This window comes from Melozone crissalis, unplaced genomic scaffold (assembly GCF_028551555.1).
Source record: "Melozone crissalis strain CALT ecotype California unplaced genomic scaffold, PUWL_Pcris_2 ptg000007l_1, whole genome shotgun sequence".
NCBI classification, from domain to species: Eukaryota; Metazoa; Chordata; class Aves; order Passeriformes; family Passerellidae; genus Melozone; species Melozone crissalis.
This window is the reverse complement of record NW_026535785.1, coordinates 16,149,537-16,437,894: the sequence shown is the minus strand read 5'-3', so window position 1 is coordinate 16,437,894 and position 288,358 is coordinate 16,149,537. Positions and strand designations below refer to the sequence as shown.

At 44.0% G+C, this 288,358-nt stretch overlaps 3 protein-coding genes and 1 pseudogene across 3 annotated transcripts; all 4 read left to right on the top strand.

Moving 5' to 3' along the window:
- Positions 1-48,166: 48,166 nt before the first annotated feature.
- ADAMTS18 (ADAM metallopeptidase with thrombospondin type 1 motif 18) lies at positions 48,167-125,934 on the top strand. The gene is made up of 25 exons (XM_054296408.1): positions 48,167-48,268; positions 48,426-48,504; positions 50,387-50,703; positions 76,360-76,633; positions 80,307-80,506; positions 81,237-81,320; positions 82,184-82,343; positions 83,087-83,192; positions 86,244-86,381; positions 87,807-87,960; positions 88,988-89,083; positions 90,089-90,237; positions 95,645-95,817; positions 98,486-98,616; positions 98,757-98,880; positions 99,986-100,230; positions 101,049-101,050; positions 102,921-103,016; positions 111,125-111,273; positions 112,471-112,597; positions 117,098-117,302; positions 119,799-119,990; positions 120,338-120,550; positions 121,535-121,682; positions 125,281-125,934. Exons 1-25 carry the CDS (start codon positions 48,167-48,169, stop codon positions 125,394-125,396), a joined length of 3,780 nt encoding a protein of 1,259 aa, XP_054152383.1. The 3' UTR covers positions 125,397-125,934.
- A 27,866-nt stretch (positions 125,935-153,800) lies between these two features.
- LOC128932879 (hydrocephalus-inducing protein homolog) lies at positions 153,801-207,773 on the top strand (annotated as a pseudogene).
- Positions 207,774-213,392: 5,619 nt separating this feature from the next.
- On the top strand, positions 213,393-216,234 carry LOC128932878 (uncharacterized). The gene is made up of 4 exons (XM_054269621.1): positions 213,393-213,396; positions 213,934-214,175; positions 214,758-215,161; positions 215,953-216,234. Exons 1-4 carry the CDS (start codon positions 213,393-213,395, stop codon positions 216,119-216,121), a joined length of 819 nt encoding a protein of 272 aa, XP_054125596.1. The 3' UTR covers positions 216,122-216,234.
- A 14,643-nt stretch (positions 216,235-230,877) lies between these two features.
- On the top strand, positions 230,878-286,950 carry VAT1L (vesicle amine transport 1 like). The gene is made up of 9 exons (XM_054269478.1): positions 230,878-231,178; positions 237,283-237,412; positions 241,180-241,395; positions 251,680-251,822; positions 253,890-253,993; positions 254,740-254,795; positions 256,453-256,647; positions 282,043-282,126; positions 284,090-286,950. The coding sequence occupies exons 1-9, from the start codon at positions 230,949-230,951 to the stop codon at positions 284,186-284,188; spliced, it is 1,257 nt and encodes a 418-aa protein (XP_054125453.1). The 5' UTR covers positions 230,878-230,948; the 3' UTR covers positions 284,189-286,950.
- Positions 286,951-288,358: the final 1,408 nt, after the last annotated feature.

The window sequence follows — 288,358 nt, the reverse complement described above, 5'->3', positions numbered from 1 at the left end:
GATGAGAAAAGCTGTGTGGGAAAACATTGCACGGTGTTTGTTAAAGAGGAAGATTTCCCTCTGTGTCAGCAGCAAGGCTCCCCAGCAGCAGCAGCTCCTTCCAGCCTGCCCTTGCCAGGTGTGCTGGACAGGCTGGTGGCCAAGGGCTGGCTGCTCTCCAGGATGCTCCAGCAGCTTCCTTGCCAACACATTCCTGCTGCCATTCCGTGGGGAAGGAAGGAGGGAAGGCAGGAGGGAAGGCAGGAGGGAAGGAAGGAGGGAAGGAAGGGCTGTGCTGCGCCGTTCACAGCCCCGGGCTCCAACAGCCACAGTTCAGAGCCTCCCACAGCCCCATGACAATCCTGGGAACCCTGCGGGGTCCCACCTGTTCCAAGGGGAACAATGGTGCCTTACAGGATTTTTGGCCCTTTCCATCCTGCTGGAGGGTGCCAAAGGGAGTGTGGGCATATCTGGGTGGCTGGCTCTGTCTGTAGGTGGTTACGGGCAATGCATATTTTGGACACATCCAACTCAACCGTTTGTCTCCCTGAGGAATTTTTAAAAAACAGCGGGAAAACAGGTAGAGAATTTGTTGGTCTAATTTGCTCCTTGATGAAACTAGGAGGAAAAAAATTGATGAAGTGAGATAATTTGAAAATCAGGTCCCTTTATGATTCAATAATCCTTCAGAGTTATCGTATTTATAAAATCACACACAGAGAAAATGGCCAGAAGAAAGCATCACAAGAAGTTATAGTTTTTCAAAATTTTTGTCAATGTGTACATATTCTGTTCAGTTTACTTTAGAAGTTTATGAACGCCAGATTTTTGTTTCCCTTCTTAGCATGAACCAGTCAGCTGTAGTAAACGGCAATCTGGAGAGACATAGATTTGAAATTTAAAGAACAGAACTTCAATATCTGTGGGTTGGTGAGACATGAAATATAATCCAAATCCTTTTATCCCATTTACCTGACTTACTTTAAAACAATGGTATCTTTTTTTGTCTTCAGTCTGTTTTTCTGTGGAAAAAATATTAACTTGACATAAGGTTGGTATTCATCTGAAAGCTGTTGTGTGATAATCCTTGCATTCAGGGCAGTAAACTGTAAATGAAGGCTTCAGCTGAGCAGTCCACTGCAGTTTATATCTCATGGATGATGCTTTCATAATGCTCCTGAAGGACTAGGAAATGCAGCTCCTCCAGATTTCTTGTGATGGCTTGCAATGCATTAGGGAACACACATCTAAACCCTCCCAGGCTCCTTGCCACCATATCAATAAATAATTATCTAAGCAGAATTCACTTTATATTTCCTTTGCTTGTTACAGTTTTGTACTTACATTCTATCTGAGACATAGCTCAACACCTTTTCTGAGTCCTCTCAGCTCTTTAAATTCAAGTATTTTGGGCCTCACTTTTCTTGATCTGCTCTCAGATAATGAGTATTCTGATGTTAGAACTAGCTGCTCATACCTTTCTGCAGCTGTATTGAAATCTCTCTCCTTGCTGTTAATTGTGAGACACTGTGTGCACATTGTGTTGTCTCTGCCTTCTCATATCTCTGTTTGGATTGGACTCTGTCTTTATTTCACCAATTATCATTTTCAGATTCCATCCAAGTGCTTCCAACACAGGAGGCAGCTACTGCAGCTGCTAAATGCCAACAATCCCTTGCATCTCAGTTTCCAGACACTGTCATTCCACAGGCACATCTCCCTTTCTGGGAGAGGCCTGAGAAGTTACCTCAATTCTGCTCAGAGCAAGATTGGTTTGTGTGGAGAGTGGCAAAGGCATCCAAGGGAATCATAATGGCAGCTTGTGGCAGAAGTGGCTCCAGCAGTGGCAGGAGAGTGATGGGATCAATTCTGCCTGGCAGAGCGTGGGGAGCAGAAGGGATGTGTGCAAGTGGCCTGGGGCAGTGTCAGAAAACAAGCTTATTTTAAAAGGTCAAATATATATGGCATTTATATGGGAAGTCTTTTCCCTCCAAATGAACATTTTATTAAAAAGAAAAAGACATTCTCAGAATTCAGGTATTTTATGGAAGCAGGAAAATGGCGTGATGATGGTCTGAGGGATGCTGAGAACTACAGAAAGTAGTTTTTATTTAAGAGCAAGCCTTTATTTATCTGAAGTGCTTTGTTTCAAGTTTTTCCTGTAGCCCTCAGCAGCTGAGCATGTCACCCCCAGGAGTGACACATCCCCTGGGAGGCTGGACTGCATCGTACAAACCAAACCCCCCTACAGCATTAGCTGCACTAATTTTGCAAGGCATTTCTTTCTAGGCTATGCTTTGCTGTCCCATTGGAAAATAGCTATTAAACATTGGCTATAAGACCTTTAAGCTGCCAGGAAATCAGTTCTTACACATGGTGTTCCCATGTAGCTTGCAGCAGGTCCAAAAAAGGGCCAAATCCCTGTGCTGCTCTGCCACCACAATTATCTGTTGTGGATCCCCAAATCTTGTAGTTAAGAAACTTGTGCCTTCAGTAAAAGTAGTTCAGTGCTCATTCAGCTGACTCAGACTCATGGAACTAACACTAAATGAAACCCTAAGTTTGGAGGTAAAGCAATTATTGAGGTACCACCCCTGGGACTCAGCAGCTTCTGGATAATTTCAAGACGTAGGGTAGAAGGAGGCAAATGCAATTCACCACTGACAGTGTAAGATGTCTCTTGGGAACATGCACTAAATGGGAACAGATCCAGATGTTGGGCTCCCAGATGTGTGAGCCATTGTGGAGCAATCATGCAATCCATCAGTTTGTGTAACAGCGGGAACAAAAAGGCAAAGCATATACAAATGTGAGCTGGAAATTGAGATTCAGTGTGCTGTAAGGCACAGAGAGGGTCCTGTCCTGCAGGGGACACTGGCTGTGCCATGGCTGAGAAGCCCTGGCTAAGGAAGGCAGTCCTGCCAGGCAGGGAAGGGAAGGCAAAATTCAGCTGCTCACTTGTGTGTTGATGTGTAGCAACAGTAAACAGAAATGAGCTGTGCGCCACATGAATAGCCAACTTGCTGAAAATCAGATCCTTTCATTGTTTACAAACTGTGGCAGAATCACCATAGATTAATGACATTTAGAAATCACCACTTCCACTCCGTATTTTTATAATTGCCTTTTTTTTTTCTAATTTGTGTTTTCTTAACCCATTACAGTCAATTCAGTATGATACAAATACAAATACTTGTAGTTTAAAGGATTTATAAACAAAAATGAATGAGGGGAAAAACACTATGGTACTTTCTTTGACCCAACATTTACACAGAAAGTTTTTTTTTATTTTGACATGACTAGACAGATACCAAATGCCAAATGGTTTTAACTAACATCAATACACAATTAGCGGTCTTTGTAATTAATCAGGGCAGAAAATTGGAGACAAGGGACCAACACAGGCTTCTCTCAGCCTTCATGTCCACTCTGCAAAAGTACAAACCTTTTCCCTGCTCTTTGGACAATGTTCAAAATGGCTCCTGCACAATCCCCAGATGACAATGACCATTGTTGCCATTCATTCAGAGATCTGTCACTCTCTGAAACCCTGTCATTAGTTATGTTCAAAGGCAGGAAATACTAATGAGGTTTGATTTCACCAGCCTCCGTGAGGCTCCTTGCATATAATTCCCCTCACAATATAAACTCACATTTTGTGTTTATTTTGTGAAATACAAATTTAGATGCAAAACATGAGAAAACAGTAGCTGAGAGATGTTAAACAGTCCTAAAACTGTGGTAAAGGTACTCCAATAAAATCTTCAGCCCAGCCATATCACTGCAGCCTGTTTCTGTATTTATGTGATTTTAAGTCTTCAATGTGCCTGTTAAAAACACATTCTGTTTAAGAAACACTTTGTAGTCCTGGTATGATTGCACTTCAGTTTAAGTATTTTATATTTCTTCTAGTCCAAAGTATAAAATAAAAGCTATATTTTAATTTTCTTGCCACTCGTGGAATTAATTAAAAGGCATCACAATTCGGATCCTAAGATATTTGCTTAATTGAAATGTTACAAAAGATCTTTGCAGCAAATTACTATATTCACAGCTGATCTATTTTGCTGTGCAGTTTTTTATGTGAATCAGAAGGTTTTCAGAGTTCAGGTTTTTCACTGTTTTTCCAGTGATATTTCTAATGATCTTTCAGAATGACTCACTTATCACTCACCAGTGTGATTAAGCATTTAGCATTCTGACTGCTAATGTTTCCTAGTCCAATCAAAAAGGTCATGGAACAATACATTACTAAAAAGCACAGTGTAATTAGGTTACTTGCCATGTAAATTATAGCTGCTAGAGTTGAAATGAACTTCTGTACTTAGACTGTTGTTCATGCAGTAGTCATTACACGTTTCTGAATTTCATCTTTTAAAATGTGGCTTTAGTATGTTTTTAGTTGAATAGCTGAGGGATTTTTCATGTGGCTGGTCCTATTGCACAGATTTGGCTTTAAGCTGGGATCAGAAGAAAAAACATAATCATGTATAAGAATTAATTACAGCTTTAGTGGATAAGCTAACTTTAAAAGATACAGGCAAATCTGTACTCATCAAATAGTGACTTTTTTCCCAGCTTCTTTGTTGATTGTCTTTGTTGTGGGAAAGTATGAGAGATATTTCAGGAATGACAACCTGATTGCAAAGATAAGTACCAGAAAAGATTTGATCATGTCACTGATATCGATGGGAAAATATAACTTGGGTTTTCATGGGGATTGACTTGATGGGCAAGCTAAAGTGCATGTGTAAGGATTAGGCTTGTCAGTGGGAAACACTAAGTCTGGTCATTACAGTTAGCTCATTTATGGTACAAAGAGGCAAGGGAACATTTGTATGTCTTTGGTCCTTGCTGAATAAAACTGAATTATTTCAGTCAAGCTGCCACCTCAGCTGTAAAATATCAGAGCTATCAGAGGGGAGCAGTGATTAGAGACTGCAGAATGACACAAATCCATCTGTGCCTTGGGTGCCAAGGAGCCATTGGGATACTCTGTCCCCAGTCATGAGACTACCATAGAAATTATAATAATGAATGATATGGTTCCTTTTTTCAAAGTTATTGAGGAAGTCAATGGCTGGTTTTTAGCACTACACAGAAATAAAAATAACTCATTGGGGAAATTCATGTGTAAAGTGTTTTTCTTCTTTACTCAAAGAACTGAAGAAAATTATTCTAACTGACCACTGGTCTGAGGGGTGAAGCAGAGGCTGCACAGTCCTTGGTGAAAGGTTTCAGTGCTTTTAAACCACCACTGAGATCTCCCCTCCATGGTCACTCCCAAAGAGTCAGCCTGGAGAAATCTTCTCCAGTGTACCCCAACTCCCCTTTCCTAGGAGCTCCTTCTGCCTCTCCAGCCACTGCTTCCAGCTGATGCCAGGTTCTGAAATCATCACTCCTAACTGTTTTCCCTCTGGAAAGATGACTTCTGATAATCCTGTTCTGAGTTGTCATAAGGTCTGCATTAAGGCAGTCTTCAACTTTCAGCTCTCAGGCCCTCAAAGATCTCTTTATGCCCTTAGGCAGCTCAAAAGGGGGAAAATTAGGTAAGGAATCTGAGTCTTCATCCATCTCTTAACACTCAGATTTAGAGTTGTGTCAGACCAAGGTGCAGCCCCATTTTGTTTACACAATACTTTCAATGCAATTCTCTCTGCTTCATCAATGGCAGTCATATTTCTGTGTTTCACATGGTGTATTATTACTGATTTTATTATAGCTGAGAAACCTGTAATTATTCATGCTATCCATATGGCTCTGATGGGACAAGTACTCTGTACTGTTTGGTGTAAAATCTGTAATGCCCACTGAATGCTCCTTTGTTATAAGCAATTATTCAGTAATGACAGGACAATAGCAGTGTCTTGATGTTCAAAACACAAAAGTATTTTAAATATTTTCCAATGTAATAAAAATCCATGATATAAACAGAGTTACTCAGTTCCATGCAAAGTTAGGTCTTCAGGACTGTCAGGAACTTCCAGAGCCTGTGAGTACAGACAGGATTTGAAAACAAAGTTTCAGAATAGGAGCCTCAGTTTTCTGCTTGCGCCTGTAGTTTCTTCTTCAGCCACAAGTATAATTCAAATCTAATTTGTGAAATATATATTTGAATTATTTCCCTACTAGGGACAAGGAAGTCACCACAGTACTAGTGAATTCTCTTGCACTAACAGCTCATCTCTAAACCATGCATAAAACCCAGTCTTGGCTAAGCAGGCTGTTCATAATAACCTGCATGGGTCACAGGGTGTTCCAGAGGATCTTACTAGCTCTGTACTCTTGAAAGTGCATTTTTACTCCTGATTACAAAGAATAATGTCTAAAGATCAAAGTAAAAGGGTAATTTTTAACCCTGTGGTAGCCTACAGTGGAGTTAATTACATGAATAATTCAATATATCACAAGCCTGCATTGTAAAACCCAGGCAGAGGAAGTGCCTGTATCTCTTTGCCCAAGGTGCACCGAGACTGAGAGCTTTAGCTTTGGGTTTTGGTTTTTTTTTTAATCAGTGTTCTTTTTGAAGTTTTCAAACAGTTTTATCCCACAGATAAGAGGAACAATGGTACCTGTGTTGCACTGCATTACAGCAGCATTTTGAAGGGGAAAGCAAACAGCTGAGGAGGGGCGTTCTAAGGAGCAATCAAAACCAGACTGAATTTGGCAGTCAAATGCCACCCCATCTTCTCCAAGGCTTCCTTGTGCTCATTAACCCTCCTTGAAAACCAGGCAAAATGTAAATCATGAAGTTGTTCCTTTCTTTTCCTTATCCTGACTTTTGAGATCTTGGCATGGTATTGCCAGGCAGGAAGAATCTGTAGTTGGTTGTACCTTCTATTCAAGAGCAGGACAATGAGCTTTTACTTCACTTAAATAAAAGGCTGGGCCAGGAAACTTCTTAATAATAATAAAAATTTTTTTTTTAAAAACCCTCACAAGCAAGGAAACAATTTTTTCTCCATAAGGATAAATTAATTTAAAACATGTTATAGGGTGTGTCTCACATGCTTTGATGGGTATGTCAGACACATGACATTATTTAGCATTACACAGCACAAAGCATCATCTTTAAATCAAAGTGTTGGCCCATATTTTCCCTTGACATGTAGCAGATGCCATTTGCTTACATAAATCTTCAGATGAGCTTGTTAAGTTACAAGAATAGGCACAGTACTGAACACAGAGCATTAGAGTTCTCTGCAAGAAAAACTGTTCACTCCCCGGAGGAAAAAGAGCCTGAACTGTACCAATGCTAGTGCCAGCTGTAGGCAACACCACCAAGCAGTGCTCTCAAAGTATCACCCTGGTCTTTAAAGGAAACTCAGGCAGGTGAGGACATTTCCTTAGGTGCTAGTTCACCTCCCAGGTCAAAATAAAAATGCAGATGTAAAAGCTTTTCTCTCCATCCTCACAACCAGCTGGGTCTTTAGAAAGGTCCCCGCAGCCTTTGAATATAACTTTCTTCCTTGTTTCTCTGGTACATTCAAGGAAACTCCAGTTGCTCATATTCAGGATCCAAATCTTCAGATTAAGTGCAGGAGCAATTCAGAGGATGAACCCTTCCTACCAGAGCCAGATGACATGGAAGGAGCAGAGCCTCAAGGTGTGAGATCTGCTGCACTGGGCTGCAGGGAAGGCTGGAGCTCTGGGCAGGAGCTGCTGCTGAGGAAGCCAAGGAGACAGCAGTGTCCTAGCAGAGGAATTCCTGTTTCTCTTGGAAAAGTGACTGGTTGGTGATTTGAACATTATCAACACAATGCTAGATGAGAGGAGTGGTGAAGCAAAGCTGTGGCTAAAGGAGATGAGTGCTGGTGTTCGTGGGGCTGAAGAGATTGGTCAAAAGTCTGTTAAGCCTCACTTTTGTGAGGCCACTCTGTTGGCTGCAGCTGTAGTAGCAGTGATACTGGAACAAAAATTCATTGCTGCTTCTCCTTGGAATTGTTTCTCTGAGAATCATCCCTGAAACTAAAAAGGTCAATTCATTAATCAACTTTCATTAATAAGACTTAATTCTTCCCCTTTCTGTCCCCTCTTTTTTCTCCTTTCTTCCTCGGCCTCTTGTCATCTGTACACACATTGCTTCAAGCATTTGCACATTCACTAATCTTTTCAATAAAGCAAAAGTAACATGTAACCTGTGGGGAGATCTATTAATATATTTTTTCAAGGTGAAGTACAGACCTTTTCTGAAGTGATAAGGAAGATTTTTCCTGGCCTAGTGGCTGTCACACATGGCCTGGACTTGCAGGTGTACTCAGGGTTAGAGTGTCCTCCCCGTCACTTTGCCAGGTTGATCCTCTGAATTTCTCCTGCACTTAAAATGAAGATTTGGATCCTGAATATGAGCAACTGGAGTTTTCTTGAATGTGCCAGAGAAACAAGGAAGAAAGTTATATTCAAAGGCTGTGGGGAGCTTTATAAAGATCCAGCTGGTTGTGAGAATGGAGAGAAAAGCCTTTACCTCTACATTTTTATTTTGACCTGGGAGGTAAACCAGCATTTCCAGGAAATGTCATCATCTGCCTGAGTTTCCTTTAAAGACCAGGGTGATACTTTGAGAGCACTGCTTGGTGGCATTGCCTACAACTGGCACTAGAACTGGGACAGTTCAGGCTCTTTTCCTCCAGGCAGTGAACAGCCTGATACTAAAGAGAGAATGAGCACACAAAGTGTCTAGGATGTTCTTTAAGATGGAAAAGAAAGATGGAAAGAAAAAGCAAAGATAATGTAGCAAAAAATTAAGAAAGAATAAAGAGAAGAAAATGTTAACAGAAAAAGCAAAAAGGGAGTGAGCTGCCATGTAGAATTTGTTGGTACACATCCTTTTGAAGGAAACTGCTCTGTATTCCTCACAAAGAGTAGGGACACAGCCCCATGCACTGCACACGTCATACAGGGAGCCTTTAGAAGTCCATTTCAAGTCCTTGCTAAAACAAGTTTAGCAGTCTACAAACAAGAATGCTTTTAACGTTGCAGCACCCACAGCCATTTTATAGGTCTTGTGGCTTGGATCTCATTCTTGGTGGGGGTTGCTCTTTATTTCTTATCCAGAGTGTTTACATCTTTGTGGTGTCAGCAATACAGACCCATCTTTATAAGAGCAGCAAGGAAAAAAACAGCAATAAATCTCTGCAATGTGTTTTCAGTATGTCTATAAATCTGAAATATTTAAATGTAAAACATTCCCTTTCTTTGAAAACTGTGGATTGAAACTCAGAAAAGGATTGATTACAATATTTTTATTCAAGATGATGTGAACAAAGATGAGGCTAATGTCTTTCCTTGAACGTACTCTTTAAATTAAGAAGCACTGAGAAAAAAAACCCCACAGTATTTTATTAAAGGTATTGTTGGTGGTTTGTCACAATGGGAGTGAAGCCAAAACTGTTCTTACAGAAAGAAATACAGTTCACTGACAAAATTATATAACCTGTGTGTTAAAAAGAGACGGTATAAAGTTCAGCTGTTTAGGTGAAAAAGCAAAACAGGCACTGATAGATTTCTCTTATCTGTCTATATTAATCATCTTAAATGTAGTGTTATTCAGACAGGTGAATACAGATTCCCATAAGTAATCTCTGAGTAGCTGGGGAGATTTTGTATACCCAGACATCTGTACTGGTTTTTTTTGATGAAATAGAAGTTTCAATCTCCTCTTTTGACAAATGATAATATTTTTATAACAATGTGATCCCCAAAGGATCAAAGATTCACTTTGTTAAGTGCCTTTAGAGTATTCAGCACTTTCTAGAGTCAAAAATAGTTTCTCCCCAACAGAGACTGGATGCCTGGGACCTGAGACAGAGTGATAAATAGATAACTGAGGTTTGAAAGGCAGGAGAGAGACAGACCCAGACAAAGAAAACTACACAGCGAGGTATATTTGAATAAATCAACAGGTTCTGCCTTCAACAATGTCCAGTGACCAGAGAAGAGGTAGGATTACATGGCTTGTCATTCTCTTATCAACAAAGTGCTGAACCTAACAAAGCTGAAAGAGACTTAATAAGGAGATTGGAGGAAATAAAAGAGATTTTGATAAAAACAGAGTCCTTCAAAAGACTCAAGGTCAAAATGTGTGTTTGGGGAGACTCACCCCACAGTAAAGCCATTCTAACACAGCTCTGCTTCATATCATCCTTTCAGGAATGAGAAATACATTACCTCAGCCCTTCCCCAAGGCATATAGCTTAGTGTGTGTACCCACCTTCCAAGGGATAGTTATATGCCAAGATTTTAGTAAAAAACCACTCTGTATTCAGCTATCTCCTCTGAACACCAGCATTTTTTACCTCAGCTAATTTACACACTTCCTGTTCTGCCAACACACAGTCCTCGGCCCTGGTCCTGAGAGCACCTGGTGGGGTTTTGGCAAGAAAAGAGGGCACAGAGCACTGAACCTGGAGCAGGCACATCACAGGCAGGAGCTGGGGCTGCAGCATGTCCATGGGCTGCCCACAGGGATAATGCACAGGCATTTCAGAGGTGAAGTCAGCCCACTGAAGCTCTGGATTACGGCCATCTTTGGTGTTCCAGTTTTCAAGAATTTTTACAGCAACAGCTTCAAAATATCAGCCCAGAATTTATAAGCTGCACATAGACAGATTCCACAAATAGTCACACAAGGCCAACCCACACACCCAAATGGATATTTCCCAGCTGCTGGAGCCAGTGGGGTTCCCTGCTGCGATCTCTGTCCATCTTAGCAGCTGGGAAGGAGCTTCCTGCTGCTGCAGGGGCACGTGGTCCTTTTTTCCACTTCTAGAATGGAAAGAATGGAGAAGTCCTAGAGCATTCCCTGTATCTGGGAAGAATCCTTCACCCCCAAAACTGCAAGAAGGGAGTGGGTCTTGCTTATGGGTGAAAAACCATCAATGACTTTGTGTTACATTGCGCTGCTTTAATTTGATTTAATGGGGATGAGAAAAGAAAGACAGAAGGGAAAAAGAGTTCATATTAAGCATAAGCACTGATGGTACAGAAGAGGAGCTAGCACTGAAATTCAAGCATCCTAATAAATGGAGTGAGTTGAATAAACAATTTTAGCGACTATCATGGGTCAAATCCTGGAAAAACATTAGCCGATATGTTTATGCCAGCATAAACATTTAAGTAAATCACTGTGTGTTATTACAATAACATTGTATTTGAACTGAAGTTGTTAGAAATCCCCTTTCAGAAATTAACCCAGTTGTTCTTAATAGCAATTATGGCTTTTTACAGCCACATTTGCATTCATCATCAGAAGAAACTGAAATATGTCTAATTAGCAAAATGGCAATAAAATGAAAAGAGTTTGTGTATTAGGTTAGTGGCTGAAAGAGTGTTTTTCTCTCAGCTCTGAGCTGTGTTGCTCCATTAGCTTTCAGAATGATTGCACATAGAAGTTTGCCAGGAGATTTGCTCTATGTAAAGTTGTACAAGTGCTTCTGTACTCTAGAAAACAAGAAATGACAGGAATATGTTGTAAAAATGTATCCTCTCTGTTGAGAGGTTTTTTATTACACATGCATTTAGTCCAAATAATTTTAAACTTACATTTCCACCAAGGCTCATCTTTGCTTTAACAAGTGTTTTTTATTAACTGGAATGATGGGTTTTTCATTTGAACCGAAATCTCCTTTTTGTGTTTTCAGAAGGGCATATATCTGAAGGCTTATTTTTAAAGCTGAAATGCAATATGTTGAAAAAGCATTTGTGAACTCTTTTTCTGTAATTGAAAAAAGACATGAGTTAGACTTTAAAGTGTGAAGAATGATACAGCTACTATCTGTGCTGACTCAGGCCAACTTGCTTCCATGCTGGTATGACCTTCAAAAGGAGAAGAGAATTTATGTCTAAAAATGTGAATCAAAACTTTTCATCGCTGCATGCAAAATATCAAGTGTAATACATGTTATAATTTTGATCCTAACATAGCTTTTCTCATTATATTGGCAATATGGTCTGGCTAGATTGAGATCCTAAAAGAACACTGCTATTTTATAGTTGGAAATGTTGCAGTAATAAATTTTGTTTCTCAAAAATGTAATGAGAAGCAAGTGTCATCACAGCCATGTTTCTGTAATACTGCATTTTTTATTGTATCTGGCTTTATGTCATTAATACCCAGATCCAAATGTTTTAGTTTGATTTGGTTTTTTTTCCCCCATAGATTCTCTAAATAGTACTTGGAGATCAGAAAGGCCATAATAATCTGAATGATCATAAGAATAAGTAAAACATTTTTCTTGGTCAGGTAAGAACTTTGTTCCATTTTTAAAGGTTCATAATCCACACTGATTATGTTCAAAGAATTAATATGGCTTTATATTCCAGAACTGTCCCTGCAGGTCCCCATATCAGCCAAGAATAATATCTAGACAGATTTACCAGCCTGAAAAGTTTTTAAGTGAACTTCATACCCATGCTCAATGTAGCTTGATTTAACTTGGTCAAAGTCAACCCTTTCACTAATGTGCAGTTTGCAGAAGGAATGTGAACCACAGCATGGAAGGATTTTCTGCTCCCCATCCACCTCCCCCATGAGGAGGCTGGGGATGCATTAGAAGTTGGAAGGAGACAGAACCAGGCCAGGTGACCTTTACTGACCAAATGTTATATGTGGTTTCACATTTCACCTAAGGTTTAAAGGGATTATTATTTTTCACTGAGCACTCTTCATGTATTTCCTTGCACCACTGGCCTCAAGTGCTACCACCTGATTAATACAATTCACCTCTGCCATGCCTGTGTGTACCTGTTGTTTCTTTAGGGAGTCAAGAAAGCCCCAGAAGGTCTGGAACGAGGACTGTAATTATCCCACTTGCTGTTTGCACTCTCCTAGGTTTTCATTATTATTATTTTACACAGATGTCTTATATTTATGTGCTGGGAAAAGGAGTTATGGAAATTCCTTCCTGGGCACTTCACTACCAGTGTCCATTGTTGAACCTTACCACTTCCAAAGAAGGAAAACCAAAAAGGGTCACATTGCATGTGTAGCCCAGAAACCACAGCAACTTAGACATTTCTGTGACCAACACCCCAGCCTGTTCCTCAAGTAAGAATTATATCAATGCCATCATCATCATCATCACCATCATCACCATCATCATGCTGTAGCCAAGTCCACTCAGTTGTTTCCTCAGATTCACACACCATAATCTAATGCTCAAAATCAATGTACATTAGGATTTTGCTGTAGTGGCAGCACACCTGAAGGGGTGGCAGAATGCATCCCTACCAAACTCCTTTCCTGAAGTCAGACATTTTTGTTTTGTAGCACTTTTTATTATTTTGACTGCTGTTTTCTGATCATAATAGAGAATTGACAAAGTGGTGCTGTTGTGTTTTATACCTGGAGTTCTGCAAACAGTATAAACTTAATTTTGTGAAAAGGAGCTAAAATCTTTTTTTTTTTTTCCACAGTCCATTCCTATTGAAATGTTCCTGCAACTGTCTTATATCTACCCAATTGTTTCAGCCTGGTCCCTCTCATCTCTCATACTGGGCAACTTCTTCCCTTGGGCTTCTTCTTCCCCATGGGAGGAGCATTACCAAAACTGCCAAGGGCAAGTTAGGAGCAGAGTCCTTCATAACCTGATAATGTGGGATCTCCATGATTACCTGGTGCTGCTGCTCAGTGACCAGAGCAGCCCTCTGCAGGAGGTGGGGATGTAGCTCTCACACTGAAGGACTCTATTGTTCCATTGCTGTTGCTCCATGGGGGTCAGAGGCTCAGAGGATGTTGAGACCTGCCATGGTTGTGCCTTGCAACCTCCCAGAAAACCCTGGGATTTAAGCCAGTGAGGAGCTCAGAACACTCGATCAAAAGGAAAAGCAACTCTTGAACATTCTTTTTTTGACCATCCTTATCCATAATTTGGGCTGGGAGCACTGGTTGGCAGCAATCTGTGCAGAGCACACAGGTGTGTTTTCTTTCCTCAGCTCAGATGAACAATCTGAAACTGCCTGAGGTTGGTAGCACAGAAGCCACAGTGCAAACTTTGGGGTTGCACACAACTCTGATGGCTGCTTACATAAACAGAGAGTGTCTCCAGGATCTGTGTAGTTTCAGATCAGAACTGGTTTTATTAGTAAGTGCTGGCTTGCCAGACAAGAAGAGGTGATTCACTTGGATGGGGGGAGAACTGCAGTTCTTCTGTAATGAATTCATTATTAACACAGTGAGAGACAGAACCAGGCAGTTTCAAATTCACAAATCATCTGTCTTTTTACTAATATCTGTGTTTTTTGGCACCCCAAGAGCAGTCTCCGTTCCCCTGGAGAGACTCTTTCATAATGCTCAACAATGTTTCTGTTATTATGAGAAGGATGTTGAGAGTTTAGAACACAGCAGCTCAGCTGAAGCAGCTGTTGCTTCAGAGACAGCAAAAGCAGAAAAAAAGACATTTAAAATTTTTAAATGTATGCTCCCATGTGATCTATTTCTCAGCCCAAAAAAAGGCCTTTGCATTGCAGCTGCCACCTGTCTGCAAAGGGGGAAGCTTTAGAAAGGATTTTCCTGGAGCTGCTCTTGGCGGCCCATTCCAGGCCCCAGCCAAAGCCAACTTTTAAGAACCATTGTAAAGAGTGAATTCAGCTATTCCTCTCTGCTTAGATTTCTCATGACCCTGATCTTCCACAGGGGCCTGCAGTTGTGGAGAGTGACATGGTAATTCTTGGCCAATGAGCAGCCAGCAATCTCCAGAAATGAATATCATTACCTGGCTGGTTTGGATCCTGTAGTCTTGTAGGTGATCCAAAGTGCCACAGGAAGCAGCAATTACAACTTCCCAGGAAAATGGAGTGTTGGTAGGCACAGCAGAGGCCTGTGCATCAGCCAGGCCAAGACCCTTGGAGCAGAGAGCTGCTGTGGGCATCCCTCAGGGCTCTGACCAGCCCAGCCTAGGGAACAACTTCCTTGAGAGGATGCCAGGAGCAAATCCCATGGATAAGCTGTGCATGCCTTCCAAAGGCTGTACCTTATTGTGTACAAGCAAGCTGCCCCACTGTGTGCCTTCCACAGCTTTTCTTTCCTGAATGGCAGAGATTTGCTGCGGTTGAGATTCTGCCTCGCCCTTGGAGCCACTTTCTCCTGTGGAGTAACCCCACACTCCTTGGTGAATACAGCTTGCTCAGCTGTGACTGCTAAAGAGCAGGGAAAATCAGCCCTGTAGCAAGCTTTGTTTTTAAAGCTGTTTCATATAAGATTTTATATCTACCTTCTTTAAGTGTGGAGTGGAAAAACTGAACTGTAATTCATGCAGTAGTTCCCTTTCTCTGTGTTTTGAAAGTGTTAAATCAAAAGTAAGATTTATACAAATAAAAACCAGCAAGTGCCCGTTAACGCGCAGAGTGTTGGAATTCTGGATTTGCCACACTGATGTGTAGAGACCAATGGGAGTCATATATATTTTAATGCATTTCTAGTCATTTCTAAAATTCAAGAAGTATCCTGTCCCTATTGCATATTATTTTGTTTATCTTCCTTGACTTTGCCAATTAACACGCATGGCCATGCTTGAAGTTATGGGTTTTACAGACCCTTGTGGCTTTATGCTGACACAAATTGCTGCTCAAAACAAAAGTAAGGCAAAGGAAAATTTATAGTTCAGCCCAACACTGTATGCCAAAATCTAAAAATGGTTTAAGACAGCTTCTTAAATAATCACACTTCAAACAGCATGCTCAAGCTCTTAGGCCAGAAATATCAGGCATTTTTGTACTTCCCCAAACTCTGTGGAAATAAATTTGTTGGGTTTTTTTTTTTTTAATTATACAATTATTGAAGGAAGTGCTGGACAATTTTCATCCAGACTCAGAGCTGCCAGTTCTCACAAAATTGGGATTTTAAAAAATAATTCCAGTTCCTATACCATGAATTACAATAGTTTCCTAGTTCTTGTTTTATTTTTTAAAGGTACCTTCCTTGCTCTTCTAACCCTGGAAAGAAAAACATAACTGTCAACCCTTAAGGCTAAAGCAAATTTCATAGTGCTTTCCTAAAATTATGATGGCCAATGTTCATTTTGGAGACCTAACTGATGATATTACAGCTGTGCCAATACTTCTAATTTAAGATAATAGGTACTCTTCTGCCATCAACACAGCTAAACTGAATACTGTAAGGTTCATGTTTTATATAAAAATAATGCCCAAACTTAAGTGTTTTTACTGCAGATTCTAATGGCATGTATGAGCAGAAAACTGCACATGTATAATTCTTTATGGCCTACATAAAATATCCTGTGTTTGCCTCAAAATACTATTTTAAAAAATCCTCTAAACAGCTCAGATAATTATTGTTCCAGAATCCAGATATTGGGGGGGAGGAAAGAAAATCTATCATGGTTTGAGCCCTTGTGCCCACTGAAAGGGCTGGAATTGGATTTCTGACCCAACCTGCTGTGCAGTACAGACAAACAGCACAGTGTTAAAGGACGTGGTCAGTCTGTGGCTCAGGTGAGCTGTGAACTACAGTTATAGTAGCAGGAGGAATCTCATCTAAGGACCTGCTGTAGATTATTTCACTGCCATTACTAGTTTAGATTAGCTAAGCAAATTTTCAGCATTATTAACTATGGAAGAAATGTATTAGCTGTGAAGGAGATGTATATTCGGAATTTCTCTGGAGTCAGCAGAGTTGCCCGGGCTGTGTTCCAGGCACATTGGTAGCTTCCAGAGCAAAAGTGATGTCTGAAAGGTCACCTAGACACCAAGGACATAATTTGGTCACACCTATGCTTAGGTATGACACAACCAGAGTGACATGGACAGAGTTTATTTTAATAGTACAAACCAGCAATGAAGCATATGGAACAATTAGATTATCCTACAAAAATGAAATACTGACTGATGGTGACTGATGGCGATATTTGGACATTAATTTCTTCATAAATTATTATATTACATTACATTACATTAATAATAATCTAGCTAGTATGTAAATGATTATAAAGAATTATAAATTATATTAACTATCATATTTATTATACATTATAAACATATTAAATTATAACATAATATATTATATATTTACATCATTGACACAGAGAAGAGAGTGGGGCTGAGTAATATCCCATAATTGCTGGGGAAGTATTCAAATTTTTGGCTCTTTATTCATCATTGCTAATCTCAAATCTTTCATGATAATGAACTGTTTATTTTTCTTCCTAATCCCTTCCAAAATTAATCTACGTTAATACCCTGCATTTATGTATTTGAAGCATGGATTCCAGGGTGTTGCACAGCTCTGGCTCTCCACTTACTCTGCTTCTTATTACATTTATTTTTATATATGTGTATGTATACCTGTATATACACACAGACATACATCTAAATATTTATGATGCATAAATATGTAAAATTCCCTATATGTATAAATAGATGTGTATTGGGCATTTAATTTCTGTGTGGCTAAGTCAGAAGCATTTGGATACATACCTATATAGTTTTTGCCTTTTGCATACACATTTTTCCTTAAAAAGGTATTATGTTATGACAGATGTTGCTGCATGCAGAAACACCAAGAATTGCACAAAATCAAGCAGCATCAGTTTAAAAATAAAATGTAGACACGTCAGTGCTGTCCTAAATATTTTTGTGTAATGTATAAGTACATTTGTGCAAAAAACTATTGTTCCATTGCTGTAGAGATTTATGCAGGGGCTTAAGTCAATAAACTGTGGATAATCTCATTATGATCAGTGGATTGCTACCACGGTTTAGTTAAATATGAACATAAGTCTTTCTAGAATTATGAATATATAAATTAAATTGTAAAGGGCAGACATTTATATGGATGGTTGCACGTCATGCTGAGAACATTTGATCACACTGTAGCAAATGTTGATCCTTTTTCTTGGTGGCATTTAAATTCATTGGAAAACTGCCTTATAGTTGAAACCCTGATGTAACTCTGATGTGTTGTTAAAACTGAGAGTTGGGAGGGTTGTTTTGTTTTGCTTTTTGCCCTAAGGATTGTCAGGGCCTTAATCAGACTTGCTGGTTTATTTCCATATCAAAGTTAAGTAGGAAATATTTTATTAACAGATGTCTACATCAAAACCTTCCATTTGGATATGAGCCCTCAGTAGCAGGACTGACTGCAGGATCAAACAGTTCCTGCTCTGCAATTAGAGTTGTCATTGTTCTCAGACAGGAACACACCAGTGCCCCACTAATGAATGTCCTTACATATTTCCTGTAAGGAATAATTGCAAAAAAAAACCAGAGCACATCTAGATGGGTCTAAAAGCTGAAAACTTAAAAATAACTTTAATGAACATTTTCCACCAGTGTAATAATTTCACAGGGATCCTAAGTTGTAATCATCCCTAAGCAGAACTGATACTCAAAATTATGGAAAAGAAACAAGCACTTTCAGATGAGTTGATTAAATGTGCTGAAGGAGAATATACCAAAGATAATCCCTCAGATATTGCAGAATAGGATTTTACAAACCCACATGTGGAAGAGCTGTTTATGTTTCAGAGAAATCTGAAACTGAGGTAGAAATTCAGTTGCATGTTATTAATAAACTTGGTTTTGTAGTGGTCATTTTGGTAGGGAGTACAGGATCCAGCAGACCGGTGACACTCTGGGATAGTTTATTTTACTGATTTTTCAGCCTTACTGCACCACAGCATGCACGTACACTGGAGTACAACAGTGATTTGGGGACTGTCTAAATTGAGATTGCAGATTCATTCCTTTTTGAAAGTGTTTTTTCTCTCTCAAAACAAATGTACAGAGTGAAGCAGCATCCCCATAAGAGAAGAAAACCCATGGAGTCACCTCAGTTAGAGACCACAATGGCCAGTTAAGTAATTTATTGCATGCTCCTGAATAGAAGCTGATTCCATTCTCTGTGAATGGAGATTGACTCAATATAATTATCCTCTCTAGAGCTTTAAACACACCAGCTTTAAATATTTGAAGTGATGTGGCTTTTATCACTTCTTTTGGACAATATTTTCATTGTCTAATAGATCTCGCTTTGAATTTTCTTCTGATATCCTGCCTAAATAGCTTAACCACAAGTCATTATCTCTTATTCTACTTAGCTAAAATTCCTTACAACAAGCCCTGTCAATTACTGTTCCCAGGAGCTGCTGCTTCAAATGCTTTAGTAGTGATCATATAGCTAAAATCCTTCATCAAAGAAGGCATTCTCGTTGGCATTAAAACATTTGGCATTAAAAACTATGTATATTACCTAGATCACTTCAGTTTCAAAGCCTATAAAATAATCTTTAATTCAGTTATGGGAACCCTACCCTTTACAATTCATGCAGAGTTGAAGATTGATCAAATGCTAAGGAAGATATTCCCCTCTGGGAGCCCTGTGGATTGGGATGGGCAGTGGGAAATCCTGCTGCCGGTATTGAAGCATTTGGCACCAGGTGCCCTGGTTTGTGTACAAACACTGTCCACCTCCTGCAGCTGTGGGCAGCAGCAGGCTCCCTCTGCTCTGGAGGGCACCAAGGGTCAGGGCTGCTCTGTCTGAAGGCTGTGGGATATTGGAAAAGCAATCCTGCTGCCCTGGTGGCCAGGCAGCCTGGCTGTGGGGAAGGGAGGGAGCTGGCAAAGGGCAAGGCTGGGCTCAGGCAGGAGGGGCTGAGTCCTGTCTGTATTGGCCAATTTAGATGCAGAGGGGATGCTGATGTGAGCTCAGTGGCAGTGGCTGCAGAGCTTTTCCAGTGCAGTTCTGATATCCAGGGCTGCTGATTAACTCAGGGCAGCCTGGCCAAAGCCATGGCTGAGATGGGCACATCGCCCCTGACAGCCTCTGGTTACAGGGGCTCTCCTGAGACACACCACAGCCTGAGTCCCCTGAACCTCAGCAACCACAGAATTTGCATTTTTGTCAAGTACGATTGACAGTAAGTGTTGGCATCAGCTCATTGTCTCCAGTCTTCATCCAGTGGGTCCCACCATGTGTAAGGCATCAGCCCAGTGCTTGGTTTCTGCTCTCAGCAGAAGATGCTGTGCAGACCCAAGCTGGTGCCTGGCACAAAGCTGCTTCACACCCAGTAACCAGGTGTTGGGCACTTGCATTAGACCTTCAAATTTAACTCCCTGCAAATTTTGGCTGCCCCTTGGCTTACAGGACATGCTCTGGGAAATGCTGCAGTGCAAAGCAATCTGCTGCCAGGTACAGATGCAGTGGTTGCAGTAAATGCTGGGCGATGTGCCAGGAGCTTTTTGGTGCTGCATGTTTGGCACAGCTAATGGCTGCAGTGTACCCTCAAGCTATTGGTGAGACATGCATTTAGAAGTTTGTCCCATAATCATATGAGATGGGAAAAGAATTCCTGACATATTTTCCTTCTCATGGGATGACAACATCTGCAATAGAAGAAGTTTCCAAGTGGGCTTCACTCATGATTTATACAAACTCTTCCTTTATGGAAAAAAAAATTGTCCAAAATGTAAGATGATTTTTATTTATTTCTGTCCTCTCTCAAGCTAGTAGGATATTTGTAAAGAAGAAATGAAAATTACCTGAGATAAAGACCAGTTTGAAGACAAAGTCTTATCAGATCTGTCCTGCCATGTGCTGAAGTGATGAAAAGTGGAGATAGCAGAACCATGAGTGTGGTCTGGGAAAAGGATCTAATTTGAGACATTTTCTATACATACAGAATAAGCTGAACTAAATCACTCAGCCACACATATATGAGCAAACTTGCATTTCTTCCTTTTATTCAGCTCTGACAACTCCTGCAATGCCTTGTTTCTGAATACTTCCTTGTGAATACTTTACTGTTAAACTAAATCAGTTGCCTGTTAAAGATGTTGTCTTGAGGATATGTGACTAAAATGGTTAAATTGGTTACTGTAAGAAATGATGGATTTTCCAAGGACTGAACAGTCCATAGAGTTGGAGGGCAGGAGCCATATGGCTGAGGAGATCTGTGTGAGAAAATACACCTCTAGGACAGGATTTAAGGGGCCAAGACAGAGAAGCAGCCCCTTCATTTCTGGGCAGTTTCACCAATTCACTTAGTGGGAATGAGTTAAGGTCAATCCTTTTCTAATGTATTAAGCACAATATATATTAGAATGTAAATATCCTCAGTTAACAGGCAATAAAAAAGTAATATTTTGAAGATATTTGTTAGCTGCTGAGAAAATAAGAGACCACACTAATAGTTTAAGGCTTAGTTTCCTAATTTGATAAAACAATCTCCCTCTATCTGTAATATGTACCACTGCTGCAATTCATATGATTGGTCACATGTTCCTTGAAACTCAAGGTCCTTCAGCTTTAAAGCCTCACATCTATTTCTAGGTCTTACTGTATTTTAACTAAACCTCAGAATCTGTGTTTGCCTTGGGAAAAGCTTTTCTGATAATGTGACTGAAGAATCTCCAATATGCCTGAAAAGAATAGCAGAGTGTAAGTGATTTGTATTTCTACCTTCCATAGCTGGAGACCTGAAGTCAGAGGACAGACAGAGCTCCATGTATCATCTCTAAAAGCCCAGTCTGATGGTCCTGGGCTTGGCTCAGGCTGGCTTTGGCAGCTGAGGTTGGCAGAGACATCAGCATGGGCACTGTGCCCTCCAGTGCCAGCTCCTCTTGACATCTCCTGGCTGGGCAGCTGCTCCTGTGACTGCTTCAACCACTGCAGGCACACGAGAAAGGGTCACTGCAGGACACTGTGAGGTGTTAAACCAGGTCCAGATACTCCCATTCTATATATTGCCAGGGGAGAGCATAAACAAATGAACATTTTGTGTTCTAGAGCAGCCAAGGAGAGGAGTGGGGCAGCCTGAGCTCATGCTGTGCTGCTGTCCCAACCAACAGGCGAGTCAGCTGGGGAAGGGCACACACAAAGCCTCTTTCTTCAGTTGTTTGGGGGCTTTATCATTGTAATACACCCCACAAGCTGTCCTAGACCTTGTGCTCCTGTCCAATGACTAGACTAACTCTATATTAGCAATTTAAACCAGATAGGCACAGCAAGCAGTTTAGAATAGATAAACGACTGCTGAAAGAAATGTCAAAATGATACAGTCCTCATGCAAAAACCACCGACTTTGTGGGCCAGGTCTAAGATCCTTTAACAATAAATAGAATAAACAACAGAATTGTAAATAACTGCCTGAAAGGACAAAGCTGACTGCACATAAAGTTACAGGAATAAAAGGGAGACTACAATAATTCTTCCTCCTGACTCTTTTTCAACCTACTGTGCCTCATGGAAGGGGAATTAATGTATACTCAGCCTCCACATTGCTCCAGCACTGCACTTCCATACACAAAGCAGCTGAAAAGCAGGTTGTATATATTTTGTTTCTGCTGGCAGCTCCTCCCATCCCCTCAAAAGCTAATAAGGCATTTTGGATGCTTCATCTCATTTGTTATCTTCCTGATGGCATTATCATTCCAGTCAGAAGGGCACTGAGATTTCCATCCCTTATGGCCATGCCAGCAAGGAAAGCACATCCAGAATTATGGTCCCCTGCAAGTTCTTCCTCCGGTTACTGTCACCACAGACATGTACACTCTCAGAGACTGTGTCCCTCATGTTTTTAATGAAAAAGCTCTTTTCCCTGCCTAGCCCTTGCTGTGAGGGTGGCCTTAGGACACTGCAGAGCACTCACTGGGTTATTTACATGCTGCACACACAGCCCTTTAGGCTGGCTTCAGCTGGCAGCATGAAAACACTTGGATTTGCACATTGCTAATGCTCCACTACAGTACATGAGCCTCCTGCTCTGGTAACTTCTGCACCGAGTGCCCTGGAAGGGAAGAGCACAATGTGACCACTCACAGCTGAAGCTGCCCACTGGGGATTGGCCATGCCAAGATTCAGGCTGTTCTTTGGTAGCACTGGCATCCAGCCTAACTGCACAGCTGGCTTCAAATTGGTGTAGAAATCAGTACCAGTCTTCCTAAGATGTCATACCCCTAAGATTATTTATTGAAAGATTTATATCTTGTTAATAATGATCTCAGAACCACCCACGGGTGTTTTGCTTTAAAATCTGTTTTTGTAAATTGATGGTTAAGAAGTAACACCCAAGGGATTTGTTCCAGTGGAGTAGTATTTTCTCCTTAATTAATACAGGTATTTCAGGGGAAGACATTCTTATCTCTGTCTCCTTAAAGGGAGAGGGAAACTTCATCCCAACATCAGTAAAACCTAAAACACAAGCACTGCTTGATTTGTATGCAGGTGGGTAGTCCCAAGTAGTTGGTCACTGGGATATTTGCTCCTTGTCCTCAAAGGGGGCAGTGAGCTTCACAGATTTGGATGAAATAGAGCTCAAGGGCCAAAAAAAAGAGGTCTGAGCAAAGGAAAAAAAAAGTTTGAGAGACTGAGACTCTCTGGTGGACCAGCTCAGTGTTATGCTGCTTTTATGGGAATGCTCCTTGTTGGACAGGGAACTGACAATTATGTCTCAAGGCTGATTAGGGAACAACAGGAGGAGATCATTGCTCTGTGGATCTTTCTGTAAGATAAGGACGTGGTCATTAAGCACTATTCACAGCCTGAAACAAGGGTATGGCAGGGAGGCAAATGCAGGTCACAGAAGTCCACTATACAAGAAAAGTCCTAGATCAATGGTCATTTAGGAAAGGTCAGCCTCTGGTGAGCAAAGAGAACTAACTATGCATTTTTTCTCGTAGATATTTATGAGAAATTAATTTAATTGGGTGCTGCAGTGAATTTTATTTCTGAGGCTGTACATAGACCCTGCCACAGGTATGGGACATAACATGCCCTGGTCATGATTTTCCAAACTATTTGGATGAGGAGCCTGGCAGGATCACACAGGGACTCCTTTTAAAGGCCTTGAGCAAGACAGAAATATGTGCCAAATTCTCCTCCCACATAGAAATCTATTGAAAAATCTATTGGGAACAATTATCTCCAGGTGCTTCGTTTACATGGGCTAAAATAAGCTTTAGTCTTGAGGAGAAGTTGCTAAATAAGTGCCAGATCAAAGTGATCTCTGAGGAGATGTGCTATGGCTGCAGTAAAGGGACAGAGGATTCAAGTATTGAGACAAATCAGGGTTTGTGCAGTGAAATCCATGTCTGAATGATGCCTTTGGCAACACTCCTCTGCAGCCAGTAAAGGAAGAGATTGAAATCAAGGGTTTGGAGGTGGTAATGCTGTGTTCCTCATTTTCTGGGGATCCAACTTGAGACATCTAAGCTGATGTTTCTGGTTAGCAGATGTGGCAGGACCTCTGTGGCACTGACATCTGTTCTGAGTGGAAATGTGCTCTACATTGGAATTGCTTCACAAAGTCAAGCCCTTGCTTCTCAAGGCAGTGAGCGAAATACAATGGCACATTTGGCAATGGTGGGAGCCTCACCAGCCTGAGGAGGTGCAGCAGGGAATGCAGGGAACAAAATAAGTTCCTCCCTGGTGGCAGTGAGCACTGCCTGTTTCTGTGCAGAGAATTTGGCTGTGTAATGAGAGCCTATAGGCAGGCATATCACCCCTGTAGCAATTGAGGATGAAACCTTTCTTCAGGTACCTGCTGGTACCTTACTTCATAAACCTTTACTTCACAAACCTTTACTTCACAAGCTTAATGCCCTTTTGTAAATAGGGTTTGGGAGACTTGATGTCATTAATTTGCACTGCAGAACTCCCCAAAGATAGGAGTTGTTGCATTAGGCACTGTTCAAACCTATAAAAAGAGTTTGGTCCTAAACCAAAGGGCTTCTAATTTACATTTAACAAACTACTTGATGGGTGGGTATAAAAGCATGTAAGAGGTACTGAAAGAAAAGTGTGTCTCTGAGATATATTTCAGTGATCTCTCCAGTCCCAGATCAAACTTTAAGAGCAGCAGTTAATTCATAGTGGTAGCAGATGTTCATATATTGCTGAGCCCAGTTTTGTACTGACACTGAACAAGTTAAAGACCCTTTAATCATCACAAGACATCATCCTTTTTGACAGTCCTATTTTCTTTAATAAAAAACTATTTGTATCACATTAAAGAACCAAATCACCTCCTACTAGTTCACTGGAAACAGGCAATAATGTGCCATAGGGTGCCTACTACAGGAGGGCTCTGAGCCTGGAGCCACCCAAAAATTCAATAGAACTGTCCCAGTAATAGCTTTGAAACCAAAGATTCTTGAGACCTTCTTAAGTTTCCTTATGAAATCCTGTCGTGCTTTTCCTGACCAACCAAAACAACAAAGTACAAGTCCACACAAGTCAAAGAGCTGCAGGAAAACCTGGTGCAAGCTGAAAAACAGAAATTCCAATGTTGGTGGGCTTCAGGGCTGGAGGATTGTGAACTCTGTGAAAATCTAACAAAGCAACCCCCTAATGTTCACATAGAGATGTAAACAGAGAGCCACGTCTGCAGCATTTGGACTGGGTTTTTTCTCTGCGGTTGTTACTGCTTTAACCAGACCACATGCACAACAAAATAAAATATATCTTTGTCTTTCCTTGGCCTTACTTCTTTCAGAATTAAGTGTACCATGAGCAGCTTTGGGGAGGTGATGGGCAGAAATACACTCAGGCTCCTTTTTTCTGTGTACTCACCTTTGTTAGCAACAGAAGAAATAAAAATTAATAGTGCTATTACTCCTTTCCCCTAATCCTTCTCACCCCAGCTTTATGTCTCTTCAGCAAAAGGTCAGTCTTTTCAAGCATGATTTAAAATGTGCACTCATGAAAAGAAAAGAGCCAAACCACACAAATCCTGGATGTTAAAAATATACTCCTCTGTAAAGTGTGCATTCCTCTTGTGTCAAATACACACTCCCTTCTGAGGTCTGGCTGTTTTGTGGTGCTGTGAGATATGTTTGCATGGAAAGAGCTGATACAAGTGATATCAGAGGAGCCAATGAAGGAACTGAGATCCTGGTCTTGCTCTTCTCTGAGAAAACTCAGTAAAATGGAGCCTCATTAAAGGTCCTTAGAAGAAGAGCCACACTCAAAGAGCATGACTTGCAGGGGACAGGTTGAATATCTGCAGATTCACATGGATTTTCTAGGAAAGATCCACAGGCTTTGCTACTGCTTCCCTGATAGCACAGAGTAATTGAGACCTCATGCAATGTTCTCCTGCTGCTCTCCAAAGCCCACCTTTAGGCATTGCACAGCCTGGTGCCATTTCAATAATCCTGGTGTGTCACAGCAGCATCTCCCAGTGACCCATGGGGGCTCAGAGCTGCCAGGAAGCACAGGACAGACACTGGGTTACCCTGCAGGAGGAAACAGCTGGCAAAGGTGGGGGTGTCCTGGTTTAGGGCAAATTTGGGACAAAACCTCCAAAAGGAGTCCCCTCCAGAAAGCAAACCCACACAGCCCGTCCCCTCAGCCAGGTCGGGAAGGATTCCTTGGAGAGAAGTGGAAAGAACCTGTTTATTTAACAGGCAAAGAACCCCCAGCACACAAAATGAACAATACCAGGTAACACCACTCTTTCACTGCTCTGAAAAAGATGACAAATTCAGAAAGTCTCTCTTGGGGGTGGTCACTCTGTTATCAGTCCCTCCTGTGCTGGGGTAGCTGCTGCCCAGAGTAGGCCCCGCTAGGCCACAGGGTGCAAACTCTCGGTGTTCCCAGGCCCCAGTCTGGAGCAGGTTCGAGTGGCTCCAAAAAAAGGGAAAGGAAAAACAGTCCAGGAAAAATTTGGACTGCTTAGCTAAACTAACTAATGAGCAGAAGCAAAAAAGCAAGAGCAAAGCAGGAGCAAAGCAGGATCAAGAGCAAAGCAAAAAGAAAAAGCAGTGCTATGTACTGCCCCATCTCTGTGTACCACCAATTGTGGGGGAGCAGCTGATAACAAAACCAAACCAAAACAAAACATTTGCTCTTCAGAGCCAGTCTTGAATGCACAGAACATAATATCCAGCATAAACAGAACATGTGAGTGGGGATACAAGCATCATGGTGTCACCCTAGGAGAGGGGGAAAGCACCACACTGCTGCCAAAGGTTCTGCAGGCTCTAGAGATGGATGTGGGGTGTGGGGATGTGGGGATATGGGGATGTGGGGGTGTGGGGGTGTGGAGATAGGGGGATATGGGGATGTTGGGATGTGGGAATGTGGGGATATGGGGGTGTGGGGGTGTGGGGATGGGGGGTGCGGGGATGCGGGGATGTGGGGATGTGGGGTTATGGGAATATGGGGATGTGGGGATATGGGGATGTGGGGATGTGGGAAGCAAACCTGCCCTGCAGCTCTGGCTGGCAGGCAAGGATCTGAGCCCTGTCATTGGGCTGGAGTTCAGGTTTACTGGCAGTGTGTAATCTACTTAGTGTGGCAGTAAAACACTCTGGTTTTCCAACTTTGCATCCACCGAGGCTTTTAAAAATCCTTTAAATTTATCTCTAGTCATTTGCAGAGACATTTTAATGGAGAAAGAGACATCATTATAGATTTCTTTACCTCAAACAACAGGGAAGCAGGGTACCCACTGGCAAAAACCTGAGCCAGAAACAAGGAAATAAATCTCTAGGGGACCAGGAAAATACAGTTCTGCCTAGAGATAGCATTTTTTATTTAAAGCTTTTATTGTCTAGATTTTCCAACTGTGGCTTCTGCTGTGTGAGAATGGGCTGTGCATTGTGTGTGTTTGGGCTTTTGCTGTTGTTTTCCCAGGGATGTTTGGTGTCCTGAAGGAATCTGTGAACTACAGATGGTGCCCAAAGCAAGGAAATGTGGAATGTGGAGTGGAACACAAATGGAGCATCTGAAAGGCTCCTTGTCTGCTCCTGCAGACCAGGGGAGCAATGCAGACGAGACTCTTTGCTCCTTTTCTGTTATATCAAAGTGATGACTGCAGGACTGTTCATTTTCCTTTTCTTTCTCTCCATCATCTGCCCCCAAAACCTAAACACTTAAAAGCCCAGTTTGAGCAGTGGAATGTGTGGTACATTCTTGCTCTGTCTGATGGGACAATGTCTGTGCCATGGGGGGTTGCTGAGGTAATTCTTTATTGAGCATTAGTAATTCTGGGAGTGCATTGTATGAAATTCCAGTGAACTGTATTGTGTCAAAACCATGCTTAATGTAATATCTAATTTAATTAACTTTTGTATTCCCTGTGCTGAAGAATGCTGATATGGAAAGATATCTCCCAGGTATTGCCTGGGCATTTCATGGGTTACATGAGCTGTTCTCCAATGATTATTTTGGGTTTGGATTTAAGAGTTTTTACATACAAATAAAGGTCACTTTTAAGCAGCAAAAGCAAATTTAAAACCCCAGTGGTTTCTTATATTTCTAAAGAAAATTAAGAGTTACTGTATCATCTTTGGGATTTATTTATCTTTTACTTTTGCATTAAGTTGTCAAAAAAATTGTTTTGTCTAAGTGAAGACATAATTATAGTAAATAAAGGGGCTGGCTCCTCTGTCTGCAATCCCAGAGTGAGGCGTCTGCTCTCTCTTCTGGGCTAAGTTCAGTCACACCATGGCTTTGCCAAGCCAACCAAACACTGCTGATTGGAACAGAAATGCCTCATCTTCTAAAAAATATCGAGATTGCTTTGGAAAGAAACATTGTGCCTCAAGATATAATCACCGGCTGTTAATTATTTTGAAGGCTCTAAATTCTGAAAAAGTTGTTCCAACATTTGAAATAAAAACAGATCTTTCTCAGGTGAGGCATACCTAGATGGAACATTCAGCCACTTTCAATGGTATCTATTTCATTAAAGAGTTTGTTGGAATGGACAAAATAATCACCTGGGTATCATCAGAACCCCCTTCAGAACCATTCTCCCCAATACTCTTCAGCCTGGACAGCATCATGCAAGATGACAGATTATTTTTCCTTCATCAGCTGCAGGGGCAGCAGTTGTGGCTAGTAAAAGGTCAAACAAGTCACGTGGTGTGATCCAAGCAGAAATATTTTTTTCAAATTTGTGTATTCACCTTCAGAGAAAGTTGAGGCTGTATAAAGTTGCTTGTAGCTGATTTAACCCCTCTGTGGTAGCAATGCACTGGAAGAGGAATGGAGTGATTTAAGTGCAGGCAGAACATGAGGTTGCTGATGTAGCAATGGCATTCACATATCTTGAAGATGTACAACTTCTGGAATACAAGTAATCAAATTTACTAGATAATTTAATTCAGATGTTTTGTGGTTACTGGAAAACAAAGACCACAAACTGAGAAAGAGGCCTAAATATCCACTAATGATTTATTAGGAAGAATTTCAGCCTGCATAAGTGTTCCTATAAAATTGACTTAATAACCGAGATACAGAGCACAGTAAGACCAGACATTTTTGTCTTACAATTCAGTGCAACCATATCCTACAGCAACATTCTGAAAACTCAAGCAGATGTTGTTTAAATAAATTGTTTCATGAAAAGTGCTGCTCTTTTCTTATGAACAAATGTCCTTTTGGCCGGGCTTTAATGGAGATATTTTACTGATACTTTACTGACTTCAGAGAACAGCAGAGAGAAAACTATAACCATATTGATTAAAGCAGACATTTTTGTTCAAATAATAATAAAAGAATTGAAGACCTTAGTGAGAGGAAAATTCACTCCTTGGTAAATCTCCATAGCTCTGACTGCAGGCATGGTAAAATGTTTGGTATTTTTGGGGCAATGCAGTGCCCTCATCCCAAACCCCAGTCAGTAGGGATGGCCCCACTGAGTGTATGTGTTCCCAGTGCTCATCCTGCTGCTCTCACAGAGGGGATTTGCTGGCAGAGAGCTCAGGAGAATTCTCTTGGTAGCCCACAGGCAAAGAGATGCTCTAGGGAATACCAGCACACCCTGTTCCAGCACAGGAATACAGAAAATCCTCTCCTAACAAGAGTGAGAGGGAGTGGAAAAGACCCCTCTGCTCAGTTTCTAAAACATCAATGACCTTTAAACCTACAGGAGACTGTAGCTAGGGTGAAGGGAATAATGCAGGGAGCCTTTTTATCCACATCCATTAAGGACACCTCAATTTACAGTGAGGACTTTAAGAACAGCCTGTTGAAATACTTTATATGCTTGTAGGTTGCAGCAATAGATCCACTCAACAGCATCTCTTGCTTCCAGTGTGTTTTGAAAATCTTTTGTGGGTAGATGTATTTCAGGCTGTGTCAGTCAACTGGGTAGGAAGTCAATTTTCAAAAGCCTTTTCTATTTATTTACTCCAAAATGAAATTGTCAAAGGCTTTATGCAAAACTCAAGGCTGCAAAGTAACCTGGGCAAAGCTTGTGGATTTTTTTTTAAGAATCAGCTCTTCAGATCCTGAAAGATTTTACCATGTTGACATGAACAGCTATTTTTAGGCAATCCACCTTCTCTCAATTGATTTGTTTGCTACTGTCATCTTCAGCTCTTGAGAATGAATTTTCTGTGACAAGTCCTTTGGGAATGGACTGTCCCTGGATCCTTCAGAGCATGTGCAGTATTGTGATCAGAAAATGCAATAGATGGCAATATTAATATCAGTAAAGGATCTTCTGCTAGGCAGGAAATAGGAGGAATACTCAACTTACAAGATGACATTTGTGATTATTATCAAGCAGACCATAAATATGAATTATTCAGTGTCATGTTCTCTGTAAAACACAGGTGATATTTATCACTAAGAAAACTCACTGTGTTGATGCATATCTGGAAGTGACAGATAAGAGCTATGGTATCAGAAACAGGCTTTCCCTGCAGAGAAACAATAACTTAATCAGTGTTTCAAACATTCAGGACATCTCTCATCTCCCAGTATGTGCTGCTGTTTATTATGGCTAAGTGCACATGCCCTCAGATAAACTTCTATATCCTCCTCATGTCTGAGTCCTCTCAGCTAACAGTTCCTGCTGAAAACCTCCTTTGACCTTTGGACTGGTTTTTGTCTCTAAGTGTCCAGATTTCCATTTTCCAGAAAACCAAGCACCTGCATCTGTGCTCAGTTTTTTATTCATAGATTACTGGAGCTATTCATAAATGGGGCCTTTTTTAGAACATAAAAATTCCACAGAGGCCTTTTTTTTTTTTAAGTAAATGCAGAAATTCAAGTGAAGAGAATTTCAAAGACACATGCAATTCTCATACATACTATGATTGATAAATGGTAAATTTGTATTTGATTTTTTCAAAAAATCTTACAAGAAAGAGTTCAGAAAGCTCAAAAGCCCCTAAAATTCTTTCCTCTAGAAAAAAAAATCAGACTGTTTGGAGGAATTGTTTTTTTAGTCATCAGCATTAGACATCTCTTTTATGTGTTTGGCAAATTGTTACTTTTTTTTTTTCTTTCATTTTGATTTGATTAATTAGATCACATTGAAGACATTGGAATAAAATGGACTGGTTACTTCTTTCTTTGTTTGAAAAATAAACATTGGGTTTGAGATCACATTTTTCCACTCTAGTGCATGAGAATATTCTTTCAGGGGGCTTGATTTTTGAAGATATATTTGAAAAATATCAAATGTTTCTGTTTAGCTTGCTTTAATTGCAGTTGCAATTTTTTTTATTCATTAATATTATTTGAACCATATTCATGTTCTTTGGAAAACACAGAGCAACTTTCAGCTACTGGAATGCTCTGGTAAAAAGATGATGAGAAAATTTTCAAACTCATGAGGAAAAAAGAAAGAAAAAGCTTACCATTTTTCCCCCAGCAGTTTTAAATCTTTCCACCTCATGAGACACAACTTTTACAATCATTAAAGAGTTCTGTGACATAACCACATGAAATTATGAAAATATATGGGGTGAGAGTATTACAAAGTGACGACAGCTGAATCCTAATTTCGTCATCCATTATAATTCTTGTCTTTCTGAGCAGCTTGAGATAAGATGATTTTTGTGGTTGGTGTATTCATATGTTGCTATGTTTCTTGAGACATGTGTACTCTGCAAAATATGTTAACCAGTGAAAGAGCCTGTCTGAACTAAGTAAAATAAGGATAATTTAGGACATGCTGAACCCATGTAGAATTCTTCCTGCATAAGAAATGAGCCATGAGTCAGACCAGGAAAACAAGTTTGACAGTGCTTCATTTGCAGGCCCATGGAATAACATGGAGAAAGATGGAGTGAAATAAGGAAAAAATCCAGCTGCAGACAAAAGTGTAGATTGTTTACCTATTTGTCTGTGAGTCAGGCTAATTTAACATTATCAATTAAAGAGTCAGAGAGGAAGAAAAGGAAAAGCCTCATCAGTGTCCCCTAACATGGTATTTTCAGTACTCATTTCAGTAGCTTCTATATTTGCTGGGAGTCAAAGTAAGGTGGCTCTCCAAAGCCTCATTTCAAAGTGCTATCTGCTTGCTACATTACAGTTATCATTCAATCATTACAAATTATTGAATGATAACCCAAATACTGAAATAACAGGTGAGAGTGGGCCTGAAGTAATTTCTCCACTGGTAGCACATTCTTCTATTTCAAGATCTTTTATGCATTTTATGGTATGCAGCAAGTCCTGCCACATTAACATTTAAATACTTAACTTTCTATCTCTGTACTTTAATCTTATTCTTACATCCTTCAGCCTTTCATTACATTACCATTATCTGATAAATGCACAGTTCTCTGTGTCCTTTGAAGCAGTGAATTATTACACAGTATGGACTAGATTATCCATAGATTATTTTCCATGCAGCACAGTCAAGAGATTCTCAGGAGCTGGAGCAAACACTCTGCATCAAGCTGCAAAGTCTGGCTTTGTACTTGCTCCAGGATTAGGGAACTGAATTTTCCTTGTCTGGCTTTGAGAAGCAACTGTAGCCACAAGCACCTGAAGACAGTGTGTCAGCTAAAATCTTCACAACAAGCAGCACTTAATTTATTTTCTCTGAAGTGTGATTTCCTAATCTAAAAGCAAAAATTGTCCCTGCTCTAAGCATAGCCAGTTAGTACTAGAAGGAAGTTTCAAATTCCAAAATTCTGATTTTTCAGTCCATTGTTTGATGCTTATTTTCAATTTTAGTGATGGTATTAAGGAAGAAGTGAATGTCCCAACATCCTTGAAATCATGAGGTCATTTAAGGACCTTTAACCTTTAATCTAAGAAAGGAAGTTTCCATTTTGTAATTGTATAAAAAGAGTAAAGTCTACAGAAAACTAAAGCAAGTAACCAGAGGAGTATTGATTTCTGCTGCATAAAGCTTCCTGCAAACAGCACTAACTGATAATTTAATGGCTTGTACATTCCCCACATGATACTTAAGACAGCTCTGATGCATCTGGTTTGACATGAAAAGCCAGAGTTGGGACTGGAATGGTGCCTTGGTCTCTGCACTCTGGTGACATGGACGTCTGGACAGCAAGATGTGCTCTAAATCTATGCCTGAGTAGCCCCAGGATCACACACAAGTGAAATTTCCTTGCTTTTATGCTCAAGACTACAAAATCCAAACAGCATGAAAATTGTTGCCTATAACATCTCAGACCCAAATATTCCAAAATAAAGGAACAAGAAGAGGGGAGATATTTTGTCAGCCAGAGGTCTAAATGAAGACAGGTGTCTGAAGCTTCATGAGCTCTGTAGTTCTGTGTGTGGCTCCCATTACACTTTCCTCACAGGGCATCATCAAACTCTGTGCTATTCACAGGAGTTGCAGTGAAAGTAGTTCAGAATCAAATGGCAATACCTGCACTGCACTCCTCAGTTTCTCTTTGGAGAAAATATTCATCTGCACATAATTGTTTAGTAGAAGTGGATAACTCCAGAGACTGACTGAGCCATTCTTTGTGCTGGACAATTGTTTAGAAGCTTATGGTCCATGCCCAGTTCCTAATAACTTTTTCCACTCCACAGAAAGTCAAGTGGTGCCCTTGGGAAATGTGTGATTCAGTATTCCAATTCTCTTTTAATTATTAATTTCTAGTCTTCATTAATATTTCATTGTACTGCAGAAAATCTCCACTCACCACAGTGCCACTTGCATCTCTTAACAGCCTGAAGTATTTATTAAACTCATTAAGCTCTAGTCTCGGTAGCTAATTACAACAAACTTATGTTTGTGGAAGGAAATCTAGCTGTGAAGATTAAATTTAAATGAGTGCCAAAAGCTCCTTGCCTTTGGAGATTTTTGTTTTTCCTCTTTTTAATTTGTCATGCTGATTTGTAAAGCTTCCTAGTTATTCTGGTAACACTAGCACTGCTGATAACAACAGACACTGTTTGTCTTGGAGAAGTGCCAGTATTCTAAGTACATGTGTAATTTGTCCAGACAGTTTTAAAGTCTCTTGAATTAAAATTATAAGTTTATTCTGAAGAATTACAACAGACAATTACAGATGGAAATCTGAAATGAGAAATTTTAAAATAAAATGAACTACCAGAATTCTTTGAGGTTAAAGGCGCTGAAAAAGTTCAACCCCTTTAGTACAGTGAATGTCACCGACCCATGTATTTGAGCAGGGCTCTCAGAGGGTTCAGCATGTGGACTTGATGCTATTTAAAGGTTTCAACAGACCTTGTCTAGCTGATTTTGAGGTCACGGCTGGATTTAAACCTCTGTGTGTTCATTTACTGGGACAGACAAAGACAGTTTTTGGCTTCTTCTGAAATGTTGCTCAAGTTAAAGCTCCTTTGAAGCGCCCCTGGAGGACCATCTTCCTCTCCAGAATTGTGGATGGCTACTGGAATGAGAACTTCAGGCTTGGATAGGAGGCATTCCAGAGTAGTCCTCCATCTAGAAGTCTTCCACAACAAAATCATGGAACGCTAAGGGTTGGAGGGGGCATTAAAGACCATCTAGTCCCAATGAACCCCATTATTTTTTCAGCAGTGTCTTCCCATGAAGTTAGAAAAGTGAGTTTAGGCAGCTGCAGCAGATGTTGTAGGTACTTGGATATGAACTCTGACTGGCTAAGAGTAATTGCCTTCACTTCTATTTGTGAGCCTTTCTGGAAGCTTTCCCCAAATGCATCACTGCACTTTTGTACCACAGTGACTCCCCAGGAACCACTGGAATCATCCTGTGAGCATCAGGTGTCCAAAGCTTTCTGTGAGAGCACTCTCCTCTCTCCAACAGAAGGGGAGCAAGCTGAAATTGTAATTTTTAAATAGCATCTTTCAATTTGAGAGGAGCAAGCTGAAATGGTAGTTTTTAAATAGTGTCTTTCAGTTTGAGAGTCAACAGGTGAAAGATGGAGATTTTTAAAAAGGCAAAAGGCCTCTCACACAATGACTTCTGCAAAGGAACTATTCACTCATCTTTTTAATACACAAATGTATTTCCTTCTTGATTCATATGTCAATGACTTTGTCTTCACTTTTTTTTGTATAAATTGAATTCAGTAAATGCCCTGGAAGGAACAACAGCAAAGTGTGTAACCTGAGGATAGGTGTGCGACTCTTGCTGCTGACATCTGCTGAGGGGAATTTCAGGTTTACTGGCAAAGGTAATTTTGTCTTGACTTGCTCCTTGGCTGCAGTGGAGTCAGGATGTAAAATGTGATGGTGGTGCAGAACAGAGACATTCCTTAATGCACACAGTAGGTGTAGCATAACCTTGGGATGCGCTGGGTCCCACCATTCCCACACCGACTGCTGTTCAGGCTGGAGCACGCACAGGGACTGCATGGAAAAGTGCTCCTGGCTTTGTCATTGCCTGCTTCTTACCCTATGGATTTGGAAAAAAATGCTTAGCACTATTTTCACACTGTTTAAAGGAATACTTGTGGGTATTCTTTCAGTTAGGTTATTTAGATAGGCTTCAAGTTGAACAGGATGTGTTCCTCTGACAATGTATGCTGTAACGAGGCAGACTTTTAGATAAAGTTGCCCTTTTTTTAATCCAAAGAAATAGGAGTCAGATAAGATACTGTAACTTCGTGGCCATCAGTGCACATTGGAAATTGAAATCAGATTATGTCTTAGAGTGCTTCTGTAGCTGCCAGTCACTCAATACGTGCAGAACTTGGGTCCTGGCCCAAGAAAGAGGTGACAGAATGTGTCTGCTTGGGTTGTGCTCAGCCACCCTGGAGCTTGCTGCACAGCTGCTCCTCATCCTCTTCTTGCCTTTCCTCTACTGAAATACTAATGATACATTGCTGAGGATATAATTACTTCTTCATTCAATTTCCCAGTTTTGTGGTCCAAGACAGGGAATGTGGGGATATGCAGCAAGTGCACATTGTGGAGCTCCAAAAACTTCTGAATATGAAGGACTGTCTCTACATGAGGACTGCAGAGCCTCTTCAAAATACAAATACTTCAAAGTGCATTTCCAAAAAGCACTGAAAGTCCTTAAAATCTACAATGAAGATCAGGATTTTTAGTGTATATTAACAATACATGCATATTAGGCTGGAAGGAAAATGGCTTATTAGACTTTTAATGTTTCAAGGAGGATCCCTCTGTCTTGAACAGCAGCACTTATTTCTGTCCCATTGTAAACAAGAGTTGACAATGACATATTTTTCTCATCTCACTCTGTGGACACTCAGAACAATAAAATTTCCAGTATCTGTGAATACCATTCTTTTTACAAAAATTCTGATACTAATGATATCTTCAAATGTTTCTCTAAAGATACCATTAAGCACATTAAATCAAACTTCTACCTATGCAGTTTAGCTAGGACTGCATCTGACTTTTTCCAGGAACGTTGTCCTTTTCTGCCTAGATATTTTGTCTAGAAAAAGCCAATGTTTAGTCACCTGATGAGGAGATCAAGGCCATTTGCAGACACATCCATTGCACAGGGTCAGATCTGTCCTGTGGCATGTGGACAATGGATCTCCTACATTTGGGATGCAATGGGATCTAACGTGTGTGCACTGAGTAGGTGATCTGTGTGAGCACAGTAAATCCAATTCACCCTGAGCTTACTGTATGGGTATAAATCAAGGATGCATCCCAGACACATTAGTCTCACTGCATTTCATTTTGTCTGGGAAAACCTGGACAGAAATATGGTAGCCCTAAGCTTCCCGCATTCCACACTCCACACACACACATAATAGGTTCATGTCTTGAACCCTTGGTCTCTCTCGGGCTTTCCATTATTGTTGATACAACACATAAATCTCAGGTTAAGTGTTCTCCTGACTTTGCAGTTATTTTCCTTTTTCCTATAGGCCCAACAGTCTTTAAATCCTTCTGAGTTGCTTATTAGAGTTTTAGTTGGGACATAACAGACGACCCTTGGTTCAGCTCTCAGGCTGATTCAGGAGAAATCTCTTCTCTGTGTAATGCCCTGGTCTCTAACAAACCACTCCCAGTGATTTTTGCAGACGTGGGCATTGTTCTCTTTGTTTAATGTTCTCTGTTGTTTTCTTAGCCAAGTTGCTTTGGTATTTATTAATTGAGAGTTGTAAGTAATTCACTTAATCTAGCACTTGATCAGCAATTTCAAATCAACATTTGAGAGAGAACATACCCTCAGGCAGTTGTTATTTATTCTGGTCAGGTAATTCCTTTCTGGGCTGTTTAAACAGCAACATGTTTTTTGTTACAGGGAAACTGCCTAACTTAGGAAAAGAGCTTGCAAAAGTCTGCTTTTCTGTTTCTTTCAAAGTTTAACTAAGTAGACTGCTCAGTGTGATAATGATAACCAAGTACTGAGGTGGGCAGATAGTAGCATAATTAAGAATATGCAACACTGCAGTATAAAGTCCAGGCATCTGGTAAGGATTAGATTTGCTGGTTATACAAAATCATGAAGACACAAACCATTCTGACAGATCTGATAGAAAGAAGAAAGATGAACACATTACCATCTAAGCTGCCCTTGTAGCACTGAGAAATCCTGTAGTGCTGTCCACTTAAAATATTTCAACATCAAAAGCTAAACATTTGACTCTCAGGGAGAAGTTGTATCACCCATTGCTAAATTTTCCCTTAAGTATTTTAAGCATTTTATTCCTCTGTGGAGGAAATATTGACTATACAACTCACATTTGGGTTTTAGGAGATTTTTCTTCTCCTTTTGGAGTTTTGGAGTATGAGTAAGCCTGACTTAGTATTCCAGAGAAGTCCAATAGTTATGACGCTCCACAGCAGAGTTCCTTCAGGCAGCCCATGAGGAAGAAGTCAGGAGAATCTCACTGAAATGTGGAAGACTGATCTTTAATAAGAGCAATGTGATGATTCAGGGGTTAGCATCTACAAACCATATTAGTAGTTACAAGTCATCAAGCTTTAATCATTGCAAGGAGATGGATCCCTTTAAATCTATTTAAAAATGCTTTAAAAGTTGCACTGGCAGTCAGTGACAACTTTGGCCTTACAAAAGCTATCCCTCGTCATAGTTATCAACAAGGTAAAGGCATAACACAAGCATCCATTCCCCCTTTTCTTCCTCCTCCCAAAAAACAACAACCAGCAGCTACTAAAGCATTAAGTTCTATTTAGGGAATCCTTAGAGCCCGTTTGTCCTGGACCCAATAAGGCAAGTGTCTGCAGCTCCAGAATAAAGTGGGAAACTGAAGAAAGCTTTGAATTTCAAACATCTTTCAGTGAGGAATTAGTTTTAAAAGACATACAACAATAAGCCATGAAATAAGTCCAGACACCATAATTCAGGGATAGAATATGCTATGAAACTGGCAGGCATCCAGGCCAGAGCCAGGTGCCTGTTTTGGATTAGATTCAAGTGGCCTTAGGCCACCTACACAGCTTTCAGGTAGAATCTGGAATCCGCTCACCTCAATGTGCCCTACCTTGCTTCTATTTCAGGTACTTGTGAAGGATTCCCAGATGGCTGGCACTCATCCAGACCCATCTGCTTTCACCTCTCCTTGTCTCCATACTGTCATGAGACAGGCTGGAGAAAAAAATGTATCTGGAAAACAGAGACTTAATAATTAACTGCCCATTTTCCTCAGTTTGCAGTGAGAAAATTCGACTCATGAGAGCTGCATTTATGTCTTGACACCCTGAGTGTGGGATTACAGATGAACAAGGCACAAGTGTGTATATATATAATCAAGGAGAAACAAAAGATAGATACTGAAAAAAAAATAAATCTTGAACCTTAGACTCTTATAGGCCATAAAAAATAAAATTGCTTTGTCAGTCTAACGAATATTTTACCTGTCACATTCTTCTGTTTACTTTTAATTCTATTTTATACTGGGCTATGAAAATAGACCAAGATAACTCAAGTCCTGAACGTCAGTAGAATTCTGACTGTAAATGGTTTTTGCCTTATGTGCTGCCTTCCATGTTTCTCTGGAAGATCCTGTGCATGTCCTGCCATGGGACTCCAGTTTCATTCCATGAGGGTGGCTGGCTGGAAGGGCAGAGCTGGAGCCAGCAAGGTTCTTTCTCTAGATTCAGCACAATTATCCTGGAAGCATGGGGGAAAACTGATCAAGCTACCCTCAAACAGACTAATCAGTCTGAGTTTCTGTTATGAAGCTCTAGCACAATGTTGCTGTGTCTGCCCTGCCAAGGAGGTTTAAATCTCATTTAAATGCAAGCTAAAATACTCCTGCTCTCATTAAAAGTAAAATGATTGAAATGGCTACGAAATCACTTCTATTAATGTTGCAGTCTTAAAGAGTTCATCCATGGAGCAAAACAACAGCACTGTCACAGTATCTGCTATTCCTTAAAGGCGAGGGGAGGAAGGGAAGGATTTTGGTTATGAGGCACCTCCCAGCAAACATAAACATACCTGGAATTAGACTTGTACATAAGGGTTTGCCAAGGAGAGCCTCAACCTTCAGGACTCCAATTTTCATGAATATTCTATTCCATATTTCTCTTAAGAGGACTAGAAATCACCCTCACAGCTACCTTTCATCCATGCTCCACTGCAGCACTTTTCCTAAAATGCTACTATAAAGTTCCAAATCTTGCCTTACTAAATTCAGTTTAATAAGAGCTGCTGGTTTCAGTGTTACAGGCATACAACATAAAATGATCTAATTCTTTTTTTTCCCAACATCCTGCTCTATTGAAAGCAGACAAAAATCAAACACTTTCCACTCAGTACACACACACAGAGTAAGATATTATTAAATGTTGTCACAGCAACTGGTGCAACACTGAGTTTGTAAAACAGCTGTTTGATTCCTCAGCATGCTGAAATCACTTTGGAAATCAACACCACAGTCAGGGAATAGTTTTGTTTGCAAATTAGGAATGCAAAGAAGGCTGTGGTAAATTAAAAACAGTAAGCTGAGCTCTTGGGATAGGGACCAGTTTTCTGTTCTGCATGTGTTCGGCACCTAGCTCAAGGAATCCTCTACAGCTACTGCTACCATATTCTTAATCTGTTCTCATCATCCTTTGGCATAAAAATCAGTGGTAAAAAATAAATCTCTTTGCAGAAGAATAAAAGGTAGATCACAAAGGCCTTGTTTTCCTGATGAAAGAGTATAAAGCAATTGGAAGGGAATTAATGTCCTTATCCAAAGCTGTGATTGCTCACTGCCATTGTGGTGCAGTGCAGTCCTCAAGTAATGAGCTCTGGTCCTCAAAAGACACCACGTTCCAGTGTCTGACACAAATCCCACCCTTGTTATGGAACAAGAGTTTAGAGTCTTTCAGTGCACAGCAAACAGAGTATCTGTGCAGATCTTTTAGACAACACCTTCTTTGTACAGTATTGCATGGTGCTGCAAGCCCTTTCTTATAGAAGCAAATATGGAACAGCTCCATAATTCTGTGGGAGACCTTTTCCTGTTTGTTTGCCAAGCCGTAGTTAAAATACTCCCAGGGAAGTCCGGTTCGGGTAAGAAGGACATGAAGGTGGTGGGTCTGGGCAGACACCTACCAAGGGAAGATGAACACACACTGTACCAGAAGTAAAACCACCTAATTTTCATAGGAAATGGGCTGATACTTAATTGAGAATGGTAAAACAAAGGATTTGTGAGTACGCCCCAACTGTTCCACAGAAGGGACTGAAAAGGCTCCTGAGCTCCTTTGCAATCTGTGTTCCCAGCAAGAAGGCTGGAGAAACAAAGGCTCATTGATGTGAGAAGGGAGGGAAGTTTTTAATAGAGGAATCCCAGGAGCCAGCCAAAGAAGCATTATCTTGTATTAAAAAAATCTGCAAATAATGAAATTCAGAGAAAAGAGAAGCCAATTTTCTTTGCCTGGCCCATGAAATGAGCAGCAAATAAAAGAAGAAACACATTTACAAAGGACTGGAGACTAAATCTTCCCAGCAACATTCTTTTTGGGGTATGTTGCTCAAAAGCATAGAGGGATCCATGTTCAGAAAAGCTCAGGAGGTTCAGTTCCTCTTGAGGCCAACTGGAGCTGTGAATTCTTGTTACTGTGGAAAATTAAGTCCCAAAATTTTCATCCCAGAACCCAGACTCCCAACCTGAAACTAACTGGGTACAAGCAGGAGAATTGTAATCAGAGATCTTATCTTCAAACTGATGCCAGGACTTGTGGGAACTAGTCACATCAGCAGAAGTTACCTTTCCAGTCCAGTAATAAAATGAAAAAGCAAGATAATATTTCAGGCTTGGGTGTGATGAAGCAACACTACCAGGAATGGGGGAGAAAAGCACAACTTTTAGTTGGATGAAACAAATATATGTTGTTTACAGACATGAAAAGAAGAACCAATAAGAAATGAATGAGGAACCATTTCATCCCAATACCATTTGTTTTGGGGGTAGAATAATCTCATACATTCCGAACATGGAAGACAGAGGTGGAAACTTCCATATGGATTTTGTTTCTTGGCCTGGTTTATCCTTTTCTGGGGTGCAGATGCTGGCTGACTGTAACAGGGACTGAGCTTTCCTTCCTGCACGTGATGCCAGAGTACGTCTGAAACCAATCCTAGTGTCTTAGAAGTAATTTGCAGGGGTTTTAACTGTGTCTTTGTGACTCTGAAGGCTGCCCAGCCTTCCGGGTAGAGTGCAAATCACTATTTATAAAAAGCATTTTCAAAGTGGATCTTTGAACCTGCTGGACTGCGCAGTTTCTCCCGTGCCATTTTTGATCTATTGTATAAATACAAATTTTGGCACGTGCACAGCATTATAAACTGCATAATTGTTTTTATTAGAGTTCTGTGAGTTTGGAGGTACCTGTGCTTTAATTACCTTTGGCATGCTTCCAGGAAAACTTTTCTAAAATGTAGTGCTTGCAAAGCCTTCGTCGGGCCACCCACAATGACAGCTTTTATTTTTCCTCTATTAGTGATGGACATTTTCATTTAATTTCGGTCTGGGTGTGTGACAGAGCCCCTGTGCACTGAGCTGCAGCTCCCCCCTTTTCACTTTCCTCCACAGAGTGGTCGGGACACCGTGGCAGCCACTTGTGACGTCTGGACCCGAGCCAAGCGAATGCTGTTTGCAAAGTTTTTTAGGTTGTCTGTCTTGCTTCCTTGGTCTCCCCTCCCCCTTCCAAAAATTGCTGGTGACACTAGAAATGCAAGTCAGTTAATCTGTTCTAAAATCTAAGCAGCAGCCTACAGCAGAGACGGCTGGAGAAATGCAGAACATTGCTTGGAAGGTGGGTTTAGTTCCGCTCCTGAGCCCAAATCTCCTGTGTCGCAGGACAGAGCAAGGACAATGGCAACAAGTCAGCAGGATAGCTGGAACTTCATACTCCATGCCAGAAAATGGGATGTCCAGCTAGCACAAATAAATGTGTAGAACTAATCAAATTAGGATGGACATGCTGTGCAATACAGAGAAATGCATGTAAGCAGAAAATTGTGTTTAATATTTGTAATCAAAAGCATTTATTTGGGACTATAACAGCCCAGTGCTACGTGCAAATTGGGTGAGGAAAAAATGTAAACATTGTTTTTTTGATTTCACGGAGTTAGGGTGCAACAGGAATGCTGGATGGAGCTCCTTTTCCAGGGGCTGTGATTAAAAAGCTATAGGAGCTTATTGACAGAAAATATTACTGTAAATGGAGGTGGAAACCTATTCCACAATGATTACTCTTTACTGCAAGGCATTTGCAGACTTTATAGGATGCAAACTGAAAACTGTGGGTTTAGGGACAAGCTGAGGTTATGACTTCCATCCTAACACCATGTTTTAAGGCAGCTGCAGAGAGCAGAATTTAATAGAGAAACTGGTGAGACAGTGGAATTTTATTCTGTGAACTTTCAGGTCCTTAAGGATCAGGAATTAATGGAGGAACTACACTAAGTTAACCAGTATGTGTTTTTGTTACTTATGAGTTTTCATGTCAGCTGAAATATAGTTACCCATAAACAGAATAACCAGCGGCATGGTATAGCCTGTGCCATGTGTTACTGAAAAATGCAATTAACCATCAGGCAAAAGCAACTGTATTCCAGTACCTCAGATGGTAAACTGAATACTGGTTAGAAATGCAGAAACATGCTTTTGGGAACATGCTAAACTAGCATTTTCCATTCCTCAGAACACTGTAGTCAGCTTTAGATTTTGTGGAAGTAGACAAAGGAGTCCTTGGAGTTTCTATTTATGAGAGTAGCCTTTTAAAATTTGGGGTGGGGGGGGGAAGAGGATGGTGCAGGAGTGGATCTGCTGTCAGCTGCCATTCCAGTGCTCTCTGGTGCTTTATGACCCTTCTCTGGGGAAGTCAGAGCAGTGCAGGAGGTGCTGCAGCTGTGGGGAAGCTGAGCTGTGTCCTCAGACCATCAGTGCATCAGGACGTGCCCTGACCCCAAACCTGAGGGGCACCAACTCTCTCTGTTCACAGCCTCCTCTCTGCACAAAGGACCTTTCTGGCAGGGAGGACACAAAGATTATCTTCTCAGGTTCTCTAACCCACCCAGAGAAAGGAGCTGTGGTCAGTCATGCCAGCTGATTTGGCCTCAAATTGTACAGTATTGCATGGGTTTAGATAATGTACACATAGACCAATGGGATTTTATACCAGCTGAGCACATCCCTGCAACTCCATTGAATCTAAAAAGATCTTCCCCAAGGTCTTTTTTAAGTTGTTCATATTTTGCTCAACCAGCCATCTCATCCTGCTACAACTGAGTAACAGCTGCTGAACTCTTTAGACAAATTATATAAATTCACAAAATGCCTTGAGGTTATTGAATGAAAAATGTAATGAGAAAGAAAAGCCTCCTTAGCTCTTGTGTTGAGTGTGGAACACAACCAACTTTGGAGCATAATTTCACCACGGGGCCTCTTCAACTTGTGACAAAGATGAAACTGATGGGTTTTAAACACTACCAGCTCATTCTAAAGAAGGTCATTTGTAAGGGGGATTCTAAGAAGACTTCTATGCAAAGAGTTTCACCCAGCATGTGGTTAATCATCCCTCACTAGAATTGAAGGCAAAAGGCTTCTGTGCCTCACAAGAGGGAAACTTCATCGTGAGGATAAAAATAGAGAGGGTAAAGATGGAGCTGGAAGAATCCTATGGAGTGCTTATATGTATCCTAAGTAACCCAACAAGTATGTAATTTGGCAAGAAATGGTCCCAGAAATGGTCAAGCAGGAATGGACAGTTGCAGAAACTGAATGCTGAGTCAGCAAAAGAAAATTCTGCTCTGATTCTACTATGCATATTCACTGAATATCCATTAAAATGAGCCCTCTCTGCACCATTTCCCATCAGAAGTACTCTGCCTCCAGTCATCCAGCCATATGTGGTATAAATTATACAAATTAATTTTAAACACAAATAAATCTGGAAGATAATCTAGATTGACAGCTCTCTGTCTTCTGTGAATTGTTCACTCAGGTCAGTGGTCACAAACGTCCCACATGATGAAGAGCTGCTCTAACAAAGATGGCAAAACAAACATGGTGGTGTTCTAGCGCAGGGCTTGTTTCTCCTGCATGCCTGTCAGTCATGTTAGCAGTAAGCACAGATCATAGAACCATGGAATGGTTTGGATGGGAAGGGATCTCTCCTTCCAACACCCCTGCCACGGGCAGGGACACCTTCCTTCAGACAGGGTTGATTCAAACCCCATCCAACCTGGCCTTGAGTAATTCCAGAGATGGGGCAGCCACAGCTGTGTGAGATCTGTGTGCAGTTTGACTCTATCATGACAGTATCATTCTTGGGGAAAAAATCTAGGAAAGTTTATTGGAAAAGAAGGATTTAGAATTAGAAAGAATAGACTCCTGAAAAATAGTAATCTGTTTTCTATGATTTGCTCACAGGTCGAAACAAGAACATCTAACATCATCTAACATCTTTGCATGCAGACATCAGGACAGTGGACAGACACTTTGCTTGCTGGTGTGGTCTGTCTGGAGAGGGGGTGAGACATCCTGGTGAACCTTGGGCTCTGCTCTTAGGCCTCAATGTGGGGAAAGTGAAGCAGTAACTCACTGCTGCTGTGGAGCAGCAACCTCCTCCTCTGCCTTGCAGCTCTGGGAGAAATCCTGACCTCCCCACTGGGGGTTTGTAGCTGATCTCTTCAGGCTGGAGATCCCTCCCCAAGAAGGTTATTGCTACCTCCAGGGCAATGCTGCTCCAGAGTGACAACCTTTGCTGGCTCTGCACAGTTCCTTGTATTCCTAGGCAATAAAGGAGTTTCTCACACGGGCAGAAAACAATCAGAACAGGTGGATACAAACTATTCAGGTAAAATAATGAACTTTTAAGAACCTGATAAAACTGATCAGCATAAAAAATTGGTGGGAGCATCCATCCTGGGAGCTTAGGCAGGATAGAGCCCAATGAGACTGCAGTGTGGTAATGGCTGTCTCTGAGGAAATCTGTGCTTGTGGTCATCTGAGGTGGGGCTTGCTAGGGAGAGGGGGGAGGAAAACCCCCCTCTGAGTGCATTGTTTACTCCACTGCTGGCTGAGCAGCTTTAGCTTTCTCTGATGTTTTGCATGGTGTGTTTGCACATGGAACGAGCTGCTGTGCAGGATTCTCTGATGTTTATGACCATCACGGCTGGGATCTTGATTGACTTGGGGAGCAAAGGATGATGTTGTCTGAGCATGTTAACTGATCAATGTTGCTGCCTACAGGCCAGGAAAGGTTGGGGTCCCCTGCCTAATGCCAACTCAAATTTAGATGCATGTCATTTATAGTCATGCAAAGCAGTGTCACATTTTTTTCTTCTTCTTTGATCGTACCCAGAAATTATAAATCCCCAGGGTGAAATCTTAGCTCTACAGAAACCCAGAGCAAACCTCCTTTCAGTGATGCACAGTTCATGGTGGAAGTTGTTTTTATTTCTTAAATGATTCTTGTAATTGCTGGAGAATTGTATTTATTTCTCTCCCCTCACAGCAAATGAAATGTCAAATTTCATTGTCAAGTAGCCTACTGGAAACAGTCAGGTCTGTCTGTTCAGAGTGCCAAGGGCTGGTAATAAAATTACAGCCCAGTAATGTTATATTTTTCTCCTATTATCTGCCATGCACAGTATTTTTTATGTGTTCTACTCCACTGGGACCATTGTAAACCTGTGGCTAGCTCTTTCATTTTAATATACTCAGCGGGAGGTGGCAGGTGCACTGTTACAAAAAGATTTTAAACTTTATCATAATATATTCAGAAGCAGATAATGAAAAAGCTGCTGGAAAATGGAGAGAATTGAAGGAAAAATTCCACTCCTGGGAACTTATTTAATTTTTAAAGATAGGAAATGCTTTAAAAGCAAAAATATCTCAGATCTGTCTAATCCACTGCCCCAGACTAGTCACCACGATACCCCTGGTGAAGGGGGCAGGCAGAGTAGATGACCTCTGTCTCACCTCAGCTTCCATAGGTGCTCTCCAGCTTCTGTGCCAGCTGGGGCAAAGAGGCACCTTAAGCTGACACAGTTACTGTTTATTTTCACACTGTGACTGTGGGACAAGGGAGATTTTGGGTGAGATTAGACTGAGACACATACTGGAAAACTCTCTGTCACAAAGGAGAGATCATGAGGTGAGGGACACTTCTCCCAAGTGCCAAAATAATCAGAAACAAGTTCCGTGTTGATTTCCAGCCTGGACCAGTCCCATCCACTTCAATACTTGTTTGCTATTAGATTATTTGGATTTTTGATCCCTTCCTGAAGTTTTCTGCAGAAAGGAGTGCGCAATAGCACAACTACATGGGTTTTGACCAGAATCTGGTGCTGTGTTTGGCTCAGTTTGTGTGAACCACTGAGTGAAAATCAGCTCCTAGATGGACATCAGTGTCCAATACCTGTCACAGCTGTGTTCACTTCCCAGGCACCTTCATCTTCATGTGATTTGTTTCTTTGTTTTCAAATGATGCAGCTTTTAAAAATAATAGAAAATAACAGCACATTTGTCTCCAAGTGAGTATTGGAAGCTGCACAGCTTGTCCTGGACTGTGCTCCCCCCAGCATTCTCACAGAACTCTCTTTGTAAGGAGAGGAAATCTTTGTGAGAGAGGGGATTTCATCAATGTATGAAGACATAGTGCCAAGCACCTGAAGTGTCTGAAGGAGGAGTGACAAAGGGAAGGAGGCAGGTGCCAACTGGAGGTGCCCAGCAATGGGACAAGAGGCCCTGAGCAGAAACTGATGCCTAGGATGTCCCACCTGGACATGAAGAAGGACTTCTTCCCTGCACAGCGACTGAACGCTGGAAGAGATTGTCCAGAGAGGATGTGGCATCTCCATCACTGGGGACATTCCAAAACTGCCTGGAGACAACCCTGTGCCTAGCGCTTGGGATGACCGTGGCTGGATCCACTACTGGATCCCATCCAGCCTGACCATCAGGCTGGATCCCTTCCAGCCTGACCATCCTGCGCCCGGTGCTTGGGTTGACTGTGGTTGGACCAGCTGATCCACCGTGATCCCTTCCAGCCTGACCATCCTGTGCCTGGTGCTTGGGATGACCGTGGTTGGATCCACCACGATCCCTTCCAGCCTGACCATCCTGTACCTGGTGCTTGGGATGACCGTGGCTGGATCCATCTGATCCCTTCCAGCCCGACCATCCTGCGCCCACCCCCAGCGGTCCGGCCCCCCACTGTGCCCCGCTCCGCGGGTCCCCCGCTGTCTGCACATCCCCTCAGGTGCGCCCTGCCGTGCCGTGCCGTGCCGTGCCGTGCGCGGCTCCCTCCGCCCGCCGCTCCGCTCCGCTCCGCTCGGCCGTGCCCGGCCCCAGGTGCCTCCCGCCCGCTGTCCCGCCCGGCCCGGCCCCGCTCCGCCCCGCGGGTCCCGCCCGCCCCTCTCGCCCCCCGGGTGCGGCCGCTCCAGACGCGGCGCCGGAGGCAGCGCTGCCCCGCGGCGGCGGCGGCGGCGGCGGGGCTTAAAGCGCTCGGGCGGCCGGGGCCGCGCTCACCTGGGCGCCGCTCCCCGCGCTCCGCCGGCCGCCGCAGCGGCTGCGGGGCAGCGCCCAGGTGACCATGCGGGGCAGGCGGCCGCACGGCCCGGGCAGCAGGTAGCGCTCGCCAGGTGCGCGGCGGAACATGGACTGTCTCCTGCTGGCCGTCTGGACTTTACCTGCTGCGATCCTCGGCGGCAACTCCATGCAATTCCAGACTCTCCCGTGGCTCGGAAGCGCTGTAAAGGCAGGTCGAGAGCGCTTTCTTTTGCAGTCGCCTAGTGTACTTTCATACCAGGTTACTGCGGTTTCTGGTGCCTTGTCTTTCTGCCTTGCCTTGTCAAGGAAACTTCACCCAATGCTCCTTTTCTCTCTCTCTCTTTTATTTTTTCTTTCTCTTGCAGACTCTTCAGCTGTGTTGCCTCTGTTGCATGTCTCACGCGGCAGCTTTAACCAGTGACAGCATCAGTGAATTGACTCATGGTTTGTATACCTCTTTCTGTGTCTGTATGTGAACATTTGCATGGATTTGTTTTTTCTTTTTTATCGTGGAGTGAATATATAGAGGGGAGAAGTCACAGTGTTTAGGGAGCATAAAGTGCAAGCAGGCAGGCTACTGCGGGATGGTGAACCATGGGCAGGGATTAACTTGTTAAGCCCTGTGTGCTAAAGCTGAAAGGAACAATATGTAGCAGCAAAGCAAATGAATGAGATGGTAAATACATCCACGTTTCCATGTGCGATTAGAAAGATGAATGTGTGTGTGTGTGTAGCCACAACAGCAAAACCTCATGTGTCTGTTGTGGAAGCAGTGAGACAAAAGTAATGAAAAGATTTGTGGGGGGGAGCGGGAGGAACTGTGCAATGCAGGCTAAAGGGGGAAAAAGCCTGGAGAGAAAGGGCTTGTGTGAGTGGGAGCTCAGGAGCCGTTTGTTCCCAGACTGGAGTCACTGGCACGTAGATGCTGATGGCTTTGGGACTTTTGAAGTGCAGTATATGCTTTGTGTTGTGTGTGAGCAGAAACAAAGTGCGACAGAGAACCACACCAAGGTCCAGAAAGGAAACCCCTCCTGCACCCTGTGCTCTGCTCGCTGGCTCGCTGGGGGATTCCCTCTCTCCAGCAGCTGCTTGCATTTTTTGGCCACCAGCCTGCTTAGCGCCCTCAGCTTCTGCCGTTGATTAACACCACTCGAGGAAAGTGAAAGCTCTTGATGTATTGTTTCCACTGTCTAAGGAAAGGCAACCTGTCAGTGGTTACGTTTTCAGCCTAATGTGTGTCCAATAAGTCTATTCAGGCAAAGAGATTGATTGAGAGATTTTGCAACATCTGTTACAACACAAAAAGGAGGGGGTTTTCTTCTTTTTTGATGGTGTTGTTTCAATTTAGGAAGAGAAATTAATTGCTTGTCAAGTGCATGGACAACTCTAAGCATCCACAGAGAAACACAGCTCACAAATTAAATGCGGTTGGGAAGCAGTTTTTCCAGCATAATTTCTTAGGCTACCAGGAATGGGTGCAAAGATCCTAGTTCAGGAAACAGCTGAAACTCAGACCCTGGTTCCAGGACACAGGTAATCCCTGCATGGCTAGGTCAACACCAATGGTAATGTACTGCAAGTGAGGCACCTGCTTGTACAGCCAGCTGAATTATGGCCTCTTTCACCCTCCTTTTTTTGGGTGGCTCTGATTTGAGTAGATCAGAGTGTTCTCCTCAAAAACAGTTTTGTAATTTTTTGCATATTTTGTCCAAAACAATAAACTTCTTTGACATGCAATTAGCAATGGCTGACGAAAGGTTATTAGGTAGGATGTAATCTCTTTCTGCTGGAGGTCAGTTACAATTTGAAACCCAGTCTAATCAAGTCACTACAAAGAGATGAGGCCTCACTCAGTTAAGGCATTAATAAATTAATCCTTTAATCCATTTGAACAAGTGGTACAGTTCTGCAAGGTCTCAGTCATGGGTACCCCTACAGTGATACAACATTTGCTGCATTCTTAGGGAAGGGAAAAGCCTCTCAAACCAGAGTGGCCTTCACATTTGACAACAATTAATACAGGGGGAGGGGAAAGCCTACAGATCTGCTGGTGATGACAAACGTCTTCAGAGGAGCAGTTGTGGGAATGTTCACAGCTATGCTAGTTAGTCTGTGCCTCTCAGTGGGGCACAAAGGAAACAAACACAGGCTGAGAGCCTTTGTGACTTACGGGGGTGAATTTATGCAGGCAAGACAGCACACACAGAGCCTGCAGGCCAGCCCCAAAGTGAGGGAATGCTCTATGCCATAGGAAATGCCTGATACTGTGTCAGAGTGCCTTGTTTGTGGGATGCCAGAGCTGATGGCCAACTCTTTATCGTTACAGATTATGTGTTTGTGACACCTGTCAGAGTGGATGCCAGCGGATCGTACATTTCACATGATGTTTTGCACAGTACTAGGAGAAAAAGATCAACTCAGAGTTCAAAGAGTTCCTTGCACTACAAATTTTCAGCATTTGGACAGGAACTTCACTTAGAGCTTAAACCTTCGACCATTTTAAGCAACAGTTTTATTGTCCAGGTACTCGGGAAAGATGGAGTGTCAAATTCTCAGGACCATGAAATTGAGCAGTGTTTCTACCAGGGATTTATAAGGAATGATAGCACCTCTTCAGTAGCAATATCTACGTGTGTAGGCTTGGTAAGTGTCTATTTAAAACAAATCAGCATTAAAAGTATTTTGGTATGTGCAATAGTAGCTGAAGGTGTGTAGTTCATATAATAGTCAAGACACCATAAACCCTTTTATGATTTTTCTAGTTTACTAGTTGCTATTGTATTTAACAGAAGAGACTTCATTATAGCCAATGAACAGCATCAAACCTTTGCAATTTTTGATGACAGTCTTTCAGGAAAAAAAAAAAAAAAAGACTATCTGGTAGTCCTAGTAATTATCCCATAGCAATTTGTTACAGTTTGTGGTAGTTTATACATTTCTGCTCACTCTTAAGTAAAAGTTCTTCCTGCCTTTGTGAACTGTGGTGAATAAAGGAAAAAGCCAGTCCAGAAGCTTGTGAAAAAACAATGTTATATCTAGGTTTGTCAACTAATTTAAGGAAGGGTGAGTTTCCGAGCTTGGCAGGACTTATGAACAAATTTCCCTTTGTTTCCTTTGATAATTCAAGCATTATTTGGGTTTACAGGTCTTCATGAGTTGATCTCTTATGAATGTGTTAAATATTATCATTGTGTATTTTCCATTTATGGCTCTCAGCCAAGTTAATGAAAAATCATTATTCACAGGTGATTTTTTTAAAGTACATTTGACAGTGCTCATTGCCTGAGCAACAGAGAAGGCTTTACTGATGTAATTTAGGAGAATTGTCTACAGAATTAATAGCTAAGGATGTTTTTTAAGGCTTAATCGCTGGCACTTGCAAAGTAGTCTGCTGTGGCTGCAGAGGAAGGCAGTGACATTGAGTGGGAAGTCTATGAAGTCATCTGTGTGCTTTCTGGTTGACTAGAGGTCCAGAGGATATGTTGGGTCACCCTCTAGAAATCTGTTTTGCAAAGGTACTTGTCTCTGAGGGCTATTAAACTGTGTGACGGAACCAAAGAAGGAGCACTTGAGACAGCCAGCGTTTCCTTTGAAACTGGAATCAGTGACTTGAGAAGTCTGTTCATTAGGAAAGGATGTTGATAACTAGTTGAAGTGGTCTGGGTTATATTTTGAATGCTGTGCTCTTTTTTTTTTTTTTTTGCTCCCATCAAGTTAGAGGAATCTTAACAGTTCATTTGAACAGTCGCAAATGTGAGTTTGGAGCAGGTGCCAGGAACTGGGCTGAAGCTTTCTTTTGCTCTTAAAGCTGTGTTTGTGATGCTGAACTGTTAATACCAAATGTGTTCAGTTGTTTTAATGGAAGCTTCATGTTCACAACTGCCACCTTTTATCAGATTTACTCAGAAAAATACCTTGTTTTCACTCATTGCAGTATTTTGTCTTTTTGCTACGGGAACTGCTCTACCTACACACAGCAGGTACAGTTTGGGAGATCTCCCCTGTTTGCCCACGTTTTGATTTTTAACATGCTTTCTGAGCTAAGTGAAGTTGGGCTTGTCAAGTCTTGTCTGGAGAAGGAAGGTTCAAGCCTGCCTCAGGTCACAGAGGAACAGAATGTGGTGATCTTAACTGAGAATGAAATGGATCTTTTACCACTGTCTCGACACAGAGGTTGTTATGACTGGTAAGCTTCACTTAAAAAAGATCCAGAAACTGATCAAAAGAGAATAAATATTGTGGTATGAACAAACTTATTATGGAAGAACCTAAATTATCAACAAATAGAATCTCTGTTTAAAATTAATTTCAAGGTTCAATAGATTTTGCCTTCAATTGTTGTTTTAAACTGGCAAATGAAGTAAACCTTTACTTACAATAATCTCCTGTAAGGTAGGTATCCCAAAGTATAATTGTTCCTTTCTCTCCCTATCCATCTATTAATTTCAGTGCACCTAATGAATCCCAGGCAAATTACCAACAGGATTCTGAGTCTGTCAGTTTACAAGGCTGTCCTCCTAAAGATGTCATCAGCTGTCTGTAATGACACCCACGTCACTTTTCCCTGGGATCCCAATTCAGTAATCATATGTTAAGTCTGGACGCTGTGCTCTGATCAAGAGAACCTTGTGAATAGCTTCTATATCCTTTTGCCCCAACTACTTTTGTCACTTGGTTGCCCTTCTTTCCTATTTGCTTTGTTCACTGCAATTAAACCGAAAGTGGTGTTTCTTCTACATGGTTGGTAGCACTAATCTTTCCATTGTTCCTTTCATTAGCAATAGCTTCTCTACAATAAAGCTGCAGTGACCCATTCTTTCAAGCCTGGAACACCACAATGTGATTTGGAAGCAATTGCATTTCAATAGACTACGGGGACTCTTTGATCTAATTTTTTGGATGACCTAGAGTATTCAGTCATTCAGCTGTCTGTTATCTGCCAGTGCCTGCAGAGGAGACTTTGGGGAGAGGCTGTATGAAATGGCTTGTTAGGCAGGATGACCTTAACTTAACACTGGAAAGGAGCAAGAATTTGTTGCTTTGGTCTAGATCTGTTAAGAGATGTGTGTATATTACATTTTAATGGCTTAGTTGACAGGAAGGCCCCACGTTTTTATGCTGATTTGTTGATTTGAGACCAAATATTTCCATCAGTCAACACAATTTTCTTGGTGTGTCAGAAGGCAGAACTGGATCTTTATCTGAACAAGTCTCTACTATTAGAGACTATTAGTAAGTGAGCATTTCAGGAGAATGTGCACAAGTTTACTGTGAATACTGCCTCTTTTCATCATCAAAGTGCTTCAGCTTTCAAATAGAAGCTTGCTTTTTTCTGTCTTCTGCCCTTTTTCTGCTTCAGTCAGCATCCTTTGCTTGCTGAAGCATTGTTATACAGCAAAAACCCAGTGATTTTCCTTGCTTTGTAAATGAAAACTCTGTTCTGAACCTTCTTTGGAGAACATGACATATTCCTTCCACAGAAGTTATAATTTTTTTTCACATATTTTTTAATGCATTCTCACTCCCTGGGATAATTTTATCATTCTTGCAACTTTGGGACAATGAGTTTGTTTACGTTAGTAAATGCAAAGCTAGTTTCTCTCTTTAGCATCACCTTAATGTGTCCCAAATAAAAAGTAATTCAAATTTTTTACTTTTCTTCACTGATTTTTCATGATTCATTTAATAAACCTCTTGTTTTATTCCTGCATGAGTTTTTGGAGTTTCCTTCAGTGCCTTGTGCTCTCCCAGTTGGTATATCCAGGCTACTGTTTTGTCTTGCTGTTTCATCCCCTGTTTGCGTTCTCCAATTCAAACTGTTTGTTCTTTCCACATTCAACCTTTTTTCCCAAAATCCTGATTTGAGCTAATTCCTACTTACTGTAATTGTATTTTTATTACTATTGTTATTTAGCAATTTATTATTACTTATAATTGCCTGTAGGTGGCTCATTGAGAGGCAGACTATACCAAATCCACAGACTACTGTGTTTTTTCAGGTTTTTCTGAAAGAGATTATGCTGGCCACTCTTTGAATAACAAATTGGTTTTTTAGGACCTACTCAGTATGGTTATGTATATTCCAACCTCTTTCCCCTTTTCCCATTCTCATTCACTTTGTGCTATTTAATCTGCATTAAAAAGGAGATCTGTTGTATGTTCACCATCTTTAACTCCACTTCCATGATGGCATCTAAAAGATTTACTGCTGCCTTCCTAGCCTGTATACCAATGTGTTGTTTGCCTCTCTTTATAGGCCAGTTTTTGTCTCCTTACCTTAGGTTTATGTGGACAGAATATCCTGTATAAAGTGAGTTGTTTGCAGTCACACAATAAATCAGGGCAGAACACAAGAGAACCTCAGAGGTCTCCAGTTGTATTGTGGAGACATTCTCAAAAGTAATTTATAAGTCTGCTTTTGGGAGCAGAAGTCGCGTTCCCCTTGTGAGCATGAACTCTGGCAAGGTCAAACAAGTTAATAATCCAATGCACAACCCAGGAATTGGTGGCCCTAATGAATGAGGGGTTTGTTATGCAGCATTTGTGGGCTACAGGACACAGGGGAAGGGGGGAAGGATCTAGAGCAAGTACAAAATGCGTGCCCAAAGGAAAGACCTGTTTATCCAACATAAGGAACTCTCCTGCCATTCCATCACAGGGAAGATGTGTGTGAATTTTGGGTCAGAAAAAGGAAGTACAGTTCCTTTAAAACTGTATGACACAGTGTTATCTTCCAGGACAAATTTATCAGTGGCATGGAAGCCTGAGAGGCTGCACCTGCTCACACCAGAGGTGGGTTTGGGCTGTTCTCTCCCTTTGGTTTGTGTACCTCAGCCAGAAGTAGTTGGTGCCCTCCTCTGGTTTTGGCAAGATGTGTTGGAATCTGTCATTATAAAGAGCCTCTTATCTCAAGCTGTGTTATGTTTATTAGTGTCTAGTCAAAGGAGGAGAATGAGTGCAACATGATTCATCCCTCCCTCCTCTTTGAGCTGTCAAAGGATTCTAGACACAGGTTATAGACTGAGAGATAAACAGGAGATATATTAATTCAATGGAGGGAGGTGTGTGTGTGTCTGAGGGCAGGGCTTTGCTCAAAGTATCAAAGAAGCCACAAAAATAAAGCTTCTTGATGCAGTCTGACCACCTAAGAGGCAAGCAGGCCAGGCAGCTCATGTACCCACTCTTTGAAGTCATATAATTGCACCTGGTATTAGCATTATTTAAGTTGATGCTAACAGCAGTCTCCTATTCCTAGAGCTCACACTTTAAGTCCAATTAAATATGTTGAGACAAATCCCAAGGTTCTTATGCAGACAAGCTGCCATTAAACTTGTTGAGCCAGACTGCTGGTGAAAGTACAGAATAATTGCTGTTTGCAATGAGGGTCCTTTAGAAATTGACAGCTATAAAAATACAACAAAATTTGGCCCAGTGGGACCTTGAGGAGAAGATAAGTACGGAGCTGCTGGTTTTTCTCATTCTTAAAGGTGTTTTTAGTCCACCCAGGAGCCAATAAACAAATCCTATATTTTCTACCATTGTACCAGCGCAAGAATAGCTTCTTTTATGGGAGGTCTATGATTTTATTTGTATTCACACACTTTTGCATCTCTGTCCTTTATAAAACACAAACCATGTTTTACAGGATCATACTTTTGTCCACTATTTTGGTGAAGGTTTTTCCACTATTGTTTCATTACTCCATATTATGGTAAATATGAAAATAAGAAAAATCTCTACAGGAAAATGAGATGACAATGGGAAAAAGTCATATTCTTGAGGATATTTTAGGTTATGCTAGAAAAATAGAAGGCAGTGCTTCTGGTCTCAGCATTGACCTGACTAGTGATGAATTGTGTGATTAGGTTATTGATCAACCTTCTCCATATCTGTCTGATAAGCTTTCTGTTTAACCCTGCCTTTAGCTCTGCAAGACAAAGGCTGTGTTATCCCAGGTGCTTTGGCACTACTGATTCCTGATAGGTAAGAAGTGGAATTAAACAGGATTAATGATGAGAAAGAATCTGCTTCTGCTTGGCAGAAAAAGCAATAGAAGTTGTATTTCTTCCTGTTTTATGTTAAAAAACCTGGAATGTACATAGAGGAAACTGAGCACAGTAGGCTGTGGTTGCCCAGCTGCTCCAGTGTCCACAGGAGCTGGTCCTCTCTCACTTGTGCCTGCTCTGTCATTGCTCAGCTGGCAACAGAGTGTGAAAATAAATGGTTCATTGGTGTATTTCCAACCAAACTTCAGGTTTCTGTGGGCACCATTGCTTGAACTCTTTGAGTGGTTTTCCAGAAACAGAGAGCATCCATTTGTGCAGAGATAGGGCCAGGATGAACTTCTTGTTAAGCAGCAGTCTTATCATCACTTCCACAGGAATCAGTGGTTGCTATCTATGCTTAAAACATCAGTGTTTTTCTTGCTGTAGCAAAGCCTTCCCACTAAATCCAGTTCCCACACTTTGCCTAGCCCATTACAGACAAATGTCCTTGTGAAGGTCAGGAGTGGATGACCTGCCTGCACAGATGTGACCCCTTCATAACAGGATGTCTTTGATGTCGTGAGGATTTTTATTTTCAGCGCCACTATTTTCATGTGGGCCAAACCATCTCTGCTGCTGAGGGGCAGTGTATTCTCTTCTGCACAGCTGGGAACTGCTGGAAATCACAAATAGTTCTCTTTTTGGAGGCAGATTTTAATAACTAATAGAAGCTTCTAGTCACTAATTAACCTAAACTGGGGTTTATTTCTGTCTTTCCCCTTTTCTTCCTCTGCTTTAGAAATGTATCAGGAGGATACCAGGTTGGCAGATGGGGTGTGTAAAGGCTTTGGTTTACCCAAAACACAAAGACAGTCTGTGAAACTGCGGCTCAAGTCCAGCTCAAGCAGCTCACTCCTGGAGATCTGTACCTGACACAAGGCACAGGAGTGGGAAACACAGAGGTATCTTGGTTGTGCCCTGACCTGACACAATTCACTTAATTTGAGCAAATGCTGCCATCAAAACTCTTCTTAAAAGAGTGCTGTTTTCCCAGGCTTATTCTCTGCTCACCCTGTGCAGAAGCATGGCCCTGATCATGATGACAGCTCTGTGACACACTTGCACTCCCTTGGGAGTTGCTTCAAGTCACTGCAGGCTGCTCAGCTGAAACTGCTCTGGATGCTCACTGGGAGTTCTGTCAGCAGCTCCAGAAGCCCCTCCTGTGTTTTGGCTCCTCAGATTTTTGTTTGTCACAGTGTTGTGCTTAAGTCCACAAGACATTTGTGATAATCTTTTCTAATTTTCAGCTTCTTAGGGAGGGGTTTGTCTTCCTGATGTTCAGCAGGTTCTTTGCTCTTTGAAAGAGAGGATCACTGGGACTGCTGTCCAGTACTGCAACAGGAGGGAAGATTGGAGGTCTAAGACCTGTGCTTTGGAAATGTGCAGCACATGGGTCAAAATAAAAGCTGGAACTATGCTAAATAAAGGCATCCACTGTGGTGATGCCCATGATGTATCAGTCAGTTCCTCAAGGTCATTTTAAAGCTCTTTGCATCTGATTTGATTCTCTCCTGAGCATTAGCACTATTGTTGACTTACAGAGATAGAGCCTGCTAGGGAATTTTTAGAAAATATCTGCTTTCCAGGATCTCTGTGTGCCTCAATTTGTCCTGATCTCCCAGTGAGCTGGCAGGGGAGGGGTTAAAATTAATTATCTCTGCAATGAGAGCTGGCAGTGGACCTACAGTGAGTTTTAGCAGCTGAAACCCTGACTTGAAATTTTTTTTCCCCAAAAAACACTTATTTTGTCTTCGAAAGGCTCTGACTAGCCCTTAAGTGGTATCTGAATTGAATTTTAACAGATAATTCCATTGCAAACAAGTTTTTCTTCTGTCTTTTTGATCATGTCACTAGGAGCAGAAATGTTGGTTCTTTCTTGCCTTTTCTTATCCATTTTAATCCCAATTCTGTTGCTGCAGGTCTACCATAAATTACTGTATGCTAAAGGAATTTCCTATTGATTTGCTCTGACAGTGATTTGACCAGCTATGTGAATAGCTGATGGAAGCAGAACTTATCTTGGGTTCAGACAGTGGAGCACTGACTAAAGCTCTGAGGTAAACATTTGCAGAAGAAACCTGAAATTATAAAGCCTTGCAGCTCAGCACAATTTACAAACATGTATTAATTAAGCTTCAGTGCTGGCTCTGCTCTGTGTTTGATGAGAACAACATCCTGGCACACAATGGGTTGACATCAGTAACCTTTTATTGTTTATCGTGCTCGGAAGTCACCAAGAATGAGGGTGAAGAAATGTCAAATAATCAGGGCAGATGGGAGGGAATGAGTCTTGATGGTTGAAGCTTGGTACCGTGGGAACCATTATTGTCCAGAGTGATTTCTGGAACATGCAAGTTAATTTCTTTTTTTACAATGTTAGTTCATAAGCTGGGGAAATCTGCAAACAACTTCTACAGCCAGATGAAAACCCTTTTCCTGAATCTCATATGTGGCTGCCCAGCTAGTGACTGCCAAAAAATGGTAAAAGACCAAAGTTGGATGACAAAGATAATAGGTCCTGAAGTTATTCCTACTGCAAATAACAAGGCCCAGAACAAACCTGCTTAAGAGAAGAGGAAGCTGAGGCAATAAAGTGATATTTGCTTGCAGAGACAATGGGGTGTTGCCTTTTCACTCCCCTGGGCATTTGCATTTCAGGCTGCCCCACTCTGTACACAGCACACTTGGGGCTTTATTCTTTGAGGGCTGGATTCTGGCTGTTCACAGTGGGATCACTTGAATGCTTGTGCCTGCCTGCCTAATGTATGTTAATTGAAGGACTTTTGTGTCTCAACATCTTTACTAATATTAATGGAATGAGATTTTTAATGGACTTATACAAAATATGCTTGACCTAGCTTGAGCCCTCACTTTTGTTTTTATACTCTGCAGCACAGTGTGGCTTCTGACTAATTTCAGAACGTAATATTATATTCTGTGGCAGAGTACACAAACTAATGAAACATGGAGTACTCTTCAGACCTACATTTTCTTTGCCATGAGATATAGAATTTATATAACCCCAGATTGTAATCAGTTCTAAGTCATCAATTTAAAAAGAGGCTTTCTTTTTCTTTGTATGATTTTAAAAAGAGTTTTAAAATAATTCTTTCTTGACCACACCTGTCTTATCCTATGCACTCTTCTTTTTTTTTTTTAGGAAGAAGTTATCAAACTAGTAGGCCTTAAAATTAGGCTAGACTAAACCTCAAGAAATAGTTCAAATTAATATTGCTGTTAAAGTACAAGCTGGTCATGGTGAGGGCTACCTATAAATGCTGTAATGCAGCATCAGACAGGAAAGTTTGAACTTCTCTAATAAAGTAGCTACCCAGTGCCATTTCTTGTTAGCCCTTGACAGAAACCTATGTTACTTGTTTTGTTAGATGCAAATATAAATTAAATGTTAAAATAACAGTCTTGGACAGACACAGGACAGTCTAGGACAGAGATTATTTTTGTTTTGCAGCCTGCTGTGGATGATTATGGCATATACAAGAAAAATCCTTCTGTCACATTTTCACTTTTTTGTTACATTTTCTGATAAAGAATAATTCCTTTTAGGCTGCTCTACATTTCATTGTTTGCAATAAACATCTCTGCAAGCTCTGTGGAGACCAGTCTGCCACAACAGGAGCTCTGGGCTTGCTCTGTCAGCTGGTTCTCTCCATGCTGGAGGCCATATGGATATTTTTTCACACGACATCACATATTGGTGGTTGGATTGTTATCCTACCCCAAGCGGCAAAAGCTTGAGCAAAGGGGCAGGAAAAAAGAGTTTCCAAGCTGAGATAGCAGCGAGCTGCTGATGTCTGCTGATTCCTGCAGCCCTGTCCCTCTCATTGACAGGTGCTTGCTGGTTGATGGGCTTCATCTAAAGCTTCTTGTGGTAAGCAAAAAGTTTTCTGCTGACTGCTTTGGATCTGAACCTGGCCTTGGGAAGTGCCTTTTATTCCTTCCTACATCATCTTGGCCCTTGAGTCAGTAGGCACATCAGTTTTTTGGGATGCACTGCTGCATTTGCTGTTTGGTTTAGCAAGATATTTTGAAAAGGGGAGGCACCACTGGCTCATCAGGAAAGTGAAACGTGTCTGTTGTTCCTGGCAGACCCCGAAATGCTGGTTGGACTTGCTCCAGGGTGGTGCTGTGTAATCAGATTTCACTGAATCAGAAGTTAGATGGAGGCAAACAGCGTGCTGGAGGGCAAACCCCATCTGCAGGCTGAGCCTTGCTGCTCTCATGGGCTGCTCACACCAGAGCAGCCAGCAGTGAGACATGGCAGGAGCTCAGGCACTTTCCAGAGGGTCAGCTGCTGCTACTGCTGCTAGAAAGTGCACCCAGGTGCTGGGCATGCAGCTGCCAGATAGGTTTCAGTGCCCTGGTGCCAAGTGCTGTCATTCCACTCTGCTGCCAGAGCATCCCCACCATGAGGAGCAAAGGAAATGCAATGGGCACCAGAAAATGCAAAGCCACAAGGAAATGTAAAGAGGTTGTTTGGCCTAACCCAAATCCCATCCTGATCAAGTCAAGTCTGGTGATGGGAATAAAAGAGAATGGTGCCTTTTGAGGCCTGTTGTCCTTGTTAGACAGGAGATGGACTTGGCAGGTTTTGAGCTGTGAAATTGTGAGGGAGTATTATCAGATGTCATCACAGAACACCTGTAGGAGACAAGACCTCATTCATTTCCTGCTCATGGTAAGAAAGCTGAGTAATTGCAGAGAGGGAAGCATGTTACAGAAATGGTTAATTGATTCCTGTGTTTACCAGAGAGGGCTGAGTGGTCATTTGAGCTGCCTGAGGCACAGAGCCCTGCAGGTCTGGGTAATGGAGACCATGCCTAATGCCAGGGACAGAGCAGGGTGCAGGTGGTGCCATGGCTGTGAGCATCAGGAAAATGCTGTGGTGACAAAGGTTTGTGTTTTCCATCAGTGGGATAGATGAAATCCCAAGGAAAGGACAATTTGGGCCAGCAGCTGAATCAGAGAGGGCTGATATATCACCATATATTACCAGTTAAAGCTATGAAAAAAAATGTGCCAGACTGTGTTCTTGGCCTCTGAGTACTGCACTGATTCTGTTTACAGGTTCCCAGCTTTTGGATTATAGTGCTATCAGAAGTTTATTTTTGTTTTAATTTTCCAAGCATTTCTTGAAAATTAGCTTTCTGGTGCTCAGAACAGCACCACAACACTAAATTAGTTGCAAATAGCTCGAGGGCTGAGGGAATGGTATATTTTTTTGTTGTGGCTGTTCACATGATTTATTTAGTCATTTGAAAGACTACAGTTTGGGAAAGTCAGGAACCCACTCTAATGTGAGAAACAAAACAGAAGGAAATGTTATTCATACAGAATGAAGGTCTGTCTTCTGCAAGCTAGCATCTGTGCAAAGCCAAGGTCCTTCTGCCTCCACAGCCCTACTCCTGTGTTAGGATTAGCAGAAGATGGGGAGGATTTCCCATTGGCAATGTTCCCTGCCCACCATCAGCCTGCTCAGAATGGTGCCCATATGTTCCTAAATATCTCCATGGATATTCCACATCCTTTAATGACAGCTTAGCCTTTGGACCTAAACGACAATAAAGAGGAAGAAGAATTTATACTGATTCATTCTTTTCCATACCAATGCCCTGAACTGGTGCCTATTCTTTATTAAATCTTTATCTTGTAACAGTCAGTGCAATTCAGTGTCCACTGCATCTGAACCATGAATATATTTGTTTTTCTATAAAGGTGCACATGATAATGCTGTTTATGGCTGTAGTATTTTCTGCTGTTCAATAACTTGTTCAGTCATTATTATTATTATGATTTAAAGCAACACTGTTGTGCTTCTTGCAGGAAAGGAATTGCATTTTAAAGGGAAGGTTGTTGTAGTTTGCCTTTAATTTTTGTAGTAAATGGAGGGTATAGGTTTATTGCAAAAGTTTATAATGTGGAGGATGCATGTGAATGAGTTTCACTGATGACTTCCTTTATTATTTGTTAAAATATGTTAAGGAGTAAGTCACTGGAAATCTGTAAAATATTTTATAAAATTAATTTGCTCTTGAAAACAAAACCAATTTTATTTCAGATTGGTGAATCTTGTAAGAATTAGGATAAATAATCTGAAAAATTATGATCAGTGTCCTATTTTAGTCCTTTTGAGGGGCTCAGTGGAGGTGCATAAAGAGAAGCCCTGGAGAGGGGTGATCAAATGTGAAATCTTGGGCTGAAACTATTCTGACAGGATGGGGAGTGTGGCTCAAACCCTCTCTTACCTTGCCAGTGCTCTTGTGTGTGCTCCCTCTCCCCAGCAAGATGCCTGACTGATTCACAGCAACTGATGGGCAGTTTAAAATTACAAAGCTTTCGGTTTCCTTGTTCCTGACAGATAAAGAGGGTGGGCATTTCCTGATTGTATGGTATACACTCAAAATATTTAAGTTCCCCATGGTGCTATTTGTGCCTAATTTACTTCTCTAGCACATTAACACTGCTGGTTTTCTGCAGGGGGAGGAGTGTGTGGTGTAACATGCTGTGAAGAGAGGAAATGTTTCACAAGAGCTCCTTCTGGCTTTTCCTCTGTTTGCCTTACCACCTGGAAAGAAGAAAAGGTGGAGGGGCTGACTGATGATCCAGATGGATTGCAGGAGCAGTCAGGTCTGTGGTCAGATGTGTTAAGCCGGGCAAATCCTCACTGGGAAGTGGCAGGATTGCACTTCAGTTCCTAAAGCATAGGGAACTTCCAGCAGGGAAGTGTGCAGGCATGAGGAGGGCTGAGCTGCCATCAGCCGGTAACCCTGGGGCAGGTGTGCCCCTTCTGAGGCCACTGAGCAGCCAGATTGTTTTGGGGAGAAGTTGGGGATACACCACTGTGAGGGGTGGTGCTGCAGCAGAGCAGACTCCATCTGAGTGTAATAAATCAGGGGCTGTGCAGGTCACACGGAGCTTGAGAGAGACTTGGAGTGGGAGGACCACATTCATCACTCTTCATGTTCACTTTTCTAGTTCTTGCCTATGAAAATTATCTCCTGTTTATGGGAGTTGGGTGCTTTGATGTACTAATTATTCCACTCATGTGGTACCTCTCAGCAGAGCAAGCTCTCCTGATTCCTGTTAAGGGCTCGGATGCAGGAGCAGCTGGGCTGTGCAGCACCTCTGTCACTGCAGGCTGGGCTGTGCAGCACCTCTGTCACTGCTGTGCAGCACCTCTGTCACTGCAGGCTGGGCTGTGCAGCACCTCTGTCACTGCTGTGCTGCCAGGATGGAGCAGGGAGCCCTGCCAGGCCCTGGGAGCAGGAGCTGCATGCAGACTGGAGTGTCTGTGGCTCTCACACACTCCCTGATGTCCCAGAGCCTCTGTGACCCCAGCAGCACATTCCTCTTCTCGGAGCTTTTTTCTTAACCTGTGCTTAACCTGACCTTTGCTTAACCTGCTGTTCAGTAGATTCATTGCAGAAACAAGGTCAGGCTGCTTAGGAAATTTTGCCTCCTAAATCTTCTGCTGATATAATTTTTTCAACCATCCCTTTGTAACTCTGCAGCATTCTGAGCTGTCAACAAATATCTCCCTTGTCTTCACTGTATCTTTATTTCAGTCAGAAGGCCTGTGGTGTTTAACATAGTGGCAACATCTGTTCAATAGATATTTTGTTATCTTGGACCAATTTCATACAAAGACTATCACATAGAATACAAAGTTGCCTTCAGGCACTACCTTCCCTCTTGCCACTTGCATTTTCCCCTTTCCTGAGATCTCAGAGAATATCACAGGGCTACCTTGAGCTTTGATCCAGAGACTACTTTGAGAGCCTCATATGTAAGGTATTGTGCTGAAAACACTCTTCTGAACAGATGCTTTTGTGAAGAAATACTGTTCACTTGCATGGAAACCCTGGCAAATGGTGCTTTGCTGACATAACACATAATTGAATGGATTTCTTCAGTGGAAAGACACAACTTAATGCTCCCACGCTGTCTTTTTTCCCACTGTTTTCTTAACACTCATCTCTGCTAAACAGTTTTATAATTGAGATGCTTGTACTAAAGTCTGATGATGGCAAAATCAGCGTAACCTTTCATGAGCAGTTTAGTTCTGCAGACCTGTTCAGGGGCTCCAAGTCAAGCATGGGGCTGAATGCCTGGAAGTCATTGTTTAACACCCAAATGTTTAATACCCAAATGCTGCTTTGTACCTGTGTGTTGGGCTCTGACCTTGGCACAGACAGCAGGGCAGGAGGTGTAGATTGATGCATTGGGTTAAAAAATGGATTTACCTCACCTTACCACAACCTGGGCCAGTATTAAGTAGTATTTCTGTGACCATTTTAAGACAGTTGTGGCATTATGTTTTATTTTATACCAAACCAGGACCTTGTTGTGGTGGGTTTTGCATGTCACCAGAGTTATTTCTACTACAGAGATTTAGAAAATAATACCAAAAATTATTTTGCATCAAACTTTCATTAATAAAATTATTAAAAGCTGGAAATCTGGCTGGATTTGTCACAGACTAGCAAAGTTTTTCACTTACTCCAGCAGAGCAGTTATAGCACGTTCACCCTTGGGCATCATTTCCTTAAAATAGAAGCTGAGGCTAATTTGTGGGAGAGGAGTGAATGAGTGCACAGCTTTAAAGCTGGCCCAAGGTGGGTGTAGAATGGCTGAGCAGTGCAGATTGGTGGCATTTGGCAACAAGGAGGGGAACAGAGACTCTCTGGACTCAGGATACACCTGGCAGTGTAATATGGTGAAAGCAGGTTTTGTGACTGCAAGCAGGGCCTGCAAATATGAGGCTTTTCCATGCCATGGAATGTAGATGTATCTTATTACATTTATCTTAGTAAATAACTATTTAAATGCCCATGTAAAGTAAGCCCTGAATGCTGAGGGTGTTTATATGGTCATGGAAGTGGAGTTGCCATTGTGCAGGTTTTTAATGTTATGGGAAACTGAGAAAAGGATGAAGTCTTATTTCAAGGTGGTGGATTTCTGGGATGCTGCTGCCTTGTTGTTTGGGTTTAATTGTGTGAATTACATTCAGTGTGTTACTGTTGTACCTTTTTGTGGTGGCAAGAAGAGATGCAGACACACCCAGGCTGCTGTTCTGCTTCAGAGAGATTACTGCAGCAAAAGGGCAGGGAATGGCATTGATGGTGCCCTGCTCTGCCTCTCACAGCGGTGCCAGCCTGGTGCAGAGGGGTGCAGAGGCTGTGTGGTGTTCCATCCCCAGCTGGGTGTGACACCGTGACACCAAGTGCCAGCCTTTCTCTAAGGGCATGTGGCAGTAGGAAACCCCATGGCACAGGAATTCCCAGTGATGAGCACAGCTCCAGCCCTCCAGAGCTGGCTGTGCTGAGAGTTTCTGCCCTAGGGCTGGGGCCACCTGCCATGAGCCTGTCCAGGATGTGTCTGGGGACAGATCTGTGTTTGGGGACGGTGTCTGTGAGCAGGGCAGTGCCAGCTGGGAGCCCTGTGAGGTGGCACACCCCTGGTGTGCTCTGCCTCTCTGTACTCCTGGATCCCAGCCCTGGCTGGGGGTGGCATCCTGAAGGCTGGGGCTGCAGCTTAGAGTAGAGAGGGTGGAAGAACTTTACCAGAACAACCCAGCCAGGGTCAAATGTGAGCCCTCACGAGTCCCTCATGAGCATTTTCTACATTGATTACAGAATCCTGCCTATTAAACTGATAAATAAGGAACAGAGAAGCTGAAATGCTGAAGAGCAGGGAGTGTAATCCAGATAACCCAGGCGCCAGCCTGACATTCTCACTCTTGGGCCATCTTTGCTTCTTGTTTTCCATCCCTTAATGTCCTAAGCTCTTTTGTTCCACTGCCTTTCTCCTTCCCACGTAGATATTTCAACATATGGATACGTCTGTGTATGTGGAATATCAGCAAAGCTGATACTCTGCTCCCTACAGAGTTCCTTGTGACCACTCTCTCATGTAACTAATCCATAGCAATGTATACTCCAACAAGGAAAATTAAAAGGTTGGGAAGCACTGACCTAACTTCTTAGTAAGCAATACAGCTGGCAATCAAATGTAACCCGAGCTCCTCGTTATTGGAGCTGCCTGAGCTATTCATAGCAAAGCAAAATTGCTATGGGAATTGAGCTGGATTTATTTTGTTTGAATGCAAATTATCCCAGGTCAGACAGGCTCAGATCTTCTGCCCCCTCAAATTCATTTGCATCAGCTCTGGCAGGGCAGAGCTGGTGTCTGGAGGATCTGCACTGGGGAAATGTGGGTATGGGTAGGGAGCCACCAGATGTGGAGAGGATTTGCTTGGGGCTTTGATGCAGTTGGGTGTAACTCATTGCAGCCCAGAGTCCCACCCAGGGGAAGGTTCTGCCATCAGGTAGCTCCAAGTGGTGTCTCAGTGCTTGGGAAAGTGTCTTCTCTCTCTATTGTCTGCAACCTCAACATGTAAGGGAGAGGGAATATTAAGCCTTGCCTAATTCTCACTTACAATTTGAAATGTTCTGAAGGGTCCAACTGCCAAAGTCCCATCATCACAGGAAAAGCTGTTTTTTTACAAAAAAAAAAAAAACCAACCCCACTCAACTTTGATTCTAGTATACATGATTAGAAGGGATAAAAAAAGCTTTTAAAAACTCAGCTGAAAATGGTCCAAGAAATCAGAAAGAAAATAAAACACTAAAGCCCTTTGGCATTATTTTAAAAAATCTCGTAATTTATAGTTGTGTTTCCTACAAGGCCTGATTCATGACTTTTAAAGTTTGGAGTTGCCTGTCTGATAGGGAGGAATGTTGCTGATCAGAAACACTCAAGCAAGCATCTGTTAATGCTAAGTACCTATGGAAAAGGAATTTCCAAGTATTGATTTTAGTAATATATCATCAGTTGTTTGGGTTTTTTTCGGTTTTTGGGGTTTTTTTTTAAACTGTTCATTTTCTGTGTCACTCTGCCCTAATCTTATTCGTTTTGCCTTTATTACCACTCCAGGAGCAGCAGCTTCATTAAGAAGGCATGCACTTTCTCTAGAATATTGGTCCATCTGAACTCCAGCCCTGTAAAACTGATTAGCTGTACACAAAGAGGGAGGAGAATCTTGCCAGAACATTTTCATTTCACCTAATCCTTTGTGCAGCATAAATAATTCATAGCAAACCCACCTCAGGGTGAAATGCTGCCCTGTCTGAAGATCTGGGCATCTCAAAGGCACATTTCAGATGTTTAAGAGGGATGTAAATGGTGGTTTTGTTTTGTGCTGTTACAGAGAATGGCAGGACAGAGAGAGCTGCATTTCCTGTGCTTTTGGAGGTTTCTAAAGGTAATCCTGCTCTCACCTGGAGTGTTCTCTGAAGCTGTGCACCTAGTTACAGGGGATGTTAGCTCAGGGGACACACTGAGCTGCCCTCTCAAGTCAGTTTTTCTGTTATTCTTGAGGTGCCCTAAGTAACTAATCAACTGTCAGCACACGACAAATAGTGGGCTGCCTCTTTTTAGGGAGAGTGAAGCATAAATGCACTCATTAAATAATCCTGCTGTTTCCCGTTTGCTTTGTGATGGATTTCAGAACTGTCATAACTAATAAAAGCTCTATATTTTATCTTACAGTTGCAGGGATTTGCTTAAACAGGCCATACCCAAGTGCTTGTACAGCTACCAAGGCCAAATTTGAGCTGTTGGTTTTAGCTAATTGCCTTCCAAAACCTTTCCAGGGAGCCAGAGAGCCCCACTGATGGAATTGTAAATGAAGCGATCCTGACTTGACTTGGTAAACCTCTGGCACTTCACTTTAATGTTATTGGTGTATAGTTAGTGTGGTTATGCTGTAGTTCGAATTAGTATTTTTCTTCTATTCATTTGTCATGCCTGCTCCTGGGGTGGTTTCTTTTTGGTTTTTGGCTTTTTTTTTAAACCCAAAACATGAGAAATGAGTGAGCTCACGTACTGACAAGCAAGTATTTAATCTGTGGCAAAGCAATCAACTTTGTGTTAGTTCTAGAATATCTCATTACCCTGCAATAAATACCAATTTAATACATTTAAATACCAATGTGACTGGTTCAATTACCATAAGTGGAGGAACAAATAAGAATATTTCCTTATTTGCCATATGCTGACAGGGGGTTGCATAAAGACATTTGAAACAAGCTCAGTCAACTGCAGAAATACAAAGGCACTATTCAGAGATAACTCTGGCTTTGTTCATATAGGAATAATTAAAGACATGCATTTTTTTTACCTTGTTTTAATTGCTGACTGTTCTGCATAGCACTTCTTTTGAGCAACCAAACAGAGTAGTCTTTCATGGCTAACTCAGGCTGGCAATTTAAACCTTGTACTCTCCTCCTGTCAGATCGTCAGGTAATAAAATACTATATTGTTAAGAACCCTTAACATTTTACATTGGCAAGAAATCTATATGATGTTAGAAAGCAGAATAATTGAGTTATTTTTCTGAGTCAGATTCTAAAGGAAAATGCCATCTGCTGACAATTCTCAAGTCAGAAAAGGCAACCAATGATTCTAATGCTGCTTTCATGATAAAAAATATTTTACTGTGTATAAGGGCCATTAACTTAACCTAAACATTTGGTGTGGTACAGAGCCAGGTATTCCAGTCTGGTGAAAATCAGTAAAGGTCTGCTGAGGTTATTCTCATCAGCCAAGGACCCAGTCCCATAAAACATCACTTTGTACTTCCCTGACTCTGGGGCCAGCATCAGGAACTGCCCATTTACAGGCTTGATGCTTTTCTGGAGGATGGGTGAATTTTTTTGGCAAACATAAAAGCTAGGGAAAAGTTTAGTTAACTGAAATTCTCTCTTCCCTTCAGTGTGTTCACATGCCTTTGTGCTGCCTGGTTTGGGATAGGATCAAAAATGAACATGCTCTGAGTTTTACTCGTGGGATTTCTGACTTCAATAATACATGCGTATTATTGGAAACCTCATGAGAGTCCATTCTCACAAGTTTCCCAGAACATTTTCTTTCCCAAATTGGTATAAAAGCACTCTGGAAATGCTTGCACAGACAATGTTCAGCTCAATGGGAGCTCCTGGGTGCTTAACACTCTGTAAAAGTCTGTCATTAATTTAACAATCTGTGTATGGATTTAGGGTCCAGGCTTTTCACGTTTTGTTGGTGGATCAGGGATTGTGTCTCTGTCACGGTGTCTCAGAAGCTTGTTCCATTGACCCAGTGCTTCAGGAAGGTGGGTGCACTCTGTGAGTGCCCTTCTCAGGGGGACAGAAAGAGGCAGAAATGCCCCTCAGCCTCGTGGCTGCTGCTGTCCCCTCTGCAGCTCCCTCCCAGAAAAGGGGCTGTGGGTCAGAGTGGAGAGGGGAGGAACTCCCTTAATTGCCATGATTTACTGCCATTGGCTTGGCTGCTTGCTCCTGATGCTTCCCAAGGGTAAAAATATCTTTCACCTCAGCAACACTTTCTGCAATTCAGCCCCTTTCTCCTTTCCAGATATGCTGCTTGTCATTTTTTTTTCTACCTAATTTCACATCTTAATTTGCTCATTTTGATTATATTTTCCAGAGCATTGACATTGTGACCCTAACTTGAGAGGGGCTCAATAAGCCATCTCTCAAAAAGTCAGTGAGTGCTATCGGGTATCTGCAGTTCCAGGTCAGGCTGTACTATCCTGCTGGCTAGAATTCTTGGAAGTAGTTTTGCTTATGACTGTAGTAAAGTTATAGTCCCACATATTTTTCAGACTACCAACTTAACCCATCCCAAGAGGTGAGTCTACTTCATTACACGTTCCCTAAAGAAACAAGCATTTATTATTTAAAATGCTTACATGATGCAGGAGTTCTCTGAGCAGCCTCGTGATGGTATTGGTTGAACACCCTTGCTTTGGAGGAAAGAGGAATTCATAAGATTAATGTTGGCAAACTTAACAGGACTTTTTTCTTCCTGGGATTCTTTGGCATAAGTGAGAAAATGATACATTCACCACATTTTCAAGGCTTAACCCAGAACATTGAAAGGAAAGGTAGCTGGCACTTTCCTTGCTGTCTTGACAGGGTTTTGTCTCTGCTGGTGCACAGGGACTGCCACCTCCTCACGGGTTTCTCCCTGGGGACATTTGAAGTGTTTCTGAAATCCCTGCTGCCCTGAACTCGCTGTTATGAAATGCTCAGCACAACGTGGATGTTGTGCTGTGTCCAGCGTGGATGCTGTGCTGTGTCCAACGTGGATGTTGTGCTGTGTCCAGCGTGGATGCTGTGCTGTGTCCAACGTGGATGTTGTGCTGTGTCCAGCGTGGATGCTGTGCTGTGTCCAGCGTGGATGTTGTGCTGTGTCCAGCGTGGATGCTGTGCTGTGTCCAACGTGGATGCTGTGCTGTGTCCAGCGTGGATGCTGTGCTGTGTCCAACGTGGATGCTGTGCTGTGTCCAACGTGGATGTTGTGCTGTGTCCAACGTGGATGTTGTGCTGTGCTTCTCTCAAAGCCAGGCTCTGAGCAGACCCGTGGCTCCTGGGCTGCCTTGCTCTGGCAAGCGTGTGTTCCAGGCAGGAGCAGAGGGATAGTGGCAAACACCAGGGTGGTTTCTGTGCTTGGTGAGGGCATTGCCATGATGTGCTCATGAAAGCCAAGGGAATGGCCTCCCTCACCTCCCCTGCGTCTGGGGTGGAGTGTGAGCAGAGTATGGGACTTAAAGGGAGACCTCTCTCCCCTTCTAGCACATGCTGCTGTATGTTGGTGTTCAAAAATGGGCATCTGCCCCATTCCAGAGACCAGTCTTGGCCAAAAGGCAACTTCTGGCTGTTGTCAGGGAGCTCTAAGCTGTGTGAACATCTTTGTGTTCTCTGGGTCTCTGCCATACCCTCTTTGGGCTTGCAAGCTGCCCTTGGTTCCATGTGTGAGATGGTCTGGCAGGCAGAACCCCAGGTGGGACAGCTGAGAGAGGGCAGTGTCTTCTCCAGCAATGGAAAGCTCTGGTGACAGAGCTGGGCCTTTTGTGCTTCCTTTGTGGTGCCAAAGCACTGAAGAAAGGTAAGGTGATTTCATGAGTTTTCTCTCTGCAAATTGAATGAGAAAAGACTCCAGGATGCTGTAACATGAGATGGCCCCAACCACACTGTGATGTGCATATTAGATTTCTAGGAATCTTTGGCCTCAGATGGTTTTAAATAACCAGCAACCATAGTTCATAGGTCATCTGCTCTCCTTAGTCTTTGTTTTTCAGGGAAGTTCTTAGTTTACATTTTTATGTGTTTTAAGTAGATCTTAGACTGTACTTTATGTCTCTGTACTTCACGTTCTGTAATTCTTTTTGGGATGTGTTTGAATCAATGATTTGGGTTTTTTTAGGAGCTGGACAGTTGGGAAATAACAGAAGTCTTGGATCAATGTCCACTGAAGTCTGTGGAAAGCTTTATGCCAATTTCAGTTGGCCTTCCTTCAAGCCTTTTAAAACTTTTCATGAATATTTGGAACTATTTTAATGGGTGTGAAATGATATTTAACTCTTCCCTTTTAGTGATTTTTCATCTTGAGCACACTCACATCCACATAATGGTATAGATTTCATGGATTTCTTTGGCCATTGTTTTAGTTAAGAACACAGTGGGTTTTTTAACACCTTATTTTATGTATATGCTTCTAACACTGAATAAGGCATTCTGGCTATGAGCAGTATTCCTTAGGAAATATGTGCATGCTTTTTCATACCTCATTTAGTTGAGATACTCTTGTTCTTGTGCAAACTGTAATTTAACTTCACATCAGTCAGTATTGAGTAGTTACGTTTAGGAGAGACACTGAAGTTAAATTATTCATCTGTTTTAATTCTCAGTTTCATTTTGTTAGGCTTTTATCTCATTATTTGCATCTGGTTTCTGAAACTCCTCTAACTTTAAAATGCATAAAGCTGTTGCCATCAGTTTAATTAGCATGTAATCAAAGTGCCTTGTATGAAAACAGAGAACCCTCAGACACGAGGCCTTTCCAGTCTGGAGTGAGGACTTGTCAGCTCTCAGCTTTCTTAAATTATGGGAGAGAAGTAGGAGTTCTGCAAATTCTTCACTCACTGTCACTGCTCTGCTTTTTATGGAGGGTCTGTGTTTTCTGGAGATGCTGAAACCCCAAAGTGAATTAGGTTTACAGGCTGGTAAGCTGCCAAAGGCTCCACTCCCAGTTTAAGAACACAGGGGAGCAAATGGGAGCAGCCTCTGCTGCTGCCATGAGATGTGTTAGGGACAGATATGTTAGTGATTCTGAAAATTCTTCCTTGTTGATTGAAAATCAGTGGAAAATCTACCTGATTTTATATAGTTGAGATGATCTTTTTCAGTGGTTTTAACAAATTCTCCTTATTTTTCAATTTGTAGTCTATGTTCAATTAAAAAATCCGTGAAGCAGACACCATGTTGTCATTGCCCTTGTACAAATCTCATTTTGAAATTCTTCTTCCTTTTGAAACACACCAAGAAAACAGAACAAGTTCCTTACCTTGGTGATTACAGCCAGATACTGAGGAATTTCACAGAGGTGTATTGGATCTGAAAATTCCTTCAGCCCAGAACTAAGCAAACATTTCAAAACAAATAACGAGAGGAGGAGGAATGTTGCCTTTTTATCTCTTCTCAACTTTTCCACAAACAAACTGCAAGTTCCTCTGAATTATTGATTCAAAATTATTTGCTAACCACACAGGTCAACTTGTGTCTTTCCATTTTCTTTCCAATGGCATGGAATATCCCTTCCAGAAGAATAGCAAATATGTGTTGTGAGGGAAGAAGAAAACAGCAAATTCCAACTGAGCAATCTCTTGGGTGTTCCTTCCCACCATATTCTCACAATTATTGCTATTATTAGTGATAGCCACAGTGGGATACAGAGGGAATAGACAGGAGTCCCTGGCCTTTTTCATGCTGTGTTGTCTAGACTTACAAGAATGTTAGATTTTGTCATCCTGCTTCCTCTCATGTTGTTATAATTGCAGAGAATCTGAAATAAAAATGGAATTTTGACCTATCTGACCCTCTCCTCATTGTGTCCTAAACCCATCGAGGTTAATGTAAAGTCATCCTTGATTCAGGGAAAATCACATGTAATGCATAAAGCTAAAGCAGAAAACCCAATTCAAAAATTTCCGCGACAGTTTTGACAGTATTTGTTCTGAAGTCTTTGAGCTGGATGAATACATTGAATCTAACTCACAATTATGGAGATGCATTTTGTTTCATGCATTTGTAGAAAAAAAAATCCCAGCATACCCAGGAGTACACAGTAACCAAAATCTGGCCTTCAAAAACTGGAATTCCTTCTTGGTGTAAAGCTAGAAAAGATGAATCTGTGCCTCTGAATGAAGATGGAAAAGAGTGAAAAGATGAATCTCCTGCCTCTGTGCCGTGGCATTTCTCAGCTGGCATGTGTGCCAGCCAGCACAGTGGAGCCATTGGCCAACTTTGCTTCACCCAACACTACAATTTCAGAACCTGCAGGAAAAGTGCCTGGCAGCTGTTGTCCCTCTGCCCCCTTTGCAGTGCTCCAGAGGACTGCAGCTCTGTCTGAAGCCAGGTCAGCATTCTCTGCATTGCTTTGGAATTCCCGAAGTGATTGATTCAATGTGAATGCTTGAAGCCATCCCATGCCTGGAAAAAATGGCAAATGGTGTGTGATTGAATGAGTGTCCAGACTGCTCTGTGGCACTTCTCCTTTCTTCTTGACAACTTCACAACTTCATAAAACTGGATGTTATCAAAAAGAAGGTATCTTTCATTCACACAGCATTTTTCAACTTGGAGGATGAGTTTGATGTAAAACCCAAAGAAAAAATGTCTTATTGGAGATTTAAGGTCATTTCTGTTGGAAAAAAGTGACTACATTTGTGAGGCACTCAGTCAGCTATTGCCTCTGTAAAGGTGCAGCAAAATAGAAGCAGGGCCCAGAATTCAGTCACTTCTTCCCCCACAACCATGAATTCTCAATCCACCCTTATAATGTTAAATATAGAAATGATGTTTGGGGCTGAGACTTCATGTGCATCAGGGGCAGTTTCTTTCTACCCCCTTTTTTTTCCATATGGTTCGAATCATTTACAAAATGAATCCTACAGGAATAATTTCAGATGTGGAAGCCTTTAAAATGGGGAAATAAGAACCAGATTCACTACATTTCTCTTTTCCAGCTTGAAAAAAAAATAAATCTCTCAGCAGTGCCCAATTATCAGTGCATTGAAGATAAAGATTGCCTCTCAGAACCACTTGTAAATTGTGTGATGACACACATCATAAGGATTAAAATATTGGTCATCTTCCCTACAGGAAAGTATTTTGTCATGACCAAATGTGATCTGACATTTGAAATATGCCAACTTATTGCAGTGAGCAGGCGAGTTAAATTCCTGTCAATTATTTAAAACCTGTCTTTTATTGATGGAGGCAACTTTAACCTTCTTTTAGAATGTTAAGTAGATACAGGCTGAGATACATAATTATGAATTCATGTTGAAGAGAGGAGAATGGGAAAATTGTGTATCAGAATATAATTGGTGTGAGACTACTACTACTACTACTACTATTATTATTATTATTATTATTATTATTATTATTACTATTATTATTACTATTATTATTATTATTACATTTCAGAGTGCAATTAGACCCTCTCAGTTCACAGTGTGGAATCTCTTCTATTGCCAAAACTGAGATCACGGTGGGACATTGTTAGCTCTGTTATTGGGTCCCTGTGAAAGGTGCTTATTTTGGGGAGTACTGCAAAGCTGCCTTTGATTTGGATCAGCAGAAAATAATTTCTGTGAAAAGAGTGGAGTAGATGACTATAGTCTGTTGAGGACCTGTAGATCTTTGATAAATATTTCCACCTGGAACAGACTTAAAATCAGTTTCTGCATTGGTTTAGTTAATGGTTAAAGCTGTGAAGATTCATATGTAACTTTCAATTTTCACTTGCTTTTCACTGTGTTGAGTTTTCCTCTTGGGACACAGTTCTTAAAGCACAGAAAATTCCACAAATCCTTAAAAAATACAGTGCTTACGTTAGGCATCCAAGCTGCTCTCCTTGTCATACCCATGGCATTCAGGCCCTGGGAGGTTGCTCTGAAGAAGAACATCCATTTCAGAAGGGAAGAGGTGAAACATGTGACGTGTCTGCATTTTCAAAGATATTTTTGAGGAAGGAGGTTGGAATCATGGTCTTGGAGGACTCAAGATGTGGGGCAAGATGGTTTGCAATTGATATTTGTTTGTCTGCACATATTTTTCTGAAGCCTAAGAGATATGTAGTCCTCGTGGGATGTCAGTTTTGGCAGGAGGGTGTTGGCACATGGTAGAGCCTCACTGATCCAAACCAAAAATCTGTATCTAGTATTACGTATATAATGTAATAGAATTACCTGATGAAACTTCTTTTTGGTTTTTGACTTGGTAAAAAAGGGTGTTTATTACAACATGTTTTACAAAACCAAGAAATGAAATAAAATCATAACTGATTAATGAGCTGCATGGAAATACTTCCTCAGTGCCACCCACATTTCCCTGGCCCTGATCCTGGAAACACTTCATCACATGTGCAGTTTTATGCACAGATCCTATGTGAAAACTACAGTGTAGTTTTCCCATACTTGTGTCTTTCAGAGATCCAGGAAGGAAAACAATCAGATGCTTGCCTTTACTGATTAGCTTTCCCTTGTAGGAGGGTATACATTTTACATTGTGTTTAAATTATGATTAAATTGCAGGGAGTTGATTACTGAATGATGGTCCTTAGATGTTCAGATGCTTCAGGTTTGTGCTGCTGACCTCTTATGTCATTTTCTACTTGGAATGCCCTCAAGTCTGGGACTCCTGTTTGGTAATACCTTGTTGTGAAAAAGCTGTGAAGCTTAATTCAAATATTTTCTTCTATGATATGTGCACCTATGAGAAGTTGTGTTTTCCAAAAGTGCTTCCTTTTTATGTATATCCTGTACACAAACAAACCTGTGTTGTGAAGAATAAGTTAATATTGCACATTAAATTATCCATGCTATTGTGTGAAGGTGCTGTGCTGCACATTTGTCATGGTTTTAATCATGACACCATCCCACAATCTCTCCGGTTTGTGTTTTTCCAAATGGCAAACCTGGTCATCTCCAAAAGGAAACAATGCATATTTAAATGAGAAGAATATCCAGATCATAACTTGAATAATCTGTAACTTGAGTAGCTAAGCAGTGTCAAGGTGCACGTTGTGGTCAGCGTGGGCTCTGCAGGAGGGTCGGTGGCTGTGAGCTGCCAGCCTGCTCTGTAACGCGTGATGCCGTGTCTCTTTGCAGTCGGGATTGATACGCACGCAGCAGATGGAGTTTCTGATCTCCCCGTTACCTCAGCGCCTGGCCCGGGAGCACAACTACACGTCCCCCGCCGGGCACCACCCGCACGTGCTGTACAAGAGGACGGCAGAGGGGCAGGTGCACGGGCCCCCAGCCCGGCCCCATCCCAAATCCATCCCCCGGGGCCGGCGCAGGACGCGCGCCCACCCTGCGCGCCCCAGCGCGTACCACCACGGACGGTTCCAAAAGCAGCATTTTTGTGGACGTCGCAAGAAATGTATGTAAGGAAACTTTCTCTCCTTTCTTGAGGTAGTGGCTGTTTCAGGCTGGGTCCTGTGGTGGTCCCAAGGGGTGCTTCATATCTCTTCACATCCTTTTGGGATGGAGGAGTAATAACTTTAAGTTATATATTTCTAACATGAAACGCATATGAGGAACTTGAGTTTTGCTCTAAGTTCATAGAACCACCTCTTTTATTAAGCCATCAGAATCACTGTTTAGTTTTTGTGTGCTTTGCCTAGATTGAAAGATCCCAGTGGTGATTTTTCCTTGCATTGACATACTTTTCAGTAAGCAATTCTGCACAGTGATGGATGCCAAGTCCCTGAACTTCTCTCTGTTAGACTGGGGATAAAAAATTAATTAGGCTTGAAGATGGAGAAAAAAGCTTCAAAATCATTAATTTCTGAGAGGATAGAGAAAAAGTATTTCAAAACTCACCATTTGATAATGAAATTTTCAGCAACTGAGGTCTTCAAAAAGAACCACCCATGTAAATTGTTTAAATAAGATTTTGGAGCCATGTCTTAAAAAATATATTGAAATATATTATCCTGCCAAGATCCATTCTGAGTCCGTCATTAGGCCCTCAAATTGCAGAACATTTTAGAGCCCCCTTGGACCTTATATCTGTACTTTTAGCATTCAGTTGAGTCTTTTTGAAAGCTGATCAGCTTCTGAGCTGAGTTTCTTAATGAGGGTTTCCAGGACTGCAAACAGTACTGAAAACAGTGCCTGAGTCCGCTTGTATTCTTCCAACTTCCTACAGAAGTTCTGAGAAAATGAGCAGCTTCCTTTTCCAAAGGTGTGTAAGGAAGAAGGAGAAAATAAATAGAAGGGAAGGAATGAGAAAGTAGTTAGTGGGAAGGTGGCTGGCTGAGACTGAGGGCTGAAAACAAATGGCTTGTTAAAATTTCAGAGATCCTCCCCCCAGGCTTAAAAGCCAAACCCTCACTGCCAAATGCACAAGGCTGTGATTCAACCTGTAAACATTTGCCTTCCACTGCAATCCCAAACTGCCTCATTACATCCTCCCTTTCCCTCCTGTCTGGTTTTCCTGCTGCAGAGCAGGGCTGATGGTGCTCTACACTGGCCTATTTTATTTGGATTGTCCACTGTGAGTGTGTGCTTTGTTTACTGCTCCTCCTGTGACTGCTTGTCCAAAATGAGAATTATCTATGTCCTCTTGAGCTTTTACACAGTGCTTATCCCCATAATAGAGGAGAGCATTTTGAACACTGTATTTGTATGACCTCCTGGGATGTGAGAAGATATTATTGTTATTCTTGTCTTATAAATGGGTCACAGACACAGGAGAGGTCAGAAGTAACCAGCGATTCTGGGAACCTAATTGAGAAACTGAATTTTCCTTAAAATACTTTGTGCTTTTGTAAGTCTACATGTATATCTATTTATTCAATAATTTCACTTACAGCTATGAGCTCTTAGCTGCATATTCAAGCAGGTTTCATGTTAAATGAAGAATATGCAGTTAGCATCCAACTGTGATGAATTTAGTAAAAGTGATTTACTCATTATTGTTTAGGAACTTGATGTCAGACACACTCTTAGGATCTGATTCAGCAAGATGGCATTTAAGTACCTTACCCACAAAAATCTTTCTTTTCACACCCTGTGGTCTTTCAGTTTGTGCTGTTCATACCTGTAACCTTTTTAGAGTAAGGAAGGAGTTCTAAAAAATAACAACTTATTTCCAGACCCAGTCATGGTTAATTTATAGAACAAATCAATCTCATGTTCACTGAATGAAATAAAAATAAAATCACATGCCATTGTTTAATTGAGTAGAGGAAAACATAGGATGCAGAAGAAATTACCCTAGTAAAGGAAGCCCTTTTTCTATGAGTATTTGGTACCTTTTTCTCCTTGCCTTATTTTTTTTCCCTCTTTTTAAGTTTTTACCTTTTTTTCCTGGTCTTATTCTGAGATCTGGAGTCATATAAATTTGAAATTTTCAGCGAAATCCAATCTGGTCACCTGGAATAAAGTTTCAGCTCCAATGAACAAAGGGATGGAGAATTCAGGCTGACAAAAGGGGATCCTCTGCTATTAACCCTGCCTAGTCAGGGTTAATTTATCCCAGCCTAAGAATGAAATCAAACTTGCTGAGCAGTAAGAGGAAAGAGCACATTGCCACTTGGGTGTCATAAAAATAACTTGTCCCATCAACTTGTACATATCATCTTTTAAAATTTCATGTGCAGAGACTTTGTAAGCACTAGAAAAGCCAGTTAATCATCTTCCAAGCTCTTTGTCACAACCTAAATTCTTTTAGATCATGAGAGTTAACTGGAATATAGTTAGTAAAACTTGCATGAAACTGCTGCTGCTGCTTAGGTTTTCTGAGTAGCAGTGAGGGTAAATTCAAGAGCAAGGCTTCTCTGCTTATGGATATATTCAAGAGCAAAACGTCTCTGCTCATGGATATGTGTGTCCAAAGCACTGGGGCTGTATTGCCTTGAAAACAGTCCCTGGGCACTGATGTGCCTTGAGCTGAGCCCTTCCCTCCTGGGTGAGGCCTGTCCTTGTGTCTTGATGTGCTTCCAGAATAGACAAGTTCTTTGATCTTGTAAAGGATGGTTGTGTATAATGAGTGATACACTTGAAAATCACCATAACCTGGTCCTTTGTATGTTGAATGCACATCAGAATGCTGAGTTCTTGAAAGCAGACCACTGTTGTGCATTCTGTGGTGTTCTTGATTCCCCAGCTTGGCAGGGTAGAAAGTAGGGTCTGCTTTAGCTCCCTGGAATAAATTTCTGATGAGGAACATGCAGGGTTTTTTCAATACCTGAGGCTCCCTCATTTGTCTTGTTATATCCTGTGTCAAAAAAACCCCAAAACATTATTATCCAAAGAGTTTGTTAAAGTGGCCTTTGAGTTAATTCTTGATGCAAAGGCAGTGTAGGTTGATGCAGAAGAGCCTGTGGATGGATAGCAGGAACACTGTAGGATGTGGGAGATGGATTTCTCTTCTCAATTTCTGGTTCCCTGAAGAACTAGAGCAGAAACCACTCTCCAGCTGTGCCACTGCCCGTGCTGCACCAGCACAAAGGACGAAAATGCTCCCTAGAGCTGGGATGTGCACTGCCTGTTGTCAAGCCATCCTTGGTGCTGCCTGACTCTATAAATACATTCCCAGCAGGAATAATCTGCTGGCAGTTTGTCATGGAAAGCCAGTGTCAGTCCCAATATTAGGCTGGCAGGAATTTTCTTGTGGTGTGCATCTGATTTCTGTACTGCCCATGGAGATCTGTTGTGGAAAGGACTTTTTTGCCAACCGCTATGTAAGTAGCACATGCCAAACACCTCAGGAAGTTATCAAAAGGACAGGAAAAATGCAGATACTCTGTTAAAAATTCTGTTGTATTTTTTTGCACAGATGCTACCATTTTATTAGATTAATTCCTTATTTTAAACTGCTTTTTGAATACGAATGTGGTTCTCCCATTTCCTTCTCTCCCTGTAGCAGTCCTTCCCTCAGGAATGAATCAGGTCTTTTTTAATAAATATGGAAGAACTCAGCCAGAAGTATTAAATCACATGCTATAAAAATAATCTAAGGCTTTAAACCTGTGATACTTCATTTTCTGATGAAACTGTTCATGGGTGATCTGAACTCTTTCCAAAACAGATTTATTTCCTTTTAGATGCACCCAAGCCACCCACAGAAGAGACCTACATTCGCTCAGATGAGTACGGGACTTCTGCGAGGTTCAAAAGATCATCTGCTAAAATTCAGAAAAATGGGAGTCTGAATGTCGAAACCCTTGTTGTGGCAGATAAAAAAATGTTGGAGAAACATGGCAAGGAAAATGTAACAACATATATCCTAACAGTCATGAACATGGTAAGGTGGGGTGTCACCAAGGTGTCTTTTCTCTGGGGAATATTGGTGTGTCAGAGCGGGATCTTTCATTAGACAAATACTGATAACAAAAAGAGCAGAGACACCTCATGCAAGCTTTTCTTCAAGCCTCATCTAATTTAGTACTATTACCAAAAAGCCTTTAAATACATGTCTTTAGAACATCACAGCTCTGACAACAGTACTGAAGAGTAAAGAAAAATAGTTAGAAGGTATTTAAAATGTTAAATTTTAAAATACTTCTTCTGTACTATAAAAAAAGGCAGATACTCTGAAATTGACACTTTCATTTAATATCATGAAGCTTTATCTGTTTCATCTCACATCTCCTAGAAACACTTATTTGAGAAAGCACAAATATATTTCTATAAAATTGATATCATTTGACTAGAAATACGTTTTCCTGCATGGCCTTACTCTTTACCTTTGTACTGCAAAACTTGAGCTTGGACTTTGGCCTTAATTGCACTTGATCCAGGAGAGCAAGGACAGATCAAAGCCCATTGAAGTCAATAGAAGGTTTTTAACTAAGTATAGTTTGGGACATAATTGCTTCTGGTTTGAGCTCTTTTGGGTTAATCCTACAAGGTATCTAACTCCATAAGTTAGAACTGAAAATTGAAGTCCAAGGTAATAACTCAGTACATATGTTTAATCTATTAAAAAAGGATTATGCATGTAGGTGATATTTCCTCTCCCATAATCATTGCAGGTCTCTAGTCTGTTTAAGGATGGAACAATTGGAAGTGATATAAACATTATTGTTGTGAGCCTGCTTCTTTTGGAACACGAGCCTGTAAGTTGTGTCAGAATTTTTGTCTGAGCTACTTCATTTGCTGCTGTTCATTGGGAGCACTGGGGGCTCCCACGTTGTGTGCAGGGAGGTTTCTTAAGGCATAGAGTGTGAGAACAAGATTAAAACTGCCAAAATCTCCAAAATGACACTTTCTGCTTTTCACTGCTTCTTGGGTTTTGATTCTAAATTCTTCATTTCATATAAATATTCTTTAGAAACATTGAAAAGCTTCCAGTAAGATAAAACCTAACATTTTTGAGTGTTTCCTTGAAGAGAAATGGCTGGAATGAGAAATCTATTTAATGAGTATTTAAATAAATGGAATAATTTTGAACTGGGCTTTCCAAGGTGCGGTGATCAGAAGTGGCAAGGAGTCAGAAGTCCCAAACTGAAGAAAACATGTAACAAAAGTTGGGAGCAGAGCCAATTCTTGTGTCAAGGGTGCTGAGACAAAAAAAGACAAAAATCACTTTTGCTGAAGTGAAACTTGTGAAGGGTTGAGCTGCTTGGATAATACTCTTCTTCCCCAGCAATTACAATACATTATAATCACAATATTGAATATGGCTTGGTGTTCAGCATTCTCAGAAATCAAATATATTTGTACACTAATTCCAGCCACCAGCTTTGGAAATATCTATGTTTCTGGGGAGAGGCCCAGTTTTGTTTTACAGTTGTAAGAAATTCCCTCATCAGCTGACTCAGCCATCACAGACAGTTAACATGGGAATACATAAGCTGATGTGGAACAAATATGAAATATTAGCTCCCCTCTCCCTAAGCAGCTGTTACTCTTTCAATCTCCTTTCTCACACACTGGAAACACCTTGTCTGTGTGTCTGTGTGTCCATCCCTCCCTGCAGGGCGGGCTGCTGATCAACCACCACGCTGACCAGTCCCTGAACAGCTTCTGCCAGTGGCAGTCTGCCCTGGTTGGGAAGAACGGGAAGCGCCACGATCACGCCATCCTCCTGACGGGCTTTGACATCTGCTCCTGGAAGAACGAGCCCTGTGACACTCTAGGTGTGACACCAAATCACGGGTGGGACACCTGGGGCTGCCCACAGCACGAGCTGAGAGCTGGTTTCAAATATAAATGTGCCCTGTGGCACTTTAGGTGTGACTCCAAAACACGGGTGGGAGACCTGGGGCTGCCCACAGCAGGAGCTGAGCTGGCTCCAAATAGAGAGTCCATTTTTGCACATTATGTGCCTTGTTGTTGGTCTTCTTGAAGAGGACAGGACAGTATTATTTCTGGATTGTCACCTCTTCAAGGAATATTTTTTATTTTGAGAATATTTCTCAATTTTTGTTTCTCTATTATTATTATTTATTATTATTTATTTCTCTGTTTATTATTATTTCTCTATTTATTATTATTTATTTCTCTACTTTTATTTCTCTATTTATATTTCTCTATTTTTATTTTCTTTCTGTGACTGCTTGCAGGTTTTTTTTTTTGCATGGGATTCCTCCCTAATTGAAGAGCAGTAAAGGCATGGTGGGGTGGGTTGGGGGGAGAATAATTTTTACAAATAAAGTGTAGTTGGAGAGGTTAGATTTGATTTATACTTTTTATATAGGAGTTCCTTAATTGTCAAATAAAAGTCTGCTGTAATTCCTCCATGATAAACCTGATGGAGTAGACAAGTGTCTCTATGTGCCAAAATAAACTGGCTTATTAGGACCAGTGCAGATGATATGTGAATTTGGAATTCTGTAGAGGAACAAGCTATTTTATTGCTTCCTTCCTTCCATTCCTCCAGGATTTGCACCCATCAGTGGCATGTGCAGCAAATACCGCAGCTGCACCATTAATGAGGACACAGGCCTTGGACTGGCTTTTACAATCGCTCATGAATCTGGACATAAGTAAGTTTCTTCTTCTGTAAACAAATATGTAAGTGAATTGAAACATTGCCTATTTAATATAAATCAGTTAAATATAGATCATTTGGATTGGCACATTCTAAATATAAATCATTTGGAAGCCCAAGGAGTGATAGTGAACAGGGTTCCATCCAGCTGGGGGCTGATCACCACTGGTGTTCTGCTGGGCTCAGAGCAAGCCAGGCCTCTTTAATACCTTTGAGATTCCCACACTGCTTCCATGTTCTGATAGGCAAATCCATTCTGGTATCCCTGTGGTTGCTCCAAAAAGAGAGGAGTTGCTGCAGGTTACTGCAGCTTCACTGGAGAGGGGTGATCTCTCTGAGTCTCTTGGAGGTCTCCTTTTCCCAGAAAATCCAGTTTTTCATAAAGAACTTTGAACCTGTCCTTTGTTCTCTCTACCTGTTTAATGAGTGATTTGCGTAAAACCCACCTTTGTATGGTTTCTGCCTTTCTGTATTTATGTCCATTGGATTTCCATTTGTTTTCTACTGTAGAAAGACTGTAGTTTTCTTAGAACATGGTGTCTCTCATACAAAACCAGTAATAATCTTTTGTGGAGCTTCAGCTATTCTTCAGGTTGTTGAATTAAATCTAAACAAGGGGATCAGATTTTGTTCTGCTGTTTTTTTCTCCCAATAATTTTGAATTACCTTTCCACAACTTTGTGCATGGTTTTGACTTCCAGTTTAGCACAGTTCAAGCTGGAGCCTGTCTCCCCACTGGCAGTAGAGAAGCAGAGTTTCTCTGTGTGGGACAAACCTAACATCAAGGCTTAGTTAAAAGGTCTTTATTTTTCAGCAACATAAATGCACAGAAAACCTTTGGAAAGCAGTGGTGCTGCATTCTGCGGATTGGTCAAGGCATGAAGCCTTCCCATTCTGCCTGGCTGCTTCAGCACTATTTAGTTTTCATTGCACTGATGTGCTCTGCAGTGCACACTATGACCTAATGTCTACATGAGTGACCCTTTCACAGGTTTCTGTGCATCTGAAGGGAAGCAAGGAATTAAAGAGTAATCCAGCTGCCACTGAGGCCTGTGGGAATTGTGCCAAAGCATTCAAAGAACCAGATATGCAATGTGAATATTGTGTGATCCTCCTGTCAAGCTAATGCAGTTTCACTGACCTCAGTACATTTTTAATGCCCTTCCATCAGTATTAGGAGAGAATCAGGCCCATAGCTTATTTTTCAAGAATGATCCCATTTAGTCTCTTGATGTTCTCTTCCCTTTTTATTTTTTCTTATTTGCTTTGGGAGAGTCAAATTGGAATTTTTTTTTTCCTTTTTCACCACCGCCTTTGATTCACATATTATTCCATCTTTCCTTGTTGTACTTCCATGCTCCTAATAAAATGCTTCTTATCTCTTGGGAAAAGCCTGTGCCAGACACAAAATGTCTTTATGATCATTTGTCATGTTCATGGTCCTGAGACTACCTGAAATGTGATGTGAGACAACAGAAGTTGGTTTCTGTGATACAGAGATCCTTGGAAGGAAAAAACCTGAACTGTGACAGCTTTGGGGGTGCTGAGGTGCACTGTGACTGTATTAACCAAAGATTTCACAGGGGGGAATATCACACTCTGTGATCCACTGAAAGATTCAGTGGTTAAACATTTTTCTGTTTTGTCAGACATTTTAATGATTTTCTAAAGTTTGTGTTTTTACCTGAAACCTTAACGGCTCCTCTGGGTGTTCAGAGCCCATTGTGTCAGTGGGATATAAACTGGGGATTCTCTGGCTGCAGAGCAGGGGAGCACAGTGTTTTATGAAGGGCTCTAAAACACTGGCTCAATTGGTACTTTTTTTGTCCATTTATAGGAAGAGCCATATATTTTAGGAAGTTTGGAGCCTCAGCTGGTGGCAACACATGCAGTAACTCTGATGAGCCTGTAATGATTTATAGCAGGAGAGGCTTGAGTCCAGTAAATGAGATATTCCCTGCACATGCACAGAGATTACATTTATAAAGTCGCCAGTGTTCTACAATATTGAAGTAACAGATGATGAAATTTCTATCCCAAACACATTGAAATTCACAGATGTCCCATACAGTCAGTAAAATCAGAACAGGGAAAGGAAAACCTCTAAAAATTATCTTTATTACATCAATAAAATCCCTATAATTTGTAATTATAATGTGATTTTTTTATTATTGCTTATTATTTTTTATATCATCCTAACCTCTCCTAGTGAAAGCAGGGCTTCCTGATGCTCAGACTGAGCAAAACACCCCATAAGAGGCAGTTTTCCTAGTAAGAGGCACTATTCCCATTAAACAGTTCCAGTCTAGACAAAATGACACTGTATAACAAAGGTGAGGAAACCAATGTGATTTGCCTGAGATAATATAGCAAGTTAGTGGCTAAAATTAGAAATAATAATATTTTTGTATTCATACTTCTGTATTCTATTCATTCACACCCATTTCCTTTGCTACAGCTGGAGCTCTGTAGCTCTTCCCCCTGCTCAGGAAGGCAGTTTTGGTGTGTAAAGCACATTCCTGTGGGTGGTGTTTCCCTGGATTGTGATCTCCACAGCGTTCATGTCAGCAGGCATTGTCCCTGCAGAGACAGAGTCACTCTGCTGTGCAGGTTTTAAGCTGACATATCCCTAGGAAAGGACAAGTGTGGCTGAACGCAGGATCTGTGGTGTCCATCCACCCCACCATGGAACTGCTCTGCTTTGGGAAATGGCTAAACTGGGAAACCCTGGCATAGGCTGCAGCTCCTCTGTGCACTGTCCTGTCACTGCCTCCCTGTGCAGCACCAGTGTGGCTCTTCCTGGGAGCCTGACCATCCTTTCCCATCAGTGTGTGATGACAAAAATTCCTGCTAATTAAAACTTATACCAATGCTAATTTGAATGGTGCATAAGTTTTCATCTCTTTGGAATGAACCGGATGAACTCCATCTTCCCTGTGGAGTTCAAGCATAAAGCTGTTACCCAGAAAGTGTTTCTTTACCCCCAAATTTTGTCTTGCTTCTGTTTAATCTAGAATTTCTCTCTCCCACCTGGTTCTCTTTCCAGCTTTGGGATGATTCATGATGGAGAAGGAAATGCTTGTAGAAAAGCTGAGGGAAATATTATGTCTCCCACACTCACTGGAAACAATGGAGTGTTTTCTTGGTCTGTGTGCAGCAGGCAGTATCTCAACAAATTTCTCAGGTAGGTCAGATGTAAATCTGGGCCAGTGCCAGGGAAGTGCAGCTTTAGAAACTGGGCTTGAATTCTTGAACAGCATAAAAATTACTGAAGTGTGAAATTCTCCTGCTTTAAAATGTGTTCAAACCCTTGCAGTGTGTGAGCCCACAGGCTCGGGCTGCTGCAGCAGTGAGGTGGTGTGGCCTGGAAGGGCTTTTTTGTCCTGCCTTGTTTCAAAAGCAGGAGCTTCACCCTCCAGGAATACCCTGCAGTAATGACTGGCATGTCATTCTTTCCCAGGCATTCCTGTCAGCAGCTGGGTTTATTAGAGAATGAGTAAGAAGCATACACAAAAGAGGGCAGACTCAGTGGTACCAAAGTCATTACAAAATGTAAATTAACATCAGTGGCCTTTCTCACTGGAGTTTCTCTCCTGATCTAGCTCATGTCATGAGTAAAGGCCATTTTACATTTTTCACATCCTGTTTCTGGGAGAAACAAAAAAGGAGAAATGGAAGGTTGTCAGTTTTTTTTCCCAGTGTGTTGTCATTACTCAGTGATGCCTTTAGAGGAACTGTTCTTCAATCACTGTTTAATTCATGATTACATTAATCTTTCCGTATTTTATTTTGTTATTCATGGGTAGACTATATAGAAATACTAGAAAATGTATAGGAGGTATTTTGAGCAAGAGCAACACAGGCATTTTAGATGTTAATTCCTCAGAGTGAGAAGCAAGCACGTCGGTAGTTATGTGGACCTGGTCCTTGAATTTCCAGTCAATATCTTTGAGTTGTAGCCAGAAAAGGGAAGGGAGTTCTGGGGCTTTTTTCATGCTGCAGTGATGGAATATATTTTTTGTATAGAAGTAAATTGCAAGCTTAAAAGCCCTCCATGCTGCCATATGGTCCCAGAGACTGACACTTGGAGGCAAATCCAGCATGGAGTGACCTTCTGTGCACAGGGGCTGCCAGGCAGAGAGGAAGGGGAGAAGGTGGAGCTGGGAGCTGTGCTCTGCCCAAACCAAAGCACACACCCTGCTGCAGCCTCCTGGAGCTCCACACAGGGCAAATGCTGCAATGGAACACTGTGCCTGCTGCTTCTGCTGGCTCCTCATTTGGGGAATCCACTGATGGGAAAGAAGCAGATAACTTGCTCTTGGTTATCCAGGAATACAGGGAGGCAAGGAATTTGGCATCATTCTTCCTTGTTGTCACAACAGTCCCAAAGCCTGGAAATTGCTGCTTCCTTAAAACTTTGCAGGTCAGGCTACCAACAAGATGTCAAGAACTTTTGGCTCCTGCACATAGATATTCTTGTTTCAGAGCATACCTCTAAAACTAGTTAAAGGCACTGTATACCATATTATGTATTTGTGCTGGTCTGTAGCAAATTAAAATATTTTGATGTCAAGATCATAGTCATGATTAATTTACCTTCTCATTATAGTACAGCTCAAGCTGCCTGCCTGATTGATGAACCTAAGCAAACAGGACAGTATAAATACCCTGACAAACTGCCAGGGCAGATCTATGATGCTGATACCCAGTGCAAATGGCAATTTGGAATGAAAGCAAAACTGTGCAACCTCAGCTTTGTAAAGGTACCTATCCATGCACTTTTGGGAATTTACAATGGCATGAGAGAACTGCAGTACACTGAAAAAAGTACAAGTACAGGGCTCTTCTGAGGCCTGAGCTATTTCTCTGCCTTATCTGGCTTGGCAATTTGCTTTGAAGGTACTTTGAAGGTACTGGCCTCTTTTGAGGAATATCCCAGCCCCAGGGGAGTTTCAGAAGGAAATGTGTTCCTTCCAGGAGTCATAAGGGGGGCACTTGAATCCACACGAGCCATGAACCCTTGCCTGCTGTGCTAAGGGAAATTAGCAGGCAGTGGAGTTTTGATCAAAGCTTGTGTGGGGTAAGAAGGACTCAGTTTCTTGTGTTTTGCTTTGATGACAGCAAAAAGTCTGGGAGAGATCTATGGGGTTATTTTAGAGCAATGAAATGTAACTTATACTCTTGACTTCATGATGAATGATTAATTTAGATTAACCTATTGTTTTAATGACTGTTACACTCCTTACTGGTCTCTTCAGAGAGGGCATTTTTAAAAATAAGCTGGAGTGAACACTCTGAAAAAAGATATGGTAATTTCTTTTACTCCTGTTATTTTCCTGAAATATTTTGATTTATTATATACTAACTACATTATTCAAGGGCTGGCAGCTGTGTTTCTTCCACAGCTAATAGACAAGGAAGAGGGAGTGAACAGCACTGTGCACAGACTGCCTTTCCAGATATCTTCTGTGGTTTAGAAAAATCTTGTCTCTTCACAGTGTTATAGTCCCTGCAGACACGATGAAATTTTAGCCATGAACATTTTAACACTGTTTGTATTCTATTATAATCTCACACTCAATATAATTTTAAGAAATATATAGTGAAATGGTGCATAAACAAGAAGGCACATCTGTGCTAGGAAACTTTAACCCAGGCTTTTCCAAATTCAGAAAAGTTTATTTATATGTCTTTTAAGGTAGCAAAAGCATGTTTCATTGGGTACTCTTTTTAAATACCAGGAAATAATGGAAATTATGAGCACTATAGTGAGTACTGTTCCCTTTCCAGGATATCTGCAAATCCCTTTGGTGTCACAAAGTGGGTCACAGGTGTGAGACAAAGTTCATGCCCGCAGCAGAAGGAACAGCTTGTGGTATAAGTATGGTAAGTTGTTTTATAAATAAAATATTGTCATCCTAACTTGAGTTCAGACTGTGTTTGGTCAAATACAAGGTCCCATCAAAAACAGTTTTAGCTAGATCACTCCAGATTTGCCATCCTAGGCTTTGTAAATGATTCCACTGTGATGCATACTCAGGATGTGGCCTCCCAGTGGTACCTGGCTGATGGCAGGGCCTGGTGCCTCTCCCAAGGAGCTGTGGGATCAGACATCTCTGGCAAATCTAAATCAGTAAGAAAATACATGAATTATAACAGGAGTTAGATCAATGTTTCCAATTTCACTCTGATATGAGCATATCTTAAGCCATACTATTTGCTGTGCAGACTAAGGCCATATTTTCATCAGAGATCACCACTAAAAGAGCTTATTTGTCTGAGTCAAACCTTCTAATTTACACTCATTTGTTTGTATTTACCCTCATTTTTTGCATTTATTTGAGTTGAACCTTCTAATTTATTCTCATCTATAGTTATGCAAAATATTTTCTTTACCTGAAAGATTTCTTCCAGCAGGACATTGTTTTGATTTTGAAGTTACTGACGAATATTCTATTTTGCTTTTTCTCTTTGTGCAATATTTCCAAATTGAATCATTGAATATTTCCAAATTGAATCATGAAAGGGAGACATGTTAGCAGAATTCTGGGAGGCTGTGTGTAAATTACACGGGAAGTGTTGAGGCTCTGCAGCTCAGGGTCATAAAGTAACATGGGTTTTTGGGGGAAGAGTAAGGTGAAAAAGCACTCTTCAAGAGCAAAGTTTTGAAAATTTGCTACCCCAGGGATCTTCAACTCAAAACTTGGAAAAATATTAGAACATTAGTTATGTGTGCCTCTGCAGAGTCCTTGTCCTGCTGCGCGCCGTTCATTGAGTTCAGTGGGTGACTGCGTTAGGATCAAGCATTAGAGCTTTTAAATTTTGGCTGATTTTTTTCCTTTTGTGCCTGTCCCAGGGTGTGCTGACTGTGTTTGTGTGCCTGTCTTGCAGTGGTGCCGCAGAGGACAGTGTGTGCAGTACGGGGAACACGGGCCCAAGCCCGTCCATGGCCAGTGGTCCGCCTGGTCCCAGTGGTCCGAGTGCACGCGCACCTGCGGAGGGGGCGTCACCTACCAGGAAAGACACTGCAATAATCCAAAGTAAGATATGGAAAGGTCGTGTTTGTGCTCTATTCATGTTCCTAGGGCAGGAAATGAGCACAGTCCCCATTTCTGCAGGGAATGTTTGTAAGGCTTTCTCCTGTGTCCAGTACGAGCACCCGTGGGTGGCAGACACTTCTGTGCCCCGGCACCAGAAAGCGGAGCCTGGCTGCAGACTGCTGCAGCTCCTCAACATCCCCACTTGCTTCCTTTATTTTGGGATGCTACAGTTTATCAAACACCTGCAGAAGTAAGGAAACACTGTATAGACACTTTTACATTGTACACTTTTACATTTTACATTTAAGGAAGCACCATACAGACATTTTTTACCCCTAACAGCCTAAGATCAAGAGAAAAAGATCTTAAAAACCATTAAGACTTCTCCTGAGATCACATTATCCAGGATGATAAGGACAGATGTCTTTGCATGTCTGTCATGTTCTTTGCATTCTTTTCTATTTCATGAGTCAAATGAAAGTTGCTGAACCCTGCAATTGTGTGCTAACTCATGAAACATTTTTTTATTTGCCTCTAATTAATACCTTATCTCTGTAAATACTATTCATTATAATAAGAAATTCAAAGTAGATTAAAAGTGTTAGCTGACCAGCATCTTTCCCAAGTACTCAACTCACTGCAGCTTACAAGAAAAGAAGGATTTCCCTGTTTTATTTCATACACAAATTCAGCAGGCATAGACACATGTATTCCTCATTGCACACAGTAAAAGCAGCATTTAAACTGCAGTAATAAAAAACAGAGAAAATATGACACAGTTTATATGAGGCTGTAAAGAAGCCTCTCATCTACTATACAGGGCTGCAGTATAATATCCATGCTTCATATACTGTGTTATAGGAGAGTGTGAGTTAGTTAAAATAGTCTTTATTACCCTCAGCCAAGCCAATTTTGCAGATCCGCAGCAGAGTGTTTTGTCAACCTTTTTTGCCATTTCTCAGTTCATTTTAGTAAATAAAATTACTTGGATATTTTCCTTTGTTGAGCAGTTTAGCACAAGAATGCAGGGTCTCAGAGGCCATATGTATATATTTTGGTTTTCCTGCTGTGGTCCCTGCTTTTCTTGTTGAATGAGTATGGCTGCACATTGTTCTCTGCATTTATGCATAAGCTCCCCCTTGCTCTCCTTGTGTGACAGGAGAATGTCCAGTAGTGGAAATGGTTCCGTTTGGTGCATGGTGTGATTGATAAAGATTTCTGGGAGCTTCAAACAGAATCTCTTCAACATGAAGTGTGTCATCTGCTGTAGCATTCAGAACTTTCCTTCAGAGTGAACTGTCTGTTCTAATGAAGTAAGAATTGGTGTCAGATGTCACCAAGTCATCCTTGGTACCAGAGCTGGATCATGTTTTCATTAGATTTAATTCCATTGTTTTAGGGGTAATCCAGTTAGGGCAAAGAGAAAATGGTATCATTCTCTCCCAGAGTTACATTGATGGAATGACAGGAGTACAAATAAGCCACAAAACAGTGCACACATGTCCAGCTAGCTGTGTTTGACATCACAGCATTTTGTATAAATGTAGAATCAGAAGAAAAATAATATCATCTATTTTCAATGCCACACAGAATGATTTGAGGACTAGTCCCTGTTCATTGTTAACCTCTAAAAATTCAGAATAATGATTCCCTTCTTTCTGAATTTCTCAAACATATTTCAGATATTTATATATTTTGATACATAAATATATGTTATTTTATATGTTATATATTTATGTCACTTTTCCTAATCCAGATTTGTGTAGGAGCAGATATTTGTTTTGTTCAAAAGCTTGATAGATGATTTTGGATAGCAAAATTTTGAAAATGACAAAGAATGACATTTCTGAAAATTAGATTAGAACAAGGGTGTGGATCTGTGAAGAACTGACAGGACTCTAAAATGAAATCACAATGATTGACATCTTATGAACATTGAGGGAAATGTCTCAGTTTCTGGTGATTTAAAGGTGACCCACATTACCAGAAATTTAAGGGCAAGTGAGGAATATATCATGAGGCTGCTGTGTGTGAAAATCTTGTTACCTGTGTGAGTTTGTGAAATCCTCCTCTTGCAAATAATGTCCAACCAATTCAATTCCCGTCCTCCTGCCAATTTTCAGACAGCCCTTGTGACCACACCCAAGCAGCTCTGGGTATGGCTTTGGAGCTTTGCACAGCTCCCACTGGAGCTGTGCACAAATTCCCACTGAAAAACACCCAGGGGATCACCTGCCATCCACACAGCTGGGCAGATTTGCTAAAATCATTATGTTCCTGTAAATTGTCACAGTGTAATTTCATGGATCTGGTTTTCATACACCACAGCACTTTACAGTTGAGGTACTTTTCCAAGATAGAAATTGATTGCATAATTTAATCGTTTGGCTGGGAAAGAACCCGAAGAGTGCCCGAGAGATTTAAATGAGTACCTGAATCATATCTGTGGGACTGCATCCTACACCTCACAATAGTGCATTGTTCAGCACAGCAAAATGGAGTTGTAGGCATGTGTCCAGTCAAAAGACTGAACCAAAACTGCTTGAACACACTTTAAAAAGTCTTTTGTATATAACATCTGTAATGGTGATTACAGAAAATGTGAGATGTAAACTGATGCAACTTAATGATGCCATTTAAAATACTTCTAAAAAAACAAATACTGTGAAAGGCATTGTAGACCTTTCAGATTCATGCAGATTAATAAAGCTTTGTGATACTATCATAATATTGGCACAAGATCAGCAGAAGGGTTCTTACATGAAATTAAATGATTACAAAAAGTGAAAATGAGGAGTCTGGAATTTCAGAGTCTTAATTCATTTGGTATTGCATGAAATACTTTCCTCGATCACATGAATTTCAGGATTTCTCACTCTGTGTTATGTTGCAGTGAATGCCATGGTTTAGGAACTCTACCCTTAAAAGGGTACTCTAGAATTAATTTAAACTACTCTTGTAGCATTTTAGTGTTTGAGTCTTATATGGAGTAGAGTATTTACCATTTTGCACTCAGACTCCTTTTCCAAATTTATCTTTGGAGACTTTTTGTTGTTGGCCTTTCTCACCAAATTTCTCCCAATTATCCTCAGCCAGACCTGATGCAGGTCACCCTGTTTGTGTCAGTTCTGGAGGGGGTCACAGAGGGGTGAAAGCTTTGGGCTCTATCTGTACTGGGGAAACTGTACCACTACAGAAATACTGGAATGTCCTTTGTGCAGGGCACCCCATTCTAAGTGTGGATACACCAACAGCTTTCAGTCCCAAAACCTACTGGTGTTTCAAACATCCTGAAGAAAAGCATGATTTCCTCAGTGTGGATAAGAGTATTTCCACAGGAATTTGTATTTGTAGATCTCCATCTCTTTTCCTGTGAATTACTTAACTCCTACTGACATCTTGTTGGTAAAAATGAAGGTGGAGAAGTTTCCATCACTCTCAAGCCAACAGTTTCAGTAATGGGAATGTACTGTAATATTAAAATGCTGTAATGGAGCTGGGAAACAGAATGCCTCTTTCAGAGCTTTCTTAGTTTGGAAGAATTTTGTCCCATCCTTAAATGCAAGAGTGCGGCTGGAAATCACGATCTAGCCATAAATAATTCTATTATATTGCTTATTTGGTGGCATTTACTTGGAAGGAGGTCGCTTCTTTCCCTTACACTAAAGCAGATTTGTTCTCTGGGGTTGAAGGAGGTCAGAAATCCTCCATGTGCTGAAGCTGTAGAGAAAGTCTGTAGGGAATGGAGTCAGCACCCAATAGTTTGGCTGCCCTAACTCAAAGCTCTCACCAATTGCACAAAGTCAACATAAACACTCCCTGATTTCACTGATGTTCCATATCCTCCCTGCCCTTCACAGGCTGGATTGCCACCAGCTAGGACAGAAAATTTGGCTTTAAGACCTTCACCATCATATCCAGTATCAGTGTAGCTGGCAGGTGACCTCAGGAAAAGTCAATGGAAGTTGTTGTGGTTTTTTCCACAGCACTGGTGATTTAACGCAGTTTTAAACACTGTAACAGGTGGGTTTCCATCTCTTTCTCTGAAAGACTGTTTTGCAGCCCAGAATTCTGGAAAAGGCAGATATTGTGTAAGTAAAACATAAAAAAGGCAAGTACTAGCTTGGTTAGAGGGTTGGACATATGGGAGTTAAAGCTGATACCACAGCAAACAGAAGAAGCACCTGGATTTTATCCCCCATGTTGCACAGAGCTGTCTCCCTGCTACTCCAGGCATGAGCAAGTCAGGAGTTTCATGGGATCCTTGGATGTGGGGAATAGTTACAGCTTAGTGTTTAGGGATCTCAACAAACAATATGTTTCAATTGCACATTCTATACCCTCAGAATTTTAAATCTTTGCTTTTAGTTAATATATCACTGTTATTCAGTATGTTTTCTATTATTCTGGGTTTTTTCCTTAATGTGTGTATAATAGGGGCAAAGATGTCCACTCAAAGTTTATATCTTGTCCTTCAAGTATGTAAGTTCCCAAATTTTTAAAAAAGTCATTATATAAATAAGTGCAAGCATAACATTGGTACATTTCTTTTCACTTGATGCCAGGCATGTATAATACAACAAAGGATTGTTAGAATTTGTTATTTTGAAGACTTGGCTCAGTGCTTGCAGATGTGTATCTGAGCATTGTAAAACTGCACAAATGACATCAGTGAATTGCTAAGTTCAAAAGAGCAACTCTTGCATTTTACATTGTTTTACAATATCTGAGCACAAATCCAATGGTTAAAAAAATAATATTCTGATAATGTGAGGTATGAGCAAAGGAATAGAATATGGTCTTTCCATTCTGGACAAGATGGAGGGAAATGCCCAGGTGAGGTTTGCTGAAGTGGATGTGACATGTTTTAAATTACCTCAGAATTCCAGCACTTTTCTAAAGCAGAACAACTATGCACAGTCCCTGTTCCCTCTGACTATTTAAAAGCACATTTTTTCAAAATTATTTACAAAATAAATGAAAAAGCAAATGTAATCATTCATTCTCTTTGTGTTTGATCAGTGTTATGTTATCCTTTATTAACTCTAATTGTGATAGGTAATTCTTTGCACATGTTCATTCCTTGGTTACAGCAGAGTAAAAATAGCTGTATAACAAGGTTGAACCCAGCCAGTACCAAATAGCCCTATAAATTTAAATTAGTGCAAACATGACTCACCTCTAGATGGTTGCATCTTTGCTGAGTCTGCAGTGATCCAAGTAGATAATTCATGTCAACTGCTTTGCTTGGTTTTAGGAACCATGAAAATTAATGGCCCATATAAGAAATACTGATCTCCCAGGGCAGAATATCCTCTCCTGTTCCCTGTAGCCTCACACACGTGTAACATGCCAATCACACAAAAGGGAGGCTTTGCAAATTCACCTTTTTCTCTTTCCCTTGCAGGCCGCAGTACGGCGGGAAGTTCTGCCAGGGCTCGGGCCGTGTGTATCAGCTCTGCAATAAGCAGCCTTGCCCAGCAGGCAGCCTGGACTTCCGAGCCCTGCAGTGTGCAGAGTACAACAGCAAACCCTTCCGGGGCTGGTTCTACAAGTGGAAGCCCTACACCAAAGTGGAAGGTGAGAGTGGCCCTGCTTTCAGGGACAGGGAGCTCTGAGCGCCCATTCCCCTGTGTGCTCTGGGTGGGCATCACCCCCTGTGAGCATCACCCCTGTGAGCATCTCCCCCTGTGAGCATCACCCCTGTGAGCATCACCCCTGTGAGCATCACCCCTGTGAGCATCACCCCCTGTGAGCATCACCACCTGTGAGCATCACCCTCGGTGAGCATCACCCTCGGTGAGCATCACCCCTGTGAGCATCACCCCCTGTGAGCATCACCACCTGTGAGTATCCCCCCTGTGAGCATCACCCCCATTGAGCAACACCCTCTGTGAGCATCTCCCTCTGTGAGCATCACCCCTGTGAGCATCACCCCCTGTGAGCATCCCCCCTGTGAGCATCACCCCCTGTGAGCATCACCCCTGTGAGAATCACCCCTGTGAGCATCAATCTCTTTGAGCAACATCCTCTGTGAGCATCTCCCCTTGCGAGCATCTCCCCTTGTGAGCATCACCCCTTGTGAGCATCACCCTCTGTGAGCATCACCCCCTGTGAGCATCACCTCCATTGAGCAACACCCTCTGTAAGCATCACCCCTGTGAGCATCACCCCTGTGAGCATCATCCCCTGTGAACATCACCCCCATTGAGCATCACCCCCTGTGAGCATCACCCTCTGTGAGCATCACCCCTTGTGAGCATCACCTCTGTAAGCATCACCCCTGTGAGCATCACCCCTTGTAAGCATCACCTCCATTGAGCATGACCCCCTGTGAGCATCACCCCCATTGAGCAACACCCTCTGTGAGCATCACCCCTGTGAGCATCACCCTGTTAGCATCACCCCCTGTGAGCATCACCTCTGTAAGCATCACCCTGTGAGCAGACACAGGCTCCTGCTGGGGCTGGGTGAGATGTGTTTGCTGTCTGGCAGAGCTGGAGCCAGGCTGCTGTGGGATCCTGCCTGCAGGGACATGCAGGATTGATTTGGGCTGGGAATTGGAGTCCTTGTCCTCCCCGTGACTCCCCGGCTGCTGCCGCCCCTCTCTCTCTCTCATTTTATATTCCTTATTGCTTAGTCTGAAACCCAAGCAAAACAATTTCCACGCAATTTCCAGCATGGGAAATGTAAGCTTCCACAATAACACTACCAGAATCTTCCTTCTTTTGGAATGTTCTCAGATTTCAAAATGTAGCAGTAAATCAACCTTTTGACTTTTCTGCTGGTATGGTCCCATGAGAAGGGGAAATGCAAACAATGTACTGGCATACATTTTTTAAAGTCATCTTTTACTAAGAGATCTTTATCAAGTTCAGGTCTCAATAAGTATTTCTGTTATTTTGCTCAAGCGAGTTTATTTTTACTTTATGCATCTTAATTTTGCAAATATTTTGAATCAGTATTCACTTTTATCAGCTAAAACAAATATTTTCTCCAGTTTGAAAGCACTACTTGAATATAAGTGTCTGAATTTTCTCACATCATAGCTGCTTTGTTCAGCACATGAGCAAATTTGCTTTTGATGATAATGTATATAATTAAATGTATACATGCACAATCATTCATAGTATGATTATATTTTCTTCAAAAGTTTTTGTGGACATTTTCACGGGTATTTTAAAATATCCCAACAGGCCAATGAACAGAGGAAAGAAGTTTCACAGCATGTAGCAGTGGATGTTTATAATAGGGCAAAAAATACATCTTGTTTAATAGAAATTAAGGTGGCCTACACTGGTTTTAAAGGGAGGAGTAAAAAAGTTTAGTGTTTAGTAAAAAAGTCCTAAAATTAGGGACAAGGGGCGTAATTGTCAAAAGCAAGATGTCCCCAAGTGATTCTGAAGTTGAAAATGCCCATCCTTCCTCTCAGCTGCTTTGTAAAAGCTCCTCCAAGATCTACATTTGTCGTCCTGGAAACATGATCTGGTTTTCAAAATTGCCACAGATTATTTCCCTCTGTAGAAGGGACTACTGGAAATCCAGCTACTGATTTTACAATAAAAGGATTCTCTTTTGAATCCAATTTCATGTTCTTAAAAACGGTTTTATTTGTTGCACTTCAATTTGTATAAAAACTCTGCATTTCAGCAGTTGTGATAATATTTATAATTTCATGACTGTTTTTGTCTGTGCAGAATTCATCAACCCTTTATAAGCATAACACACCACCCTTGTGTAAGGACAAATTTGACAATGGTTGGGATTTGTTGGAGGAAAAATACTTTTGTTAGGGGGAAGTCTGGCTGCAGTTCTAAGTTTCAGCTGAACTGGTCATTTGTGCCATGTTATCTCTCTCCCAAATTTTAAATAAACTTCAGATAAAATTATTGCAGTCTCCCATTTATCTTAATAAAAATGAAATTTGAGCCTGTGAGGCAGTGGAACTGAAGGCAGGGCGCAGCAGCAGCAGGGCTAAGGCAATGCTTTTACACTGAGTTTGAATTCTTAATTCTTTGTGTGGACAAGCAAATTCATGTGTGCTTTTAATAAAGCATAATATAAAGTACTTTATTTAGCTATATTTCTATTTAGCTACATTCTGGTGTCCTAAGTTGTCATCATGCAGAGTTCATCCTTGTAGCTTATCTTCTAGAATACAGGAAGAAGCAACAGCCAAGATGCTTTTTATCTCTTTACCAGTGCAGGTCTGCTAATGCTTCCTTGTCTTTGTTTGTTTTCTCCCCAGAGCAAGACAGATGTAAATTGTATTGCACAGCTGAAGACTTTGACTTTTTCTTTGCAATGTCCAGCAAAGTGAAGGATGGAACTCTGTGTTCTCCAAATAACTATGATGTTTGTATTGATGGGATATGTGAAGTAAGATAAATTTAAGTTTCTTACAATCCTAATGTCTATCTTTTTTTTATTAGTGGACAATTGAGTCCTTTAGGGAAAATGCAGCTGTTTCTTCAAATTCCCTTTTGTCTGAGTCCTTCATTTGTGCCTTTTGGTTGCAGCAAGTAGGGTGTGATCATGGACTTGGTTCCAAAGCTGTGTTGGATGCTTGTGGAGTTTGTAAAGGAGATAATTCAACGTGCAAGTTCTTTAAAGGCCAATACTTGACCCAGCACAAAGCTAATGGTAAGGAAAACTGTTCCCCATGACCATCAACTCACTGCTCTGCTGTGTCCCCATGCAATTTTTACGACTCCTTACTCATTCAGGCAGTGGCTGAGGGTCCAGATGTGAGCAGAAAATCACAGGGAGAGTGAGAGGAGAGTTCACATTTCTCCTGTTTCTTGGTAACAAAAAGGCTCTGAGCATAAGTATTGGTCAGTTAAACAATTCTCTTTTTTCTTAAGGCACATTTTCCCTTTACACATGTGAATTTCCTCTGAAAAGAGATTTTAGGATTCAGGCAAGTGAAAAAATAGCTGTCAGCAGCTCTGACTGGGATGGGACTGTGGAACATATACAAAGTAATACACAGCATAATTCCAAACATGACAGTATTTCCATGTCCATTTTCAAATTAAGTAGTCTGGAAGCTGTTTCAGTGGAAGCTCCAGGCACTGGGAGGTGGACTTTTCCTTAGTGGACTGTCACAGACTTCTTGGGAAATAATCTCACCACGCTGCAGTTTTTCAGGCATAAAACTCAGATAAGATTTCAGTATGCACAGGGGTATTTTGAGCATCTCTTTGCTGTTGGTCACAAGACATGTCCTTACTGCAGTAATATAGGCCAGGAAATTGTCCAGGATGTAGTACTGGAGCCCTGGCTGGCAGCAGGGAGATCCTCTTTAATAACCCTCTTCAAAAGGGTTATTAAAGCTTTCACAAGGGCTTTGTGAAGACTGCATCCCAGTGCACCTCACCTCACAGCCCTTGTGCTTGGCAGTAGTACCTTCAACTATTGCAGGGAACTACAGCAAAAGCTGCAGTGGAGCCACCATTTTTTAGTGTGTTCTGAATTTTTCTAAGGTGAACTTGCTTTTTCTTGCCTTTAATCACTAGGAAAAATTTCAGGAATTTAAATACCTCAGAGTCACTCTGATAACAGCCTGCATGGGGCGGGTCGGGGTGGGATGTTACAATCAGAACTGCCTTTTCCTGGTGAAAATGGGCTAACTTGGTGGGTCAGCTGTGTATCTTCTGAAGCGTGCTGATTTTCCAAGGGGCTCAGGGGGATGAGCCAGCTCTGTGCGTGCCAGCTGCCAACCCATTGCTGCCTCCTCTCCTTGCAGACTACTACGCGGTGGTGACGGTGCCGGCGGGCGCGCGCAGCATCCAGCTGCAGGAGCTGCACGTCTCCCCCAGCTACCTAGCCGTGCGCAGCCTGGCCAGCAGGTACTACCTGACAGGAGACTGGACCATCGACTGGCCTGGGAAGTTCCCTTTTGCTGGGACGGTTTTTGATTACCAGCGCTCCTTTAACCAGCCCGAGAGTCTCTACGCGGCAGGACCCACTAATGAGACGCTGGTCTTTGAAGTAAGCCTGGCTTCTGTTTGTTCCTGCCCTGATGTCCATTACAGAATTGGTGACGACAGCTTCAGCTCTGCACTGGGGCTCTCAGAGAGATTAACGAATAGTGTTGAGTCATGATAGCATTCAGACTTAATTGTGTGGTCAATCATGCTGGATTGAAAGGCCTTTCGCTGCTTTACCGAGGTCTGAGGTTTACTAAACTGTCATAAATTCAGTGAAAAGGAAGATGCATCAAACACCCTATAGCAGAATTTCTGAGTTGCACGGTGGTGATGGAGATTATGAATGCGTCCCATACACAGTATGCAGTAAAATCCAATTGTCACAGTGGTCACGAGGCTTGCAGGATGAAGAGAGAGACGAGAATGTTGACCTCATGTTCAGAAGGCCTGATTCACTATTTTATGATATATATTACATTATGACTATACTAAAAGAAATAGAAGGAAAAGTTCTCAGAAGGCTAGCTAAGCTAAGAATAGAAAAGAATCAATAACAAAGGTCTGTGTTCCAGCAGAGAGTGAGACCCAGCTCTGCCGTGAGTGGTCAGTAAATCCAAACATCCACAGGAGACCAATCACGGATCCACCTGTTGCATTCCACAGCAGCAGATAATCATTGTTTACATTTTGTTGCTGAGGCCACAGCTTCTCAGAAGGGAGAAAAATCCTAAAGAAAGGATTTTTCACAAAAGATGTCTGTGACATCCAATAATGTAAAAGTTAAAGGCACCATTATATCAATGCTCAGTGTTTATAGGTTCAAATGATGCTTCTGAAACTGCAGGTGAGTGGAGCCATTTTCACATCCACCTTGGAAAGCAGTCAAAATACCACACACAGGTTCCTGTAGAATGAATTTCTGTTGGTTCAGTTATTCTATTATATCTGTTTATCTCACAATCAAATTTGTGTCACCTGCTTTGTTTGCCAGATGTCCTGTGTTGCAACTATTGTAAGCAGAAAGGAAACTTGGTAATTACATGGTTAGTTCAAGTTTTACAATTTTGAAATTGGCATTTGCCACTGCTATTCTGAGAAAAACCTCTTTCTGCATTAGGTTGCTTAGCTAGATTTTCTTCTAAAATTCATTGGAATATCTGAGGGGCCATTTCTGGCTGAATCATCCAGGGCCTTGCTTCCTGTTAGCTCCATTAATTTTCCCTTTTCAGCTCTAGCAGCTTTTTGGCTTTGTAACTCAGCTGTTGGGTCTGTTTTGGTGAACCCTTTCTTCCCTGTGAGAAGGAAGGATCCCTCCCCAGCAGGGATTCAGTTCCTTCCCACACCTTCCAGCAGCACTCTGGAACATGCAGTGCCCCCGGGGAGCTTGGCACTGGTTGCTGTGCCCATTGGCCATGGCAGCATCCTGCTGTCCTTGTCCCCACCTCATATCCCAGCTGTGCTGTGCCCCCTGGCCATGGCAGCATCCTGCTGTCCTTGTCCTGATATCCCAGTGCCCCCTGGCCATGGCAGCATCCTGCTGTCCTTGTCCCCATCCCATATCCCAAGCTTTGGGATCGCCTCCCTCGCCCAGCTTGGGCCTGTTAAACCAAGAAAGAGCGAGCACAGACTGGGACATGAAGTGTTTTCTTCAAGGGTTATTAAAGCTTTCACAAGTGTCCAGAGGAGTATTTGGAATGCTGAAGAGCTTTGCTGCTCTTCCTGCTGGCTGAGTGATGGACTGAAACATGTCCTTAGGAAATACTGAAGGCCCTGGAGCATGGGCAGGTTAGACCTCTGTAGAGTGAACACAAGTTTTAGAACAGGCAGTTTGACATGGGCTAAGGGTTTGTCTCTCCACAAATTGCCATCATAATTCACAATGGCTTTTGCATCATTTTTCTTCATTGAAGAATTTTCATTTTGGATGTGTGTGCTCACAGGGATCTTCCTTTAGTCCAATCAGTTTGGTCTCCAAGGCTCCAGACATGCTTCCCTCCCTGCAAACCATCTGCCTTGCACCAAAACCACCACACTTACAAATACTGTGAAATGTTAAGCTGAACTCCCAGGAATCTTATTTGTCATAACCCAAAGTAGATTTCAGCTCTATTACTATTATTGTAGAGTTGAAGTATGAATAATAAATTGCCTGCAGGAAGACTTGGCTGCATATCAGGCACATACTTTGCAGAATAAAGATTAAAGAAAAGAAATTAATGCCAAATAACACTTCTATTTTCATCCTTTCAAATTATGCTAAACAGTTTTATTAAGATGTAACATTTAACTGGAGGCTGTTGCTCCTTTCAGAGCTTATTTAAGCTTCCCTCATATTTTTATTGAAATACCTACACCACTGGTGGCTGGGGATTCTAATGACTAAAAATGTTACATGTTCCCCAATTACGCATATCTATGAACTGGATTTAAGATGGTTTTTTCCCCCTTTAATAATTTAGGCAAAATTCAGCAAGCTCAATTTTGAAAAAAAAACCCAGAAATTTCTGTTCAGAGATCTGCATTATTTATAACTTACCAGTAACTCTAAGAAGCAAAAATGACAGAAAACTGAAGAAATATGTTTTGAGAAACAAAATTGCTGAATGTCTGCTTGCAGCCATAATAGTGAAACAAAACCTGCTTCAGCTCTAAATACCAGAAACTGACAGTAGGCTGAAAAAAGGGAATGTTTAAGCATACTACAGTGTAGCTTTGTTTTCATTTTTATCTCACCTACAATTTTCAAAGAAGCACACAAAACTGTTCCGCTGCAATTTTTCATTCAACTAAATTAGTTTTGTGTAAGATAAGGTTTTCCAGGGTTTGGACCTCAACTTCTTCCTGTAATCTTTAGATTTTTCTTTTAATTAGGCTGCATTCAAAAGAAATTTAATACTTTTTTTTCTAGATTAGGGCTGTTGTTTTTCTTCCAAAATAATCCAGTGTGAGCCCTAGTAAAATGGTGCACTGCAGGTATTGAGGATGTGGATAAGTTGTATGTATAATACAGGAGCTTTTATTATTCAGGTGGGCTGAAAATGGAAGGTTTTGCAGCTGTATTTATTGCTCTTCACCTATGAATGAATGCCAGATTAACACAGCTCGTGCCCATTTCATTCTGCAGTTAAAATTTTGGTAGAGATTTGTGTGGTGGCTGAAATGGTCCAGGTTTTTGCCTTTGTTTCTGCATGCAGAGCGGGCTGCAGGTATCCAGGAAGCTCAGGCTGTGCACGTCCTCTGAGCAACATTCCCAGGAGAGGATGGGACCAGACAGGTCTGGCAAGTCTGTGCTCAAGGCAATCACTTCCTTTGAAACGCAGTCATCCTCCAAAACATTTTCTGGAAAGAGACAACTGAAGCATGTCTTGAGAGAGCAGAAGGAGATGCAAATAAGAAAAAAAAAAACCTTTACATTTCCCATTGCCTTGCACAGCACAAGTTCAGCCTTGCAGTTCTATGAGATGTGGTGTATTTATATTTTATTGTACAGTGTGTTCCTATTCATCTGCTTTTCTGTCAGGGTTCTCAATAGTTCAGCTGAGCACGTTTCATTTCATCAGACATTGCAGTCCTCAACACTATTCAAAAATGGGTGAGAGACCACAAAAAGATATAGAGTGCTCTTCTTATTTACCCTAGAATTTCACCAAACCCTCCCCTCTATATCTATACTTCTATATATTATAGATATGTAATTATGGGAATGAATCATACTAAAAAAGACAAAGAGTAGTGACTCTGTAATTTAACTGGGTTGTGGGAGAAAAAGTACAAACTGTAGTGGCCAGATATTTCCTGGAGAGGAGAACATTGTGAGATGGATGTGGAATTAATATGCATGACTAGTATTTCCTGCTGGAAGGGTGAATGCATGAAGAGGTTTTGGGATTCATCAGGATCCCTTCTGGATTGTTCAGGAATTGATTTCACAGACAGGGGGAAGGGAAAACCCAGAAAACTGGTGTCCTTCAGAATTTGTGTATCAGTGTCCTTCTGAAGTTAACATTACTGATATTTTTGGTGATTATAGGTTTTCAAAAGCCAGTAAAAGCTGAAATGAAAAATATTAATGGATTCAGAAGACAGAAGCTGAAATGGCCCAATTTAGATGACATGAAATAATGGTCACTGGTCAGAGGGGTAGAAATATGGTAGAAGCTAATCTAGGATGAGAATTGATACCAGCTTTTTAAAATATAGTTTTTGTAGCATATTTGTCTCATCTTAAACAGTTTTTTAATTTTTAATTTCTTTTTTAAAATTTTTTATGTAGCTGAATACCTTCAGCTCATTTATCGGTTATTTAGACCTAGGTAATCCAAGGTCAGTTCTTCCTGTTTAAAGACCTTTTCAATGTTTTTATGCTAACTGAAAGATATCTAACTTGAGGAGAAACCGTCATTATATTTATCATTAATTATCTAGCTTTGCAAACAAGGGCTGCCAGTGGGCACCACCAGCTGCTGCAAATCCTTTGGAGAAGGAGAGTTCCCACAGGGCTCTGTCACCTGTGGTGTTCACTGGGTACACCCATTTGGTGGAATATTCAGTCCCCCTCCATAACTCACTCAAATGCTGAGAAAGATTCTGAAAGGGCACAAGAAAACAAAACTTTATGTGGGCATGAAACAGGCTGCACGGCCAGGGATTGAGGAACTAATTTAAAAACATGTGAGTTTTGTAATTTTGTGTTCCATTCTGTCAATAAGCAGATGAAGGAAGAATTGACTGTTTTGAGAAGTGAAATACAACTGGAGAAAGCAAAGTTTTCCAGGATGAGACAGGATGAGAATCCTCCCTGAAGTTTACCTCAAACTTGGTGAAACATTAAATCAAGAAATTGTGACATCTTTGTGAAATAAAGAGAATTTATTTTAACATCAATAAGTAACAGATGGAAAGGATGCTTTGTAAAGAGGCAGACCTCCACAGGAAGAGAAGGTGAATGGAGCTTCAAGGCAGGAATACATCTAATTAAATCCAGTAAATCACTTCCTCTTTATCAATAGGGGAAAACAGGAGAAGGGAGGCCAGGTGGAATGGCTTTGCTGATGATGTAGCTGCCACTGGGAGAAAGCCAAGTTGCAGTTATAAAGGATTACATTTATTATTAGCTACTAGATGATAAATTTGTACTGATTTCCCCTGAAGAGAAAGTAGGCTAAAGGGACCTAAGATGTACTTATAAGATACAGATGTTGACTCAATACAATGGATAAAAGGGTTCTCCTGTAGTGAGGAGAGATTAGCTGGACTGCATCCCTGAAGGTTGTACATTTAGCATGTGAACAGTGAAAAAATGGAGCATAATAACAATGGAAGATAAATTTGAAACAGCTGAAGTAGAAATGAGATCATATAGGACCCTTTCAAGGATACTTCTTTTCTTTTTTTTTTCCTTTTAATGACCTTAGTGGACTTGAAAAACAGTAGTTTGTCATAAGCTTTTAGTTAGGACTGTGTTTAAAGTTATTTTAGAAGTACTGAAGAGATAAAACCCCTTTTGTTTTAAGGTTTGGCTTAAGTACCCAGTGGGTAATTCTTCCTTTACTGCTTTCCAAACAGGTGTTCTCCCATTTTCCTTTGAAGCCTTGGTTCTGCCACTGACAAGGATCCCATCCAATTACTGCCCATCGAGGACAACAGACTAGTTTTAAAACTTGTTTTAAACACTTTTCCACCAGAACCATATGCAGCATGCTTAAATATACCAGAATAAATTCATATAAATCCATGGAATTAACCCTGATTGAACAGAGAAATCAGAATGTGGCTTAGGATATTGGATGTTACAATATTTATTAAGCAGCATGGAGATCCCCAGTGGATGAGAGCTGCAGGTCTCAAGCAGAGCACAGCCAGGCACGTGTCCTCACAGAGACTTCTCTGTCTGCCCTCCCTGCAGGCTGGTACATCCCCCTAAAGAAATTATCCAAGGCCTCCAAAGCCTTGGGATAAATGGGAATGAGCCAAGAAGTGTAGATGATGTTTGCAATGTAGATGCAGCTTGAGGATGCAGATCAAAGGCACTGTGGATGCTGCATTCAGAGTTTGGGCTCTTGCCCACTTTGTGAATTGGGCCCATGCAGATGAAAATAGTTCTTTTTACCTGGATTTTTTTCCTCTGTGCTCAGCTTCTCCCTGTAAGTAATTTGTAAATGTCTATTAGTCCTCCATAGAGATAAGAGAGATTTTTTTCAGCATGTTACAAGCCAGGCATTGGTATTCTTTCTATACATGGAACAAAACATGGTGGAAGGAATAGGAACTTCGCTTGTATCAATTAATCTCTCTTAATTCAGTGTGCTGCTAGTAACTTCACATGCACATCTTACAATAAAAAACTACTGGAAAGCACCAAGTCAATCATAGCAAAGCAATGTTAGTAGACTCTTTAAAAATCTGACCTGCAAAATAGAGTATTATATTGGAAACTTAGGATGGCCACAAGAAAAAAAAATCTCAAATAAAGGAGCAGATGCACAGCTAATGTAGAGAATTATTCAAAATTAACAGCAAAAGGAAAAGGTTCTTTCCTCAGGAGAGTTCAATTTATCCATTGTTTTAACATTTAGTGCCGTAAGCTAAAGGCACAGCTCCTTTCCTTCGGAATGGATCCAGCAGATTCCAGCCACAGAGCTGTGGTTTTCCAGCTCAAGAAGCTGTAAATTTTATAACTCTGCGCCCTGCGGTCAGAGCTGCTGAGTGCTGTGTCTGAAGTCAGGTGGTTGGTGTGTTAAAGGTAGACATTAAACAGTTCTGTTGAGGAACTGGAAATGTTTAAGGAGGTTGTTTGCCAGCTGTAAATTTGGGAGCAAATGCCAGCTGGCTGAAAAGATGCTGGAATGAGTCCAGTTAAGTAGACTAGCGCTGGAGGTATTTCCAAATTTGTAGGTCTGATAACTTGGCTGAATACGCAGACTTCAGTTATTGGGTTGTTAAGAAGGGGCTTTATAATGAATGTTTGAAAATACGATAGAAAACCTTTTATATGCTCGTTACTTTGGCAAAATTGCAACTTTGCAATGGTATTGCACTCCTGATGAAAACTCAGTCAGACATTATACACCATACTATTTTTCAGCTGAGCACCAGGGATGTCAAAGCATATGTTTTTTGTGCCCTGCAATATTTGTGTCTCCAATACTGCTCCATAGTTTGATTTTGCCCTATTCCTGCATGTTTGGGATGATACAGGAGGAGAGACAGGGATGCTGCTCTGCTTGGTAAACATTGCCTCTCGTTGCCTGCTGGGTGGGAAGGGGCTCTGGCTTTGGCTTCTGGCCAGGAAATGGAGAGGAAGTTCCCTTCTCCAGCCTGTTAGGATTGTGGATACTTCCCAGTGTGCAAGGAGGGGCTGTAGCCCAAGGTATTGGAATGTGTATGGCCCAGCTTGCCTGGTGTGCAGGATTTACCCCCAGGCACCCACCCAGCTGTGAGCTCCCTGCACCATTGCCTGCTCTCTGAAGGGAAGGATTCTCACAGGGCTTGTTCCCACTTGTCCCAGACCATCCCCTTCACTCTGCCAAAGCACCAGCGAAGAATTGCTCTAACAGGAGTAAAACTGCCACTCTTACCTTCTCATCTTCCCCCCTTCCTGCCCTGAACTCTGTGTTCAGAATGCATTCCATCTGTTCCTTGCCTCCAGTGTCACAAAGAGTACTTTCAGAAGACAAATGTTCGGTCTAATACTCCAAGATATTTTTATTAGAAAAGTTTTAAACTTTGCTGCTTTTTGGCCACTGGCACAGCACAGTTTTATGACAGTTGTCAGAGTCAAATGAGATGAGGACTAACCCTTACACGAGGTTTTGTGGTATGGACAAAACCTCCTCCGTCTTTGACAAAACTTATTAAAAGGCTAGACAGAATTTCAGCCTCTGCTCTTGAAGGAACACAGAGCACCCACTGAAATGGGAGAAAGTGTTTCTGGCTGCCTAAGATGCCGGGATCTGTGCTAATGCCTTAGACTTGGAGGATGAGTAAATGTAAATTAAAATATTTTGAGGTCTGGTCTGTAAGAAGAAGCAAGGAAGGCATTGTTTTAAATGAAGAATAGTGTTAGAGGGCTCAGTTCTTACTACAGTTAACACACTGCATTTTTTTCTGAAGCACATGTTCTGAAGCTTTATGCTTCAGATATTTGTCTCAATTTGTCCTTGAGAGGAGTGAGCACATTGTTGCAACCTGTTTTATCTGTAATGCCAGCAGACTTGGAGTTCAATATTCAAACTCTAGAGCAGCTGTTTTAACAGCTGGACTTTTTGCTGTCAGCAGTCTGACAGATTTGTGAAAATAAAAACGTTACTTTGGCAAAATTGCAGCTTTGCAATAGCATTGTGTTCCTGATGAAAACTCAGTCAAACATTATATATCCTACAGTATTTTTCAGAAGAGATGTTTCCCTTCATCTGAAGGGGCTATTAAATCTTATCACATTTACATCAGATAATCATGAATAACCAAGGGAAGAAGAAAAGTCCCCAAAAAAGTGAGAATGGTTTGAGTGGAGCACAGCAGCTGGGGTGCAGGAGCACACCCTGAGGAAGGAGCCTGGAGTGAAATACAGAGGCTTTGGGAGCTGCTCATTAGTGAGCCCCATGTGCTGGGGGCACTGGGCACTGGGGAGGTGTCCTGGGGAGCCACTAAGAGATCCCGAGGTCTGGGGTGCATCTGTGCAGGGCACAGAGGGGTTGCACAGCAGCCTCAGTTCTCTGTTCCCTAATTCCAGAGTATTCCATTTGAATCCTGTTCTTCTAAAATAGTTGTGATATATACTTGCATCTATAACTCATCCCTAAAGCAGATCTGGTATTCCTATTCCTACCAAGAATTTTCATTCAAAAGAGAGGTCAGCGATCACTCTCAGATCTATTTCTTCCATAACCTCACTGTTATTCTAAGGTGCTCATAAAATTAAGCTTGGATGGCTGAAAAATTCACATGAAATACTGGATTTACCTGTGCTTGAAGGAGTTTCTAATATGAATCCTCCCAGGGAAAGGCACATACTCTTCCATTCACTTGGAACTATTTGCCTTTTGCAGCCCTAATTGCTGTTTTCTCAGTTTGGATCATTATTGAGGTTCCCTGGCTGAAATAAAATCTTTGGCTACTAAGAATAGAAATTATAGCACTCATTTTTTTCTTTCTTCTAGAAAAGTAAACACTGTGCAGTCCAGATCCTTCATGTGTTCAACATTATTGAGCTGCAGGTTATGTAAATTTGGTCTGAATTTTCACCGTCATGGGCAATTTCTGTGTTCCAATAGGTACATTTGCAGAATACCTTAAAACCCTTGGCTACACTTCAAAATGTTATTAGATTTCTCAGTCTTAACATAAATGCAAGTTTGTTGCTATTTTATGAAACCAGTCTCTACAGAGATCAGTTCCACTTGTATGGATTGCTTAAGTTCTCAGGTCAGATATTATGCAAACTTCACTGATAAGTTATTAATATTTTGAATGACAATTATTAAACATAGACTTGAATTGTACTTGAAATGCTAATGCTTATCAAGAACTAAATTTAGGAACAGAGGTTAACTGCACCTGCTCTTTATGTTACTGTGACAGGATCCATATTGGTGGAGAGTTAAAAGTCATTAGAGCTCTGTAACTGTAAAGTCCCACACTGATTCTACTAAGTGTGGATATGAATGCACTTTGCTGCCAAAAGTTTCTAAAATAAATTTCGTTAAGTAGAAATTTCTCCCCAAATTTAGGTATGTGTCAGATGTTCGTGCATCTTGCAGTGATTATAAGTCAATCTTGAAATTAATACAGTGAATGAAAACTGCAATATAATTCACCACTAAAATAGTACACCCTTGAGAGCTGGGCTCCCTGAGTTAGATGACAGAAATTGTTATTATAGTCAGTAATCACACTTTCTATAAATTTTCCAACACATTATGCTGAAATAGTGAATAAAATATTCACTATTGGAAAACAGGATTTTTCCAACCCTTTTTTGCTCTGTAGACACCCAAGGACAGGTTCTCTCCTGCACTGAAATTTTATCAGCTTCAATCACCATGAGTAAAATTCCAGCTGAGGGTCTTACAAACAAAATTTATCCCCAGTCTGCATAGAAAGAGCTTTTTTACAAGAAAGTGGGTTGTGTTTGATACCCTTAGCCCCAAGAACTGAGGAAGCAATCTCCAGCCCCACAGATGCTGCTTTGCTCAAGCTTCTGCCAGGAAAGCATCTGAGTCCTGCTTGGTGGGCAAAGGCTTCCTCCTTGCTAGATGTTGCATCCAGGGATAAAATAAAGGGATAAAAGGGAAGGCCTTGTAAACCAGGCTCAGGCCTGCTTAATAGAAAAGGACTGTGGGAAAGTGACTCAGCTGAATTTGGGGTAGAAAAACAAGTTATATAACCATTAGGTGTTCACATCATGGTGTATGGTGGTTGGTTGAATTATGTATGTTATGATTTCAAGCTGTGTAACTGAGAAAGGCCTGGTTTTTGCAATAAAGCAGCTCTTCTTTGCCTGGGGACTCTGTGTCACCAGGGACCCTCACCCACAGCCAGAAGGATCAGCCAGGGCTTTGCTCACTGAAGAGAGGAGATGTCTCCCATGCCCAGATGCCAAACCCCTGTGCTGCAGTGCCCCAGGCAGAGTCCAGCCCTGCTCAGAGGGTGATGCTCTGGGGGTGATGTTCCACCTCTGCTGCCCTGACCCAGCCAGGTGCCCCCAATTGTCAGGAGGGGGTTCTGTTTCTGCACCCTCTCTTTCAGACCTGCAGGTGTTTTTCCAGGCAATGATTTGCTGTTTAGGAATTGCTTTGATGGTCTCTCCTTTGAGCCTCCTGAAAATCCTCTCACAAGCATGCTTTGTGTCTGTATATTTTGTGTGGATCTTGTTTAGTTCATCTTCCTTCAGACTAAGAATCCTTTCTTTTACCTCCTCCCCACCATTTTTTTTTAAAACAACCCCCAAATATCCCTCTACAGATCCTGTTACAAGGCAAAAACCCTGGGATTTCTTGGGAATACACATTTGCCAAAAGCAGCATTGAGAACAAGACATCTGTCAGGAAGCACAGCTACTCCTGGGTGACAGTGCAGTCTGAGTGCTCAGCGACCTGTGGTGGTGGTAGGTGACTCTCCCATTGCCAAGCCTCTTCTTTTTCATTCTTTTTAAAGCATCTCAAAGCTTTCCAGCTGCCTTTGATTTTGCAAATATATATTGATACATACAGGGGTTTACACTGAACACCTGCTCCTTAATTTTATCTGATAACTTAGAGGAAATAACTTGGTATGGCCTTCAGAGTAAAAAAGAGTCATGCCAGTGAGTCAGTCTTTTTTGTTTAGGTCAAACCATATGCATATCATATCTCCCTGTTGAAGTAATGTGGAAATTATTTATGCACTTTGATTTCCTCTTTTCTTGCACAGACATCTATTTGTTTTTATAAATCCTGCATGTTTTGTCAGTGAAAGTAAATCTGGGATGTTATGAAAGCACAAAGCTGGCATGTGGGAAGTCTGTAATACCAAAGGATACGACTGGGCACTGAAGGAAATGCTCCTGTATTGGCAAAAAAGTTCAGGTGAAATTCAGGAATACCTTGCTGGTACAGTGTCAGAACTTCACAGCATCTCAGTAAATGGTTTATGGAAGAAAGATCCACCAGGAGCCCAGTAGCTATAAAATATGACAGCTGTATTTTCTTCCTTCCCTTTAAAAGGCTGCAGCATGCATATAAAAATGATGAAAACAGTCTTGTTTCCAAATTTGATTCACTGTGCCCAATGAACCATGTGTGAGGTGAATGATAGATCTCAGTTAAAAGATAAATCTATAAAATCATTTAGGGCATTTCTGTAATTGTCCTGCTGCTGACACTTGACTGAGTCTAAGGTGCAGGTACCTGCAGAACTCTGGAGTCTGTAGAGATTCACTGTACAAAGAATGTTTATTTATTATTTACAGAATGTTTATTTGTAGTTTTCAAGTGTGTGAGGAGGGCTCTAAGCAAGCACTGCTAGTGTCTGCAGGGAATCAGGACTTGAATAAATACTAATTTTTGCTGGGGGAACACTCTTCAAATCTGTTGTTTAAGCTCAAATGTTTTATCTGACTTCAGTAGTATCTGTGCTACAGAGAGGGAAATCAATGCTAAGAACTTGTTGCCACATAAACCCATATTTTATTTAGTTCGAGTCAGTGGATTTGTAGCAAGGATGAGTTTAGACTTGTTTAGTTAAAATTGTTCCCTACTACTTTTTTCCCTGACATTTCAAATACAGGTTTGTTACAGTGTTTTCTTTTCTGACACTTCCACAGGACACATTACAGCAAAAGCAATTTGTTTGGAAGATCACCGTGCACGAGTCAACGCCTCCTTCTGTGGCCCAAGGACAAAGCCTTTGACTGAAACCAAGCCGTGCAACACAAACCCCTGCCCAGCCTAGTGAGTTCTCTGGGGTTTTGTGCCTGCTGGCTGTGCCACGGAGGGAATCCCCTCAGGGGGAATTGTTTGCTGCTGGATGGGGAATTGTTTGCCGGGTGCTCTGGGACCCAGGAATTGTTGAGGATGTTCTGCCCAAGGCTCCCAGTGGGATTTTGGGTCTGGTGCCTAAAGCAAAGCTCCTGAGGGCTCTGTCCCTGTGCTGGGGTGACAAGGGCACATCCAGCTTTCTCAGGGCTCCTTCTGCCACCTTTCCTCATCTTGAATCACTAAGCCCATTTCCTGAGTAAAGTGCTACTCCCTGCGTGGAAGCTCGGCCCCATGACTCGCATTCCACATATTAGATTAGGTTAAAAGAGTCTTGTGCAGTGTAATTAGTGATTTTTGGACAAAATGTCCCACAGAGTATTGTGATGCACAAAGAGGACTATCTGAATCAAATGAGCTGTCAGCAAATCTTCTGGTGCCCACAAAAATATATATGGAGGCATTGCCTTTGTGAACAATCTTACTTTCTAAAAGAGGTAATAAAGGCAAGATGCAAAGGGAGACATTGACATATAGATAAGCACTTAGAACCCAGCTGGTCTAAATCAATTTAAAAAGCAAGGGAGTTAACACTGATTTATAGTAGCTGATGTAGGGGTCCTTTGGAAAAAAAAAAGTTCTGTGCTTATATAATTAAACACAGTATTATGTGGCTTAGGATAAAAATGGATAGATTAAAGGACACTGTGGCCATCTTTCTTCCATTGGTTATTTCACTTTTGGATTCCTGAGTTTGCAACCTCAGCATTATTTAAATTTTATATTAAAGATCAGAAGAGCTCCATGATGTTGGATTTGCTATTTCAGCCTCCAAAACAGGAGATTTTATAAAGGAATATGCTGAAAAAATTAAGAGTGTTTCAGTCTCAGTGGGAAGTAAATACACTTGAAGGTGCATTGAAGCAGAAGAAATGGAGGAAGGGTCCAGACCTGGCATCATCTGCTGGTTTTACTCTGGGATGATAAAAGCAACAGTAAAAGCAGTTGGCTAAGCCTGCTCCCATAGTTCATAAAATATCCCATTTAATGATGTTTAATAGGAAGCATTCCTCATCCCTCCCAGTCTAGGAGAGCATGGTGGGTCAAAGCAAAAAGATGCATATGTTCTGTAGTGACTTTGGTTTTACTTTAAAAATCCATACTTTGCAATATGTTGAACATACTGAAAAATAGTTCAGTAATAGTTTGGAATTTCCTGCAAATTTAAAGAGTACAGCAGAGTACACCAAACCCAAATGCCAAATTACACACTATGACCACAAAAGGATAGAGATAAGGTTTAAATAATGATACCTTGTGACATGAGAGCCCCATGTTACTGCTTCAGCAGTTTCTTTAGACTGCGTTTAGCCACATGATTTTCTCAATACCAATTTTAAGTAATCTTTGTAGCCAAACACAATGTTTGCATGTGCAACTTATCTTCTGCCAGGACTATTTTTATCCAATGAACAGCCAATTGTATTGTCTGTGATGTCTGCAGGACTCTAAGTTCTTTCTGCTTACCTTTGTTTTGATGTGGCATCATTATTCTATAAAGCTCCACCCAAAACAGATTCACTTATATTGACCACACACAAAATTTCTATTTCTGATAACCTGAGATCCTGATGTCTTTTGAACATCCTCTGATATATATTTACCATGAAAATGCTGAATTTTCATTTTGACACACAGTGCAATGTTTTCATACTGAAATCACAGCTATTCTATGATTTACTACTTTAAAACAAAATTAATGAGTTGAACTATAAAATGAGTACAAAAAGAAAACATGTAAAAGCCCCAAGCACCTCTAGGGAAAAATAGTTCAACTCACTAATTAATTATTCTTAAAATCCTTAGGACAGATTAATGCATGGAGGATCTACATGTAGGACCATGCCTTAAATTAACAGGTTGCCATTCAGCTGAGTGAAACTGTGCCAGGATATCTCTGCTGAGGAATCTGCCCAGAAACTCACAGCATGTAATATTTCCCATAAACCCAAAACTGCCAACAGAAAAAAAATAGCAAAAATAGGATTAATAAATACCATGGAGGAAACAAAAGAATGCTTAACAGCCAGCAAATAAAGCAAACCCAAACACACCAGGCAGAACAGGCAGGGGAAGGAGGTGACAGATGAGATACAAGTGTGTCAGTTTGGGGATGTAAAAGAGGCTCCAGACTTGTGAAGGTCAGTGAGGAATAATTGCTGCATAAGAACAAAGGCTGATTAGTCTGAGTGGGCCCAAACTGCTGTCCCACACAGAAAGGCACCAGCTCTGCACACTGCTGTTGTTGGATTTCAGAGCTGCCAAATCTGGTCATAATTATTTAGTTATTTGAACTAATGAAAGATACTCTTGGATCACAGCCCAGATAATCTTGGAAAATGGAAGTTTACTAGAGGACATTAAAGTAAGTTTTCTGCCCTCTGCTCTGTGAAGAGGGGAACTTTCTGGGCAGTTATGGTGAATAAACTCTTAAAATGAACACTTTTGGTCACTCTATCAATGGCCATTGTCAGGAACATCAAGGCAAACTAATTAGAAGTTGTAAAATGGATTAAAACTCTTTTCTCAGAAGTTTTTAGTTCAATGGTCCAAATATTTATAAATCAGACAAAAAGGAAACTTCTGACATGTTCTGGAATTACATAACGACTGACTTTTCACATTAATATTTCTTTGTCCTTAAATTAGTGCCTTTTACATTTCTCACTACTTTTGGCAGTTTCTGAAGTTGCTAGATACTGAGAGCTGGGATTTCTTCTATTCCCAAAGACATTTTTCAAAAATAGGCTTTTTATAAATTTTTTACAATTAAAATTAGCTTTGTTTTCAAGCAGCTGTGAATAGACAGGCAAATGCGACCCTGTGCATCTTTCACACAGGATGAAGAAAGCTTTCTTGTCACTAAAGTTTTATGTAAGCAGCTATTCCAGTGTTCACAGGATTGATGCTGTGAGAAACTGTGGAAGCAGGATCGGCCAAGTGGTCAAATGTGAGACAAGAACCTTTTCCATGACATAAATTACTAAAAATTCGTCAAACTGTTTAAAAATCTTCAGTTTAATTTCAGTGCTGGGTCTTTGAATAAGAGTTCTCAGTGAGTAATCATTTAGTCATTCATAATTTCTTCTGCTTTTTCACTTCTGTTTTCCTATCTGGCTGTGATTATGGTCTTACACTGGAAGCCTTCAAGGACAAAGACACTTGGTTGCATGTTTGCAAAGTGTCCCACAATGCCTGGGGACCCTCAGAGCTTCAAGAATAGAAATAGTGAGCAGCTCCTGGCATTTCAAAACTGAACTTAGCCCAAGCAGTTGGCAATAACTCCTCAGACTTTGTGTCACTTGAGGGACATGGCGTGTAAACTGCAGTGTCCCGTGCCTGAGCACACATTGCCCAACAGCTTGTGCTGGTTAAATTACCTCTGTTTTATTTAGATTCTGCATCAAATGTCTGCCAGATTTATTAGTCTAAGGATTTGTAAATCATTGAGTTAGAGAATCATAAAGTCACAGCGTGCTTTGGGGCAGAAGGGACCTTAAAGCCCATCCAGTGCCACCCCTGCCATGGCAGGGACACCTCCCACTGTCCCAGGCTGCTCCAGCCCCAGTGTCCAACCTGGCCTTGGGCACTGCCAGGGATCCAGGGGCAGCCCCAGCTGCTCTGGGCACCCTGTGCCTCCCCCACCCTCACAGGGAACAATTTCTTTCCTTATATCCAATCTAAACCTGCCCTCCTTCAGCTTAAAGCCATTGCCCCTTTCCCTTGTGCATTCCCTTGTGAAAAGTGCCTCTCCAGCTCTCTTCCAGGCTTCCCTCAGGTACTGGAGGGATGCACTTGGGACACCCTGGAGCCTCTGTTTTTCCAACCTGAACAGCCCCAGTTCTCTCAGCCTTTCAGAGCCTTTTCATTTCCTCAGGACATCAGGGACAGCCCTGCTCCTTTTAGCAAGCAAGTTCTTTTGGATGAATACCTGTAGGGCCAGTAGATTTTGACAGAAATGCCAACATTTGTCCCCCTGTGTGAGTGGAGTGTATCTCAGCACAAACACAGTCGTACATACTCAACTAAATTCTATCTTATCTAATTCTAACTTATCTAATTCTATCTTCTAAGTACTCCACCTGCCTCAATAGCAGCATCTCTTTCAGTCCCTGTGGAACTCAGGATTCCAGGTCAGATTCATAGGCAAGCTGGTTCTAGTGGGTAAAAGCTGTAAATAAACAATACTTGTTTTTCTAGTTGAGTGACTTGTATTTCATCCCTAGCAGAAAGTTCCATGCTTTGAAAATAGATCATGTAACTGCAGCTTTTTGATTGCTTGAACAGATACCAGTACACCAGGAGATAGGCTGAGCAGGATCCCTGGATAATTCACATTTGATAGGTGGCTTTTTTTATTAATTTTCTACAGCTAATTGCACTCCTGTTTTTCTAACACACGTTTCCTCCTTTAAGCTGGTCAGCAGGTGAATGGAGCACATGCAGCAAGTCTTGTGGAGGGGGACAGCAAAGTCGTCTCATTCAGTGTGTCCAGAAAAGGGCTTTCCAAAGAGAGGAGGTGGTGGCGCATTCCCTGTGTCCTGTCAGCACCCCAGCACAGGTGCAAGTGTGCAGTGCTCAGGACTGCCCACCCGAATGGAGCCCTGGCCCATGGTCTCAGGTAATTCGGAGAAAAACTTACATTTTTGTCTGCTGGCATAAGGAAAACACTGCAAAAAATTCTCCCCCAAAACAACAGAGCAAACTTTGTGGAGATCAGTGCTTTGCATGTGGTTTTTTTTACTTGAAGATAATATGTAAGCTATGTTTGTATAAACATGTAAACTAAATGTGCATTGTAACCAGTCTTCAGAGGAGCTGGCACATGAGGGCTTGCCAGAAGTGGGCACGTGGTGTTCTTTTAGGTACATACAAACAGATGGAAAATTCTTTCTGGGTTCATAATTTAAGGCTCTATCCCCAACAACCCTCTATGAGATTACTTCCCAAGCAGTATTGACTTCTCTTAGAGATGGCAGGCAGTCAGGGAATGAAGAATATTTGGGGTTAGAGTTGCGTATTAATGCACATGTGTGTATGGATTGTGGATTGATAAATTTGTGATTTAGACATTGACTTCTGTGCTTATGCCTTTGTTAGAGTAGCTCTCCTGTAAGCAGTGCTGCTGCAGCTATTGCCATGAGGGCAAATTCCTTTGTGCATACCCTGCTTCACACACCTGACAGGGAAACACCTGAGCTAAAAACACACAAAACTCAGCTCTGCTCCATCTTTCACTGCTGTTGATGCTGTTCATGTAAGGATAAATGAAATTATCCTTCAAATAAATCACACATCTGGGTTTTAAGAGAGAGCTCACAGTACCCTTATAAAAGGATCTGCATTGATTTTATTTTTCTGTCTTCATTTAGTGAGATTCAAGTAATACATTTTTCAGCTAATTGAAATCCACTAAATTGAATTTAGTGGATTTCAGTTAGCTGAAAAATGTATTACTTATGTGTTTTGTTCTTGGTGCTGTCACTCTTCAGGTGTTCAAGAACATCTTGACCTCAGCACCCCCAGCTGAGCACAAAGTGCCCTGTAATGTTCTGTAACAGATGAGTAACTATTCAGTAGTCCAGCACAGCTCTCAAAAAAGGACTTTTTCTTCCAGCGTGTCTGAAGAAAACCTGAGTGTAGCAGAAGATTTTATAAAACAGGTCTTCAAATACATTCACACTTACAAACTTCCTTTCTTCTAAGGCAAATAAATAAATAAACAAACAAATAAATAAGACCATTACAAAAAAATCTGTTTTCCTTCTCTTTAAGAGGTGTAAAATTCAAGTTGCAATTCTCAAATAAGGCCATAAAAATTAAGTTCACCAGTCCTGCTGAATATAGTGAACAGGCCTATTGCACAAGTTAGTAAAGGTTTTAATATTCATCTGAAAACTGTAATATTACAGACTTAAATGTGGTAAGAAGAAAAAAAATGTAAAATCATAGAATCATAGAATGGTTTAGGCTGGAAGGGGCCTTAAAGCCCATCCAGTGCCACCCCAGCTATGGCAGGGACACCTTCCACTGTCCCAGGCTGCTCCAGCCCCAGTGTCCAGCCTGGCCTTGGGCACTGCCAGGGATCCAGGGGCAGCCCCAGCTGCTCTGGGCACCCTGTGCCAGGGCCTGCCCACTCTCAGAGGAGGAATTTCTTCCTAACATCTAATCCAAACCCAGGCTCTCTGCAGAAATCAGTGTCGTTTTAAATGAAAAGATCATTTTGTTTGGGGAAGGATTAAACCCACAGATTTTCAGCATGCAGATATTTGTTACACCTTCAGCACAATGGTGCTTTCATGAAATCTTTTAAAGACGTTTGTAATTTGATACACTGAGTGGTTCTGCCTTGGAACATGCCCCATAATTATTAGTAGAAAGGACAGCTAGAAGAGGATGCAAGAAGGTAGGAAGCTGGCAGCATTATTTCAGGGCTCTTTGCTTCATTTCCTCACAAATGGCTCAGTCAGGCATTTTGTTGTATGAAAGGCAGTGCAAACCACAGCATGTCTGTTCCACTGAACCACGGCTCATTGCAGAACCAATGCATATTTATCCTGGTGACTCCTGCAGCTGGCAACTAAAGTATCTCCTTAAGCACTGTCTGTATCAGATTCTGTCTCCTTTGGTGGAGTTATGTATCAATTCCCTGGGCAGTTTCCTCTGCCTCGGTCTCATCCCTCTAGGCCAAGGTGAGGACAAAATGACAAATAGCTGAGAGCATCTTGCCATGGAAGATTCTGTGGAGGGAGCTTAGGACCAGCTTTCAACTATGCTGAGCAGGGAAAAAGCATTTTGCTCACAAAAGCATTTTGCTCACAAGTCCAACTTACCTCATCTATGGAAAAGAGATTACTTGTCTGTTCTACATGGGGGCTGAGAGAGTTCACAGCTTACATTTAAGAAAGAACTTAGGACAATGTTTTAGAAGTGGCACACAGATGTTGCTGTTACTTATTTACCAACAGAATTTCAGGTTTACTTATATCATGATGGCAGCTGTACAGCACATTAGCCATGTTTTCTGTGCTCTGCTGGAAAATGCAAGTGATGCCAGCTTTCATTTCCTCCAGTTCAAAGAAGTGTTTCTTTAAAGAAGTGTTTCTTTCCATCACAGTGCTCCAAGACTTGTGGGAGAGGTATTAAGAAACGGGATGTCTACTGCAAGAGTCCTGGTTCTCCCAAGGTGAAAATCTTGCCTGAAAGCATGTGCAGCACAGAGCCTAAGCCTGAGTCCCAGCAGACCTGTGTGCTCGGCCGCTGTCCCAAAAACGACCGGCTCCAGTGGGTGATTTCTTCCTGGAGTGAGGTAAAGTGCTGCAGTTTCATGGCTCACTGCCTGCCCTGGCTGCTCTTGGCAATGCTGGCTCAGGGACACACAAACCGTGGGGAGAAAAGACAGCTGAGCTGTGGTTTGAAAATCAGGTATTCCAGGTGAGGAGCTTTAAACCCCAGATGGAGATGGAGGGACCCAATGTCTTTGTTAATCACTGTCTGGGGTTCATATTTCAGTTTACCCTTTACGGAGCATGGGCTTTGTGGGATTAGTTCTGTGATGCTTTTACAATGCACAATTTGGGGTGTCTGACCCATCCCAAGTTCCCCTTTATCTGCCTGTGTTTGTAAGGCTGTAGAAGCTGTGCTTTGCCTCTGCAGTGCTCAGCCTCCTGCGGGCCCGGCCTGCGGCAGCGAGAACTCAAATGTGGAGAGAAGAGCATCCACGGGAAATTGGTCACCTTCCCCCAGAGGAGATGCAGGAACATCAAGAAACCAAACACCAGCCTGGAGGAAGCTTGTAACAAGGGAGCCTGTCCATCACAGACGCTGTATAACATGGTGTCTGGCTGGTACTCCTCGCCCTGGCAGCAGGTAGGAATGGGCAATCAGAGGTGGCATGGCACAGAGGAGCTGCCTCCAGTGCTCACAGGCCCCAGGTGCCTCCTGCACGGGGCCACACCACTCAGCCCCTGAGATGGGATGCAGCTGCTCCACATCCATCATGTACTTTGGTGCAGCTCAGTGCTTTGTCCTGAAAATGAAGAATGTCACTTAAAAATGTTATTCATGCTTGAGAGGCACTACATTCCACACCCCTTTTCCAACACTTTCTTCTCAGTCTTCTTCAAAGTGCACTGTGCTTGAACTACTGCATATCTCTATGCACAGTGTATTTGAGCATCTGCACAGATTGCCTGGAATTCCCTAAATACTATGATTAATTGTGGGATCAGTCTGTATTTGTTTCTACATTCTTGCAAACAAGCTTCTGTATTTCTGGAACTTATCTACTTTATGAGTCATATATCAATGAGACATGCACCCATTTAATAATATTTACATGAAACAATGTATGCCTGACAATTGCAATCAGATGAAAATGATCACATTTATCTTAAAGACAACTTTTCATGAAACACATACAAGTAAAAGGCTTATTAATTTTAAAATACTTCATAGCTCTTCCTGCAAACCCATAGTGGTTTTCCCCAGATACTGCCATAATTATGGTTCTGATGGGATTTTTATCTGTGTTCAGGCAGCAGGGTTGGGCCCAGAGGCTTAGAGATCAAAAAAATCCATGCAAACAATCAGGAACAGGTTTCTAAAATGTTCAGTTTCTGTCTTGATGTCTAAGTAAGGAACCAGATTTTCAGCTGAGTCCTTAAATAACCACAAGACACGCACGCCTTTGAAAAGTTGGTCCTGATGGGGCTTGGTGGACAGCAGCACACCTGATCCTGACCTCTCTTGCTTTGAAAGTCTCATATGAGGCCCTTGAAAGCTCTCCCTTTGGCTTTCAGGGCTCTCAGAGTCTCTGCAATGCAGCCAAGGTTTTGTTTTCCCTCTGCCCAGTGCACGGTGACCTGCGGCGGGGGAGTGCAGACGCGGAGCGTGCAGTGCCTGCGCCAGGGCAGGCCGGCTGCTGGCTGCCTGCCCCAGCAGAAACCAGCTGTCCTGAGAGCCTGCAACACCAACTTCTGCCCAGTCCCCGTGAAAAGAGGTAAAACTCAGCTCAAGATGCTGCAGCAGGCTTGTTGCTTAGAGTTCTATACCCAGCAAACATCACCTTTTCGCTACACCACTGATCTGGCCTGTTCCTTCATAGCTATTTTGTTCCTAGACTTCCACATTTACAGTAACTCTCTGATATTAACAGCATCTCTTCTTCACCAAGTGAGCCCTCTTAAAGCAGACTTGGGAGTACAACTGGTACTGGAGATTTTTTAAAAAAGCATATGTTAAAAGAAGTATGTGAAAAAGTCTTGCTGTTTGGTTCTGAACTGCACCTTTATTAGTCTCTTGTTGAAAAACACAAGCATTCTATGCTGGTACTGCTTTTGATGAATAATAGCCACTTTGGAACTAAACAATAAGAATTTGCCATATATTTTCAGTCTTCCAGACCTCACCCAGCTCCTGGGACTCCAAAATTGCTTTACCTAGAATGTCCATCTTATTGCTTCTGAGCAGTGCATGGCATGCAGTCAGGGAACATGAAATTAGGGTCTCTCTCCACTTTCATGTCCACTCTATCTCTCCACCTCTTCAGTGTGAGAAGGGAGGGGGGAGCAAGGGATTTTGTGCCACATGGAATGAGGGAAGGGGATTTCTCTCAGCACCACCACAGACAAAGAGTGGTGCATTACCCTGTTCCAGAGATTTGCTTACAGGGTGGTTACTGTTTGTGACTCTTTCCTAACTGCATGAAAAATGCTCATGGAGGTCCATGTTTGTCCCACATAATCTGGTTATGCTAAAGCACTTTAAATTGTGACTTTCAAAATCCTGCACATTAATTGACCTTTTTAAAACTGGGAGCTGAAAGCAACCTCTATAAAATCTAGGCTGGACTGCGTGAGGAAGGTGGTAATGGAGCTGGGAGCAGAGGTCAAGCTCTGGCCCTGCATCTTGTAAACTGACATTAGCCAACCACCCCCATGTCTGCCCAATTCCTGGCATTCCCTGTGCACAAACCCCCTGTGAAACCCAGTGAGATCCTAACAGACCTTTCTGCTGCATCAGCCTGAGACATGCAGGCTATCACACTCATCTATCAGGGGACCTGAATCCAAACAAGGATATGGAGATGAAATGGTCCTAAAAGGGATAAGTAAATAGTTCTGCTGTTTTTATCAGTAAATGTTCCTAACACTTCAAATTAACATTCCTAAAAGGTTCTGCTGTACTTCAGAGTTTCTGTATAGCTTCCTTTTCTGTTAGGATATAGCAAGGACTTTTCTTTCACCTCTGTTTTCCCCTGCTATATTTCATGTCTGAAATACTGTCTGTTATTAATTTTGGCCTTGGCCTGCTTCTCTCTCTCCTCACATCTGCAGGAGCCCTTTCCCCTTTATTATACCTGGGTCATCAGGCTCTAGAGATCAATTATCTCCTCGCTGGTCTCTAACTTTCTGTCTAAAGCAGGAAAAAGAGAGGAAACCAGCTGGGCTGGAATCACATTGAAGCAAATCAGTCTCTATTATCAGCCATGCAGCTCCAGCTCAGTGATCACAGGCAAGAAATTAATGTTTCAAGGAGAGTTTGCACACTTTCCTAGACAAACTGGGTCATTTCCATCCCTCTCTAGATGCAGTTACGGTCACCGTAACTCGAAGTAAATCCAGCTGCTTCAAATGAATGAAAATCTAAACAACTTATAAATACTTGGGTAAATAGAAATAAGGACCTGACTGCCTGATCCCCACCCACTGAATTTTATGGGACTCTTTGTGTTCCTTCCAACAGTCCTTGGATTAGGTCCCAATTTCAGCCATACCTCTGCAATATTAGCATTGCCCTCTGATCTTCAAAGGGGACATAAAGATTTATTAACGTGGCTTCCTTAGTGCTTATACTTTTTTTTTAACAGTAATTTCCAATTTTTTTGAATTCACCCTTTCATGGCCGGAGAGCTCCTTCATCCCTTCATCAGAACAGCTTTCCTTCCTTGGTGTAGTGTGTGCTTTTCATCTCTTGTCTGCTTTGGGCCCTCCCAAATTCTGTCTGGTGGCAGCGGGTGAAGGAATGGGGAGTCTGGTGCTGAACTCCCAGCTGGATCCCTCCTGACACTCCATGCAGAACAGAAAGGCAGTGCAGTGGAGTGGGAAGGTTGCAGTCCAGTCCTGACCTCCCCAGGTCCTGTTCAAGAACAGTATTTTCTTTCCCTACCATTAAAGCTTAAAGGCTAGCAAATGTTTTTAAAACCTGAGGAAAAATGGCATTTAAAAAGAATTATTAGTAAATTATTTTCTTTTTCACTCAAATAAATTTTAGAGTGATAAAGGCATAAAATATCTTCTTTGTCATCATACAAAAGGGAATAAAAAATGAGCAGTGGTGATTAAACCAAAGAAGTTGCTATAGAGAGATGGAGATGCCTCCTGGTCCAGGGAACATGCAGAAGTTGTCTGTGCTCTGTGAGGGAGCATTTATCTACTGTGACTCAGTAACTGATCTAAGAATGCAGACAGTGGTGGGTAGATTTTTGTTCAGTCTCCTTGTAAATTCCTTTTATTGACCATGTAAACAGTAGTTCTGAGAGCTGAACAAAATCTTTACCCATGCTTGCAGGAGATTTCAGTTTAGCTATAAATTTTGCTAAACCCCATTGAGTCTTACTGCTCTCTCAGACATGGTGAATTTGTTTATAAATCACCCATATGAATCATCACTCTCCTCTTTTAAAGAAACATAAAGCATCCACTGCAAAACGAGAGAGGAGCAGCTACGAGGTGTTTTTAAAGCCATGGAGCTGTGTGTATAAATGATATCTTCACATAAATTGAAGAGTAACAGGATTTTAATTGAAAAATATAATTTGGCTGTATTTGTAAAGAAAAGCTGGGCTTTTGAGAACTAACCATGGTTAACAAGTCTCTTCTCCCATTGCAGTTAATTAAGATTTTGCTAACATGGCATAGTCGAGACCCTAAAAGCTAAATCATGACACCTAACTGAAGTGTCTGAGCAAAGAGATTTCTGAGGTTCCCTGCAGAGAAAAGGGAGAGAAAGAAGTGTCTCCAGAAAGTGCAGGAATACAAGCACAGAGCAGAGCACTTTGTGCAGGGCCCAGGCATTCCCAGTTCCGTGAGGTCTGTGTGCAGGTGAACTCCACGTGATGATGATGATGATGATGATGATGATGATGATGATGATGATGATGATGATGGCAGCCAGCAACTGGTACCAAATATGGAGCAGGCTCATTTGTATGAGTACCTGGGTTTGGAGCAGCTGTAATTAGAGATGTAAACACAGATGGCCTTTTTTATCCTCTAATGTGGAGCTTCCTCCTGTCTTCCTGAGCTACAAAGTGTGATCCAAATTTTTTAATTCCTTCAGCTTTTGACTCCCCTATAATATTAGTTCTATCTCGATCAAGTCAACAAATCTCTTGGCAAAAATTTAATGGCTCTTAAAATAAAGCAAGAAACTAATATTTTTGAGATTAAAGCTCATTCATGTTTCTTCTCCTTTGAATCAAGTCACCCATCATGTTTTTAATATTACCAAAGGCATACAAGGGTGTGGGACAATTGCCGACTTGCAGACTTGCTAAAGCACAGCCTTACCATATTGCTTGGGTTTCTCTCCTTCAGATGATCCTTCTTGTGTGGATTTCTTCACTTGGTGTCATCTGGTGCCCCAGCATGGTGTCTGTAACCACAAATTTTATGGCAAGCAATGTTGTAAATCATGTACGAAGAAGAACTGAGAGCAGCGTGTTATCTGAACCCTTCAGCAACAGGATTCTCTTCTTCAATTTATGTTGGATTTATCTCTGCTTTGAGGCAAGACATGGTGCCACATAAACCACTGATGGGAGAGACATTTTTTCTAAGGGAATGTCTGAGGTACAGTAATTGTTGGATTTATGTTGAAAAAGGAATGTTTCTTTCTTATTTTTTCTTAATTTGCTGACCTCACTAAAGCACAGGGTACTATGGATCACTTGAACACTGAGACTCAAGGGGAAGTTCTTTCTTTAAAAGTGTCATTTTGCACTGTCACATGTTACGAGGAAGAAATTAAGGCAAGGGAGCCTTTTCTGGCTGATTTACCAGAATGCAAAGCAGGAGAGCTTGGCAGCTGAGGAGGAGGCAGCAGGACAGAGCACACACCATCAGAAGTGTGTCCTTTGCTATTTTTTGTGACTGTTGTCCCAGGGTGAGGAAGCTGTTTGCTGCCCTGGAGGGACATCCATGGCTGAGGGCTGGAGAAGGCAGTGTCACACGTGTGGCCACCAGAAGTTAACAGTGCACTACAAAGATATTATGGTGCTTCTCTACCAGACTTGCTGCTGGAAAAGCAAGTTGTGCATCATGCTAATGTTTTTATAATTTTTGAAGAATTCATTTTCTGCTTTGTGTAGAAACTCAGAGGTGGTTAACTAGTAACTTGAAATGTATTCCTAGAAATGTGCAGCAGTAGAATATTTGGACTTTTAATATTGCTGTGTTACAAGTAAAATAGAATTGCATATTTCAACTAACTCAAGGAACTCAGATTGATTGAGCTCAATGGTTATGTTTTCAACTTTCTAAGCTCATTAGATATGTAATTTTAAAATTTAAACTTGATATTTTAAAGTAGTTTTGTTTCAGAAGCTAGATTGTTTGAATGCCAAGATACTGAAGAATGTCTTCCTTCTAATCTCAAATCTCTCTGCAAATTTTGATTCATCCATTACCCAACGCAAATAACAAGAATACTGCAGTCCATTAATTCAGGCTGAACTTCTCTAAAAAGTTATTTATTCACATTACATAAAAAAAAAAAGGCATGAAAAGATAAGTGGATTATTCACTCTTACCAAATAAAAGTCAATTCTATTTTTATACACCCTCCTAATACTTGTATTTAGTTCAGAATCTACCAGCCAACTAAAGAATTGTAAAAATGCTGATATTTGTGGCCGTTCGGTATCGAGCTGTTTGATGGCACCATGTATCAAATGGTGCCATTCAGAACATTTCTGCCTTGAAAAAACCCCAACATATTTGCCAAACCCATTCCGAGACAGAGCTGTGTCCTACTGTAATTTTCTGGGGAGTGCCTATGAGGGACATATTTATCTAATTCCACCCAATCCCACAACTTTTTTTGATGAATGTAGTTCAGTTTGAGTGTTTTTTTAAAGTATGGTTTCAGTGTAGGATTAGCCAGCTCAGCACTAATGCCAGACAGTGGTCACTTAAAATTAGCAGTTCCTTCTGAAACAATTTAAATTAAAAACATGTATTCTGTGTTACTTTAGGAAATGATTGGAAACATATCTCAACCTACACTGCTCTGTCTTGATATTGGACATTGTGTAATTATAACCTTTTTTCTAGGAAAACTAAGATGTTGGTTTTGTTTTGTTTTTATAATTGTGTCCTTTTTATTATTTGATGTAAAATAATTAATTTATTAATGCATAGCTTTTCCTTTATATTTCTTTGCTCACTTCCCTAAGTGAGAACTGAGGAAAGAAAAATGGTAGTGTCACAAAGTATGAATTATGGTGTAAAAAAGCAAAAACTATAAGTGTAATATTTAATTATTTTATAAGCTTTGTAATAAAATACTCTAACTGTTTCATTATATTTGGAATTGTAAAATTCATGAATAAAATATGGAGGTTATAAGTAAATATCAAGTGTTACAAGTGCTGTGTGCATTCCCTTGCATCTTTGTTGGTTGTCCCATAAGGAGAAGGTTATCCTGTTTTTCTGCTGCTGTGTAATTGGGAAATTGGGCCCAAAAAGGCAAAACGGAGCAAAACTTCATGGTTTTATTTGTATGACAACACAAAAGCTAAAATACACAACAATACATGTGCAAGACAAACCTGAGCTGTTGCTCCTCTCAGCAAAGACAGTGGGAATTTGTGTATCCCAGAACCAGCAGGATTCCTCCCTGTCTTTATCTGCAAGGTGGTATTCGAGATAAGGAGCCTCACTCAGCACAGCAGGAGGTTTTACAGCCTCTCCCATCTGCCTGGGGATACTCGATTTTTCTATAACTGGCTAAGAACCTTCCAAGCCAATCCCTAGGAGGGAGGGTATAATTTCACTGATCGTTTCAGATATATTCTCCAGCATATATTGGTGCTTTTCCCTTCATTCACAATCACTCAGTGCTCTCACAAGTGCCAGATATCCAGAGGGCTGTTGATAGAAATACTGAGATGCCTCTGACACACAGTACAATCCAGTAAGCAATAATAGATCAGTCTGCTCCTGAAGGACTCCCAGCAAGAGATCTTTGGAATGGGATTTGGACTAGTGATTTAAGTAATTAATATGCCCACACAGGAATTCAGACTATAAACTGCTTAGTGTTTGGGGCTAGAATTTTGGAATCCAAATGAACCGATGGTTGTCAGTGAATTACAGTGTTGGAGGGGGATGTTGAAAGAGGAAATATTGCATAAAGATGTGCTATTGTGTGCTTGGATCCCCCCCAAGTCCACAACTGCTTTATTGCTGAGCCCTTACGACAATATTTGGTACACAAAGCTTGGCAGTTTTCTGGAAGTGTATTGCTGCAAGGCTCACTTTATAAAGCAGAATGGGGTCTTTTCACAAAGGAATAGCTCAATTTCCTGTGGTCAGATTTCATCACTCAGGTAAAGGATTCATCTGCCCAAAACTCAAACAGATATTTAATGAATAGCTTGATTGTGTAAATCAAACTCAACTCTCTCAGATGCCCAGAAGACATGAAATGCTGGAGACAGATTAATGTTTCACTGCATGTGGTTTTATGGTAACATGATCCATATCCCATATTTCCTTTATTTTTCAGCAAATCCTATTCAAAAGCATCAAGAAAATAAATTAACATTATGATTTCTATTGTAATTGAAGTGCAGCCTTACAGAGTCACTGAGATGCCACTGTGTTCAGGGCTGTGTGCACAGGTCAGGAGGAGCTCAGAGTCCTTAGGGTGCCACAAGAAACTGAGGAAAAGATCATGTTCATAGGGAGCTCATGGTGATTAGGAGAAAAAGTGCTGCTGGTGGCTCACTGTCTGTGTGGACAGTGCAGGACATCTCCAAGGCAGCTCTGTGCAGGTGAGATCTGAAGGAACAGTACTGAGGGACTTTATCCTGACACTGCTTTGAAAGCAAAAATGAGGCATGTTCAGTGCTGAGTCCTAACCAAGATAGGGACTGTCCCAAGAGGAGGGAAATCCATGTGGATCACTCACCTGCCAGTTACTGGGGACTGAGAAGTGAGGATCTGGAAAAGCAGTAAACCTCCTTCTTGCTGAAAAAGTCCTGAAATAAGGGGATGCATCTTCCAGGAGATGCTTTAAATTCCTCCCCAGGCACTACTGTATGAACATCAGCCAAGCCAAGCTGACCTCCCTGCCTGCTTCCTGCTCACTGGGCACCACCACTGTGGGTATTCTTCCTCCCCTGCTCTTCAGGACAGACCTAGGTCCAGGCTGGGCTGGAATGTGTCCTTTGATGCAGATCACACTCTGGAGCCCTTCCCCTTCCCACGAGCACAGTCTGTGGCAGAGGGGCAGTGGGACCAAGCTGATCCTCAGCCCTGCAAAGGTTACTGACAGCATCTGCCTGGCAGTGCCATGGGGAAGCCACAGCCCCTGCTGGAGCACAGGGAATCAGAAACACACTCTGGCCTTCCAGCAGCCAGCACACACCAGGCAGGGCTGAGGGAAGGGGAGAAAACATCTGCCAGCTGGGCTGAGCTACAGGCAAAATCTGAATTCCTCAATTCACAATATGTAGTAACATCAAATGCAGTATTCCTTATGTTCCCTGAAGAAAAACATCTATTATGGGGCCTATGCTTCAATCTAGTAAATATTTTATGTACTTTCCATTCAATAATAAGAATTATTCAGTCATGAACAGAACCTGTTTTATAATTTCTGGATTCTGCCAATGGAGGCAGGAACCTTCAGCTAAGTTCTAACTTCCAGGCTTACTTTGTAAGCATTAAAGCAAGCTATACATGTCAGCCTCAACACTGCTGTGTGCCTACTGCAAAAAATGACAGATCTTTAGCATCCCTTGGGCTGCCAAACATTAATTATGTTCTGTTATGATAATGTTCACTAATCCTTTCATAATAACATAGCAAAGCTGACCAAAAAAAAAAAACATTAAAGAGGACTATAAATGGATTTTTATGAGAAATATTTACTACTGAAGCTCTTCTCTGTGGAGACCAAAGAGACTTTGGAGGAAAGCACACACAAGGATTTTGGTTTTTGGGACCTTCTCAAATCATCACATCTGAATTTTGTCTGTCTGATAGCACAAACTGAAGGGATTCTCTCCAAAGGAGGAATGACCTACCAACACTCTGCTTCCATGGAAATAATTGTCCTCTACTGAGGACCATCTATGTCACCCTACTGTCTCTGTTTAGATTAGTTGAAAAGAGTCGGGATATCTATTAAAGGAATTTTCACTTTCAAAGACCTTAACTGTACAGCTCTCTCCATTGATATTTTAAGTGGATCAGAACATTTCACTCTTAGAGAATCTGCCTGTCAGCAGAAAGCTCATCAGCTCAGGTTTTGTAAAAATAAACTGCAGATGCCAAGTTGCTAGAACTTCCATGAGCCTGCGCTTTGCTGGTGTATGAGGAAAAATCAACCAACACAGACAGTAACAAGCTGTAAACACAGCTCTCTCCCATTAAATATAGGATATACTACATGAAACTGTAGCATTTCCCACAACTTAACTTGGAAGGGTTTGGTGTCCACTTCCAAACTACTAGTTGCAAACCCAAAATTGTGTATAAAAAAACTGGAACATCTCATTTGAAAAGCATCCAGCTATTGACTGAGGCTGTCAGGGGGTTTGTGTGACCATGTCAGACAAACCTGAGCTGGCCTCATGTCCTGTGGCCACTTAACATCTAATGCTGACTTTTTATTTTGTTGTTTCTCAGTTGGAATGGGACTTTTAATGAAAAACCATGAACTTGGTATAAGGTTATTGCTCAGGTAAAATCAGGCGTCAGGATTAGCCTGCTGATCTCCATGTCCAGCAGAGCTGTGTGACATTTGGCACATGGACTGGGGAGCAGAGCAGTGCAGCTCCCACAGGCTGGTACAAGCACTGAGCTCTCTAAGACATGCTGTACATCTGTCCCACTCATCAGCTGTTTCATTTGCTCCTTAGCACAGTGAGTCTACCCTAGAATTTGCACATTGTTGAGAATCCTGCCCAGCTTCACCAGCCTTGCTACTAAAGAGTAAGGCAGAGTAAGGTAATAGTAAGGTAGTGGTATGAACAGTGAGGCAGAGCTAAAGCACCTGTGCCTTCATGCCTCAGTGCAGGTTGGGTGAGAGCACCAGGGAAAAATCTCCACCAGAGGATACAGAAGTTCTCAGAACTGCTATCCCTGCCTTGCTCAGTGGGCAGTCATCCCCCCAAGTCCTGTCACCCCAGGCCCTTGCCCAAAGTCTCCTTCCAACTCTCTTGCAGCCCTTCAGGTACTGGAAAGCCTCAATAGGATCATCCCAGAGAGATTCTGGGTATTGGTGCATGTGTTTTAACCTCTTCTAGAATCTCCTGTGGATTTGAATCTTTGACCTGCTGCATTGACTCTCCTGTAGGGTGGCAGATGGTGTTTTTGCAAGTTCTTTGCTTGCACTGAGGAAGGGAAAGGAGACCTGGAACAGAAGAGTGGATCCTATCTAAATTCATTCTTTTTATTCTACACCTGTGACATAGCAGCTTGCTGTGGTCAGAGACTGGATTTGCTAAAACCAGTGATCCCCTTCATCATTTAACCACCTCTCTCTAGATCACAGTATCCAGTATCCCCTTTGGTTAAATGGTTCATTTTATTTAGGGCAGGAACAACTCACACCTCATGTCTGTATAAGGGCAAGTGCTGTGGGTCCTGGTGTTAATGTGTGATCATCCTGCTGGCAGCCCTGATCTGATGAGAGATCGTGACTTAGAGGGAGACTAAAACTCTTCTTCTAGCTCAGAGATTCCTCTAATCAGGCCAGTTTTAGAAACAGCTCTTCAAATTCATCCACATACATATATATACAAGATATAATACAAGATACATTACAGACTGCTTATCTAGATCTTGTTTTATGTAAGGAACAAAATTAAGGTGGAAAAAACATCCAAACTATTCTTTATGTGCTATGTCTTCTAATCAGGAAACAGCCAGACTGAAGTAATTCCCCAGCTTCCTAGATTGCACAATCCCACTTTGCCCAACAAGAGAGTGCTGCAAGAACCAGGTTGTTCTTGGTGCTGGCTTTTGTAGACGTTCTTCCCTGAACTTCTCATTAACCTTCTGAACCTCATGCCTACTGGATGGACCCCAGCCAGCATCCTCCACTACCAAAGGACTCCCTGAAAGGAGAGTTTACACCTCAGGTTCCAAACTGATTTACTGAGGCACACTAACAACACAGAAGAGGAAGGCAAACAGTGGATTTGCCTTTTCAAAAACAGCAGTTGATTAAAAAAATAAAGTACCAATAATGTGAGAATCATACTGTCCTGAAACCTTCAGACATTTTGGCACATAGCTCTGTCTCTCTCGGACAATTGCATTCCCTTTTTCACTGCTTCCCTCCTCCTGTTCCAGAGCTCCCCCCTGAAGCCATTGGGGGTTGAGAGCAGAGTGGGTTGTGAAGTGTCCTGGGATAATCCACTTTGACAGGGAACTGCACTGATTAAAAGTTATTGCTTTGGAACAGCAAAGCTCCCACTGCTGTCCACGCAAAAGTTGCTGCTTTCTATTTAAACCTTAACCATCACATCTAATCAAGAGAAAATAAGGACCTTTTTATGAATTCCATAAGAAAAATTCCCCTCAGGTGTAGGTTGCACGGTTTGATCAGCTCCAGTATCATGTTTTAGCGTTTCATATTAATCCAGCCGACTCTGAGCCAAGAATTTAACTTTCAAACTTGCCTGACGGCCAGGCAAAAACATTTTGGCAATTTGTTATTATTTCAGCTAAATTTGAAATATGCAAATTAAGATTTATGGCAAATGAGGGCTTAAAACTATGCATTTATCTCCACGTGGAAAAGGTATTGTGTAACTGCAAGGTGCCAAAAAATACCAGAGCTGGGCAGAGAACAAGCGAATTACAACTCCCAGAAGGCACTGGAGAGTTGTACATCAGCATTTGGTGTCCTGATGACAGGAAACAAACTATTTCACAGTCTGAGATTTTCTGGAAGATATGGAGTAGACCCAGCCCTCAGACTAAGTATCTCATGTCACCGTTTCCAACTGAAAACTGTTAAAGTGTCAGGTAAATCTGGGTCTTTCAACAAGGCCGAACTAAAAGAAGAATTATTGTTTCATGGAATGTAAGTATCCTGTTAAAAACACAGTGATGGGAACAAACTGATCAAGTACAGATAACATTTTTATTCCTTTCTTTTCTCCCATCCTCTCCCTCATTTCTCCATGCATAAGCAATTAAGATCATTCCCATGTGCCAATTCAGCTCTGCTGCAATCCCAGTAAGGCAAAGAGACAAAGACACTGCCAATTCCCTGCCTCCTCTTCCTGGGCTAGTCCAGAGGAGCACAAACCATGCAAGTCAGATCCAGAGGTGCTCTGGAGACATGCATTCGTTGCTGTGTGGTCTAATTCCCTGCTCTATACTCTGTGGAACTGAAGACAATAGGATGACACATGGACTGGAGATAGATCCGTGCATATTTTCCTTCACAAGTCAGGGTTTCCAATGAAAAGCATTGGAAAACTGAAATGCATTCCCAAAGTTCAGCTCAGCCTGAGCCTCGGGGTCCAATTTTCATCTTAATCAGAAATAATTTCCCTTAGGTTAAAGGATTCATAACCACACAGCATCATCAGTGCACACAGGCCAGACTTAAGCCACATCTGGCAACAAGGGCTTGAACATCAAGAACATCAAGAATGTTCACTGACCAGCACAGATCTTTTCTCAGTCTGTCCTCTCACATGCAAACCAGAATTTCCAGATTCTGGAAGCTGATTTTCCTCACTGTCCTAGTTTACTGGAAGAAAAAAGCAGCCTTCATTATGCACCTTATTCCCTATTTTTACCTAACTCCTAGAAATACCTCATAGAATTCAAAAAATTGTGAGGAACTCATTCAAGCAAGGCTTGAACTTGGTTGACATAAATACATAATTCTGCCTTGGAGAACAAAACTGGTTTAATCCAAGGGATCTGGTGCCCAGGGCGTGTGGGGCTGGGTTTCCTGAGCCCTGCCCTGGCAGTGGCAGCCGGTGCCTGCTGTGGCTGGGGAGAGGGAGCTCTCCAGTGCCCCAGAGGGAAATGCAGCAAGAACAGAGCAGGGCACAGCCCATGTGTGTTCTTAGACAGCCACCTAGTGAGTTTAGCGAGAAACTAACAGCTCCAAGGAAATGCTGTGAATTCTAACAGAGGCCGGAGTTACTCTACAAATACAGTGCTAAAACACTGCCAAAACTTTGCCATGAGTGCAGAGGGGCTTTGCCTCAGTCAGGGCAGTAGCAGAGCAGAAGGGTGCTCTAGTTACTGAGCTGTGAGACAAGATTTATCATCTCTGTGATTCTTGAAGGTAATGTTGGGGGGAGTATTGAAATAGCAGAGCAACCCCACCACGGGAATGATGAAGCGTCTGACTGCAAGGCTGATGGAATGCTGAACACTCACTTTATGAGAACTATACTTTGTTACAATAATACTATATTACATTAAAGAGAAATACTCTACTCTACTCTACTTTACTCTACTCTACTCTACTCTACTCTACTCTACTCTACTAATCATACTTACTTACTAACTTCTAACTAACTGAAGAACTCGTGACCATCTGCAGACCAGACAGGTGACACAGCTTGGACCCGACAGGCTAATTAACATAAACAATGTCCACCAGAATCCAACCTTCCCAACACATTCCACTGGTACAAAACACCAGGAGCAAGCAGAGATAAAAATTGTTTTCCCTTCTGTGCTTTTCCAGGAAAAAATCCTGAGAGAGAGAATTATGTCTTTCTCTGTTCAGAGAATGTGAATGCCACAGGGGAGAGTTCAAGCACTGAAAAACATGCCTAATGTTTAAGTGAATTTCAGAATTTTGTTCAGAACAAGTATATGTGTGTGGTTTTATTTATAGGCATGTGTGTGTGTACGTATATGTATGTGTATATATATATATATATATATACACACACACCCCTCACCTTTTTCTTATATACCCATTGCTAAATCAAAACATTTCTATTGACTGAAAACAGGACATGATGGACATCATGCAATTTTAAAAAAAGGGCAAAGTCTGGAGGGATAGAGAGATTCATAGAATCATTAATGTTGGAAAAGACCTCTAAGAACACCAAATCCTTCTGTCAGCTCAGCACCACCACCATGTTCACCATTAAACCATGTCATCAAGTGCTGGATCCACAAGCTTTTTAATCCTTCCAGGGATGGTGACACCAGCAGTGTACCTGGGGATTGGCACAGAGAGCCTGCTTCATTACTGGTGTGTGTTGGGCCACTTCTGCTAAGCCAAATTTGTCCGTTAGTGTGAAATTAGCAGGAAGTCTTTCAAGAAAGAAAAGAGAACCTGTGAACCCAGTTCACCTCAAAACGAGCACTTGTATTTGCTTGCTCTGTGTGCTGAATTCCAGCTCTGTGGGGGGGGGGGGAAAGGGGGGGTGGGGGAGCCATCAATCGTAAGGATCTACAGAAAAAACAGTCAGGTATGATTTTTGGAGTTTGCTTTTGGAAATTACCCCAGGGAGATGTCTGATAAAGCTACACACTTACTGTCTCATGCTCTGGGCATTCACAGAGCCACAACACGCAAATTTATCCCTGTGCTAGAAGGACACAGAATGTGTGGAATTATAATGAAGCAGCCAGAGCCAGCACCTCATCAGTCCAGTGGTTACCTATTAACCACTGCTTGCTAAATTGCCTCTTGCTATGAAGTTCCCAGATGGTCTCTAGTTATAAATGGGATCACTGAAAGGAAAGTTCAAAAAAATAATCTGAAACAAAAAATTTAGATACTAGTGGAAAACCTTGTCAAAATTGTGGTTCTCCAAAGTTCCATCCAGTTTCAGGATGCCGTAGATTGGGTGCAAGGGGGTGAGTAGGTCACAGAAAAGACCTACTCACCATCACAGAAATGATGATACTCTGTTTGGGATGCTGTAGAATTTCTACTTAGATATTTATTGCCTCCTAAAACTCTACCAAAACAGAGAACTGCCTGGGCTGCAGATCATGTCAGTCCTGATCCACTGCTGCAGACTTGGCCATACAGTTTCTTTGTTCTTATGGACATGAAGTGTTTGTAATCCCCAAGCCTAACAATGTAATAACATATTAAAAATAGCTATGAATGTGTTTTGAATTCCTCTTAGAAACATCAGCTCTACATGCCTAATTAAATATCCTTGACACACACAAAAAATAATTGCAAGGAAAAGAAACCTCTCTCATGAGGGCCAGATGATTTTAATTAGGTCTCGCTCAAAATCTTCCTCAGCTCACACAGCTCAGCTCTCAAAAAACACTCAGTCACACTGAGGTGCCATGCTGTGCTCCCCTCCTTTCCCTTTCACACTGCTTGCTGCTCCTGTGTCCCACTTTCTCCCTCTTCCGTAAGAATTTGCTGTCCTGCAGCCCTCAGAGCTCTGGTTCTGAGTGCCCCAGGCATGTGGGGCTGTGGTCATTTACTGATTTCTTACTTTCCATACCCCAGAGAGCTGCTCTGCACATATGGTGTGATTCTGTAGGAGCTGCACATATGCACAGAGGTTCCACACCAAATCTGTGGAGGAGCAGAAACAGGACTTATTTATTCATTCCAGAGAAGAGTTACAGCCCCTTTATCATAACTCCCACAGCCAGCAGCAGGTCTGCTCTTGGCCCAGCAAGTGGGATGTGAACTCAGATCTCTCTGCCTTCCTTGGAGTGCAAGAGGGGCTAAATCCTGATGGCAGCTCAGCAGAGCCCAAGGGCATTCCCAGATGAAAGGTGCCTCCACCCCAGCTGCAGAGGTCCTGAAAAATTCAGGCTGCTGCCTCCTCAAACATCCTTCTTCCTCTCCTCTGTACCCAGGGAAGGATTTGCTGCCATGGTGCTCTGTGACAGTGCTCAGACAAGAGACAGACACTTTGCAGTGTCTCACTTAGAGCACAGATATTTAAGGTGCTGGCACCAAAGAATTGGGGCATCTCTAAAGCACAGTCCTCCACCTCCTCAGTTCCTAGCCACAGATATTAATAGTTTACAGTAAATTACTCCTTGAGAATTGAAATTATGTGGACACCCAGTTTGCTCTAAGGAATTATTTACAAATACTAGAATTATTTAATCCACTTCAGCACAACAGATATTGGTTGTCATAGTTAGCAAAGTCCTGCAGTTCTTTCTTGTGGGATTTCTCCTTTCTTGACTCTGGCCATTTTTAAGACTGGGCTCTTGATTTGATATTTTTTATGTGTGTTCTATGGATTTAAACATCATTAAGTGTCACAAACCTCAATCTGGTCCTGAATGGCTTGAGTTCACTGCAATGTTTTATGTGACATCTCAAGGGGTCATTCTAGATCTTGCAAAGACTTTTGAATTATTTTTTGCTTGTTGGTTGGTTTCTAAATGCCAGATCAGGGAGTCTGGAAAATTGTAACTTACAATATTAAGCTCCAGCTGTTGAACAGACTTACAGCCCATAAACCTTCTGAAATGTCTCCACTGCAGTGTCATCCTTCTCCTGCACCTGAGGTCACCCACAAGTGTCCCCCAAATGGCCACTGCTTCCCAGCACTTCCCTGCTGCTGGAATTCAGCACTTGCAGGTGCTGCCTGTGACATTTGGGCCTGAACTTCTGCCAGTCACTTCCACAGCCTCTGAGGTTTCCAGCTCGGTGCTGGGAGTTCTCTTCCCCCACTCTGGGTTTTTTTGCTTATTTTTTATCTTGTTTCTGATACTGCAAGGAATTTTATCCAGCAATATGCATCCACCTATTGTTAAAATACAACGTTCTTTAAATGGACAGTCTCCACAGCCTTCATGATTCCTCCTGTTCAGTACACATATTCACACAGAACTTATTAGCAAAATTCACAAGACTTTCTCTTTCTTTATGAGAAAAGCAATGACATTAGATTAAGAGTGGTATTAAATTTGTCCAAAGAGGCAGAGCTGCTCAGTGCTGCTGTATTAAGGCAGTGTCATACAAGTGATCACAGCTATCAAAGTTCTCAGACCTGCAGCAGTTCCTCTGGCTCTGAAGCCATGGCTGCACTGAGATTCCTGTCTGCACAGATCATTCTTGCTGTTATTCACCTGAAGCACGAGTAAAATTCATGCCAGTCAGACCATGAAGAAGATATTGCTTCTTAGGAATGTATAAAATATATTTCAAATATATTTCCTCTACGTTAAATGTGCAAATACGTTTTTCTCTCAGGTATGTATGACACTAATTTCTACACTGTGTATTTAAAATCTTTTCAGTAATGATCCCTAGAAAAGTCTTCCCAAGTACCTAATCCCTGGAGTAGTGTGTCTGTGTGCTCCCAATATGTATCTAGAGGTCTCTGAGAGTGTGGGAGCCCTGCTCCCGACAGACCCCTGCTCTGGTGGAACATCTCTCTGTGAAGCCTGATTCAGAGCTTGTTGTTTTTCTTCCTCCATCATCTTCTGTTCTCACACAACCTTGTCACCAGAATCACCTCATGGAATGCCCCTTAATGGCCATAACACATTACAGAATTACAAGAATGTAAGACAATTTGTAAGATTTTGCAGAATCAAAGCTTGTGGAAACAATGGTGATAGGTTCAGGCATAGCTGCAGTTTTGTTCTAGGGCTTCTGTTAATTTGACAATTTGTTCAATACCATTGCTCCTCTGTATGAAGTGAAAGATCTTGTCAGGGAGGGAAAGGATCCAAGGAACTGAAAGCCAATCAGCTTTGTGTACCCTTGGAAAAATAGCAGACTTCTCATATGAATAACCATTAAGCTGCATCCATTTTTCTGTGGTTTGAAAATAAGGCAGGACTTGATTGAATATCTTTGTGATTATGGGTTTAACCTTTAATGATTCAGAGCAAACATATCTCTCCAGGGTCCTGTAATTTATAAAGAGATGTTCCATCATCTCCTGTGAACAACCCCTGTAGAGTGAAATTTGGTATCCCCCAAAGCCTCTAGAAAATACCCTGAGCAGACTGGCAAAACTACAGCCATGAACTCTCCTGCATAGGAGAGTTTGGTGGATTTTGTTTCTTCCCAGATTTTAACTAGAGAACATTCTTTTATAAGTCTTCATTGACCTTTCATAACCCTGAGTTTGGATTATATTATTGTTTCTATCCCGGATGAACTAACTGCAGGTTTATTCTTTAATTTTAAGGGCAGGCAAGAACATGGGAATACAACTGAAGCTGCTGGGAACTTGAAGCATGGAAATACTAGAAATTCACCTCTGATGTCAGAATGAAGCCATTTTAAAGGAATCACATTGCACATGGACAGAACACTCTAAGCCAAGACTAAAAAATTAAACATTTACTGGCAATTCTTTTACTATGCTTTAATTTTTTCAAATCTGACATACTGACAGCCTGTGGCAGAGTAACCAATGGTAGCAGGAAAGCATATGGCTTTTTTTGTTTGTGTTGTCCTGTGAACACGAGATACACAAGAACACAAATATAATTAAGATTTGCCTGAGTTTTTTGACAAATTCACTCGAGCTGCACCAACCACACCAATGCAGCATGTGCTGGGAAGAGGTGATCTGCAAGCAGGACATGCCTGAGGGGCAAAGCCATATCAAAAACACAAGAAACAAATCCTTACATTTGCTGGATGACTTGCTAGAAAAAAAACCTGATTTGTTCCATTTTCATGAAAATAACCTCTGAGACATGAAGCTGTCACAGTTTTCATAAACAGGAGGAAGGATGACCCACCTGAGAAGCTCAGATAGAGCTGCTGTTTCCTCCCACAGCCTGCAGGAGTGGTGTGCTTGCACTGATAAAATGCAGTGCTCAGAGGACAGAGCCAATGAACCCCATTACTGAGCCTGCAGATGGCATTTCTCTCTGTCAGTGTTGCTCAACGCTGAGCCTACCTAGTATTGAAGAAAGTCTCATATTTTGGTGAGGTAAAAAAAGAATCCCAACCTCTGTCTCCATTTTCACAGATTTAAGAGATTCAAATTCAAGCCGTCTGTGAAATTTCAGAGAAGTAGAAAAACTTCCCACAGCTCATCTAGAACTTAAAAGAGGCATTTGCTCATTCCATTGATGTTTTACAGTCTCCATGTGAGACAATTCCCTCCAGTGATCTCCCCCAGCGGTCCTAATTTCAGCAGTGAATTGTTGTATCACAGAAACCAACCTCATGGGGAGATGTAGAATAACTTCTGGAGAAAGTCTTATGTCACATGCAAAATCTTTGGAAGCAAGTGACAGGTTTTAGGTTATTACAAAAGGAATGATAAATCCTTCCTTTATACACTTTTTGGACACTATCAGAAGAAATGCTATAAACAACCACCCTCAGAAGTGTGCTATCCTCACTGCTCAGTAGCAGTTAGCTGTAAAGTTTTTACCTTTTTTCCCCTTGTTGCTATAATTGCACATCAGGAGGGCTGTGGAACAGAGCTGCAAAAGGCTGACACTAGCAGGCCCTGAGAACATGGGAACAAAGACCTCATTGAGGTGCTGTGTAAGAGGAACTGGGGAAAGGTGGGGCTGGAAAAGCACATCATGGGACACAGGTATGGAACCATGAGACAATTGTTCTGGTAGATCTGAGTGGCATGAGCTGCCTGCTGGATTAAAATGTGTCACTGGAAACCCCAGCAGAGCAGAGTCTGTGCCAGGCACACCAGGAGGGCTGGCTTTGGTTCTGGTCTGGAGAGGAGATGCTCTGGTTACAGACAGACACTTCTGGGGACTCTTTTCTGAAGGGCAAATACACACCAGAAGTACCTTTGGATTAATTCAGGTCATGGTGGAATAATCAGGATGATCCACAGGGGAAACCTTGCATGAAAGATGGCAAAATTCTTCAATTAATGACTTTATCTTTCTGCCTGTGAGATCACTGTAGCTCCCCCCAAGCCTCTGAAAGCACTAGAGATGTACACACAGCAGCTGCACTGCTATGAGAAGCAGGATCCTTGTCTCCTTCCATAACTCCTTCAGTGTATTTGTGAGCTGCCTTCACCAGCAGCATCTTCTCTGAGTTAATAAAAACTGAAGCAAGTTTATAAGTGTTATCACCACCAAAAGGTGTTTAATGAAAGTGCCTTCTCTAGCCTGTGACCAATCCCAGTAATCCCACTGCTTCCCCGGACCAGGCACTGCACAATGCATAAATGAGCAAGTGCATTTATAAAGTTTGCCTCAAGGTTTTCAGCATGTGTGGATCTACTCATGTGCTTAAGAAAAAATAATCCAACAAGGAAAAGAATGAATGCATATTTAAAATTGCCCTTCTGGAATTAGCTCAGCCTATTTGTAAGAATTCTTGCAACTTAGCACATGCTTCATCTTCAGCTCAGAGTGTTAGCCAAATAATAATCGGCACTCAGCAAGAATTAGAAAGCCAGTTTGTCACAGTGAGGTCATGGGGAAGATTATTCCTGCTTTATGACTCCATTTTTAATAAATATTCCATAGCCTGTCATGAAAAGGATGTAGAACATATTTATACTTCCAACCTCCCTTTTCACATAAAATTTATCAACTTCTCTGGTAAATTCAATAGGAGCCTATTCCCTTTTGTTCCTTTTTACATGCCTCTTGCTCAGGAGAATCAATAATCTACATCAGAGTGCAACAAAGATCTTGTCTGCCTTTGAAAGTTAATGTGGCACAAATCTAGATTAGGAAAGGTATTTAGGTATTTCTTTTTCAGGTAGAATATAACTGCATATATCTTCTTCTCAGAGTAAAGTCAAACATCTGATGCACTCACCTCATATTTAGGCTGCTTATTACCATCAGTTTAGGTATAAAGACTCAATTTCACAACATCATCTTACTCCTGTCCAAGTATTTACTGCCAGATAAATGTGGGCTTGGGAAATCAGCCTACATGGCAGTGTAATGCCTTTGTCCTCCTCCTTCAGAAACACTTGGAGGAAAATCCAGTGCATTTCTCAGAACAGAAACATTCTCTTCTCCAAAAAAGGCAACAGGAAACGTGAGCTGTGTCTCACTACGTGACAATGAGACATTTGAGTCTTCACAGCAAGCAACCAGTGCAACCCTGGCTCCAACAGGACCATCCCACACCCAGATGGTCAGAGTGCAGCAGAATTTATACAAATTTCTCTATGTCCTCAGATTCCCTAAGGAAATCTGTCAAAGTAGCTGGTTGTGGTATTTTTACACAGACCAGGGGCTCCTCACACCGGGCATACCCTGGAGAATATTTGGAGAACAGTACGTGCCAATGCCAATCTCCTGCCTGGTGTTGCCAGTTTTGGAAGACAGGTTGGAAAAAAGCTCGAGGTTCCTTTCTTTTTTACTCTGTACATATTAGCAGACTGTGGCGATGACACAGTTTAAAAAATAAAATAGCAAAATAAATCAGATTGAGGAATGTGTTATAATTCAAGACCCAGACCAATGAAACGTCATAAAAAGGCAGAAAAGAAAACATGTCAGCTAAGATTTCAACAGAATGGTGTCTTAGATAAACTTAGAGCATGGAATTGATCAGAAAACAGGAAAAGCATTTATTTACAAGGCATGAAGACACACTTGGTACCTGTGTCCACTCTAAATATATAATGAATATTTAAATGCACGTTGTTGAAACAAATTGAGTACAGACAGTTATTTCTTTTAACAAAACATATGGAAACGATCATGAAGGAGTTAATCATTCCAGGAAAAGCTTCAAGGAACTTCCAGTGGTACTACAACAAAATAATTGCTTAGAGAGGAAAAAAAAAGGAGAAAAAAACTCAAACACAGCAATTTTTTTTCTAGTAAGAAAGTTTCTAAACCTACTTTTTTGCTCCCATAATTCTTAAGCATACATCTTCACTGAAGTCTGTAAAGTCTTCTTGCATGAAGAAGATTTCTTAAGTTAGTGAAAAATGATAATAAAAAAGCTAGTAACATAATTTAAACTTCACAAAGATACATATATTTTTTTTAGATGGTAAATGAGAGGTTTGAGAAACAAACCTGAGAGAAATAACTTGCATATGAATTTTTTTCCACACCAGCATAGCAGTTGCTGCAAGGGTTGTGTGGCATATCACAGGTGAGCTGATTCAATGTCTGCCCAACATGTACATAGATATCTATATAAAAATGTTTCATAAAGCCTTTTTATTTGTTCAATTAATATCCACTCTGCTACTTTTATCCAAGAAGGATAAAAAATACCTAATGATATTGACAGTCACTGTTCTAGGCCATATTAATAAAAACAAATGAGTAGAGGGATGGTTCACTACACAGTATTCATTATAACTGCTGTACAGAGGGAGAGAACCATCCAGAAACTGTGATAAGGTTGCCCAGCAGCACCAGGTGTGTGTAACTCCAGGCAATGCAACTCCAGCACGTTGTGAGGACACAAAAAACTCAAATAACTTATTTAAAGTAGCTGCAGAGATTGCAAGCCCAAAACTTCCCCTTCACAGAAATGTTGTAAACCCTTTCATGCTCCCTGTCCTAAGAGATCAGATGACACAGATATGCCCAAGTAAAAATGCTTAAACTGACACCTGCTGCTGTTTGAGCAATGTACAGATTGCTAAAAACAACTGTAAATGACAGAAACAAAACAAATAAGAGCCACAGATAAGACAGATAAGACCTAATCATATTTATTATCAAGAGAGAGGCTTCAGACACCAATCACACAAACTGGATTCCTTCCAAACAGTGCCTGAGAAAGCTTAAAAAAAACCCCAAACAACCAAAACCTAAATGACCAAACTAGACATAAAGGATCATTCTGTCTCATTTGTGTAGCCTGCAGTTCACAAGAACAACAAGTAAAGATCATGTTTCAAACCTTAGGTCATTTCCAATGGCACACAACTCGCAGGGGTCCATCCAATTGCTTAGAAAACAAAATACTCCTAGTTAGATAAAAACCTGACATCTTGTTATACATGTCAACAGCCATGAGTCCACTTTGGTCAACAGTAAATGTGGACCAACAAAGAATTAACACAGTTAGGGTCACTGAATGAATGTAAAAATCCATCTTGCCCTGTGAGAACTGCACAATAAAAGTTACATTTTTTCATCAGTTCTGGGTACTTTGTCGTGGTTCATGTGATGACTTTTGTCAACACTAGACAAAATATTAATTTGTGAAGATATGTCTAATTAAGCAAGTTCACATTTTAAGAATTTTTTGATTGCAAGAGGAATGGCAAACTAGAATCTGCATCACTTAAAATGTGTTTTATACTGAGCTTAATCTTCTTGCACTCTCTTTTTCCTGCATGATGTTCTCCATCTCTTGAAGCGGCTATTACAGAACTTACTTGTCTCTGAGAAAGTGTTAGATGCCAAACTAAGCAACATGTCTGGAACACAGCAATCATTTTATCCAGCCTCCTCAAGTGCTTTGCCATCCTTAGAGCCATTCTTCCAGCTTTCCACAGCTTTGCTTCAGTCTGCAGTTCTGCTAAGGACTGTCCTCACCATTATGCCAAATTCCAGTTCTCTGCACAGTATTATCACAAACACAATATTAGCACTTAAAACTCAATTGCAAGAAATAGATAAATCCCACACTAGAGGTGGATAAATACTATATGGACTTCAGTGAGCTCCTAGGATCATAACTTTATGAATAAACAGCTCTTTTCAGTAACTGCACAGCCTGTTTCTTTCCATCCCTTAAACCAAATGAACATTAGAATGGTTTCTCTATTCCTTAAGAATATGGATTTATTTGTTTCCATTAAAAAAAAATATTCCCAACTTCAAGTTGGTCACAGTGCCAACAATCACCTGAATGCAAACAGCTGAGCCTCAAGCCAGATCTGGGAAATGTGTCTCAAATAATCAGTTTATAAGTGTTTTAAGACAACAAAGATTGTTTAAATACTTTTGATAATTTTAGATAGGCATTAAAATAGTGTTACTATAACAAAAAACCTGCTTATTTTTCTGAAATGAAACACCAAGAACTGAGAAAACCACCTCAAAACATGAGCAAGACAGTTTTCAGAGAGTCTTTAAGAGAACAGTTGTGACATTTCCATTCAAAGCAAAAATCAACTTCAAACAAAAAAAATTATAACTTTTATTTCAGTCTGCATTTTTAAAGAAATTTTCAACCTTTACCCAGAAACACAAAGAATTCCCACTGAACAGGTCTCCTTTCTAAAAATTTGGAGTTAAGCACTTACCATAGCAGTTATACCACTCTATTAAAATGAGTAATGACAGGTGAAATTGGTAATCATGTTTGCACTTCAAACCACAGAACAAACTTCATATTTTTGTTTAATTCAAGCAGTTACTCTTAGTGCACTCATGAGCAGACACCAAACTCGTAAATGTTTGATTCTGTGAAGCAAATAACAGCAAAATAAGCCTGACTACAATTTAATTACAATGGTGAAATGGCTCCAAAGGAAGAACAGTGGTCTGCTGTGGCAAACCACAGACCAGGGGAATCCACAGGAGAATTTAACTCAGTGCAAATCACCCAGCTGAAAAGGGCAAAGCTGAGGATGTCTTCAAGGAATACACAGCTAACAGCTACAGAAAGTTGTTGGTTCATTTTTCAAGTGAATATGAGTATGTTTAACTGCTGCATAAAGAAAAAAAATATATGATCCAGCTGCAGTTTTATGGTTCTTCTCCAGGGCAGGATGATACATTTGTAGAATCCAATGAAAATGGTTGTTTTCCTTTGCCTACAGAAAGAACGTGGTTGGTTTGCTTGTCTGATGTTTGGTGGTTTCTGTAGTTTTCTTTTTCCTTCCTCCCCTATTCCCTTTCTTTTAAGTGGAGAGATCAAATTTAGATGGATGTTTTATTGGAACTCATAGGGCTTGGCTCAAACGCCAACCGCTGGCTCTCGCTCATTACTGAAATGGTTCATTATTCACTCAGTCTGATTCTATTCAAATCCTGGCAAGTTAATATTCCACTTTACAGTTTATCACCTGCTATCAGAGCTCTGGTGCCTCCTTAAAGCTCCCAGGGTCTCCTTCAGTCCCAGGGGACTGCAGCACCTCCTCTCTCACTTCTTCTGTGCTGCCTTTAATTCTCCATACACAGAAACACAACCCACCTCTGCAATCACAGCTTTCAACTTCAAGTTGGTTTTATTTTTCTTTTACATGCTTTGGAACCTTTTTTTTTACTCATATCACAAGGCTATCTGGAGTGATAAGTCCTGTGATTCCACTCACCACGATTTGTTGTATACCTGTGTGCTTCATCCCTCTTGTTTATGATGAGGTGAGCAACATAAAATTTTATCTTATAAAACAAATCCAGTCAAAGAGTCAGGTCTGTCAAGAAGGGGCTTTACTGACTTGCAGAGACCTGGCAATACATGCTGAGTGTAAAATATTTCACAGGAAACAGCTAAAAGTTCTTTTGCATGGTAGTTGTCCTTGTTCTGGGTTTTCTGACACGTAACTAAATTTCACCTTACCAGCATTATTTTAATAATCTGTGCTGTTGTTCTTTTGCACAATATATTTCTTAAATTCCCTCTGCATTATCTGCAGGAAGGTGAACACACACAATGTTCCTACAAAAACCTTTGCTGAGGTCTCTACTGTCCCCAAAGCTTTAGTGCCACCAATGTTACTCTGGTAAGTAAATGTGCACTTGTTTCCTTGGAACACCATTCCCAACCTCATCCCAGGATAGCACAGCATAACCCTCTCCATCAAGGAAAAGCTAGGGCCCCTGTCAGGGAGCTTTGCTTTAGGGCACTGAAGCATATTTTCTCCACCAAACCTGTCAAATTGTGTTCTTTATACTCCAGCTTGTTTTTTTTCATTTCCTGTGCTTTAAAAATACCCAAGTAGATTTCCAAGCTTCTCTGCAATTGTTTCAGATCTATATGGGGTGAAAAAGCAATCCATGCTCCTATGGAACAGTGCTAATACAGTGACTATTCTACACATTTACTATCTAATACATAAAATTGTTGTTTTGTCTGTTCCCTATGTAAAATGTACCTCATGTCAGAGAGCCAATGACATTGGAAAATCCTTCCCAGCCCATGGAGTCCCAGCTGTGCCCGATGCCCACCTTGTCCCCAGCCCAGAGCCCTGAGTGCCACCTCCAGCCCTTCCTGGGACACCTGCAGGGATGGGCACTCCAAAGCTCCCTGGGCAGCCCCTGCCAAGGCCTGAGCAGCCTTTCCATGGGCAAATTCCTGCTGGTGCCCACCCTGAGCCCAGCCTGAGGCCGTTCCCTCTGCTCCTGTCCCTGTTCCTGGGAGCACAGCCCGACCCTCCGGCTGTCCCCTCCTGGCAGGGAGTTGTGCAGAGCCACAAGGGCCCCCTGAGCCTCCTTTGCTCCAGGCTGAGCCCCTTCCCAGCTCCCTCAGCCCCTGCTGGCGCTCCAGCCAGGGTAGCTTTGTATAGCACATATATAGTGCTATACAAAGAGCAGGGTATAGACCTGCCAAAGGTGCCTTTATCACCACATTTTAAACTTTCATAAATACAGAAAGACTCTGCAGAAAGCACTAAAGTCAAGTCAGCAGCCAAAGCGCCAATGTCCTGCGCACAGCAGCGCGGCCCGGCCCGGCCCCAGGCTCGGTGCCGCGGTTGCCCGGTAACCGCGCCCGGGCCCTCAGCGTCTGTGACGGCGCCGCGGCCTCAGCGCCCGCAGCCGCCCTGATGCTCATTCGCACTTGGCTTTTCGCCACGTGAACTGTTCGCAGAGATTGGTCTCTACGAGTACTATGATTTCGTGGAGAATTGGTCTCTGTGAGCGACTCAGAAACTTACAAAACATTCGTCTTTGTGAGGGACTACTAAATTCACAGAACATTGGTTTCTGTGAGGGAGTCCTGAACTGCCAAAGCATTGGTCTTTAGTTTTCTTTGAAGGTAAAGACTGACTCAAGTTGTACTTTCTGGTTTTGTCACATCTGTGCTCTGAAAGAGAATGCCAAAGGGAAATACAGGATGGGATAATGCCAGTCTTCAGTTCGGTGGCATGTACAGCTGAGGGGATGAACAATAAATGGTCTGCTGATGGTGCTTTTTTCTCACCGAAGAAATGCAATATTTCCTAAATATACTAGTCTATACATTTTTTCCCATAGTATTTATTTAAACTACTACTATAGGTGAATGAGTTCTGTTCAAGTTTCAGTGGGTTGTTATGATCTGGTTATTAAAATTATTAAGTAGATGCCCCTGAAATAAGGTGCAAAATGGGACCATGTGCCAAAGTCAATAGTTTGGACTTTATGGAATAGTAAACGTGAGGAAGAGAGAGGGAGAAAGAAATAGAAAAAGGAGGGGGGAGGGAGGGGGCTGGGAGGAGGGGAAGAAAGATATTGACAGAGACAGATTTAGTAGAAAATATCACCATTCCATGGATCCCATCCCATCCCATTCAGTCCTCTTCTGGTCTTCTCTGTGGTGAGGTCTCACAAAATGTGAGACTCCAATGGGTTAATGCAGATTTGGCAAGGTGGGACTGCCCAGGTACCTCCCTGGGATGGGGCAAGTTTGGCTCTGTCTCTTACTACTCTCAAATAATATAAAATCTTTAGCACCAGTATGTCCTTTGAGTCTGCCATGAATTGGGTTGTGGATTTTCAGATCTGTTGTGTTTCTCTGCATGCCATGCAGTCATCTGGTGCAAGGCCTCAGGAATGGCTCTGGGGGCACTTTGGAGGTCTTTGCTGGGTTATGACACCCCCTCAGCTGCCCCTCATGGGAATGTCCCCTGGATGTGGCCTTCTGGGGCTGGGGGCTTTTAGAGCTGAGCCAGTTTGTCTGAGGGAGGATGGGTGTCCACTGCCCCTTACCAGAGGTTGTGTTTCATCCCCAAAATTTCCTCCTTCCCCCTCTGTTGATGGGAAGTTTGTGTGCAAACCTGGCCTCAGCAGATGAGTCTGTGGCTATGACTTCCCCAGCCTGAAGGCAGACAGAGCTGATTTTCAGGACAGCTGCTGGATTTGACTTTAGTGGGGATATATTTTTCTCCCTCAGCCTTGTTCACTTCTCCCCAGACCTGAGCTAACAGGACAATAGTGTCACATTTATTTTGCCTCAAGTTCCCTTAGGCAGCTTAACTCCCAGTGCCAAGTTCCAGTCAGGAGGCATTTTCAGGGAAGGGTGCATTTGGGGGGGTCTCAGCTTCTTTATTCAATTCTGTCACAATGGGCAAAAAGTCCTTTATAGCAATATTTAAGGCATTAGCCATAACATTCTAGTCTCTCACAAGTCCTGTGAGGAGCAGCTGAGAGAGCAGAGGTCATTTAGCCTAAAGAAGAGAAAGTCCATTCAAGCTGTTTTTAAATAATATTTAAGCTACAGTTTTGTTTGTTCTAAGCATTATTAATGTTCAGCATTTTAGCTCCAGGTTTCAGTACAATCAATCTTTAAATTGCCAAGGTAGCCATACAGTTGCAATAAAGTCCAACTTGAGGCCTAACAACACTAGCTACTTCTGCCTAATGAGCACTTAGCTGCTTTCAAATCATATAAAACCTTTAGCACCAGTATATCCCTTGAGTCTGCCATGAATTGGGTTCTGGATTTTCAGAGTTCCCTTGTTGTTCCTTCCAGTTTTGTTGAGGCATCGTCGATAATCTGTGACGTCATCCTTTCAAAATGGCGTATGGATTCCGGGGAAGGATACCGAAGCCTCCTTTTTTATTCAGGGACAAAATGAACCCCGATATTGTGAGTAGCCCCTGGGGCTGTGTTAAGGCTGGAAACTGCCCTGCTGTCCCTGCTCTCCCTGCCCCTGTTGTCCAGCAGTGCTCTGAAGCTGCAGAGCCCCTCCCCAGCCCTTTGTGCCGTGCTCCTGTTGCTGGGGGCTATCCTGGTGCAGTAGGGAACACTGTGGGATGTGTCAGGGACAGCCCAGCACCTTGCCTGGCTGTGCCAGCAGAGCCAAGTGAAACCAATGTACAGCTGAAGCCCTGAGCATGGGCTTTTTTCCTTCCCCTTTGCCACAGCCATTCCTTCTGTCAGGCTGGGCACTCACCTGTGCTGCTCTGACCATCCTGCCCTTGGGCACCCAGGCACGTGAGGGGGAAAGCTCAAACTCTGCCCAAAGCCTTGAGAGCCATGGCTGGTCCCAGCTGGAAGAGCTCCCAAGGCAGCTGTTCTCTCCCAGCTCCTGGGTGGGCACAGATGCAGCCCTGCAGGCAGCGCTGGATGGAGCCAGGGCCACAAAGGTCCCTTGCTGTCTGCAGCTCACTTGGCTGAAGATGCCCCACTGCTGAGGCTCTGCCAAGGAGATCCCTCTGTTTTCTTCTGTCCAGGGCTCTTGTCAGCCCAGACAGAGAAAACCAATGCTAATTGACAGAGAGAGCTAAAACTTGGACACATGCCTGAGCACCTCACTCTTGGTACAGCTTTTCCTGCTTGCTTCTCTTGGACTCAGCCAGCAGTGCTATCTCCTGGCTGTGAGTTTTGAGTGTTGTGCAGGGATGGAGTTTGGGCACTTCTGAGAGCTCCTCCCTACTCTCTGAAAAGGTCACTGCCTCAATCCAGGGAAAAGTAAGAGGAAACAAATGCCCAAAGGGCAGAAATCCCCAACCATGTCCCATCAAATCACAGAGAGACTCATGGGACACAGCCATGTGGCTGGAGTATGTGTATTGCACTCTGTATTATTAATTTATTGGTGCTAAGTATTTCAGCAGGAAACTTCCAGGGCTTCCAGAACTGTGCTAGTGGCTGTGATCACAAATTATTCATCAGTGCCACTTGTTCAAGGAAAGCCTTTCTGAACAAGCACATCTCTGACGTTCTTGCTGGTTTTTGTTGGGGTTTTTTTGTTTGTTTGTTTTTTTGGGGTTTTTCTGCCTTTCAGCCGCATCGCTCGAATTACGAGAGGGATCAGATAATCAAGATGAGGAAGGACTTCGGCATTACCTGGCGTTATCTGCCTGGTCTTCTCAAACTTCTAGAAATGGATGATGGTATTCCAAAGGTAGCCTTTTCCTGCTCTTTTCCTTTCTGTTTCACATGAAGTTTGAAGAGAGTGTGTACTTGTGACAGGCTCACCTCCAGCAAAATACCTCAGTCTCCAGGTCCTGTTGTCATTGCAAACTGCTGGCAGTGGTGGACTGGGAGTCCTGATCTGCACTAAGCCAACACAACTGACCTCTGCTGAAGCTGCTGGGCTGTGCTGGAGTGTAGCTGCCATTGCTAAAACCATGGGGGGAAGGCTGGGGACACAAAAGGAGCCACCTCTTGCTTTGTTTGGTGTGGTCACCATCAAATGCTTGGGGGTCACAGGATTCTCTCCACAGTGGCAGCGTTGGCCTTTGAAGGCTAAGGATCTGAAACAATTACTTCAGATTTAGCAAAACAATTTTCATTACTGCTTTGGGTTGGAACAATGTGTTGGACCCTAATGAGGTGTTAGATTTTTCAGGCTGCCAGATGTACAGGGCACTCACCTCCCCTTCCCTCTTATCCTCCTTCCTTTTTGGTCAGGTCAGGTTGTCAACCCCATCCCTGTCCCAGCTCACAGAAACACCCAACAAACCAACCTGAACAAATCCAAACTACAAACAACTCATAGAACCAACAAATTCCATTCTTTCACTTAAAAACCTTTTGGCTTCAGCCAAATATCACCTCATCTCTCACACCTCCTCTAGTACTGTTCTCTTCTTACTGATGCCTAAGTTCTAGATCAAAACAGGTATTTGCAGTTGTGTGGGCCTTGGTTTCTCTGTCTCAGAGTAAAGGATACCCCAAAACTGAATCTGATGTAAATTAGTGGGTTTTACTTACTCCATGAGTGCTCAGTCAGTGCTCCAGTGGGCACAGGGCTGTGCTTAAGGAAAGTGCTGCCTGGCATTCTGGAGAAGGAAAGCTGGAGAAATAAAAAGAGCAACTTAGCTTGAGCCTGCTCCAAGCAGATCAAGCAGTTCTTGATCAGCTCAGAGCAGAGGTGGGCGAGCCACTGTTTGCCCAGTGTGGGCAGGGCAGACGTGCTCCCCAAGAGTCTGTGCTTCACTGGGGAGCAGTGTAAGGGATCCTTCATGAACCTTCCTCCCAGCAGCTGAACCTCGCCCTGCTCTCTCTCGCCTCTCCAGCCACCTCCCCCAAAACGGAACGTGTTGGCGGTTTCCCCACGAGAGCTGGTATTTCACAACTTCGTCGCTCATGGGGTCTCTGAAATGGTGCTGTCTCTCATTAATCAGGACAAGGTAAGTGCTGGCACCTGGAGCTTTAACACTGTGCTGGAAGAGGAGAGTGCTGTCCTTCCCCGAGTGTGCAGCAAAGCAAGTTATCTGCTGCAGCACATCCAGAAGAAAATGTCTCAGCACCTTTGCTCTGCAAGATTGTGGAAATCTTCCTGTGCTGGGAACTGTCCCCTGATTTTGGCCATGCATTGATGGTATCTATCCCAAAAGAGTTTCCTGCCCTTGAAAGCTGGATTGATAGGAATGTTGGGGCCTGTACAGTTCCTACCTGCTCTCGAGCTTTGCCTTGAGTCTATACCATATCCTGTGTTTCCTTGGTTAATCTTGGCTCCTGGTAGGAATCTCTGCCCCTCTCAGACCGTTTGGCTCCCTTTGTGCAGCTCACAGTCAGCTCAGGGGCTCAGTCTTCTCCACTTTATGCTGGAATCCCTTCTCATTAACGGCACTGGCACTGCAGGAAACGTATTCTGGAAGAGCCCTGCAATCAGACGGATGGAGCAGAAGCAGTGGGAGCCTTTAGGTGCCACTTCAGGCTCCTGCTAAGTTTCATTCAGCTCTGCTCAGCTTTTCCAAAAGCAACAGGTGCTCTGCTTTCCCTTTGGAGAACCACAGCACATCCAGCGCTCCTGGAGGTTTCCACCTTCAGTTGTGATTGTTTTGCAGTTTCCCAAGAGAGTTGAGAGGGAAAAAGTTGAAAAATGTCTCCAGCTGTGTTCCAGTGTAAAGGGGAAAACGAAGACCATTGGAATTTCAGTCAGGGAAACATTTCTCAAATGAGCCTTGTGCCAAGAGTGGGCTGGTGGGAAGAGACAAAAATCATCTGGTTTAGACTTTTTGAGAGCATTTTGGTGTTCAGGTATTGATGATACCTGTGTACTAGCAAATGCATATTTGCTGTGTCTGTGAATCCCAGAGGGCAGAACCTGGCCTGCTGGCTGCAGGCAGGAATGCCCAGCAGCCCAGCTTGCCTGCACAGGCAGCAGGAAGCCCTGGAGAGGCAAGATTGGCTTTTCATACTGGACCCACACTGTCAGTCAGTGCTGGCCATGTTTCTCCAGGCAGAAAATGCCTTTGAAGCCCACAGTCAATAGGCACAGCCTGTGTGTGTTTCCATCACTTTTGGCAAGCTGATTGCTCTCATGGTTTTATGATTCTTCCTTGCTGCTTTACTGCCCATTTAAATTCTCTTTGCCATCTCCTTGTTTTAGGGATTGTCTTGCTGTGTTCCTTCTTTTGCTTTTCAGGTTTACTTTTATTCCCAGGAAGGCCACAATGGTTTGGTCTCCTCCCTTACTGCTCTTCCTGCAAGACTCTATCCCCAGAACATCCCTACCCAAACCAGACCTGCTAGAAGGGAATTTTTTCCTTCCCCCAGGACAATTTGATGTTTTGCTTTCAGGTAGCACATTCCCCCCTGGAACACGACTGCATGGCTGTGTGCAGGCAGAAGCCAGCAGGTTTTCTGGCCTTGTGGAATATGCAGATGACTTGGTTCAGGTGCTCTGTCTCCATCCTGCTGGTGCTGACCTGCTTGGCCCTTCCTTCCCCACCAGGCACTGCCCAAGTGCCCCAGGCCACAATGCTGGAGCCAGACAGGAGGGATTCAGGCTCACCCTTGTGAATGATGTGCCTGTGCCTGCACAGCTGAAAGTGCTTTGGGAAAGGGGCCAAGGAGGGATGTCACCAGGGCACGGACAGGGCTCCTCTAGTCCTGTTTCCACAAGTGGCAAAGTCATCATTTCCTGTCTTTGCTGCAGATTGCTCGGATGGTGAAGGTTTCCATGGAGAGCAGCCCTTATTTCCAGCTGGCATGCCCCAGTGATGTGTACCACATCGTGCCACCGGGCGCCTCTGCCCCTGTGCGCATCCGCTTCACCCCCGACGAGAACAAGGTGAGGCTGGAGGGGCCAAAGCACACAATGATCTCCACAGCCATCGTTTTCCCTGCACTCTGGCTCCAGCCCATTGCATGCTGTGAGCTGGGCTCCAGGCCTGGGCAGGCAGCCTGCAGCAGCCAGTCACACCTTGGCACTGCTGACAGGCTCTGCTTCCCCTCCCTGCACATCCCTGAGCATTGCCAAGGGAAGATGCACAGGGAACAGGATGAAAATGACAGAGAGGTGTTGACAGATGTTCGGCCATCTCTAGGTACAGTGGAAGGGGTTTCATTATTATGGAAAACACTTGAGGGACAAAGAGGTCAGAGAGCTTTCCTCCTTCCTGACTGCCAACAGCTTCCCTGCCTCACCCTGGGCTGGAGCAAAGATGGTGCTTTTCCACCCCTCTGTTCTCCAGCCTTGCAGCTGTGCTGTCCCAGAGCACAAGTGAGCCTGGCACAGCTGCAGGGCCAGGGCAGAGGACGTGCTGTGCCCGTGAGCCCGGCCTGGCACAGGCACACTGGGCTCTGGGTGCCCTTGGTCAGCAGCAGGTTGCTGAGCTGCAGGGACTTGGACACCTGCCTGAAGGAGCTGGTGTAGGGCAGGTACAAGCTGCAGGCAGAGCTGTGGGCCCAGAGCCCGTGGCAGTGACACTGCTGGGGCTCTGTCTTCATGCCTGGCAGTGTGCTTGCTCTGTCAGCTGGCACCCATTCCGTGCCAAAGGTGCTTCTGCATGGAGGTTTGAACAGCATTGCTGAGGCCCTGGCAAGTCTGATCTCAGTGCTGGCATCTGGAGGCTTCTGGCATACAGAAGGGTTTAGGACATGGCATGGAAGGGAGGAAGCCTTGCAGGCAAACAAAGAGAGGCTCTTTCCAACAGCATCCTGCAACCTCTTAGCACTGTTCTTCTCCTGACTTGGCTGGAGAGGCAAAGTTAGAGGGGAGTTCTGAGCCAACTGATGTTTCTGCACCAGGCCGGAGGTGCAGGATCTCTTTGAGTGCAGCAGTTTTCTCATCTTCCTTTTGCTGCTTAGAGTCAGTTTAACACTTTGTCCTATTCTCAGACAGTGGGAATATAGAAACCTGAAGAGGAATGTCCTGTGCTCCCTAGCTCCATGTTCCTTAGAAGGAACTTAGGAATTACTTAACATCATTAAAATTTGTGAATGAAAATTATGGTGGCCTAGGGCAGTTCTCCGTATGACCCAAGTGACACAATACCTTAATGCCACTGGGATAGCTTTTGCAAAGTGCACTGGTGCCTTTAAAATGTGACTTTGTAGTAGAACTCAGTGTTCATTTTAGGGTGGAATAGGTAAATTGATGCCATGGATAAGTTACAGGAAATGGTTTTTCTTCTGCCATGGGGATGGCACTAAATGCCCTGTGCTGAGCCAGTTTCTTTTCCTGCAGAATTATTCCCATGAGATCACCTGCATCACTGCCAAGGAGAAGATAGTTGTGCCAATTCGGGCCATTTTTGCCCGAGCCATCCTGGACTTCCCTGCCCAGGTGGACTTCTCAGAGTGTCCGGTCAAGTACACGACCCAGAAGACTCTGCTGGTTCGCAATGTTGGAAACCGGACAGCTCATTACCAGCTGAGCACCCAGAGGTGAGGCAGCTCATCTGTCCTTGTGCAAAGGATATCTGTCACCTTTGGGTGATGGCAGAGTTGGGAAAGAGCAGCAAAAGGAACCAGAGCATCAGAGCTGCAGCCCTGGCTGGAAGTGAGCAGGCAAGCCCTGAAGTCACCCCCAGGAATGTTATTCCCGTCCTGCCATCAGAGGGCAGGAATATGTAACATGGGGCAGCAGTGGGAATGGAATGGAATGGAATGTAGTGCTGAAGTGTGGCCATGGATTCCCTTGACTGGCAGCTTCTCTGTTCTGGTGGAATTTCTGGCAAAAGAATAAGAAGAAAATCCTGTGCCTTGCCCCCAGCAGGCACTGATCCCCCGAGCCCCAGCAGGGACCTGCAGCAGTGCTGGCATCAGCCCCGGGGCAGATGCAGGAGCACGTGCACCAATCTGGCTCTGGGGCTGCTGGGGCCTTGTCTTTCCTCCCCTCCCTCCAAAGTCTCATGTCCAGCACATGAACATTGCTGGCCCAAGGCTTCTCCATCAGCCAGTGATGTTCTCACCAGTGGGAATGGGAACAGCTCAGCCCATCATTGCAGCAAGAGGTCCTTCATGAGCTGAACCTGAAGCAAGTGACATGAAAAAAGCTCAGCTTGCCAGATGTTCTCTTTATTTTTGTGTGTGATGCATTCATCACCAAACTCCCCAGAATACACTTTTAAGTGACAGATTGACCACCAGCAAAGCACCAAGGCCAGGAACTTTTGTTTCCTCAGTGGGGCTGTAGAAGAGCACAAAGCCCAGCAGCTGCTGGGCAGGAGCACATTTCCCCTGAGCTGTCCCTGAGCATCAAAGCACGCAGTCTTGTGCTTGTCAGGCAAGAGCTCTTTACCTGGTGACCAATCCTGATTGCTCCTGTTAAATCCAAAGTGCACCAACACATTTGCATTAACATTTCCAACACGTTGAACAGAGTTTCTCTGCTGGGCCAAGCAAACATTACCAGCCTGCATGACAAGCCACAGCCCCAGACTGCATTGCTGGTAAACACACAGAAACCTCCTGTTCTGCTTCCCTGATGTGCTCCTGCTCATGGTGCTTCATTTAGCTGGGATGGGATCCTTCAGCCTGTAAATGGCATCCTCCTTTTGGCTTTCCATGTCACTCTATTGCTCTAATCTGCATTTGCACTCTTTCAGAGCTTTGACTGCTCCTTTTCTTAGAGCAGCTTTCATTGAAATGCTGATAAAATGTGCCCGTTTTAGGCTAGATCAGGATGTTTTCAAGGCAAAATAAACCAAAGAACCACACTGCAAATTCAACTGTAACTATTCCTTGGTCTTCAAGGAAAAGTTCCTTCTCTCTGTCTGATTCCTAGGCTGTAATATCCCAGGACAGGTAGTGCCCTAACATTTCCATCTCCTGAGAGGAGGTTTATAGGCAGCAGGAAAAGAGAAACTCCTGAGGCAGTCAGTGTCAAGTTGTGCATGCAGATAGCTCTGAACCCTCTCTGTGCTCTTCACAAACCCATTCTCTGATGGGATTGCTGGCAGTGGGACCCTTGAGTCGCACTGCAGAGAGCTGGATGCAGAGTATGGGGGAGATGAGGTCATTTTACCCCCAGGATCTTGTGAGGGCTGGATCTCCTCAGCAGTGGCTCAGTGGCTGTTTCTGACCCTGTCTGTTCTGCCTTCTGCTGCCTGTGCTTGGTTTGCTCCCTGCTTGCCCAAAGGAGCTGCAGTGCAGAAGGAATCTCATGGCCAGGTGTCCCCCCAGCCCTGACCCCTCTCTTTGTCTTGCAGTCCTTTCTCTGTGGTGCCGACCTCAGGAATTCTGGGCGCTGGTGACGCCATGCGGGTGAAAGTGAGATTTCACGCGCTGACCAACGGGGACTATTTTGGGTCCCTGGCAGTGTGCTGCAACCCAGGTGAGTGCTGGGCCCTGCATGGGCACAGGACAGTTCTCCACCATGGCTCCCTGTTGTCCCTCCCCCTGCATTCCCTCTAGAGGTGCCTCCCCTGTTCAGCTTTACCCCAAAGAAAACTGAAAACTCCTTGGTGTTCAGGGGCTTGAGAAAGTGGATCCCCTCTAGCGGGCAAAGATTTTTGACTCCTGTTTTGCTGGGAGTTGCTGAGTGGAGGAAGGAGGATCCCTGATGCTCCACTACCATGTGGCTATGCCTGGTGAAGTTTTATTTTATTCCCGGGCAGTGCTGTATTTGAGGTCTCCATCAGACTCTCTCCAATGCAATGGATTTCTTGCACACCTCTATCCCATATGCTGCTTCTCCACTGGCTCGTCACACATCCTTTTTCTATGGGACCCTTACACATATATGTAGTTTTTGTCTAATAACATTTTCAGGCCCTCAAGTTCCTGTTTGGTGACAAATCAAGACAAATTTTTCCCTGTGCCCATTTCCCAGGCTGTTCATGTTGTTACAAACCTCTCACATTTATCTCCCATTTGATTTCTAGACTGAGGAATCCCATTTCAGTGTTAATGTAGAAGCTGCTCTGTACTTACTAATCTTTCCTTTGTCCCTTTTTTATTTGATGTGCAATGGTTCAGCTTGGTTTTTAAGATCAGAACAATGTAAAATATTTCAAGACTGATGTGGCTGTGGGTTTGGACAGGGAGATGATGATGATTTTCATGGTGTTCATTTTAGAGTGGTTTGTCATATTGCAGAGCCAGGCTGGTTGTGTTTCCTGACCTGTGTCCCCTCCTGCTGTGGGCTGTCACTTCACTTGTTCCTCTGGGCCTCCTTTTGCTGCCCACCTGCCCCCAGGCATATTTGCTGGTCAGCAACAAGGGATCCAAGGGATCAGGAGAGACAGGAGTCTCGTGGGATGCCCAGGGAGAGCCTGGGCAAGGCAGGACTGAACAGGGCTCCTCAGCCCTGTCACCTGAAGGACCTGGATGCAGAAATCCCAGTGATCTGAGTGGGTCACCAGAGCACACTGACCAATCTCACTGTCCATACTGTCACCTTGGGGCCAAATCTCTACAGACACACTCAGAAATAAGGGGTGTAAGGAGCTGCCCAGGACATCCTCACACTCTGCACACAGAACTGTCAGGATGTGACAAATGGACTGATCCAAAGAACTGCTCATTCAGATAAAAACTGGGACACCTTCTTCTGTGCCTTGTGGTTTGTTCTGTTCCTTGTGCTTCCATCAGCCAGTGAGCTGAGCAAAGACTCCTCTTTGCTTTGTTCCAGGTGAAGAAAGTATCCAGATAAAGCTCCATGGAGATGCTGTAGAACTCGATATTGTGTTGAGCACAGATTCCGTGGAGGCTGGCAAGACTTTCATCACCAAGTCATATCAGACAACAGTGGTCATCAAAAACAGGAGTAACATCACAGCACACTTCCAGTGGAAGGCTCTTCCTTCTGAGGAAGATGACAACGAAGAGAAGAGGAGGTTGGTTTGGAAGATACATTTCAGTGAGATATATGGCCCAAGACTGAAACTAACGTGTGGCCTCAGGGGGGTGTTGGTGCTTTTGAATGGTTTAGGCCAAGTAAACCATCCCTGGCACTAGGGTGTGTGTCCCTGGGCTTCAGGAGCTCAGCACTCAGCATTCCAGTTCCTTTTATACTCCAACCAGAAATGGCATTTTGGGAAGGAAAGGTTGATTGCAATGACTTGATTTCCTCAGGTTCTAATTGGGCTCTTGTCTCTCTAATCTTCTTCCTACATGACCTGGCAACATTCCTAAATATTTCCTGAGTTGCCAGCCCCTCTTTCCAAAGGTGATACACCCTCTTTGTTTCCTTTAGTTCCTTCAGAAGCTCCTTTCCCATCCAGGCCCGTTGTCTTCACTCTCAGCTTGCCCTGTCAGTGTGTCATTCAGCACACAGGGACAGTCTGTTCCTGTGCCTTCAAGACTTCTTTCTTGAAGTATGTCCATGCTTCCTTTGTTTTAAGATCTGTTTCCCAAGGTACTCTCCAAATCAGTCTCTTGAACAGGCTGAATCTGCCCTCCAGAAGTCCAGAGTGGAAGTTTTGTTGATGCCTGTCCTTGTTTCACCAAATATTGAGGACTCTATTATTTCACAGTTATTGTACCCCAGACAGTGGTGAGCAGATGAAGTTCATTTAGTTATTAGGGAATTTCCTGGTGATATCCAGTACCCGGACCTCAGGGAGCCAGCAGACTGGCTGGATCCAGAAGACACCCAGGGCCATCAGTTCCCCTTAGAAGGGAGTCACCTACTACCACTACCCTTCTTTTTTTTTTCTTTTCTTCTTAATACTTGAGGCTGTGATCTGCTGACAGACAAAGTGCAACTGAGAGACTCTCCAGACAGAATTTTTTTCTTTAGTGCCATCTGCCAGACCTTCTGGATCCAGGGCCTCATACCTATTCTGTGAGGACACCTGGGTAGGTGGTAGGGGTCAGGAAGGAATTTTATTACCTCCCCAGGAGAGATTAATTTCTATTCCCCACTGTCTTTTAGGTCTCCTCCTTTTGCCTCATCACAGGAAAGGCAGGGCTCCTCTGACTCCTGCTGAGTTTTTCTCAGGGTTAGAAGAGTGTAGCTCCACCAGTTTATTTCTGTTTTGCTCTCCCAAATTCTCCTCAGCTTTTCATTTCTTCCTTCAGCTCTGCCACCGGACAGAGCAGATCATTCACCTGCTGACACCACACACAGATGTCTTTTGCACTAACCTCTGATATTAACCCAGGTTCAGACCCTCCCTGCAGCCAGGGGCCTGGACAGCTGTGTCCTTCCTGGGAGGTTCTGTTTGAGTTAGTACACTCTTGCTGGCGGCAGCAGCAGCAACGGCTTTTCATCATTTGTAAAACATTGCTGGGGAAAAAAAAAAGGCAGAAAGAAGAAATGAAAAAAAAAGGCAAGCACCTCACAACCAGCCAAAAGACACAAAAGACACAAGGTGGATGGCTGGCTGCACCCTTTTTGCTCAGCCTGATTGTGCCAACTGCCATGCAAAACCTGAAAAACTGTGCAAACTGCCGTGCCCAAATTGCCATGGCAAGCCCCTGTTTACTGCGGGCCAGGTCGCTCACACTCCCCAGAGCCATTTTGCATCACCTACAAAGGACCAGGAGATCGACCCTTGCCCGCTTGAATGGCTGGTGAGATGATCATTTAGTGCCCTGGGCTTCTTGATTTTCCTCTGTTCTCTCTCTACTTCACATATAAGCTCTGTGTGTATAGAGAAAATCCCTTTACCTTCTCCAGCTACCTCCCTGGACTGTTTATTTCCATTTTTTCCTACTTGCCTGCCTCAGCCTGAACTCCACGTGATCCACTTTTCCCTCAGAAGCAACTAAGTTTTCCCAAAGTAAACTTACACCTGGTTTTGGTTTTGTGGATTTTTGTCCAATTACATCTGTTTTCATGCTCGTTTGTGTCCTAGACTGTCACCAGGACATTTTGTTCTTCTTACTTCCAGTCTTCAGGATGCTTTTAGCTCCAAGGCCACTGTCCTGCTGTCAGAGAAGCTTTTGAGATCTCAGAGCAGAGAGGACATTTTTAGAAGAGGAGATAGTGTAGGATCCTTTCCCTCTCAGGATATTTACTACCATGCACTGGGATGGGACCCAAAAAGCTCTGGATCATGAAACTCCAGGAGTTTGCTGTCTCCCTCCTGCAAAACAAAGTCCCTTCCCCTCTCAGAGCCTCTGTTTTCATGCATATAAAACCTGCAATGTCACTGAAGGGATGCAGTGTCTGAATTCATCAATTTCCTTGGGAAGTGCTCTGGGATGCTCTTGGGAAAGGCAGAGTAGGGAACAGGGCAGGTTCAAAATGGAAGAAACAAAGAGAGATGCTGGTAACACATAGCTGCAACCCAGCTTCATCTCCTCTTCCCAGGGAAGTGCTGCAGTGGGTGCTCTGTGACCTTTATCTGCATCCCCCGAACAGCTCAGTGGGAGGAAAAGCCAGCTGAGGTGGTCGGTGGATTCTGCCTCAGTTTTGGCAGAGGCTTTGAGCCAGGAGGTTTCTCTGGAGGGATGCTGGCTTTGGAAACCTCTCCTGAGCTTGCAAGTGTGGGCTGAAACTCCCTGCTGTGCCAATGAACAGCAAGTTATCCTCTGATCCATGTGGGACCCTTGTGGCTTGGGCTCAGACTTTGCTGGGGAGCTGCTGCTGCTCCTCCCCAAGTGCTTTGCTCTCCTGCACTCCCACTTCTCTCTGCAAATATGTGGCTCATGAAACCATCTGCTGGCCTTGTCTCTCCCTGTGGCTGCAGGCAGAGTCTTTTCCTGCACCCCTCAGATGAGGAGTGGCTGGAAAACTTCATGGAGGAGAAAGAAGTAGAGAAGGAGCAGGGCTTTTGTGAAGATCACACTACCCTCCTGAGAAGCAGGGTCCAGGAGATCAAGGCACAGGCGCAAAAAGACCCCCTGCTCTTCTCCAATGACTTTTTTTTCATTGAGCCAATGGTAAGTGACAGCTGAGAACCTAATTTTCTTCCTCCTCCTCTTCCTCTTCCTCCTCCCAAGCACCCTTTCCCCGGCTGCAGTCACTGGGCAGATCCTCAGCTGGCCCCATGTGCTGGCAGGGAGCACATGGAGTGGAGTGGCTGCAGAGCTCCCTGCTCAAAGCATTTCTGCCCTGCAGGCTCAAGGCAGGGCTTGGAGCCTGACAAAGCCCAGCTCTGCTGCCAGGCTGGAGCTCAAGGCCCTGCCTGCGTGTCCTTGCAGTGTCCCAGGGAGCAGTTCCTGTAGGCAGGGGCTCCCCTCACACGTGGGGCTCAGCAGAGGCTGTTGGAGCACTGCCAGCTCACACACTGACCTGAAGCTTGCAATGGTTCCCTGGCAAAAGGAGGCCAAATTCAGCCCAATGTTAATGACAGAAATGCCAATACCCTCCGGTAACCATGCCTTGCACTGTTTCTGAGTGTCCCTTCCAGTGTCATCTGTGAGCCTGGACACAAGGGTGGAAGGCTGAAATGGGCCTTTGGAGTTCTCCTGCACACAGGGACAGAAAACCTCTTCCTTTTCTGGTGATGCAAGCAAACTGCCACGTGCTCCCATCAACCAGAGCCTTGATTCTGAGTACTGGCATTGTGAGAGATGATGAATGCCTGGTGCCTGCACAGAGCAAAATCCCTTCTCATCTTGGAGTGAAGCCCAGAGTAATCCCAACCTCTGCTTTCTTTCAAAACAGCTTAACTAACATCTGTATTTCAAGGAAGGGGATCATGTTCTCTTCTTGGTTACTCCTATGGCCCATCTAAGGCCAAGAGCCACCAGTGCACAGTGGAAGTTACATCCCATGGAGCTGACAGCAGCATGATGGGACCAAGAGCTTGTGTCAGAGCAGCAGGAATATTGTGGAGAGTGGGAGCTGATCAGCTGAGCATTGAGAGCTTCCAGCGCTGTGTTGAGCTGGGTTGGGAGGCTTTCCTTGGTTGCTTGTGTTGTTCACTCATCACTGATGCTCTCAATCAAGGCTTGCAGGCCTGTGGTTGGAAACAAGAAATGTGAAGTTTGAAGAGCAATGTTTTGCTGTCTCTTTCCGTTGTAGGAGGGAGAAATTAGGCCACATTGTTCGGCAAAAATCAAGGTGACCTTCGAACCCATGGAAGCAATGGAGTATGGAGGTGTGGCTTACTGCAGCATCTCAGGTGCAGCTCCTTTGCCCTGCTTCTCTCCCTCTCAGTGAAGCCATGGTGCCAGCCTGAGCCCACTGGGCTCCCATGGAACTGCTGGGAAGAGTCCTTGGTCAGCAGGGCAGTGCTGGCACATCCCCACTGGCCCTGCAGCTTCCAGGGAGTCTCCTGTGCAAGGCCAGGGCTCAGAATGCTGTGTCTGCCTGACTGATCCCAGAACAGCCCAGGCAATGCAGGGAGAGGTTTCATGCCATGGCTTTGCCAGCATTTCCTCAAAGGCCAGAGAGCTCCAGAGCAGAACAGCTTTAGTGAACAAGCACTAAGCCCCTGCAGGCCCCTGGCCTCCAGGATGGGTCCATTTGCCATGGATCCATCATCAGGTGGTAGGAGCTGAGTTAGAAATGGGCTCGCTGAGCCTGGATCACCTCCCAGTGCCCAGACAGCAGCACAGCAGAGGTGGCTGAGCCCCACTGAGCCCAGGCTGATTGTAGAAGGAGCACCCTTGGCCAGCCCCTGCTTCTCTCCCTGTGTGGGAGTTGTCACCTTGCAGCTCTCAGTCTGTGGAAACAGAACACAGTGCTGAGTGGCAGAAGGGGAGCACTGGGGCAACAAAGGCCTGTGCTCCTGGGCCAGGTAGTTTGGGAATTGCCAAACTCTTCATGAGCTTTGTGCCTTCACTGAAGGGAGTTCAAAGCTCCTCTAGGTGTATAGGAAGGAAACCACAGAATCACAGTATGTTAAGGGTGGAGTGGACCTTAAAGATCATCAAGTCCCAAGGCCCCTGCCATGGGCAGGGACACCTCCCCCTAGACCAGGTAGCTCCAAGCCCCATCCAGCCTGGCTTGGAACACTTGCAGGGCTGGAACCTCCACAACTTTCCTGGGGAACCTGCTCCAGTGTCTCACCACCCTCACAGTAAAAAATTTCTTCCTAATATCTAAACTAAATTTCCTTTCTTTCCATTTCTACCCAGTACTGCTTGGCCTGTCACTACAGGACACCAGAGATGTTTTAAACTGAGCAGACTGGTGGCTCAAATTGGAAACTAGTCCAAGAAATGGGTTAGAAATTAGAAGTCAGCCCCAAAGGGCTTCCCTCTCTCCTGAGGGAAGAGAACAGTCCATATCGGCTCCTACAGCATCAGGAGCTGACTGCATCCAGCTCAGTCAGGGACAAGCACTGAGGCAGCCTGGAAAATCCAGTGGAACAGAGGGAATGATTGTACTGAAACGGACATCTCTCCCCAGGCCGTGAGAGCAGGATGCCCCTGTACCTCAGAGGGGAAGGTCAAGGACCCTTGCTTGAACTCAGCTCTCCTACGCTGAACCTTGGCAAGATTTTTATCCACACCTGCTATGCCCATGAGGTGAGCAGCAGGGCTTGGGATGGATCCTGATGGCTCCTGAGGCAGCAGCAAGCCTGGTGGAGCTGTGGAATTCCTGCCAACCTGGGCACTTGTGAGCAGGGAATATTTGATGTACTGCTCAAATCTGAGGGGTCACAAAGGTGTGTCTGTTGTTCCTGAAGCCTCAGTTCCTGCTTTTGGGCAGCCTTCCTTAGGGATCAGCTGGGAGGCTTCCTGCAAAACAACCCCTTGGCACATGAAACCAACACTGCCTCAAAAAGCTGCATGTTCAGAGGCTTTTGTGGCAGTGCCAGACACAAGGCCCCTTTGGACTGGGCTCTGCAGAAGCAGCTGCAACAAACTGGCTGCCTTGGGCTTCAGCCCACTGCAAACAGCTTCCAGTCAAGTGTCCCTGCCTATTCCTGGAAGTCACAGGAAAGCCATCCAGCCTCCTGGCTCAGTGCTGGCCCTTGCAAAGAGCTTGGGAGTTCTTTCCCTTGCTGACCAGTCCCTCACCACACTTCAGCCTTGGTGCATCTCTGGCTCTAGAAGGAGAAAAGTGTTCCTGGGAATAAAGCAAAAAATTTTTCTATCTATTTTCCTCGCCCCCAGTAGTGTCAAGTTTGCAAAAAAATCATGAGAGCAACTGAAAGAGGTAGAAAAGGAGGCCCTACGTCATGCCGGACACTTTCAAAAGCGTGGCTGGGGAAGGGAAAGACACGCTGAGTTTTCTTACCAAAAGATGGTGCTGTGTGTACATTTTGATGCTGATGCCTCATTCTCAATGAATTGTTTTCATGGTCTGGGAAAAGGTGAATGAGTAGATGGTGCTGTTGGAGCTGTGCTCACTGGGGCAGCAGCAGCTCTGGGCTGATTCACTACGCAGCTGCAATGACCCCACTCAGGGCTCTCTGGGCCAGCTCTCAATGAGCTTGGTGCTGCTGAGCAGAGGGGCACTGCTCTGTGTCCATGGGATAAGCCCAGGGTGACTGCAGTTCTGTGGAGTTGCCACTGCTTTGCATGAAAACCCAAAGGCAGAACTTGTCCTGTTGTATATTTTGACTTCTGCCATTCAGCACCACAAAGCATCTTCTGCCTTTTCTGGGTGCTCATTGCATCATTAGACAATAACTCACAAGAAGGGAAGATTCCACATGTATTTCCATTTTGCTTTCTTGCTTCTGCAGGTGGAACTGATTAACCAAGGAGCTCTTGATGCTCCTTTCACCTATATCCCTTCAACCACAGAGGTAGACTTCCATTTCAAGATTAAGCCCGAGCGGGGCATCATTCCAGCAGGTGGGACCCAGACTATTCGGGTCTCCTTCCATACCAACGTGTTGGGGTGGTTTGAGGAAGAATTTCAATTCAGTGTGACTGAATCTCCTACACCTGTGATCCTGACCATCAAGTAAGGACCCTGGGAGCTGGGTGGGCACATCTGTAGCTGTCTCTGGGACATCCCCCACCTACCTCATTCTGGGGTCGAGCAGAGAAAAAAGGTGTTGCCTGAGGTGTGAATCTCTGCTGTGATCCTGGCATTGCCTTAGTGTGAGGCTGCCTGCTGCCCTGTGTGGTACCCAGGAGCTGCAATGACTCCTCCCTGCGGGGATCTCCCTCTGCCTTGGGCCATGGCAGGCAGTGGGATGGATCAGCTTTGGGCAGCAGCTGCTCTGGGATGTCCCACCTGAACACCCAGCAAGGCTCCCAGGGTTTTGGAGATGGGCCAGCCTGGGTGATTCTGCAGCAGCAGCAGCAGTGTTTGTAAAACCTTGTGTGAATACTCCATGCCAGATGGGCAGCAGCAGCCTCAGCTCCCCTCTCCCAGCCATGCTGTGGGGACAAGCTGTGCTCCCAGCTCCTGTGCACAGAGGGCTCTGGTGCCTCCTTTGCACAGCCAGCAAAGGGCTGATGTGGGAGTCAGGAACTGTGCAGCAGGAACTGTGCCAAGGACTTGGGCACCATCCCGTGGGCTGGTGCCATGGCAAGAGACAATCCTGGCCCAGCCAAAGGGAGAAGGGCGGATCATAGGGGAGGCCGAGCTCAGTGCTCAGCACCACAGCAGCGTGAGGGCTTGTCCCTGCCAGCCTGAGCCATGTGCTGCTGGGATAATGGAGTGGAAGCAGGAGAGCTGATGCTGGCTGCTCTGCAGCTTTGGAGCTGGGCTGCTGCTCTTGGGAGGCACTGGCTCAAGGCAGTCAAGAAATGAAAACAACCTGAATTTGATTATACCAATAAGATAAGGGAGATGGACAAAAAGGAACAAGGAAGTTATTACTTAGCAAGAGAAAAGTGGTGAGTAAGTCTGCCCATAGTGGAGAAACAATGATGCTGGCTTTGTTTTTGGAGGAAAAGTGCTGCTTTTTTAGTTTGGAAATCAAGAGGGAACCTTTCACCATCAAATAATTGATTTTCCTCTGTCCCTCCCCCAAACTGGTCATGGGATGTTTCTGCATAAGCAGCTTTCTCCTTGAGCAAGGGCAGGTGTCTCTTGTTGAGATGTGCAGAGCAGAGCCAGGGGCAGTCCTGTGAGTACAACACAAGGCACAGTTCACTGCTCCTTGATTTTGAACCAAAAGGCAGAGTGGGCGTTGATTGGCATCAATACATGAAATCAACTGGTGAGTGTTGTGCAGCTTCAAGTGCTGATTTCAGAGGGTGTTGGTGGCTTTTGGAGTGTGTCTGCTGAGTTCAAGGACAGGTGAGGTGCTGTGCTAGATTCAGGACAGCCTTGTTGGGTTGTTGCAGCTATTGCTCTTGGCTGTGCCAGCTGTACACTGCTGACAAGCTGGTCCTTTCCTCTAGGATTCATCTGTGCCCTGGGTAGAACTGTTGCTGCTCTTTTCAGAGGATGTTTGGGGCTCCCCTGCATTCATGTCTCAGAACTCTGTCTGTAATGATTGTGTGGGTCAAACTCTCCTGAGAAAGCTTCTCTATGGGAACAGCAGTTCCAGCTAAGTAGCAAAGCAGGGAACCTGTGGCTGCAAAGGCTGCTTACAGAAGTTTGTGGGGACACCTTGATGTCCATCCCATTGCAGCTGGGGAAACTGAGGCACAGAGCCATGTTGGGGTGTGTGTTCAGGGTCCTTCATGGGACCACCAGCATCCTGGGGGCTTCTCCTGCCTGCCCATCAGTGGCTGTTGGCTGCTGCCACTTGGCTTGAGCTGCCTCCTGTGCCCAGGGCCCTGTGCTGAGCACACGGGGCTGTGTTGGTTGGGAACCCAGGGTGCCCTGAGCCCAGGTTTTGTGTCCCCGAGCCACGACAGCCGGACCTTTGCAATGCCTTTAACCGAGCCATTTCCTGCTCTGTCCTCGCCATCCAGGGGCAGCGTCACTGGACCGGATTTATACTTCGACGTCCCTGACCTCGACTTCGGGGAGATCTCCTTTGGTGAGTGTTCCCTGGGCTGGGACACAGTGTCAGGGATCTGTGCCTTCCAACATAAAAGCACCCCTCACTCATGGTCTGCCACAGCAGCCTCTTCAGGCTGTGAACTGCAGGGCTGCTGCTGCCTCGGGGGGCATTTTGCCATTGAGAGATCGAATAGAACCACAGAATAGAAAGTCAGTATTTTCTGGTGCCTCTGTCCTGCTTTAAAAGACAGATGTCTGCCAAGAAAGGTGGGAATCTTCTTAAATGGAAAGATGACGCCCCTCCCTCCAAATTATTATACCCTTGAAATTACAGGGCTCCCAGGCAAAACTACGGGAAAAGGAATAAGAGTTCTTTCCTCAACTATATCAGGACAGCACAGACAAGAAGCACGGCGTTTCCCAGCCGCCAAGTCCCGTTTTCCCCCTTTGGTGTAGTTGTGATCACAGCAAGAGGAGCTGTGGGCTCTGGCAGGGCAGGGAAGGAAGGAGGGAGGGAAGGACGGAAATGCTCCTTTTGCAAACTCCCAAAGGGCAGGGGGATGTGGGCAGTGCCGAGCAGCAGCAGGCAGGAGCGGGGCAGGCAGGCAGGGTCGATGCCCGCGCTGAGCTGCCGCCAGGGCAGCCCCGGGGCCAAGCACAAACCTCCCGCAGCAGCACCGGCCGAGCTTCGATCCCCGAGCGGGAGGAAGGGAAGCTCCGCTCCCCGCCCAACCTCAGCTCCGACTGCACAGCCTCAACTCCCAAAAAAACCCGAACGAAAAGCCCAGCCCAGGGCCAAAACCCCTATCCCCCTTCCCAGACCAAGGGCAACATTCACTACCAAGCCTAAACCCAGAACAATGAAATTCATGATCTTTTGAAGGAAACTCATTGCCTTTCCTGAGCTCCTTCTTCCCCAGCCTGCATCACCAACAAGGCGCTTGTCAAGTTGCATTTTGAAGAAATGAAACAAGAAAGGCAACAGATAGATAGAAATATGGTTCTGAAACAGGAGATTCATCCTGCTGAATCCAATTTCATTCCTAAGGTCTCTTCAGTTGAAGGCAGCTGTTGTATCTTTGCTTCTTTTCAGCTATTGACTGTTGTCTGCATGTGCTGACCTCAGTCTCATTTGAGGTTTTGACATCTGGGTTTGTCCTTTTTGTGCCTCTCTTGCCTCCCTGCTGGAGTCCCTGCTGGAGCTGGCAGAGATCACTGTTGATGGGCACAGAGAAGCTCTGGGCTGCACCTGCAGTTGTTTTTTCTCCCCATCTGTGTTGCAGAGACTCTTGGTGAGCAGGCCTGGGGAGAATTCTCCTCCCCACAGAGCTGGCCAGCCCGGCCAGATGTGCACTGCAGAGCAGGCTGTGGCTGTTCTCCGGGCTCTGCAGGACATCCCCACCATGAGTGGCTGTATCTCTGCAAATCTCAGAGCTAAAGTGGGGATCCCCTTGCAGGCACAATCACAGCGAGCAGCATGGCTGTGATGTCCCTGTTTGCTGGGTGAGGTGGGACCTGGTTCCTAATTGCTAATCTCAAAGCAAGGCTGGGGTTTGCCCCCAGTTCAGTGGGCTCTGAGCTGTCACGTGCTCAGTCTGTTTGGCCCAAACCAAGAGATGCTTTAAGGGTCCTGCAGAGAGAAACTGCATTAAGTGCATCACATTCTAGTTCCTGATTCCATCCTCACTTTCTTTTGCTGTAGCTTCTTCTCAATGACAACTCACTGTTTATGTATCTTGAAAATGGTGAGAGTGTTGGCAGACTTACCAGGGAATTTTACAGCTTGAATTCTCAGAGTAAATGCTTGGTCTGGGTGCACACTCATCACTGAGAGAACCGGTGCTGGTTTGGGGCAGGTGAGGGAGCTCCTCCCCATCACAAAGAGAGAAGCTTGCAGTGTTCAGCAGGGTTAGGAGTGGGTATTTTCAAGGCTGCAGTCTGCAGTCAGTGGCAAAGGGAACTAAGTGACAATTAATTCCACATGCAGCTTCTTGGTGTGCTGTAGTTCGGATAATAAAGAGCTCAACTCCAATCACACTTTCATCCTGCCAGGATATTCCCACCAGGAGTCATGCCATGATGAGTGCCTAAATGGATATTTGTGTCCTTTCCTAGGCTTTCCCTGCAGCAAGAGCATTTGCCTCACTAACAACTCCGTGGTGCCCGTGACGTTCAAGCTCCGCATGTCGGAGGATGGCATGCAGCCGGCTGTGAGCAGCTTTGATCAAGTACGCAAAGAAGGTGACCCATCCTGGGACAAGGGAATTCAATTCTGTATGGAGCCAAGGGAGTTCACAATGAATCCCAGCCAAGGAACCATCGTCCCCCAGGGACACCAGCATATTCAGGTATGGGAAGAATCCAGCCACAGACGCTTCAGCACCAGGGCTGAAGCTTCACTGGAGTGTGGGAGGGCTGTAGCTCTGGTGCCAGCTTTGAGCATCCTGGGAGTGAGAGATCTGCACTGCTGGGAGGCCTCTGCTGGCTGGGTTACTTGGGATGTTCCTCAGGGAGCACTGTTTTGTTTCCAAAATAATACACTGAGATCAATACCATATAGTCAAGTCCTGAAGCCATTCTTGTGTTTTTGAGAGCAATTTCTTTGATTGCACATGAGCAGAGCAAGGATGAGGGCAGAAGGTGTCTGTTAGGGAGATGTAATTGTATAAAGCAGTTAGCTTTTCTTCTTGGTCTCATTTCTCCTCTCCTGGGGAGCAGAATGATTTGTGTTCACTGCAGGGATCTCCAGTGGAGACAAAACATTCTGCAGCCCTGAACTGCCCAGCACCTGCTGGGCCACTCTTTGCCCTCAGCCTCCTGCTGTAAAGCTGAACTCACTGTGTTCAAGTCAGATTTCCTCTGCATTTATGTCATTGTAGTCAGATGAGAAATTGGCCCCTTAATTTGAATACAGTGGTGTGTAGAGCTTTAGTCTAATGTTTTAATGAAGCTGACCTATGCTGTGATAGCAAGGTGTGTTTGGCAAATCTGGTATTGCCAGAAGGCTTTTGCTACTCTAAGACTGTGCTCTACACATGAACCAGCAGAAGAATTAAGGCCAAATCCTCCCTCAAGAACTGGAGGATATCACATGTGAGTAATGAGCTTTTGTAAGGAAGAATTTACTTTTCTTTTTTCCACCAGGTGACCCTCTGTTCCAACACCGTGACGAGATTCAAACGGAGATTGCTGGTGGACCTGGAGGGTATTGCTAAGGAAGTGGCATCAGTGTTCATCATAGCCAGGTACCTTCCCCTTCCCCCAGGCACTGCCTTGCACAGGCTTTGCTGGCTGCAGCTCCCAAGGAGAAGTGCTGGTTAATGCCCTCATGTTGTGCCAGCTGGACATGAGAACAGCAGTGCTTGGACAGCAGCCTGTGGTGAAAAGCACCTCTGCTCACAGCCCAGCATGGTCCTGGGCCCTTTTCTAAAGGGACCAGGAACGATATCATTTATTGGCCTGGGTGTTGGTGCTTGAGATGGAACAAATTTCCTGAGGGCCCCCTCTCCTTCTTCTTGCAAGAGATGGAGTTGTGCTGGTTGTAGCCACCGTGCATTGGTTTGGGACACACCAGGCAGCCTGCTGAGAGTCAGGCTCTGGTTCTGTTCATGAGGGCACATGACAGGGGAAAGTGGCTCCCAGCAAGAGTGGTAAGGGCAGGGTCTTACGAGGGGAAAGCAGCCCTTGATGTGGCAGGTCAGCTCCAGTTTTTCTCCTTCCCTGTGCTTCCCATTTTGAGCTTTAGTGTTCTCAGACTTAAACCAAAAGTCGTTCTTGCTGCCGCAGAATTTCACCCTGCTGTGCTGCTGTGGGTGTCAGTTTAATGCCAAGAGGGATGCAGTTCCCTGGTGCTGTTCCCTCTCCCAGGCAGAGGCAGTCAGTGCCTGGGCTGCCATTTTGTCAAGCAAATGGATCTGGGGCCAGTCAGTGCCCGGAGCTGTGGAGTGAAGGAGCAAGGGAGCTGCAGGGCCTGGGAGGGGGTGGGTGATCAGCCCCTCTGTGGGGCAGCTGGTGTCTCGTGCCCTCCAAGGCTGGGGCCAACAGCTGAGTTCTCGGGCAGGGCAACAGCACCATTGGAGAGAAGGGAGTCATTTTTACTGAGACACTAGAGTTGTGTGTTCCTTGAGCCTTAGTGAGCACTGGTCCTTGTTGGGAAGGCTCCCCCAGAGCTCGTGGATCACCGGGACTGTTACAGGAGTCCTTGCAAACCTTCTTGGGTAAAGGAGGGGCTGAGGCAGCTGTGGGGCAAAGTGCTCTGCCTGGGGCACTTGGCAGCCTCTGGGTGCTGCCTCTCAGGGTTTGCCCCTCCTTGACAAGACATGTTGGAGTGGGAAGAGGTAGAAGGCAATTTATCACTGTAGGGCTGTTAAAGGCCCATTTGACAGTGACCAATGTGTTCTGCTCCATTTCACAATCTTTGGGGGTAAATGTTCTCCATTCTCTCAGTATCTCTGATTCCCTTGGGGTCATCTTTTTGCCCAGATGTGTCGTTCCTGAGCTGAATGTGTTCCCCATAATCCTGCCGTACCGTGAGTGCCTCCTGAAGGTGCCATATGAGAGGAAGCTCTTTGTTACGAATTCCACCAGCCTTCCTGGCTGCTACGGGCTTATTCCCCAGGTTTGGCATCACATCCACCTGCTCCTGTCAAATATTATTGGGGAGATTATTAGGGGAAAAAAGGGTTTGGATAAGACCTTGCTGGTTTCTATTCAGTCCTAAAGATCTGCTAAGAACAGGATCCTACCTGAATGCAAACTTTAGGATGCAGTTTAAGGAAACAGTTTATGTTCTAGTCTTCAGGGTGTTTTCTTGTGGGAGATCTTAGACGGTTGTGAAAAGCTGCTGCATCCACAGACACCAGTGCCTGTGCTGGCAGCCTCCTTGCAGGATCCCCTGGGAGTGCTAAGCCTACAATTCTTGCAGCTTGTTTGTGCCTTTTACCTTTGTCCTGAGGAGTTTTAAACATGTGTGTATGTTTAAAACATACACACATGTTGCGGTGGATGTTAAGGAGTCTAAAGATTCTTCAGAGGTCCCTCTGAAGTTGCATTTCATTCTGTCCCTTCCAGAAACGCGAGGAGGATTCTCCTGTGCTCTACAGCAGCCCCAAGCCCTGTGGGATTGTCCAGCCTTACAGCACTGCAGAAATCCCAGTTATAATCGAAGTGCAGACAGTGGGCGAGCATCGCACCAACATTCTTGTCGGCGTGTTCGGGGATGCGAGACACCCACGGGTGAGTGCAAGGGGAGATGTGAGCCTCTGTGCAACTGCTCCTGGAATGGTGCACAGGGGACAGGGATTCTGCCAGGGAAAACAGCCACAGGCTGCTGTGGAGAAGGACAGGAGGGATGGGTGGCACAAACAGCCCGTGCCTCATAGGCGGTGATCTCAGTGTCTGACACAGAAGGTAGTTCATCTAAGCTGGAATTGAGGGTAGTTTTAGTTAATTAATCTTTAAAATGCTGTTAACTTTGGAAACATCTGTTTTAAAATATCATCTCTCTGAGCACAAAAGATGTCAGAAGACTTCTGGGAACCTTGAGCTTTCTGTAAAAGAAAGGAAAGCTGGCATTTGAAGAGTGGTTGCAAGGATTTAAACTTATATTAAAACATAATGAAATGATGATGCCAAATTCCCTGGATGGCACCAAACATCTGAACCTGGGCCATTGTGGCACTGCATGTAAATCAGTGAACAGGAAGGACAGGCAATGCAATCTGTGCCAGGGAGCCTGAAGTTTGACAAAACAGTTGCTTTCAACTATCAGGCTGCTTACCTTAAAGAGGAGGGTTTCTCCCCACCAGAATAGCCAGTTGTTTAACTGTCAGCCTGGTCTTAACTAGAGATTTCTTGCAAAGCTTTTACCTTTGGGCCAATAATTTGTAGTTTGAAAGGTTCTCTTACCTTAATCCTTTTAAATTTGGAGGTGAACCTGTATTTTTCTTTTTCTTTTCCCACAGAAGCCCAGCATTTCAGCTGGAGTGTGGTAGCTATCCCTAAAGCAATAACTTGAGCAGGGTTGAGCTGTTTAAGCTTTTTTAAGTTTCCCTGTTGTGGTTTGTTTTGGGTGGTTTTTTAATCTTTCTTGCCTGCTTCCTGGAACAGGGAGTAGAATTACAGAGCACTGGATGGCTGGATGAAATCTACCCAAGTCCAACTCTGTTAGAGTTTGGCAGGATCCCAGCTCTACAACCTGCTTCACAAAGCTTTACCCTCTTCAGTGAATGTCTCGTCCCTGTAGCCTTCAGGGTAGACATTGTAAGTATCTGTGGGGCTGTTTTCCAGGGAAATGGACTGGTCAGTAGCAGCCATGACTTGGTTTTTAAATGCAAGATTTCCATATTGCCCTGTGTGAGAGGAGGCAAGATACTCCAATATTCCCTCTGAGCGAGGCAAGAGGAACCTGGCTCTGGAGTGGTTTTAGCTGGGGCACCCCTCAGTGAAGACAGGTGTAAAGATGTTGGAGCAGAAATTAATCTGGGTTGTGTTGACAAGTTCTCCCCTAATTTTATCTTTTGTCTTTAGCTGTGTGTGTCACATTTTGGAGCTCCGAGATTAAGAGAAACCTGTGATCCTTTGCTCCCCAGAGCATGGATTTCACTGTGGTTTCCCTGTCCCATCTGCATTTGCTTTGTGCCAAACTGCTGTTAATAGTAGAGAGCAGGGTGTGAGGTCTGTCCTCAGACTGCTGGTGGGGAGGCAATTTTCACACCTGCTGGGGGTCAAGCCATCTGGGCTGTCCACACAAAGACAAGTGTGGGGGTTGTGCACCCCCAGCCTGTGATCTCTGTGCTATTGAAGAGCATCTTTGGGGAGCAGCTGCAGAGAAAGGCTGTTTAAGGTGTGGGGGCTGCCTTGGGCAGAAGGAGCTGGGGCTGCTCCCCTGGCAGGGGGAGCAGGGCTGGTGCAGCCAGGAAGGGCTTGTAGGCTGGGCCTGGGGCTGGCTGGGATGTCTGCTGGAGGGGGAGATCTGTGAGGGGCTTGAGGTTTGTTCTTCTTCATGCTGGGTGTGTTGAACTTGTGGAGCTGGATAAAACCTGATGCTACGGACTTGTTTGGTCTGTGGATAAAGCATCAGGCCATGTGGGAGAGTCCAGCCACAGCCTCCTGGGCCAAGGAGGAGGGGTGTGAATTTTCCTCTTGCTGCTTTCCCAGATGTTTGGGAGATAAATGTTATTCTGAAGTGAGGGTTTTTTTCCAGGGCAGCTTTCTCTGACTCCACAATGGAGTTCTGCTTTCAGCCTCTGCAGGGAGCAGTGCACCTTGGCTGGGTGCTCATGGTGTGTAAAGGTTGGGTTTCACGTGCTCCTGCCAGGGCCAGACCTGCAGAGCTGTGTCTGTACAGCTGTGCTGGTGCAAGGCCTTTCCCCCTCCTTTGGGCACCTTCCAGCTCCCTTGCTCAGTCCATGAAGTCCATGAGAAAGCAGATGACAAGAGTTCTTGGGAAGAGTGGGCCATGCCCACAGAGCACATGTTGTCCAGTTTTCTTTCTGCTTCCTGCTTTCCTGCTCTGCTAGAAGCATGTAGAGGTGACTTTTCCAAAGCAGAGGGCCCTGGGGCACCTCTCTACAGCTGATGATTGGTGGGGAGTGAGGGCTTCAGTCCTTCAGGGGGTGTTGAGAAGCACTGATGGCCCCTTGGGAAAGAATCGTTTGGTGTTGGGGTTTTGCTTACCTGGTTTTGCAGAGATACATTCTTCAGGCTCTCAGCAGTGTCCTCCAGCCATGTGGTTTCTGCAGTGGGATTTGAGCAGTCCTGACTTCCTCTGGCCTTGAGCCTTTGTGAGAGGCCAGGAGAGAGAAAGCAGCTTTCCTTGGCCCACACTGCAGAGAAAGACTGGGGAAGGAACACTCTCCTGAGGATAAGCATCCCTTGGGTTGGGCAAAACGGGGTTAATTGGGTGAGTCCCTAAAAGGAGGGGAAAATACAGGTTGTATGAACTCTGCTGTTGCTCAGTACTGTAGCTTAACTTCAGGGAGATTAAGCCTTCAGGATTTGTATCTTCCCCTCTTTAGTCTTTCCTTTTCTTATATCCCACAAGACACCAGGGTGTATGGTTTCCATCCTAAATGCATATTATGCTTGTCTTACAGCTTTCCAAATCCTACTGCTTTGTTGTTGAACCCAGTGAAGGAGTGATCCCTGCTAGGGGTGAGGTTCCTGTCACTGTCACAGCAACCCTGGATGACACTGTGGGTTTTGAGGAGTCTGTCCAGCTGTTCATTATGAACAGCCTTTGGAGCACCGTCTTTCTCCAGGCTTTTGGCATTGGCACTACAATTGTCATAGATGAACCATTCGCCCCAGAGCTCAACTTGGGATACCAATTCAGGTAGGAGATCTCTCCACTCCCACCTCTCCTCCTATCTCAACAAGGAGCAGTTTTTCTGTAGTCCTTCAGGCAAGATCTTCTTCAGTGTTCAAAGCCCTGACTGCTTCCCTAAAGGCAGAGATTCCTTTACAAACATGTGATGGGCAGTTGAGAGTTGTTAGACACCCTCAAAAGCCACTGAAAGGGAAACCAGTTGCTAAATTGCCACAAATTGTCTTTAGTTCCAATACATTGATGTCCTGGCTTGATCAAGTAATGATCTCACAGGCTGCCCCAGAACAAAAGGTTCCTGAAATGGTGCCCAGATGAGGCAGTCCCTCCATGTGGCTGAGGGACCAAAGGAATGAAGATCCTTTCTCTTGCCCTTGCCCTTGCCCTTGCCCTTTCTCAGTGGCACCTCCCAGGCAAGCAGGGGCCCTGGGAACAAAGAGACAGGAGGGTGACAACCCCCACCAGGAAGGCAGGAGCCCACAGAGCAGTTCCAGAGGCAGAGCTGCCAGCAGAGTTTGCAAAGTTCACTTCCAAACAGTTTCTAATTGCAAAATGAAGTTTCTACAAATGGCTCCCAGTGCAGAGCCAAGGCTGATATGAATGAGAGAGGCTCTGCTCCCCTGGTTTCCTCTCCTGGAGCAGGCAGATGATTTTTGCCAGCTAGCTGGGATCATCCAGAAACTGCCTCTGAGGCAGCTTTTAGGAATGTCTGCAATCCTGCCCCCACACACAAGGTCCCCAAGGGCAGCATCTCAAAGATTCAGTTTCAGTTTTGGGCACAGATTAACACAAACTACAGCAACAGTATGAATCACCCCAGAACAAACATTTTGGGGGAAAACACCACGTCCTGTTATCCTCACCTGGAAAATGTTACATTACCGTTATAAACATATTTATCTTTGCAATAATGACATCAGAAGGGCAGCTTATCCCACACTACTTCTGGTCCACATTAAGAGCTGGAGATGAAGACAGTCTCCAAGCAATTAACACCTCCGGTTGCTCACTGGGAGCAATCTGATGACCAGGGAAATAGCTACTCCCATACTATTTTCCATCCTGCCTTCTATTCCAGCCTGGTGCCCTGTATTCGTCAGTTCAAAGTAACAAACAAGGGCCGCCGTTACCATCAGCTCTTCTGGAGTGCAGAATGCTACAGCCCACCTGAGGAGGAGGCCCAGAGTGTCTCAGCCCTCAGTAGCCCCCAGGATGATTCCCAGAAGCCCAAACGTGCCAAGCCTGCGTTTAGGGTGAAGTCACCAGCGATGGGCCTGGCGCGAGGCCAGTCTGAGGACATGGTGCTGCGAGGCTTCTCCCGCATCCCACAGGTGAGATCCCCTCCTCTGGGCTTGTTCCACCGTCCCTTGACGTTTGCCTGGGGAGATGAGCAGGGGCCTTCACAAAACTGATTTAAGGCTACACGTTTCTGTGGCAGCACCAGTTGCTTTCCCTGCTGGCCACCATCAGACCAGCTGAGAATTTATTGTGATTCCACAGCTACCAAAACCCAGTGCTGATCCCAAAGCAGGGGTGGAAGGAAATATTGCTCTTTTGGGGCAAACAGTGTTGCATGCTGAGTCAGCAGAGAAGGGCAGAGAAATAAGTTCCACTTAGACTAGGAGCCCAAAAAGAAAGTGAATTAAACAAGTGCCAAGTGGTTTATCTGGGGTGAGCACGGAGTAAAACAAAAGCCATGTTGAGGGAGGGGGTTTCTCACAAGTGCCTTTTGTGGTTATTGGGGTGCAGTGTCACAGACAATTGAGCACAGGAAGAAAAGGGGGCAGTGACTGTAACTGTGGCAGGAATAGGGCCCATGGTGGGTGCAGAGCCAATGCAGGGCATTTGCAGGGAGCCTTGCCACTACCCACTGGTGACAAGTGACTCTTGCTTGCAGGAGGTGCAGGATTATGTGTACTGTGATACTCTCATTGGGACAGCCCTCAAGAAGGAGAGGATAATAGAAACAATCATCACCTGTGAGTTTATTCACCCCTCTATAGAAGTATCAGCCAGAGAATTCTCTTTCTATGTGGAGAAGGTAAGTCTGGATTGCATGCTGGCATTTACCAGCATGGCTGAGGGGGGTGTGTGCTTGTGTTGAAGCCCCTCTTTACCCTTCCTGAGGCACTTTGTATAGTGAGTGAAGATGCTTTTAGAGATGAGACTGGTGTTTGACTTCCCCAAAGTAAAAGTGCAGTTCCAGCTGCAGTGCCAAGGAGATGGTGGCCACTTCCAGAGAAATGCCAGTTTCTGTGCTCACTGTAAAGGGAGGCTTTTGAGGACCCTCCAAGGCACGGTGATGTCTGTACACTGATGCTGGAGGGAAGCTGGGAAATCTGGAGATTCCTGTGAATTCCTCAGGCTGACAAGGAAAAACCCAACATTTCCTGTGTCTCTTTGCCTTCTCTGCTGTTGGCATGGATGCTTGATGGTACAGCTGTATGGTATAGCTCTGTGCATTTCCCTAAGCCTCCTCTGCTTCAAAGGATCCCCAGGCATCCTGCAACTGCAGTGATGATAACACTGAGGCAGAGCAGGTGCCCTTTAGTCTCTGGATCCCAACTCCAGCATCATCTTTCTGCCTCCTGCAAGTTGTGTGAAAAAGAGAAGATGGTTAATGATTTGGTTTCTGTAGTTTCAGGCCTTTCCTCTGGTTCCCAGGCTTCCAGTGAAGTACAGAATCCCTGGAACAGGCAGTTCAGATGTAATTTAGAAGCTTTTCAGCTCTCCCTGATTCTGCCTGGGTTCTGCTCGATGCCACACACACAAACTGATTTATTGCATTCTATGGCACAGCACCTGTTTGGTGCCAGTACGTGCAGAAGTTGTTTCCCAAAGTCTCTGGTTTCTCTAAACCATGCAGGAAGCCCAGCACAATGCACAGACAGGAAGGAAGAGCCCAGGCTGCTCAGAGCTTTGAGACCACAGACACCTTGTGCCTGTAGCAGGGGCTGCAGGATACGTGGTGCAGACAAAGTGCTTTTGGAGGCTGCTAGAGCCAGGAAGGTTGTGAGAAATGACTGTCTGTGAGTGAAGATCCTCTAGTGCTGTTCTGCCCAATAGAGAGACAAAACTGGAGACAAATGGCCTGGATTCACTTTCTGCTTTAGATCTTGTTCAAGCAGCCACCTCCTCTCAGGGGCCTATTCCCTCATCTGTACTTGGGAGTGTTTCTCTGTCCTCCAGAGGATGCTGTGGTTTCTAAACATGAAAAGCATCTGCTGTCAGGAAAAACCTCCTGGAAGGGTAGACACAAATAGAAATTGTAAATAGAAATGAATGCACTCCTGAGGCTGAAAAATGTGAGCTGCAGCAGAAGCAGAAAGAGGTCTGTGTCTAGTTGAGGCTGTTTTTCCCTGTCTCCTGTTTCCATAGAAACCCAGTGATGTCCTGAGGCTGCAGTACCAGCCTTTGTCTTTAAAAAACACCTGCCTGCTGCCACTGGACCTCATGCTGGACTTGGAGCAGCCGTTCCAGGTCTGTGATGAGGAGAAGCAGCCCCTCCCAGTTGGCCAGGTGAGCAGCCCTGGACTCCCCCAGTGGGGTCTGGAGAGGAGGGATGTGATGGTGCCTTTCTATTGGGAGCTCCTTGAGTCTAGAAGATAATTCTGTAGCATCAGCAGTGGGCTGGCCTGGGCTGCATCAGCAAAGCTGCTGAAAGAATCAAAATCTCATCTGAATTGAGAAGATCCATCCTGGCTTTAAGGCACAGGGAGAAGGGAGCAGGCAGCTGGGTCTGGGCAAGGCATGCAGTAAAGGTGTCTCCTGGAAAGCATGCCAGCTCTCCAGCAGCCACCCCCTTGGACTGGGGCTGAGCACAGCAACGGGAGCCTGAGGGATCCTGGACTGGACTGTGGTGCCTGCAGTCAGACCCCTGCTGTAGAGAGATGAACCATGAACTGAGGAGCCCATGCTGGGCTCACTTGGAGCATTTACTGTTTGCTGCTGTCAGGCCTTGGGACATCATCCCACAGGTGATTAATTACTGCTCATCTCCTTGCAGCCTGTGAGAGTGGATGTAGGGGAGACCTGCCATCTCTACATCGTGTTTGACCCAGCTTATGAACTGGATTTTAAGAGCTGGAAAGAAGAGAAGGTTCTGAAGATAGACATGGTCAGGGGCCATCCTTTTGTGGAGCGTATCAGCCTTCAGGGAGAAGTGCACTTCCCAAATCTCCAAATGCAGCCCAGCTCCCTGGAGTTTGGCTGCATCAGGGTTGGCACTGAAGAAGTGCGTTTCCTGGAGATGAGCAACTGCAGCCCACTGCCCGTCCAGTACCACTGGTCATTCCAGTCCGACAGCGAGGTGACCAGGTTTAGGTATGTGCACTTTGCCCTCCCCCTCAAGCTCTTCTTGCTGGAGTCCTGTTTGTACTTGGCAAAGAACAAAGCTGTTTGCCTGGGGTCTGACAAATGACACTGAGCAGCTGTGTGCTCAGGCTGGATGCTCAGGGAATAGGTTTTCCACCAGTTTGATGCTGCATAGCCCCCAGAGTGGTTTCCTTTGGGAAGGAAAGCTGGGGTGAAAGCTGCTTTCTCAGACCTCTGTGGCCTGAGGCCGTGTCCACCTTGATGAAGGGCTCCTAGTCCCAGCTTCCACAGTGCTGCTGGAGGCCTTTCTGGCCCCTCTGCTTTGGGACGGGTCCTCTCTGCAGGAGCTGCTCTCTGCTCCTTGCCTTCCTCCTTTGCATTGTGCTGGAGGATGCTCAGAAGGTCCCAAGACCAGAGAAAGAGCCACTTAGCACCAGGGCTGATGCTGAACATCTTGTTACCTTCCCTTTCCTTCTTTGCTGAGACAACTCCTTTAGTGCCAGGACGATTTCTTTCCCAGGGGTCGGCTTTCAGTGGACACCTTGGAGTCTTCACTTCCATTTTTTTGTGACACTTATTACTCATTTTGACTTTTCCACCCTGCAACATGTCCCTTGTGGGTTCTGAATTGCTTGACAGCAGGGCTTGTTCATCACATCATTTCCTATCCCTGCCTTCCAGAGAGTTTCTATTTTAGAGTGAAAAATGTCATTGTCTGGGCGCCATGGTCCTGGGAAGTTGCCTCAAACCATTCATTAAAACTAAAGACAATGGAGTACATGATTAGGATCTCTTGGGGGTTATGATGAGAGAGCCAGAAATGAAACCCAGCCTTAGATAGCAAGCTACAAAGCTGAAGACAGTGATTCTTTGGGGAGCAGGTCATTACAGGCCCTTGTCTGGGAATGGAGCATCCAGGTGGTGTTTGACTGTGGGGAGCACTTGCAGCTCAGCAGGGTGACAGGCAGGCACGGTTTGACTGTGTCCCTCACGTGGCATTAGAAACACAAGCAGAGTTACCCTGAGCACCTGCTTCAATTAAAAGTGGGGATTATGACCTGAGTCACCTGGGAGGGTTGGAAAATGTCAACCAACTCCCCACCAGTGTCAGGGAAGCATTCCTGCGAAATCCCTGGTGGAGCTGCAGAGTTTCTGGCATTGGGCACTGGGCGGGCTGTGCTGGCTCATCAGTGGCTGGCTCTGCCCCTCGGTGCCTCAGATCTCACCTTTTTGCTTGCCTTCTCTGTCTTTTCCACTCCCACTGTGCTTTTTGCATCCCCACAAGATGTTAATCCCTGTCCTCTGCAGTTCCTCAAGGGAAGCAGTTGCAGCTGCTGCAGCACCTCAGTGTCATCCGTGGGCTGCCTTTAGAACAGATCTGCTCCAGCCTGGAGTGGGAAGGGCTGGATCAAACCATTTCTCAGTTCAACATTCCAGCAGCCACCCAGGGGCTGCATCCTGACCATGAGCTGCTCGTGCAGCTGTTCCTCCCTCCCCTGCAGATCCCTGTTCATAGTTATATTATTTTCCAGAGATGAGCTTTACCCACCTAAATTCAAACCCCAACCACCAAAGGGGAAGGCAACCTATTTTGTTCACCCGGTAACTCGATGGAGACACTTCAGGATGAGATGTGTGGAGACAGCCAGAATGCTGAAAACAATGCAGGATTTTAACCAATCTTTAAGTGACAAGGTAGATTTTCTTGTACATCTACTGCTTGTGTTTCCTCCCCAGCCTGCCACCACCAAGTCATGCTCGTGCCGACCTCCCTTTTTGCTGCCCTGCTGTCCTGTACCCTGACAGTGGGCTGGGCAGCAGGGCCAGTGGCTGGACATGGGCTCTGTGGCAGGGAGAAATAGGAGAGTTTTCCTTGGAGAAGCTCACTCAGATCCTACAGACCTGTGTTGAGTGTGGGATTTTTTGCCTTCACAATATAAGATGAGGCTTTTATCTGCATCATCATGGTAAGGCCTCCAGCTTCCTTCCCAGAGCCAGCTGGGATGATCCTGATCTCCATGGAGACTCTTCCCAAGGCAGCCAGACTCCTGTTTGCAGGGCTCTGCTTTCACCCAGAGCTGCTATTGCACTGCTGGCCCTGAAGCTGTCTTACAAACTGAGACTTTACAAAGTGGCTATCTCTTCCTCCTAGCATTGAAAATGGCTTGTTTTTCAGGTGCAAGCAGCACAACTTCCTGAATACCCTCGCCTCCAAGTGGGGTTTGAGGGAGTCACTTGCTCCGTGGATGAACCGCAGACTTCCCTCGAAGCGCAGGAGGTAAGAGGGAATGTGTCTCACTAGCACACTGTCAGTGTGGCAAGCAGGGCTGCAGCTCCCAGTGCCACTGGGGGCCCTCAGCATTGGCCACAGAGAGGCCTCCCATCCCTGCAGGCCCATCACAAAGTGCTGCTGGAGCAGCTGGTAGTTGGAGAGGCTGTGCAGGACACCTTGTAGGGCTGCCCAAGGACACTTTGCAGCACCTATGGAGGGCACTGCTCTCCCTGGAACTCCTCAGGTGGCCCATAGGAAATTTTTGCAGGAGCTTTTGCTGTAGCATCTTGAGAAAGCAGCATTTAAATCAGAGAGAGGGGAAGAGCCGCAGGAGTCAGATGAGCTGGGCTGGAGTCCTTTGCTCAGCTCCAAGAGCTCTCACTCTGAGTCTCCTCCTTTTCTAAAAGCAGTAAGAAATGCTTTTTAAAGGCAAGTTGTGCATCAGAGAGAATTTCTACTGCCAGGAGACATCCCAGTTCACTTTCCTGTAATGTACTAATTAATGCATTGATCTGTGAGGGTGGGAGAAGATTTTCCCCATGGTCTCTCCACTGGTCAGTGGCAGGGATGCAGGATGAGATGAGGGTGATTCTGGCAGTGTTTGGGGAATAGGCCCCTCCAGGTACAGCTGCACTTTGCTCCAAGATGCTCTTCTGCATCCATTGCCATGCTTAACAGCTCAATCTCTCCTGTCTTCCATCCAGGCTTTCAGTATCCTGCCAGTGTCAGGTGTGCTGCAGCCAGGAGAGAGCCAGCAGGTCTCCTTCACCTTCTGTGGCCACCTCAACACCATCGCCGATGTCACGGCGCTGTGCCACGTGGAGGGAGGCCCCACCTACGAGGTGCTGGTGACCGGGGAGATCTCACATCTCAGCTACCTCGTGAGGCCCCAGGAGATCAACTGTGGCTTACAGGTACCACACACATCCCTGGCACAGCTCCTTGCCTTGGCACCACGGCCAGCGGGTTCCTGCCCACCTCGCTCCAGGGCTCCCTGCCCTTCCCAGCCCCTTTGTTGGCTCTGGGACTTGGAAGTCCAACCTTTGAGGGACACATCTGGCATCCAAGCTGCTTTAAAATGGCCATCTCCAACCCTCTCCACAATGCTGGGAATGCCTCTTTTTCAGGGTACCTAACACTGCCTCCTGGGGCAGGCAGGGGCCCAGTGGGGATGCTCTGAGGGGTGTGTCTCTGAGACATCCCTCTGCTGGTCCACTCCTAAAGCCTGACCTCCAAGGAGATGCTCTTGTCTAAAGCTCTTGCTTAATCCACACAATGATCAAGGAAAGAAGTTGGGCTTCCAGTCACTACAGTTGGAGAGACTGTCCCAGAATAATCCCCACTTCACTCTCTTCCAGTCAAAAGCCCACAGATATTCCCAGCTGCTGGCTCTGTCTGTGTTGCCCTGGGTGACTCCCTTGTTGCATCCATGTTGCTTGCCAATACTTGCATGCAGGTGCCTTTTCTTCTGGAATGCCTCAGTGCTGTCTCTGTTTCTCTTGTGACCCCTCAGAGGGCAGAGGAGGGCCTGTGTCCCCTGGTTCATTTATTGTTGCCCCTCACGTGGTTGTTACCACAGCTCTGTGTGCTGCCAGAGCTCCCTGGTGCTGTGCAGGTGCCCTGTGCCTGGGGGTTCCCCGGGTTCCCAAGTGCCCCTGTCTCCTCCCTGGTCCCTGCTCCCATGATGTGTCTGCTTTCAAACCCAGGAGGGAGAAAGGAGATTCTCAGCAGCAGGCCCACGTCTGTAACTTCCCTCTCCTGTGCCTTCTCTTCAGATGTTTAATGAAATTCGTCACAGCAATGTCACCCTGGTGAATGGTGGCAAGATTGAACTCAACTGGGTGCTAAACCCTAGCCCTGCAGATAAGCGTCTGCCTGGTGTGTTTCTGGTCAACCCCACCACTGTAAGTAGCACAAGTGACTGAGCCCAGCCCTGTGTCAGGTGGCCCAGGAGAGTGTGAAAGGAAAAAAGAAAGGGGGGAGGTGGGGAAGGGGGAAAAAAGTCAGAGGGGAAAAGCCCAAACCCAGCCATGAGAGAGACAGGGCTGTAAGCAATTTCTGCTGGGGCCAGAGAAGGTCAAACAAGTGCTCTCCTGACAGACTCCCCCAGGGCCTTGGCTGGTGGGTGGCTCTGCTGTCAGAGGCGACACCGGCGGGAGGCACAGGTGTGTGGGTCACTGTCCTGTCCTGCTGTAAGGGGAGCAGAGGAGAATTCTTTTTGATAGATTTCTCAGATGAAAATAAGGCACAAACGCAGCAAGTGTTGTATCTGAAAACTGTTTGTTGATAAAGAAAGGGCATGGTCCCAACCAGAGGGGGGACAGAAAAGAGAGAAAATGAGAAATGGAGAGAGCAACAGTGGACAGGGACAAAGCGTCACTGCTAGAGCCCTGAGGCGCTGTGTCGGGTCCTGCTCAGCAGATGGAGCGTGTGCAGTTGTCCTAGTCCTGGTCATTTGTAACTTTTCAACATATTCAACAGGTTTCCATTCCTTCATTGGTTAAATGTTAATATTGCAACAACTCTTCACCAACATTGCTAACACAACACAACATTCTCATTAAAAGAGCTGTAAACTTTAGCAAAACTTCTTTTACAAAAGTCATCATTATAAAACTCATCGTATTTACTCTAACAATTGTGAAAGCTAATACTGTAATATATTTATCATGAAGGTGATGTGGTCTGATGGTTTCTTCTAGATGAGAACCTGTCCCCCGAGCCATCCCCCATCAAACACTCTGATGCATTCCCTCCCTCTTCTCCCGTCCCTGCAGGGTTCCCTTGCACCTGGCAAGAAGCAAGTGCTGAAATTCTCTTACATGCCAGGATTACCAGGAGCCTTCAGCAGGACTTACCAGCTTAAAGTGGGTGACCTGGAACCAGAAAATATTTGCCTGAAAGGAGAAGCATCCTTTCCCATGATCAGTCTGGACCTGCCCTGGAACATCAGAGGTGGGCACTGCCTGTCTGCCCCCAGGAAGGGCCCCTCTGGTTTTGTTCCCTACCGTGTGCCCATAGGGCAGCTCATGGCAACCTCCACCGAGCCTGGAGGGTTGCAGGACTCCCAGATCAAGTCAAGCCCCCTGGTTGCTTCATGAGTCTTGAGCAGAGGATGCCATGTGGACTTTGTCCCAGGAACCAACCTGCAGAGCCTGCCAGCTCATCTGGCAGGGTCCTGAAGGACGATGGCTAGAGTGAAAGGCTTGGGAAAGCTGTAAGAGAGGCTGGCAGGGCTTCTGGCAGGGTTGGGTCTGTGTGACATTGCAGGGGATGAGATTCAGGGAGGAGCAGCAGCATCCACTTTCCATGGATGTCTTGAGGGATTTCTTTCTGGAAGAAACCAATGTTGGGAGGCAGGAACTTCCCAGCTTAAATAGGACTGGCACTTTGCTCACCCTTCTCTTTGTGGATGCTTTCTTCCTTCAGGAAATGAAAAATATGAGAAGACACTGAAACGGCTCGTAAAACGCCGGCAAATATTCGATCCCAGCTATAAATCAGTTGTTCTGAAGAAGCCTCAGAGCCCAAAGACTGAGACCTTGAAGACTCGGGACCTGCAGCCCAGCGTGCTTGCCTCTGGCACTGTAGTAAGAACAGCTGCAGCCCCGTTTGGCACAGGCCACCCTCTCCATGTCACCTGAGCCCCTTGCAGCCCACAGCAGCTTCCTGGTGCCCTGATGACACTTGGGACCTCCCTGCCCACTGACAACCTTGTGTCACCTCAGCATTGCCCCTAGGGCTGCCACGCTGGTCATGGTCTCCTCTGGGGCTGCACCAGCTTCCTGGCTGCCCCAGGGAGAGATGCTGAAGGCCATGCTCCAGGGATGGAGTTGATGGTGCTTTGAAGGAGATGCAGGTCATTGCTGGGCAGTTCATTGTTCCCAACCCTTGCCCTGCCAGATTTACAGACCTTAACAGCAGCTGCCAGATTGTGCTCTGGGGCTGTGCTGGAGGTGCTCATCTCCACGAGGCACCAGCTTGGTGCCAGTTCCCTTTCAAGACAGCTTCTGTCCAAGCTGCCTTGGTACAGGCTGGGGGCAGGCAAGTATCTGGAGCTCTGGAAGGTTCCTGGCTTGTCTGTCTGCCTGGCCAGATCAGCTTTGCTAACAGTGTCTGGGCAGGCAAAGATGCTGGAGTTACTTCCCTGGAGATGAGGTCCTGGCTAAGAGAGCAGGAGGTGTCACAGGCACTGAGCAGCCAGACAGGAGGACCCCACACCCCCTCCCAACAAGAGTGGGCTGGGATCCTTTCTCAGGTGCAAGCTGGGCTTTGGGAAGGACCTTTGCTAACCAGCCACTGTCTTCCCTTTCTTCAGTCAGACACTCAGCTGCAGATAAAGATGATGAGGATGCTGATAGAGAAACCTTTTGTAGAACTGCAGCAAATTCTTCCATCCCATCCCCTGAAGAGCAGGTTCCCTGACAAGGAGCTGTGCCAGAGTCTTGTCAAGTGAGTAGGGACGCCCACCCCATGTCCAGGTGCCCCTGGGTGGGAACACCCAGCCATGTCCCCTTCTCCTGAGAGCTCCCTGTGTCTGCAGAGCTGGCAACAGCCTGGACTCCAGAAAGGCTCTGGTCCTGGTGGCTGTGACACGCTGCATGTGAGCAGCGGAGTGTCCTCCCTTCCCTAGCACCACGCTGAGCTTTGCACTGCTCAGCTCCCCACAGGTGTGGGGTTCTGTCCCTAGAGCTGGGGGACCCAGTGCAGACCTTCTAGCCCTTCCAGACAGCATAGATTCTGTCCCTGCTGCCTAGCTCTGAAAGAGACAACTCCCAGCTGAGGTCTTGCTTCCAACTAACAGCTGGGCAGCTGTGACACTGAACAAAAGGAGAAGGGAACTGCACGTGTCAGCAAACCCTTTAAAACCCAACATCAGATGGTTTGGATCCTGGTGGGGTGGCAGGGCTTATCTAGGTGACTTGGCCTGTCCCTTTGCACCATCATGATGCAGCACAAGCACGGGAGCTTCAATTCAGGAAGGAGATGCTCTGCAGAGTAGCTCATGTGGTCTGGTTGCAGAGCAATGAAGATTTCCTGTGCAGGCAAACCTTATTCCTAGACTCCCAAGCAATTTCAGGCTCAGGCTGTACACCAGGCTAGGCAGTTCCACTGAGAGCAGTGGAGGCCCAGTGGACTCACCTAGACTGGCTTTTCATGGCAGACGAACTGTGGCCAGTGTCCATTTTAAACTAATTTTATTTTCAGGTACCATTAGTAGCTGATCAAACCTAGGACCTGCACTCCTCCTGACTTCCCAAAGTTATTGCCAGGTGGTGAAGCTATAGGTTTCATGGGCTTGAGCTGAGTTTTGACAGCAGTGAATAGAGAAATAGCCACTTTATTTGTATCCTCCATCCACTTGGATGTGTAGCCAGGCTGTGGTTTAAGGACTGTCCTTATTCCTTGCAGAGTTGAGCTGCTCGAGTATGTCCTGGACATGGGCCCTGTCCTTAAGGGTTACACTGAGTCACACTCTCTGAAGATCACCAACCCTGGGCAGATCCATGTGTCCTTCCAGATCGATGTATCTGTCCTGCAGGACACAGGTAAGCAGTGCTGGAGACACTTCCTGTGCCCTTGAAGGAGGTGTCTCAGACAGATTAGCTTAAGCCCCTGAACCTGGGGAGGTTTCTGAGCTTTTTCTTCTCAGTGCCCCTGCTGGGAGCTGTAGAGGCAGAACTCTCCTGGCCAGCCATGCCCAGGGACCTGGCCTGCCTGTGACTGCCCTAACGCTTCAGTGCAGGGGCCAATGGTGACCATCACCTTGGTCACCTCAGCATCTTCCACCCTTGGCTCCCACGAGCAGCAAGTTTCTTTGGACACTCTGTGGGCTTGTTTTGCCAACCAGTGGGGTCTGCTGTATTTTGGAAGTGCTTTGTTTGGAGTTCACACAGGTTCACAGCACCTGTATTCAGCCTTTACTGAGGAAGCAGCCTGTGAGATCCTCTGGTGGATCAAAAGAGGTTTCCAAAAGAGGCCTTGAGGCAAGGCTGCCCTTCCATCACACAGTGGCTCACTGTGTCTGAAGGGTGTTCAGGTGCACTCTTAAGATTTTGTCCAGGTTACAGCACAGCGTGGGGCTTTTGCCACACCTTCTCAGCCAGGACACCTGTAAGGCCTAAATGCTTGTACACATTTTGTGTTTTGTGTGTATCTCAGCTGCTTTGTGTTCATCTGTTCAAGGTTTCAGTGTGAGCCTGGACCAGATGATTTGCCTGCCCCCCAACAACAGCGTGGACTTCGACGTGCGCTTTGAAAGTGCCCACAAGCCATATGGTGACGTGGAAGTGGTGCTGCCCATAGAGGTACCACAGCTCTCGGGGCAGGCAGCAGGCTGGGCACAGCAGCAGATGTCACCTGCACGCTCTGCTGAATTCTCTGTCCTTCTCCAGGTGATAGAAGGCCCTATGTACAGCATCCGCATCCGTGCCACTGTGTTGGAACTGTCACTCACCCTCTCCAAGAACAGATTGCAGTTCTCTGACATCCTTGTTGGGGACTGCCAGGTTGAGACCATCCGACTCTTCAACTGGTTCCGAGTACCCTGCAAATGGTTCATTGCTTCCAACAAGCCTGCTCTGAGGGTAAAGCACAGGCGACATTGAACACAGAACTTGGTTGGGTTTTCTTTGTGACTCTTGCCCTTTCTGCTCTGTGGCTGCTTGAGCACTTGGGTCTACAGTGTGTTTGAGGAAACTTCTGAGGGTCTAGATCAAGGCTGGTTTGCCTTAACCTGTTCCATTAGCTGATGCTTTGCTTTGCTGCCATCTTCACCCATTCCTCCTCCTCCTCTGAGGACAGTAGTTCCCTATCTGCCTGCCCTGTCTGCAGGGCTTCCCTCCAGCTCTGGGCTTTGGGGCCACACCTGGTTTGGCTGTGGGTGCTCTCAGCACCATGTCTGTGTCTCAGAACACGAGGAGACCTCACATTATTGATTTCTGTGCCCAGAACAATCAGCACGAGCCTTGTCCCTTTGACGTGACACCCTCCAAAGGAACCCTTGATCCAGGAAAGTGGCAGAACTTGCATATCCAGTTTACACCTGAGGAGGAGGTGAGATTGGCGGGTGTCAGCCCAGGAGGCCTGTCAGGGCTATCTGGAAATGAGGGCCTGGTGCAGAGAGTGTGGTAGGAGCTCTGCCATTACAGGGAGCTTTCTGCAAACCCCGTACTCCGTGTGGCTCAGTTCACCCCACAGAGCACTCCCATGAGATGTGCTTTGAAATGCCCACAGGGAGCTTGCACAGAGAGCACCAGGGCTCTGAGGCTGCCTCTTGGCACATGGGGGGGATGTGCCCAACTCCCCTCAGCCTGCCCCTTGCCTGGCTGTATTTGCAGCTGTGACACTCAGTGCAGAGCAGCTGCCCACTCACAGAGGATAATCCTGGAATGGCCCATCCTGCTGCAGGACTGCCAGACCAAACAGCCACCACCCACCTTCCTGGGCACGGCAGGACAGTCACCTGTAGTGGGGTGCTGCCAGCAGTCCCTGGGGCTCTGGCCTGCCTGCACATTCCTGTGCAGCTGGGGATTCAGCTCAAAGGACAAAGCATTCCCAAAAGTGGTTTGCCTGTGGCTGCTGGGTCTTGGAAAGTGGCAGTGTGTACCAGCATGGACACAAGTGCTTCTGTGCCCACACACACTCCCAGGGATCTTTTAATTGCTCAAGAAATGTAACCATCTTGTGTCTGGCTTGGACCAGAGCCAAACACTAAGCAGAGAAGATGACCCTTATTTCTGGCCAGCAAGAGTTCATTTGCCTCTCTCCTGGAGCTGGTGTTTGCCTGATGCAGCAGTGCCAGGACTGTGTCTGGACACTGTAACCCTGAGGGCCTTTCCCATGAGCACTGCACTCCTGCATGACTAGGTGAAAATGTCTGACAGGCCATTGTACATCCATCTGATACCCAGTTACAGTGCACACCAGCATTCATCCCAGTTACTCAGACCCAGACTACTACAGATGCTCTAGTCCCTAGCATAAGTAAATATCTGGTTTCCATTCACCTTGGAGGGACTGATAACACCCTGACCTTGGGGCTAGCATTGCTGTATTTGGGGTCCTGTCATCTGAGACTTCATGGATGAGTTTTCTGCGCTTTCCTCTTTTCAGAGGTCTTACAAGAATGAGCTGGAGCTTATCATTTGTGGGAGCAGCAATCGCTTAAAGCTGCACCTCTCAGGACAAGGTCTGGAGCCACGGTTGGAGTTCAGGCCCCCAGCACTAAAGATGGGATGGATGCTGGTGGACAGCGATGGGGTGGAGGCCACAGTGGTGGTGAAGAACCCATGCAACTTCCCCATTGAGTTTTACTCCCTGGATTTTGATGAGCAGTACCTTGAGGAGGAGAAGGTGAGAAGTCTGGTCCCCATGTACACGCTGCCCAAGCTTCACAGCACTCCAGCATTCCCAGGCTTGTGCCAGGGAGATGGAGGCAATCCTCAGGGCAAAGCCAGCTCTGCTGACATGCTGTGGGAGGACCTAAACTAAATAGTTTGTGTTGTTGGGAGGAAGGGAGGAGACAGAAAATGGGTTTGTTGAGTCTGTGTGATGGAAGGCAAGAAAAGGAATCTTGCTTATGGCTTCTCTTCCCTCCACACACAGATCCTGCGGATGGCAGTGGGGTCTGAGTACCAAAAGAGATTTTTTCTGCCTCCACGTGCCGTGGGTGAGACACTGCCTCCAGAGGTGCTGCAGGACCATGGAGCACAGTGGAGGCCAAAGGCTCAAGAGGCAGAGCTCAAGGCCAGGGCTGAGGCTGAGGCCAAGGCCATGGGCAAGGCAGCAGCAGGTCAGAAAACAGTGAGGGTTTGGTGGTGTCTGTTTTGCCTGTGGTCACAGCAGGGACTCCAGCCCGTACACCCTGAACTCTCTGTCACCTTGCTCTCCAGGGAAAGCCCGTGCTTTTAGCAGCTGCCTGTTCCCCAGCTTGGTGGAGGAACTCTTGGCTGAAGGGCTGTGGCATCCTCTTCCAATCCTGAGTGCAGCCAAAGCAAGCTCCTCTCTGCCTGCCATAGACTGGGGAAATAATCAGGATATTTCCTTGTGTCCCTTAGCCACAAAGACTAGGGCTGGATGAGTTCCTCAGCCAATAGGACCAGGTCTAATATCACTGGCTCTTTTATATTTGCACCTTCCTAGCAGCAAAAGAACAATCTCATCTTGCTTTCACCGAGTCTCCTTTCCTGGGATCTGAGGGGATGGGGAGGATGGTGAGGATCAAAGGTAGGCAGGAGGCTGACTTTTCCCCCTGGTTTTGCACTGCAGCACGTCACAGAGCTGTCCCATTCTGTCCTGAGTCCATGGTGAAAGAGGCTGGGAATCCTGTCTCTCGGGCTGTCCTGCGCCACCTGGGCATTGACCCGGACTCAAGGAGGTGCGAGGCACAGCCCCACCAAGGAGGGATGGTTGTCATCATCCATGGGCCGCCCCGGGCAGGTACGTGAGCTGCAGCCCAGGGCTGCAGGGAGAGGGACAAGCAGGGGGAACACATCCTGGTGGGCCACGGTGCTTAAGGCAAGTCCTCAGCTGAACGGGAGGTGGAGATGATCCACTTGGCTCTAGAATTCAGAGTTTGTATCCACGCTGCAGCTGCCTCCCTCATGGCCTCCCCTGGAGGGACACTTGCTTTCCCACTGTCATTTTAACTTTGAAATTTGTTGGAGGTTTTCCAGGGCCTGTCCCTGCAATGCCTCCTGTGCCCGTGTTACCAAGCAGTCCTCCTCTCTCTCTCAGGAAAGACAGAGATAGCAGCAGGCCTGTGTCAGTATTACGACGCTGCTTACGTGTCCATCGACACCGTGGTGAAAGAGGCCATGGCCAAGGACAGGAGCCCAGCGGGGCTCCGTGCCCGGGAGCTCTGCACCCAGGCTGCCCTGGAGCTGGAAGGCAAAGACGAAGGTGATGCTGGTAAGGAGAAATGCTGGTAAGAACCCAGGGCCAGTACTTGAGAAACCCACCACCACTGTCCACTTCTGCTTACTCAGAGCAGCAGTTTTTCAGTCCTTGGGTTTCTCTTAGGGAACACGGGTGAAGTGCATCACTGGCTTGCCAAAAAAATGAAATCAATTTTAAGGGCTCAGAAAAAGGTTCTTTTATAGCCCCCTTTGCTGCCTTTCTTGCACATGTTCGTTTTTCTAGGGGTACCAACTGCCCAGGAAGTTTCATAAAAGTCTCCAGTCTCACATGGAGAACAGCCCAACGAGCTGTGTAACCTGGCAGTGGGCATAGGTAAATCTCTGGAGAAAAGAGCTCATCTAGGGCTGGTAAAGCATGCCTTTCTCTTTCCCAACTATTTTATATTTCCTCAAAGCTGAATTGAGCCTTCTTCTTATGGGCAGCAGGCAGAACTGCTGCCCACCTGAACAAGGAAAAAGCCTTCTGAAGTGGCTCATTGAGCACAAGAGGACTGACTATGCATGTAACCTTGCAAACGAGAGGAAGGGAAGGACAGCCTCCCAGAGGAATTTCCAATGAGAGACATGCTCCAGATGAGCTCTTTTCTCCAGAGAGTTACCTATGGCCACTGTCAGGTTACAGCTCGTTGGGCTGTTCTCCATGTGAGACTGGAGACTTTTATGAAACTTCCTGGGCAGTTGGTGCTTGAGCTCTGCAGGGTGAGGCCAGACCTGGCTCGGTGCAGGGGGAAGTTTTGCAGTGCTCAGTTTTGAACCTGGCTGGGTTGGGAGCTGGTGGAAGGAAGAAGAGTCTGGGTCCCAGCTGGGCTTTTCCCACAAGGAGGATTTAGCTTCAGTGGAGATGGGTGATGCAAGTGTGGCAGGGCTGCAGGTCTCCACATGGGAATGCAGGATGGGTGCAGTGTATGGAAACAATGCTCCTGGAGGACAAATCTCTGGCTTGATCTGCAGGGGAACTGCTGTGTGAGCAGCGTCACCTGCATGCACAGTTGTTAGGAGGGACATAGTGCTGGCTTTAAAATCAAGTATGGGATGGTGTGCTTTACCATGTTGGTAAGAGAAGCAGGGAAGGAGCTGCTTCTGGGAAACAGTGCTGCCAGTGCCCAGCAGACTGGGGAAAAGAGCCATGTTCCTTCCCAAGGCTGTGCCCATTGCAGTCAAAGGTGCCTGCTTGCTTTACAAAGCCCCCCTGAACCATCTGTTCCCTGTACAGATAAAAAATCTCAGACCAAGAATAAACGAGCCTCTGGGGAAAAAATCAACAAGAATGTCAAAGAAAAGACCCCTCCATCACAAAAGAAGGAGTCAGCCAGCAAACTTGGTAAACATGACATCAAGGTAAACATGATCTGCCCTGGTTGATGCCTGGGACCTTTGCATTGTCTTTGAGATGGGCAGGGGCCGCTTGCATTGTAGGCTCTGTGGGTCTATGTGCCATGACTTGGGCTGGGAATGTGCTCTGGCAGACAGCTCCACTGGCTCTCAGTGGTTTGCTGGCAAAGTGCAGTCCTGGCTAGTGTGGCTGCAGGCAGTGAGCAAAGTGCTGGGAGGCTGCACTGGGGCTTGCAAGGTTGGGTCTCTGCTGGCCAAGGGATGGGCCCTCCAGAACCGTCCCCTGGAGCCCCCAGCCTGCACTGCAGGGTTGTTCTAGTCTCCATTAGTGAGGAACCCCAGCTCCAAGCCCAGCAGTGGGAGTTGTTCAGGGCTTTCCACCGTGGTTTCTTTTCCTTACAATGGTTCCCATTGCAGTTCACAGTTTCCACTGCTCCTGCGCCCCAGCAGCTGAACATCGTCAGCAGTCGTGGGAAAGAGCTGAACTGCTTGAGCTGTGTGCTGCCCGAGGAGCTGCTGGTGGACATCCTCAGTGAGAGGCTGCAGGTGTGTGGGGTGGGGGAAAAGGAGACATTCCTGCTCCGGAGAGAAGGCACTGAGGTACGACTCAGAGAGGAGGAGGAGGAGCAGCTCTGTACATGCTGCTCGAGGATCCTGGGCTGTGTGCAGGGAACCCTGGGGGAAGCTGCAGCTGCCCTTAGTTGGCAGAGCCTAAAGACAGGTCCCAGCTGCTCTTAGCTACTGCACTTGGAACAAGGATAGCTGGTGCCCTGGGACATCTGGGATTACTGTCCAGCTGTGAGGCCCCTGCGTGCAATGGCTGACTTACTCTTCCCTTTATTCACAGCGTAAAGACTGCTCCAAGGGAGTGGTCTTTGATGGCTTGGAGAGCCTCTTTGCAAGCAGCCTGGAATCTTCCCTACTCTGTGTACTCAAAGCTGTCAAGAATCGTTGTCATATCTTCATGGTGAACCTGCATGAGGATTATGATTCTTGGAAAGCCAGGGAGGAAGCTGAAAGAAAAAGGAAGGAAGCTGAAACAGAGAAGGAAGGTGAAATATCTCCATCCCTCTCAAATCTTTTCTCTCAAGCCCTCACCCTTATCTCTGTGTATCTGGCTTTGCAGCAGAGCTTGTAAGAAATGTTTTTATTAATCTTTCTGCCTTCTGCCTCAGTGTAACCAGCACTCATCTCAGAGTTGCAGGAGATCTGAGGTTTTAAGACTCACCTTAATCTCTAACATTAAAGCTTGGGCACAAGTGCCAGCTGCTGTAGCTCAGTGACAAACAACTGTCCTCAGCCTTGGTGCACTTAAGGCAGGCAAAGCACAGGACCTCACTGCCCGGCCATAGCTTGGGAGATTGAATTCTGGAGCAGGCATATGAGCTCCCCAATATCTCCTGGGATGATAGGCTGGGTCAGGAAAAGCTGTGAATCCTTGCAGCTGCCCCAGAGCACCCAGCTCTGCTTGCAGTCACTCATGGTTTCTCCTCTGGTTTGTGCTAAAGAAATGCAGCGGGAAAAAGCTCTGCAGAGGAAAGCAGAACGTATCTTGCAAATAGATGAGGATGAGTATGATGCTCTCCCTAAGGAGAAGAAAGCAGAAGTGGATAAAATAATCCTGGAAAGGAAGCGCATACGGAGGAAAAAGTGAGTAAGCCTTCCATGGGTTACTGCTCTTCCATGGGTTGTTGTCCCTGGAGGGCTTCCCTGCTCCAAGGACTCTGAGCTCAGAGGTGCTGCAGAGCAAAGGCCAGAAGCAGCACAGGGATGGCCACTCTGAGCTCCCTGGCTCCCAAGAGAGGAAGGACCTTCTTCTGTTGAGACAGAAGATCTTCTTCTCTATTTGAGTGGTGAGCCCTCCTGCCTTAGATGCTGCCTGCAGGGAGCTGGGCTCTGGGCTTGCCTTGGCACTGCCTCTAGAGGTGTCTTTAGGTCCATGGTGTTGAGTTGCACCTTCTTCATCATGTCCCTTCACCAAAACAGTGGGACTGTGGTATGGGCAGGTGTGGGGCACAGAGCAAACCTTGCTTTGGGTCCTGGTCCTGCCACAGCATTGCAAGTCCTTGCAATGCTGATCTGCCAGGGTTCTCCTTATGGTGGGACAGCACCCATGAAAGCTCATGTCCTTTAGGCTCCCCTTCAGCTGCAGCAGTAGGCAAGCCCAGGAGAAGCTCTGCTCCAGCAAGGCAGCCCAGCTCAGGACACATAGGCAAAGTGTGGAGCTGAGAGTGGAGGCTGCTTAAAGCAAGGCTGTGCATCAGGACTTCCTTCAGCCCAGGCTGAATTTGGTTTCATGGAGAGGAGACAGATGAGGCTGCTTCAGATGGTTTTCATGGCAGACAGCACTGGTTTGCTTGGTCACAGCTGGGTTCCAGCAGCAAATCTGGCTGACAAGAGCCTGTCTTGCAGGAGAGGAGTTCCAGCAGCCTTTGCTTTCTGACTGATAGGATTATTGTCATTAAGGAGCAGGCTGTACCCTGAGGGGTGCTGAATGAGCTGAGTAAGAATTGTAGGAGAGATAAGCAGATGTTAGCCATCTGTGCTCTGCTTTAAACTGGGAAATTAAGAGACAAAGAGCGTTTTCAGGCATCAGCACAGAGAGCTGGTGGATCAGCCTTTGGCAGGGGCTGGAGGGGTCTGGCTGTGCCTTAAGAGGGAGCTTGCACAGCCAAGACCTTATGATGGCATGGTTCAGGTTTGGCTGGTCCTGGAAGTCCCCTTCCACCAATGCCCTCACTTGGGATGTTCCCAGCCTCTGTGGGTTGAGGAAAATTTACGGAAATGGTCTGGTGGTTCTGCCTGGCCTCAGGGTCAAGGAATGAAGTGCAGGGCAGCCAGGACTGGTGAGCTCAAGTTTCTGGTGGTGACTCTCAGCGATGTTTTCTGTTTTGTTGGCTGAAGGGAGCTGAAGCGGCTGGCTCAAAAGCGTGAGGAGGAGGCAAAAGCCTTAGAGGAGGAGGAGAGGCAGAAGGAGGAAGAAAGGCGGAAGGAGGAAGAGAAGCGGAAGAAGGACAAGAAGGGTGTCTCTGTGGGGAAGCAACCTCCGAAACCAGAGAAGGGGGAAACCAAACCCCCAGAGAAGGGGGAAACCAAATCACCAGAGAAAAAACCTATGTCTCCAGAGAAGGAAACCAAAATCCTGGAGAAGGAAACCAAACCCTCAGAGAAGAAGGAAATCAAAGCCCCAGAAAAGAAGGAGGAAACCAAAGCCCCAGAAAAGAAGGAGGAAACCAAAATCCCGGAGAAGGAAACCAAAATCCCAGAGAAGGAAACCAAACCCTCAGAGAAGAAGGAAACCAAAATCCCAGAAAAGAAGAAAACCAAAATCCCAGAAAAGAAGAAAACCAAAGCCCCAAAGAAGGAAGCCAAAATCTCAGAAAAGAAGGAAAGTAAAGTCCCAGAGAAGATGGAAACCAAAATCCCAGAAAAGAAGGAAACCAAACCCCCAGAGAAGAAGGAAACCAAAATCCTAGAGATTAAGAGAACCAAAATCCCAGAGAAGTTGAAATACAAAGCCCCAAAATTGTGCAAAATCATAATCCCAGAAAAGGGGGAACCCAAAGTCCCGAAGAAGGGGGAACACAAAGTTCCAAAGCAGGGAGAAACCAAAGCCCCAAAGAAGGGGGGAACTGAAATCCCAGAGGACCCAGCTGAGATGGAGAACTTGATCCTGAGGTTTCAGATTTATGATTCATCACAGCAGAATGTTGCACAGGTTTTCTCCTGCTGGGACAGGGTTCAGGGTACCGTGCAGTTACCTGTGATCCAAAAGGGAAAGTCTCCAGCTGAAAACAAAGGTCAGAAGACCAATAAGCCTCAGGAGAAGGTGGAGAAGAAGCCTGAACAAAAAAGTGGAGACCAAAGAAGTCTTCAGTCATCTCAGCTGGGGACGCGAAGCGAAGCTGCCGAAGGAGCAGTCGGAGACGAGCACATTGGGGTGCCGTGCCTGGACATTGAGGTCTCAGATCCAAAGGCCATGATTGGGCAGATCCTGAGGGATGGGAAGCTGCCAACGGAAGACCAGGTAAAACCTTGCAAGGCTCAGATCTTGAGCTTGCTGTGGTCTTGGGCCCTGGAGCATTGCGTTCCCCCAGGTGATAATGGCACAGAGCCATGTCCAGGTCCCTGATGGTATTCCACAAAGACTCTATCATCCGTGTGGATGGGGAGGTTGTCACCATCCCTCAGATGGGCAGGAAGTGGGAGGGCTCTGTGTACAAGTATCCCATCTGTTCAGAGTTTCCCATCCCGGAAATCATAAACCCTCCCAGGACATGGCCATTGTTTTCTTCAGCTGAGTCACTCTCCCAGTCCTGCTTGTAGCTCTTGTGTCTGCTCTGGAGCCTGCTCACCCCACTGGGCATAACAAAGCACTCGTATTTCATGTAAATTAAAAACCCCATTGCCAAAAGCTCAGTGCCTTCACAGAAGGAGTTGTGAGGATGAAGGTGGCAGAAGTATAAACAGGATTTTCTCTTCTGTTTTAGCTGCTGAAACATCTGGGACTGCATCCTGATGGCCCCCCCCTTCCCCCTGCTGCTGTGCTCTCCATAGTCGAGTACCCAGAGGAGAGGCTGGGCTCTGCAGAGCGTGTGGAGCCCTTCAGCATTGTGGCACCAGAAGGTGCTGCTATAGAAGAGGATCTGGTGGGTGCTCCAGTGGTGCTGGCACTGAAGGTGCCAGGGCAGGGACCAGGCTAGACGGGGACAGGCGGGACAGGTTGAATGGAAAGGGAGCATTGTGGAGTGGCAGTGAAGATGTGATGGGGTCCCTTGTCTGCAGGTCTCCTTTCTGTCAGGGATGGGACAAAAGAGACTGTTCTGCTGGAGACAGAGCAGTTCTGTAAGACAAGAGGGGGAAAAAGCACTTAAAACCATGAACTTCCTTTGAGGAGAGGGTCCTGAGTGAGCAGGGGTGTCCTAGGCAAAACAAACACCAATAAGGGAGACCAAGTCCATGGGCAGGTGGACTTATTTATTTTTTCTCTCTTCCGTTGGTGAACAAACCCCCCTTTTGCTTTCCAGGATGGGGATGTCTCAGGGCTCACCTCTCTCTCCCTCTTCTCTCTCTCCTTAGCCCAAGGCCCCAGATCCAGATGTGAAGGGCAGTTCTTCCAAGGGCCATCCAAAGACAGGTAAAGCAACCAGCAGAGACAGCTCTGCCAAGGAGAAGCATATCTCCACACAGAGAGCAGAAAGTCCCCGGGATTCCTCTGCAACAGGATCCAAAAGTACAGTGGGAAGTGCCTCAGTCCCCACAGAATTCCTCAGGTGAGCTGCACGGGAGGAGGTGATGCCTCTGCTTCTTGGTCCTCTTGCCAAACAAGGTCCATCGTCCCCAGCTCCACAGTGACCCCGTGCCAGTGCTGGGGGATGGCGAGTGCACCCTCCTTGTTCTGTTGGCTCCTCAGCAATGTCTGAAGCCTCCTCTTAAATTGCCAGGCTGAAACGGTACCGGTGGATAGTGCCTGCCCATGGTGAGGTGGAACTGAAGGTCAACTTCTCTGCCAAAAAGCCAGGGAGGTTTGAGCAGACACTGAGGTTTGAGCTCGTGCAGTCAAAGCGCCAGTACGAGCTGCCCTGCTGTGGCACCGGCCTGTACCCCAGCATCAGCCAGAACCCACGGTAAGGCTGGGCCCTGGCAGCCTCCCACAGCACAGCTGCCCTGAACTCACAGCCAGGCTGCCCCTTGGGGCTTCTGGCCTGGGCAGATCGTGCTGCCTGAGGCTGCCCAGCCCCTCTTCCTGTGCTGGGAGCTGGGAAGGCAGATGGTACCTCAGCCACCAGGAAGGGTTATGGCTTTCTGACTGCATTTCCTACTTGGAGCATCTCATAGCTCCTCCTTCCCCACTTTCTCTGCCCAGGGTGGTGTTTCCACAGTGCAGGAAAACCATGAAGGAAGACGAAGTCATCTTCAAGGAATACGTTGAGAGCACAAAGCAATTCCACTTTGGACCGCTGCTGTGTGGGAAATCAAGAGAGTGGTATGTGCTCCCTGCCGGGCCTTGTACTTTTCTGGACGTGCCTGGAGAGACATGCTGTCCTGGTGGCACAATCCCATCAGAGTCCTGGGTTTGAAGGACCAAAGACACGTGGGCTTGAAGACACATGGGTTTGAAGGACCACAGATGTGTGAACTTGAGCAGATAAGAGGCAAATGAGCCTTGGAGGAGCTGCTCTGCCTACCCAGTGGGTGCCTTGGTGGCCGCCTTGGTGGCCAGAGCCGCGTGCTGCTGCGAGTCCAAAGGTGACTTGGGGGGCAACTTTTGTGTCCCCCCACATGTCAGCTTCAACCCATAGGAAATGAACTTTATGGTGGTTTTTGAAGTGCTTTGAGCTCTGCAGGTAGCCTGATGTAGCAATTATTCTGTAGATGGTTTTGTAAACCTTTCATTAATCTCTAATTATTAATAAGATTTTATGATTGACCTGCCAATAGGTGTCGAGGGGAACACACAGCAGGAATTACATTTTCCTGCAATGACATTGCGTGCTCACTGCTGGATAAAATCTGCATAAACACACTGTCATTGAAGCTATTGTGTACTTCTACTTTTACTGTCACTTAAAAAAAAATAAAAATTTAACATTAAGTTCTTATTTCCATGGGAGCTCTGGAGGGCTAGGTCTCTTTTGACAGCCCAAGGAAATGAAACTGAAATACTACAATCTTTTGCCAGGTTGATGGATGGTCTGGGATCTCTCTTTGCCTCTTTAACCCCTTCTCCAAATTCTTCTCTCTAACTTTCACTCCAAAGTCATTTCCACACCTAAGAGAAGGATCATTTGTTATCTTTTTGCATTCCTCTTAGGAATTGATGCTTTATGTTTCTTTCTCAGACTCTGAGCTAACCCATGAAATCCAAAGTACCTTCATGACTTTTATGAAAGAGATTAGCTAAACTCCTTTTCCAAAGGCCTTTCCTTATACCCTGCAGGGAAGGCATCCCAAGAAAGAGGGGGGAAAAACCCATGTGTCTGGTGTGCTGTTATTTTTCTAGGCACCCTTGAATTAACGTTTTGTTAAAAACTCTTGAAGTGGCCTGAGCATGATCAGGCTTCTGGGCTGGAGGCACCAAGTCCAGGGGAAGGCATCAGAGTTAGGCAGGGATGAGCACACGCCCATGCCCCTGACTGGGATCCATTTCCCTCGCTTGTCTGTTAGAGCAGGGTCTCCCAGCACCACTTCCTCGGGTGCATACGGTGCTCTCCTCGGTGTGTGGCAAAGGCAACAGTCTCCTCTGCAGCCTTTTCCTCTTTTGTGGACAGGTACAAGACCCAGAACGGTCCCAGAAACACAGAGAAGCTAACCATCCTCAACATCTCCCCCATGGTCATAGAGGTCCAGTTCTCTTTTGAGAGAGATCGGAAAACAAGGACCTTTGTTGTGGACCCTCGCCGCATGACCCTGAAACCAAAGGAGAAGCAGGTAGGAGAAGGGCAGGTAGAGCAGGCACTGTAGAAGTGCCCAGGGGCTGCTCCTCCTGCTCACACTCAGAGCTCCTTTAATTTCTTCCTGTGGGGCCGTGTCCAGGAGCTGACCATTTGGGCATACCCCACTTCCCTTGGCTTCCTGGAAGACAAGCTCATCTGCAGCATTGAGAAGAACCCGGAGCCAGTGGTCTTCAGCCTGTGCTGCTATGGGGTGCATGTGAAGCTGGAGGTCAGCCCCCCAGAGCTCTCTTTTGACAAGCTGCTTCTGCACAGGTCAGTGATCCCACAAGCACTCCAAGACTTGTGACAAAGAGAAAACGTTTGACTCTGGTTTCTGGGGCATGGATGGAGCTGCTCCAAGTTGCATTCAGTGGCGAGGCTGGTGTGACCATCCAGCAACTGATGCCAAGTGCCTTCCCTTCCTCTCTCTGCAGGACTGACAGCAGGACCTTGGTCCTGAAAAACAACAGCCTGCTGCCCATGGCCTGGCAGCTCAATGGGCTGGATTACCTTGCTGAGAACTTCTCCTTGTCACAAGATAATGGCATCCTTGACCCCTCCTCAGAGCTGGAAGTGACAGTGCATTTCAAGGCTGAGCAGATTGGCATAATTGAGAAGATCCTCCGACTAGAGGTGAGAGGAACTGAGCTCTGCCTGGCAGAGCAGGGCACAGTGAGCAGCCATGTGCTCCTAGGGACAGAGTCATGAAGAGCTGCACCTGCCAGACACGAGGGTGCTGTGACCCCAACTTCTGCCTCTGCACAGCATTTGCCAGAACATGCAGTGCATCCACATCCCCCCAGATAGCAGACACTGCATCCTGAGCCTCCACCACAACCACCTTGTCCCTGTGAATGGCTGAAGGCTGTTGTCTGGTTGTACAGACTGTAGTGTGATCTCTACGTTCCTCCTGGGCTTTGTCTGAAGCCCTTGCATAGTGCAACAAACTCTCCCCCTGGGATTTTGTTCCCCATGGTTTAGGGGCTGCATTTCAGACAGGGTGCTAGGTGATTGGAGAGGGTTATCAATGCCACCTGCTCTGAGACACCTCACACTTTTTGTGGTTGTTCTTACACCCCTGTGCCTCTCAAGGAGGCTTTAGCAGCAGCATTCCCTGCTGCAGGAGTGCAGAGTTGGGCTGATAGGGTTTTTACTGCAGCAGAATCTCACTGGGGCAGCCCCTGAGAGGAACAGGTTAGCAAAGCTTGGGAGTCCACCAACGCTTGTGAAGCCAGGGAGGCCATAGGGGAAGCAGCCAGCAGAGACAAGGACTTTTCAAAAGAATAATCTGAACAGTGTTTGTTTCTTGCTGCCTCAGGTTTCAGATATAGAAAATGTCCTAGGGGTTGTCCACACTGAAAACATCAAAATCTCTGCAGAGGTCTACGATGTTTCTCTGACCATTGACTTCGTACCTGAAGGTCAGTGGATGCCTCCTAAGCAAAGCAGTCCAGGTGCACTGCATTACCTTGGGAGGTGGGCAGCCAAAGCACTGGGATGGGATGGGATGGGATGGGATGGGATGGGATGGGATACAAGGATGGCATGGACACATAAAGCATGTACCCTGCAACCTGCATGAAATAAAGGGCTCTGACAGCCTTAAGTCTCTCCCCTCTGAACTTTGAAGTGTGCAGCTTCATGTGCAGATTGGATTTGGGGGCTTTGAAACAACAGTGACATGAACAGGCAGTTGGCAATGCCCACAGGCGCGGCACAGCAAATAAAGCAATTGGATTTGTGCTTGGGAGCGAGGAAATGGAAGGCGAGCTCTTTAGCTACTAAGCCTGCAGATATTTTAAGTGTGAAGAGAAAGGGCAGCTGGAAAACACTTTCAGGAACAGAAACTTGCTGGAAGGGGGTTTGCACCAAGATCTCCATGTAGCTTGTGGCCTGTTGTATTCTGCAGCAGCTCACAAATACTATGTTTGATCTCACTCTTGGGTTTTCTGCAGGTCCAGAAGGAAGCTTGGAATTTGGAACCATTAATGTCATGGATAACGTGAAGAAAATCCTATGTCTAAAGAACAAAGGAGTATACAACATTGAGTACAGGTGAGTCCTGCTGCCTGGTAGGGAGCATTTCCTTGGGTTCCCAGGCCTGCATGCTCTGTCAATGGCTAGAACCATTTCCATGCTGGCTACCTCATGGTAAATACAAAACCTGGACTCTCTAATCTCCATTATTCTACCAGAGAATCCAGCCACAAACCAGCAGTTCTTCACAGCTCAGCAGGAACCCAAAGGAGAGCCCCAGAAATTTCAGCCACTGGAATGCTGAGATTCATTGCCTTTCTTTGATGGTCACCTCCTTTCCCTTTCTGAGACTCTGTAAGGAAGGGAATGAAAAATGTTGGTGTCAAGGTTTCTTGCAGTAACCTCATGATTGTCTGCACTCTCTGTCAAGATCCAAGATTCCTGAGCAGAGCTGGACTCTCCCTTTTTTTTCTGGTCCTATGCAAAGTCCTGGCTGTGCTGGTGGCACCTGTACTTTTAACTGCAGAGATCTCCATTCCTTCCCTTTCTCCCCAGGTTCATGCTGAAGGGTGCAGGTCCCAGGATGCGAGACGCGGCATCCCACTTCACTGTTGCGCCTCAGTCGGGCGTGCTGATTGCCTCCCAGCCTGCTGTGAATGTTGAGATGCTCTTCCACCCCACCAGTGAAATACTCCTCAAGAACAGACCCATCCTGTACTGCCAGGTGAGCTGCCTGGGCCAGGCTGTGTTATCACACGGTGCTTTGGGAGTGTAAACAGGATAGATGTCTAATGGAAGGAGGCCTTTAACTGGAGAATCCTCTCTCCTACATGCACAAAGTCTTTCAACACCATTTGGGAGGCTTCCTAAGTGGAGCTGAGAATGTGACTCTGGAGGAGGTGCTTAAACAGGGAGGGGTAAACTGGAGGCTGGGGAGGGAGCCTGGGGACTGGGGTAGAGGCTGGCCTCTTTGCATTGTTTACCTGCCCTTCCTGTGGACACAGGTGACAGATGCCAGATTAGGTCGAGGAGGCCAGGTTGTGGCTGACATCCCACTGAAGGTGTCGGCCAAAGCCGTGTACAGCAAGTACAGCATTGAGCCTGCCTCACCCATCAACTTTGGGGCCATGATCAAGGGCACCAAGAAGAGCCAGACTGTGGTGCTGGAGAACAAAGGCATGCTCCACTTCAAATTCTGCATCCGCCAACCACCCGAGGATGCATCTACATCAGAAAGGAAAAGGTACGAGCAGCCCTGACCACCCTTCCTGTCTGAGGAGGCACCACCCCACGGCTGGTATGTGGCAGGCAGCCAGGGGACCTGGGCTGTTGTGGCTGATGTGCATTTGCATCCCTGGCTTGAGGAGAGGGAGCAAAAAAAGGCCTGGGTATCCACATGTGTAGTATGAAGCTGGTGGTAGAGCTGCTCAGTCCAGCAGGTGCTCTCAATGGGTGCTGCTGGCTGCTCTCTGGGAGCCAGCAGGAGCACAAGGCTTTCCTCTGTGAGCAGGAAGGCCAGCTTCGGCCTCAGAGAAAGGCAGGGGAGCTCAGATGACAGATACCTCTGCTTTCTCCTCTCAGCTCAAAGGAAGGGGAATCTGCTCCATTGGCTGCTAGGCTCTCAACAGCAAGGAAATCAAGCTCCTTCACACAGGTGGGTGACTCCTGCTGCCCAGCAGTGCTGCTGCAGGGGATGTGAGAAGATGCTGCTGTGCCCAGGCTGGGGCTCATCGCCACAGGGTGGGATGTGGTCTGCAAGACCATTATCTGCTCAGTCCCACTGACAGTCCTGTAGTCTGGCTCTGACCTGGAGTTGTGGGGTCAACAGAGGGGAGCAGGTCCTGTGTTTGGTAGCTGCAAGCCAGCATAGGTCTGTGAACACCTCAGAAGCAAAAACATCCCCCACTGAACTCCCAGTCCACAGAGCTCAGACAACATTGCTTTTTCTTCTTTGCAGTCCCCTACCTCTCTCCCATCATTTCTCAGAGGTAGTTCTGCTCTCCTCTGTTACCTCTGGAGATTGAAGGAGCACAGCTACCACCTTAATTCTTTACACTTAAATTCCTTTCTCTCTGCCCCCTGGGACAGATCTGTAGCTCTTCTTGGCTTGTTGCTCCCAGCCTGGGGCTGCCTTTGGGCCATGAAGTCATCCTTCCCTGCCCTGGGACTGGACATACTCTTTGGTGGGGTGCTCAAGGCACAGCTATCAGCCATCAACCTCTCCTGGAACTGTTTCTGCAGAGTCACCTCAATCTTGGCATGTTCACGGTGTCCCCCTGCTCCGGCTCCATCGGTCCGTGGGGCCAGCAGAAGATCACAGTGGACTGCTTCGCGGGGCAGGAGGGGAAATGTGAGGAGCAGCTCTACATTGACATCCCGGGCAGAGACCCCAAGGAGAATCCCCTGGGCATTCCCTTCACCCTGATTGCCGAGTCCTGCCTCCCAGGTACCTACTGGCCACAGTGCCCTTGGTCACACCTGCTGCTGAGCAGCACCTCAGTGCCACAGTGCCGGATTATTCCAACCAGCGCCCGGCACCGACAGCACGGGTGGGCTGCCCCAGAAAGCTGCCCAATCCGGGCTGCAGCTGCAGGGCACGGCCGCTCTACGGCTGCCATGGACTGCAGACTGTGCCAGGGTAGGGACAAGGATCAGGGAGAGGCCCTCTGTATGGTTCCCAAAGAAGTTGACTCCCGCAGGTTCAGTGACAGAAAGGGCAAACTCAAATGCATACATCAGATGATAAGGGGGAGGAAGTCTCAGGGGAGCATACAATCTTAGACCAATAGGGAGAAATTGGGGGTGGAATACAAGGCGGGGAATACAGTGTTTAAACCAATAAGGGGCTGCAGGGGAGGAGAATAATTTAAACAAATCAGTGGGGTTTCAAAGGATGCAAGTTTGATAGGGAAGTGTCTAGAGAAAGAGGCAGGCTTGGGGAGGGATAGACATTCAATAGGAGGAGGAAGAGGGAACAGAGGGGCAGATCTTTGGAGAGATGGGCAGCCAGGGCAAACCCAATAACACAGGGCAGAAAGGAACAATCCATCAAGAATAAAATATGCTATGACAGTACAAATTAAGAAAGATTACAAAACTGACTGCTAGAAATGCATTACAATTAAAAAACACAATGCTACACCTCAACTTGCTGCTTGGATAGAGAGGCATGCTAGCCCTGGTGTCCCAGCTTAAAATCCTCAGAGGTTCCAGCCCTCTTCAAGTCCACCAGTGGACTCACGCCTCCCAGGCTGAGAGGGATGCATGGAAGGATAAAAGGAAAGCAATGCTCTCTAAGACTGAGGTGGACTGGGCTCCATCCTCACAGCCAGTTCCCCCAGCCAAGGCTGGGTTTAGCAGTCACCCGGGCAGAAAGGGCTTATCAAGCCTTCTGAGAGACCAGCAGGGTCCAGATAAACTCATCAGGGAGGCTTCTCCATGTTCATCCCTCTGGTGTGTCCCCAGGACTTGCTGAGGACGTGCTGTTAATCTTCGAGGAGTACCCGATCTGCAGCAGCACCGACCTCGACCGCAAGATGCAGTCGGTGAAAGGCACGGGCCTGTTCGTCAGAGATGAGAACAGGTTCATCTTCAACAAGGTTCTGGTTGGCCAAGAGGCAGAAGCTCATTTCAGTATCTACAGTGCAAGCAGCCTGCCGTGTGATGTGGTCCTCTCCATCAAACCCCTGCCTGGAGAGGTAAGAGCAGGAGGCCAAGGTGGTGGTTGCCCTCTAAAGGCCGGGTGAGAGCCTCTTTTGTTCTCCAGGTGCATTGCTTCCTGTGGCCCAGACTAGTCTTGATCAGTGCAGGTCAAACTGCAGGGGAGAGCAGCAGAGGCAGGGAACAGTTGTGTGGAATTCTGCATGTCTCGGGCAAGGTTTTGGCTCACACCTCTGGGTCTTCAGAGGGAGAAGTGAATCCTTCTGAACCTCTCCTGGAAGCACACGCAGAGAGGGGCTCTTATGAGCTGACATGCCAGGGCTCAAAGCACAGCATTTCCTCAGGCTCCCTGGCTTTTCCTTCTCTTTGAAGGCCAGTTCTGGGTTAGTTGCAGGATCTTCCATGCAGTGCCCATCTCCCATATAGGCTGGGGCAGCTGCCAGCACTCCAAATACACAATGCTTTAGCACAAGGTCAGGGAAGGAGGGAGGAAGACACAATGTCTGGGGCTGTTCTCAGTAATGCATTTATGTATAAAACTGTGTCATCTTGAAAGGTGTTTTCTCCTAACACTGCTCTCTGGATTCCCCCAAGGAACAAATCCCTATCAACAACGTTTTCAAGTTGGATCCAGTCAAGATGTCCATTCCTGGCTCATCCTATGCTGTTGCTACAGTGACCTTCACCCCGCCAGATGAGCAGAACTACAACTGCACCTTCAAGGCTTCCCTTGTCATCCCCAAAGGGTAACTGACCCTGTGAAATATTCGGGAGGCCTCACTGATAGCTGCCTCTCCCCTGGAAAGGCACAGACCTCTTGTTAGCTCTAATGCTTTCAGTAGCCTCAGGAAGAATACTTGGCATGAGATGATCTGGGAGGCAGTAACTCTTAGATAGAGCAGAAAAATGAGGCTGATGGTTTAGCCTGTATGAGGAACTAAGAAGACAGGCAAATATTAGGTAGCCAACTGGAAGTTACTGAGATGTGCTGCAGCTGAGCTGGGGGTTCCAAGGACAAAGGCTTGGATGAAGCAGTTTCTGTACCAGCAAGTCAGCAGTCACACTTTCCTCTTTGTTTCTGTAAAATTAGGTGATCCTCTGTGATTCCCTGGCATTCATTAAGCTGTTTTATGTGAGTGATTGGAGCTGGTATGAAAGAGGAGTCTGGTTCCTCTGCTCTGGGACCTGTGTACTGGGGCTTTGGCCTGCTCTTCCTCAACCCTTTAGTGGCTGAATTGGAACAAGAGAAGTCTAATTGCTAATAAGCAATTGCTTTTTTACTGTTCATGGAAATGATCTTTACTGATGGTGATGATGATGTGTTTTTGCCTTCTTGCTTTTGTACTGCCTTCATGCTGTGCTTTTGCTTGTTGCATAAGTTCATCTCAGTGCAGCCAGGGGATTTGCCATATCTCATCTGGTGCCTCATTATTTACCTGCTGTACTGCATGATTCAATTAAATGAAATTATTTTTAACTGTTATTGTGGAAGGCTCTGGCTCTTTGGAGCAGATTCCTCTTGTGAATGGCCCTGAATGGATTGGGAAGAAGCTGGTGGGGGGCCGTGTTGTGGGGTACAGGAGCACCAGGCAGGGAAAACGCTGTGGCCCTTGCTGCTTTGCCTGCCTAGTGAGAAATGCGTTAGTGCCAGCCGAAATTGTTTCTGTGCCTCTTCTGCAGCCCTGTGAAAATTAAACCCCAAACCGTGACCTTCACCATCAGTGGGAAGGCGCACGAGGCGCAGCTGACGGTCGTGTGCCCCAGCGCTCGCAGCAAGAGGGGAACGGCCGTGCTGCGCTTCAAGAGGCGCCGTGTGGGGACATCCCAGAAGCTGCCCCTGGTCGTCCGGAACGATGGCATCATACCTCTCAAGGTGGGGAGGACCTGCTCAAGGAATGGTCTGGTGTGGGAACGAGCGCTTGTGGCACAGGGGAAGGGTCCCAGAAAACACGGCAGACCTGGGAAGAGGTGTCAGAAATTCTTTTGAAGCAAGTGACTGACATCTGTTCTCCAAGAAGGGAATTCTTGGAAATTTTCCATCCAGTCTTTCTTCTTTAAGTTGAACACAAGAAAGGTTGTGGAGTATTTTCCCCCCGTCTCTCAGGTCACCTTTTGTTCTCATGGACATGTGTGATTTTCTAGTTCCATTACATTGTATTTGATCCCAGTTTACTACATTTGAAGTAGACTTAGATGTGGTTTAATTACATTCTGCTCATTATTTTCTGTCCTGTTTGGTTCTCTGTCAGTTCTACCCAGATGCCTCTGAACGCCCTTTTTTCTTGTCTGGTTTGACTTCACTTTTGTGCTAAGTGCTGTTAGTAGTGGGAGAGGTGCTGGGCTGCCATGTGGGACCAGCAGCACTGTGGTGTCAGTCCCTGTGCCACCCTGTACTCACACCAGCATCATTGTGCTCTGGTTTCCCTTTTCTCAGTTTATGTTACGCCTGGAGCACGAGTACGGAGCGTTCTTCTTGAAGGGCAGGGCCTCCACACTCGAGGTATTCCGCACTGAAGATGAGGACTCCCTCATAAATGGTAAATTCATTACCTGTGAAATGTGATCATGCAAAGAGGGAAAACTCAGCCAAGCCTGCTCTTGGCTTCTCCGAGCAGCAGCCAGATGTTAGGCACAGTTTTGTTCCCTGGGCTCTCTGTCCCCCAAGCTTTTCTTGGGGCCTTTTTGCAGGGTTTCCTCCTAGCAAGTTGTAGGAAGTTCTTCTGTTCTAGATGTGGGGCGTTGAGTTGTGGGGGACTGTCACTACCACAGTGGACCCTCTGAGGTATTTGCTGCATGTAGGAAGGTACCAACCTGAACAGACACAGCCCTTGAGCACACAGCCAGCCAGCAGAAGCCAAAAGCACTCTTTGGCTCAGCTTTGCATATGGCTGGAGCTGGCTGGAAGCAGATGGAATGAGGGCTGGGCATCAGCCTGAGATTAAGCTGCTTAAGTGGTGATGTGTCTGGAGGTGGCATAGGCACAAGGTGTCTTGTGAACATAGGAAGAAGGTCTGGAACTACTGGGGGTAGAACCTGTGCTTAGAAGGCAGCTGGCTTCAACCTCTTATTCCTCATATCTCCTATGGAAATATTTCCTCTGTACAGCTGTATCACCTAACTCTGATTTCCATTGCTGTGCAGGGAGCAAGCCCACAAAGCCTTTCTTCCTTCTGCGTCACGGGGAATCAGCAGAGTTTGATGTCATTTTCAAACCCACCCTGGCTCAACGTCTGGAAGGGGAGATTCATCTGTTGGTGGCGGACGCCTGCTCTAACAAGATCCTAGTAGAGCTGGTGGGTGAAGGCCACAGAGACAGATTCATCTTCAGAGGACTAAAGGAAGACATAGAGGAAAGGGATGCTAAGAGCAGCCTGAATAAAGACATCATTGATGGTAAGAGAGGAGAGGCTGCCAAGGTGGAGCAAGGAGGAGGACAATGTCTGATCATGTGTGTCCTCCCTCTAGCCAGGCCTGGTCTGTCACCCACGGGACTTGGTGGCCTGTGGGCGTGGCAGCCATGCATGCAGAGCAGTGTGTGCTGTGCTGCCCGTTGCTGGCTTAAGGATGTGTCAGGGTGTTTCCCTGGAAGTGGTGGGATGGGGAACTCCCTCCAGAGGGAGGAAGGCTTGGAGCAAGGAAGCACTGAACGTGCAGGTGTCTGTGCACGTGAGGGGGTGTGTGGAGCTCCCTGCATGCTGAGATCTCTTGCTCTCCTCCTTTACAGCTATCAGAGTGAATCACATGGACTTTGGGCACTGTCCTGTCGGGAAGTGCTGCCGCAGGACCTTCGCCATCAGGAACCGCACCCGGCACCAGTTCCTGCGCTTTGAGTGGGAGGCAGACGGCCCATTCCACATCTCCCCCAAGGTGAGCGTGGACTGCTCTGCCTTTCCCCACTGCTCAGGCCCTGCCCTGGTGTTCCCAGGAGCTGGCAGGGAGTCCTCACATGCCACTGATAGCCTGTTCCAGTGCCATGTAGGAGATGCAGTCCCTGGCTTGGCTGGGCCAAGGCTGCCAGCCTTGCAGCAAAGGCTTCATGTTATGGCAGGTGGCACCTTCTGTTCACACTTTTGTCTATCAGACTTTGCATAAATCCACTCTGAGGTGCAGATTCCTGGCACAGCTGCTTACCACATCAGTTCCTTTTGCTGGAAGTCCTGCCCTTGGCAGTGCTTCAAGTTTGGTCTTGACTCCCTGATTCCCCCTAGGTGGGACACCTCCGTCCTCGCCGTTCCAAGAAGATCAGAGTGTCCTTCAAATCAAATGTCCCAGTCACCTACAGGAGGCACCTTGTGAAATGTAAGGTGACCAAAATCGAGTTTCAGCTGCCACCAAGGAAGGTTCCGGACTGGGATGACCAACAGTGCATTGTCACGTGGAAGAGTACCCCCAGGAAAGACCCAGGAGACAAATTCTATAAAATGCAGAAGGTAAGAAGCAAAATGGCAAAAAAAGCCAACCCAGCTTTTACAAAAAGAACCACCATAACACCATCACTGCTGGCTGTGCAGCTCCTGCTTCCTCTGACATCAGACAGCTGTGAGGTTCACCAGCAGTGCAGTCCAGGGCAGAGGTGGATGCACAGTGACTGGATGCACTCACACAAGAGGGGAAGCCTTTGGACAAGAGACCTTTAGCCACACAAACCATCAGTCTGTGCCACAAGCACAAGTGTTGCAGCCCATGTTGAATGAGGGACAATGTTTTATGATTTTATCCCATTTTATGGTGTTAGAAATGTCTTCGTCTCATTTGGTGCCTTTTCACCAACAAGGAGTTAAGTCTGCTGCACTCTGTCTCTTCTTTTGAAGCAGAGAGAAATCCACTTCTCCTGCATATGCTGGTGAAGTCCAAGTTTTGTCTGCATGGATACCAGAGAATTTGGTTGTAGTCTCTGTATTGTGTGGGATATCTCATCATGGAGTAGCTCAGGCACTGTGTGACAGTATGGAGGAGTCAGAGAAGGATCATCTCCAGAGACTCCGGGTTTTATTTTCATTATTGCCACGCAAACTCATCTTGGGTGAAGGTTCATTCTGAGTTTCTAGATCATTTTAAGGCTTCTAAACCATCCTCTTTTCTATCAGAACATCTGCAGTTGGAGACTTTCCTAGTGAGATCTCTCACATCCCAAAATGCCCATCCCCAGCTCCCAGCAGTGTGGCTGTTGCTCCACACAAGAAATCTGGAAAGCACTTTCTCCTAAGATAAGGAAAAGGTGCTTTCTAGAATTCTTCAGTCTTGGGGTTCTTCATCTACAGAGCTCCAGCAGGGGAACTTAAACCAAATTTTGAGACCTGCTGGATTTATAGGGGACAGGAAAAGAGTCAGTCCCTCTGCAAGGTTGAAGTACAGGGACTGGAACACAGCTATAGTCTCCGTGGGGATATTAACAGCTGTGGTAGTGACTGCTTGGATCAGTGGGTAGAAACAACTACTGTAGCAGAGCAGTCCCAATTTTGTCATCTTTCCAGGGAAGTAAAAGTGAATGGTCCTTTCTAGTCCCGCTGTGAGGCTGACCTTGGAGGCCAGAAGATTCCCTTCCAGGCCTGACCTTCTGGGCTCTGCTCAGTGACTCCTCCCTCCTGTGTTTGCAGGTGGTCGAGCCAGTCCCAGAAACGGATCACACTGAGGTGGAGGGTAGCACCCAGGAGGCCGAGGTGCGCCTCAGTGCTGCTGTGGCCTACACCCAGCTGAAGACGAACACCATCGTGGTTCAGTTCAAGAACACCTTGCCCTTCCACACAAGGACAGCCACGTGAGTGCTGGAGGCCAGGCACTGCTCCTCCTGGGAGCAGGAGCTGCCTTTGCCCAGGGCTGGCCCAGTGCCTGCTTGCCACAACTCTGCCCCAGCCCCAACCAGCACAGGCCCATTGTCGTGCACACAAGGCCAAGCAGGAGATGGTGGTCAGGAGAGCCTCAGTGCTGCCAGACCTTTCTGCTGAGAGCAGCCATGGGTTTGCTCTCACTGCATGTCACCTGTCCTCATCTGCTCAGGAATAAGTTTGCAGTCAAACCAAGACCTAAAGTCCAGAGTAAGCCCCTTAGCTTCCATGTCCTGGGCACCATGTTGGCCCTTTCCTCTCAAAGATCCAGACTTGGAAATACTGTTTAGGGCCACCCAGGACAGCAGTCTGAGCAGCAGGGTTGCCTGGGGAAGAAGGTGCTCCTCAGCAGAAAGTGATACCAGGAGTTCCTAAGACAATGTTACTGTACTAATTGCTTTATATTTATTGGACATTTTTTTTTTATTCCTCCTTCTTGCTTTTCAGTTTCAGAATTCACAACACAGGGAAGGTACCTCTGGAATACTACTGGGAGGAACCTACAGCTAGTAAACCAGTGAAGAAGGGATACTCGGTCGCTCTGATGCGTAAGGGCATTTCACCCCAAAACATGAATTGCTTTTTCATCCTTGTCCACACGTCCACTTTCATCAGCATCTTCCCAGCCGCAGCTGGAGAGTTTTCACCTTGTCCCTCTCTGCCTTTCAGCCTTTTCTGTTCTTGCTCTGCCCCTTCTGCTCTGCAAAGGAGCTGAGCCAGGCTCTGGGGAGAGCCACGTGCTGGGTCAGGACTGGGAAGGGGGACATCAGGTCATCTCTTTGAGAAGTCTGAGACTGGGAAAAGCAGTGGTGTAACGAGTGACCTGCCCTGGAGCCACTGTCTGTGTGCAGTTCCTCACTCCAGGGCAAATGCAAAGTCACTGTCTAAAAGCAACTCTCCTGCTTTGGCACAGGAATGTGTGCTGCAGGCAGAGACGCTGCTCCCAGACACTATTTCCTGCTAGAATAAAGGACTTGGCCAGAGATGCTCCAAGTGCATCCCAGCTCTCTTCCACCTACGTGCAGCAGGAGGCGGAGTTGCTGGGAACACAGGTCTTTGAAAGGTGTTCTCTTGCTCCCTTGCAGGTCGGCTCCTCTCTTCTAAAATTATAAAGCATCGCAGAAAGCTGCTGCGACGTTACTGGCGGCGGCTGGCCCGTCCTCCTAAAGTGCGGCGGCGGCGGCGGCGGCGGCTGCGGTGGCCTCTCACGAATGAGGACTTTGCCCAGTGGTGGTGCCAGCTGGTGCGGTTGGATCCCGACCTATTGCTGGGTCCTGGGGAGGAGCAGGATTCCAAGCAGAAGCAGGATTCCAAGCAGCAGCAGAAGGTTTCCAAGCAGCAGCAGCAGGAGGATTCCAAGCAGCAGCAGCAGCAGGATTCCAAGGAGCAGCAGCAGCAGGATTCCAAGCAGCAGCAGCAGCAGGATTCCAAGCAGCAGCAGCAGCAGGATTCCAAGGAGCAGCAGCAGCAGGATTCCAAGCAGCAGCAGGGTTCCAAGCAGCAGCAGCAGGATTCCAAGCAGCAGCAGCAGCAGGATTCCAAGCAGCAGCAGAGTTCCAAGCAGCAGCAGCAGCAGGGTTCCAAGCAGCAGCAGAGTTCCAAGCAGCAGCAGCAGGATTCCAAGCAGCAGCAGCAGCAGGGTTCCAAGCAGCAGCAGCAAGGTTCCAAGCAGCAGCAGCAGGATTCCAAGCAGCAGCAGCAGGATTCCAAGCAGCAGCAGCAGCAAGGTTCCAAGCAGCAGCAGCAGGGTTCCAAGCAGCAGCAGCAGCAGCAGGATTCCAAGCAGCAGCAGCAGCAGGGTTCCAAGCAGCAGCAGCAGGATTCCAAGCAGCAGCAGCAGGATTCCAAGCAGCAGCAAGGTTCCAAACAGCAGCAGCAGGATTCCAAGCAGCAGCAGCCTTCTAAGCAGCAGCAGCAGCTTTCTGAGAAGGAGCAGCTGGATTCCAAGCAGAAGAAGAGTTCCAAGAAGCAGAGCCGCTCCAAGGAACAGCACCTCCCTGAGCAGCAGCAGCCCGAGGAGCAGCAGCCTGAGCAGCAGCAGCCCGAGGAGCAGCAGCCCGAGCAGCAGCAGCCCGAGGAGCAGCAGCCCGAGCAGCCAGCCCCTTCCAAGAAGAAGAAAAAGACAAAGCACGTCTCTCTGCAGCATAGCAGTTCCTCCATGGAAATCTTCCCAGATCTGACCGATGAAACACCGGCGGCACTGTTCTCCATCGACCCCTACCGCGGCACCCTCGCTCCTGGCCAGATGCAGACCTTCCACGTGCGCTTCGCCCCGAAGGCTGTGGGCAAGTTTAAGACCATCATGGTGTGCAGGTGGGAAACGTCTCCACCAACTCACGCTACCGATGGGTGTCACTGAATCACAGGGTGGGACAGAGTGGAAGGGACCACAGTAGGTCATCTGGTCCCACTTCCCTGCTCAGGTGGGGTCGTCGCTGAGCACAGGGTTGTGTCCAGAGGGCTCTGGAATAATTCCAGTGAGGGACACTCCACACTCTCTCTGGGCAAGCTGTCACCTACACAGGAAAGAAGTTCTTCCTCAAGTTCAGGTGGAATTTCCTGTTCAGGTTCTGCCATTGCCTCTTGTCCTATTGCTGGGCATCACCAAGCACAGCCTGGTTCATCCCCCCTAACACCCTCCCTTCAGTCCCTCTGACTGGGATGGGGAGGTGGGCATGGAGTCAGGCAGCCCCAGAGAGGCAGCAGAAACACCCACAGGAGCACAGAAAGATCTGTGGAAGGCCAGATCATCTGGCCTTGGAAGGGAGGCACTGGGAAAAGACACCGTATGAAACATCACGCTCCCGGAAGGTTGCAAAATCTGGAATGAGAGATCTGGGCACCAGCCAGTCCCTAGCTCTGGTTCCTTTGGGGACAAGCAAGGCCTGCTTCTCTACATGGAACCCTGTGTGCTGTAGGTGGTTCCCAGGCACTTAACAGGTCATGGTCCTGCCCTTGCACCTCTGTGCAGTGAGTGCAGTTATTTAATGTGCTGCTCACTGCTTGCACAGAGAGAGGATGCAACACTGTGTGCTTTGCAAGGAGGCAGAAAAGCAGCTGGCTGTAAATGTTCCTCTGGCTAACACCAGTCCCCTTCTTCCTAGGATTCCTAAGCTGAGGCCAAGTCAGAAGAAGGTGCGGCTGATTTTGAGAGGCAGGGCCCGGGACAAGAAGAAGATGAGGTTTGGTAAACCCAAACGCTCGGCGTTACGGCAGGCAGAGGAGAGCCCGAAGCCCAAGAAGAAGGTGCACTGGAAACTGCCCCCTGAGTGAGAGCGTTTGTGTCAGCTGGAGCCTCCACAGGAGCCAGCAGCACCGTGCCTTCTGCTGCTGGTGGTCTCCCACCCTTCACCAGAGACCTCCGCAGCTACCCTTCCAGTGAACGCCTCTAGCTTATCTTTTAGTTACCTAAGTTAATTCACTAACTGTTGTTTAATTGTTGATTAAACAACTGGCAATAAATCGTTAGTTGTCAGCTTGTCTTGGTTGGAAAGACAGGTGTCTGCAGGACCTCTCTGGAATGGAAAATGTGACCCCCTTCCCTCCAAATTATTGTAACTGAAATTAAGGGGCTTTCAGGCAAAGATATGGGAAAAGGAGTAACAGTTCTTTACTAGCGTGTAAGGCAAACAAAAACAACACTGGCAGCAACAACAAACAGAACCAGATACCCAACCACGGCCTTCCCTTCGCTGCAGGCACTTCCCCTTTGCTGTAGTTCTGGTCACAGCTGGGCAGGGAAGGGAGGCAGCTAATGAATAAAGCAATTACTGAAGAAATTTTAATTAAGCTACACCAAGGAATACGCTGGCGAGCTCAAGCACTGTGTGATCAATTCGGAAGAACTTATTGCTGTGAGGGAGTCTATACAGGAATCAAACAGAGACTGAACAATGCTCAATTTGTTAAAAGGTAAATAAGAAGGTGATGAGAAAACACCCTGGTGAGGGAAGAGCCCTAGCCCTTAGACGCTTTCAAAATATGCAAATAAATTACACTGAGTTCCCCAGAATACAGAGGTGGAAATACCTTCTTGTAATAGTTGATCACCTCACCCACGGGGTAGAAGCCTTTCCTACCTCAACTGCAACTGCCTCCAAAGTGGCTAAGATGCTATTAGAACAAACCATTCCCAGATATGGCATAGTGAAAGAATAGACTCAGATAAGGGAACGCACTTGAGAAATTTTACATTCTATATGTGTGGAATTAGACATAAATTGGAGATTTCATACCCCGTGGCACCCTCAAGGCTCTGGATGTGTGCAGAGAATGAATGCTATCCTTAAGAACCATATTACCAAATTAATGGTTGAAAGCAGATTAGCATTATTAGAGATCAGAACTGCTCCAAGAAAGGGCAGAGGAGTTTCTCCCAGTGAAATGTTACTTGGGTTACCTTATCTGGGAAGGGAGGAGGGGTTGCCAATGGCTGAAACTAATGACTCGGCTCTCAGAAATTATTTGCAGGCAATTGTACTCTCTCTCATGGATCTTAGAAGAAAAGAGTTGTAACCCCAAACATCACCTCTAGACTTTCACATACACCAGGTAAAACCAGGAGATTGGGTTCTAATAAACTTGGAATGATGATGCCTTAACAGCAGCATGGGAAGGTCCCTTTCAGGTACTTTTAACAACTGAAACAATTACCAGGACTGCAGAAAAGCTCTCACGCCTCTCAAGTCAAAGGGCCAGTGGAAGCTCCTCCCCAAACTTGTGCAGTGGTACAAGGAAGTGACCCTTAAAAGTTAATCTTCAAAAGATGATTTAATAGTGAACAGTCAAGGGCAAGACTGGACTGACCTCTGTATTTGCCACCTGAGAGCCTTTTGCTCCTCTGTGGGCTGCAACCCCTTGGGCGTTGAGCAGTGGGAATATAAGGCAAACCAGACTTTGACAAAAGAGGAATAGGAGATTATGTTCTAAGCCTCTGCAAATTGCTGGATGGAGTGTCATGGCTTCTATGCTTCACCTCTACATCCCTGCAGTGTGCTGTTCTAGTGCACAGAGCTCAGGAAACAGGTATGGATACCGAGGAAGGCAACCTTTGGTGCTACAGTCACCATCTGAGGTTTGCATCATCCCAGCAAGCACAGATGGAACTGCTGATGGCAGACACTGCACACAAGCGTATCTACATCCTGCTTTGCTTGAGTTGGAGGAGAACTATGGACAGCAACCAGAACTGACAAATCAGGAACTTTTAAATAGACTGAATTTAACACTGACCTCAGAAAAGACTGATTAATCTTATTTATAACTGCTTCACAAAAGGAGCCAGTTAGTGCTGACCAGACAGGGTAATTAAATCAAGGGGTTCAGCAATAAAAGGATAATAAAAGGAAAGGGTGGATTGTGAGAGATGAGGTGAGATTTTGCTGAAGCCAAAAGGTTGTTAGGTTAAAGAATGAAAGGTGTTGTTTGGATTGTTTGAATTCGTTCTGGTTGGTTCAGTGTTGGTGCTGGAACACCATGACCTTCCCTGTGTGCATGTGCTTATTTATTATATTAAGAAGAAATAGCCACTGGTGTCCCTCTGAGGGAATGAGGGAAGATGACCCTTTACTACATGGGCCAGAGAAGTCAGCACTTGGGTTTCTCTGCTGAAAAAGACAAATCCTCTCTGCACCCTTGGCAGCTCCAGCTGTTTATCCGCAGTGAATTTAATCTTAGTTTTACATGAGATGTGGTCATGTGTACTCGGGAGAACTGAAAACTGCTGCAGGACTGAGGAAGGGCCAGGACATGTCTACTGTGGTACATAGAGTTGGTCACACATCCCACCTCAGGCTGCTGCCACTGGAACCCCTCAGCCTCTGACTGAGACTGCTGGTCATGAGCTTCCCAGGAGCTTGGTTTAACCCTTTCCCAGAAATGGCTTTTCCTTTAAATACTGCAGTTGGAAATCAGAGAAAGATCTGTATGGGGCCTGCATCCTGCTAAGGGGCGTCCTCATGCTATGGAAACACTTCAGCAGGACAGAGGGGTTTGTTTATTAACTCCGGGATAGAAGCAGCAGTTTTTAGCCTGGATGTGTCAGCCGAGGAATCAGGAACTGCCGCACGATGGCATTGTCCGCTGCAGAGAGAGGCAGAGGCTCTTCCAGCTCAGAAATCTTCGCAGGAGCCTTCCCTGCGGACAGAGCACGGTGTGAGCTCCTCACACTCGTGTTCAGGATAAGGTTACGCTGCCACTAGACTGGACTAACCCTCTCAAAATGGCTTTTTCCTGATGGAGGAATCTCTCTGTTCCCAGCTCCTGGCTGAGGTGTTTGAGCACAACAATCAGAGCCTGGCAGGGTTCTGCTCTTGCGCTGCAGTGTTGCATGAGGGGTGTCGCCTTACACTGAGGGAAACTGTGAGCAGCTCTTTGAGAATTAGTCAGTCAGGAACGAAATTAAGTCAGCTGAGACAAACAGTTATTGGTAATGAAAAAAGCAAAGACTTACTCTACTAAGGATGGCTAGAAAAGACAGAGCAAGAGGAAGAAAAATGGGAAAGGAGTTGGTGGGGGGAGAGACAGAGGCCTGGCTTAGGGGTAGGGCTGGCTGGACACAGGTGGCTCAGGGACGCAGGTGGCTCAGGGACACCGAGATGAAGCAGGCAGGGCATTGGTCAGGGATGCAGGGAGACAGGACAGATGTGAGGGTGAGCAAGGTCCAGCAAGGGCCTCAGCAGGCCAGAGTCAAAGCAGAAACAAGACATAAAAGGCCCCCAGACTCAAAAAGCAAGTTTGGAAAAAACCCCATGGCTTGCGTTGCAGTTATTTTCATGGCCCTGTCTCCTCCCAAAGCCTGCCTGCTGACAGGAGACCACTGGCCCAGTCCAATGCCCCAGTGCAGCCCCTCAGCAGAGACCTTTAGCCATGGATTGCAAAGTGTCTCTGGGGTACAGTGCCTTCGGGGCTCCCCTGCTGACAGCCTGTCCCCTGTGACACATGAACTGGCTGCCAGGAAAAGCCTCCCCAGCTACAAGGCTTTCCTCCATCTTCTCCTTGGTGCCTCCTGGACAGGGCACATGTATAACCCATTCCCCATATGCCTCTGACAACCAGGGTTGAGACAAGTCACAAGTAAATTGGCTCCTCAGACAGGATAATATGCTGTCACTGGTTTTGACACCAATGTGTCTGTGCCACAGTTTCCCAATTAAAGGCCTCAATTTTCTCTTGTTTTAATGATTTAAGGTTACCTCCTCCCTTTTGACTTCAGTTATTCCCTGTCTGATGTTGCTTGCCAGCACCAGGAGATGTGATCACTGTACCTGTCCATGAGAATCTTTGATAGAATTCTTGGCAGCTCCCTCTAAATCTCGCCAAGACTTGGTTCTGTGTTTATCTGAGGAGGGCTGAGGTGCCCTGGTTCACGTCTGCCTGCTCATCCAGGGAGCTGTCTGATGGTTGTGCTGTTCAGTTGTTTCTGCAGAGCTTTTGAAGTCTGCTGCAGGCCTCAGCCTCCATAGCCCTGAAGCTGGAGCACGACTGGAAGATGTGTATTCTGTGTCCCTGATGCTTTTCGCCCGTGGTTCCTCAGCCCACTGAACACTTAAAAGATTTCTTTCCTGTCCTAAAGGAATGTTTTATTTGGATAGGGCGCACACTTTCAAAAGTAGCTCACAAACCTGTTTGAACAGCTTCACATAAATTTCTTTTTGATGTGCTTTCTTTCCATGAGCCGATACCAGATTCTTTTCTTTAGGTGTGTTTGTAGGGCACTGTCTTTTGTCTCCCTTTCTTCATGTTCCTACCCACGCTTCTCTCTCAAAATAGAGAAGGTTCAACACCCCTGCCACCACCACCTTGTTAAAATAAAAGAAATAACCCGTAATGTCGACTTTCTGGAGCAGTGTTCAGCTTTTTCTAGGTTATAATTAAGCTTCTATTTTAACTTGATTAACCCAACAGTAAATTTAACTTTTCTAAACTGAAAAAATTAAAAGCTTGAATTAAAGATCTGAAAGTAGTATAAGCCTCTTCCATCTTCCTCCTATGGGAGTGACTTCAAGGTGATTAGAGATCCAGCCTCTTAGTGCAGAAATTCCTTTTTGGACTACACATGCTTTACAATCCCACTGATTTCAAGGTCTCTGGGGAAACTTGGGTGACATTCAGCAAAAATAATTCTGATGCTGCAGCTCAACCGAGATAGTGTTGGTATTTGGATCTGATTTAGTAACATAATCCCCCTTCTTCAGCTGAGATTCCAGATACTAGTCAGCATCTCCATGTTTAAAGAGAGGTGCTGGCTCATTACCTGCCATGAAAGGACATTGCTTAATTCATTATTGAAATATGAAGCCAGAAGGTTTCTATATATTTTTCTTATGTGGGGAAAAAAATCTCTTTTTGCAGTGCAAAATACCAATACCCCTAGAAACCTCTGTTTCCTTTGTCCTACTTCACATCCCATGTTACTTCTTCCTAACTTTTATTTTTGGCTGTAGATATAAACTGCATTTTGAGTTATTTCCTCAAGTACTAAGGCAAGTGCCAGCACTTGAACTGTGATTTTACATAGACACTCCTTCTGCGTTCCAAACTCTTGCCTAAAATGGTTTCCAGCTTTTAATTTAAATCATCTGATAAATTGACCAGCTAGACTCTATATATAGCTAGAATTTATAATAACCTCAGAGTAAGGGGAAATCAAACTGCATGCTCAGGAAGTAGTTGTGGCCCTTCCATTTTGCCCTGAAAGAAAAAAGAATTTTCCAAAGTGCCCAAGTTTTCTTGCAGGTTTTCTTACACTGGATAAAAAAGATGAAGCAAATGATAGTTTACATGGTTACCCAAGAATGTTATGTCATACAGGGAGATAGCAGGTGTGATCTAAACTCCCACAGAAGAAGATAATTTCATGAGGACTTTAAAGCCCTCTACTGGTGTCTCAAAAAGACAGAAACTCTTGAAACACGCAGAGATCACCATCAGGCAGTGCCAGGACATTGTGGCAGTAAGCAGTCCTCATTTTCACCCCTTAATTGGGACTTCAAAGTCTTATGTGGCCAAGTTCTGCCATTCATCTTTAAATACCTTCTCTGATCACTTGTTCATGATAGTTCACAACTTAGCAATATTCTAATCCATCTGCACAATTTCTAGAGAGAGGAGAATAAGAATGCTGCCCCTATACAACAAGATGTGTTTGCCACAATGAAAGAAGTCTGAGAATGCTCTATGGGCTCTCACCTCCTGGCCTTCTCTCCTCAGAATTTCCAAACACACTGACAGACCCTGGAGTTTATTGGACCAGATCTGATTTCTCAAAAGATTGGAGCACTGAAGAATCATTTTTCTTGGTTGCAGCATGAAAGATTTGCTATGCAGCTTTTACATTAATTTTGTCTCCAGAAATCACCTTTATCTAACATTTAGCTGATTATTGGTGAAAAGCACACCTGAAATTATTCTAATTCTTCTTCAAAGTCCCTAAATTACGTCCAGGTGTTAGAAACATAAATTACTTTTTGGTAGTATTGCTTTGTTAAGTCTAGGGCTTGACAGGCTTCAGTGATCTCAGAGCTGGGGGAGGTTAGCAAAGCTTGGGAAGAAGGATGTGATTCTGATAGCAGGCACAGAGAATGCAGAATTTGCAGGCCACAAGGACACTTTGCAAAACTCCCAAGATAAGGAGGAAACTGACAAAGTCAACTCAGCAACCATGCTAAAATCATCTCCAGCTGGGTAGAAGGCAGTTCAGCCAGGGGAATATTGCAACCACCACTTCACAGCCACTGACCCAAGAAACCCAGTGTCTGAAAAGAGAAAGACTGAGCATGGGATTAATTAGCATGGGAAGCCAAAGAGCCATTTAACCAATCAAAGGCAGAATACCAGTTAATAAGAGAACCAGGTAGCTTTTAGCCAGGGAATGCTGATACCTTTGTTTACTAAAACAGTGTGATGGTCAGAGAGCCAGCCTCTTGTGGCTTACCCCCCAGCTCCCTACGTTGCACAAACTACAGCAGAAAATAGAAATACCTCACCTTGGTGCGTGAATTGGCACCGTGCAGTGGGCAGCGAGCCCACACTGGGGCTTCTCTCACTGGGGTGAGAGAAGAAACAGAATGGCACAGTCAGTCCTCTTGTGTAGTCACACTGCTGACAGCAAATGGTCCAATTTCAGACCACAATGCCTTTTTTCCATTATCTTCCAGTACAGTGAACTACAGCTACAGATGGATTAAGTACATAGAATCACAGCATCATAGAATGGTTTGGGTTGGAAGGGGCTTTGAAGGTTACCTCGTTCCAACCCCCTGCCATGCGCAGAGACATCTTCCACTATGCCAGGGTGCTCCAAGCCCTGTCCAACCTGACCTTGGAAACTTCCAGGGTGGGGCAGCCACAGCTTCTCTGGGCAACCTGTGCCAGGACCTCACACTCACAGTAAACGATTAATTCCTAATATTAATTCTAAATCTGCTCTCTGTCAGTTTGAAGCCATTTCCCCTTGTCACTCCAGGCTCTTGCAAACAGTCTCTCTCCATCTTCATTGGAGCTCCTCCAGGTACTGGAGAGATCCACTTGGTTAGCCCTGAAGCTTCTCTTCTCCAGACTGAATAATCCTAATTCTCTCAGCCTTCACAAAGTCATAAAACTGCAACACTTATCCTAGTGTTATTATAAATACCTCATACCGTGCCATTATCAATAGTATAAGCATACCCAAAGAACTTTACTAGTATGCTTAACTATAAAATAAGGAACCACTACTCTAGGTGAATAAAGCATTAGGATTTTTCAGGCCCATTTCCTAATTTATGAGTTTACTTATTAAAATCAGTATAAAAAGAAGACATGTTTTGGTTTTGGTTCTCCTGTGGGTTAACTCTGACAGGCAGATAAACTCCACACATTCATCTCTCCTCTGCAGTGGAGTAGGGCAGAGAGTTAGAAGGACAACACTGAGAAAACTCAGATAGAGACAGATTAGTAAGTGAGGCAAAGCTTTATGTGCAAGCAAAGGAAAATAATGAATTTATTCTCTGCTTCCTAGGCAGATGTCTGGCCACTTCCAGGAAAGTGAGGCCTCAGCCATAACTCCAAATGTCCCCTTTCCTCCTTCTTTCCCCCAGCAGTGCTTGCTCAGCAAGATGCCATGTGGAAGAGGATTCGCCTTCCATCTGCTGGGCTGCCCCAGCTGTGTCCCCTCCCAGCTCCCTGTGCACCTCCTTGCTGCTGGGCTGGTGAGAGAAGCAGAAAAGGCCTTGGCACTGTGTAAACACTGCTCAGCAATAACAAAAACACTGGTGTGTTATCAGCACCGTTGAGGTTGTAAATCCAAAACACGGCATCACACCAGCCACTGTGGAGAAAAATAACTCCATTGCAATAAAACAGAATACAGGTTCTGAACCTTGCCTGCAAACTCAAATGCATTTATTCAGTGAAAATCCCTGTTTCTACCAGCCCAAGTGAGATGCAACCTAGAAGCTATGTAATGAACAGTTCCATTAGCATCTTAAGAGGGCTCAGAGGAAACCAATCTCCTAATAAGCTGGTGTTTATGTTTGGTTTTATGGGTATTTCTTTTTCCTCCATAGGGAGAGTAGAAAAAACACAGGGAGAGTAGAAGAGAATACAGCAGCATGCTCAGCTGGTTTATTAAATCAATGAGTTAGAAAGCAGTAAGTAGCTATGGAACTGAGGAAAAGAGAAAAGAGAATATTAATAGACCATGATAAAACACTCCACAGAAAACACAGTTATGCTAAAGAGTATCCTTTTCCTTTCTGCAAAAGGCCCATCACAGAGGGCATAACCAGGGTGGTACAGAAAGCTGCATCAAGAGCTTGTGGGGGGAAAGAGTTCTTTGTGTTGTAATGCCTATGGAAATTCTGTGCAGTGTCAGAGCTCTTGCAAGAGCTTTAAACTGGTACAATGCCTTCAGGTTTAAATTCAAGCTAGGTGCATCCCTGCTCCCAGAGCAGCAACCTTAAGTCACTGCTCTTGGACTGCAGCTTCAGAAACAGGCAAAACAGACCTCAGCTTAGAAAACCTAAAAGCTCATTTTCAGTGCCTTGAGCAGATTCAGGAGCCACCTGTATTATACATGTAAATACTAAACACGAAAAAAACAGGAGCCTCAAAAAGGCAAACCAGCTTGGTAATTTGTAGAGAGTGACTTTGATCAAAATTAAAATGTGTTAATCATCTGAAGATGACATTCACATTGTTCCTGGTGATCATGAGCACTGTACTGCAACAGTGGATAACAATTGGACATAGCCAGTAGGATAACTGGATATGCTTTTCAAACTTATTCTTAGTATTCATTGAATTATTCATTGAATTCTCATCCTTCTGTACACTTCAGCTCTGCTGTAAACTTCAGAGATGTTTTCTTCACAAGGTTCTAACAAGTTACTCTGGATCCATAATTGCTGAGACCAAATGGAGTCCAAATGCCAAGTGGGATTACTCTTTCTCAAAGCCTGGAGTCACACAGAATGAAGCAATAATTAAATAATTGTGTGCCTCCCATACACATAACAGTCCAGTTACTGACCATGTGCAATCATTTTTTACTTTTGCTACAAATTACCTAAAAGAATAAGCTACAAATAATATCTTGAACCTGTTTAAATTCAGGGGTGGCATTGCAATACCCTAAAAAATTCTAAAGGTACCTAGTGCTGTTGCAGTAATACACGAAAACTGTTAGTTTGTATTACCAGTGTTATTCATATTAAGTCAAAATGGCTCAACTCGGCTTTACAAAGCAGGAAACAAGTCATGGAGAGTTGAAATGATGGGGTTGGGACAGTGTAGCCAGTCTGCTTTTTGTGAGAGATGCTCTAAAGCAGTGGCAGTAATAATGTACTCATCTCCTGTAACTTTGCTCTTTGTGATCTATTATCCACCTCTGCAAATTTTTCTGACCTGTTTTTCCTACGTTTCCTCAGTTGAGTACCAAAAGAAAATACAGAACTTCAATGTTACTACCAAAATAATGTTTGTTTTTCAAAATAAAAAAATACGCAGAACTTTTAGAAAACACAAGAGAAGTGTTGGGATGTATAAAGAGTACAAGATATTGTACAATATTTTTACATTATCCTACATCAGCCAAATAAATGGATAGTAGGGCTTGAGGAACAAGGATATAAATGAAGTTTTGTTAAAAGGGCTTATTTTGGTCTCTAAGTGATAACTGTCATCACCATGATGTAAATACTTCACAATCTATTTAAATTTTCTTAAGTTGTATTATTCCTGATCAGCTATGATTTATTTAATTTCTGTTGTACTCATCACTGAATTATCTGAGCACAATCTCTGAACAAGACAAATGGTAAAGTAGCAAAGGGCTGCAATAACTGAGCAGCCAACAGGATAAATCATATATTGGCTTTGCCAAATCCTCTGTGAGTGCTTTCATTTCTTTTCCTCCTTGGTTTAAAATGCAACATATTTTCATTACTGCTGATGATGCCAAGGAGCTCTAAACTGCATCTGCTGAAGGGAACTGTACAGTTCTTTTTAGTGCCTATGATCAGAGAATTGCTTCATTGCTGCTATGATTCATATAGAGCTTCACCAGCAAGAGAAAGCCCCTGGCTAAAATAAAATAATACAATTAGTTTAATGTAAATCAACCTTAGGAAATGGAGGTCTCTCATTTTTAAAAAGCCCAAACAAATAAATCTAGCATCCTGTACTCTTGGAGATTCCTTTGGAAATATCTTCGTTAATAGATTCTGCGCAGGGATGCAGGTGGGAAAAGACACTAAATCAATTTTCCTATTGATAAGAGATGTTGTGGACTACAGGGCATCACAACAGCTTAAACAGGTGTTGTGCACATGTTTTCAAAATATAATTGCTTTCAGATTTTTTTTTGGCACTAGACAGAATTCAGTGACAATAGACTATAAAAAAAACAATGTTTTGGAGCTCAATGTAATCAAAACTGCCTTGATAATGCATTGAGGCAGCCAGAACATACATCACTAGGATTTTCTAATTTAATTTATAACTACTAGAAAAATAAATAATTCAGCCTAACAGAAATGTTTATAATACTTTATTCTAACAACAAAACATGATTTATGCTCCAGAGAAAATTACTGAAATAAAAATTGCATTCTAACTGAGGATTTGTTTTTGCCATTTATGGGTTACTTCTCCTTTGAGCAAAGTAATTAGCCCTTATTCAGGTCTTCTTGTTCCTGTTAAGAATAGAAACTGATACAAAGACATCAAGTCCTTCTTGAACACAAACCTCATTGTTCTCCCAAAAGAAAGTGGTGTCAAGTACGTCAGGAGTATCTGGGGAATATTTCTTTGGCACAATGGTCCAAGGATTGTTTGGTTTGCTTTAGTTTGGTTTGGTTTCCTCTCCACACAGCATCAAACCTTGCATTTAACTCATCTACTTCAGTTTTTTGATCAGCCTTCCATTGGGTCTGTGTTTCCAGTAGCAATTCTGGAATTCTTCTGAGTCTGTGTTTTCCAGTAGCAGCTTCAAATTCTTCCTCTAACTTCTGTCAGATGTTTGGCAATGCTGCAGTCAGATTTATCCTGAATGGCTGCTCCACACCATGAAATTCAGGCCTGAACCCTCAAAACAATCTGATGTAGTCATATATAGGTTCCTTTGCTGAACAAAGGAACTTTATGTTCTGAAAGTAAAATATCTGAATCGGGAGGAAATGTTGACTGTGACTGCCAGCATTTATCCACAAGTACACTGCTCCATTTCCCTTCCTTTCTGCACTGCATTTTAAACATCACTTTCTCAAAGAAGAGATATCCCCAGCTTGACCAGAAGGTACAGAAGGTGATGAAAGAACTCTTAATTCCCTTCTGCCCAGGTTCTCACAGCATGTTCATTAATATTGTCACTGCTTGTCTATATTCATCAAATCAAGTTCTGTGTTTTCACTTTTGTAGGTCCAATCTACCAGCTGCTGAAGTCAGTTGAAAGCCACCATGCTTTTACTGAAGGCTTAAGTGATACGAATGGCCATCCTGCAGACTCTTTCTAGGGGGGTTAAATTTACAGTCAATTGTCAGAATAAATCCTGCTTTTACATCAGTGTATGCTTCTGTACTGCATCATCAAATATTCTTAAAGAGGTGCTCAGGAATTAAATCAAACTAATGGAATCATGATTATGCAAAAATATCTGCTATACCTTACTTTGGTTGCCACACCCGACCTATGCAATGACTGGTCCTACCATACATCATATTTCTACGAAATGGCCATCCTTCAACATTTTGACCTGCAAACAGTACCCAGTTAAGGTATTTAGGATAAATTACTTTTGGTTCAGGACCAAGGGGTAATAGAGATCGCTTTAAATCAATATGGGGAGGTTTAATTAGAAGACTCACAAACCATTGCAAAACAAATGCAGTTTGAAGGCCCAAATTCACCTCCTTGGCTGTTGCAGACTGCTGGAGTGATGCGAGTGAGCTGTCCCCAAGTCTCTTCATCATTCTGCATGTCACTTAGTTGCCATATGTTATCTGTTTTACTTTCCCCAGTCACTCTCTGCTTCACCATTCATTTGAGTTAGAACTGTAGCAAGATGCCAGCAGAGTGAATCATTTGGAGACAAGTGCATGTTATTCTTTATTCAGCTGCTGCCTGCCTGCTCATGCATTCAAATGGCCAGATCTAAAGTGACAGAACCTTGTATTGCCCATTACAGCACTGAATTAGCCAAGTGCAGGGAGCAGGGAGGGGATATTCATGATATTACCAGGGGAGCAAGGGAGAAAAAAAGGTTCCTGATCTTTAAAACAGTTGGATCTCTCCACACACTGATACTTAGAAGGAAGTGAATGGCATTGCTTTACTATGTCACACATAAAATTCTTGATGGTGTTAATGAGCTGGTTCTGAGTCTTTGTCAAAACAATATCTTAAGGACAACTTAAGTGGTGTTTGAGGCACCAGACTTCACTTTTGATAAAATCTGCTTGAACTTCTTGAGGTAATGGACCTAGTGAAACTTCCCTGAGGCTAGTACTACTTCTCCTTTGCTCCTAACATGTATTTATTTATTGCTTGATATATGGCAGGCTTAGATGACATTCTCAGAAATGGCCGTTTAAAAATATGTGATCTAAAAGTTTTCACAGACTACAGAGAAAAAAAAAAAACAAAATTGCAAAGGAATATGAAAATTCTCTTCATTCCTCCACTGTCTCACTTTACTGTTAATGAAAGTTAACAGTACATTACATGTTATAGCTAAGATTTTTCCAACATTTTTTGCTTCCTTCAAATATTTGAACACTGAATACATGACCCAGGATTAAATAAATGCACTTTGTGAAATTAAGGAGTATTGATGAACTCAGACCACTACAACTCCACAGCCTAAAGAGAGGGTGGTCATAATCCCCAACAGATGACAGGGAGGTCCTGAAGCTTCTTAAGGACTTAAGAGCTGCTGCAGGTGGGGGTGGTTTGATGGGAGAACTGTGCCTACAGGGAGGTCTGCAGGACCACTCACTATACACACAGCATGATGCTGCAATGAATTCTGGAACTCCATAAATACATGCATCATTTTAGGCTGATTTACTCAAACCATGGGGCCATACACAAATTGGTACAGAGATCCAATACTGAACTCAACACTCAGACACTCCATCAACATCCATGGAACCACAGCTAGTGACCCCCAAAATCCATGCTCAGCTGGCCCAGGGGAGGCTGCAGGCACTGACCCTCATTAACACAGAGCTAATGACTGATGTCCAAGCCTCTTCAGGGACCCAAACCAAGACAGTCCCAGGGGGCTCTGGTGGGTGGATGCCTTGCAGGACACCCTGTGCTCATATTAAAGGATTTAGCCTCTTGTTGTTGTACTGTTGTTATTACATTCTTAAAGAGTCCATACCTTCTCTCGACATCCCTTGTGGCTGCATGTTCTCCATCACATCGGGGTCACCAGTTGTTGCTACCTTGTTGTTATTATCATATTTCTAGAGTCCCATACTGTTGTTATTATATTCTTAAAGTCCATAACTTCTAGCTGGTTTTCTACCATGCAGTTCTTCGCTGTAGCACAGTTCCTCATGATTTCCACAGGGGTTCCTCCAGGGCTCTCGACCCACCCATTTTATCCCAGCCATCTTTACGAGCCACAGCTGCTGCCCAACTAAGGACTTCGCAGCTGTGACTCATTTAGAATAGCTAGGACCCACTTATCAAATACATAGGACTCTCACTACAGCTTCCCACAGGAACCAGCAAAGACCAGCACTGGTCACCAGATAAAGATCTGTTGTATAAAGGCTTAAAAGTGCTCTACAGCAGACTCTCAAGCTTGTGTTTCTTGCTGCAAAGGTGTGTGTCAGTCATGAGGCAGCTGCCTGCATGCATGGTTCTTCTGACCAAGAGTGCTCACTGAGCTGGGCCTGAGAAGACCTGAGAAGGTGTGACTCTGCACACTGGGCTCCCCAGGGAGGATCAAGACCCGGGCACCTCGAGTGGGGATTTAATCCACCATGCCATGAGCTCTGGGGCACAGAGGGTGGCGGGTCCAATCAGACAGCCTGGCCTCACACTCAGCTCAGCGGGCTTCAGGCTCTGCGCTGGCCTAAGGCGACAGTGGGGCTGTTCAGCCTGGAGAAGGACAGACTCACTCAGGGCTGATCTTATCCCTCTCTTCAACTACCTGGAAGGAGGGTGGAGCCAGGTGGGGATCGGGCTCTTCTCCCAGGTAACAAGTGACAGGACTTACTAAAGCTGCACGAGAGGAAGTTGAGGCTGGACATCGGGAATCATTTCTTCACAGAAAGATGATTAGACATTTGAATGGACTGACCAGGGAGGTAGTGGAGTCCCCATCCCTGGAGGTGTTTAGTGACTGGACGTGGCTCTGAGCGCCACGATGACAAGGTGGAGATGGGTGACAAGGGCGGACTGTGTGATCTCAGAGGTCCTCTCAGCCCTGGTTCTGTGGTTGCTGCCGGGGGCCGCTGCGGGCGCTGCCCGTGCCGGGCGCCGCGGGGGCGGAGGGCGCTGCGCAGCCAGTGCAGTGCGGCGGGCGGGCCCCGGCGGCTCCGCGGCCATTCCGCACGGCGGCACCGGCCTCGCAGGCGGCACCGCGGGAGCCGCCGCAGCCCCGCCATGGCCAAGGAGGGAGCGCAGCGAGCCGAGGAGACGGAGCAGATGATCGACAAGGAGGGCGGCAGGGAGGCGAACGAGGGCGGCGCGGGCGGCAGCCTGCGCGCCGGGGACGCCAAGGAGATGCGAGCCGTGGTGCTGTCCGCCTTCGGGGGGCTCAACAAGCTCCGCGTGTCCAAGAAAGCCATGCCGGAGCCGCAGGAGGGCGAGCTGAAGATCCGCGTCAAAGCCTGGTCCAGTATCGCCCCTCGCCCTCTCCTTCCCCGGGGGTGCGGGCGGGTGCGGGACCCGCGGGGCCGGGCATCCATCCCTGCGCTCGGAGCGGGTGCGAGTCCCGCAGAACCCCGGGGCCGGGCATCCATCCCTGCGCTCGGAGCGGGTCCCGCGGTGCCCCGGGGCCGGGCATCCATCCCTGCGCTCGGAGCGGGTCCCGCGGTGCCCCGGGGCCGGGCATCCATCCCTGCGCTCGGAGCGGGTCCCGCGGTGCCCCGGGGCCGGGCATCCCTCCGCTCGGAGCGCTCCCTGCGAGCAGCCCCGGCTCCGGCTCCGGCTTCCCTCACCTGTGGCTTCCCCGCGGGGCAGCCCCGCTCCCGGCCCGTCCCTGCCCGGCTCAGACCCGAGCCCGGGTTCCCGGTGCAGGGAGGCAGCGGGCTTCGTGCGCGCTCGGCAGCGGTGCGAAGGGGGAGGAAATTGTCAGTGGTATTTCACGCTACCAGCTAGGAGAAGGAGGGGGGAAAGCCTGGCCAAGTGCATTCGGGGTTTGGGTTTCTGCGAGAAATGTGGATGCCAGATTGTGCGTGTTGCTCAGCACCTGTCTCTTTCCCTTCTGACACACTGGCTGTTGTTTTTCTCCCGGGAATCACTTACTTAAGTCAGCATCCTTTTTCATCGGAGCTGCTGTGGCAGCGTGGCCAAAGCTCGGGATGATTTCCCAGTGCTAGTCCCTGTGTCCAGGTGACGAGTGGCTACTGTCTGGCAGCATCCTGAAACGTGCTTTCCTAGATGGCCTTTTTTTCTCTCTTTTTTTATTTTTTTCTTTCTTTTTTTTTTTTTCCACAGACAAGCAGAGCAGACTCTTCTTTCTAGATTGCTGCTTAGTGCACATGTTTCTTCGTGAAAATATGATTAATTTTTTTGAGTGACAGAAGCCACATTAGGATCTTACTACACAACTTGATGTTTACCAAAGACTGAATTAATTTTGCCTAGGCAAGGATTTATCTTCTGTTGTCCTTTTCTGCTGTATGAAAACATGGTGCTTCTGGAAGATAAATTCCAAGGTGAAGGCCAAGTTGTTTACTTTAGAAGGAACTTGTGTTAAAAATGTTACTGGTATGGAGGAGTGAGCTTGTTTTGAATCATGTATCAGTGGATCTACTTCAGATTTGGAATATCCTGGTAGGTTAAGGTAGCTGAGTGTCTTGACCTGTTCAGATGCTGTACTTTCCATCCTGTTCTTAATGGGGCTCATAAAGTTTGTGACCATTGTGAGTATTCCCCCTACCGACGTGTTGCCTATGAAAAATAGTGATACCCATTAGTGTGCATGAGTACTAGTAAATAATGGGCTGGGATTTTTTGCATTCACATTTGGTATTGGGTTGGGTTTTTTTTCTCTCTACTAGCCACAATGCGAAATGCAAGAAATTCTGTGCTAAGTGAATAGAATTAATGGTTCTTGTTTCCTGCATGTTTTTTCCCAGCTATTGGGCTAACAAAAGTTAACATGCAAAACTAAAAATGTTATTAGCACATGGATATATTCCTCTAAATGTGTCAGGGATTTACAGCATTTTCCAGTACCTGTATGAATTCCACTTTCATGAAACCAGTAGCTGTGCATGTGTCACAAATAGCAAGCTACCTGCACGAGAACACTTGGCTGTAAAATGGAATTGTGCAGCCACAGCTGCAGCTGCTCTCCAGGGCTGCAGTGTCTGTAGGGCTGTGTGAGTTGCAATTGTGCTGTTTGACATCAGCAGAGCTGCTCAGCTGCTCCACAGGTAACTGCTGGGTTGCACAATGCCCCCTGTGTTTTGGGAGCTCCCCTTCGTGCTGCCTGCAGGCTGGAGAGCATCTGCCTGTCATTCCTGACTGGGAATGGCCACAGGGCTGAAATGTCACCAGGTCACCAAACTGCGCTTCCAGGCAAGGCAAAATCAATTTGCTGATCCTCTTGATGATGGACTTGGGAGACAGAGTGAGAAAGGGGCTGGCTTTGCCCAGGGCAGCGTGCACAGGTTGATGTGGGCAGTGCTGAGCACACACAGGATGGGTTGTTCCAGTCATCAATACTTCTTACAAAACATGTGTTCTGTCAAATCAGTTTTGTAGTTGACCACCACTAGAGATGATTATTATTATTATTTTTTGACTCAACAAATTGATGGAGGAAGATAAGCTTTATTTTAAGAAGGATGTGCACATGCTTGATAAATAATATACACCAGTAGAACAAGTTCTGTGTGGTCTCTGAATTCCCAATTGAATCACATGTTTAGACCCCTTAAGCTGTGTGTGTACACTTCGTAGTATGGCACTAGAAATGGAGGATATGCTGCTATTAGCAATAAGCCAGATGAATAATTCTTTTGAAGGTCTGGAATATCAGTGATCCAATTGAAAATGTGTCAGCTGAGATGAGTCATGTGTTAGGCTCATTCAGTGACTAAGAAATGGAACAGCCATCAATGTCCAAGCTGAGTCACAGCTTCTGCATATTTCCTGAAATCATTTCTGATTGATAATGATGAAGCTGTTGAAACTCCTGTGTTTGTTTGTGTTGTAATTTGCAGGCAGCAGAATGTTGGGATGCAGAGTGATGAAAAGATGAGACAAGTAGCTGGAGTGAACGGAAGCTGTATTTCAGATGGGTTGTGTGAATAAGCAATGGTGTGCCATGATTACCTCCCTCTGTTGTTCTTTTTTCTCTTATAATTATTTCTTCCCTGTACTGCTGTACATGTGCATTATGAGGAATGAGGCAGAAGTGACCCTTCTGACTTCGTGACTGTGAGATAAAGGCACTTTTAAAAAACTGGAGCAGATAGAAGAAATCCTGAGTGTAACAGAGTAGTGGAAGAGAATCAGTGTTGCTCCTAAAGGCAGTCTGTTCATATGGTCCTGGTTTCTGCATAAAAAGCATGAGACCTGATAATTTTAAACCTTTCCTTTATGTATAGACATGGTTGGTTTTGTTTGGTTTTTTTTATTTATTTTTAAGATTGGGCGGTTTGCTGGCTGTGGTTAAGAGGAAGGATTTTAAGAATGCAAAACTCAATGGTCCTCTTGTTTGCTCTGTGGCTTTTCATTAATTTCAGTAATTAATTTTAGTGGATTTTTACAGTGAAATAAGAAAGACAGATCAAAAGCAGCATCTCTCCAAACCGTGTCATGGAGTGTTCTGCATGATTTGGCATTTTGAAATGGAAGGTATTGGGCATCCTCAGGTGTGTGGGATGGAACAAGGAGAAACAAATTGACTGTTGCTTTCCACACTTAAGAAAAGGGAAATAAAAATGCAGCAAAACTAAACCACAAGTATAGACAATAATATTCAAGGTCCTCAAAAGGACCTGGTGTAAAGGTAGAGTATTGCAGACTGAGAAAGTCCAGATTCAGATTCAAGGATAATTCCATTTTTGATAAAGTCTGCCTCCAGTAATGCACAGTTAATCCAGTCTGTGCAGGTCACAGAGACATCCCTGCTCTGTCACAATTATCAAGATCAGTACATTGACCCTATGTCAATGTACTGATCTTGATAATTCATATCCTTCCCTATTTTCATTTGCATCCAGCTCTTGATTTAGGATTAAAAACATGCTGTGTACTGTTTGTCACTGGATTGCTTTGCATTTACACTTCTCTCTCTGCATATGCCCTTACTAAAGTTCAGGAGTCATTTTGTCTGCACACCAGAGCAGGCTATCCTGGTTTGCAGTGGTACAAGAAATAAATTATACTTAATCCCTAAACCTACCACTTTTCATGAGACATATTTTCTTGTGTTGCGTGCAGTCAAACTTTTCCTGAGTGTGCTGTTGATTGAATCCCAGTGAAAGAGCTGGGTGTCTTGGGTGTAGTTAAAAAAACTTGCCATCCATCTTTACGCCCCCTTGGTTATTCTAAGGAAAGAAAAAAAAAAAAAAGCTGAGTTGACCAATACACCATAATCATACTTTCAGATCTACTGATCTTCAAATTTCTCAGGTAAAATAAAACTTCTGTCCTTCCTTCAACATGGAGAGGAACAGGAATAAAGGCCTGTATGAGGGAAGTAGGGATGCCACAACATTTAAGAATAAAGGAGGTGAAAGTGAATGAAGAAGAAATTCTCTATAAAGTGACTAGAAAGTATTAGAAAGCCTGGTCAATACTCCATGGTTCAAATAATAATTAAAAAAATAAGAACACATGACTTGATTATTGTTTACCTTGTGTTTTGTTTTTTCTTCCCTTATCACACCTGTTCTAGTGTGAGGCCTTGTAAGTTCATTGCAATAGAGATGAACTCCCAATATAATTTTGCTGCCCTTTGTCCACCTTTGGAGAAAAAACAGATGAAAAAGAAATGGAGCTAGGACAGAACAGAACTGCCAGTGTTATGTCATTAGATGCAGAACTGAACACGTGCCTTTTCAAAAACTGACAATTTTCTTCATGAGAAGGAATCTATTTGTGATCAGTGTCATGAGCAAAGAGCAATGGCCTCTGCATATCCACCTGTCTCCTTCTTGCCTACTTGTTATGACACCACAGGGTGTGTTGTGCCCAGGTTCCCCCATCACAGCCTTGCCTCCAGCTGCCTTTTCTTGCCGGAATGCAGGGAAAAGTTAACTTTTTGTAAAACACTTGCAGTGTGGAACGATGCATCTAAAAGACCATTGCTGAAATTAATGTACACAGACAGTGGTTGCCACCATCAGTGCTGTGGGGTTTCTGGGTTTGTGGTTTGTTTTGGAATTTTTGTCTGTTTGTTTGTTCCTCTTCTCCAAACAATGGCTGCCTTGCAGGCATTTTGCTGTTTGGAATTTCTCTTTCATATCAACATCACAGTGGTGATGTAGGAGTGGTCTTACCCACTGGAGAAGATGAGGTCTTTCCAAAATAATTTCAAATTTGCCAGCTTAACTGTGTGAAAACCCCTCTGAACCTTCCATATGGTTGATATGGTAAGCTTTGTGTATGAGTATGGTGAAAGTTGTGGGTTCAGGTTGCTCTAAACCCTCCACCACAATTCTGAGTGCTGTCATTTGGTGGGATCTCCTTCCCCCTCCCCAGTGACCTACATCCCATGAATCCATGCTGTTGTGCTGGGTGTCTGCTCTGCCGGTTAATTTGTTGGGTCTGTTCAGTCTGTCTGTGTCTTGATTAGTATCTGACTAAGGCTGCATCTCATAAATCCTTGTGCCCATCAGTGATGTGATGTATCCAGGCAGTTGCTGGTGTCACATGTGTGAGCAGGACTGGCTGTGTGCTTGGCTAACCATAAAAACAGGGCTGTGTTTTGGAGCAGTGGATTAATGCTGAAGTGTATTTCAGCTAGTTAGGAGTTTTAAAGTTTTAACTATGGCATTAAGGTCAGTAATCAATATATGCACATAGTAGATAAGTGGTGCCTTTTTGCTTTCTTTTTCTTTTTCTTTTTTTTTTTTTTTTTTCCCTGTGGCTGCCCAGAAAACCACAAATTTTTCCTTAATGAAATTGCATACAAAAGACAATGCAAAAGTGCTTTAGGATTTTTGCAAAGCTGAGACTGCAAGGAAAGACCTGTATTTTTTTCTGAGCATCAAACCTGAGGACTTCAAAGACCTTAATAACTTTTGAAAAAATGTACAAGCATGATCCAGGAAGGAACAGTTTTAAAACAAAAGCCTATCTGGTGCTTAGCAAGTTCATGCCCGAGTTTGGAATCCTGCCTGAGACAAACCCAAGATGCATTCCTGGGGTCACATCAAAGGTTAGGACAGTTAGACCATGTAGCTCCTAGCCCAGAATAACTATAATGAGTGAGGCTTGGGGTTTTCTTCTTAAATTGGCCTGGCTTTCCTTGCCAGCTGGTATTGCATTGGTAGCAATCAGTGTTTCAGTGTATTGAATTCTGACATGCCCTGGGTGACTGCTGAGCAGTCTGGGGCTGCTGTGCTGTCCTGGCATGTGCACCCAATGCCACCATCCCAAGGGTGGGAATGTCTGCTGGCTCCCAGTGACCCTGCAGAGCCCAGCTCTTAATGCTGCCCTGGAGTTTTCTGGCTGTGCCATCACTCAAGGCTTCCTCCTCTGCTTTGATCTGTGGTAATAGTCTTGATTTGATTTTTTTTCCTGTGTTTTACAGTGGTTTGAACTTTATTGATTTGATGGTGCGACAGGGGAATATTGACAACCCTCCTAAGACTCCACTTGTTCCTGGCTTTGAATGTTCTGGAATTGTAGAAGCTCTTGGAGACAGCGTGAAAGGATTTGAGGTAATATTTTTTTTTTAAATTTTCAAAGTGAGAGTTATGAGTCTCATATAAATAATCACCAGTTTCTAATCCCTTCTGCTCTGCCAGTGACAGCAGCCTTCACCACCCTGTTGAGATTCGAAAGGTCAGTTTTTCCTTGCTGCTTCCCAAGCGTGAGAATGCCCTCTTGAATTAGTTTCTGAATCCACCACTGTCATCTCCTTCAAATGCTTCCTGAAAGTCACTTGTGCCATGTGCACATCCTGATGGCTAAATTGGAACTGGAAAGCAGGAGTGATGTCCTTTAATGAAATGAAAGAAATTAAGTTAACTTGTTAAGTTTCCTTTCTTGGCCATGTTTCCTGTCATCACTGCTCTTTTACTCAAAGCCCAGGTGCTGCTGATTCTGGTTCCAGCTTTTGATCTCGAGTTAACAGAGCCCTGTTTACAGTAAGCATTGCTTCTTACAACTGTGTGCATTAATGACGTGCAGATTAAATTAGAATTTCCATTCTGGATATAGGACTTAGTCTGATTGCTCAGGAAAAATATAAATTTCACCTCACAGGTTCTTATAAATGACAGATAGTTGATGTATATAGCAAAGTTGTCATAAGTGGTTATGGACTCTGGTATCTCTTATGGCATATAAGCAGCATTTTGTTCTGCCTCCTGTTCTGTTATTGATGCTAAACATCTATGTTCACTGCAAATTTGCATTTTATTACCTAAGTAGGTTGAAAATTTTGGAAATAAATCCTGAGTTAATACCTGTCAATCCTATCTCAGTTATTTGCAGAGCCAGTCATGTCAAAAGGTAATCAAGTTTTCTGAATTCTTATTATATCTAGATCTTAAGAAGATATAAATATTTTTATCTAAAGACAAAATTTTTCTCTTCTCAAACAGCTGGATGAAAATCTGTCAGTTGGATGAAGATAATGGTCAGTTTAGTTTCAACTATGGTTTCAGTGGTGAAATCTTCTTAGGGGATTTGTCTCAGTTCCTTTCCTGCCCCATCTCTGCCTTGAAACAAGTTGCAGTCTTTCAATGTATTTTGCTACAAACCACAATTGAATTATAATTTTTCTGTTTGAAAACCTTTTCTGCTCCAGTAGCTGTGCTCTAGCATCTGTACTTCATAGCTGTGCTCCGTATCAAAGAATATCCTCTGAAAGTAGAATATTCTCTAGAAGGCCTCTGCTCCACATCAGCACTCTCATTTTAAAAATTCTTGCTGTTTTTAAAGGGCATCCTAGGGCTACAGATATGGTGCTTGTTTGAATAACCCTGCACCTGAGTGAATAAGTGAATATAACCGTGTCTCTTTTTAGGGTGACACCTTTGTTCTGACTGTGGAGCACCCTTGTGCACTGGTGTACTCCTGTCATTGAAACCAGCCCTGGAATTTCATTTTTCACACACAGCCATGGTTGTGTTTGGGTGCTCTAGAAAAGGGCCCACACTCACAGTGACTGCTGTGCATGGGCATGAGTCCATCAGTGGGAGAACTTGCTGTGAGGATGATGGAAGAACCTTCTCTTGGTTTCTTTATGGAGTTCTTGCACAGAGTAGGGGCTCACCAGATGCTTGGTGTCTCCCTGACATAGATTGTTACCTCTATCCACAGTAATGGCAAAGACTGCACACCCTGTATCTTCTGCACCCTGTGTCTTCTGACCTCCTTTCCCTGGGTAGATCTCTTCCAGTTCAAGCCCTCCTAAAATAGGTGCAATGCCTATTCCTTCCCCATTCAAAGAAAAAGCTGCTTTCTGATGGTAACAGCTGTATCAGGCTTGGTCTCTCTCCAGTTTTGGGCATGATTCTTAAGAAATGAGGTCTAATCTGACTAGGCTCTGAATAGTGTCTGTGGTAAAATGTGGTATTTAATGTTACCAAGAAGTGCCTTGGGAATCACCAAGAGGAGCTTCTCCGCATTCTTTTTGGTAATCATTTGTGATTTATGGCAAGGATATAGGGCATATTAACATCTGCACTAATGAATCCTAGCAGACTTTCTATTTTAGATGCTTCTCTAAGAGCAAAAGGGAGCCACAGAGTGATTACCAGCAAGGCATTGTTAATTTGAATGTTTTTCAAAAGGAGGAGGCATTTCAGTGAAATTGGAATGACAGCTCTGTTTCAGCATTCTCACTCTAAAAGAGACAACCCTTCAGAACTGTCAGCAGCCCCTTAGCGTGGAGCAAACCTGCAATATCCCACAGCAGAAGTGATGACTCAGGAGACCAAAATGTGCTTGTGCTGTAAACGTTTGCCTGAAGGCAAAAGTGTTGTGCTTTACTCCATACCTGTAGTTCCTGAGGCATTAGAGAGCATTGGTAGAGTGTGAGAGAGTATCAGGCAGATGAGCAAAGTTATTTTAGAGGGACAGCTGCTTTAGTTTTAGTTAAAACACAAAGGCCTGGAGTTGATGCTCTTCCTGTCTCATCCTGTGGCTCCACTGCAGAGCTCCTTTCATGTTAAGGATGTTTTGGTTGGTGTATTCTAGAAAGGCAGAGGGTCTAAGGCAAGGTAAAAGATGCCATGGGGTTCCTGGTGGTGAGGAATTATTGAGTTTGTAAGAGTTGTGCCTGTGAAGATTTTAATACACACTGGCCACACATCTGCTCAGTGGGGCTGTCCCTTGTAGACCCAGCAGCCCAATTTCTGCTTTCAGGTGAGTGTTGCTGTCCAAGTCTGTTGTGCCTCAGATTTTATGAGCTGAGACCATTAGCAGATAGCAGCTAATGTTTGTTACTCTTGTCCATCTGAGGAGAGTCAGTGTCTCTGCTTTAGAAACCTGCAGCTGCCATGAAGGCGCATACAAACAATGGAGCCTGATGTGCCTGGACCTCTGAAGGGCTCCTAGGAGCAGCCAACTGTATCTAATATTTACAGAAAGCCTTTTTTTATCCATATTGAATTGTGCTTTCACTACCATATATTTTCAGAAGAAACTGAGCAGAGAAATGTTGCATTGAAAGATAATATTTCACTGCTCCTTTAAATCTTGTCAAATTCACTTTGTAGATTTAACAGTGCCTTAAAATCCAAAGGTATATTTTTGCTGTTTAAGGTGGCTTATTTGAAGTTGTGGAACTAAATTCTGCTCTGACACATGGCTGTGGAGATTACAAACATGCCTATATCTTGGTGGAATCAGTTAACAAGATGATAAAAACAGAGAGTGGGTACAGATGGTGTTATCTTCTGAATGAGAGCTTTTGCCACCCTTTCATGTGCTCCATCTACCAGAGCACAAGGCCTTCCCTTCTCAATGCACAGAGAGGAGAAGTAGCTCTAAATTAGTGTGAGAATTGAGAAAATAAAGTGAAAATTATCGTAGGTATAATTTTCTTTATTCCACACTTCTCACCAATATAATTACAACCTTTCCCCCTCATCTCTTTCTCTTTAGCAAAATTATTGCTAAGAATGCTGTTTTCATTCTTTACATTTGTTATTTGGGAGCTCTGCTAGTAAAAGATGATCTTATTAGTGATGACAGAAGACTGCTCTATCAGAGAAGAGTGGAGGGAAAAAAAAGTAAAAAAGTAAAAAAGGAAGAGTTGACTTTAACTTCTTTTGCTTATTTTTGTTGACATTAAAACCAGTAAAAGCCTAAAGCTGAACAGCTTAATGGCTATTTTTCCAAAGATGTGAGCACCACTTTCCTCAGTCAGGCAGTGACCCACACCTTGAACAGGGGATTTGCAGCTCTCACAGTTTGCTCTCTGCAGTCTCAATTGCAGTCAGATCCTCAACGTTGTTTTCTTCCTTGTTTGCAGATTGGAGACCGAGTCATGGCTTTTGTGAACTACAACGCCTGGGCTGAAGTCGTGTGCACCCCAGTAGAGTTTGTCTACAAGATCCCAGATGACATGACTTTTTCTGAGGCTGCTGCATTTCCCATGAACTTTGTAACTGCCTACATGATGCTCTTTGAGGTTGCTAACCTGAGGGAAGGCATGTCTGTGCTGGTTCACTCAGCAGGAGGAGGGGTGGTAAGTTGGAACTTCTCTTCCTTTCCTGTCCCTGAGTAACTGAAATCTGATGGATCCTCATTCCTGAAATGAGCCAGAACCTGCAGTTGGATGTGATGTTCCTCTGTGTGAGGGATTGCACTGGGAGGAAATGCATCTTTCTTCCCATCAAGATGCTGATGGGAATGGTTGGTAGGAGCTTTTGGTGAAATAAAAATGTTATGGCTCTAGACTCTATGAAAAGAAATCTCATGGAAAAGCCTCTAATCGGTTGTCAGCAGATCAAGGACCAAGCATTGTCTCAAATATTGCATTCCTGGAATTACACATGTTGTACTTCTATGTTAAAGGGAGTAGTGAAAAGAATAAGCTCCCTGCAAAAGGTATTTATATGTAACCATAATCCTCTTTATAGTAAATGTCCCTCTTGGAACACTCCTGCACATACAGTGTGTGAGTGTGTGTGGTGCTTTCATTGTGAAAGATTTTCTTTTCCCCTTCTTGTAGAGGGATTGAAAGCAGTGAAAAGTTGTCATGTGAACCCTGAGGAAAAGGTAGAAATATGAAATTGCAGCCAGTGGTGGCTGCTGCATGTTGTAGGTTGGATCATTCCTGAGGAGGCATTGTGTGGCACAGGCAAAGGGTGAATTTGTGGGAATACCAGGTCACACAGTGGAATAGAGAGTCAGCATTTTGTGCCCTCAGTTCTTTGAAGTATCTTTTAGGAAAAATCTTTCTTTTGAAGGCATTAAAGTTTTGTGCAAAACATTGAAACATTGTCATATTGACCGGGGAGTTTGTTTACGTTTGAAATTATGCAGTCCTTTTTCATAAGACAGATTTTATGAGCTGACACCATTAGCAGACAGCAGCCTTTGAAACTGGAGTACCTTTTCTGTGTTCTTGTTATGCCTTATTTATGCTAAAATAATGTTCTGTTTTCTGCTGAGGTCTGGTGGGCAGCCCCAAACACAGCAGCCTTAATTCTGTGCCCTTAGCCCTTCTTTCAGGTTCTCATATAAATGAGGGCTGTAATCAAAGGAATAAATTCATGAGTTCCCTGTACAAGGTATTTTTAGGCAGCCATAATCCCAGTGGCAGTGAAGGGTCTGTCCTGTTGGATGCTGGTGTAAATGAATGGAATTTATAATCATATTACAAAGCACAGCCCGGCACAGAGGCTGGGGCTGGCTGTTGTTCTGTAGGGTTCAATCTCCTCCTGTGGAATTCAGGGCTGCTAAAGCAACATGAGGCCACACATTCAGGGGAATATTCCACAGCCATCAGAGTCTCAGCTGTAGCTCTAAGGGCATTTGCCCTGGCACTGTACAGACCCTGTGTGGGCTGAGCATACAGAATTAGCCCCAAAGCAGTCCCTGCACGTAGCTGTGTATCTAGAGAAGTTGAACCCCTCCTCCTTTTTCAGATTCCTGTGTTTCTTTCTCTTTCTGATCTCACTCACCTCTGTTATTTCCTCCTCCTTTTCCTGAAGGAAGGTGATGCTCTGTTAATGTCAGTTCTCACATCCCTTCTGCTCTGGTGTTCCTGGAAGGAGCTGCTGGCTTCCTCTCTCATCCCAGCTCTTCCAGGGGCAGCTTTTGGCTGGTCCTCTGCTGCGGCTGCTCCAAACCTTCTCTGGGAGAAGCTAGAGGAAGGATGGGTCGTGCTTGGCTGCCAGGAGAACAAGGAGACATCAGATCCATCACTTGCTAAGCAGTTAAATGAAGCAGAGTTCCCAAGGGAAAGGGCAGACACGCAGGAAGAGCAGCCAGGCTGGCAGTGAGGGATGCAGGGCTGTGCGGGATCCAGGGGGACTGTGAGGAAGAGGGGACAGGGCTGGCCAGCCTGCAAGCCAGGGTGCTGATCACTGTCCCAGGGCAGAGATCCTCACACAGCTCTTGTTTCTTCTAAGGGAAGAGCATGGAGAGCAAGAATTGGAAATTTTCCCATTGCTTGATAGGTTTACCAAGTAAAATATCATTCTGAAGATGTGTGGATTTTTTTTCTTTCTGCTAAGCAGACATAAAGATTTCAGAGGGGTCTGTGTTATTCTAATAATCTGTCTGTTAATCCTTTGAAAAATCTGACAGCTTCAGATCGAGCACATCATTCCCACAAAGGTCTTTGTTAATGAACAGAAAACTGGCACTGAAGCTGCTATAAAAGAGTTATTTTTGTGCTGTTGCTTTAATAGATAGAATGCCCTTCCCCACTTTCAGCAAATCTGTCCAGTTGGTTTCTAAATGTCAGAGAAATTCCAGAACACTTTAATGAGACAATAGGCTCCCTGTGGGACTAGAAGTTTCTAATTGTTCATTTCTCATTATGCAAGATCATTATTTTAGCTGCTTCAGGCAGTTTATGAAAAAGAACTTGTTGCTTTGAAAATGTTTGTGAGGTTCTTTGTTCTGGCCACTCAGTCCTCTTTAGGAGGATCCTGCAGCTTTTTCAATAAGTGGAGACAGGGAAAATTCTCTAGGACCTTTACTCTTGTGTATTGTCTCAGTTTATTTATGTGGCTTTCTTTTGTTGATAGATACTTTTGGTAGTGAGGTAACTATAGCAATTGTCTTCTCATCTGTGCCTGGAGTGTGATTTGTAGCTTTAATGTCTGCCAGGATGCTTTAGATAAATCAGTTTATTTATTCCAGAAGTTCCAGGGGACAGCAGAAGATTAGGGAGAGAAAAAGGAAATATACCAACATAACCTGCCTTGGGAAAGGTCTCATGTGGTGTTGGGAGGTCCCCCAGGACGGGGTGAGAGATGAGAGTTTGACTCCGTCTTCTCAGAAGGCTGATGTATTATGATATATGATATTATGATACTATGATGATATGATATGATATGATATGATACGATATGATACGATATACTAAAACTGAACTAAAGAAAGAGAGAGGATACATCAGAAGGCTAGAAATGAATGAATAATAAAATCTGTGACTGACCAGAGTCCTGACACAGCTGGACTGAGATTGCCCATTAAATCAACACAATTCACATGGACCCAATCAAAGATGCACCTGTTGGTGAGCAACCTCCAGACCACATTCCAAAGCAATCAAATAATGATTGTTTTCATTTCTGTTCTGAGGCTTCTCAGCTTCTCAGGAGAAAAATCCTGAACACAGAAGATTTTTCAGGAAAGGGGCTGCTGTGGCTCTCCTGGCTCTTGTTTCCCCCTTGGGGCAGGGGCAGTGAAGAGAGATTGACTCTCAGCTCCCATCCTGGGCAGGGAAGGAGGCTGGGGATGTTTCAGGAGCCTCCTCAGAGAGCACAGGGCAGGCTCACAGTGGCATTCCATGATTCCATTGGGCTCTGACAAGAGATGAACACGAATTTTCAGGTCCTGCTGCTGACTCAGATCTAACAAAGTTCCCATTTGCTCCCCTTTCAGGCCTCTGCTTGGCAGGATGCTTGGAACTTCTGATTAAAGTGTTAAATTGAGTAGCAGGGCAGTTCAGTAAGTAACAAAAAATAGAATTGTCTCCTACAAATAGAGTTTAAATGCTTTAAGCTGCAGAAATGTTCAAGTGCCCTTCTGAACTGCTTGCTAAATCAGGGAGAAAGCCAGCTAACACTAAACATCATAAATACACATTAATGCTCAAAAAAATGACTTTGCAAGAACATACTACTTACTCTAGGACATCTATTGGTCTGGCTTAACTGAATAACACTGCAATTAATGTTTGAAATGACTGTAAGACAATGGAAGAGCAGCTCCCTTCACAAATACACTCCCACATCTCTTTGAAGTGAAGCAAAGTGACAACTGAAGAAATTACCCCAAAAAACCTGAGCAGCAGTGTGCATCCTGCTGGGACTGCTCTGCCCCAAGAGACAATTAGTTCTTTAAAATAAAGACAGATCTCTATGTCAGTGCATTCAGTGCAAGTCACAGCACAGGCTTGTATGAGATTATAAAGTTTTGCTCACAATTATTTATGTGAACTGTTGAATTAGTATAAATACAGGGCTGTTGTAGTAAAAAAAATCAAAAAAACCATGATGCTTTTCTCCTTGAGCTTCAATAAATCCAGTTCCCATTTCTGTGACATCTACCTGGAAAATTAATTCCTCCAGGGCTTTATATTTATGAGAGAGAGCCATTATGTCCATTTGCTTGTTTGTTTGTTCTTCATGTACTTCCTATTCTGACTACTTAGAGCACAAAGCTTTGGTTATTTACCAAGATTTTGTAAACACCAGTCTCATCACTTAACCCCTCAGACTCAAGGCAGAATTATTAGCCAATTCTTTAGCAGTTTGATCTTGCAGATGCTAAAATAATCCACCTTCCATGCAGGAGCATTGGCTGCTTCTCCTGAAGCTGCTGTCTGACCTTTCCTTTCAGGCTCAGCAGCAAAGGAAGTGCAAGCAGAGTAAGTTACAGATGCAGCTCTCATGTTTGAATTTGAAGGGTAAATCTGACTTGGCAACAGATTTAGGCCATCCTGGCAGGATTTGTTACTGCTTGGCAGGAGCCCTCTTTTTTATTGTGTCTCCCCTGCATAAATTGCAAATATTTGAGGATGCGTTCCCAGCTGAATCACTGAAGTGGTGATATTTTATCTGACAAAGAGCTGGCATTTCTTAGTGAATCTAGTCACCTGCTACCACAGACAGCATATAGGAACCCTTGCAAGAGAATGATCTAATTTCTTCCTGGAAAAAACACCTCAGTGTTTATCTATTCAGATTCTCTCCACTCTGACTTACCCAGTGACAAAACTTTCCAGGCTTTATTCATGGCCAGTTCTTTTAGAGTTAATGTATCTTTTATTTAATGATGTTATCCATTAATTAAAATTAGGTCCTCTTTCTTCTCAGGTCACTTCTTTTAGATCTTTTTGGTAGGATATATCTGTTTACAGCTACAACAAGCTCAGCATGAAATCTGTCCTTGGCCTGTATTTTTCAGGCTGCAGGCAGGTTTGTTTGCTCATATACTTTTTTTTTGTGAGGTTAGATGTGTGTTTCCTGGGTCATCCTGCAGGCAGATGTGGATGTGTTTCCTGGGCTCTGAGCAGCAATAAGATGGTAGGAGAGCCAGATCCTGTTAAAACAGATCTCACAGCATTCCTGATCCTTTTAAATATTGCATGGGTAGGCTGCTCTGTCTGCACTTAGCAGGGAGGAGCACATTAAACATCACTGCTGTGTTTGAGTCAGAGCTCCCTGAATGTGAGGAGTTGGAATTGACTCTCCTGTGCTGGTCCAGGCCAGCCCACTGTGCCAGGGATTAATCCAGCCCACCTTGCTGACACCTTCACCTGCTACCAGGGCTGCACTTGCTGTTTTTATATTAGCAGTTCAGAGCTGTTCTGCACTCGATGAAGAGCTTTCCTCTTGTTTCATCTCCAGCATCCAAGGAAGGGATAAATCAGCTCACACGCTGTGTCACCCTGTCTGGGCTGCTCCAGGTGCCCAGCTGCTGGAGCCAGGCAGGGCAGTGCAGTCTGAGCTGCTGGTGAAGGCTTTGAGGCCATGGATGTGCTCCCTCAGCAGCACCAGAGAGTCCTGGTGCCACGGCCCAGCCCATTTCCAGACACTGCCTCAGAGCACACTCTGCTCATCAAACACAGAACCCAGCCAGCCATGCACAGAGAGCAATTTCCCCGAGCAGAGCAAGCTGCAGCCTTTGAGAGCCTTTCTGTTTGCCTCTCTCAGCCCTGCACTGCAGAGGACGTGTCCTGTCCCAGGTCCCAGGCAGTGCTCAGCTCTCCCCTGGCTGCTCTGCCTGTGCAGGTGGAATTTTGGCAGAGTTTTGCTGGGGTGGCTCCGTGAGCTGCAGGGGATTTGTGCCAGATGCAGACCCAGCCCTGAGGTTTTGATGCAGCTCAGCTGCACAATTTTGCAGAGGAGTAAGAAAAACACCCCCTGCTAATTGTTGCAGAAAATGTTTTGAGGGTGAGAGAGATCATTATCTCAGGGTCACTCTCCCCCTGCCTCCAATCCAAAACTCATCTGTGCTGTGCTGAGTGTAGCAGATGCTGCCTTATGCTTGCCCAATAATCACATTTTAGTTTGTCCACTCTGCAATGTTCACCCAGTGTTTGGTTTCCAATTTCCCCTGCTGTAATTTGGAAATGACACCTTCAGGAGATGAAATGTTGTGTATCAGACTCCACCTAACACCAGAGAAGAGTTTTCCTGATGCCACAAGATCAGTAGATGATTCCCCTTGCATTCTCTTTCTGTGTTTGAGTATTTCACAGCACCTTCAGGTATGCTTAGGTGGAATGACAGCATTTTGGAACTTGGATTCTTCTCACATCCAGTTCCAGACAAGTTTCTTGCGCAAGATTAGGCCTGAATGCTCTTTTAAAAATGCTGTAGCACCTTTAGGCTGCAGAAATATATCACAGAAATGGTAATTCTTTACTGATGCAGTTTTGCAGGGTGGTATCTTTTACATGGTTTATTCTCTCCTGCTCCCAGGCTGCCCTCAGTTTACACATCAGCAAAAAGATGCTTTCTTGAAAGGATTCTTCCCCATCCCTGCTATAATTCAGTGCGCAGCTGGCACATCAGGCTGGTGGCATTAGATCAGACCCTTTTGGAAAGCCACTCACTTGTACACCTTATTTATATTTCATCCAGCATTATGTTTGTGTTAAAAAGGTAATTAGATCAGTAAGTTTCATTCTGTTCATGCTTTCTATATTGACTTTTAAATATCGATGACTTCTTTTCTTTGAAATTGTTGAAATGCACTAAACAGTCTGTTTCATTGTTACTACCTAGAAAACTGCTTTGCCATTCTTTTAGGTGATTATCTTGCTATGAGAAGTTTCCACTCCTGCAGGCTTAGACTTGGGTTTTAAAGCAATGGAATGTGAAGAATTTTTTTTTCCTGGATCTAAAACTACTGTAAGGCTATAAATTTATATTAATTTCTCTAATAATCATATGTGTAGATTAGGTTCAACATACTGGTTTTATGAATTCACAGGATACCTTGAAAAGGAATCCGTCAAGCAGACTGTGAAGCTGGGGAGGCACATCCAGCATTAGCAGACATCCTTCATTCCACAAGCTATTAATTTCTTTAATCTCAGCTATTCAATCCAAGCTATTAATTTCTCTAAGGTTCCACCACATGATGTTCTGCCTCACTGGAAGTGTTCAAAAAATGTGTGGATGTGGCACTTCAGGATGACTTAGTGATAAAACATGGAGATGGTGCTGAGCTGGTGGCTGGACTTGATGGTCTTAAAGGTCTTTTCCATCAGGAATGACTCTGTGATTCTGTGATAAGTAGAATATAAAATATATGAGTATATTAAAGGCGATTAATTCCACTTTAAGGGAATATTGTGTAACCATGTCTATCCCTTCAGTGAATCACCTGATTTATTTTCTGTTCCCAAAGGCTGCGAAATTCCATTAAAGGTAACATTAATTGTCCAACTGGTAATTATTTTTTGCTATTAAAACTTAATAGTTTTCCTAGTAAGAAAGCAAGAATCTGGTCAGTACTTCTGTGTAGAAATTGGCATTGTAGATGAAAAAATTAGATATGTGAAGAATATTTTTCAACCCATGCTTGTGTAATTTAGCTCCCTCTTGGAAGGTTTTTGGAGTTCATGCGCCATTTCTGCTCTCATGGTTCTTGCTCCCAAAGCCAGAGAGGCTGATAGCAGAGTTGGTGTGGTTTTGCTTGGGCAGGGAGGAGACAGAAAAGCCTCGTGTCCCTGTTTGCCACAGGGCAGTGGTCAGGATCCAAGTGACAGGACAGGGCTTCAGCAGAAAAACCCTTTGTGGATGCTTCATTTGTAAATCATGGCTATTCTGAGCACTGGTCTCAGTATTTGCAATTAAAATGTGTAACCTGGTGACTAATCCAGAGGCAGCTGCATGATTTGAGGGATTAGAAAGGAGATTTAAGAATGACTTGCATAGCCACAGTGCTGTTTGGCAGCTCAGCTGAATTCCACAGAAATTAGGGAAATGGTTGAGTTCATGGGTTGAGTTCAGTTCTCCTGTTTTGATGGGGAAAGCATGAACAGTCCAATATCAGCCTTTTTTCCTAGATTTCTGATAGAGAGGCTAAAAATACTTTGCACAGAAATAAGTAAGAGTCAACTTCAAATCAAGACTTCAGAAAACTGCAGAAGAGTGTTTTGTGGAATTCCTTCAAAACACTTCATCCAATTATAAAAGAACTGGTCATATGAGTCAGTTGTAGGCTTCAAATACCTACAGAAAGCTGGAAGGTATTCCCAGCTGATCTGGGATTTTAGATAAGCTTATCTCTGTGGGGAGGGAGAGGTGTACTATGGAGTTTGAGTCAGGAGGAGAATAGGTTATTCACATCCCAGTGTTTTTGTGCATTTTCCTATTCATCTGACTGTCAGTTTGTTAAATGTTAATCGTCTTCTACAGGATAAAAATCAACATGCTTTCTTCTTGAATGTTTGACCTTTTAAACATTCAGTGGGTTTGATTCAGGATATATTCATTAGCCCTTCTCTGCCCAAGTTAGATTGAAAATGCAGAAAACTAATTAGAGAATAGATCAATAATGTCAGAATTTCATTCAACTACCATGCATTATAAATTACTGATTTATCTAAATCACTGTGGGTGTTGGGTTTCTGCGAGACACAGAAAGTGAGAAAAGAGGATTGCTTATGAAAATTCCTAAGAAAAGAACAGCTACAAAATCCCCATTTTTTTTCTTTTAATTCTATATTTCATTATTTGTGGAGGCTAAAATCTGGGAATGGTTTAGAATGAGATGGTAAGTAATAGAGAAATTAAATATGAGAACAGTGAAACATTTTCTTCTCCCTGAAAACATTACATCTTTCAAGATGAGGCCCCTCAGGACTGGATTTTCCTATGATTTTTGAGAGATTAGGGATTCCAACCCAGGAAAATGATGGATAATTTTAAAAAGAAGAGGTAATTTTTGATTTGGGGTTGGATTTACCATGACAGGAGTAAGCATCATTACCTGTGAGCCTCTCTGAGCTGCTGGACAATCTGCTGTGGTGCTCCATCCCTCATTTGCAAAGCAGGAATGAGAATGATCCCTTCTCTTGCTCTCTTTTCTGTGTCTGTTTGCTGTCTAGAGGATCCCCTAAGCTGTGCCTTGCTGAGCAGGCATTTCCTGAGTAACCCAGCAGGAAACCACTCTGAAATTCCTGGGTGCCACCATACATAAATAATGACCTTGCCCTCTCTGGTGATACTCAGCTTGGAGTTACATTCAGCAGAATGCATGAGGATGCCAAGACCTCCAGGGTGTGCAGGGTTAGCTAATTATCCTGCTCTAAATAAAACCCAAGTGCTAATTACTGGGATGTACAACTAATAATCAGGGTTTCTGGTTGGAGGGAACAGAAATGTGTTTGTCCCTGGGTGGTTTTACTAGTCATGCATACAGTTTACAAATGACAATCTTTAGGCTGTAGATGTAAGTAAGAGTCTGCTGAATTCCATCTCACAGGTTTTTTAGAATGACAGTGCCTTTTTTTAACTTCTGGGTATATTCATTTAACTGTGCTGGCTCCAGTGGAATAATGTGGTTGCAAGAGCTAGGGTGTGGCAACCAAACATCTGGTTTCCTTTTGTTGGTGTTTTAAGAGTAAAAAAACCTAGGGTCATAGTAAGATGACCTTTTAGGATGGTTTTTGAAATCTAGATGGCTCAGATGTTAAGCTTTCCTTCTTCCAACCTCATGAAATTAGAAGTTAAAATTCAATAAAGGCCTTCTGGGGCCCAAAACTGGAAACTCAAAGTACAGACATCAGATTGCACAAATTCTTCAATGCCCCAAGTGCTGCCTAAAGACTGGCATAGCATCTGATGGACCCCACTGGGTATCTGCCCAGACCAGGAGGAAGAATGATTTTCCTGGACATGCTCTGGGCTGTTTTATCCCTTTTGCTGTTGATCAATTTTTTCTGGGGCCCTGCCTAAGCAGACCTCTCTTAGTGTGACTGGGGGCTATTCCTGCATTTTGAATAATCAGTATTATTGCTGTTATCAATAAGAGGTAAAGCAGATTTTCCTTATAATGCAGCACTTGTTACAGCAACTTGCTGTTTCCCACTGAGACCATAAGGAGACATGATCCTACTGTATTAGGACTGCTTTGTCTTCAGAATATCCTTGTGATTTAGGTGTCTTCTTTCCTGTGGCTGAACTGCATTTCAGTGGAAATAAACTGGTTTGGGAAGTGCTTGCACATGCTTGGTCTCGGGTTTTGCTGTGTCAGGAGTGAATGGGCAGCTGCAAACTCTGTCAACCAATTTCCATGCCAGTGAACTAACATAATAATGTGTTTGCAGGGTCAAGCTGTTGCTCAGCTCTGTTCAACCATTCCCAATGTTACTGTTTTTGGAACAGCTTCATCTTTCAAACATGAAGCAATCAAAAACTCGGTAACTCACCTGTTTGACAGGAACGCAGACTATGTCCAAGAAGTAAAAAGGTAATCTTGTGTTTTCCTGAGTCAGGTCTGTATGGTATCTGGTAAAATACTCTGAAAGGCACCAGGCTGATCATATTTATAGGAAGATACTACATTTGTGAGTTTGGGAGCTGTAGTTTGTTCCAGTTATTCCATCTGTCCACTAGGGACAGGATAGTAAGCATCTCCCTGTGTCTTCAGAAGCAACATGAAATTTTTCAATCCCTGTCCCTATTTGGACATCTGTTGTGAGCAAAGTGAATTAACTGAAAGAAATTTAAAGGTCTTAACAGAAGGATGTCCTTTACCTTCATTTGCATATATACTTGTTTACGGTAATGCACCAAATAAGATGTTTTCAGTGAATTTTTAAGGTATCCACGTTTTGGAGTTCTCTGGTGTGCTTTTATCTGCCTGGGTTTTTATCCTCTGCCAGGGATTGATATCAGAGCACATGATGTCTGCTTTAATTTCAGAGCCTTAGATTTTGTTTGTTTGCATTCAGATTAAAATCATCCTGTTGCCTTTTGAAGTCATGGTGCGTGTTTCTGTTTATGTGCTTTCAAACACTTTGTTTTTCACTTTGTGTAGCTGTTGATACTGGTGTTGGTGGAGGTGGCAGAACTTCTCTCTGGGCTGTTAGCACTGCAGGCTGTATTGCAGGAGGAATCAGGGTGGGTACAAGAGATAAAAAACCATGGGTGTAACAAGGTTAGATTAAACAAGGCGATGTTAGTTTGTGCTTCTTTCCTGGCACAGAGGTGTTTAATATCAGCTCAGTGAGAAGTCCTGATTGCAAGGCAGAAGTGGCACCCTGTAGAATGTGCCAGTACCCTGATTTGTTACTCAGATCCTTCCATTTTCCTTTACATTGAGAAGACTTTTAATAAACCTACAGCAGTAATTCTGAGAATGCTGCTGTGACAGATTCTCCCTTGGCAGTGGCAAATCTCTTGGCCAGGGGAATGGTGGAGATGTTTGGTTTGATGGATATTAGCTGTGTGCTGTGTCCTCCTTAAAGTGTTCACTTCTTAAAAGTCTGGGAGCAGAAGAGGATGGAGCTGTGATGGAGAAGGGACAGTGGTAGGAACCTGCTTTATTGCAGGCCACTGGGGCATTCAGCAGGGAGAAAACTCAAAAAACAGAACAAAACCAAAGCAACCACCAAATACTCCAAGAAAAAAAAAAAAAAAAAAACAAAAATCCTTAAGAGATGTTATGAATGTGGAAATGTTCATAGGGGATGAGGAGTCAGTTCAACTAGGGAAGCCACCAAAAGCTGTTTCATTGTAAAATTTTTATTCCTTTACAGTGGAGGCTCATCCAGTGGCCTGAATAGAAGCAATTTATTCTCCCAAATGTGGCAGTAGTACCAGGGAGTGAAGTTGCCTGGTTTTGCTGCTGTTTGTAACCAGTGGATATGTGGGTCTCACCTTTGTTTTGTGAGGAAGCTGAAAGATGCATTACAAGCCTAAATCAGGATATTCAATGTATTTTTCTTCTTCTCCAGCATCATATTGACACTGCATTGACAGAGCTGTTGGAAAGTTATAAATATGCAAACTGTTTATTGGAACAGTACAGAATGGTCTGATTGTAACACTTGGGCTGGATTTCTAGCTCTTGGAGACTTCTCTTTATGCTTGATTTAAGTCTTAGCTGATATCTAGTTGATAAAATATCTGAAGAAGAAGACTCTGCAAATAACTTTATGAGTAACTTTGTATGAAAAGAAATTAGGATAAGATCTGTTTCCTCACAAGTTCAGAAAAATAATATTAGATGTGAATAAGAAAATTATCCTTTTTCTCTATTCACAAAACAAGCATTCCCTGATATTTGCATTCAGTCAAAAAGAACTTTGTATCTGTTGCCTGTCTTTTGATAATGTAATTTTACTGAAAGCCTTGAAAAATGGGGAACAAGATGGTTTCCCCCTCTTTAATGCCTAAGGGACATGGGTTGGCTAGCCTGAAAAACCTGCACTGTGCCACTGAATGAGTCTCAAATGTATTTTGATGAGGGCATTTTGTTGACAACCAGTCCTGTGTATCTTACTGCAAAGTAAGAGATTTTTCCTTGTTTTAGAATCTCAGCAGATGGAGTAGATATTGTTTTGGACTGTCTTTGTGGAGAAAATACTGGGAAAGGCCTCAGTCTTCTCAAACCACTTGGGACTTACATTTTATATGGTGAGTGAAAGAAAAGCAGGTACACATTTCAAAACTAAAGCTTTGCAGAGCTTAAAAGCATCCATACCCTTTCTTCCAAAACTAGTGATTGACATGCTCAGTTTGATCATTTCCAATCAAGAGTTTTAGTGAAGCTGACCATGGACTAAATTATTGATAAATAAATGGTAATACAAAAAAAAAAAGCTTTAAAATAATATTTAGAAAAGTAAATCCAAAATTGAAAGTGAACCTACAGTACAGATGGTTAAGCATCGTTGGGTGATACAGGAGAAGGTTGGTAGAAAGGTTGGGTCTCTCTTTCTGGCCAAGGAAACTTCAGTGTAGTTTTTGTGAGAGAGAAGCTTGAAGGACAATTTCAGGAAGAATGCTGTTGGGAAGGGATGAAGCTGAAGGGATTGCTGTGTTTATGGAAAGGGATGAAGCTGAAGGGATTGCTGTGTTTATGTTTATGCTCACAATCCATGAGCAGTGCTGTGTTTATGGGAAGATGCCCACCAGAACCTAACCTGTCCCCAGCTTGATAGATTGTCAGTGTCCACTCAGAATTCCTGTAAGCCTGGAGGGCTTTGTTGCCTTGGCCTCTTTGTTATTTTTTTTATTGTCAGAATATTTCTACTAAGCTCTTTTATACCTGGGCATGTTTTTTTCTTAAATATGAATCATAGAGATGATTTTACATGTACTAAATGGTCTGCTGTAGCTTGTAATAATAACTTGTGTGTGAATGTGCTCATCTTTTACAGGTTCATCTAACATGGTTACTGGGGAGACAAAAAGCTTCTTCAGTTTTGCAAAATCAGTAAGTGTCTCTGTGATGATGCTCTTTCCTCTAACTTTGGTCTTTTCTGTGGCATTTTCATCTGCATCATTTTCATTTATCTCTGCTGAGATGTTCTTCTGATGTTGTGGTTTTGTGCCATGTTTCCTTCTGGCAGCACAGCTGGACCAGAACTGGATCTGTGTGCATTTCACATTGCCATTGGAATTGTCTGTGACACACAGAGCTCTTACACAGCTAAGTTTAGACTGCAGTATTTATTTACTTGTGGCAAAATATCACATCCATGGGTATGATTAACTGTACCCTGAAGGTTTCTTGTATCTGCAAACACTGTCAGGACCATGCAGTGAATTAAAGGAGATGTACCTCTTAAATGGGCCTGTGCCCAGTCAATTCCAGATTTTCAGAGGTTTGTTTCATACAGAAAAGCATTTTTCAGTTCTCCATGTTCAAGTGGCATCAAAGAGATGATGATGTGGCATTTGTTTCCTAATTGATGATGTCAACAAATTCAAAGTTCAATTTCTTTTTCTTCAGCTTACTACAACAACAGAAATCTTTGCAGAAATCCTAGAGATCAAAAGCAGGACAAATAAATCATATAAACACCCAGCAGGAAACAAGTTAACCAGGAGTGAAAGCAATTCCTTTATACAGGAAAAACATAGGGAAAAGTCTTTTCTGAACATCTGTCCTAAGATCTTTTTGCCAAAATCTCATTTAGAGCTTCCAGCAACGACCCCTTCCCAGGAGGAATTGGCTGCAAAAGTCTCTGTAGCTGAAAACAAGAGAAGCCAGAGCAAGGAGTCGTTCTGTGCCTCCTACATTGTCTTAATGGTTGTAGTGGGAGGATCCCTGTCATTGTCACACACTTGTGACCAAAAACAGGATAATCATTGCTATGCAGCCTTTTAACTGGGAATGTAAGAATATCCAGATGCATTTAATGTGTAGGGTAGGTTGGCCCAATGAAATGAATTTCAGTTGAAGTATTTTTTCAGATAGTATTGGTGTTTATTGACAGAATAAATATGAATAAATTGAAGGAATAAAAAAGCCATACGAATTTGGTATACAATTATAACCAGTTACTTTATGTAATTATGTTGCAAAATGAACTCATAAAAATTGTATGAAAATTCTAATTAAAAATTTACCCATTCAGATGAAATTTGCAGGGAAGTGGCATCTCTCACTCTCAATGATGCTCTTGGGCTAAATGAAATAAAATCCTTTCATCAGACACTGAGGTATGCCCAAGTGTCATAAGCATAATAATGGATGTAAAGTAACAGGCAGTGCCTGGTTCCCTTGGTTCTGAGCAGAGTCAGGGCCAGGAGTTGCCATGAACATCTGGGCACTCCAGGGGCTGTTTGGGGAGAGCTGAAGGGGGAAGGAAATCCAAACTCCTCGCTGCCAGACCCTCCTACAAACCCAGATGTGTTCCCATCCCTCTCACACCCTGAGCTCCTCCAGCACCAGTTTGTGTTTTATTCCTGCTTGTCAGTCAGCTGCACCCTCCCTTTCCTCATCCTTGAATCAAACCCTTGCTGCTTCTCCTGGCTGCTCTTCATGAGTCATTTACCACATCTGCACAGGCAGCTTGCTTGTGAACTTCCCTGCACAATTCTAGAAAAATGTTTTTCTAACCATGCTGTTGTTTTTTGGTTCCCAGTGGTGGCAGGTTGAGAAAGTAAATCCCATCAAGCTGTATGAGGAGAACAAAGTCATTGCTGGGTTTTCCCTCTTGAATCTACTCTTCAAACAGAATCGAGGTGGCCTGGTCAAGGGTGTGATGGACAAACTCCTAAATCTATATAACAGTAAGAAGATCAAGCCTGTGGTTGATTCATTATGGGCTTTGGAAGAGGTAGGAGTCCTCATTTTGAAATTTCTGAAAAATTATCACTTTTAGAGGTAAAATCATATTGAAACATGTTTTCTAGTTATTAATGTGTTCTGCTTTTTAGTGTGTGCCTAAGCTGCCTCTAGAGCCCCTGCTATTTGTAAGATCCAAGATCCAGAATTACCCGGATATTTCTCTACTAAGTATATATTTATTGAAAATGCTAATGATAAATGTGTTTTTTCAGCCTTAGAAAACTTTCTTTTTCCTAAGTGCATGAAGCACGTGACTAACAAGTGCAGAGTGAAACGCAAACAGTGGAATTGAAAACAAGTTGGATTTTTTTCCCTCAGAATGCATTTTAATACAGAAGCTTTAGTTTCAGTGCCACAGTTGTGCTAGCAAACCTTGGAAGTTTGCAGGTTTTCTGGCAGTTATTGAAAATATGTCAAAGACAAATCAGAACTCTAAGTGTAAGTTGCAGTTGTGGACTGTGGATTTCTTATGGTTCTTTTTTAAATTCCTCTAATTGCACAGCTCTCCTTAAGGACATGCAAAGAAAGCAAGCTGCTGCCATCCTGGGCAGTTACAAACCCCTTGTCAAAACTATAACATTTATAGTTATGCTGATGAAGGAAGAGAAGTATTTTTGGAGGTGTGAACAGACATTACCATATGAAGAAACCACACAATTATAGAGCAGCAGCAGGTTAATACTCATGGTTTCTGTGTCTGTGGGGTGCACTGAGCCTGGCACATCACTTGGGCTGTGTCTGTGAGGGCTCTGCTGAGTGGGGTTGTGTCTGTAGTGTTGGATTTCACTGCTCAGAGGGTGTTGCAACAAAATCCTGTCTGTGGTGGAGCACAGTAGGTGGTGTTACCGTGAGGGAATAGTAACCACCAGCAGGCTCAGTCCATGAGCAGTGCTGTGTTTTACTGAGATTGTGGCTGTGTTTTACCAGGGTTGTGAGCTGTTTGCTGAGCCCAGCGTGTCCTGTGCTGTCCCTGCAAGTGCCCCAGTGCATCCCAAGCTGCCTCCTCATGTGGCAGAGCTGCAAAGGGCCCAGCCCCTGTGGTGGCAGCTTCCCCAGGAGCCTCCTTTTCCTCTGAAAGGTCTGCCTGGGGCCACAGTGTCACCAAGAGCACCCAGGGACACTGGGGACACTGAGGGCTCTCCTTGGCACCCACCTGCTCAAGGAATGGCAGATGTTGTGATAAAGAGCAGCTGCCCAGGCAAGACCAAATCCTGTGCTGCTGCATGAAAGGGAGAGCCCTTTGCAGAGTAGCATGAACCAGAAATGGGATCAGATTTATGGTTTTGATGTGTCTTTTTGAACTTAATTATTAAGTAAGCTTATGAAGGAGCTTAAAAATGTAAGTGGCACAGGTCTCTAGACAGGCATTCTGCAATTTCTTTGTTCATGTAAAATACATACTTTTCACGTACTGGTGAGTAAGAGAAGGATAATTAAAATAATAACAATAGCTTAAAGAATACTTGATTGAGGACATGCCATAACATGAAAAATTACACATGGCAGGCTGATCTCAATAGTCAGCATGATGGGAATTTGTTGGGAGACTTCTGTTTGATAACATTTCATCTAACATTTGGCAGTAGCATGCTCCATCCCCACCAGTAGATTGTGATATGTGTAAATACATCTGTTGTAAAGCACAGTCTGAAACTCCAGCTCATTTGTCACACCTGCTGGCTTTCCATGAGCTGTCTGGAATTGGCAGAGGAATTGTCTGGCTGTACCTTAAGGGATTTGGTAGTGCAAGAGTTGTTTATTTGATTGCAAACTATTACTGAAATATTACTCATCCAGGGCATTATCATTTTTGGGGTGTATTTTTGTGGTCATGAAAATAGTGTAGGGCAGACTCTCAAGTTAATATGATACACAGAAAACGTGTCATAGCTGAGGACTAAATGGAACTAGACTGAAGAAAGGTTGGTGCATTTCTGTTCTGTTTTGGTAGGTTTTTATTTTTAATTCCAGAGCTTGAGCATCTCCTTTCAGAGGTGGACATTTGATTGGTTTTCACTTCTTGTTGGGTAAGCTTGATGAGCTCCAAATGTCCACTTTCATTTACCCTCTCCCAGTATGGTTTATTAGAGACTAAACCAGTATATGACCAACTTTTATCAAGTTTCCTAAGGAAACTGCCTGACCCATCAGAGCACTGAGAATGTGCATTAACTAGAGAGTGGCAGAAAGGGGGACTCCCTACATGGCATTTGAAAATGAATGCCTGATTAGTTTTCTGTGGAGGAATATTGCCTTTTCCAGAGCCCCATGGGGGAGTTCATGTGTCCCCTGTCTAGCACTTCTACCCTAGAGGTTAACTTGAATCCAGTCAGAGATATTCAAAATGAAAATATTGTAAGGAAAATTCTCAAAGGAGCCTTCAGCATGGGACACCTTTCCAAATGTTTTATTTTAAATACCTGAATGTACCATCACATGCATAATAGGTTTGATCTCTGTATGAAAGGCATCTCCCCAGCACATCCCTTCAGTTCTCTTTATTCACTCTCCATCTGCATTTGTTTCCAAGTATTCCTTTGTGAAAATATCAATTCACAAATTAATGCAGGGTATAAAGCCAACCTGGCAGACACCTGGTTTTGTTCCAGAGCTGTATCACAGTACAAATGCTGCTCTTTTCAGTCCTGTATCAGTTTCCATCCATGTGTCAGAGCAGAGGACAATGAGTTATATGCACAGGAGTGTTCCCCTTTGCTGCTCAAGGCTGGTTTCCTTGCATGATGACCCCAAAGCTGAGGACTTTATGTTCCAGTGCATGAGAACAGCCAGAGACAGGCTTTGTGTCAGGTTACATTGGTCTTCATGAAGTGTAAAAAAAATACTTCATTCTTCTAAAAGCCTGGTATGGTTCCTTGAACAGCATTTATTTCTTAGTAATTTCTGCAGGAGCACACAGTTTGAATTTTAAAGAATATACTGGTGAGAGAATATTGTAATGGCAATTTCAAGTGGCAATAATACAGAGCTTAGAGAAAGTTATTAGATTCCCATTTGCCTATTATGCAGCCTGTGTTAATGATGTCCAGTTGATTGTCAAATTATTTTATAGCTAGAACTGCTCAGAAATTATTAGATGGACTTAATTTGATGATGTTCCTGTTGAAGCATGAAGGTTTGCCTGGGTGTCCATGAGATCATTCTCATTAGGATATAAACCCTTCAGGTGTTGGGTTGCAGTGGCCTTTGCTTTAGGGTAAGCATTGCCCTCCCTCTGCAGTGCAGGCTTGAGCAGATTTGCCACCTGACTGAAAAGAGGAACTTAGAAGTGGCTCAGTTTTCCTCAGTGCGTCAGATTACTGCTGACACAAGGGAGCTCTGGATCCAGACTCTTGACTGCTGTTGTGGAGCAAAACTATTTGTATTGCTGTGTTAGCTGCTGCTGTTTGTTTGGGAAGGGTAATTTTAATCTCAAACTTACATCCATAAATCTCAGTAAAGCCAAGTCTTGTCTCAAGTAGGCAATTAGAACCACTTTATTGTGGAAAAGTAAGAAGGATTTAACTAAAAGTGACAGTAACAAAATCCGCAGATACTTTAAAATGGAAATACAACTTGGGAATTGCTCATCATGAGATGAATGAAGTCATACAATAAATTAGCTGCTGGTGAGATATCTTGCTGCTTTGCAACTATTTGTTTATGCATTCAAGTGTTTAAAGGATGAGATGATTTGTAGGGGCACATGCTTAAAATGCTGCTCTGTAGTAAAAAGCTGATTGTCTGGTAGGATTGCATTTCATTACAAATAGAGTTTAAAACAGAATTTGTATTCAGCAAATATTTTTGATCTTTTTAGTTGTTTCTTGGTTAGTGCCTGTTTACCACTCGTCTTCATTCTGATTAATTTGTACTGTGCATTTATGCATTAGCATTCTCCTGAGGGCCTGGGAGTATTTGGCTTTACACAGTAGTCAATTAGTAAGCAGGATGAAAACTGGCGGTTCTCAAAAAAATCTAGTGTGTTGAATAAAAACATGCACGTTGCACTTTTCTATTAAAATTCTGTGGTTTTCATCTCTTTAGAGTTGCAAAAGAAAATTTATGTTCAAGGTAGATTGACACAGAAGTTATGTATGCCTTTTTGGTGATTTACAGCAGTCAAAGTTAGCACTGAGAATGTGTAGAAAAAACCCTACAAATTCTTGCACAGGAACTGCCAGTCATGGTCAAAGTCATCAAAATATCTGGGGCACCTTTCCCTGTACCTGAAGCTGCTTGTTTCAGAAGGGACTCTCAGCAGTCAGAAAGTTTTCAGACTTGGGCATTTTGATCCATGTGGGTGAGGAGTGAGAGTATGGAAGAACATCCTGCCCACAGGTCTGTCCCAAAGGATTCTCTGCATTCCTCAATCTCAGAGGGTTTGAGGCAGTGCCTGCCATGGAGGCACTGCCTCATGGATGGCACCAAAGGCTCCTGTCCCTTAGGGTCAGCAAGAGTGATAGACACTGAAACCTGTGCAATAGAGCTGTTACTTACTCTTAAAAAGTAAGGGGGGAATGTGATCATGCCCTGGTACAAAGTATGCATGTCACCAGGTGTCACTGGTTTGTAGTGATAATACAAAAAATGCCTTTAGCAGCACCTCACTTAGTGAACAGTCATGTCAAAACCATAACCCAGACCATGGAGTACACCATGACACTCACCTGTGATCAAAATCAGTGGAATTGAGCACTAAATATTACAGATCATGATAAGACTGTCAGAGAGCTCAAGTGACTGTGCCTAGTGGTCAGTACATAAAATATTTTTAACTGGAAAGAGCCCTGCACCTTAATTTAGTTTGTAATGAACACTGCACTGAGTCACTGGGGGGTTTTTTTGGCTGAATAATTATGAGAGATCTCCCTGTGAGGTTTGTATTATTTTTCCTTTGTGTGCAAATAACACTGATAGATAATGCAGAGAACAGCTACATGTGAGAACAGCAACATATGAGAAAATGTGCCTTTTAAAGGAATTACTGTATCAGTAGGTCTGGCTGTAAATACAGTGATTATCTAAGTGAGATTTCCTGCTCTTGAAGCTTTTTTCTGGTAGCTTGCTAAGGAAACCCAAGCTGTGTTTAAGAACCTGAAGCTAAAGGAGTGCAGCTGATCACATTCCAGTGACATTATAGAATACCTGCTGGTACAAAAATTTCCTGTAAAAGGCACATTTCATTATAGGTAGCTGTTCTCACACTCTGTTCTCTGCATTAGCTATCAGTGTTGTTAGCTGGCAAAGAGTAGGAACCCTACTTTAGGATTACAGCTTTATTGAGTTCCAATCCAGTGACAAGACCTGGATGAAGGAACATTTTCCATACAGAATTTATGGCACGTTTTGGGAAGGGCAAAGCAATCACAATATGTCTGGTTTTAGCACTGCTCACTGGCTTCAAAAGATTCAGGTACTGTAGACCCCTGTTTTTCCACTGAACTCATCCTCTCCTATAAATTACCACCTCAGTGCAGGCTGTTAAATATCAGCAGTATCATTATTTGAGAGGCAGGGGGATGGGAAATCTCAAACCCATGATAGCAGAATAATAACAGTGAACCCCCTAAAGGAGAGACTTTAATTTCATCAAAAGATATTTACGTATTTCTGTGATCTTGGCTTCAGGGCAAAAAGTCTGCCATGTATCACTGGAGTGAGACCTAGAGAAAATTGACCCATTAGTTACTTTTAATGTAGAAAGAGTGCAATCTAATAATACCAGATTGGGCTGGTATCTTGTTAGGAATACTAAATACCATCCCAGGTCTTTAATTTTTTTTCTAATGGTTACAATGTCATAATAATGTGTGCAGGTTTTTTTGTCTTTCCTGCTTGATGAAAACATTCTCCAGCAGAACAAATTATGCCTGTTTTGAAGTCAAGGATTTCTACAGTGTTTATTCTTCAGGGTATACAAAACAACAGAGTATCAGAACAAAAGGGGAAGTAAATTTATAACCAAAGTAATAACCCACTCTGAAATACAGAAAAGATTAATTTTTTCATAAGCATAAAACAATTTACTTTGCAGTCCTGTGGTGTCGGAGGAGGGAAGTGCAGCTCATTCTGTGAAACCTCCCACAAGCTTGGCAGTGTCTGTGCTGTGCTTGCTGCTCCAGCACCACAGAGCACACTCTGCTTGTTTTGAGTATTTCTCTGACAGAACAACTTCTTTGCAGTTGTTCATGAGCAGCTTTCCCGATGGGCAGGTGTTACCTCTGCAGATATCCTGGCCTCTGATGCTGCCTTGGATCTCTCTTTGTTCTTCATCTGACTGGATGAAATAAATACTTGTAGCTCAAAGTAAATTTAAATGCTTTATCTGTTCATCACCATTGTTTCCTTGTACACACACAGGTCTAACACAAGCTTAGTACAAGATATCAAAGCACACAAAAATGCATGGAGCTGTGTCTTACTGATGTAACGGGCTTGAAAATGGAGATGTGGGGAAAGCAGACTGAGGAACAAAACTTGAATAATTCAGGGCAGCTTGACTCTGTGTTCACAAACAAATTATACACAGAATTATACACAGAGGCCAAATCTCTTTCAAAGATACTTGAAGGAAAGACCATATCTTTTAAATGTGGGGAATCTCAGACTCATGGAAAGGTTTGGGTTGATACAAGACTTTAAAGCTCATCTCACTTCACCCCCAGCCATGGGCAGGGACCCCTCCCACTGTCCCAGGCTGCTCCAGCCCCAGTGTCCAGCCTGGCCTTGGGCACTGCCAGGGATCCAGGGGCAGCCCCAGCTGCTCTGGGCACCCTGTGCCAGGGCCTGCCCACCCTGCCAGGGAACAATTCCTCATTGCCAAGATCCCACCCAGCCCTGCCCTCTGGCACTGGGAGCCATTCCCTGGCTCCTGTCCCTGCATTCCTAGTCCCCAGCCCCTCTCCAGCTCTCTTGGAGCCCCTTCAGGCACTGGAAGAGGCTCTGAGCTCTCCCTGGAGCCTCCTCTTCTCCAGGCTAAGGGGAAAGCTATTCCACCTGAATTTTACCTTGCTAACTTTAAACACAACGAACATAAATTCTAAAGGAATGAAAACTGGGCCATGAGTAAGGTGATGTATAATTTAGGCTTGGCAAAGATTTTTTTCCCAAGATGTCTATCTGAAATAAATATTAATTAAAACTCCAAATTATTTTGTTGCTCTGTGCTTAGATGAATGAAACATATCTTGGAAGTATTGGAGATTAATTAGTTATTGCGATTTTTTTCCCCTCTAAAACATTCTGTATAGCTGAGTATGGGAACTTTGCTGCTCTTGGGTGAATTATTAAGTTCCTACAAAGTGCCTATAAAATTTCATTTGCTTTTCTTATGCTTTTAATTCTGTTTAACAAGACTTCATGTTACTTCATAATTCATTCTACCCTTCCTACCCCTATCAGGAAGCAATAGCATAACCCAGCAGTCTTTTAGATTCCCCCACTGTTGATGGCAATGGTTATGATTTCATTAAAAACCAGGGATAGAAACAAGACAAGGCTTTGATACAGGCATGGTGGCTCTGTAATAAGGCCTCAGATACATGACATTAACTGTGATTACCACAAAATCTGATTGGGTAAATGAGCTGTTTTAGGAAACTCAGACTTGTTAAGTATGTAAGCAGAAGTCAATTCTTTTCAATTGCTGTATATTATTCATAAACACTGTATGCAATTCAAGCTACATGAAAGGAATTTAATTAGACAAGTAATTTATTTCTGCTCTATGCTTTCTAGCATTTCTTTTACAGCCTCTGAAATTTAGCTTGTGTTCTCTAGCCTGCCAGTTAAATACCTGTATTTAAACAACAACATAGAGTCTTCAGAATGTTCCTTTGTGCACAGTGAGCATATCTGTGCTGCAGTACCCATTTAGTAGATAAATAACCGGAGATGGTGGATGTCGTTGCCTGCCTGGTGCCATGCAGCACAGCAGTGGAAAGATCATGGATCAGCCTGGAAATCTCTAATTGCCAGAGAATTCTGTAATTCTGGCCTGTCCCAGCCATAGCCCTGGGCTGTGCCTCAGCATCTCCTGGAGCCTTCTGTGGCTCAGTGCCTTAATGGGGCTCTGATGGACGGAGGTGTGAGTTCTACCAGAGGTCAGTGAGCTCCTTCCTTCCAGGGAAATGGCATTTCCTCGCACTGGAATGAAGTGGCACACAGGGAAATGTGTTTTGGCAGCGTTTCTGATGAGCATTGATCCTGTGCTCACATTTGCTGTTGCAAAGGTTAGAAGCTGACCAGCCTGAGACTGAACCTCTCTATTAGCATAAATACAGCCTGCAGCCACAGCTCTTTCCTGATCTACTTAGTGAGCACTCTGCTGAGAATTAATTAGTTCTGGAGACACAGAGGCAGAAAACACTTGGTGGAAGGCATGAGACACGGGTTGAAAGTGCACTGGTGAGTCATGGTTGTGTTTCTGGGGCAGGCCAGGCTGTCACTGCTGCTCGCCCTTGAGTGCCTCAACAGCTCCTGCAGCTGCAGGGAAAGGGGAATAAAAAGTAGATGTTGTTCCTGATGGATAGTGCAAGGGCAGGGGAAAATAGGCAGGGAAATAATATAGGAATCATTGATGGATTCCTCTGAAGAAAAAGTGTGCACTATTAAAGATAAACTAGTCACATGCTTGCAGTTAATTAAATTAGCAACAGGAGGCTATATGGGGAGAGCTGCTTTGCCATTTATTAGAAAAATAAGGACAAAGCTGTTATATTGAGCAAGCTGCTGATTAATTACTGTTAAGAAGCAGTATTTTACAGGAGTAGTCTGAAACATATTAGCTGGCTTCTAAGTAATAAATTGGCACACATTCCTTATGTATGGAGCTGAACTGGTGATGCTTCTCCCCTGCAAGGAAATAGATACCTGGTTAGGGAAAGCTTTACTGTGGACATCAGTGACACCAACATTTTTGCATAGCCCCAGAAAATAGAGTTTATTTCTTCTGTCTTTATTTTGTGTATTTGGCTTTAACACAGTTGTTTTACACTTCATTTTTGCTGTCTGTGTCATGAAGTGTAAGCACTTCTCAAGGGTGTCATGAGATCATTTCCCTATTCAAAAACAATTTCTACACTCTCCCTGAAGTATCAGAGAACAAAAGCTACTTGCTTTTATACCCCTGATCCAAGTGTGCTTCAATCCTTTCCTTTTTATTTCTGCCTGATAATGCAAGGAAATATCTGCCTGACTTCTTCCAGTCTTGCATGTGGATGAAATATATGCCAATATATTATTGCATCCACCAGAAGAAATAGTTTCAAATGGATTCTAAGAGAAAGTTTACTGTGTCTCCTGCTCCACAGAGCTGATAGGGGCACTAATTGGCAAGGAATTCTGCAGGGTTGGAACAATGAGTGTTCGCTGTCACTCAGAAATAATTGCTGGATGCTGTGAGTGAGACTCACTAAAAAAAAACAGGCAATAGGCGGAAAATATTAGAAAGAAAGTTTTCAAAGCCACATTTAGATGCGCTTTCACTCTTGTGCTGGGCTCTGATAATGTCTGTGTAGTTTCAGCCACAGAGCCTGTGAACAGAACCTTGGATTTCCCTCTGTCAAAAAATTCTGCTCAGGCTCCTTTGTTAATTAGTTGGGTGTTAGGAAGGAAAGCTCCTGGTCACTGAAGTTAGGCTGGCAGGGAGTGCTAATGTGAGAAATTCAGCTTTTCTCCAGGGACAGCATGAATCACAAATCTGAGGTTTGTGTTAGCAATTCCTCCTGGTTGTTTACATTCTCTGAGAAACTCCTTTTAGTCTGCATTCAAATTAAAGAAAAACCTATTTTCACAGATGCTAAGGATTAAAAAAAAAAAAAATAGAAATAATGCAGTCTACTCGGTGATGTTGAGAGAATTGAGAGTGTCATCTGTATGTCTGGCACAACAGAGAATACAAACAAGTTGGATTCCTCCTGCCTTTGAAATATTTCCATTTTCAGACTGATGTTTTTGGGTCAGGTTTTGGCCTTTTGATTTGCAAAAAAATAATCAGATTAATTATTTTTTTGTTTTTCTGGATGTAATCTATGAGTCTCTTACTCCATTAATCAATGAATGCCCAGAAATCCACTTAAGAAGTTGCTGAAAAGAGTAAAAAGGGAAGTGGGATATAAGAATAATGAAAATATCTCTCTGTATATTTAAATCTGATGGGTCCATTTTGTCTAAATGATTCTGCACTGGCAGCATCATCTCTGAGGCCACTTCTGTTGACTGGCAGGGAGCAGAAAGGTTAACAGAGCAGAAGGAAAATTCATTCCCTGCTGCATTGCTGTGGTGAGAAACAGCAGCACAGGCTGTGCCTGGAGCATTTCTGCTGTAAATTCCAGCTCACATCTTTCAGCTTTGAGGAATTTTGGGTGCTTGGCCTATAAAGAGAGAACATTGACATCAGCTTTTAGCTGCTGCAGAAGGATGTTTAGATGTTAATGGATACTGAACTCTGGTACAGTAAATTAAATTGAATGGGGCTTTTTGGTTTTAGAAATGCCTTTCTTAGGTGAGCATTCTAGCTCATTTCCTGGGATCAGCTTATGGGTGTATCCATGTAACAGTGGCCGAAGAAAAAGTAAATTATTAGTTCCAGCAGCAGAGCCAATTCTGTCTCTCAGCAGCTGATCATATTAATGACTAGTTTTGGCAGACTGGTAGAAATTTTGGAAATCTCTTGAGCATTAGCACAAAATTACTCTCCAGGGTTATTTTAATTTATTTTTTCTTTGGTATTAGTGGTTTGATTGGGTTACTAGATTGCCTTTATTGCAAAAAAATATAGGTTTTGTGTTCTGTTTCACATAACTTTGCTAAGATCCAAAAAAGGCATCAAAAATCAAAACTATCAAAATAACACTTCATTTTAGTGCATAACAATTGTTAATCAAGATAATTGTTCTCACCTAATGATAATGGCTCATATATTCTTTTCACTCATTTTAAACACAGATGAATTTTAAAAGCAAAATTACTCTTGGGCATAAAGATATCTCTTAGCATAATATAATCTAAATTTAATGTGATAATTGAGAGTTCTATGTGGTATTGCAGCTTAGTAATAATATTATTGCTGATTACAGATAATGATTTAAATTTACACTGAGGCAGTGAAGCAGATACATTGTCAATACTAAAAGACTCCTAAATATACATTAACCAGTTGGGAATGATTGAACATAAAGGCATTTTATAGGGAAAAAACTCTGTGTTATGAGCACTGACTTTGAGAAAACAATACTGAGAGGAAGCAATGCAATTTTAGATTTTCAAATGAGCTCTGATTTTCCAGAGTTCTGATTGTACAGAAAATGATAGTTGGAGTATCAAAGCTCGGGCTTTGAAGGCGGTGTTACAGTGTAATATGTGTTACAGTGCTCACATCTGAAAATGTTGGGCCATACCTGTGAGAAATGAAGCCTCACACATCACAGGCAGCTCCAAATCTTTGTTTAAATAAATTCAGTTTAGTAGAATAGTGACTGTGTAAAAGTGAATTCCTGACCACCACCAAATATCCACCACCTTGACAAGAACGTGAGGGCTTTTTCTGTTTTGTGCTGTGATCGTGTCCTGGCTAAAATATCTTAAAGATCCTAAACTTTCCCGAGCAAGTTCTTCAGCAGCTGTAACACAATCCTGTATCTTTCCCTTCAATCTGAAGTGTGATGGTGTTCACAGGGATTTTCAGATTGGGGAAGGGATGAGGATCTGACTGCATGTTTCAGAAGGCTGATTTTTTATTTTATGATATATATTACATTAAAACTATACTAAAAGAATAGAAGAAAATGTTTCATCAGAAGGCTAGCTAAGAATAGAATAAGAAGGAATGATGACAAAAGCTTATGTCTCGGACAGAGACTTTGAGACAGCTGACTGCGATTGGCCATTAATTAGAAACAACCACATGAGACCAATCACAGATGCACCTGTTGCATTCCACAGCAGCAGATAATCATTGTTTACATTTTGTTCCTGAGGCCTCCCAGCTTCTCAGGAGGAAAAATCCTAAGGAAAGGATTTTCCATAAAAGATGTCTGCAACACTGAAGGAAGCATAGTTCTCAGAGTTCCTGCAGTTAAACCTGTTTGCAGTTAAGCACAACGTGTGTTACTGAGGTTCTGCCCATTCCCTGCATTGCTGGGGACCATGCACAAACCTGGAAATTGCACAGAATTGGAGGAGAAGCTGCCTGGGCTGCAGCAGGGATGTTCTGTCACACTCGTGCTCAGCTCTGTGCTGCCCATTCTGAGCTGGGCCAGGGGGATGCTGAGCTCAATCAGTGCTCACACACCAGCCTCACACTTGCTGTAAGCTAAATCAATTTTATTGCAGTCACACTGATACAATGCTAACAGGGAGTTAAGGTCTTTAATACAGCCTTAGAATGAGACATTTTTTTAACAGTGCCAAGAGAAATACTAAGTAATAAAGCAAATAGAACTGCAATATATATTGTAAAACTGTCAACCAGCAAACAAGATAAATTCAAATACCTTTCATCTTGCCTGGATGAATTATTTCAATCTTGCTGTAAAGTGATGTAGCTCAAACTGAGGATAAGCATGAATCACTCTATCATAACAACTGTATTACAGTTTAATACAACAGAGGGTTTTGGTTTTGTTCAGTTTTAATGAAGTTACAGAGTGGCACCCAATGGTAAGATCTGACTTGGCAAGCTTTTTGAATGATTGAAAAACACTGTGATAAGGTACAAAAAATTAGGTTGGCAATCCTCATGGCACTACTTCCTGTAACAAAAAAAAATTACACAAGGAAATCAAAAGACAAGTATTTTCTTATTTGTATCAGTAGGGACCTTTGGTATTTACCTTGATGAGTTTCAGGGATTTACATAATTAGTTTACTGATTAGGGATAGATTTTACTGAAGATAATCCATTGTTACAAAATAACACAGAGATAGTTTTCAAAGTCACAGCATTATGTGTTCTGCTAATCTGATCCCAGTAGGTGGATTTTTACATGAAGCTTCTCAGACTTTAGAAATTAGAGTGTCAAGACTTTTTACTGATTACCATCTGGAAGATTGAATGTTTACTGTATTTTGTAATCACTAAGTTTAGTTCGCATGGTTTTGGAGTAGTGATTCTGGAATAAAGCAAGTTTCTGCTCCTTAGTAGTAATAAAGGAAGACTTAAAATTTTTTTTAATAAATGGATAAATCATATAGGATTTTGTCATCGTTCTATTAATGATTTTAATATCCCATATTGTGAAATAAGTTGATCAAAAGAGAGCTTAAGGACACATCTGAGGAATATGTAATAGAAGGTCTGTGGGTGAAAAATACTTGACTCATTTGAATCATTTAGAAAGTAAGATGCAAGGTTACAGAGGCTTCCAAAGAAGAGGTTAAAGAGGCTTCCATGGCTATTCCAAAGCCATGCTGGTCACAGGTTTTGTGCCAGACTTTCAAAAAAATTCACCTGCCATTTGGGAAAGGTGCAGGACAAGGACATGTTTTCAAGGGAAGTTAGAGAGAAAAGGGAAACTACTCTCATGCAGGTTGTGGTGCTTGAAGTGTGGCTTCAAAAGTGTTGATGAGAAATGCAAGAAAAATTGTTGGTGCTGGTAAGAGACAGAAAAACCTCTGATAGACTGTAGAAATGAGTTTTGTGTGAAGATCCAGTTATTGGATAGTGGCTCTAGTGAATCACAGAACTGGAATAAACCTGACAGACAAGTCAGGTGGAACTAATACAAACCATCAGCATGGAGTGCTGGTAAAATAATAGGAGATATAAAAGGACATGGCTTGTGGAAGGTTTTCTGTAGTTTTGCATCTTCCTGAAAGAAAGACAATCCTCTCTAGTGAAGTACCTACAATGAAATACCTCCTCTATATAAAATAAATTCTTTTGTTGTGAATAGACAGAGATTTGAGTAAACAGATGCTGATGAAAGCTTGGAAAGCAGCAAGAAAGTAATAACCTGTGGAGTTTTGGTTTTGTTGTACCCAGAAGGGGCTTGGAAGGGCTTTTGGTCCAAACATAAAACTAAAAAGAAATATGTTTTTTACACCATAGTAGCAAGGAATTGATAGTACAAATTATCTTATGCTTACAGGCACAAGCCCAAAGGGCATGTAGAGATCTGTGTCGGAGACATCCTTTCATGAAAAATCATTTCTTTAGGATTTTTCCTCCTGAGAAGCTGAGAGGCCTCAGGAACAAAATGCAAACAATGGTTATCTGCTGCTGTGGAATGCAACAGGTGCATCTGTGATTGGTCTCATGTGGTTGTTTCTAATTAATGGCCAATCACAGTCAGCTGGCTCCAACTCTCTGTCCGAGACACAAGCTTTTGTTACCATCCTTTTCCTTTCTATTCTTAGCTTAGCTAGCCTTCTGATTAAACCTTTTCTTCTATTTTTAGTATAGTTTTAATGTAATATATATCATAAAATAATAAATCAAGCCTTCTGAAACATGGAGTCTGATCCTCATCTCTTCCCTCATCCAAGAACCCCAGTGAACACCATCACAGATCTGCATCACAAGGAGCTCAGAGCCTCAGGCTTTCATCCACACCACTGTGCAGCTGCTGAGAGGACAAGGACTGCTGGTTTGAGAGAGACAATGAAAGGAGCAGCACCTGGAAGAGGCACTCTGAGTTTTTCCCTTACATTAATTGACCGCAGTACCAGAGCAGCGGGGGTGTGGTGGGAAGGGCCCCTGAGCCTGCTGGCACACAGCAATGTTCCTGTGCAGCTCCAGAAGGGCTGGAGGATCCTTCCCTTGTGTGGGGAGGGCTCTGCTGGATTCCCACAGGAGGGAGCCAGGCAGGGCTGCTGCTGCAGGGCTGTGCAGGGGACAGCAGCAGCTCTGCCCTTCCCAGCCCAGGCATTGCTATTCAGAAGCAACACAGCTCCACAAAAAGCAGAGGGCTCAGGATCAGGTCTGCATGGTCTGGGGGTGCAGGATCAGGAGAGTTTAATGACATTCATAACTGCTGGAGCTGAGGGCAAGAGAGCAAATAAGATCATCTTGTGGGTTGGTGCAGTTTTTCTCTAGATGATTTTCATAGAGATCACAGGGCAACATTGCTGAGAGTTTAAAACCTGATGGTATGGAGCTTTATAGTCAGTAACAGCATAAGATGTCTTTTTTTTTTTTTTTGACTGCATAGTGATGAATTTAATAAAGTTTATTTCCTGCCATAATTTATTATAGCAGATTGTGATGGAGTACAGGAATACAGCAAACTGAGCATCATGTATTAATCCAATTTAGGCAGCACACTGCTGCACCCTGACACAGTACAGAGGGTCTCTTTTCCCTGTGGCTGCCAAAATTCATTTGCAGCTGAAGGAATCTTCCCCACCATAAGAGCTGCAGCTGCAGACCAGCCTCTCTGAATTCCCCAAGCCTCAGGGGTGTCTGGGGCATCCCTGTGTGCACACCTGGCTGCAGTTTAATACAAGATGCATTCATGCCAGAAAGGTACCATGAAAGGGACCAGTTCTGAGCTCCTCTGCTTGTGGCTCTGATGTGCTCAAAACCATTTTCCTGGCATTGGGACCATGCTTTTGTAATTTCTACCATCACTTCCAATGGTTCAGCCAGTCCTGGGGAGCCAGTGGCTCACAGCAATAGAGTAGGAATTCTGGCTTTGTTGCTGCTCTAAAAGAAATACCAGTGCAGGACCATAAAGCTGCATCCTGATTCACAGGATGTGTCTTTTCTCAAGCTCAAATGTGTTCCAGGGATTTCATCACCAAATTTCTACCCCACAGAAACAACTTTTGATTCTGAAAGGAATAGGGTATAATTTTCTATAGTAATGCAGGAAAAATATTACTTTCTTCAAGCTTATCATAATAATAAGTGTTGCTGAGAAAAGATGTGCCAGTGTAAATCAAATTGAGTGTCCATTGTGGCTCTATGCAGTTTCTGAGATAATGCACAGTCCCACAGAAATGTCCATTCTATAGCACTTTGCTGCAAATAAGTTTGTTTTCAGCTATCAGTGCTGAATGCCCCTGAGCTGTTCTAACCTGCTGGAATTCCCTGTGTTGATGGATCAAATTTCAGGCTCTTCTCCTCTTTTATCATGTAGAAAAGCTCCCACCAAACTGATAATCTAGGCACTGCTCTTTAGTACTTCTAAATATTTGATTTGTTGTTGATTCTGCCTTTTTTTCCTGCTTTATCCCTGTTGACTCTGTAAGTAAAGGCGGGCGAGATTTGGCTCAGTTATTCTGTAATTACAAGGCTTTAAATCTCTTTTTCTTTGAATTTTACTGAGACAAAACAAATACTCATTGACGTCAGCAGGAGCTTGCAGGAATAGGGAAGGGGTGCAAACAGCAGAGCTCTGCAGCTGCAGCTCTCCATCCAGAAGATGTATCACTTAATAGGTATCTTCAGCAGCCAAGGGAGGACTCTCAGTTTGCCTGTAGCATCAGTTTTTATTCCTTTGACATTTTTCTCATCTTGGGTCTGGTTTTAGTCTTGCTGCCATGGCAACACACAGAGAGGCTAAAAGGTACTCCGGAGAAAAGGTCTCTCCTCACTGGCAGGCAGCAGAAGGGAATAGAGGCCATTGCTGCTGTTGGCAGCTGCAAACAGCGCTGGAGGGATGAAAGGGATACAGAAAGTGTTTTCTGTTTGCACATTTGCAGGCAAAACCTTTGGTGCAAAAGTTCAGTGTGGCAGGGCATGAACAGAGGTGTTGGATAAAATCATTTCTGCTTTCAGATGGCTTTGAGCAGGACAGGACACGACATGATGTGACATGACATGGAAACAGACTTCATGATCCAAGTTTTACCTGTAGGAAAAACACTAATCAGCTCAAAATCATTGCTAGTGATACTGAATTTTTGCATTTTGATTGTATCCTTGTTTTCTGCATGCCCATGTAGGCGTTTATGAAAATTGGGCCCCACATACCCCGAGTTTGATGTGTCTTCTTACATATGCTCAGTGCTCAATTTCTGCATCTTAAGAGCTGGCTGCATTCACCACAGGCAGGAATAGAGCCTATTCAAAATCCTGTAAATATTATGCTGCTTTTCCATCTGCCATGCAAGCTGCTGCATACCCTCAGCCTCCAGGAGAACAGAGTCTGGGAGGTCTCTTCAGAATTAATGGAGCAGGTGAGGCAGGAGAATCCAGGCTGGCTGCAGATGTGGGACTGCCAGCCTCCCATGTACCCAGCTCCCACACAAACAGGTAATTGAAGGATTTTGTCGCGGCAGATAAAGCAGTTTAACATTAGAAGCACTTTTCTGCTGGCTAGTCTGCTACACAGAGCAAGGGAAATATTCCTGTCAGGAATGCAGATCATTCCCAGGGAAGTGTGCTGTGCTGAATACAGGTTATTCCATTGCTCTCAAGGGAAATAATCCCCCACAGCAAAGGATGGCTTTGTCCAAATTACTGTGTCTGGGAGGATAACTGTCACTAATCACACAGGAAAACTATTTTTTTTTAACAAAAGCTTGTACAGAAGGCAGCCTGAGAAAGGGAAGTACTGCACACTCACTTAAAAACATAAAGACAAAAAGGCTTTGAAAAAAACCAGCATGTTTCCCACTGAAATTTTACCACACAACATCATCTTGTATAAACATGAGAGAGACATTTCAAGATTATCAAGGAGAAAACAACAGGGTTGAATTTTGACAGATACCTGTTTTGGGAGGAGAAGGGAGTTGTGAGCAGAGGAGCCAGTGGCTGCTGACACGTGTGTGTCCTGGCTGCCCAGGGAGCTGTGGTGCTGTGCTGCACTAATCGCACACCGTGGCTGTCCCCTCCCTGAGCCCAGGGCTGCCCAGCAGGGCTGGCAGGCTGCACAGGGACATTTCCATTTCCCTCTGCTGCAAAGGGACATTTCCATTTCCCAGGCACATTTCCATTTCCCTCTGCTACACAGGGACATTTCCATTTCCATTTCCATTTCCCTCTGCCCAGTGCTCCCCTGCCCTGCCAGCCTGGCAGGGGCTGCAGGGAGTGGAGCACCCTCAGAGCTGCCAGCAGGTTCAGGTGCTGCTGCCCTTGGTTCCTGCAGCCTCTTCCCTGCCACAGACCAGACAGACAAAACCCACAAGTCAGATGATGGGGTTTTTCTTTGCACTGTTAGTTTTAAAAGCCATATATACCAAAAACATAAAAGGAAACTCTTCTCCTGGTCTGAGAAGTGCATCTGCAATTAGAATGCAGCTCACAAAGCATATTAAAGACAGCATAGCTTTGTAATAGAACACAGCAGTGAGCCTGATAAAAATTATTCTGCTCTATAGCACTAATGAAAGCTGTAGTATTAAAGCTTGGCTTATGTGGGATCTCAGCTAGAATCAACTGCAGAATGCATCTTTTTTTCTTCATTACTGTCTAGAAATAATGCTTAAATAATTATTCTTGATATTATTGTTTGTAATTCTAATGGAGGTAGCTCTGGGCTCAGTGCAGTAGTGCCAGTTACGAGCAGCAACAGAACAGAGTCAGCCCTGGAATGAAAAATGGGCATGTTTTTAATTCAGATTATTTTTTCATAAATGCGAAGGAGATTTGGATCATTACCTGTGACACTTGGGTTGCCAAAGTAACCTTGCCTAGCCAGCTGATGTTTGCACAGCTCATGGCACTGTCACCATGGAGACCTGTCCATGTGATTTTGCAGGATGATGCAGTTGCGGGCATCTCAGAGAGGAATTAATTGTTGGTGAGCAATGCTCGTGCAGACAGCCCTGCCCTGGCAGGCAGAGCCTGCACTCAAACACCAGCTCAACCCTTCTTTTGTGTTTTAGCTGCTAGAGAGGAGCAGGGCAGGGGTTACAGGAGGGAGCTCTCTGGGCTGCCCTAAGGCAAACACTGAGTTCTCCTGATGGAAAGTTCATGCTCAGAGTGGGAGGAGTGGTCAGAGAGTGCTGATCTGTGTAAAAGCCATGCTTGAATGATAATATTCATTTACAGAACATTTGTTTGAGTGCTTGAAGGCTATGGAACACTCCAGGTTTCCTTTTTCTCCTTCCAGTACCTGCTCTCCCTCATTCATGTGCAACCTGGTGATGTCAGGGAAATTCCACCAGTAGAGCAGGGGCTGAAATCTGTCTGTATATACAGGATATTCAAAATTCTCCTCCAAAAGTAGCTATCATGCTGTGCATTCCATTCTGACCTCTGTTAAACATCACAATGGGACTGTGAAGTGCAGTTTGGATCTGTTTTGCACGATACCAAACCAAAGACCACACAAGCATTTTGATAAGAGATATGGTTCTGTTTCTGATGGTTAAGCAGGCTAAAGGGTGCTCCCTCCTTCCTCCCCATATTCTCTGGAGAACAGAAGTCAGCCAGGCTGAAGATGAAATCATTATGCTGAGGTGAAATGCTTTGTTCCACCTCTTTTACTCAATTATGAATGTGCTGGATGACGACAGCAGGTCAGAAGGTGCTGCTGCTATTTCTGGTGCTGCAGCTGTGGTGAGCAGGCTGCAGCAGGAGCAGGTGGGGGTTCTGTGACATGACAAAAATCCCTCAATGAGACACAGACCAGGGTTCAGAATCTGCCCAAGAGCCAGGATTGAATGGGTGAGAGAGGAGGGCAGTGTCACTGGGTTTGGGGCACGCAGTGACATTGACATTGGGGAACTGCTGTGAAGAGTCCCTGGAGCAATAGCTTTGGGAAATTCTGTGTTGGACACTCTCTTTTATGAAAAAAACCACCCAAAAACGGATGTTTAAAAATAATACTGGGCAGAAGTGCTCACAGGAGGGGGTGTGGGCAGAAGGGACTTGGGTTGGTGTCCAGATGCAGGGAGTGAATGTTGCTCCTTTTGTTTTTGCTTTTGGTCTGAAGAATCAGCTGAAGGATTAAAGAGGGGGGGGTGTAGCTGGAAAAGCAGGGCTTTACGCTGATGTGTGCAGCACAGCTTAAAATTTATGAGGGGATTATTTCATGGCTAGAAGGGAGCAGTCATGACATGCTGGAAGGCTTGGACATTTTCAGTGTGTAAGCAGAGGATGAAAGGTGATTCTTTGAGATGATGTATAAAAATAAACAGTTATCTTGAACCTAAAGGTGTGGAACTAATGAGAGGGAAAATTGCAATTTTAGATCATAAGCTGAGCTGATGCTCTGCTTCACTGTGCCTGTCTGGTACTGAGGGATGTTTCCTTTGGGTGCTGATAACCTTTCTGACAGCTCGTGATGATACAGTGTTGGAATGACTGGGGAGTTTTACAGATTACACTGAGATAATTGAATTAATATCACTCCTGGTTTGGATTAAATTTGTAATCTTAGCATAAGATTCTTTAGCCTTTCATATCATGACCTGATTTATCAAAAGGGGAGTGAAAGATTCCTTTATTGTGGGTAGAAATCCTTTCCAATACCTCAGGGAATAACATTGTCATCAGAGGGCCTCAAGAAAAGAAAGGGCAAAGCCCACTGCCAATAAACCTGCCTTAGCTGACAGTGAGAGGTAAAGAAGCTGCCTGCAAAAATGGAACAGTAATCTGTAGATGGGAGTTTGTGCAACAGACTGCATCCAGCCTCATGCAGCTAAAGGAAATCCACTCTTCTCCTGCACCAGTGTCTTTCAAGGGCTTTTTTTTCCTGAAGCTAATGTAGAACTTCACTAAAAAAAAAAAAAAAAATCAATAAAATTAATCACATTCCTGAGCTAAACAGCTTCATGTAGGATGATGAAAACATTGTGCTGTGACATTTCCACTAGGAAGGCATGTTGCCTTCATTGTTTCTCCCTCCTAAAATCCACATTACTTTTGTGGGCCTGGAGCCCCCAGTGTGTTATGCTGGCAGAGCCAGTGGTTTCATGATCCAGATTCCCAGCCTCTTTCATTTTACTCCTGAGACTGGTTCCTTGTAGGAGCCAAATACAGAAATGGATCATTATGTTGAAAATAACATCCGAAGGCTTGAAAATAGCATCCATTTCTTAGGTAGGCTGCATTTCTCTTTCACACTGAGAAATGGTGCAGCAGATAATTAGTAATACATTTTCCACTTAAATTTCCCTGTATTTATAAAGCAGTAGACTGCTCTTGCTATGTTCTACCAGCAAAATGAAGTTCCAGAGCCAACTGAATGTCAGCAAGAATTTATGAATATGTCAGTAGAGATTACTGTTGGCTCTTGATTTTGAATGCAAGCAGACAACAAAATTAGTTTGGTAGTAAAATGGGTAAGTGGGGGCCTGACTATAGCAATACAAAGTTGGAGCATAATTGCTTGTTTCAGGCATGTATTACTTATAGAGGATCAGACTCGCACCCAGGAAAGTGTCTCTATTCAGGAACTTTCCAAAGGAAAAGGAACCAGGACAGCAGAGGTGGAGACCTGAAATGAAAGACTTAAGATGAAAAAACAGACAAGAAATCTGTCCCAGTTACTGACTCCACCTGGGAAAACTAAAAACAAACAAGAGAAATCCAAGGAGAACATAGGGAAAAAAAGGAGAATTAAGGCAGATGTATAGTATGTATTTCAGGGGAAAAAAAGAGTCTTTTAGTTGATTTTAAATGGACTGGTTTTACACCCTGGCATCAAAAGCTGTGGAAAAGCAGAGTAATCAGAAGCTGGCTGCAAATATCCAGATACAATGCCAGCATGTTATATTAGTTGTTCTGTTTGGAATAGACCTTGGTTTTCATTGATTTAGCATTGCAGGTAATGTTTAAGTAAAAATTGTGTAGTGCCTGCTATTTTTAATTTCAATAGGAAAACCTTTTTTTGTCTGGTCAGAGTGGTTACAGGTAATAACATGCTTAATTTGGAGCTTTTTTAGCCTATATTTCTCAAAGAGAAATTATTGCAAATTAGTCAGGAACACTGACAGAGACTTCATTAAACTTCTCTAAGTCACTTGTGGGTATATTGTGATTCCTGAAAGCTGGTTTCTTACTTGCTATGGTAGTGCTTCACTGTCTGCTATTATTAGTACTTTACTATGTAGAAGGAAGAAACTGACATCATTATTATTCTCTTTTTTCTGTGCAAGCTTGTATTTGACTTAGAAGGAAAATTGCTGTCAGCTCACTAAAGACAGAATAACTGCAATAAAATCATGCCATGCTCCCAGCGCATTCACAGGTGCTGTGTTCAGGAGTGGGAGATAGTTTATGACTGTTACTGTAGAGGATTCCCTTTTGCTTTCCATGAAATAAAAACTTTGCAAATCATTAACTGAAGAGAAATTGAAATGTGGGTTTTCTTCAGAGATATATCAATATATATATCAATGTATATCAATTCAGTGTATCACTGCCAGGACCAGTGGTCCACTAATGTGTAATAGTTGTGGTTCCATTGCAGAGCTTGATAGAAATTGTGTCAGTCTGGGGGCTCTCTAGGCTAAAACCTGTATTTTGGCACTAGGTCAGACACAGACCCTCTCAGGGCTGGGCCATCCTTAAAGCAAGCACAGGACAATGGAATTCTGTCCTTTATTCCAGTGGAAACTCCTCATATCAGTAAACACCTCTTTACACTGTTTCTAATACAAGACCCCTCTGAGGATGATACTGCACAAGAATAATTTAAATTAACTCATCCACATGAACAAAAGTAAATTCCATTTACTTGGCCTTGAGCTGACAAATGCAAACAATATAGCAACCAATGTGGAATAATTGGTGAAAAGAGATGCAGGGATTCTTCATACAGAATGCTGTAAGAAGAGGGAAACCCTTGTGATTCTTTCTGCTGGAAGGGATGTTTATTTTGAATCAAACTTCAGCCACTTCAGGGAACCTCCAGAAAATTCCAGAATTTCTACATGCCTCCCTGTACAATCAGTTAAGCCTGGGTCGGGTTTTAACCAAGTACAGAGGGCTGCACTGTCTTCATTAGGAATATGCAAACACTGAGGCACAAACTCACAGAAGCTCCTCCCTCTGTGAAAGGCACAGAAAAAAAACCTAAAAGTTTCCCCATAGCCTGTGCAGAACAATTGAACCATACTTGCACAGCAAAGAAGGTTTTCAATCCTCTCTGTCCCCTATAGGAGAAGAGGGAATGGTTTTAATAGGCACCTTGGGAAACAAGTAGTTGCAGTCTTGGTTGAACAAGTGGACTGCTAGCAGCCATAAACATAAAATTACTCATTTCTAAAATAGCTCATGGTCTCTTAGCTCAGACATCGTGTGCTGAATGGCATTGCACTAGGACAGAGCTGGACTGCCTGGCTAGGTAAGTTGCAAATAGCACTAAAAGGCACAGATGTTGTATCAGCTTTAGAAATCCTTCTCAATGTTTTTATATATTTTAATAGCTCCATCTGGATTCCATAGCCACTATTATTGTTACAAGTTTTATTGTTCCCTGTGCCTCTGCCTGCTGTTTGCATTTGCAAGTTCCTTACAAGTGTCTTGGAAACAACTCCTGAACCTTTCTCCAGGGGCTTCAATTTGATATTGTGAAAAAAGCAGCGAAAGCACATTTTCTCAAATTTGCCTTGCTAAATACGATGTGCTACAAATTAAAATAAATGTTGCATGCCCTGCTTTCCACATGATGTTCTGGTTATAAATTTCAGTGGACAGGCAAGTGTGTTTGCTGATTTCTCCAATTCTGTTGTTTATTCTGTGCTGTAACCTCCTAAAAGCTTGATTTGGGTAATAACAGACATAAAAATTTTACAGCTGCTGCTTCTCCAGCATCAGGTTTGGATAAATAAATATTACCCACAGTGCAGAGCTAGTCTGACAGGATAGTCGAGTGTTGTTTATGCTCTAAGGTAGCTTCATAAAAGGTATTGTGATTTTGTGGACCACCCTTGAGGTCAGCCTGCTATCCTGTGGGATTCATAAGATTGTGTTTGTGTTTTCTGAGGTGAATTTACAATAATGTCCTAAACTAAAAAGCCATTGCTTTTTTTCTTTTGTGCAAAAAGTGCAATTTTTCTTTTGTTCTACTAGAATTTTTCTTAAGTCTGGTATTTAATAATTGAGGGAACACCTCTAAAATTCAAGGAGCAATTCTGAGTTCACTGCAGTCAGCTTCCCAAGTAAGGCAGACAGATGGGAAAGACATTTTGTGCTGTGCCCAGCATCCATTCAATTTAATTGGAAGTTGAATGCTGTATAATCTTTAAAAATCACATACCTCCTCCTGTATTAGACATTCAGGGAATATTCTGGGGGCCTGGACCCCAATTCAGGCTTTTAAATGTACTGTGGGACCCATCAGGTCCCAGCTCAGCATTTTCTTTCAAACATAAATGCCATTATTCTTAAAATATTCAATAGAACTATGTCACAGGTGCTAAATCCTATTAACATAAAACTCATTTTTGTCTCAACTGACCCTGTTATTCTGGCAAAGAGCGGCATGATGAGGATATGGGAGACCCTTTATGGGCACATTTTCAGTTCCTGAAGTTTCCCATGGTGAAAGTGAGGAAACTCTTGACATCTTCCAATTTTTAGTGATTTATAGAACCACAGATTGGAAGAGACCTTAAAGCTCATCTCATTCCAACCCCCTGCCATGGCAGGGACACCTTCCACTGTCCCAGGCTGTTCCCAGCCCCAGTGTCCATCCTGGCCTTGGGCACTGCCAGGGATCCAGGGCCAGCCCCAGCTGCTCTGGGCACCCTGTGACCCAGCAGTGGTCTGTGTGCTGCACATTAAACATTCAGTGCACCACACTCACACACAAATTCAGTTTATCAACAATGAGCTCTCCTGAGCTGGGAAAGTTCATACATCACAACAAGCTTCTCTGCAGTGCGCTTGTAAGAAGAGGTTCTTGTGCCTTTCTCACAGGCACTAATTGCAGCCAGCTGTTAAACAGATGGGTTTGGTGCTGTGGTAGGACACCAGATATTTAACATTTTTATTTAAAAAATAAGGAAAAAAGTGACCAAAAAAAAGGAAATAAATGTTTACCTACAGCAAGACCCACAGTATTGCATTAATCCCAGCCATAGCCTGGGCATGGCATTTCCTCTGCGGTAACCCATAAGAAATTGAAAAACATCATAGGTCAATTAGATAAATGCTTCATACTTTCAGTGAAAGTAGGATGTCTTGATAAATAATCTGCAAAGATGGACTGCAATGAACACCCCTTTAGAATTACCTCCCTGAGCCTGTGTTTCTCCCTGCACCTCAGCTATCCATCACTTTGGTTCTGCATTAACCTTATGGATGTGTTCTGCTATTCATAGACTGTCCTCAGGCTCACATCCCATTTTGGCAAACACAATGCAAAAGCCAGGCCTTACAAACTCACTGAAAATGTTTAACTCTTGGTCTTTTCTTAAGCAGCTCCTTGAGTGACCTTGCACAGAGCACGCCCTAAGTGTTTCACTGGTTTTGGAAGGGAGGGACCCAGGGTTCTCCCAGGGTGTGACTGAAAATTATCAACAGTAATCTTTCTTTCAGGTGAAGGAGGCCATGCAGAGAATCCATGACCGAGGAAATATAGGAAAACTCATTCTGGATGTGGAGAAAGCACCCACTCCCCTGGTGAGTCCCAGGCACAGACATGATGTACAGCCAGGCGTGGTACAGCCTGGCAGTGACTGCTGGACACATGTCCCTTTTTGACACTGATTTCTTCTAAATCTGTAGCACCCAAATACCACCAGTAACCATAAATTCTGCATTTAACCCCAGTGAAATGTACTGGCTGAAGTGCCAGCTGTTACTTCTCTCTACTAAATCACTCCCTGCTTCTCCAAAAACGTGCCAGCAAGTGTTGGGCTGGGGTAAAACTGCCACATCTCTTTCTGCCCTTGTGAGGTAAACAAACAAACACTGCTCACACTAAAAAATTCCTGTATTAATAGGTGGATTGAACAGGAAAAAAACCCAGTCAATACTGCTGCAGTGGGCAAACTTAAAAGTGGTTTCTGATTCCCACAGTAAAGTTAGAGTATACTTTTGGTAGGAATTTAATTTGTGTAATATATGAAGTATAACATATAAATATGTCCAGAAATATCCTGAAGGAGGATAGTAGTGATGGAGCTCTGGTCCACTAGATTTGGAGCACTTAGGATGGTCCAGAAACCTTTCAGAGAGCAGTGCTAAATGAAAGCCAGGCTCTCCTGAACATTCACTGATGGTGGAGGAAAGAGCAGTGAAGAAGGTAATGCAAACCTGACTTTAATAGACAATCAATAGTGATGTGTGAAGTTTGCTTTCAGACCTGAGAAACTTCTTGTTTTAAAAGAAAAGGAAAGAACTAGACCTAGAGTTAAGCTCTTACTCACTCTAAAACTGCCCCCCCAGTCTCATACAAACTCCCTGCAAGGAAAAGAAAGGCTTTGAGGACCTCACATATGGAGCAATACACTTTTATCAAAGGCTGTTAACTCAAATATATGGGTAACTTCAAAGCAATGGTTTTTCTGCATTAAAAATTGAGATTTTTATTTCCACCAGAGGCTAATAATCAATCAGGGAAGGAACATCATTGCATTTCTCTTTAAAAAGTAAATGGTTCCCCTGCTTATTTGGTTTTGAAGTAGTTATGAGCTAATACAAGAATCTTCTTGTGTCCTAAGAGAGGACTAATAATAATGATAATAATATAATCAATCAGGGAAGGAACATCATTGCATTTCTCTTTAGAAGGAAATGGGTCCCTTGCTTATTTGGTTTGAAGTAGTTATAAGCTAATACAAGAATCTTCTTGTGTCCTAAGAGAGGTAACGTGGGTGTATAAGAAAATCCAGTCACACCAATGTGTGCTGTTAAACATTACCCCCATCCAGTGAACCAGACTCTTGTGCCTCCACAGACCTGTCACACTGACAGGCTGAAGTGCTGCAGGGTCCTGCACCAGCTTGTAATAAATATTTCCAGGTGAAAAAAACCACTGTGTACTCCTTAAATGCTGTTCTGAGCTACAGATTCCTGCAATTGCCTACTGCCTGTGCAGGCATCTTCAGTAAAATATGAAAATGCGGTTTCTTCCCACTCCTGTATGATCTGGGATCTGCACTCTGTCGTGGGTGTATCCTGCCAGCATCTAGATCTGGAAAGTTTCATTGGTTTTTAACGTACAAAAGAAAGGAAATTGCCCCCTGAGTTTGCACACTGTCTCAGATGGGGCCATCCATTAGAGCAGGTACAGGAGCTGTAACCCAGAGGTGCCAGGATCTGTGAACTTCCTACACAGCTGTGTTTCCTACCCAAGGCCCTTACTATCAGTTTACTACAAGAGCACAGAGCAGTGTCCTCGTGTGCAGCTGTCCTCCAGACAGCCTTCTGTTAGGAAATGGAGCTGTGAGCCGTGGGGGAGCAGCTGGCAGGCTTGGCTGGAAGTGTGCAGAGGCCGTGCACAGGCAGAACGCTCATTCTCCTGTGGCAGCCCTCTCTCCTTGAGTTTCCAAAGTCCCTTTGTGCAGCGAATCCAGGTGAAATGAGGAGGAGCCAAGGGGTGAGGAAGGTGCAGTGATGTCCTTGATGTTTCGTGGTGCAGATGGCCAATGACAGCACGGAGACGAGCGAGGCTGGCGAGGAGGAGGAGGACCACGAGGGCGACAACGAGAACAAGGAGCGCATGCCCTTCATCCAGTAGCAGCCAGAGCTGGGCAGGCAGCAGGAGCTGAGAGGAGAAGGGGACGAGGCTGGGAAATCTCTTCTGTGCATCAGTGAACAAATGCTGTAGTACAGTGTGTGTTGTATTTGTTTGCAGTCAGCTGAGCTATGAGCTGTTGATCATTGTTGTTTTGAACTCAAGTGCCATTCTCATCCAGTGCAGTATTACCACGTTTCTGTGTAATGCCCGGTTACCCTGTAGGAGTCCCATGGATTTTTCTGTTCTTGTTTGAAAGCCTTATTAACTTACTGTGTAATTTTAGATGGGCATCTTTCTCATGCAAATTCCGACATCTTGCATAAAGTTATTTGGGAGGTTTGGGCTTTTTTTTTTTGCAAGTTGGAAACAGTAAAAATAAAAAAAAAAATCCCTACTTGCTGTCTGAAAGATTCTAGTAACTGGAGGGATAATTTTCTGTTTCTGGATTTTCAGTGTTAAAATGATTTTCCTTTAATGAACCACAAATAAAAGTTGCAACAAAGATTAATTTTTATTTTCCTCAGTCATACTTCATCTTTTCACAAGCAATCCTATCTTCATTTTCAAAAGTACCTCATCTAGAATCATGGAATCTGAAATTGTGCAAGAAATCATTAATTGAGAGGCTTTGATCAACATCTTCTGGTAAGGACATACTGACTCATATATCAAATTCAAACCAATTTTAAATTTCATTTTTAAATTGCATTGGTAAGGATCACTTATCAGGATGTGGAAAGAAATTTGGTGATGGATTTTATTGCTCTGAAATTGCTAATGTGTAGTCAACTGTCAGGCTGGAGCTGAACTCCTGCAGAAGTTAACCCTGTAAAAAATGAGGTTTAGGCCTTAATCCCACCACAAATCATGTACAGGGATAACTTCTATCTAAGTGAATTGTTCTATCAAAAGCTCTGCTCCTTATGTACAGTTACATTTATAATTATTTACGGGATCAAGTATTCAAAGACCAGCTAGTCTTATCTACCTCCCACTAGTGGAAACTATATCTAAACATGAAAAAAGTAAATATTTTTTTTCCACGTCCTTCCCCTATCCAAACAGCAGCTACTCAGGTCCTCAACTGTCTTGTTAAAACAGTTATTTTAAAATTACTGTGATCACATACAGTAGAAATGCTGAAGGACTGGAAGAGACCTTGCATAATGCCTACAGCTTCAAATAAATGTTTATTTTTTCAAAAGAAGGTATTTACCCAAACATGATTAGCTGTTAGCCCAAATCTACAAGTAGCATGTTATGATAGAAGCTAAAAATTAATACAGAAAAATGAAAAGTGGGGGCTTCTCAGGGTTTTCTCAGTGTGAGAGGACTTCTGGGTCTGGATGACTTTTATGTGTGGTTTTAGAAGATTCTCGTTAGGTTTTTTCTGTTTGTTTGGTTTTGCTGCCTGAGTATTAATGTCCATCTCTTTACACTGTGCTCATGAAGTCGCTGTCAGATAATTGTGCAGATGGTTCATTCTGAAGGAGTTCCCCTTGGGTCAAACAAATTCAAAAATAACAACAAGAAATAACTGTGGGGAAAAATGCCAAAAAGCTGTTGAACTATTGATCCAACCAGAACTTCATTTTTCTCTTCACTTCATTATAGTTGAGTTTATTTTCAAGCTGGACTTTCCTCTACTTCCAGTGCCATTTTGGGCCCAAACAGGGACTTTATCCACAGAAGAAAATATGTATTCAGCGAGAGTTTTCCATTTATTGGGCTTGCCAGTTGGACTTTTAAGAAGGGCCATTAGGTTTTCATGACTCATCAGCTGACAGCAGTAGGAAACATGCCCAATTTTGTTTTGCAGCTAGTGTAATGATGTTGTCCTGCAACAGACCTTAACATAACTAGGAATTTTGATTTGATGCCAAAGTGAGCAATATTGCTGGTGACCTTCGAGCTGGCAGTAAGTGGCATTCTCAAGGCCTTAAATTAGTAGGGCAAGCAGAATAGCAAACCCATTCTTCTGTTCTAAACCACAGTCTGGTGGGCTCTGCTTCTAAATTACCCTGCAAGACAAATATGGGTGATCTTGGTCATGGCCACAGACACCACAGGGACAACAGTCACATAATTTTTGGCTAGTTCTTTCTGGTTTTGTTAGCAAGGCAAAAAATACTCTTCATGCTAATTCATACCAATTTTAGGGCCATTTTCTGGTCAGCAGAATATCAGGTAATTGCAGTGAGTACAAAGGAGTGCTGCTGGAAGTACCTGAGTGCAGTGCAGCTGAGTGTGACCATCAGCAAGCTGAACTCTGCTCTGTGCTTTGCTTGAATCAATAGAGCATGGAGAGAGGGTGCTGCTGATATTAATGGAAGTTTTCCAGGCACCCATTCTGGAAGCAGGGTGTGTGCTAGCAGAATTTGGCCCGCAAGCCCTAAGTACCTTTCAGGAGACCACAAGCAGTAGTGTCACACTGGCTGGGGTGGAGGCTGTGCTGGTCAAACTGGTGAAGCCAAGGCTTGTCACTGACCAAGTCTTACTGTAGCAGAAATGAAGGGTTGTGATTACTACTGACAGTGTTGTTTAAACAACTCTGAGACAATTGGATAGTTTCTTCAAGTGAAACAAATTATTTCTCAATTTGCCTTAAAGGAACTGTGAAAGCTTCTTTAACTTAAGCCTGATTGAAGTGAACTGAAACACTGTTTAATTGTATTTGTTGCTTTAGAGCTTTTGTTATATTGTGCCTACAAAGCAAATTATGTTTACACAAAAATATAAATAAAATGTTCAGCATAGCATTATCCTTGGTCTCTATGTTTTATTCTAGTATTATTGTCACTTCAGGGAACTGACTTGGAACTGCTTAAGAGGAAAATGTGAGGGGGTCTTATTTTCCACTTTGGTCACTGTGGGATATACAAATAATTTATTTTGACTACTACAGAGTAAATGGAGGTTATTAAAACTGCTGTGTGCTATTTTACAGACCATTAACAATGTAGATCTAAAATTTGGAATGTCACAGTCTAAGAAATTCAAAACATTATATGGACACCTTTTACTAAGTGTTTAGGGAAGTGTATTTTGAGACAAAGAGAAAGCAGGACTCAGACTGCCACAAAAGTTACCCTCAGAGAGATAGCTCCTTTCAGAAATTAGAACTCCCTAATGGAATAATCTTAAAATAGAATCCAAAAGCCATCATAACTTACAGAAAGCAGGAGGACATGACTGAGTTTTGAATCCCACTCTCCTGGGCCTCGGTTTCAACCCAGGGTTCCATGTCTTTGGAACTTAATTATTAACTGGTGATGGTTACCAAGCCCTACAGTCATCTCCAGCCTGCGCTGGAGTTCATGGCTTTAAAGGTCTCCCTACACAAGGCAAAGAAGTGAATGAACTTCAGTTTAATATCTAAACAAAGAGGGAGTGCTGGCTTTGGTTCATTTTAGTCATGCAGGACACATTCCAAAGCCTGTGATGTCCCTGGAAAATCTCACTTCAGTAGTTACCAAATCTGCTCTATAATCTCAAAGCTCATAGGAACTGTGAAGAGTAAATTTCTGCCCTCTGTTTTTAAGCTTTAATAAGCCAGTAATGATCAGTGCATCCATAATCATGGGGTCAGCATGAGGCTGAAAGCAAACAGCCATAGCCTTTTGCAAATTCTCTGTGATTACCACCAAAGCTCTGCCTTTGCCACCTTTCCCTCTGGGCCACCTGTCACACTCTACCACAAAGCAGGCAGGTTGCCTTTGTGCAGCATCTGCATGAATGCATAAATACACCTCACCCTCCATTTGGTGCTTCCCCTCTCATTTTCTGGGAGCTCAGTGTTCCTCCTGATTGGGATTGTCAGGACAGATTCTCCCAGTTTGTCCATGATTTCCAGCATAGCCTCAAGCACCAGGAGAACTGTGCAGGACTCCGTCCCCTGGCAGCGCTGGGGTCCCTTGCTGTGAGCCAGTGCTTGGTTCCACTGTAGAAAGAGCCAGAGCAGAGCAGACACTCTGACAGCTGTGTGGAGCAAAGCACCTTTCTCCCAGGGAACTCGTGGCAGCCAGGCAAACGTGGAAAAACTGGGAGAATCTGTTCTGACAAACCCAATCAGGAGGAACACTGAGCTCCCAGAAAATGAGAGGGCCATGAGAGCTCTGCCAGCTCCCACCAGCACTCTGCAGGAGCTGCCAGGCACTGGGGAACAGTGCA

Coding starts and splice junctions, on each gene's coding strand:
- ADAMTS18 (XM_054296408.1), top strand. CDS start 48,167: ATGGACTGTCTCCTGCTGGCCGTCTGGACTTTACCTGCTGCGATCCTC. Junction 103,017..111,124: donor ACCTCAACTTCTTCCTGTAA/TCTTTAGATTTT, acceptor CCCAAATATCCC/TCTACAGATCCTGTTACAAG. Junction 119,991..120,337: donor TGATTTCTTCCTGGAGTGAG/GTAAAGTGCTGC, acceptor TTGCCTCTGCAG/TGCTCAGCCTCCTGCGGGCC.
- LOC128932878 (XM_054269621.1), top strand. Junction 214,176..214,757: donor ATTCCAAGCAGCAGCAGAAG/GTTTCCAAGCAG, acceptor CCTTCTAAGCAG/CAGCAGCAGCTTTCTGAGAA. Junction 215,162..215,952: donor AAGACCATCATGGTGTGCAG/GTGGGAAACGTC, acceptor CCTTCTTCCTAG/GATTCCTAAGCTGAGGCCAA.
- VAT1L (XM_054269478.1), top strand. CDS start 230,949: ATGGCCAAGGAGGGAGCGCAGCGAGCCGAGGAGACGGAGCAGATGATC. Junction 256,648..282,042: donor CATTATGGGCTTTGGAAGAG/GTAGGAGTCCTC, acceptor TCTTTCTTTCAG/GTGAAGGAGGCCATGCAGAG. Junction 282,127..284,089: donor AGAAAGCACCCACTCCCCTG/GTGAGTCCCAGG, acceptor TTCGTGGTGCAG/ATGGCCAATGACAGCACGGA.